Source organism: Trachurus trachurus, assembly GCF_905171665.1.
Source record: "Trachurus trachurus genome assembly, chromosome: 8".
Taxonomy (NCBI): domain Eukaryota; kingdom Metazoa; phylum Chordata; class Actinopteri; order Carangiformes; family Carangidae; genus Trachurus; species Trachurus trachurus.
The window spans coordinates 19,232,679-19,521,036 of NC_139905.1; the positions used below are offsets into that span (position 1 = coordinate 19,232,679).

At 40.8% G+C, this 288,358-nt stretch overlaps 1 protein-coding gene and 3 gene segments (V, D, J or C); all 4 read right to left on the reverse strand.

Moving 5' to 3' along the window:
• Positions 1–8,181: 8,181 nt before the first annotated feature.
• Positions 8,182–16,868, reverse strand: LOC310989741 (uncharacterized protein; the record flags this gene model as incomplete). Its single annotated transcript, XM_083976888.1, has 12 exons — positions 8,182–8,311; positions 12,322–12,397; positions 12,479–12,763; positions 12,909–13,226; positions 13,404–13,730; positions 14,223–14,507; positions 14,596–14,907; positions 15,003–15,290; positions 15,475–15,759; positions 15,848–16,159; positions 16,255–16,542; positions 16,727–16,868. The coding sequence occupies 12 exons, from the start codon at positions 16,866–16,868 to the stop codon at positions 8,182–8,184; spliced, it is 3,048 nt and encodes a 1,015-aa protein (XP_083833014.1).
• Positions 16,869–23,102: 6,234 nt separating this feature from the next.
• Positions 23,103–130,496, reverse strand: LOC310990210 (immunoglobulin mu heavy chain-like). The segment is given in 7 exons: positions 130,454–130,496; positions 130,091–130,372; positions 26,288–26,356; positions 25,514–25,813; positions 24,143–24,487; positions 23,737–24,042; positions 23,103–23,593 (listed from the first exon to the last, which is right to left on the reverse strand).
• LOC310989742 (Ig mu chain C region-like) lies at positions 49,421–57,948 on the reverse strand. The segment is given in 5 exons: positions 57,902–57,948; positions 55,610–55,906; positions 50,487–50,762; positions 49,887–50,204; positions 49,421–49,770 (listed from the first exon to the last, which is right to left on the reverse strand).
• On the reverse strand, positions 100,932–103,005 carry LOC310990212 (immunoglobulin heavy constant gamma 2A-like). The segment is given in 3 exons: positions 102,711–103,005; positions 102,071–102,210; positions 100,932–101,541 (listed from the first exon to the last, which is right to left on the reverse strand).
• Positions 130,497–288,358: the final 157,862 nt, after the last annotated feature.

Here is a 288,358-nt window from a genome sequence, read left to right on the forward strand (position 1 = left end):
ATTTCAAGTATTGGTATTTTTATATTTTTGTTGTTTTTTCCAGTTTCCTCATATCAGGTTATCAAGGTGACAAGTTTTTTTTTTCTTAGTTGTGCTTTTGTCACATTTCTAAATAAATAAAGTTATACTGCCATATCACTGTCAGAGGCGGGTCCAGAATATTTTCTGAGGGGTGGCACAGGGGGTACCAATAGTGAATCTGGGGGGGCCGCCCAAAAGTAACAAAAATTAAGGCTGCCACTGATCGCTGTCTTGAATGTTTATATTGTACAGTTACACATGTCTTCATCTTGCTTTTATTGGCCACATTAAATCTTTCAACTTGTAAGGAAGATGCCATGACCTTCTCATTTTCCACTTGTCAATATTAAATGATAGTCAATCAATAATCAACTCTGTCTTGTAAATAAGAAGTCTTAGCATGAACATTACTCAAATGGTGAAAATTGAGAGCAATAACAATCTTACACCATTTTCTATATTTGCTATACACAACACTATAGGATGTTTGCTGTACATAGTTGATTAAGAGCCTACACAGTAATAGCAGTGCCTTTATCTGCAGTCCACCTGGACTTATTTTGTTTTTTTTAGCTGTACAAGTGTCATACAGGCTGCTATGAGTATGTGCTTTTGTCCCTTTTTTCAGGACAACTTCTTCTTTCAACATCTGGCAGTTGTTTTTCTCTAGTGTGTGATATAAGTGTTATAACAGGGTGTAATAACAGAAAAACACAAAAAACAAAATTTAATTTTTGGTGGTTTTTACTCAATAAGCCACTGAGAATATACATGGATAAAATAATTTGAATGTACAAAATGAACATTGAACTATAATACACTAGAAACAACAATTATGTCAATTTTGAACCAGTAGTTGTTTGTTTTAGGTCTCATTTTTCCTAAGTGGGTCCAGGCATTTTTGGCCCTGGTAACTTGCTGCAAACAGCAATGCCTGTCCAGCTGTAAGCAGAGACCTACATTGCACTGCTGACATTTCCATTGAATTCTTTTGTAGACAGTGTACTGCTTTCTCCATCTCTCCAGTGCAAGTAGGGACAGGAAAACAGCTGGCAAAGACTTGTAGTGTTGTTGATGGCTGTTCTTCAGAAGACATCCTAAAAGTAAAAAAGATAAGATCAGATTAATCTCAAAGAAAACTTGATCAGCAGTAGAATAAGAAAAAAAGTAATAAACATGACAGCAGTGTCCACAATAAAGATAAAAGATACCTTCAGTAAAATAAACAAAATAGCACTTCAGCCTTTCTCACAGCCTGCTGCATCCTGCTGTCATTACAGTCCTGAAGCTGGGAATCTCCACATGAATTGGTGGAGGGGAACTTGAAGAAACTGTCAGTGAAAACAACCAAGTAAAACAATCATGAAGCAAGGTGAAATCCTGAGTACTCTGTACAGTTCTAAAATATGCTTTTGTACATAGTGAGGCTGTTGAAGTGAGATTTTAGTTCATTCAATACGGGCACACAGTTTGAAGAAAGAAAAAAAAACTGAGGCTGCAAAATGTAACAAATTTTTACCTGAACACAGGCTGATGTTGTTGCTGACTTCTTTCTTCAGAGAGAAGTCAGACACTTTACAAGTGAAGACCATCCCTGTTGTCCACTGGTCTTGAGCAATGTGAAGTTCACTGGTCACTGCCACATGTCCATCTGCACCCATGGTAACATCAGTTTTTAAAGCATTTAGTGGCTGAGGGCCCTAGTTTGCTGGCGCAGCGCAGGTGGCGCAAGGTAGCGCAGCCAGTCTAATGCAAGTTTCGACCAGCGCAGCCTAGCGCAAAGTCAGATTGGAAGATTGGCAGATCGCGCTGCGCTGAGATAGGCGTGGCCGCGCAGCAGGGGGAGGCGTCACAGATTCTGCTTGGTGCAGTGGAAGTTTCGTCCGAAAATGTCCCGCCGAGGTTGCGCTGAAAGCTCGCCACCTCCAACCAGGTCTAGTCTCAGCGCAAGGCGAAGCGCAGCAGGTGCAGTGGAAGTTTGGCTGACTGACCTGCAGTGCACACACGTCACCAAGACCTCACAGGCAGATCTCCACAGTTCCAGACACATTTCAATGCAATAAATATCCACAATAACCACTATTTAATGCAACTAACGGAATCAACACGTGAATTTATATCTATATAGATTGTCCCGTCACATCTGACGTCAGATCAAAGCAGAGATCAAAGGCTGTCGGTGCGTAAAGGAAACTCCACCTGAATTAACACAGCAGGGACGAACTGGCACTGAAAAGCAGCTGTGGATGTCCCAAAAGCAGGACTGAGGGTGGATGACTGCATGTCGCTGCCGTGTTGAGATACCACTCTGCCCTTGTGATGATCGCTGTATTTATTTATTTACTTATTAATTCATAAGCACGTGCGACCGCATCACGCAGCCGTAATGAAAAACAAAACACAAATCATCATCTCTCTTAGTCCACCACAACAGCCTCGGTATCAGATAGTCAGTATATAGCCTACTACAGTATATTCAGCATCTCTATCACAGAGAAAAAAAGAGAAAAAAAGAGACGGACAGAGAGAGAGAGAGAGGAGGACAGAGAGAGAGAGAGAGAGAGAGGGAGAGAGAGAGAGAGAGAGAGAGAGAGCGCGTCCTTGCTGATTTCATCCACATGGTGTGTGTTTATGTTGTGATTAGTGTAGCCTACACCTCTGATCTTATACACAGGGTTTGAATAAATGTGAGTTTCTTTATTAGTTTATTAGTTGTTGTTTCTTAGATTGCGTAGGGGTTCTCAGTGTATCAGATCAATCCTGGTTAAGTATATTAGTAAACTCATTATTGGTCACTCTGAGCTCGGACCTCCGGACCAAAACAGCTGTTTCCTCCTGGGAGAGGTTCGGCCTCTGGCGTCGCTGTTTCCTCCGTCCATGTCCAAGTATAAAATGACAAACTTGCAGCGCGCATCACCCGCCGCGCAGTTAAAGGTGAGGAGAGGAGCTCCTTTGATTGGTGAAGATCTGACTCGGCTGTGTCAAACCCACTCCACGCCTTTCTCTCCTCCTCCTGTCTCCCTCCCGCCCTGTCTCCTCCCTCTTCACCGTTTGCGCCGGTGGGAGGGACGAGGGGAGGGGCTGCGCCGGTCTAAGTCTGACTGCGCGGCCCACCAATCTTGCGAAATGGACCTGGGCCACGCCCCGTTGGCGTGGCGAAGCTGCGCTGATCACAGACTTCACCTGGTCAACGAAACTAGGGCCCTGAGAGTCAGAAAACCATTTGATTTGAGGATTGAAGCCCCATTGCACAAGAGTCTCTGTGGTCCTGACTCTTGACTGGGGACCAACACAAGTTCCACAGATGGGTCCACTAAAAGGGAGACAAATTAATGCATTAATGAAGATAATGTGAGACATAGGGCTCTAATTTCGTGAACTAGGTGCAGGCGGAGCGGATCAGGCCTGCGCCTCGCCTTCGCTTCGCCAACGGGGAGTGGTCAGGAGCAGATTGCAATTTTCCTTCGAAACGCAGCGGAGCGCATCCCGCCTACTTCCCTCCCACCGGCGCAAATGGCATAGAGGGAGGAGAGAAGGCGTGGAGTGGGTTTGACACAGCCGAGTCAGATCTTCACCAATCAAATGAGCTCCTCTCCTCGCCTTTAAATCCGCCGCGCGCGCAAGGTGGACGTTTGATTTCACCGTGGAAGAGAAGATTTGAATCAGCACCTACAGATTACAGCATAGACATTCAGCACATCTATATCGATTGTCCCGTCACACTGATGACAGATCAAAGGCTGCACAGATGAAAGATGAGGATGGATTACTGCTGTGTTGACACTACAGGAGTATCTGCTATATTTATGTATTTACTTATTGATTTATTGAGCCGCATCGTCACGCGACCATAACAAATAAAACTGAAAACAAATAAACTATCATTTCTCACAGCAAACCACAATCAGCCTCGGCAGGAGTGAAAGCACACAAGGAGCAACGGTGCATCACTCACACCAGGTGTGGGGTGTGGTTGTGCCAGTAAGAGAAACAAAAAACACATTTTAATATCTCAGAACATTTGCATTTTGTTCACAAAGTCTTCATGTGCTCTTAATTTTGAAAACTGGCCAACTGTAAAATCTTTACATTTACATATTTAGCTGAAAAGGGTCTGTTGAATCCAGGTGCTGGTAGTGCACATAGCATCACATTACATAAAAAATTAATACATATTTAAATATTAATAGATCTCTAACTGATTGTGTTTTACACATCAGTAAGTAAAAGTAGATAAAATGTGTTCAAAATAAAGAAAATAATGTCAGTCACGTGTTATCATCATATAAACATTTATTAAAAACAAAACAAAACAGTTGAACAATTTTTGAAAATGAAAATAGGATTATAGTGATTATTTACATGATGTTATGAGTATATCAGAAAAACAATCGAGAGAAATATATACATTTTTTTCTTATAAAGTTTGTTTTGTTTCATTTGACCTGAAATGATATGAAATAAAAAAAAGCATGGATTAGTAATATGCACTCAAATCCTTGAATTCTTATTTGCCACCACCCAAAGATGCGATTATCCAGAAAATGTACTATACAAACAACTAATGCATAACAGTTGCAACTTTGCAGCATGATAAAATATTACAATACAACCCTATGCTGAATGCTGGTCTAAAGGGTGTCTTACATTATTCAAATAAAACATTCACTGACTGGAAATGATAAATAGAGGTCTCAACTTGGAAGTGCTGCACTAAACTACTTAAATTGCAAATTAAATATACTATATGCTTCAACTGGCCTATTTTTTTTTTCGGTTGCTGGACATATTTTATAAATTAATTAAGCTTGAATTGAATAAAAATAATATTAATGGATGTTGAATATGCAAAAATAAGCAATGCACATCAAACAATGAATTAATATAACCCTATAACGTGATAGAAATGATCAAACTTTGATTAGATATGCAACATGTTAGCACAGATTTATTGCAACAATTCTAAAGTATTATCTGCAAATCTTTGCACATCTCACTCATATAAATTGACTGTTACCTTGAAGGCAGTGGTTCCGATGGTGAAGAGCAGAGTGATGAGGAAAAGAAGGATGAAGGTGATGGCTGTGCCTCCCATGTTATCTTCCTCGGACTCTATGGTACTGTCTGGATCAAATTCTATCACTGGATCGGCTATAAAGTAATTACTCAGTTAATGCACACACTAAACTTTGAATAAAGACTTGTGAGACAATGATCAGTGAGGTAAATTAGTTACCCACAGTAAATCCATACATTTATAACTGCATTGATATGAGTGCATTGTAAAGTCAATGATCCTCTAAAATATTGACCGAATACTGTTGATTTAAATGACCTTCAGTGATACTGATTTGCTTTTGAAAGACTACATTATTAGTGTGACATGCATGACTTGGCTTGTGAATGAGTATATTCATCATTTGAGTGAGAAACCACAGAGTAAGTCATCTAACTTGTGTTTGGGATGCAAGACCCAGTAGAAGAAACACACATGCACAAGGACAGGTTACACACCGTTCATGCAACATCTACAAACAGAAATGAACAAATATGATTTGCTCAATAGACTTTGCAGGTTAGTGAGGTGGTTTTGCAGCATTTTTCTAGTGATCCTACATTATGATGTTGATATTATGGTATATTATATTACTGTTACTGCTTGAGAAGTCAAACATCCTCCAAGTCCACCAATTCTTTTTTTGCATTGCAATTTTAGTGGCTACACACATATAATCAACATGTAGCTCAAAACACTGGTTGAATAAAGACATGAACTGCAAGCGACAAAACAACAACAGAGTTACAAAGTGCTTTTTTTTTATTTTGATTTTGAATCTGCATTAAAAAGACGACATTTAACAACAAACAGCAGAGGACACACCAACAGAACATAACATCTAGTGGGCCTTGCACGTCTCAGGGATGTTCATGTTGAGGTTGACCAGGTTGGTTTTTTCAAATGTTCTGTGCCCAATGGATCTGACAATGGCTTTAGTTGTGTTGACCACAGATTGGTGGTAAACAACACATATACACAGAAGGGCGCTGAATGTCTCCTCCTGAAAGCATCAGAGAACAATTAACCATTCTGCTGCTTATAAAAGTGTGTACAAGAAGTAGGCCTAATCTGTGTGCTGACAAAACAGCCACAAATAACAGTCATAACTAATAAGTATATGATAAGTATGATAACTGATGAATAGTCTTACCAATTTTACTCTCATACGCTTTCTCCAATGGCTCTGGTGTATTGTTATCTTCAACAACACAGAAGACTTTTATTCCCTTGCTCCATTCTTCATACATGATGTCAAGTGATTTGCTTAATGGTTTTCCGTTAGAGGGGGTTACTTGGCTGTCAGTGAGGTCTTTTCCACTTTCATCCTGCCAATAAATGTTAGCAACAGATATCCTGTTTCCCTTAACCAAACAATTTAGAGTTCCTTTTTCACGCATGAACATATCATCCCATTTGGGCCCTTCGATAACAATGTCTTCCACGGATCCAGGACAGTTTCCTGAAAGACATAGTTATAAACCATACCAATTAAATGACTGAGAACAACAGAAACTGAAATCATATCTAAAAAAAAATGGGAGAGGCAGAAATTTACTCACCAGGAATATTGGGAATTGGACTGTACACCACAGATGAATTAGTGAATACATCTCCTTCTGCCTTACATTTCCCCTTGAACTCACATGTGAACTGGGTCTGAGCAGGCACATCTTGGAGTGTGAGAAAACTTGCTACCTGGTACAACTTAGTTCCATTCTCCAACTGTCTTTCCCCAAGGGGTGTTGTGATCATGTTTACTGTGCCGGTAATTTCCTCTTCATTTTTCAGCCATTTTATCTCATAATCTTTTGGTGCAAAATCATAAGCAAAGCAGGAGAAGGAAGCCTCGTTTGTGTCGTCAGAGGAGGCCAACACTTTAAGAGTTGGCAGAAGACAAGGCACCTCTGAAAAACAAACACATACACAAATATATAGATACATGTATATGTGCAGAAGCTGGAGCACAGGGCGCATCTTTCTACGTAAGCAGAGATGAACAAAGTTAATGTAGTTTAAATTTACAGTAGATTTGGAATATAGCCAATTTCATGAGTTTTCCTTCTGTATGATATAAAACTTGGTCAGAACTAGCCAAAGGAAAATAAGACCTACAAATAAAACATTTACATAATTGAATACCAGTTCTTCAATGCTTGCCTCTGCATCTATATTGACTTTTCAGGCGGGCTAACACAGATTTCATGTTAATGAATGATTGTTACAATTAAGTGGAATGTCAACACACATTGAAAAAGGTAGCAGACAGATTAGGAAGAAGGTATTACGCAGACAGATGGAAAGAAGCGGAGTGCACTGTAACTGTTCTTACAGACAACATAGAGTATTAGTAAAAAAACATTCAGAAGCAGGAAGAATATACACCAGCAAGACTCAGCCTTCTAATTCCACCTCACTGTTTGGTTTGCCTGCTAGAAATACTTGTCGTTCCTTTTCCTGACAGTATCAGGAGTAGCGGCATAGTTTTTTCTGAAACACTTACATTCTGTGTTTATCGAATGATCCCTTGACATGTATTAATCAATTTGGTTTGTAGAAATATAATAAATGTGATGATTAACAACTTGAATTAAATCTTCTACAAAGCATAATTCTAAGTAAAGTACTGTATGCACGTATCCTCATTGTCATAAGTATCGTATTAATGCTCAATTAGAGTAATTTATTTATTAATTTACTGTCTCCAACTGCATTGTGCCGCTTTTTCTGTGTTATCAGTATTGCAGTTATCAATTATCAATTACTATTACAGTCCTACCCTTACATTGTCACATTTTCTATTTAATACGTTTCATCTTGAGATTTAAAAAATGTTGCAGAAATTTAAAAAATGCCAACAGCTCTACAATGTAAAACAACTGAAACCAACAATTAAAAAGGGAATCATATAAGCCTTAGCAAAGGTCTTACTTGGTGGTGGGTGCGGGATGGCTTTTTCTCCCGATCCTCCTGGATGAGTTGTAACACACTTGAAAGTATTGATATCATTCCAGTCCTCTCTCCTTACTCGGATTTGACTGGCTCCTGTGTAGACGTTGTTTTTCTGTACTGCAGGGTACTGAATGAAGTCCGTCAAGGCAGCATCATTTTTTTTCCATGAGAAAGTCAGTGATGACGGTGTGAAGCCGGTGGCAAGGCAGCCAAGACTGATCATGTCTCCAGTCCCTGAACCACATGCCATCACGGGATACACAGTTGGTGCAGTTGCCGTGGCTAAGAAAGAAACAAGAAAGATGGGATTAAAGAACCAAAAACATGAATGTGACATACATGGGGAATTTTTCATCGGTTAAAACAGACAGACGTGAACTGAGCCATGATTCTTGGAACAACGCTCGGCATGTAAGACATTACCTTCAAAATGTTGGAAGATGAAGTTTCAAGTAACCTCCATACAAGGTGCTTTATGTTTCTCTATCCCATTTATTTAGAAGTTTTTTGTTGTGCCAAGATTAACCTCCCTCAATAATATAAATTGTGGCAATATTGTGTTATTCTAGATACAAATTTGTGAAATACTTTCAGTGCATAACTTTGACAATATTCATTAATAAGTTTTTGAATTCAGATTCATCAAGTGAGTTGATGGCATTTTCTGGCAAAAATGTATAATTTTTGTTCAAATTCAGCAATTTTTTCATCACATCAGGTTCATAAAGCTCTCCCTTTAGCTCTGTGCTAAAACAAGGGATGGCTTCATCACTTGTGTCATAATCAGATATGTTTATGTGAACTATCCGAGCAGTAAACTCAGTGAAACAGCTGATGGAAACGCGCACAGCCGTCTACAGGCGGCAGCGCACAGTGATACGGAGGGAGAGAAAATAGCGCGATTGCGAGGTCAGACTTTTTCGTGGACAACGGTTTTGTGATGCAAATATATCACTCTTTTGAACGCATATTGTTTTGAGAAGAAAAACGCTTTATTTTCGTGACCCCAGCCAACTAGCCGGACTACATTCGTCAGCACCGAAACCAGGCCGGAACTCCGCTCACGGGACGCAGTCCGGGGAAAGCCAGTGTCACAGCACCTAACTGGTGATGGGGATGCTATATAGATTCATATCAAAAGACCCGAACTAACCCTTTAAAATATAGACTTATTTAATTTTTTTCGGGACAATTACGCAATTTGGGGCTTCAGCACAAGACGGACATTACATACGAGCATCATGGAGGTATTTGGATGTTTTTTTGTGTGTGTTTTTTTACGAAGAGCTCCGGTGTCCCTTTGCAACCGTTGCATTGAAATGCACTGCGACTCCAAGACCCCCTGTAACTCAGAGAAGGGACGGTGGACTCTGATAATTCTTCTAGCCCTTAGTCAACATGAGGGTGAGTAGATAATGAGCGAAATATCATTCTAGGGTGAACTATCCCTTTAAGTCACATTTTTGCCAGCTTTTGATGTACAGTACGCCACAAGTATGAAACTTAACATTCTGGTGTAGCCTAATACAAATAATACAAACCTTTACTTCACAATTCAATCGACAGTGTTTCTAAATATTATGTAGATTTATGGTTATGTTAAGATGCACTCATGGCAACTGCAGCTAATGTGCCAGACCACTCAAATCAACAATGATGAAGGCAAATGGTAATGTTGCTTTAACCATCAAGTAGTTTTTCTGAAATTAGTGGTGTGGCAGCAGAAACACAACAACTGAAATGTCAACTCAAGTGGTATACTTTATGCTACATTATCTAATAATTACAGAGGCATCAACACATAACAACACATCATGCATTGTGCTTGCAATGAAAGACAGAAAAGTGGCACAATTAAAATAACCTGAGTAGTATCCTGTACTCTCATCTCCCTATAGTAAGAAGGGACACCATAACTTCAGCATTTACCACGGGAACAGTCTCAGTGGCTCAGTGGTTATAGGGCTATATTTGAATGCTGTAAAATGAGATAGCTGTGACCTTAAACAAAGTAACTGTAGATGAAGCTGTGGGCCGTTCCAAAACTGTGGGATCCAGATCTGTGGAGCTGGTTTCCATTTTAGTCATTACACAGTGGTGTTCATACTGTCATTATCAAAATTGTCAATCAAATTTAATTTACATTGTTTTTGAACAAATAAAATTCCACCATTCAGAGCAGTTTCAGTCTGTTAATTGGCTGCATACTGTTGTGGTAAGTTTTGCAAACAGCAACCGCAAGGATGCACATGTGATCTTTTTATTTTGCCTCTGATTTCATTTTCACTTGTTCTTTTTTTTTGATTAACACATTTCAAGTATTGGTATTTTTATATTTTTGTTGATTTTTCCAGTTTCCTATCAGGTTATCAAGGTGACAAGTTTTTTTTCTTAGTTGTGCTTTTGTCACATTTCGAAATAAATAAAGTTTTATTGCCATATCCAGAGATGGACAGAGTACTCGACCCCAGTACTTGAGTAAGAGTACAAATACTACTAGTCAAAATTTACTCCGTTACAAGTAAAAGTAGCTCAGTTGACATGTTACTTGAGTAAGAGTAAAAAAGTACTTGCTTTTAAAGGTACTTAAGTATCCAAAAGTACATGCTTTTAAATTGACTTTAAATAAAAGTAAGAGTACATTTCTTATTTTTCACATCAATGAATTACTATAATTTTTTCTAAATTAATTGAAGGACCTTTTAACTCTTGTTTCTGAGAATTAAGTCTTTGAAACCACCTGCACTGATGTGCTGCTTTTAGGGGTTAGGGTTTCCTTCTTTGACAAACACAGCTTGTGTTCATAGTATTTTAGAATAAAAAGAGCACCTGAAAGTAACAAGTATTTTCAGCCTTCCTAGAAATTAACTCGAGTAAAAGTAAAAATATTTGTTTCATGGAGAAACAGAACAAGAGGTCCAAAATCTTTGATGTGTTTTGTAGTTCTTGGATCAGACATAGAAGCCAAAAGACATGGGTTTAAACTTGAGAGAGAGAGAGAGAGAGAGAGAGAGAGAGAGAGACTGCCAAGAGTTTTTGTACGCAATAATGACTGCTGTGCACATACTTGTAACTTGAGACACTTTCAGAAATGTAATCATGACAACATCAGTTATCTGACTGTACCCATCAACCCATCAGTGATTATCTTCTGTTATAGTAGAAATAGCCATAAATGTGTTAGAAAACCATAACAATATATTGCTTGCACTTATCTTGTGCTTTGTTTTGGCAATTCCAACCAAACATCCTTTTAATTTTCTGTCTCAAGATTAAAGGACTAAGTCTATAAAGCCTTTTTTCCACTAGATGGTAGTCTTTACTCACTTGTTGTTTCTCCCCTCATTTTAGTGTGTGTGAACCAAAATGTATTGTTATAAACTGGCAATCTAACAAGTAATGAATGAATACATTGATGTTATCTGAAGCCAATGTAATTCAAGCTGAGAGAGGCCATTTCACACTTATTTTGCATACAAAATAAAAAATCATAGTGGGGTGCACCCTGGACAGGACGCCAGTCAATCACAGGGCTGACGCCGAGACAAACACTGCTTATTCTAATTCAAACCTGTGGACAATTCAGAGTCATCAATGAATTTAATGTGCATGTATTGAACTGTCCAGGAAGCTTTATCAAACAAACCCACTCATGGGGAACATGCAAGTTCCTTACAGAGGAGGATCAAACCCTCAAACCTAGAACCTTGTTGCTGTGAAGCAACAGTGCAACACCATACTCCCCTGCTCTGAATATTCTGGTGGTATTTTGTCATGGTGGTTGATGGGTTAAGTCATGTTTATAACCCTTTAGCATTAAGTAAACTGACAACAGGGATGTGGAACTGTTCCCAATGCCAGTTATGTTTACTTATTTGTCAGTATTTTTATTCATTCAAATTTTTGCTGTGGTATCATATGGCTCATTTTTGTGACAAAGTCAGAACTCACTTTTTTTTCTTTACAGAATCTTTAATGTCATTAAAGTACATGAATACAGGCCCACTTCTCATTGATCTTCTCTTCACTATGTTAGAAAATTCTGAATTATGGTTACACTCAAATGAACATGAATGAAAAACATTATGAAAAAAAAAGAAACCACTTAGGGATATTCCATGATAACAAAAATATATGCAAAAGAAATAATTCTAAATCCAGTCACCAGATGTTATCAAACATTTGAACAATGAAATGGTATCTGTCCTTATGATTTAGTCCTAACTATGGTAACAGAAACACCATAGATGAAAGAAATGAGGAAAAAAAGGAGAAACGTGAAAGCTATATACCAGCTTTCCACACCCATATCCTCATTAACCGCAACATGCATGATGTCATCAAAGAAGTCGAAGTGCTCCAATGTGCCTGTAAAAAAAGGGGGGGTTCATTATTGAACTATTACATTGATTTTGTTACGAGGGAGGAGATAAAGGAATGAGCCATTACCTGGTCTGGATATGTTCAGAGATAGGGTGGTGTTGACATGTTTCACCCTGCAGGTGATGACTTTCCCTTGTAGCCAGTTGTCCTGGGACAGACGTAGGTGACTTTGGATACTGAATTTCCCATTTTCATCTCTGTTGGGTTCACTGGTGTTGTAGTCCAATAGTTCCTTTGGTCCATCATACCAGCTGACATTAATGGATGCAGGACTGAACCCAAAGACCAAGCATACAAGTTCATTTGTACCCTGGAGCAAGGTGGCTGAAGGTTTGCTGTGGATCACTGAGGCTGAACAAAGATAAAATAATGAAGAAATTAAAGGCAAAATGCTACTTTTCTTTTAATCTTTGAGCTTCCATGACTGCTATTTAGTAACAACAGGGCCAGACAAAAATGAGGACCATTACCAGTCAATGACAACTGTTAAACTCACCAAACACATGTTCTATCGACCTTTCAAACGGTTGTTTAGATGACTCGTGTCTCACAGCACATGAATATGTGGAGCTCCTGTCTTCAGCCTTGGATACATTTAGTCTGCTGAACATTGAATAAGTCTTGCTCTCTCTCTGTTTCCATGAAGCACCATTGGTGTAGCGAGCTTCTGGCAGTCTCTGACCATTCTCTTCCCAATACACGATGATGTTGGATGGAAAATACCCAGAAACCAGGCAAATGAGAGTGAGGCTATCAGATGTAGAGAGCTCCGATAGAGTTGGTTGTATTATCGTCACTCTTGGTTGATGCAAGACTTGGGAAAAACAAAAAGAAGAAAAAGAAAACAACTAAGAAGTTTTTATTTCACCTATATCAGCTTTACTATTTGGACAAAGCCAATTTTGAACTCTGAAGCTTTGTAGAACCTCTAGAAATTAAGCTGTTGACAGTCACAGACATTTAACTTAATGCATTGTATGTGTAACACTACCTCTGCTTTTGCTTATCTGGTCCTTTTGGCTGTGGCTGGAGTACTGGTGCGTTGCTTCACAAGACACTTGTTTATAGTCATGCCAATCCTCTGCTGAAATATTGAAGAAGCTCTGCAAAGTTTCTGTTCCATTACTGTGGCCTACTGATGGCTCAGTATAGTAATTCTTTAACTGTATTTGTCCATCAATTCTCCAAGTGATGGAGAAATCCTGCAGACGGACGCCGACCAGATGGCAGGTGACAGTCAACTGTTTAATGTCCTGAACCTCCTGGAGTGGTGGTCCCTGAACATACACGCCAAATAACTGAGATGAGGCTGGGGTTACTGAAAGAAATCAGATGAAATCAAAGACATTAAAGAAAGAAATTAAAGAAAGAAAGGAAAATGAAATACAAAGGTTTAAATCACTGAAATACCTAATTGTGTCCACAAGGGGACAGAGCAATACAAGAAGACATATTGAGATAAACTGATATACTATTTGTGAAGTGTCATCAGTATAGGGGACATTTCATTCTCCAAACAAGGTAAGCAGTGATAAACATATAACAACATTTCTCTTTTAATGACATGAAAAAACATCACATAGGCTAATCACTGAATAAACAGGCAAATGAAAATATAAATCAGAGAAATGCCAGCAAGGAAATAACAATATTCAAAATAAAGAAAACGTATAGAATGTATCCTTTTTGTTTTTTTAACCTTTGTCTTTTTTCAAATATAGACTTTTTTTTATAATATATATATTATATATATATTTTTTAGTAGGCCTTGTGTGTATAATAGTATAACTTATAACTTTTTTTCTTTTACCTGAACACATGCTGAGATTCTTGCTGACTTCTTTCTTCAGCGATAAGTCAGACACTTTACAAGTGAAGACCATCCCTGTTGTCCACTGCTTTTGAGCGACATGAAGTTCACTGGTCACTGCCACATGTCCACCTGCACCCATGGTGACATCAGTTTTTGAAGCAGTTAGTGACTGAGAGTCAGGAAACCATTCGATTTGAGGATTGAAGCCCCATCCAGTGCACAAGAGTCTCTGTGGTCCTGACTCTTGACTGGGGACCAACACAAGTTCCACAGATGGGTCCACTAAAAGGGAGACAAATTAGTGCATTAATGAAGATAATGTGAGACATAAACTCAATGGTCATTGAGAAAGAAGAGTAACTCCTCTCACCAAAGATATTGCCTGTTGTGTTTGACCTGAAGTTTGAGGAGAAGCCTTGATTGACTGTGCAGCTGAAGTTTGTGCCTTTCTTCTGCTTAGCGACTGGGATAGTGAAGTGTTTAATGACTGAATAAAGGTCTGGGGTTTCAGGTAGATCAACAAACTGTTTGTCAGACATGTCAACATTGTCGGCCTGAAAGGTGACGTAGAGGTCACTTGAGGACAGTTGTGTGATGTGACACTCCAGCACATAAGGGTTCCCCTTCAACAGATCTGTGAGAGATCTCTTGATCTCCACTGATGGGACTCCAACCGTAGCTCCTGTATAATAGAGAAAGAAAAGAAAGCAAAAGTATTTCTTAACAGTACCTTACAGTTATAATGTATGTGATGTTCATCTTGTCTAGTCGCCTCACCTGAAACAGGTACTCTTTCATTGGAAGAGAAACACTTATGATCAACTTTACAGGTTATCATCCCGGCCTTTTTCCACCGATTCACAGCAACTGTCACATGACTGATTTTATGAGTTGTGTTATCAGCCTTTCTCACAGAGCTTTCTGGTTTTCCATCCATCAGCCAAGTAATGCTGACATCAAAACCAGTGAGGACAGAGCATGTTGCAACCACTTGAGATCCTGCTGTCATTACAGTCCTGAAGCTGGGAATCTCCACATGAATTGGTGGAGGGGAACTTGAAGAAACTGTCATTGAAAACAACCAAGTAAAACAATCATGAAGCAAGGTGAAATACTGCGCACTCTGTACAGTTCTAAAAGATGCATCTGTACATAGTGAGGCTGTTGAAGTGACATTTTAGTTCATTCAATACGGGCACACAGTTTGAAGAAAGAAAAACTGAGGCTGCAAAATGTAACTAGTTTTTACCTGAACACAGGCTGATGTTGTTGCTGACTTCTTTCTTCAGAGAGAAGTCAGACACTTTACAAGTGAAGACCATCCCTGTTGTCCACTGGTCTTGAGGAATGTGAAGTTCACTGGTCACTGCCACATGTCCATCTGCCCCCATGGTGAGAACAGTTTTTGAAGCATTTAGTGGCTGAGAGTCAGAAAACCATTTGATTTGAGGATTGAAGCCCCATCCAGTGCACAAGAGTCTCTGTGGTCCTGACTCTTGACTGGGGACCAACACAAGTTCCACAGATGGGTCCACTAAAAGGGAGACAAATTAGTGCATTAATGAAGATAATGTGAGACATATACTCAATGGTCATTTAGAAAGAAGAGTAACTCCTCTCACCAAAGATATTGCCTGTTGTGTTTGACCTGAAGTTTGAGGAGAAGCCTTGATTGACTGTGCAGCTGAAGTTTGTGCCTTTCGTCTGATTAGGGTTTGGGATAGTGAAGTGTTTAATGACTGAATAAAGGTCTGGGGTTTCAGGTAGATCAATAAACTGTTTGTCAGACATGTCAACATTGTTGGCCTGAAAGGTGACGTAGAGGTCACTTGAGGACAGTCGTGTGATGTGACACTCCAGCACATAAGGGTTCCCCTTCAACAGATCTGTGAGAGATCTCTTGATCTCCACTGATGGGACTCCAACCGCAGCTCCTGTATCATAAAGAAAGAAAAGAAAGCAAAATTATTTCTTAACAGGACCTTACAGTTATAATGTATGTGATGTTCATCTTGTCTAGTCTCCTCACCTGAAACAGGTACTCTTTCATTGGAAGAGAAACACTTATGATCAACTTTACAGGTTATCATCCCGGCCTTTTTCCACCGATTCACAGCAACTGTCACATGACTGATTTTATGAGTTGTGTTATCAGCCCTTGTCACAGAGCTTTCTGGTTTTCCATCCATCAGCCAAGTAATGCTGACATCAAAACCAGTGAGGACAGAGCATGTTGCAACCACTTCAGATCCTGCTGTCATTACAGTCCTGAAGCTGGGAATCTCCACATGAATTGGTGGAGGGGAACTTGAAGAAACTGTCAGTGAAAACAACCAAGTAAAACAATCATGAAGCAAGGTGAAATCCTGAGTACTCTGTACAGTTCTAAAATATGCTTGTGTACATAGTGAGGCTGTTGAAGTGACATTTTAGTTCATTCAATACGGGCACACAGTTTGAAGAAAGAAAAACTGAGGCTGCAAAATGTAACAAATTTTTACCTGAACACAGGCTGATGTTGTTGCTGACTTCTTTCTTCAGAGAGCTGTCAGACACTTTACAAGTGAAGACCATCCCTGTTGCCCACTGGTCTTGAGCAATGTGAAGTTCACTGGTCACTGCCACATGTCCATCTGCACCCATGGTGACATCAGTTTTTGAAGCATTTAGTGGCTGAGAGTCAGGAAACCATTCGATTTGAGGATTGAAGCCCCATCCAGTGCACAAGAGTCTCTGTGGTCCTGACTCTTGACTGGGGACTAACACAAGTTTCACAGATGGGTCCACTAAAAGGGAGACAAATTAGTGCATTAATGAAGATAATGTGAGACATAAACTCAATGGTCATTGAGAAAGAAGAGTTACTCCTCTCACCAAAGATATTGCCTGTTGTGTTTGACCTGAAGTTTGAGGAGAAGCCTTGATTGACTGTGCAGCTGAAGTTTGTGCCTTTCGTCTGATTTGGGTTTGGGATAGTGAAGTGTTTAATGACTGAATAAAGGTCTGGGGTTTCAGGTAGATCAATAAACTGTTTGTCAGACATGTCAACATTGTTGGCCTGAAAGGTGACGTAGAGGTCACTTGAGGACAGTCGTGTGATGTGACACTCCAGCACATAAGGGTTCCCCTTCAACAGATCTGTGAGAGATCTCTTGATCTCCACTGATGGGACTCCAACCGCAGCTCCTGTATCATAAAGAAAGAAAAGAAAGCAAAATTATTTCTTAACAGGACTTTACAGTTATATTGTATGTGATGTTCATCTTGTCTAGTCTCCTCACCTGAAACAGGTACTCTTTCATTGGAAGAGAAACACTTATGATCAACTTTACAGGTTATCATCCCGGCCTTTTTCCACCGATTCACAGCAACTGTCACATGACTGATTTTATGAGTTGTGTTATCAGCCCTTGTCACAGAGCTTTCTGGTTTTCCATCCATCAGCCAAGTAATGCTGACATCAAAACCAGTGAGGACAGAGCATGTTGCAACCACTTCAGATCCTGCTGTCATTACAGTCCTGAAGCTGGGAATCTCCACATGAATTGGTGGAGGGGAACTTGAAGAAACTGTCATTGAAAACAACCAAGTAAAACAATCATGAAGCAAGGTGAAATCCTGCACACACTGTACAGTTCTAAAAGATGCATCTGTACATAGTGAGGCTGTTGAAGTGACATTTTAGTTCATTCAATACGGGCACACAGTTTGAAGAAAGAAAAACTGAGGCTGCAAAATGTAACAAATTTTTACCTGAACACAGGCTGATGTTGTTGCTGACTTCTTTCTTCAGAGAGCTGTCAGACACTTTACAAGTGAAGACCATCCCTGTTGCCCACTGGTCTTGAGCAATGTGAAGTTCACTGGTCACTGCCACATGTCCATCTGCACCCATGGTGACATCAGTTTTTGAAGCATTTAGTGGCTGAGAGTCAGGAAACCATTCGATTTGAGGATTAAAGCCCCATCCAGTGCACAAGAGTCTCTGTGGTCCTGACTCTTGACTGGGGACTAACACAAGTTTCACAGATGGGTCCACTAAAAGGGAGACAAATTAGTGCATTAATGAAGATAATGTGAGACATAAACTCAATGGTCATTTAGAAAGAAGAGTAACTCCTCTCACCAAAGATATTGCCTGTTGTGTTTGACCTGAAGTTTGAGGAGAAGCCTTGATTGACTGTGCAGCTGAAGTTTGTGCCTTTCTTCTGCTTAGCGACTGGGATAGTGAAGTGTTTAATGACTGAATAAAGGTCTGGGGTTTCAGGCAGATCAACAAACTGTTTGTCAGACATGTCAACATTGTCGGCCTGAAAGGTGACGTAGAGGTCACTTGGGGACAGTTGTGTGATGTGACAGTCCAGCACATAAGGGTTCCCCTTCAACAGATCTGTGAGAGATCTCTTGATCTCCACTGATGGGACTCTAACTGAGGCTCCTGTATAATAGAGAAAAAAAAGAAAGCAAAATAATTTCTTAACAGTACCTTAAAGTTATAATGTATGTGATGTTTATCTTGTCTAGTCGCCTCACCTGAAACAGGTACTCTTCCATTGGAAGAGAAACACTTATGATCAACTTTACAGGTTATCATCCCGGCCTTTGTCCACCGATTCACAGCAACTGTCACATGACTGATTTTATGAGTTGTGTTATCAGCCCTTGTCACAGAGCTTTCTGGTTTTCCATCCATCAGCCAAGTAATGCTGACATCAAAACCAATGAGGACAGAACATGTTGCAACCACTTGAGATCCTGCTGTCATTACAGTCCTGAAGCTGGGAATCTCCACATGAATTGGTGGAGGGGAACTTGAAGAAACTGTCAGTGAAAACAACCAAGTAAAACAATCATGTAGCAAGGTGAAGTCCTGAGTACTCTGTACAGTTCTAAAATATGCTTGTGTACATAGTGAGACTGTTGAAGTAACATTTTAGTTCATTCAATACGGGCACACAGTTTGAAGAAAGAAAAACTGAGGCTGCAAAATGTAACAAATTTTTACCTGAACACAGGCTGATGTTGTTGCTGACTTCTTTATTCAGAGAGCTGTCAGACACTTTACAAGTGAAGACCATCCCTGTTGCCCACTGGTCTTGAGCAATGTGAAGTTCACTGGTCACTGCCACATGTCCATCTGCACCCATGGTGACATCAGTTTTTGAAGCATTTAGTGGCTGAGAGTCAGGAAACCATTCGATTTGAGGATTGAAGCCCCATCCAGTGCACAAGAGTCTCTGTGGTCCTGACTCTTGACTGGGGACTAACGCAAGTTTCACAGATGGGTCCACTAAAAGGGAGACAAATTAGTGCATTAATGAAGATAATGTGAGACATAAACTCAATGGTCATTTAGAAAGAAGAGTAACTCCTCTCACCAAAGATATTGCCTGTTGTGTTTGACCTGAAGTTTGAGGAGAAGCCTTGATTGACTGTGCAGCTGAAGCTTGTGCCTTTCGTCTGATTAGGGTTTGGGATAGTGAAGTGTTTAATGACTGAATAAAGGTCTGGGGTTTCAGGTAGATCAATAAACTGTTTGTCAGACATGTCAACATTGTTGGCCTGAAAGGTGACGTAGAGGTCACTTGGGGACAGTTGTGTGATGTGACACTCCAGCACATAAGGGTTCCCCTTCAACAGATCTGTGAGAGATCTCTTGATCTCCACTGATGGGACTCCAACTGCAGCTCCTGTATAATAGAGAAAGAAAAGAAAGCAAAATTATTTCTTAACAGGACTTTACAGTTATATTGTATGTGATGTTCATCTTGTCTAGTCGCCTCACCTGAAACAGGTACTCTTTCATTGGAAGAGAAACACTTATGATCAACTTTACAGGTTATCATCCCGGCCTTTTTCCACCGATTCACAGCAACTGTCACATTACTGATTTTATGCGTTGTGTTATCAACCTTTCTCACAGAGCTTTCTGGTTTTCCATCCATCAGCCAAGTAATGCTGACATCAAAACCAGTGAGGACAGAGCATGTTGCAACCACTTCAGATCCTGCTGTCATTACAGTCCTGAAGCTGGGAATCTCCACATGAATTGGTGGAGGGGAACTTGAAGAAACTGTCAGTGAAAACAACCAAGTAAAACAATCATGAAGCAAGGTGAAATCCTGAGTACTCTGTACAGTTCTAAAATATGCTTGTGTACATAGAGAGACTGTTGAAGTGATATTTTAAACACAACCACATCATCCACCAATATACAACATATTTACCCGATGATCTCTTTCTGAATTAATTTTTTTCTCATTATTACGGCAATGTTTACATAGTTCTCTTTATCAGTAGATATACTCACTTTCACAAATATATGTTCCTCTTTCAAAGGTTATTTTGTTGTGAACAGCGCTGCATGTAAACCTTGAGCCCTTTTCCCACTCTTTCATTTGTGGTTGAAACTCGCTACTTAGACTGAAGGTTGTTTCCTCTTCCTCCACACTCTGAAGCTTACTTTCAACTGGCACAGTGTTTAAACGTTTGTTTTCCTGTTTCCATTCCACTGTCAGTTGGTCTGGAAAGAAGCCACTAAGGGTGCAGATGAGTCGGACTGGTGAAGCTCCAATTTTACCGTCCCAGACAGGGTACAGTGTGATGTTTGGAGAGACGACCCTTGGTTCTGAGATAGAACAGAGAGTTAGTCTTTAACCTTCTCATTCCAATTATTAGATATGAGAAAGTATGAGCTGATATGATCTGTTCAGTTATACATACCTTCTGATTTTGGTCGAGTTATCAACTATATAATCTCATCTACATGTAATAACTGGGTATTTAGGTTAGATGGCAGAGTTCTACTTTCACTCTCTGGTGTTTCAAAGTCAGGTGGAGATCAGGCTGGAAGTCGGTTGCACAGATGGCGTGGCACGACAAGCAAGAGCAATCAGAGCAAGCAGCAAGCGGAAGCATTGAGTAACACCCAGGTCCCAAAAATATGAAAATGCAGAAGTGAAAGCACACAAGGAGCAACGGTGCATCACTCACACCAGGTGTGGGGTGCGGTTGTGCCAGTAAGAGAAACAAAAAACACATTTTAATATCTCATAACATTTGCATTTTTTTCACAAAGTCTTCATGTGCTCTTAATTTTGAAAACTGGCCAACTGTAAAATCTTTACATTTACATATTTAGCTGAAAAGGGTCTGTTGAATCCAGGTGCTGGTAGTGCACATAGCATCACATTACATAAAAAATGAATACATATTCAAATATTAATAGATCTCTAACTGATTGTTGTGTTTTACACATCAGTAAGTAAAAGTAGATAAAATGTGTTCAAAATAAAGAAAATAATGTCAGTCACGTGTTATCTTCATATAAACATTTATTAAAAACAAAACAAAACAGTGGTTTAACACATTTTTTTAAAATTCTGTAATTTTTGAAAATGAAAAGACTTGTGAGACAAGGAATATAGTGATTATTTACATGATGTTATGAGTAGGCCTATATCAGAAAAACAATCGAGAGAAATATATACATTTTTTTCTTATTAAGTTTGTTTTGTTTCATTTGACCTGAAATGATATGAAAAAAAAAAAAAAAAGCATGGATTAGTAATATGCACTCAAATCCTTAAATTCTTATTTGCCACCACCCAAAGATGCGATTATCCAGAAAATGTACTATACAAACAACTAATGCATAACAGTTGCAACTTTGCAGCATGATAAAATATTACAATACAACCCTATGCTGAATGCTGGTCTAAAGAGTGTCCTACATTATTCAAATAAAACATTCACTGACTGGAAATGATAAATAGAGGTCTCAACTTGGAAGTGCTGCACTAAACTACTTAAATTGCAAATTAAATATACTATATGCTTCAACTGGCCTATTTTGTTCGGTTGCTGGACATATTTTATAAATTAATTAAGCTTGAATTGAATAAAAATAATATTAATGGATGTTGAATATGCAAAAATAAGCAATGCACATCAAACAATGAATGAACATAACCCTATAACGTGATAGAAATGATCAAACTTTGATCAGATATGCAACATGTTAGCACAGATTTATTGCAACAATTCTAAAGTATTATCTGCAAATCTTTGCACATCTCACTCATATAAATTGACTGTTACCTTGAAGGCAGTGGTTCCAATGGTGAAGAGCAGAGTGATGAGGAAAAGAAGGATGAAGGTGATGGCTGTGCCTCCCATGTTATCTTCCTCGGCCTCTATGGTACTGTCTGGATCAAATTCTATCACTGGATCGGATATAAAGTAATTACTCAGTTAATGCACACACTAAACTTTGAATAAAGACTTGTGAGACAATGATCAGTGAGGTAAATTAGTTACCCACAGTAAATCAATATATTTATAACTGCATTGATATGAGTGCATTGTAAAGTCAATGATCCTCTAAAATATTGATCGAATACTGTTGATTTAAATGACCTTCAGTGATACTGATTTGCTTTTGAAAGACTACATTATTAGTGTGACATGCATGACTTGGCTTGTGAATGAGTATATTCATCATTTGACTGAGAAACCACAGAGTAAGTCATCTAACTTGTGTTTGGGATGCAAGACCCAGTAGAAGAAACACACATACACAAGGACAGGTTACACACCGTTCATGCAACATCTACAAACAGAAATGAACAAATATGATTTGCTCAATAGACTTTGCTCTAGAGGTTAGTGAGGTGCATTTTTCTAGTGATCCTACATTATGATGTTGATATTTTGGTATATTATTACTGTTACTGCTTGAGAAGTCAAACATCCTCCAAGTCCACCAATTCTTTTTTTGCATTGCAATTTTAGTGGCTACACACATATAATCAACATGTAGCTCAAAACAATGGTTGAATAAAGACATGAACTGCAAGCGACAAAACAACAACAGAGTTACAAAGTGCTTTTTTTTATTTTGATTTTGAATCTGCATTAAAAAGACGACATTTAACAACAAACAGCAGAGGACACACCAACAGAACATAACATCTAGTGGGCCTTGCACGTCTCAGGGATGTTCATGTTGAGGTTGACCAGGTTGGTTTTTTCAAATGTTCTGTGCCCAATGGATCTGACAATGGCTTTAGTATTGTTGACCACAGATTGGTGGTAAACAACACAACTATACACGTTGTCATTGTTTTTCCACTCATCGAGGTCGAGTGATAACTGGCCATAAGCGTAGTAGGATGAGGAGCCACTGCTTTTGACAGGGTTTGTGGTACTGAACGAGTATGGTGTGCCTGCTGCCTCATCATTGACAAGCCAAGACACCAAAACCTCCTGAGGAAAGAAGTCTTTCACATAGCAAGTCAGGGTCACTGTGTTTGTTCTATGTTCTACTGGTGGGAGCATATACACAGAAGGGCGCTGAATCTCTCCTCCTGAAAGCATCAGAGAACAATTAGCCATTCTGCTGCTTATAAAAGTGTGTACAAGAAGTAATCTGTGTGCTGACAAACAGCCACAAATAACACTCATAACTAATAAGTATATAATAAATATGATAACTGATGAATAGTCTTACCAATTTTCCTCTCATAGGGTTTCTTCAATGGCTCTGGTGTATTGTTATCTTCAACAACACAGAAGACTTTTATTCCCTTGCTCCATTCATCATACGTGATGTCAAGTGATTTGCTTAATGGTTTTCCTTTAGAGGGGGTTACTTGGTTGTCAGTGAGGTCGTTTCCACTTTCATCCTGCCAATAAATGTTAGCAACAGATATCCTGTTTCCCTTAACCAAACAATTTAGAGTTCCTTTTTCACGCATGAACATATCATCCCATGTGGGCCCTTCGATAACAATGTCTTCCACGGATCCAGGACAGTCTGAAAGACATAGTTATAAACCATACCAATGAAATGACTGAGAACAACAGAAACTGAAATCATATCTAAAAAAAAATGGGAGAGGCAGAAATTTACTCACCTACAGGACCGGTAGTTGGACTGTACATTACAGATGAATTAGTGAATACATCTCCTTCTGCCTTACATTTCCCCTTGAACTCACATGTGAACTGGGTCTGAGCAGGCACATCTTGGAGTGTGAGAAAACTTGCTACCTGGTACAACTTAGTTCCATTCTCCAACTGTCTTTCCCCAAGGGGTGTTGTGATCTTGTTTACTGTGCCGGTAATTTCCTCTTCATTTTTCAGCCATTTGATCTCATAATCTTTTGGTGCAAAATCATAAGCAAAGCAGGAGAAGGAAGCCTCGTTTGTGTCGTCAGAGGAGGCCAACACTTTAAGAGTTGGCAGATGACAAAATTCCTCTGAAAAACAAACACATACCAAATATATAGATACATGTATATGTGCAGAAGCTGGAGCACAGGGCGCATCTTTCTACGTAAGCAGAGATGAACAAAGTTAATGTAGTTTAAATTTACAGTAGATTTGGAATATAGCCAATTTCATGAGTTTCCCTTCTGTATGATATACAACTTGGTCAGAACTAGCCAAAGGAAAACAAGACCTACAAATAAAAAATTTACATAATTGAATACCAGTTCTTCAATGCTTGCCTCTGCATCTATATTGACTTTTCAGGCGGGCTAACACAGATTTCATGTTAATGAATGATTGTTACAATTAAGTGGAATGTCAACACACATTGAAAAAGGTAGCAGACAGATTAGGAAGAAGGTATTACGCAGACAGATGGAAAGAAGCGGAGTGCACTGTAACTGTTCTTACAGACAACATAGAGTATTAGTAAAAAACATTCAGAAGCAGGAAGAATATACACCAGCAAGACTCAGCCTTCTAATTCCACCTCACTGTTTGGTTTGCCTGCTAGAAATACTTGTCATTCCTTTTCCTGACAGTATCAGGAGTAGCGGCATAGTTTTTTCTGAAACACTTACATTCTGTGTTTATTGAATGATCCCTTGACATGTATTAATCAATTTGGTTTGTAGAAATATAATAAATGTGATGATTAACAACTTGAATTAGTTCTTCTACAAAGCATAATTCTAAGTAAAGTATGCACGTATCATCATTGTCATAAGTATCGTATTAATGCTCAATTAGAGTAATTTATTTATTAATTTACTGTCTCCAACTGCATTGTACCACTTTTTCTGTGTGTATCAGTGTATCAGTATTACAGTTATCAATTATCAATTACTATTACAGTCCTACCATTACATTGTCACATTTTCTATTTAATACATTTCATCTTGAGATTTAAAAAATGTTGCCAAAATTTAAAAAATGCCAACAGCTCTACAATGTAAAACAACTGAAACCAACAATTAAAAAGGGAATCATAGAAGCCTTAGCAAAGGTCTTACTTGGTGGGTGCGGGATGGCTTTTTCTGTCGATCCTGCTGGATGAGTTGCAACACACTTGAAAGTATCGATATCATTCCAGTCCTCTCTCCTTACTCGGATTTGACTGACTCCTGTGTAGACGTCGTTTTTCTGTACTGCAGGGTACTGAATGAAGTCCGTCAAGGCAGCATCATTTTTTTTCCATGAGAAAGTCAGTGATGACGGTGTGAAGCCGGTGGCAAGGCAGCCAAGACTGATCATGTCTCCAGTCCCTGAACCACATGTCATCACGGGATACACAGTTGGTGCAGTTGCCGTGGCTAAGAAAGAAACAAGAAAGATGGGATTAAAGAACCAAAAACATGAATGTGACATACATGGGGAATTTTTCATCGGTTAAAACAGACAGACGTGAACTGAGCCATGATTCTTGGAACAACGCTCAGCATGTAAGACATTACCTTTAAAATGTTGAATGATGAAATTTCAAGTAACCTCCATACAAAGAGCTTTATGTTTCTCTATCCCATTTATTTAGAAGTTTTTTGTTGTGCCAAGATTAACCTCCCTCAATAATATAAATTGTGGCAATATTGTGTTATTCTAGATACAAATTGGTGAAATACTTTCAATGCATAACTTTGACAATATTCATTAATAAGTTTTTGAATTTGAAGGAAGGAAAGTGTAAAGTCAGTGAAGATTCATCAAGTGAGTTGATGGCATTTTCTGGCAAAAATGTATAATTTTTGTTCAAATTCAGCAATTTTGTATGAGATAAAAAGTGTTCTTACCTGATGAAACGGTTACCATTGTACCCTTTCCCCAGTAGTCAAAAGCACCGTAGTAGCACAGTGCTGAATCTACTTAGCTCTTAGTATAAAAAGGCTACAGCTGCTACTGCCGAGTGCAAAAAGTCTACCAGAAATGTATTTAATACAAATCTTATAAAATCCATTGAAATGACCTCAAACGCATCAGCCATGAATGTCATAAATCATTGTGTTCTACTGAGATTATCACTGTTTGACTTTTTACCATATATATTGTGTAAAACCTATTGCCTCTTGAACTGAGACTTAAGATAACGAGAAGTTTCAATATAACTTAAACAAGACACTTCACATTCTGAAACTGTGCATTTTAAATGGTATAAATCTTACCTGATGACACAGTTACCATTGTGCCTTTCCCCCAGTAGTCGAAAGCCCAGTTGTCACAGTTAAGAGAGTCAATTCACACTTGTCACAAAAACTCATTCCTCTAGTAACCCATTCCTTCATGCCAGAGTTTGGTTTGAACAATTGTTAAAACCAAAGAGAAATAAATATCTTAACTAACAACCAATTTCGTTTTAGACTTTTGTCAAATTCTTTGTCAGCTGTTGGCTGTCTGATTATTGGTCAATCTGACTATATAAAAGTGGTAATATAAATTTTTCTGAAATAATTACTAATTTGATGTTCACATCAGAAAGAACAAATTGACATACCTGAAGTGACTGTGACCATAGTTCCTTTTCCCCAGTAGTCAAAGGCGTAGTCACAGTCCAGCAAATCATTACCCACTACATACAAAAACCTGTTCCCAAATATCTGCCCTTACCGTGATAGTTTATTTTGCGACAACCTACCATTTTGTCATATTTTCTTTGGCCTTTGCAAAGAAGTTCCAGTTAAAATTGAATGCGTTGAACACATTTAGAATACATTATTCAATAAATCAATTACTTGCAAGGTATCACGGCTGCATTTCTTTAAAAAATACAGAATAATAAAAAAAATCAAATTAATAGAGAAAGGAAAACTTTGCTTACCTGATGTTACTGTGACCAATGTGCCTTTTCCCCAGTAGTCAAAAGCATCGTCACAGTGTAGTATGTTAACACATTCAACATGCAAAAACTAGCCGTAAAGGGCTTTTGATGCCACTTTGATGCCAATATGCCGCATTAAACAATGGAAATATTACATTTTTCATATGAAGATAAAGTAAAGATTATTTTACCTGATGTGACAGTCACCATTGTTCCTTTTCCCCAGTAGTCAAAGTAGTAGTCACAGTGATAGATTTCAATAGTGCATCAGTGCAAAAAATATTTTACAGTTTGTATTATCTAATTAACTAATAAACTACAGTAGTTAATCAGTAATTGTTGTGTATTCCTCAGGTTTGACCTGATCTACTCTTTTCTGCAGACTGCATCCTAGTTTAACTACAATTTAAACAAAATCAAATGTGACAGTAAACCTGTAAATAATTCAATTATAAGTAGATTGATTGTTACTCACCAGAAGTCACAGTGACTTGTGTCCCTTTCCCCCAGTAGTCAAAGTAGCCATCACGGTCATACATTACAATCTGATCCTAATACAAATACATAATATGTTTTTCCCCTTAATGTAGAAACATAAACATGTTTCACTGACATAGCAGTTTCCACTGTGGTATTTATAAACCATTTCCCTTGAGATATTCAGTTCCTGTGGTCTGGCTTATATAAAATTTTGTGTTTGCCAACGGTTAGTGAACTTCCTCTTTGTCAGACCCTCCTGTCAATTCCAGATCCTGCAGCAGAGACCTCACACAACCAGATTAAGTAGATTGAGTGTGCTGAAAAACTGACAGAGTATCTATTTATTTATTTATGGGTTGATTGATTGATGTGGGGTTGTTTGTGTTGATGTATGTATGTGTGTTTATTGGTGTGGGTTGTAAATAAATAGATGAGTCTGTAGTTGGGTAGAAGGAACAGCTGATAATTGTCCTGTGATTGGTAAATAAAGTGTGGTTGTAAAAATCAAAAAATCTTTGTCAGACCCTCCTGTCAATTCCAGATCCTGCAGCAGAGACCTCACTCAATCACTATTAATGCCACTACCATCAGCTCCTGGGAAGAAACCACTACTGTTGACTGATAAAATTCACAAAAACACATACTGTTTAAGAAACATTTTGTGAAAGTGGTCTCTTATTTTTTTCGGAAAAAAATAAGAGACCACTTTCACAAATGTTTCTTAAAAGCATCTCTACATGTATGACAGTCATTCTTTTCTTTTTTAAATACCAACACAAACACAAACTCATTCTACTTAATGAGACACTGATGAGGTCATCACCTGAACCACATCTGATTTTATAGGAAGATTATAAAAACCACAGCTGGGATTAAACATTGACATTATCCCACAAAAACTGATTTATAAACTCTACCTGAGTAAAAATATTATTGCTGTGTTCTTTGGGAATAAATATGAACATGTTTTCTTTGCATTATTATTATTATTATTCAAGGTCTGAAAAGACTTGATATTTTTGTTATTTAGACTAGTTTAGTCATTAGTCAATAAAAGCTCTAAATGACAATATTTTTTTTTTTCAATTTTGGGAGAAATGTTGTCGGTAGTTGATAGAATAAAAAAAAAAAGTCCAGTCCATCACCTTTGTTAGGGCTGGGGAGAAGCCACAACAGTGCCGGAGTCAAACAGGGACTGGCAGCTGGAAGTCGACCTAGGGAAACAGCTGAAATTCCCGGAGAACATCGCAGTGACCACACTCAGGCCAGCGAGAACTGTTTTGTCCAGATATCATGGTGCATAATCAATCAATCAATCAATTTGTTTATTTCGGGCATGTCAATTTAAATCATCATCATCACACTTCATCTTAGTTCAAATAATACAATACACATGGCCGAAAGGGAAAGCGGGAGTAGCAAAAGCTTATCTAGTCCCACCCCCATCAATCTCCATCCTAATCAGGGATTGTTATCACATTTTTCCAAGTGCAGAGTTCACCACATTCAGTAGTTTTTGTACCAGTCTATCGTGCAGGTGGCCATTATCTACGTTACCCATCCTAAATTCACTGCGTTTTCCCACGCTACCACACACACACACCCCTCCCTTCTCACTCCCTCTACTTTCTCAGAGCTCAGTGCTTTTCCTTTTTACCCTTTTCATCCTTTTTTCACCCAACCGGATCTACTACGTAAGATAAGGGGCACTAATTGCGTGCTCCTAGTAAAATTTTGCATGTTTGGTTAGTGCACGCAAAATGATATAAGAGTAACCCGCTAAATGACAACACGCGCAAACCGCAGTATTTCAATGAGGGTTTTGCGTGTGGTAATTGTTTCCGCCATGGAGAATGTGGACAGAGAGCTGCATGGCCACAAACGCAGAATGAAAATTTGATCAGATGGATTACGTAATATAGAGCGGCAAATAAACATATAGTCGAGCTGCCGTAGAAGAAACAAGGGAGATTATCTATGTGGTTGGTAAAACAAGAAAAACCTCGGCAAACAAGTGCTGGTGCTGGTGCTCATTGTTGGGCAACAGGTGTCTAAATGCCCAGGTGTCTAAATGCCCAGACCAGACGGATCACAGACGGAGTGAAGGCAGCGGTGACGTCTCAGTCCCGGTCCTGGTCCCAGAGCTGAGCAGCCAGGTACTGGAGAGGGAGGAGAGGAGCGCACCGGAGGAGAGAAGTGCGTCGTGCATAATGGAAATTAACACACATGAAAAACTGCTACAGTTCGCTGGCAAACAAACACTGCATGTCTCTAAAATCAGGCAGGTTTCCAGGATGCCAAGTCGCCTAATCAGAGGGGGGGGGGGAGGCAAACAAACACTGCATGTCTCTAAAATCAGGCAGGTTTCCAGGATGCCAAGTCGCCTAATCATTTCAATGTAACAATGGGCTTTATGCACAGTTCCACTACTTCCTGAAATAAGCCAGCTCCTTAATTTCCTGTTTTACATGATTGGACCAACTGATTAATCCAGGTGTGCCTCACCATTGTTGTGAGGTCAGACACACCTGGATTAATCACCTGCACTCGTTTCGTTCCAATGTCAAGTACTCACGCAACCTCTCAGTGTAGAAGCAACGTCCAGCCAGGCCATAGAGCAATGTCCAGACAACTCCGCACCAACTCCCGTAGCTCCGGCTACCTGCAACACGTCCTCCTTCTCTGCTGTCACCTCGTCTGGTCCGCCCGGTCCGTCCTCACGCCCGCAGTTCTCTGCCACCGAGCTAACTCACGACACAGCTAATGTCGTAGCTAGTGACGGAGACCACGCTGTCGCGGCTGGTAAAACTTCACCGTCATGTAAAATAAACACAGTCAACTGAGATACGTGAAAAGAGTACTCCGACTGGTTAAAGGTGTACAGAAAAGAAAACTGAATTTAAGCCCACTCTGGATCATAAAATTAATGTGATAACTCATCTTTCAGACGATGTAGGCCAAACTTTGTGCAAAATTCTATTTTTGAGTAAATCCGGGATGAAAGTGTGTATTTTTTTTTTCGCATTGGATAATGCAGGCGCACAGATTATACGTCAGCCTGTACACGATTCACCAGCCACTGATATTGGATCCGTCATCCGTCATTCAAACGTCTGAGACACGCACACACACACGGAGCTCGGTCTCGCCTCAAGCTTTGAATATCCCGCCCGCTCGATAACGACCAATCAAATTTGTTTTCCTTACTCGGGTAAACTCGTGTTGCAGCTCGTGACAACTCGGCGCGACAAACAGGACAAACGGCCATTTCTGTACACCTTTAAAGTCTCTCTGGGCAGTGCAATATCTCTGCCAACTTTTAGTTTGAGTTTCCAAACAACTTCTTTCTCTCTGCCGAGGAAAACGCAGCCAGCTCTTCACTGTCCCGGTGAACTCTGGGATACTTCTTCCCGGGGAAAGTTGTAGGCTAGTCTTTTTTTTTTTTATTGAACAGAAAAACTTAACCTTTATAATTCAGAAGTAAGCGGTCATTTTGGCTAACTTCTTATCAGCCGATGGAGTTAGCAGCCCCCACCCTCGTCATGGATCTATTCCTCGTCCCTACGTCACCACATCAGTGTTGCCAACTCCTCAAGCAAAGTCGCTATTGGCTGTCGTAAAAGTTGCTAGAAGTCGCTAAATGACGTCATTACCTCAGCGGGGGGGGAAGCGGCCAGCGGTAGCGGCGCTCTTTATGTCTGTGGCGCGGAGCAGTGCGTCTCTGAATGCCAAGTTGGCAACACTGCACCACATTCACGCGCATCCCTTGGCTGTACACACAGAAGCGCGCATGCATAGCAGCAGCGCATATGGTGAAAGCGAAACGTAATACGGCGCGGTTGTAACAAACAAGACTGCTTTTCTTAAAGGGATAGTTCAACATTTTGGCAAATTGGCCCATTGCCATAATCTCTATAGCTTTAGGAGTAGATGCATAACCTTTAATTAGGTGCAAGCTATTTTTAGAATGGTGGAGCAGAGCTATGAGCTGCTCAGAGCTGCGCAACAGAGGCTCATGGAATGTCTTGGTATCAGTGTTGTTTTCGTTAACGATGACGATGACGAAATATTTTCGTTGACGCCCCTTTTTTTCATGACGATAACGAGACGGTGACGAGACGAACATGGCTCTCTGATGACGAAAACATGACGAGACGTGTGTGAGTTTTCGTTGACGAGACGAGAACGGACGTAAATGTTAGTGGTCGGGCTGTGATCGCCTCTAAATTTGATATTGTGGATTGTCATTACTTTAAGCTTCACACGATTTAGCAACGGCTCCGTCAACAACAGAACAACGCTGCTGAGACGAGCCGCGGTGCGCCGCCGCCCGGTGCTTGTGATTAGAGCGGCAGAGAGCAGCAGGCAGTGATCCGCTGCTCTGGTGACCTCGGTCAGTGCGGTGCAGCCGCTCCGCGGCGCTGACGGGTGGTCAGACGTTCAAATGCATGATATTTCTGCTTATTGTGCGTGTAATCTGTCCATTAAAATCAACAAGTGTCTGCAACACTGCTGCATCCTTGTGTGGTCACACCCACCACCTGGCATGCAGCGCACATTCTGCTCAACACACCTGCCGTCACTCCATCAGAAAAAAAACTGAATGCACTACTGTTACCACTTTATCTGTGTGTAGGCTAATGGATAATCCTTAGACCATAAAGTATTTGGCATTGGGTGGAAACATTATGTGTAAAACCATTCCTTTATTGAATTAATTTGTTGAAAGACTTTTTTTTTTGACTAAAACTTGACGAAAACCTTGTTGAGTTTTCGTCGACTAAAACTAGACTAAAACTATCACATATAGGAATGACTAAAATTGACTAAAACTAATAAGTATTTTCGTCAAAAAGACTAAGACTAAGACTAAATCTAAAATGCCTGCCAAAAACAACACTGCTTGGTATCAAACTCATCAAATAGGCTACACAATTCAACAACTCCAAAATGATCTTGTGGACAAGTTGTGACGTGCACATTCACCACGCTATGAGATAATAGGAACGTTACGAGACGGAGTTGTTTTCAAGGTCAATTAAGGCTAAACTGCTGATGCACGTTCCTGTCGGTGGCAGTTTTCCGGCAAGCAGTCTCTGCATTTGCCTCAGAAACAACTCTGTCTGTTAACATTCCGTTATTATCTCATAGCATGGTGAATGTGAAGGAACTTGGACAATGAACTTGTCCATGAGAGCATTTTGGAGTTGTTAGATTGTGTATTTTAACTACGTCAGTGACCTCAAGCTGCTTCATCGCTTCAATCGCACGATGACGCAACCCACCTCCAACTATTTTCTTCACCTCCCGCTATTTGAGGGAGGTGGCTGAGTAAGCCGTAGCTACACTTTACCTGTTCATGATTGTTATTGTGATCGCGGTAAAAGTACGACATATTGTCGTCGAGCTTCAGGAAACTGCACACAGCCACAATAATCTTCTCCTCCATGTTTTGAAATGTGCGTCCTGCATAACTACAACAGTGATGCGGTTGGATATCAATGCTGATTGGATGTTGCAGCACAGTGTCATGTGATGTTACTAAAAAAATTAAAATTTAATTTGTCATGTCATTTACAGTGATTTTGAATAGAAACCTTTGAAGTTCATTGCCTGTATTGCGTTTGGTGTGAACACACAGTAAGACATACCATAGATTCTCTGGTCTACCTTTGTGTGATGTATTACAGTAATGTTGGTGTCTAAGCCTTTGTCTCAAAGTCTGAAGTTAGGGTTTGTTTACTGGCTGTGGAAGCACCTGTGGTGGTGAAGATTGTTTCCTCCTAGTTACATAAATAGTGACCAGTAAGGATGTTGATGTTGTTCAGAAGCCCAGAATACGTTTTCATTTCTTTTCTTTTTGCACTTCAAATTCACATGCATCAGATTTTAAGTTAACTCACTTCTAAAACATAGGCTAATTCTCTCTGTCAAATTAGCTATAAGTGGACAAAACTATTTTCTGCACATTTGTTTTTATGTATATGAAATCTATTAGTAGCTACATATGAAAGGAAATAAGCTTTTGTGGGTTCTTTTTTAAAATAAAGTAAAAGCAATTCCCCCCTTTTTTCCCACTGCTGATCACCTTTCTATTTGGAAAGTCTTGTGTTTTCCATGACTTCATGCCTCAGTTAAATTCAGGACCAGTTTTTGTATTGCCATATATCACTGTGGCCAGACCCCCATACACAGCAGTATGTACTCATACAAAAACCTCTGCATGATGTTGATATCTCACTACCTTTTTGCTGTAAAACTGTGAAATAAAAACAACTTTTACCATTTGAAACCTTATTATAAAGTATTACTCTTTTGCTTTGTAAACGCTAACCCACTTTTTTTTTTCATTTTATCTTCACCTCTATTATCACTTAAGCCAATGGTGTCCTAACACAACCTTAAGTGTGAGAACAATTTTTTGTTTTGTATAAGTATGCATTTTAGTGTTAATCAATTTCAGTTCCTATGTCAGCACCACAAACATTTCCTTCTTAGTGAACTGAGGTTTTTGTCATAGGATGTATCACTGTGGCCCCCGCTATATAACACTGTGATATAACCCAATACAAATACTCCGCCCTGCTCACTTGACATCATGAAGTATGATTTCTTTGACTTAAGTGTTTTTCTTTTCAATTATTTTTTATTATTATTTATTTATTTTTATTATTTAAATAAAAGTATGATCTTTTTATCTGGTCTTGCTGCTTATATGCAGTATAACTTTCATCAGATTGTATTATATGATATTATGTCAAAGATGACAGTGGTGACATTTATTTGAAACCCAGTCTTTCAGGTACATGCAAATGTTGGGTGAACTATCACAAAAGGGTTGTCATTTTAAAAAAAACAAAGGGAGTAGTATAACTACATAATATGTGTTTCATGGCGGATTGCTTTTTGTGAGAAGAGTTTAACACAGGCCTATCGGCACCATACACAGCATTTCCTCCTGAGGTTTTTGTCATAGGATGTTTCACTGTGGCCGTTATAGTACACTATGGTATATCCCTGTACAAATACTCCGCCCTACTCACTGACACTGACACACAGATGCTATTGATGAAATTCAAGTGGTTTTTTGTTTGTTTTTTCCAAATTACTTAAAAAGCTCTATAGTAGAAGTTCCTTTTACTTTTCTTTTACTATGAATTTTTATTGGGTGAACACAAAGGGGTTGTCATGTGTATAAACAATTTCAAAAATATGTTTTGGAAATGTTATTGACTGAGATAGTTATTTTGACAACTAATGTTTATTGTACGTGTAGCAGCTGATTAAAACATGCTTTGAATGACATGAACAAATCTCTATGTAGTCACAAATCTGTTTTCATTTTATTAATATTTAAAACATTGCTGATGTGGATCATTTCCAAAAATAATTCTGAGGTGTCACTTTTGTTTCTTTGTTTGTTTACTTGAGGAAAACTAAAAAATGAATCTTGAATCTTGAATTATTCCATCAGAGTGTAGTGATTTTGGCACAGTGACTCCATGCTTCAAATAAGTCCAGAGCAGGTTTTTGTATTACCATCTATCACTGTGGTTCCCATCATACACAGTAGTGCATACCCATACAAAAACCTTTGACATAGACCCAGCTATAGGCCCAGCTATAGGTTAGTTTTTTTTCTATTAACAGAAGATGCAGTAATGAAATTGCAGTGTATGTTCATCTTCTTAAGAATTTTTTAATTTTGAAAATCCAATTTGCTTAATTTTGTGGATTTTTGACCATGAGGCACAGCAAAGCTGGTTTCCTCTTTGGTCCATCACTTTGCTCCAGCAATATTTGATGGATCAGGCTGAAAAATATTTGTCCGCGGGTATGAATGTTCATGGTCTTTTGGCTCACTGAAATAAACAAACACGCTAAAGAATCACAAATTAGTATTTGTAATTTATCAGCACCAAAAATAGAATCTCCTTCTAAATGGAAGAGGGGTTTTTGTCAAAGGATGTATCACTGTGGTTGTTATTCTGCACTATGATATAAGCCAGTACAAAAACTCCCACCCTGCTCTCTGTCTCCATAGATATGCAATTTATTTTACCTTTCGGGTAACACTTTACAATAAGGGTCCCTTAATTAACGTTAGTTAGTACATTATTAAGCATAAACTAATGTGTTAATTAATGCTGAGTACATAATGATAATTACATTATTCAACTTTTATTATTACTTCATAATTTATTAACTAACTTTGAGTAGTAAACATTAATTAACTGCTTACTAATAGGCTACATTAATTAATGTGTTTCCTAATCCTAAGTATGCATAATAATGATATATCTGTAAACAGTTAATTAATGCTTAATAATGTACTAATTAACGTTAAAGGGACAACGAGGAGTTTCTATTTGGTTATAAAAAAGCCTCACGTTAATGTGGATGAATCTACGCTACCCACACTTATTAATGGGCCCATTTTTGATATCGTTTTGTCTCTATCGTTATTTTGTTCGTGGTGGCGGAAATGCCGGTTGAGCCGACCAGTGTTTCTTTACTTTTGGTTTCGTGGCGAGTCATGAGAATAACACCGCAGAATCGCCGTTTATGGTCGGAACTACAGCGGTATGTGATCATCTTCCAACTTCTGACTTTAATTCTTGATGAATGAAAACATGAGTCTGTCTTGCGCCGGTCAAAGAATTTTACGGTGCGCGCGGAGGCTCATAAATGTAGTGTGAAAACGCTTTGCTTTTCCAAAACTCCTCGATGTCCCTTTAATTAAAGGGACCCTTATTGTAAAGTGTTACCACCTTTAGTAATGGTTATGTTTAGTAATTAAAATCAATGGAATCCACACATTTAATTGATTTAGTAATTGCATAGGCTACTATATATATTTCTGTTTTTAGGGTTAATTTAATTTAGTTTTTTTTTTCTTACAGTAAGAGCAAGGACTGATTTCACATTAAAGGCAACCTTCTAAAATGAATTTGCAACATGTTCTGAGTAACACTCTGAGGTGGAGTACTAGTCTGGGATGGAATTTGTAAACGTTGCTTTTAGACGGGAGCTTCTTGCAGGATTTTGAATATTAATTCACAAAGACAAAATTGGAGAAAAATGTGAATTGCTTCTGTAATATTACTTAAACACTTAAATTATGAATAAGTGGAAAAACAAACAAACAAACAACAACGAAACAACCAACAACTGTTAATTATTTTAAGTAGTAGGCATTCATAATTTGTATTTGTATGTTATGACAAAGCAAATCATGTTAGATGTTTCGGGCTAACTGTCTACTAATAACAGGATAATAACTTTTAACAAGTATTTACATACATCTCCCTATGTAAACACATTTGTCTCTTGATAGGTTTTTGTAATTGTGTGTATCACTGTGCCCCACCCCGGGACACAGTGATATCCCCCAATACAAAAACCAATGCCACAATTAGACTAGTCTTACGCTATACTGCAGTGCCACAGCTGTCGCTACTTTTACTTGAGCTAAAATATGAATTGAGTAAATACATCATATTCATTTTATATTTTTAATGCATCAACTGATATTATATTACTTTATAGCCTACCTGAAAAAAAATACTGCTGTGCATTTAATTTAGCACAGATTAACAAAATGTTAACTGTTTCCAGAGTCTTTGTTAAAACAATCATGAACAGTTTAAAGAGAAAGAAAAATAACATTTTAAATACATATTACATACCTACATCAGGGGTCTTCAAAATATTGAAAACACGTGTCAGTGTATACAGCACCACCAGTAACATGGTCTCAGAAAATATGTCAAACAAAAATTCATAAAGTAACAATTCAGAGCTGATGTCATGTTTCATATATTAACTCACTGTTCTGTCAAAAACAAGATTTCTATTTCCTGACTTACTGTTTTCCTGTCTTATCACACTCATTGCTGCTATTTCACTAACTAAAAACTGTAATTTGGCAGATCCAAATTTTCCTCTGACACTTATCTCACCATGCAGGGAGCTTTGCTTGCTTTATGATTACAAGAGATATACAGACGAGTTTTTACAGTAAGGTTTTTCCGATGCTATATAACATAATGTTGCAACCCCGGCCACAAGCATAAACCACAGTGACACAAGCACTTGCCCAAACCTCACCACATTTCACCAACCCCACACTATTTTCTGACTTGTTCAGGAAAACAAATGAGATCTCTATTTGATACATTTTAAGAAAGCATAATTAAAAACGGTGCTAGTGTTAGTGTTTTCACATATTCCATGATGTAAACTGTTTAGTTTCTGTACACAACATCTATTGCACGTCTGCCTGTCCTGGTTGAAGGAACCCTCCTCTGTTCCTCACCCTGAGGCGTCTCCTGTTTTTTCCCTGTTAAAAGGGTTTTCTTGGAGTTTTTCCTCAGTCAATGTGACGGTCTAAGGGCAGAGGATGTTGTAAAGCCCTTTGAGAGAGACTGTTTGTGAAAATGGGCTGTACAAATAAACTTGCCTTGCCAATTATTTATATATGTTTTAAGCTTGATGATGCAGATCTTCTAAAAAAGGAGAGCCAGATCTGCCTCTATGTCACTTTACTTTAGCTCAAATGTAATTTTGATTCCTCCTCTGAACCTCCCTAGAATCTGCCACTAGTGCAACAAAGCTTCTTAATATATCTACTATGTAAATTAATCTTGTATGAGAGATAAACTTTGTTGCACTGACCTCTGTGGGCTGAAATACACCGGTTTATTGCACCTGTGGTCGCACAGCTGGGTTGCTGCAGAACACTGTAGTGTTGCACTTCATAGACTAGGGACAATACACATAGAAACCAGTAGATGGAAGTGCAAGCACATTTTTAGTGTGTGGGATTTTTGTCTAAATTCACCACCACTCCCAGAATGAACCTAGAGGGCAGTGTAGTACTTGGATCTGCCTTGAGCTGCATGTAAGCAGATTTTAAATGCAAAAAAAGTCAATCACTCACTCCACAGCTTGAACCTTGCCCTTTGGACCTCAAGAAGATGTAGGCCAGATGAGCACAGTGTCGTTCTGTGGGTACAGAAAGTTAAGATCTCAGAAACAATATTGGGGCGAGGTTGTTAATATTGAAAACAAACATTAAAATCACTTTGAAAATGAACTGGATCTGGAAGCCAAATAAGTGAAAAGAGTATAGGGGTTGTTCACATCAGGAAGTGTTTGTTAAAAGGTGAGAAGCATTATTTTTCACAAGGTGGAGGCGAGTGAGGAAAGACTGGGTAACAGCAACATAAAGTGCATTACAGTTATCGGCCTCAAAAGACATGAATTATCTTGAATCACCTGGTTACTGAAATTAAATCCAGAAAAATGTAAATATCAGCAACGTAGATGAGGGCGTAACAACTGTGTTAACTACTGTATGTGGTAGGCTATATTGTCCAACATGTAGAAGAGGAAAGGGATATTGGTGTGGTGGTTGATGGCTCTTTAGAATTTCAAAAACACATTTGTGATAAAATAAAAATAGCAAATTCAAGAGTGGCCATAATAAAACAGTCTTTTATAAACAAGGAAATTGTTTTACCATTTACCATATAAAGCTTTGTTGAGATCTCATCTAGAATTTGCAAGCTCTGTCTGGTGTCCTTATAAAGCAAAATATATTGGAAAAAATTGAAGCAGTTCAGAAAAGAGTAACCACATTAATCCCAGGTCTGAATGTGATGTTATACATAGAAATATTAAGGCACTTAAGACTGCCAACTCGAGGTATAGGGGTGACATGATTAAGGTGTATAAACGTATACTAGGTTGGTATGAACTAAGAGGGAAATCCTTAAAACTCCTACCAAAAATGTGTCATTGTGACAAAATAAAACATTTTTCTGCACTAAGGGCTGTAAAAGTATGGGATGAGCTTCCTGAGGATATAGCCTAGTGCAGGCTCTGTCAGTGAACTCTTTTAAAAAAAGACTTTTTTTTAAAGCGCGGTTATGAAATTGTAGCATTGTTTTTTGTTTGTTTGTTTTTCTGGTTTGTTTTGCTGTTGTTGTTAGTCTGTTGTGATATGTTGTGATATTATGTTGATATATTATTATGGGTTAAGTTTCTAATGGTATCTTTGTGTTTATTTCCTATATGTTGTCATTATTTTGAGTCTGGTGGACAGGATGTATATCCTGTATCAGATGTATTTTCATTATATTTTAAAAACTTAAATTTCATTAAAATTAATGGCCTTCTCTAGGTCATATCTGTTAAGGAAGAGTTTTAACTAGGATGAAGCTGAAATAAAAACTCCTTTTATTCGTTTTTCAAACCCTAAGCAGCTTAAAATATAAACCCCAAATTATTTACAGATGGTTTAGTAAATGTAAGTAGCCGGAGCACAAAGGTGTTTGGCTGCAAAAGTCGGCATAGGCCTACTCAGAGATAGCCAGGCTAGCGCCGCCTACTGGTTCCGGCAAATTTCATTTGCCTCAAACATGTAGTCAGGACACTAGCAATGCGTTTCGGTTTGCTCCATTCGCCAGAGCGGACGGACCAATCAGCGAACAGACGGGTAAGTGAAGGCGATGACGTTGAACTCAAGCGCTCAAGATTAACCTATGAGCTTAACCGGTGTATAGCACACGTGACCACCAAGCAGCAGCGATTAGTTGAAGCAAATGTAAGCAACCGCCTCCCGGAAGCAAACGAATCCCTATGGCTCGTGTTCAGACGCTATATGAAATGTAATGAAGTAAGCGGCTGATGCATCAGGCTAACTCAGAGAAGCTATTAAGGAAAAACAGTTAAAGGCCGGGTAAACCAAGAATAATGTGTTTTAAGTTTATAATACCACAGGAAAATATATTATTAACCACTCTGTCAAATTTGGAGGACTAAAAAAGTCGTTAATTAAGCAATATCACACGAGAGGGAGTGCTGTTGTACTGTATATCAGCACGGCTGTGATTCGGTCGTAGGCACGAGGCCGCAAATAATAAAATTCTGCATCAAAGTTGTCAATAAATGAGCAGTTTTCTCTGGTTCCGGACGGGGGGGGGGGGGGGGGGGGGGCGTGACGCCCCATGGCAAGAGAGCTGGACATCACTGACCGTCTCTGATACACACCCTAAACGTGACCTCAAACACACTCCACCACACACTCCAGTCCTCAGCACTGACACACAGCTGATAAACCTTCAGGAAATATTTCTTACCTTCACTCTTGGTGTCTAAAACAGTCCCAGTCCCAGCAGCAGCTTCATCCAGCTGCAACAGGTTATAATCCACCATGCTGCTCCCGTTTACTCTCGTTACCGGTCAGCGTGTTGCATCCATTTGCATTGTGTGAAAAAAAAAGAAAAAAGTTTTTAGCTAACGTTAGCTTAGCTTTAGCTTAGCTTTAGCTTCAAGTGTCCTGACAGGAGAAGCAGACAGTAGCAGAGACAGAATCATCTCTGGACCTGGTACCGAGTCCAGACCCGGTCCAGACCGCCCGGCGCCCGTGACACACGGCGTCCGAGCTGAGCAGCAGCCGTGTCCCGGTGGGAGGAGACCGGGGGAAACAACACGGTGGAGCCGGGATGGGAAACAACACAGTGAAGCCGGGAGGCTAGGCTGCTACCGTTCGCGGCTAAAAACTTTTTTTTTCTCTTTCACACAATGCAAACGGAGGAAACGGACAGACCGCGAGGGGAGCGTGCCTATGTTCCCTCAGCCCTATGTTCCCTCAGCCCTATGTTCCCTCTGGACTCTCTCTACCTATCTGGACTCTGTCTATCTGGCCTGTCTAGCCTCTACCTGGTCTTTTTGCTAAACTTAACCAACTCCTTTCTTCATTGCCTAAACCCAACCAATGATGGGACCAAAGGACTGTGGGAATAGGGCCTAATTTTCAGTGACAACAAAAGTTAGAAATGAGGGAACATAGGGCTGAGGGAACATAGGGATGACCCCACCGCTAGTAACGATCAAAACGGGAATAATATCGATCGGTGGATTAATAAACTGTTGGTGCTGGATAACTACTGATGCTGCTGCCTGTTTTAGACACCAGGGTGAAGGTAAGAAATAGTTTGATCAGCTGTGTGTCCACTCGGACGTGTGGTGGACGGCGGAGTTATTTATTTATTTTTAACGGTGTTTTCTGTCCGTGACCGTGATTGTACCGTATGGCTGCTCTGGTCTCCCGTGTGTCTGGTTGTTTGGGGGGAGAGGAGGCTGTTTGGTCGGACAGTGTGTTAATGAGGGAGACTCTGGTCAAAAGACGGTGTTGTAGCTGCTGCTGCTGCTGCTGGGACTGCTGTGTAACGTTGTGAGGGGTGTGTGACCGGGGGAGTCAGCCTCTCTCCCCGCGGTGACGGCTGTTTATCACGGTGTGAATACGTTAACATTAGCGCTGTAAACTCGTTATATGAAGGAACAGGACAGTAGTGGTCTCCCTTGTGTGTGAACATGAGCTACGTTTAGTTAGCTGGCTGTTGCACGTGTTTCAGCTAGACTGAAGAGCAAGTGGGACAGAAAACCTCTGAAGTCAGTTGGCTGAATGTATTTATATGTAGAGCAGAGCAGGGGGCGGGTTTATGTAAGTATGACCGCTTTACGTAAAGCGGCTTTAGGCCCGGCCATTCTAAACCTGCACACAGAACAGTCTCTGAGGCCTAGCTCCTCAAGGAAATGATGAATGGGAAAAATATTTTTTACATGTTTTGAGGGACACATTTAAGGCCTAATTAATATGATAAGAAGAAAAATACTGAATTTGGTCTTTAAAGTTTTAATGTATGGCCTGTATTAATCCGATGAACTAATTTTAATGTACTTTGGCAAAAATTGCCACTAAGGATACGTTCATAATCATTTCCATTCAGTTACTTGATTACATGATGCAATTTATTTTGTAGTTAATTTCAACAGTATTGTATTATTTCATCTAAAATCAGTGTTCAGTGTTCCCGTTTACAGTTCCTTTTCATTCACTGCATCAAGACCAATCAACTATTATTTAATCTCCTTAAAAGCTTCCCCACCAGATGGCAGTCTTCAGTCACTTTTCTCACCTACATTAACCAGCTGCATACATGTGCAACACAATAGACACAGATGGAAGGGTATGTATTTCACCAGTGCTATGACTGAGCTTTGGTTTTTACATCATGTGTTCACTGATTCAAGATGTAAAACCTTACATGAGTTACAGTCAAGGACACAAGGTTCAAGCTTTTAACTGCTTATTATGCTACAATATTAATCGGTCCAGAGTATAAGCCATGTGCTTCACTGCCACCACTGTACCACCACTGTTGTCATTGTCATTTGTCACAGTACCATAATAATCATGAAAAGTCTCACCTTTTTTTTTTTTTAATTTTCTTAATGAAAGTTTGGGCATGTAAATAATGGACATATGAAGGTTAGAAAGTTCTTGTTTTGTCTTATTTTTGATTGATTGAATTTATTTATTTAAAACAGGGACAATGCACAAAAAAACATTAATCTTGTAAAACAAGAATAGATGCTTTGAGCCAGGTTATAGCAACAATTGCTAATTTCCGCCTGTAGTCCCTGGGCAGGTAAAGTGCTAAACAGATAGGCTACAATATTAAGATTAATTGAAATAAGACATAATAACCATAATATTTAAAAAATTGACAGAATGCACTAATAAAAGCAGGGAAACAAGAGCGCCAAATCATAAAGTGCACAATAGAGACCAACAGCACATAGCCTACACTCTCTCTCACTCTCATCACACATTCAAACACATACACATACAATACACAGATAACAATCATCCTCCTCTAATAACCACACTCATAGCCAGACACATACACACACTCACATAATACTCAACAATGTGTGCAAACTTGCTTACTTAGTAACCAGCGCTTTGACAAGCATGAAAATGTGTGAGGATTTGTACATAGAATAAGTTCTGTGGGAAGGACATTCCACTGACTCATGGCCACACATGAAAAAGAAAGCTCTGCCAAACTGAGTTCTATGTTGAGGAATACTCATCCCTCGTAACAGATCTAGTTAGACGTACTGGGTCTCATTCATGAAACGTGAGCAGCACGGATTTGTGTGTAAACCCTGAGCAGCGCAAATTTATGTGGATTTCCGCATTCATCAATCTTTTAGTGCTGATTTTTTCGTAGCTACTCACAAAATCTACACCTGCTCCGGACTGTGTGTAGCGCTTGTGTAAATCTAGGAATGCACATAAATACTGCTTGTCACTGTTGAAAATTACAATTTTAATCCGTATTACTCTCTCTCATTTTCAAAATACGCTGACGCCTTTGAAACACGTAATTTAAACATGACAAACAATTAGACATATTTGGAGAGAGAGACGTTTTAGGGATCGGACACGCACAAACACGTCAAGGCTCCATCTAATGATGATAATAATCTGATATAAAACCGGAAAAAACTTTTTGTGTTGCTACAGTATACGCTCGGTGGGCGCACACTTCACCCTGCGCAGCAGCGCAGTCGGCACCGGTTTGGATGGAGCTGTGACAGACGGCTGGTGCTTCTGTAACAATATAACCTGCCTATATAACTTCATGTGTTGATCCAACCATGCTCCTCTACAGCTGAGGCTGTGAAGAGCCTCCTCGTCGCTGCTGTAGCTCTGTAGTTGTGTGTATTTTTTTTTTTTTTTTTCCAAGTTTCATATCGAACTATTCTGGTTTTACTTCTTAAACGGTTCTTTAATCAACCAAGGATAGGCCTACTTAATTCACTAAATCTGTTTCTTCCCTCCACGCCTTTGACCTGTCCAAGTCACACCACTACTAACAGAAGAGAATTAAATATTTTTTCTGGACTCCACTTCACCCAAAATGACTTTGATCCCCGATCTCTCTTTTTTTTTCTCTCTCCCTCTTTCCTTGTTTGCGTCATGGCTGCAGGTGAGCAGGTTGTACCTAACTCCTAATATGGTAGTCAGGATCTCCTTATATGGCTATTCATGTATGGAGATCTATGCTAATTGCTGATCACCGGGGGCGTGTTGTTAGTTTACGATGGGTTGGCATTCATGAAGTTACACACGTGTTTACGATCAAATCTGAGTTTCCCGCAACGTTCATGAATCCGGAGTAGAGTTTTAGTAGAGTGAGCTTTTATGTGCAAATCTACACACAGATTTACTCACGTTTCATGAATGAGACCCACTGTGTTTTCAGAGCAGAGTGTCAGAAACTTTTTCAGAGGGGGGGCATAAGCATTATGAATAATTTTGTGAAGTAGACAAACATTTGAGTGTATAATCAAGTTTTCAAAGCTCAAAATATCATATTTGGCCTCTATGTATTTGGCAAGTACATGGCAATGATGGTAATGCCGTGGTTTTTTGGCATGGATCTTAAGACTACTTTTGTACAATTACTCTAGTGGTTTTGTAACTGTTTTACATGCCTGAGACCAGGATGTGACACAGTACAAAAAATATTAATATATTAATATATTGTGAACATTTTTAAACGCATTATGTCTAATTTAAGCTAAAAATTGAGTTCATTCTGCGTTAAAACAATTAGACGGAAAGTGCACTGGAGAGGAAAGATACGCTCTCGGGTGTGTCATAAAAAACACTCAGTACATCTCCCCAGCAGCCCTCTCCCTCTCTACAGGATGTTTACACCAGCAGGGTCTTCAGAAGGGCCCGCAACATAATCAAGGACAATACACCCTCAGCACACCCTGTTCACTATGCTTTTCTCAGGGAGGCGCTTCAGGAGTTTGAAATCAAGGACCACAAGACTGACTGACAGTTTTTTCCCACAAGCCATGAGACTCATGAACTGGTCAACTCCGACCACAGCATCCATGCAGCCTCACACATTCACCGACATTCACTGACTTCCATGCACTTAGACACCCATGCATTTCTGCATTATGCACTTTACGCTCAATTCAGGTGTGTGATTTTCTGTGTGTTCTTTGTCTTTCTCTTCTATTCATTACGTATCCTTTTTTACTTATCTCTTTGTAAGCTGAAGGGAGGCAATGCAAGTAAGAATTTCTTTGTGTGGTTTTTAACCGTATGTGACAGTAAACTTCTTGAGTCTTATTGGAATGTTTGTGTGGTGAAAAATGTAAAGTAGTATAATCACACTTTGCAAAAACCACATTTTGCAAAGATGTGATAAGATTCTGTGATTTCAGTGTTATTTACTACTATGTTGCTACTTTTTAATACTGTATCTGATGTGTGCATGTGAACATCACACCTGGATGCTGATATGCAAATCTATACACAAAGAGACAAGCCTGTTGTTTCGAGGAAATTTATTTTTAGTTTTGACAGTTTCTACAAAGTTTCATGTCTGCAGCTGTGGTCCCAGAGGTGCAGACGGACAGGGAAGTGCCTCTCTAAAAATGATATCTTCAGAAACATCAGGGAACTGAAAAAGTCTCAGAGCTTAACTGATATCACACATTCACGACTCGTTGACCTGCATGGTTTTCTTTCAGATATTATTAGATCCCTCTGATGGGACTGAAATGAAAACAAAACCTTCAAAAGCTTTGTACATTTATCTGCACCACTCTTTCTTATATTCATACTCATTTATTTATTCATTCAATCAATCATAATCTGACTGTCGGAATTGTAACTATTTTAAGCATCATATTGGTTGTTTTACTGATGAAAATAAAAACTATGAACAAAATGACCAAACATGAAAAGTATGAAACCTTTATTAAGGCAAACTATTAAATGTAAACCCATATACAGGAGATGTCTTTTTTCTCCTACAGTATAACAATTTCTTATTTATAACAAAGAAGTTAATATAAAGTTAATACAGGAGTTAATATTTTACAAGAAACAAAGAAATGAAAGAAAAATACATTATAATGTACGAGCAATATGGAGAATTAAATAATTGTCATTTAGTTCTTTCTTTTCAAGGTTTTTCATTAGAATTTAACTTAGGAAATATACATAATTATACTGTATATGTGCATTGATGAATGAATGAATTATGAAGATAAAAAAGAAGAAGAGATCAACAGAATAACAAACAAACAAATTAAGTCTTAACTTTGTATCCATGTGATCCTTTATTCTCGTTTCATCTGAAAACAGAACAAAACAAATTGTTTTAAGAATATACCTTCATTTGTCTAAAACAGACATTGTTCACAGACTGTTTCACTTCAGTGACATTTTTCAGAAACGTGCACAAAAAATGTATCCTCATGCAGTGACACTTTGTAACTCTCTGTGAGTGGATTCCTTTATAGATTTTTTTTTTTTGCCAAGATGTCATTTTCAAAGACATGAAGAAACACATTTTCTGTCGTTGGTGATGCCCTTTCTTCTGCTGCTAATTTATGTCACAGTTGTGCTGGTTTGTGCAATTACACTCTGCTTAAAATACTTAATGCACAGGGCCCTCGATGGTGGCTAACAGTACATCCTGTGTAGGCAATGCTCAATTCAGTGATCGCCGGATCAATTCCCAATCTGTACTGCTTGTCATTCTCCCAGTCTATCTCCCCACTTTTCTGTCTCTCTCTGCTATCATGTCAATTAAAGGCAAGAATGCTCCAAAAAAAACAACAACACCTAATGCCCTGACAGTGATTAATTTCACCCCTCTTTACTATGTAACTGGGTTACTCGAAAATAAACACAATAAACCCTTAAAATGTTTTATGTCATTGTTGTAATTTTATTTTGTTGCCAACAAAATATAGAGCAATACACTAATCAGCAATAATGATTTTGTGCCAATTAATGTTTTTCTACTGGTGACAGTCAATTAGAAATTTGGGTTTTCATCCTAAGCCTTTGTGTATTCTGCCTAACTTGTAATTAAGATGTAATCATTTGTTTTACAAGACTAATGCAGGATCGTTTCTTCTCCTGCACAGTTTTGTTTGTGAAAGTTGAAAGACTCAGTGACATGTAGAAAAAAGCCTACATGTTTACCTTGACCAGGCTGAATATTACGTTAAAAAAGAGAGAGGATATGAAGAGAAATATGAAGGAGGAGGTTGTGGACCACAGACTGCTGAACTCGTCCTCTTCACCATCATCGTTTGTGTAGCTCAGAGAAAAACTCTGTTTTGAGAGGCAATCTAAGAAAAGGAACGTATAGGTGGTTAGTCTTTGTGCATTGATGTGTACTGTATGTGCTGCGTGTGTTAACAAATGTGATACTTTGTGTGTTATGTTTGTTCTTCTTTTTTAAAATTATTTATTTATTTATTATTATTATTATTTTTATTATTATTATTATTTTTTTTTTTTTTGGGGGGGGGGTATTGAAGTGATCCATGAACATGAACATGTAACAAACGAGTCTCCATGCAACATTTAGCAACATTTATTTAAAACACACAGCACACTTCTCAAGCCGTTAGACAAACACAGAGGACACACACAACTAAAGAGACAAGTTGACTCTAATTTCTGCAATCACAAAGATTGATGACAGGTTCCCGTGTCAGGGAGTACACACACAGAGACAGAGTGACACATAAGCACAAAACACCACATTTATAGCTGAATCCACTATTTTCAACATTCAATTGAGTTACCCATGGCCTTGGACACTCCATTTGATGTCATGGACTGATTTCTGCCGGCAGGCCAGACATTGCAGTAGAACTGGTTATTTCCATCCCACTTTGTCTTGTTGATGCTGTAAACACTTGTAACTAAGTAGTTTCCATTTTTGGTCTTTTGAGGTGGAAAGTTGACACCATCATCATAGTTGATTGTTGTATTTCCAAAATGTTCTGACCATGCAATGTAGTAATCCTGCACAGGACTCAATACCAAACACACCAGTGTGACCTCAGCTGAATTTTCTTGGCCAATGAATTCCTCTGGGAGGATGTGAACTGTTACTTTTGGCTCACTCCCATCTGAAAAAGACACTTTGTTAGTTGGAGTCTGTCATATAGAAAGTGTACAATTGTTTTATAATTGTAGCATGTTAGACTGTATGAGTTGGCTGTTGACACTCATTAACTTACCTCCTTTGAGGACAGTCAGATCTTGAGTAACTGGTGTACTATCTTTTCTTAAAGCAGAACAGCGTACTTTGTTGACTGTCAGCCACTCTTCAGCGCTAAGAGTCATCGTGCTGGTCTTGCTGAACTGACTGCCTTCAGGCTCTGTTGCACCAACAGCAACAGCCCTGTTCACATTTCCTTCATTAATTTGCCATGTGATTTCAGTGTTATCGACTACGGTATTGTCTTCTCCAGTTATGACACATTCAAGCTCTGCTTGGTTATTTTTAAATATAGTTTTGGCATTTGGTTGTTTCAGCATCACCTTAATAGAAGCTACAAAGGAGCAAAAAAAGAAGAAGGTCACAAACATTTTCTAACATCTGACAAATAAAGTGCAGGATAGTACTGTGAGCGTTCAGTGACAACTACTCGTCCAACGTGATCCTTTGTGCTTTGCCTTCTAATTTGTTGGAAAATATTTAAGACATTCGTGAACATGTAATAGAAAAGTTTCCATGTAAAATTTCTTTGAAACACACAGAAAACTTCTCAAGCTGTTAGACAAACACAGTTAGAGGACAAAGAAAACTAAATTGATACGTTAACATTAAATTCAATCACAAAAATTGATGACAGGTTACCGTGTCAGGGAGCACACACACAATGGTCACATTAACACAAAACACCACATTTACAGCTGAATCCACTATTTTCAAAATTCAATTGAGTTACCCATGGCCTTGGACACTCCCTTTGGTCTCATGGGCTCATCTCTGCCGGCAGGCCAGACATTGCAGTAGAATTGGTAATTTTCATCCCACTTTGTCTTGCTGATGGTGTAAACACTTGTAACTAAGTAGCCATCTTTGGTCTTTTGTGGCAGAAAGTTGACACCATCAACATAATTGGTTTTTTTTTGTCCAACATGTTCTGACCATGCAATGTAGTAATCTTGCTGCACAGGACTGGAGACCAGACACACCAATGAGACCTCAGCTGACATTCCTTGGCCAGTGAATTCCTCTGGGAGGATGTGCACTGTCACTTTTGGCTCGCTCCCATCTGAAAGAGACACTTTGTTAATTGGAATCTCTCATAAACAAACTACACTATACACTTGCTTTATAATTATAGCATGTTAGATTGTATAAGTTCGCTGTTGACACTCATTAACTTACTTCCTTTGAGGACATTCAGATCTTGAGTAACTGGTGTACTATCTTTTCTTACAGCAGAACAGCGTACTTTGTTGACTGTCAGCCACTCTACAATGCTACGAGTCATCTTGCTGGTCTTGCTAAACTGCCCGCCTTCAGGATCTGTTGCACCAACAGTAACAGCGCTGCTGGTAACATTTTCTCCATTAATTTGCCATGTGATTTCAGTGTTGTCGACTATGGCCTTGTCTTCTCCAGTGATGACACATTCAAGCTGTGCTTCGTTGTTGTTAAATATAGTTGTGGCACTTGGCTGTTTCAGTGTCACTGTGATAGAAGCTACAGAAGAGCAAAAAAGAAAAGTAGATCACAAATATTTTCTTACATTCATCAGATCAGAAAAAACATATTTCTATCACATCAGCTTTGTCAGCATCTTTTTCATTCATTCATTTTCTATACCGCTTATCCTGCACTAGGGTCACGGGTGAGCTGGAGCCTATCTCAGCTAACTTCGGGCGAGAGGTGGGGTACACCCTGGACAGGTCGCCAGTCTATCGCAGGGCTGACAACATCTTGAATAGACTATTTTATAATAGTAATAATTTGCACCAACCATACCTTTTGAGATCTTTCTTATAAACTGTTTCTTGATGTATGTAGCCTCACAGGTGTAAACTTGGTTTTTGTTCCAGTCATCCTGACTGATCTGCAGGACACTTATAGCTGACTGTGACTCTCCACACGTTTGGATGGGACTTTGAATACTGTTGGACAAATCGGCATCATTCATTTTCCATTTCAGTGGATCCAATGTCCCACTTTCAGCCTCAATTGTGCAGATCAGGGCCTGTTTGTCTTCACTTGGCACCAACAGCAAAGTCATTTTTGGAGGCTCTGATTGGGTGGAAGAAACAGCAGAGTAACAGGATTTGAATTTATATTATAATCAATTAAATATTATTGTTATGCATACTAATCCTTAACTAGCAAATGACACACACACACACACACACACACATATATATATACTATATATATATATATATCACTGATTCTTGAGAGTCGGGACAAAACATGTCCCACATAGAAAAGTCTTATTTATATCAAAAATAAAGGAATTAATAATGATTGACATACTCACAAAGTTAGATCTAAATGAATTGTGAATACTGATGTTATGTTTTAGCATAGATAAGTCCTTTTTTGGGGGATATTTGTTTAATTATATGACCAGTGGTCAGACGGCCCATGTTATTTCTCCTGTCCTCAGCAATAGGTCACAATATTCACCAGCCCCAAAAAACTTTAAAAACCTCTACAATTGTGAAAACATTTATATCAAATCAAAGATAAGGGTTATAAATGTATAAAACAATGCATGCCATGAACATCTAAAAATATTTTCTACAGAAATCTGCCCATCAAAGTTGTGTCCTCTGTTTCCGTCAACTCCGTCAGATTTTTCCATAAACCTCATTAAATCAGGCAATAGCATGGCCAGCTATCCCCTGATGAACCCTTTTCATTCTCCTGGCTGTGGTAAATGCTTCAATACCACACATGGTCTGGTAAAGTTGACATTTTTTGATATTTTAGATGAACAATGTCAATTTTCCTATGGTCACAGCCGGAGCATGTCAACACCATCTCTCCCTTATGATACTTTTTTTAAACCATAGTGGACTCAATGAAAGTATTTTATTGAGATTATGGAGACAGCTAGAAATAGCCAAAAAAATAGCTAGCTAGCTGCAGTGCTTTTTTCTTCAGAAGGAAAAAAACATGCCATTTCGTCAACTCCGTCAGAGTCAACTCCGTCAGGTTTTCTGTCTGACGGAGTTGACATGTAAGCTGACGGAGTTGACAAATCCACCAGTAACTGCTTAAATGTGCTAATATTATACTTTTTTCAAATATAGTAAAGGAATAGAATGTTATTTTAGGGGTTTATCTGCACATTAATGTAGGTATATAGCATACAATTACATATTTTACAATATACTTATGATTTGTAGAGCACGGCCAGACTGTGGTCTGCTTATTGAATAATTATCTTCTCTTTTCTATCTGCTTATTATTGAATGACTTTCCAGCACATGTGTTATATATAGCACTTGTCTACATGTTTGATTTATTGATTGATGTAAAATTTTAAAGGTACAGTGTGTAGTTTTCACTATTTAAAATATACACACTTCTTATAGAGCAGGGAAGAAGTTCAGTGTTGCTTTTTCAAATCAGTTTACTTGGACCATCAGACCAAAAGTGCACCTGTGGTAATTTTGTCTTGATATATTTTAAGACATGATCCATAGGATCTGTGTCCAGAATGCCACAGCATCCAGTCTCTTTGACTCGGACAGTGTGCAAAACCCTGCCTTTCCACCATCATTAGTGTCATATATGCAGTACAGTGTTATCTGTGGCAGATTTGTACAAAACAGACACATCTTCCAATCAAATGCTAGATAATGTGACATTATAGAAGGGCTTCGGAGTACAAAATGAAGAAGTGCAATTTGTTATAGTTTGAAATGGTGTATTTACAGTTTTGTTTATTATAGTCAAATTAAAAAATATGTTCAGTAAGACAAGGGATTGCTATTTCTTAATTTAGTGTCACTTCCATCTGTTTAAAAAAGCTTTTGCTCATTGATCAGAAATGCAAATACAATTTTGTCAACTCCGTCAGCTCCGTCAGCTCTTCATCAGCACCGTCAGATACATGTTTTTGTAATTTTTTGGGGAAACAAATAATTCTTTCTTCAGTTTTTGTTATTTAAGTAATAGAGGATCATCAGATCTACATCCTCTTGTGTCTTATTCACTTTAGTATTTTTTTCTATAGTGGCAAAATAAAAGATAAAGTTTGAAAATGCTAATTTTTAGAAATCTGTGTATTCATAACAGTGTGAAATTAAACCTTAAGTTTATATCTTACTTTTTATTGCATATCAGAGTAACTAAACACTATTAAAACATACATCAGAACTTAAGATTCTTGTTAGGCTATTATAATTATATAATTATATACCTTTAGTGTGTCTGACGGAGTTGACACAAATCAAGTCCTTATGGTAAACATGTGAATTTGTTAAAAATGTTTTTCAACCTTCAGCCTGCACCTTTACATGGTTAAATAGAACAGATCTTTATCTACATGAATATATAACTCTAATCAATATAGTGTACATTTTCAAAAAAAGTTTTTCAGAACGTGTTTTGTCCCGACTCTCAAGAATCAGTGATATATATATATATATATATTTAAGCAATATATCACGACAGGCCGTGGTATATGCTCATTATACCAAGGCTAAGGGGCGTTGTTCGGCCCGACGCGAAGCGGAGGGACAGTGCATATACCACGGACTGGAGTGATATTGCTTCTATAAAACGGTTACGAATAAAGGCAATATAAAAGAGGGATACGCAATCAATTTCATGTAGTTTTATTCAACCAGAAATACATATTATCCAAGGGGGCAGTTGTCGGTCTGAGAAGTGAAGCTCACTTCCGCGTTCAAAAAACTGCAATCCCCTCGGCTGTCGCTGGGGGCTGGCTCCAGAAGGGAGCAACTCCAATTGAGCCCCATGTTAAAATAGCCGATTTTACAGCTTAAAAAAACATATTTACAGCCTGGTACATTTTATTTTTTTGGTCTCAACCGATAGTTTCTACCCCCGCACACACTCTGAGGGGGGTGATTTTTTTTAAAAACTCTACCATTTTACTATTATTAGGTTTAAAGTTCTGGCCAATCAGTGCGCGGAAACGTTGAGTGACAGGTCCGGAGACCGCTGCTACGAGGCCAGTGGGCGGGCCCTCGGCCGGCCAACGGCCGCACCGCTCCAAATATGGCAAGTCAAATCCAACATGGCGCGGTTCAAACCCTCGTAGTAGCGGCACAAAACAGACTCCCCCAAACCAATGGGTGACGTCACGGGTGCTACGTCCATTCTTTTTACAGTCTATGATATTATCGAATAAAATAGCCTCACTGTGAAAAAATAGTCCCACCTCTCCAGACGTTAGCTCCAAGTTAGCTCTGCAGCTCGTCTTTTCCTCCGCATTTTTTCAGGTGAAAGTCACTGCTCAATCCCCTCTACCATTGTTAACCCTCCCCAGAGGTGAGAGTTAACCTTAAACATGTGAATTCAACTACTTTAGTCCGTTTTTTAACATCGTAAAAACATCAGCTGTATTTGCTACGGACTGCAACAGTCCGTTGTCATGGATACATGACAACAACTTCCATTCATACCAGTCATACGTGCCTGACGCGGAGTGATAGCCTATGCTGTGATGAGGTTTTAGAATAGTAGCCGTGGTATCCATAGATATAGAAACATAGATGCCGCGTTCCATACTGCCGAACAGCGCCACCATGCGTCTGCTGGCCGCCATGTTGTGCAGGGCATAAGTTCTAAAGGACTGACGTTCTAAACGTTGTAACCATGGTTGTAACCCCAGATTTTGATTAAATCTATTCACAGACGTCATTTACGCTGGGGACGTTAACTACATTATCCTAGAAGCAGCTGAAACAGTGAGCACGGCGCAGAGCTTCCTGTACGCCGGAGCCAACTCGCAACAATGTAGCTTCAATTAAGTAGTTCTCAGACTCTTTCTGTCATCTCCCGCTTTGGACAAAGAGGGATTTCAAGACGCACCACGGTGATATGCTTAATGTTTGGGTGCAACAAAGTCCCTATACAAAATCAACATCTAACCTGCATCTGCATCTGGTGCGCATCTGCTGTTTCTCTCGCGCTTGCTCACTCGCTCACTCTTGATCCGCATATAAATTAATATTATATAAAAAATAAAAAAGGAAAACACACAGACACGCAAATTGAAATGACCAAACTGTAGTGTAGTCTATCAATTCAGTGACCTAGAGCTGTAGTCCTGTAGATATTCCCAAATAAATTTAAATCAAACGCAACTGGACTTGGTTATTTTGTCTAGGAAGACGTTTCACCTCTCATCCAAGAGGCTTCATCAGTTCATGTACGCATCAGACTGATGAAGCCTCTTGGACCTGGACAAATGACCTGGACAAATGAGAATATTCACAGGCTTTAGACGTTCTGTGTCCTGCACAATATGGCGGCCCCGCTGACGTATCGCCAGATATAGAACGCGGCATCTACGTTTATATATCTATGGTGGTATCAATATACCACGGTTAACAACCAATCAGATAGGCGGATTTCACCTTTCCGTTTTATAAATATATAGACAGACTTCAGAGAGGAAATATCATGATGTGAGGGAATAAATAGGCTATTGCTAAACAGAAGATATACAGGGATCTTTTCTGAAACACATATATTCTGTGTTGATTGAATGATCCCATGACATTTTGTAGAAATATGATAAGTGTGATGATTAACAACTTGAATTACAGTAGATCTTCTACAAAGCATAATTCTAAGTAAAGTATCTACATATCCTCATTCTCATATCATATTAGTGCTCGATTAGATGTAATTTATTTATTAATTTACTGTCTCCAACTGCATTGTACCTCTTTTTCTGTGTTATCAGTATTACAGTTACCAATTATCAGTTACTATTACAAACCTACCCTTGCATTGTTGTCTCATTAATACATTTCATTTTGAGATTTAAACATTTTTGCAGAAATTTAAAATATGCCAACAGCTCTACAATGTAAAACAACTCCAACCAACAATTAAAAAGGGAATCATATAAGCCTTAGCAAAGGTCTTACTTGGGTGCGGGATGGCTTTTTCTCTCGATCCTGCTGGATGAGTTGCAATACACTTGAAAGTATTGATATCATTCCAGTCCTCTGTCCTTACTCGGATTTGACTGACTCCTGTGTAGACGTTGTTTTTCTGTACTGCTGGGTACTGAATGAAGTCCGTGAAGGCAGCATCATTTTTTTTCCATGAGAAAGTCAGTGATGACGGTGTGAAGCCGGTGGCAAGGCAGCCAAAAGTAATCATGTCTCCAGTCCCTGAACCACATGCCATCACGGGATACACAGTTGGTGCAGTTGCCGTGGCTAAGAAAGAAACAAGAAAGATGGGATTAAAGAACCAAAAACATGAATGTGACATACATGGGGAATTTTTCATCGGTTAAAACAGACAGACGTGAACTGAGCCATGATTCGTGGAACAACGCTCAGCATGTAAGACATTACCTTCAAAATGTTGGAAGATGAAGTTTTAAAGCAGAAGTAAGTGGTCCGGTCGTTTTCGCTAATGCTGCGTTCCAGGCAGGCTTTTGAAATCGTAAATTACAGCTTCAAGTCACAACTTACGACGTTGTAGCGTTTCAGGCAACCCACTCGTGTTTTTCCGACCTGTTTTACCGGTGAAAGTCACTATAACGGCCACTCGTAACTTCCGACCGGTGAACTCGTACCAGATCGAACTGGTACCACTTCACGGTCGGAAAAATACGAGTTTCCTTGAACGCAACATAACAGTCCTCGTCCCTACGTCGCCACATTCACGGCGTTCCTTGGCTGCACACACAGCCCTGCATGCCGTTCTCTCTCCTCATTGGATAAAAACTGTAGGATACGATAAATGTTTTCTCTTCGGCTCAGAGCAGAGCAGAGTGACTGACAGACCCGTGTTTCAGACCAAACACTCTATGTAAGTGATTGCTGTCGGAAGATATAACTATTTAAGACTTATATTAACACAAATATATCACTTACTTCTGCTTTAAGTAACCTCCATACAAAGAGCTTTATGTTTCTCTATCCCATTTATTTAGAAGTTTTTTGTTGTGCCAAGATTAACCTCCCTCAACAATATAAATTGTGGCAATATTGTGTTATTCTAGATACAAATTGGTGAAATACTTTCAATGCATAACTTTGACAATATTCATTAATACGTTTTTGAATTTGAAAGAAGGAAGGTGTAAAGTCAGTGAAGATTCATCAAGTGAGTTGATGGCATTTTCTGGCAAAAAATGTATCATTTTTGTTCGAATTCAGCAATTTTGTATGAGATAAAAAGTGTTCTTACCTGATGAAACGGTTACCATTGTACCCTTTCCCCAGTAGTCAAAAGCACCGTAGTAGCACAGTGCTGAATCTACTTAGCTCTTAGTATAAAAAGGCTACAGCTGCTACTGCCGAGTGCAAAAAGTCTACCATAAATTTATTTAATACAAATCTTATAAAATCCATTGAAATGACCTAAAACGCATCAGCCATGAATGTTATAAATCATTGTGTTCTACTGAGATTATCACTGTTTGACTTTTTACCATATATATTGTGTAAAACCTATTCCCTCTTGAACTGAGACTTAAGATAACGAGAAGTTTCAATATAACTTAAACAAGACACTTCACATTCTGAAACTGTGCATTTTAAATGGTATAAATCTTACCTGATGACACAGTTACCATTGTGCCTTTCCCCCAGTAGTTGAAAGCCCAGTTGTCACAGTTAAGAGAGTCAATTCACACTTGTCACAAAAACTCATTACTCTAGTAACCCATTACTTCATGCCAGAGTTTGGTTTGAACAATTGTTAAAACCAAAGAGAAATAAATATCTGAACTAACAACCTGTACATAACTAACAACCAATTTTGTTTTAGACTTTTGTCAAATTCTTTGTCAGCTGTTGGCTGTCTGATTATTGACCAATCTGACTACATGAAAGTGGTAATATCAATTTTTCTGAAATCATTTGTAATTTAATTTTCATATCAGAAAGAACAAATTGACATACCTGAAGTGACTGTGACCATAGTTCCTTTTCCCCAGTAGTTAAAAGCATAGTAACAGTCCAGCAAATCATTACTCACTACATACAAAAACCTGTTCCCAAATATCTGCCCTTACCATGATGACCAATGTGCCTTTTCCCCAGTAGTCAAAAGCATCGTCACAGTGTAGTATGTTAACACATTCAACATGCAAAAACTAGCCGTAAAGGGCTTTTGATGCCACTTTGATGCCAATATGCCGCATTAAACAATGGAAATATTACATTTTTCATATGAAGATAAAGTAAAGATTATTTTACCTGATGTGACAGTCACCATTGTTCCTTTTCCCCAGTAGTCAAAGTAGTAGTCACAGTGATAGATTTCAATAGTGCATCAGTGCAAAAAATATTTTACAGTTTGTATTATCTAATTAACTAATAAACTACAGAAATTGTTGTGTATTCCTCAGGTTTGACCTGATCTACTCTTTCTTTTCTGCAGACTGCATCCTAGTTTAAGTACAATTTAAGAAAAATCTAATGTGATAGTAAACCTGTAAATAATTCAATTATAAGTAGATTGATTGTTACTCACCAGAAGTCACAGTGACTTGTGTCCCTTTCCCCCAGTAGTCAAAGTAGCCATCACGGTCATACATTACAATCTGATCCTAATACAAATACATATGTTTTTCCCCTTAATGTAGAAACATAAACATGTTTCACTGACATAGCAGTTTCCACTGTGGTATTTATAAACCATTTCCCTTGAGATATTCAGTTCCTGTGGTCTGGCTTATATAAAATTTTGTGTTTGCCAACGGTTAGTGAACTTCCTCTTTGTCAGACCCTCCTGTCAATTCCAGATCCTGCAGCAGAGACCTCACACAACCAGATTAAGTAGATTGAGCCGAATTAGTATTAAGTGACATTATGACAAAGGTGTTTTTGTAGAACACAAGAATAAACACTCAGTTGTCACTATTTGATTTGAGAATATAAATTACTCTGCATGAACTGATAATGGGAATGTTTGACACTAAAAAGAATATAGGCTATACATTTTTACTCAACAGTTCCAGCTAGACAGGGAGTTAATGTCTATGATGTAATTGAAAAAATAGGCTATAGGTAAAGTTTATAAGTCCCAAGCAAAGTAACTATGTGCTTTTTCTAGGTGCCAGTTGGTGGATAAATCACAGTAAAAATTCAAAAAACTTCCAGCGCACACTAGACAAGATTTATTATCAAAAGTAAAAACTAAAACATTTTGGGAAATAGTTGTTAAACATTAACATCAGTCTTGCCATTGTTAGCATATTAGCATACTGATCTCAGTATTCACTGTAGCAGCAGTTCCATGCTCTATAAAATTTTCTGTGACAGATCTATAGAGTAACTTTGTATCTAATATTTTTCCACAGCAGCCTCAGGGGTAGTAACAGGGCCGGTTGTGATCGAGGATCTTTATTTCCAACATTCTATAATAGTATCCAAAAGTGTCCAAAAAGTCAGAACTCATCAAAGTGTCAATATAACTTCACAAAAATGATTAGAAAAGATGGAGACAATGTTTGGTGCATCAGAGTTTACCCCCCCAAAATAGACATAAACCCAAACCTGTTCTTGACCAGCGCACCGGAGGAGAGGCGTGCGTCGTGCATAACAGCGCTTAGAGGACTTTTAACACACCTGAAAAATGGCTACAGTTTGCTTATTGATGATAATCTAGTTCATCAACTTGAATAAAATGAAACAGGAATAATGATCTATTCATCAACATCTCTGTGTGTATTCATCTTCTGTTAGCTCCTCCTGTCTTGTGCTGAGCAGATACAAGAAAAGAGCACATTAGGGTTTGTTTTAAATCAGTCCCATGCTTGTCAATCTGTACATTTCCGTTACGGTCCAGCTCCGGCATCAGATCTACAGTGTTTTGAACGCAGCACGCACAGTTTGCATCAATCCACATAGATTAGATCTTAGATTAGCCCCAAACAGATGGCAGTCTTCAGTCACTTTTCTCACCTACATTAACCAGCTGCCATGTGCAACAAAATAGACACAGACAGTGTGTAGCTGTGTACACACGGAGGGGTACTGTTGTGTGTATGTATTTCACCAGTGCTATGACTGAGCTTTGGTTTTTACATCATGTGTTCACCGATTCAAGATGTAAAACCTTACATGAGTTACAGTCAAGGACACAAGGTTCAAGCTTTTTACTGCTCATTCTGCTACAATATTTAATCGATCCAGAGTATAAGCCATGTGCTTCACTGCTCCAGAGAAGTACCACCACTGTTGTCATTGTCATTTGTCACAGTACCATAATAATCATGAAAAGTCTCTCTCCTTTTTTTCATTTTCTTAATGAAAGTTTGGGCATGTAAATAATGGAGATATGAAGAATTGAAGGTTAAAAAGCTCTTGTTTTGTCTTATTGCGACAGTTGACAGGTCCTGTCACTATGCCTCCAATTGATCATGCGCCCTGGCTACGTGGCCAAAGGGATGTCCCTTTGGCCAAGTGGTTAGCGTGCATGACTCTTACCCGGCCGGGAGTCTGGGGTTCGAAGCCCGCCCAGGCCCTCTTCACCTTGCCAAATTATATTAATATATTGTGAATATTTTTAAAAGCATTATAAAAAATTGAGTTCATTCTGCGTTAAAACAATTAGACGGAAAGTGCACTGGAGAGGAAAGATACGCTCTCGGGTGTGTCATAAAAAACACTCAGTACATCTCCCCAGCAGCCCTCTCCCTCTCTACAGGATGTTTACACCAGCAGGGTCTTCAGAAGGGCCCGCAACATAATCAAGGACAATACACCCTCAGCACACCCTGTTCACTATGCTTTTCTCAGGGAGGCGCTTCAGGAGTTTGAAATCAAGGACCACAAGACTGACTGACAGTTTTTTCCCACAAGCCATGAGACTCATGAACTGGTCAACTCCGACCACAGCATCCATGCAGCCTCACACATTCACCGACATTCACTGACTTCCATGCACTTAGACACCCATGCATTCCTGCATTATGCACTTTACGCTCAATTCAGGTGTGTGATTTTCTGTGTGTTCTTTGTCTTTTTCTTCTATTCATTACTTATCCTTTTTTACTTATCTCTTTGTAAGCTGAAGGGAGGCAATGCAAGTAAGAATTTCTTTGTGTGGTTTTTAACCGTATGTGACAGTAAACTTCTTGAGTCTTATTGGAATGTTTGTGTGGTGAAAAATGTAAAGTAGTATAATCACACTTTGCAAAAACCACATTTTGCAAAGATGTGATAAGATTCTGTGATTTCAGTGTTATTTACTACTATGTTGCTACTTTTTAATACTGTATCTGATGTGTGCATGTGAACATCACACCTGGATGCTGATATGCAAATCTATACACAAAGAGACAAGCCTGTTGTTTCGAGGAAATTTATTTTTAGTTTTGACAGTTTCTACAAAGTTTCACGTCTGCAGCTGTGGTCCCAGAGGTGCAGACGGACAGGGAAGTGCCTCTCTAAAAATTATATCTTCAGAAACATCAGGGAACTGAAAAAGTCTCAGAGCTTAACTGATATCACACATTCACGACTCGTTGACCTGCATGGTTTTCTTTCAGATATTATTAGATCCCTCTGATGGGACTGAAATGAAAACAAAACCTTCAAAGGCTGCACCACTCTTTCTTATATTCATACTCATTTATTTATTCATTCAATCATAATCTGACCGTCGGAATTGTAACTATTTTAAGCATCATATTGGTTGTTTTACTGATGAAAATAAACACTATGAACAAAATGACCAAACATGAAAAGTATGAAACCTTTATTAAGGCAAACTATTAAATGTAAACCCATATACAGGAAATGTCTTTTTTCTCCTACAGTATAACAATTTCTTATTTATAACAAAGAAGTTAATATAAAGTTAATACAGGAGTTAATATTTTACAAGAAACAAAGAAATGAAAGAAAAATACATTATAATGTATGAGCAATATGGAGAATTAAATAATTGTCATTTAGTTATTTCTTTTCAAGGTTTTTCATTAGAATTTAACTTAGGAAATATACATCATTATACTGTATATCAATGTACATTGATGAATGAATGAATTATGAAGATAAAAAAGAAGAAGAGATCAACAGAATAACAAACAAACAAATTAAGTCTTAACTTTGTATCCATGTGATCCTTTATTCTCGTTTAATCTGAAAACAGAACAAAACAAATTGTTTTAAGAATATACCTTCATTTGTCTGATTCCTTTATAGATTATTATTATTATTATTATTTTGCCATTTTCAAAGACATGAAGAAACACATTTTCTGTCGTTGGTGATGCCCTTTCATCTGCTGCTAATTTATGTCACAGTTGTGCTGGTTTGTGCAATTACACTCTGCTTAAAACACTTAGGGCCGGATTTACTAAAGGTTTGCGTGTATTAAAACGTGTGCAAACGTGATTGCACGCGCAAACACACGTGGAACCTGATCTACTAACCGGACGCACCGAGGATTGCGTCTCTCACACGGGCAGAATAGCACGTGCGATCCATTTATGGCGCATTTCCACTAGCACGGTTCGGCTCGGTACGGCACGGCTCGGCGCGCTATTGCGTGTTTCCACTAGCACGCAGTACCTGCAACCGGGTACATTTTTGGTATCACCTCAGCCCTGGTTCCAAGCGAGCCGAAGCGTTACTAAAACGTGACGTCAGCCGACTGCCTTCCACTGATTGGCCGATGAGTGTCGTCACTGGAAGCGACGACCGACAACAGAAATGTTCCTGCTGAAGCCTGAAGCCTGTTATTACCAGATAATTTCTAATATTGAGACTGGCTCTGTTATTACGTGACTTTATTAAGTTTTAATATTTTTTCATGCGAGAAAGTAACTGTTTAGATCCCCATGTGCGGTTAGTTTATCCAAACGACGGCTGTTTAGAAGTTTGCCCCGATGTTTTTCGAGTGTGAAGCTCCAGGTCCGAGCAGCGACCCGGTTCATCACAGAGGCAGCAGCCCGGCTCCTGACGTGCTCCACCGGCCCGCCTACCACCGTCACCCCGAGGAGAACAGACCGCTAATTAACTTCCCCGATGGCTTTTAGAGGTTTACCACCGGCTGGTTAAACTCTTAAATGTTGGTCTCATTGATGAAATCTAACAATTGTGGCTGTAGCAGAAGTTTGTTTGTGGTTAGACAGAAGAGCAGCACTGCCTTGGGGTCTGTACACACAGAAAACACCACATTTACATCAATAAATAAATGTTTTACAATGAACCAGGCCGATCTCAGAGCTGGCAAGACTCTCCGGTAACGCATATTGAACGGTTAAATGCCGTTAACGGGACGAGAGAGCAGTCAAAACGGCGGTTTAAAGCTACAGCGAGGGTAGGTTCACTTCCTGTTTTCAAAGTAAAAGCACCAATTCTATCGTAATGGCTTTCCTTATGATAAAAGGCAACGGGTATTTTATTTTGTGAAAATAACCGGAAGTGCGTTGCTCACTACGGCTAGCTTTAGTAACGCCGACTTCGTTGAAACAAAATTGTAAACAGCTGGTATTTTGTCAGATTTTCAACACGGTGGGGATCTAAACGACTACTTTCTCGCCTGAAAATGATTCAAATGTTGCTAAAGTTATATATTTACAGAGTTTAGAGCGTTGCTCGGCGACGTGTAAATGACGTCACGGCGGTACTAGTGATACTCAGTTGTAATGGAAACACAACCAAACCGAGCCGAGCCGTGCCGTGCCGAGCCGTACCGAGCCGAGCCGTGCTAGTGGAAATGCGCCATTAGCGTGTTTGCCTTGATGAATATGTAAATATGGGCGTTTCTGCCAGAACACGCAAAATACTGGGAGGAGTAGATGCAAATCGATTTATTTAGCGAGGGCAATGTGATTTACCAAACCAGGAAGAGATTGCGGTGGCTGTTTTTGCTTCTTTATTTACCACGTCTGAAAACCATGTACTAACTGATACAACTTTGCCAAAACTTATGCGTTTATTGGTTTGATACCTGTCAGAGCCCCATGATCTTACATCTCTGCATTTCCTCACGTCTGGGTAATTCTCTAACAGTTTTTCAGCCGTGTTCAAAGTCTTTTACGCGCCGTTACGCACGGGGCACGTCTGCTCCTCTCTTTTCCTCTCCTCTCCTCCCTCTCCAGTACCTGTTTGCTCAGCTCCGTCTCTCAGTCCCGGTCCCGGACTGAGAGACGTCACCGCTGCCTTCACTCGCCTTTGATCCCTCTGGTCAGTGGTCAGAGCGTTTAGATCCGTGTGTCCCACCTGAGCTCTCTATTAATCCACTGGATCATGGGCGGCACACACACACACACGTTATAGGTGTGTGATTGTCGCTGCAGCTGCTGCCTGTTCGTCACTATATGACGAGTTGGGCCCTGTAGCGATTTGTGTTTATTTATCTAAACAGAGCGCGAGAGAGATGAACACACATGCTGTCATTGTCTGCATCGGATCAAATATCATTCTGTCCCTTCGACCGTCCAGCTCTCTGTCCACTCTCTCCATGGCGGAAACGATTATCACGCGCAAAACCCTCATTTACATATTGCGGTTTGCACGTGTTTTCATTTAGCGGGTTACTCTTAGTAGATCACCTGTTTTGCGTGCACTAACCAAACACGCAATATTTTAGAGGGCGCAAACAATATAGCGCCCGTTATCTGGGATCTTATGGCGCGTTTCCACTACATGGTACCGGCTCGACTCGACTCGACTCGACTCGGCCTTTTTGCGTTTCCACTACGTAAAAGTACCTGGAATCTGGTACCCGGTACTATTTTTTTAGTACCTGCTCAGCCGCGGTTCCAAAACAGCTGAAGCGGTACTAAAATGTGACGTGTAAACATTGCGGACCGCTGATTGGTCAGAGAGTGGTCAGAGAGTCGTCACCGGTGGCCGCGGGTCATCAGATATCACCACATTTCAATAAATAAATGTTTTAAAATGAACAAACTATGCAAGTCCGGTCGCTTTTCCGCTGTCGCTGTCCGCCCCGCCCCTCCCCGTCTGGCCATGTGGGTTTGTTGACAACGAAGCCGGCGAAAAATCAATACGGAGCGGTGGATAACTTTATATAACACATAGGATGTTACGATGTGTATATGAAGTCTTAGCTGTCAAAAACAAAGGCTTACAGTTACGGAGCTGGTTTGTGTGGCGGTGCAGCAGAGAGGAGAGGAGAGCTGGGACACCGGGGGGCTGCGGCCAGGTAACGGATGTTGCAAGCTTCGTTTTCAGCCGTGAGAGGCCAGGTGAAGGCAGAGAGCCTCCGCTCTCACTCGTAACAAGTCACAAGTCATGTAGTTAACTATCAAATTACTCCGGAGCTTTTTAATTAAGGTAAAAATGTGGCATAACCACGGGGAAAATTCTGTTTATAGTTTCGTTTTATTTTGTTAAGCGCCGCGGTCGCTATGACGACCGGCTACTCTAAAGCCGGTACTATCCTGTAATGGAAACGCTCTCTAGAATAGTACCTGGTACCAGAGCCGAGTCGAGTCGAGTCGAGTCGAGCCGGTACCATGTAGTGGAAACGCGGCTTTAGTAAATCCGGCCCCAAATGCACAGGGCCCTCGATGGTGGCTAACAGTACATCCTGTGTTGGCAATGCTCAATTCAGTGATCGCCGGATCAATTCCCAATCTGTACTGCTTGTCATTCTCCCAGTCTATATCCCCACTTTTCTGTCTCTCTCTGCTATCATGTCAATTAAAGGCAAGAATGCTCCAAAAAAACAAAAAAAAACAACACCTAATGCCCCGACAATGATTAATTTCACCCCTCTTTACAATGTAACTGGGTTACTCCAAAATAAACACAATAAACCCTTAAAATCATGTTTATATCATTGTTGTAATTTTATTTTGTTGCCAACAAAATTAGTTAGAGCAATACACTAATCAGCAATAATGATTTTGTGCCAGTTAATGTTTTTCTACTGGTGACAGTCAATTAGAAATTTGGGTTTTCATCACTAAGCCTTTGTGTATTCTGCCTAACTTGTAATTAAGATGTAATCATTTGTTTTACAAGACTAATGCAGGATCGTTTCTTCTCCTGCACAGTTTTGTTTGTGAAAGTTGAAAGACTCAGTGACATGTAGAAAAAAGCCTACATGTTTACCTTGACCAGGCTGAATATTACGTTAAAGAAGAGAGAGGATATGAAGAGAAATATGAAGGAGGAGGTTGTGGACCACAGACTGCTGAACTCGTCCTCTTCACCATCATCGTTTGTGTAGCTCAGAGAAAAACTCTGTTCTGAGAGACAATCTAAGAAAAGGAACGTATAGGTGGTTAGTCTTTGTGCATTGATGTGTTCTGTATGTGCTGCGTGTGTTAACAAATGTGATACTTTGTGTGTTATGTTCTTTTTTTATTAATTCATCATTATTATTATTATTATTATTATTATTTTTATTTTTTTGGGGGGGGGGGGGGGGGGGGTATTGAAGTGATCCATGAACATGAACATGTAACAAACGAGTCTCCATGCAACATTTAGCAACATTTATTTAAAACACACAGCACACTTCTCAAGCCGTTAGACAAACACAGAGGACACACACAACTAAAGAGACAAGTTGACTCTAATTTCTGCAATCACAAAGATTGATGACAGGTTCCCGTGTCAGGGAGTACACACACAGAGACAGAGTGACACATAAGCACAAAACACCACATTTATAGCTGAATCCACTATTTTCAACATTCAATTGAGTTACCCATGGCCTTGGACACTCCCTTTGGTCTCATGGGCTGATTTCTGCCGGCAGGCCAGACATTGCAGTAGAACTGGTTATTTCCATCCCACTTTGTCTTGTTGATGCTGTAAACACTTGTAACTAAGTAGTTCCCATTTTTGGTCTTTTGAGGTGGAAAGTTGACACCATCATCATAGTTGATTGTTGTATTTCCAAAATGTTCTGACCATGCAATGTAGTAATCCTGCACAGGACTCAATACCAAACACACCAGTGTGACCTCAGCTGAATTTTCTTGGCCAATGAATTCCTCTGGGAGGATGTGAACTGTTACTTTTGGCTCACTCCCATCTGAAAAAGACACTTTGTTAGTTGGAGTCTGTCATATAGAAAGTGTACACTTGTTTTATAATTGTAGCATGTTAGATTGTATGAGTTGGCTGTTGATACTCATTAACTTACTTCCTTTGAGGACATTCAGATCTTGAATAACTGGTGTACTATCTTTTCTTAAAGCAGAACAGCGTACTTTGTCGACTGTCAGCCACTCTTCAGCGCTAAGAGTCATCGTGCTGGTCTTGCTGAAGTGACTGCCTTCAGGCTCTGTTGCACCAACAGCAACAGCCCTGTTCACATTTCCTTCATTAATTTGCCATGTGATTTCAGTGTTATCGACTACGGTATTGTCTTCTCCAGTTATGACACATTCAAGCTCTGCTTGGTTATTTTTAAATATAGTTTTGGCATTTGGTTGTTTCAGCATCACCTTAATAGAAGCTACAAAGGAGCAAAAAAAGAAGAAGGTCATAAACATTTTCTAACATCTGACAAATAAAGTGCAGGATAGTACTGTGAGCGTCCAGTAAAAACTACTCGTCCAACATGATCCTTTGTGCATCGCCATCCATCTTGTTGGAAAATATTTAAGACATTCGTGAACATATAATAGAAAAGTTTCCATGTAAAATTTCTTTGAAACATACAGAACACTTCTCAAGCTGTTAGACAAACACAGTTAGAGGACAAAGAAAACTAAATTGATACGTTAACATTAAATTCAATCACAAAAATTGATGACAGGTTACCGTGTCAGGGAGCACGCACACAAACAGTCATATTAACACAAAACACCACTATTTTCAACATTCAATTGAGTTACCCATGGCCTTGGACACTCCCTTTGGTCTCATGGGCTCATTTCTGCCGGCAGGCCAGACATTGCAGTAGAATTGGTAATTTTCATCCCACTTTGTCTTGCTGATGGTGTAAACACTTGTAACTAAGTAGCCATCTTTGGTCTTTTGTGGCAGAAAGTTGACACCATCAACATAGTTGGGTTTTTTTTGTCCAACATGTTCTGACCATGCAATGTAGTAATCTTGCTGCACAGGACTGGAGACCAGACACACCAACGAGACCTCAGCTGACATTCCTTGGCCAGTGAATTCCTCTGGGAGGATGTGCACTGTCACTTTTGGCTCGCTCCCATCTGAAAGAGACACTTTGTTAATTGGAATCTCTCATAAACAAACTACACTATACACTTGCTTTATAATTATAGCATGTTAGATTGTATAAGTTCGCTGTTGACACTCATTAACTTACTTCCTTTGAGGACATTCAGATCTTGAGTAACTGGTGTACTATCTTTTCTTACAGCAGAACAGCGTACTTTGTTGACTGTCAGCCACTCTACAATGCTACGAGTCATCTTGCTGGTCTTGCTAAACTGCCCGCCTTCAGGATCTGTTGCACCAACAGTAACAGCGCTGCTGGTAACATTTTCTCCATTAATTTGCCATGTGATTTCAGTGTTGTCGACTATGGCCTTGTCTTCTCCAGTGATGACACATTCAAGCTGTGCTTCGTTGTTGTTAAATATAGTTGTGGCACTTGGCTGTTTCAGTGTCACTGTGATAGAAGCTACAGAAGAGCAAAAAAGAAAAGTAGATCACAAATATTTTCTTACATTCATCAGATCAGAAAAAACATATTTCTATCACATCAGCTTTGTCAGCATCTTTTTCATTCATTCATTTTCTATACCGCTTATCCTGCACTAGGGTCACGGGTGAGCTGGAGCCTATCTCAGCTAACTTCGGGCGAGAGGTGGGGTACACCCTGGACAGGTCGCCAGTCTATCGCAGGGCTGACAACATCTTGAATAGACTATTTTATAATAGTAATAATTTGCACCAACCATACCTTTTGAGATCTTTCTTATAAACTGTTTCTTGATGTATGTAGCCTCACAGGTGTAAACTTGGTTTTTGTTCCAGTCATCCTGACTGATCTGCAGGACACTTATAGCTAACTGTGACTCTCCACACGTTTGGATGGGACTTTGAATACTGTTGGACAAATCGCCATCATTCATTTTCCATTTCAGTGGATCCAATGTCCCACTTTCAGCCTCAATTGTGCAGATCAGGGCCTGTTTGTCTTCACTTGGCACCAACAGCAAAGTCATTTTTGGAGGCTCTGATTGGGTGGAAGAAACAGCAGAGTAACAGGATTTGAATTTATATTATAATCAATTAAATATTATTGTTATGCATACTAATCCTTAACTAGCAAATGACACACACACACACACACACACATATATATATACTATATATATATATATATATATATATATACTATATATATATATATATATATTTAAGCAATATATCACGACAGGCCGTGGTATATGCTCATTATACCAAGGCTAAGGGGCGTTGTTCGGCCCGACGCGAAGCGGAGGGACAGTGCATATACCACGGACTGGAGTGATATTGCTTTTATAAAACGGTTACGAATAAAGGCAATATAAAAGAGGGATACGCAATCAATTTCATGTAGTTTTATTCAACCAGAAATACATATTATCCAAGGGGGCAGTTGTCGGTCTGAGAAGTGAAGCTCACTTCCGCGTTCAAAAAACTGCAATCCCACAGCTTAAAAAAACATATTTACAGCCTGGTACATTTTATTTTTTTGGTCTCAACCGATAGTTTCTACCCCCGCACACACTCTGAGGGGGGTGATTTTTTTTAAAAACTCTACCATTTTACTATTATTAGGTTTAAAGTTCTGGCCAATCAGGGCGCGGAAACGTTGAGTGACAGGTCCGGAGACCGCTGCTACGAGGCCAGTGGGCGGGCCCTCGGCCGGCCAACGGCCGCACCGCTCCAAATATGGCAAGTCAAATCCAACATGGCGCGGTTCAAACCCTCGTAGTAGCGGCACAAAACAGACTCCCCCAAACCAATGGGTGACGTCACGGGTGCTACGTCCATTCTTTTTACAGTCTATGATATTATCGAATAAAATAGCCTCACTGTGAAAAAATAGTCCCACCTCTCCAGACGTTAGCTCCAAGTTAGCTCTGCAGCTCGTCTTTTCCTCCGCATTTTTTCAGGTGAAAGTCACTGCTCAATCCCCTCTACCATTGTTAACCCTCCCCAGAGGTGAAAGTTAACCTTAAACATGTGAATTCAACTACTTTAGTCCGTTTTTTAACATCGTAAAAACATCAGCTGTATTTGCTACGGACTGCAACAGTCCGTTGTCATGGATACATGACAACAACTTCCATTCATACCAGTCATACGTGCCTGACGCGGAGTGATAGCCTATGCTGTGATGAGGTTTTAGAATAGTAGCCGTGTTATCCATAGATATAGAAACATAGATGCCGCGTTCCATACTGCCGAACAGCGCCACCATGCGTCTGCTGGCCGCCATGTTGTGCAGGGCATAAGTTCTAAAGGACTGACGTTCTAAACGTTGTAACCATGGTTGTAACCCCAGATTTTGATTAAATCTATTCACAGGCGTCATTTACGCTGGGGACGTTAACTACATTATCCTAGAAGCAGCTGAAACAGTGAGCACGGCGCAGAGCTTCCTGTACGCCGGAGCCAACTCGCAACAATGTAGCTTCAATTAAGTAGTTCTCAGACTCTTTCTGTCATCTCCCGCTTTGGACAAAGAGGGATTTCAAGACGCACCACGGTGATATGCTTAATGTTTGGGTGCAACAAAGTCCCTATACAAAATCAACATCTAACCTGCATCTGCATCTGGTGCGCATCTGCTGTTTCTCTCGCGCTTGCTCACTCGCTCACTCTTGATCCGCATATAAATTAATATTATATAAAAAATAAAAAAGGAAAACACACAGACACGCAAATTGAAATGACCAAACTGTAGTGTAGTCTATCAATTCAGTGACCTAGAGCTGTAGACCTGTAGATATTCCCAAATAAATTTAAATCAAACGCAACTGGACTTGGTTATTTTGTCTAGGAAGACGTTTCACCTCTCATCCAAGAGGCTTCATCAGTTCATGTACGCATCAGACTGATGAAGCCTCTTGGACCTGGACAAATGACCTGGACAAATGAGAATATTCACAGGCTTTAGACGTTCTGTGTCCTGCACAATATGGCGGCCCCGCTGACGTATCGCCAGATATAGAACGCGGCATCTACGTTTAGGCCTATATATCTATGGTGGTATCAATATACCACGGTTAACAACCAATCAGATAGGCGGATTTCACCTTTCCGTTTTATAAATATATATATAGACAGACTTCAGAGAGGAAATATCATGATGTGAGGGAATAAATAGGCTATTGCTAAACAGAAGATATACAGGGATCTTTTCTGAAACACATATATTCTGTGTTGATTGAATGATCCCATGACATTTTGTAGAAATATGATAAGTGTGATGATTAACAACTTGAATTACAGTAGATCTTCTACAAAGCATAATTCTAAGTAAAGTATCTACATATCCTCATTCTCATAAGTATCATATTAGTGCTCGATTAGATGTAATTTATTTATTAATTTACTGTCTCCAACTGCATTGTACCTCTTTTTCTGTGTTATCAGTATTACAGTTATCAATTATCAATTATCAGTTACTATTACAAACCTACCCTTGCATTGTTGTCTAATTAATACATTTCATTTTGAGATTTAAACATTTTTGCAGAAATTTAAAATATGCCAACAGCTCTACAATGTAAAACAACTCCAACCAACAATTAAAAAGGGAATCATATAAGCCTTAGCAAAGGTCTTACTTGGGTGCGGGATGGCTTTTTCTCTCGATCCTGCCGGATGAGTTGCAATACACTTGAAAGTATTGATATCATTCCAGTCCTCTGTCCTTACTCGGATTTGACTGACTCCTGTGTAGACGTTGTTTTTCTGTACTGCTGGGTACTGAATGAAGTCCGTGAAGGCAGCATCATTTTTTTTCCATGAGAAAGTCAGTGATGACGGTGTGAAGCCGGTGGCAAGGCAGCCAAAAGTAATCATGTCTCCAGTCCCTGAACCACATGCCATCACGGGATACACAGTTGGTGCAGTTGCCGTGGCTAAGAAAGAAACAAGAAAGATGGGATTAAAGAACCAAAAACATGAATGTGACATACATGGGAAATTTCCATTGGTTAAAACAGACAGACGTGAACTGAGCCATGATTCTTGGAACAACGCTCAGCATGTAAGACATTACCTTTAAAATGTTGAATGATGAAATTTCAAGTAACCTCCATATAAAGAGCTTTATGTTTCTCTATCCCAATTATTTAGAAGTTTTTTGTTGTGCCAAGATTAACCTCCCTCAACAATATAAATTGTGGCAATATTGTGTTATTCTAGATACAAATTGCTGGTGAAATACTTTCAATGCATAACTTTGACAATATTCATTAATAAGTTTTTGAATTTGAAAGAAGGAAGGTGTAAAGTCAGTGAAGATTCATCAAGTGAGTTGATGGCATTTTCTGGCAAAAATGTATCATTTTTGTTTGAATTCAGCAATTTTATATGCGATAAAAAGTGTTCTTACCTGATGAAACGGTTACCATTGTACCCTTTCCCCAGTAGTCAAAAGCAGCGTAGTAGCACAGTGCTGAATCTACTTAGCTCTTAGTATAAAAAGGCTACAGCTGCTACTGCCGAGTGCAAAAAGACTACCAGAAATTGATTTAATACAAATCTTATAAAATCCATTGAAATGACCTAAAACGCATCAGCCATGAATGTCATAAATCATTGTGTTCTACTGAGATTATCACTGTTTGACTTTTTACCATATATATTGTGTAAAACCTATTCCCTCTTGAACTGAGACTTAAGATAAAGAGAAGTTTCAATATAACTTAAACAAAACACTTCACATTCTGAAACTGTGCATTTTAAATGGTATAAATCTTACCTGATGACACAGTTACCATTGTGCCTTTCCCCCAGTAGTCGAAAGCCCAGTTGTCACAGTTAAGAGAGTCAATTCACACTTGTCACAAAAACTCATTACTCTAGTAACCCATTCCTTCGTGCCAGAGTTTGGTTTGAACAATTGTTAAAACCAAAGAGAAATAAATATCTGAACTAACAACCTGTACATAACTAACAACCGATTTCATTTTAGACATTTGTCAAATTCTTTGTCAGCTGTTGGCTGTCTGATTATTGACCAATCTGACTACATGAAAGTGGTAATATCAATTTTTCTGAAATCATTAGTAATTTAATTTTCATATCAGAAAGAACAAATTGACATACCTGAAGTGACTGTGACCATAGTACCTTTTCCCCAGTAGTCAAAGGCGTAGTCACAGTCCAGCAAATCATTACTCCTACATACAAAAACCTGTTCCCAAATATCTGCCCTTACCATGATGACCAATGTGCCTTTTCCCCAGTGGTCAAAAGCATCGTCACAGTGTAGTATGTTAACACATTCAACATGCAAAAACTAGCCGTAAAGGGCTTTTGATGCCACTTTGACGCCAATATGCCGCATTAAACAATGAAAATATTACATTTTTCATATGAAGATAAAGTAAAGATTATTTTACCTGATGTGACAGTCACCATTGTTCCTTTTCCCCAGTAGTCAAAGTAGTAGTCACAGTGATAGATTTCAATAGTGCATCAGTGCAAACAATATTTTACAGTTTGTATTATCTAATTAACTAATAAACTACAGAAATTGATGTGTTTGTGTATTCCTCAGGTTTGACCTGATCTACTCTTTCTTTTCTGCAGACTGCATCCTAGTTTAAGTACAATTTAAGAAAAATCTAATGTGATAGTAAATAATAATTAATGATAATAATTAATAATAATAAGTAGATTGATTGTTACTCACCAGAAGTCACAGTGACTTGTGTCCCTTTCCCCCAGTAGTCAAAGTAGCCATCACGGTCATACATTACAATCTGATCCTAATACAAATACATATGTTTTTCCCCTTAATGTAGAAACATAAACATGTTTCACTGACATAGCAGTTTCCACTGTGGTATTTATAAACCATTTCCCTTGAGATATTCAGTTCCTGAGTCTGGCTCATATCAAATGTTGTGTTTGCCAACGGTTAGTGAACTTCCTCTTTGTCAGACCCTCCTGTCAATTCCAGATCCTGCAGCAGAGAACTCACACAACCAGATTAAGTAGATTGAGCCGAATTAGTATTAAGTGACATTATGACAAAGGTGTTTTTGTAGAACACAAGAATAAACACTCAGTTGTCACTATTTGATTTGAGAATATAAATGACTGTGCATGAACTGATAATGGGAATGTTTGACACTAAAAAGAATATAGGCTATACATTTTTACTCAACAGTTCCAGCTAGACAGGGAGTTAATGTCTATGATGTAATTGAAAAAATAGGCTATAGGTAAAGTTTATAAGTCCCAAGCAAAGTAACTATGTGCTTTTTCTAGGTGCCAGTTGGTGGATAAATCACAGTAAAAATTCAAAAAACTTCCAGCGCACACTAGACAAGATTTATTATCAAAAGTAAAAACTAAAACATTTTGGGAAATAGTTGTTAAACATTAACATCAGTCTTGCCATTGTTAGCATATTAGCATACTGATCTCAGTATTCACTGTAGCAGCAGTTCCATGCTCTATAAAATTTTCTGTGACAGATCTATAGAGTAACTTTGTATCTAATATTTTTCCACAGCAGTAGCCTCAGCAGCCAGAATGGCCAGGGAGAGGAGGGCAGATGCCAGAGTGGAGCAGGCAGAATCACAGAGTTGGTGGGGGCAGTGGCCAAGGGAAGGGCTGGGCTAGGAACTATATTGATGAAGAAAAAATAAAGATCCAAAACAGGGCCGGTTGCGATCGAGGATCTGTATTTCCAACATTCTATAATAGTATCCAAAAGTGTCCAAAAAGTCAGAACTCATCAAAGTGTCAATATAACTTCACAAAAATGATTAGAAAAGATGGAGACAATGTTTGGTGCATCAGAGTTTACCCCCAAAAAATAGACATAAACCCAAACCTGTTCTTGACCAGCGCACCGGAGGAGAGACGTGCGTCGTGCGTAACGGCGCTTAGAGGACTTTTAACACACCTGAAAAATGGCTACAGCTTGCTTATTGATGATAATCTAGTTCATCAACTTGAATAAAATGAAACAGGAACAATGATCTATTCATCAACATCTCTGTGTGTATTCATCTTCTGTTAGCTCCTCCTGTTTTGTGCTGAGCAGATACAAGAAAAGAGCACATTAGGGTTTGTTTTAAATCAGTCCCATGCTTGTCAATCTGTACATTTCCGTTACGGTCCAGCTCCAGCACTCTGCTCCGCTCCTGTCATAATATGCATCAGATCTACAGTATTTTGAACAGAGCACGCACAGTTTGCATCAATCCACATAGATTCAGTGGCCCAATTGTTGAAAAACGCGTGCTAAAGTGCCCCCTGGGAGCCAAAACGCGCGTTAAAGTGCCCTCTTGGAAGCCAAAACACGTGCTAAAGTGTCCTCATGGGGGGCAAAACGTGTGTTAAAGTGCCCTCTAGGAGCTAAAACGTGTGCCCAAGTGCCCTCATGGGGGCCAAAACGTGTGCTAAAGTGCCCTCTAGGAGCCAAAACGTGTGCTAAAGTGCCCTCTAGGAGCCAAAACGTGTGCTAAAGAGCCCTCTAGGAGCCACAATGCGTGCTAAAGTGCCCTCTAGGAGCTGAAACGCGTGCTTACTGTAAGTGCCCTCTTGGGAGCCAAAACGCGTGCTTATGTGCCCTCTAGGAGCCAAAACACATGTTAAAGTGCCCTTGGAAGCCAAAAAGTGTGCTAAAGTGCCCTCTTGGGAGCCAAAACACGTGTTAAAACAGGCCACATCGATGTTTTTTAGTCTTAAGGTATTGATATTATAAAACAGGCCAAATCAACGTTTAAAAAGGCCAAATTTTTTTCGCCGCCGACCTGTGGTCACCGGCCAAACGCACCATGTCGCTACAGTCTCACTCTTGTCATTTTCTGAAACTTGGCAGCCCTGAAAGTGCCCTCTAGGAGCCACATCTAGGAACCAAAACATGTGCTAAAGTGCCCTCTTGGGAGCCAAAACACGTGTTAACTTAAAGTGCCCCCTTGGAAGCCAAAATGCGTGCTAAAGTGCTCTCTAGGAGCCAAAACGTGTGCTAAAGTGCCCTCTTGGGGGCCAAAACACGTGTTAAAACAGGCCAAATCGACGTTTTTTTAGTCTTAAGGTATCGATATTAAAACAGGCCAAATCAATGTTAAAAAAGGCCAAAATTTTTTCGCCGCCGACCTGTGGTCGCCGGCCAAGCGCACCGTGTCACTACAGTCTCACTCTTGTCATTTTCTGAAACTTGGCAGCCCTGAAAGCCCTCTAGGAGCCACATCTAGGAGCCAAAACATGTGCTAAAGTGGCCTCTTGGGAGCTAAAACACGTGTTAAAGTGCCTTCAGGGAAGCCAAAACGCGTGCTAAAGTGCCCTCTTCAGTGGCGAGGACGCGCTATTAGGTGCCCCTTTTTTTCCTTTTCGCCCCTGCCCTTCAAAAAGTCTGTGCACGCCACTGCATAGATTAGATCTTAGATTAGCCCCAAACAGATGGCAGTCTTCAGTCACTTTTCTCACCTACATTAACCAGCTGCCATGTGCAACAAAATAGACACAGACGGTGTGTAGCTGTGTACACACGGAGGGGTACTGTTGTGTGTATGTATTTCACCAGTGCTATGACTGAGCTTTGGTTTTTACATCATGTGTTCACCGATTCAAGATGTAAAACCTTACATGAGTTACAGTCAAGGACACAAGGTTCAAGCTTTTTACTGCTCATTCTGCTACAATATTTGATCGATCCAGAGTATAAGCCATGTGCTTCACTGCTCCAGAGAAGTACCACCACTGTTGTCATTGTCATTTGTCACAGTACCATAATAATCATGAAAAGTCTCTCTCCTTTTTTTCATTTTCTTAATGAAAGTTTGGGCATGTAAATAATGGAGATATGAAGAATTGAAGGTTAAAAAGCTCTTGTTTTGTCTTATTGTGACAGTTGACAGGTCCTGTCACTATGCCTCCAATTGATCATGCGCCCTGGCTACTTGGCCAAGGGGATGTCCCTTTGGCCAAGTGGTTAGCGTGCATGACTCTTACCCGGCCGGGAGTCTGGGGTTCGAAGCCCGCCCAGGCCCTCTTCACCTTGCCAAATTATATTAATATATTGTGAATATCTTTAACCCTTTGATGCACAACATGGGTCTAAAGTGACCCGAGTGAGTTTTTTTGTGCTATATCTTTGCGAAAAATGTATTTCATCATATAGAATTCCAGGTATTCCTCAATTAACTTGTTTTTGATCATAATACATCCTTATTTTATTTTTTACTTTTTCACTTTTTTAATAAAAACACATTTTGTATCACTACCCCTCTAATGCGCAACATGGGTCTAAAATGACCCACATTCATTTCCAATGTGATTTCATGCTGAGTGATAGTTTCTTTGCTGTAACTTTTGAAATCTATCTATTTTATGATTGAATGTTCCAAGTATTATTTAATATATTGTTTTTTATTAGTGGGGTCATTATTTCCATTTTTCATTTCTTACATGTGAACAAAAATTAACAAAAATGTCTCAGTGAGTGGACCAGTTGAAAAAACAAGTATAGCAAGAATACTTTAATTTTAGCATTCCCTCACTATCTATACCAACAACAGACCATTGTTTCCTTGATTACAATAATGACTAGTCATTACTTGTCCTTTTTCCCCATTAATAGCTCTGTTGACATATTCTACTGTGGTCAACAGCTAGCCATAGTTTATTCTATCTGAGTAGGCTATTTCAATGTTATATCTTTGAAATCACTGCACAGTATTTATCATTTTCTTCAGTAAATATTCTTTTTTAAGCACATATAATCATATTTACTTGTTTTACAATTATTCCAATTTACCTAAAGAAACATTTGATGACTCATTAAAGATAACTGTGCATAATTGATAAGGTTTTAGTTACCTTGAATAAGTAGCTACATTACTTGTCATAAAGGGAAATACCTTAATATTAGCAAGTTAGCTAACTGTTAACATGATGACATGTTCTAGCTGGTGACAACAATAGAATAATATTCTATTGTAGACACCAGCTAGAACATGTCAACAGCTACCTAGCTAGCTAGCTGGTGACATGTTCTACTGTAGTTAACTAATACAGTAGAATGTAGAAATGTCAACTGCTAGCTAGCTAACTGGTCCACTCTCTGAGACTTTTTGTCTATTTGTTCATAAAATAAGAGAGTAAAAATGGAAATAACACCCTGTACTAATTAAAAACAAGATATTCAAATGATACTTGGAGGATTCAATCATAAAATATATTGATTTTAAAAGATACCACAAAGAAACACTCACCCAGCATGAATTCACATGGAAAATGAATGCGGGTCATTTTAGACCCATGTTGCGCATTAGAGGGGGTGTGCATATGTTGTGCATCAAAGGGTTAAAAGCATTATAAAAAATTGAGTTCATTCTGCGTTAAAACAATTAGACGGAAAGTGCACTGGAGAGGAAAGATAGACTCTCGACCGTGTCATAAAAAACACTCAGTACATCTCCGCAGCAGCCCTCTCCCTCTCTACAGGATGTTTACACCAGCAGGGTCTTCAGAAGGGCCCGCAACATAATCAAGGACAATACACCCTCAGCACACCCTGTTCACTATGCTTTTCTCAGGGAGGCGCTTCAGGAGTTTGAAATCAAGGACCACAAGACTGACTGACAGTTTTTTCCCACAAGCCATGAGACTCATGAACTGGTCAACTCCAACCACAGCATCCATGCAGCCTCACACATTCACCGACATTCACTGACTTCCATGCACTTAGACACCCATGCATTTCTGCATTATGCACTTTACGCTCAATTCAGGTGTGTGATTTTCTGTGTGTTCTTTGTCTTTCTCTTCTATTCATTACGTATCCTTTTTTACTTATCTCTTTGTAAGCTGAAGGGAGGCAATGCAAGTAAGAATTTCTTTGTGTGGTTTTTAACCGTATGTGACAGTAAACTTCTTGAGTCTTATTGGAATGTTTGTGTGGTGAAAAATGTAAAGTAGTATAATCACACTTTGCAAAAACCACATTTTGCAAAGATGTGATAAGATTATGGGCCCTAGTTTGCTGGCGCAGCGCAGGTGGCGCAAGGTAGCGCAGCCAGTCTAATGCAAGTTTCGACCAGCGCAGCCTAGCGCAAAGTCAGATTGGAAGATTTGTAGATCGCGCTGCGCTGAGATAGGCGTGGCCGCGCAGCAGGGGGAGGCGTCACAGATTCAGCTTGGTGCAGTGGAAGTTTCGTCCGAAAATGTCCCGCCGAAGTTGCGCTGAAAGCTCGCCACCTCCAACCAGGTCTAGTCTCAGCGCAAGGCGAAGCGCAGCAGGTGCAGTGGAAGTTTGGCTGACTGACCTGCAGTGCACACACGTCACCAAGACCTCACAGGCAGATCTCCACAGTTCCAGACACATTTCAATGCAATAAATATCCACAATAACCACTATTTAATGCAACTAACGGAATCAACACGTGAATTTATATCTATATAGATTGTCCCGTCACATCTGACGTCAGATCAAAGCAGAGATCAAAGGCTGTCGGCGCGTAAAGGAAACTCCACCTGAATTAACACAGCAGGGACGAACTGGCACTGAAAAGCAGCTGTGGATGTCCCAAAAGCAGGACTGAGGGTGGATGACTGCATGTCGCTGCCGTGTTGAGATACCACTCTGCCCTTGTGATGATCGCTGTATTTATTTATTTACTTATTAATTCATAAGCATGTGCGACCGCATCACGCAGCCGTAATGAAAAACAAAACACAAATCATCATCTCTCTTAGTCCACCACAGCCTTGGTATCAGATAGTCAGTATATAGCCTACTACAGTATATTCAGCATCTCTATCACAGAGAAAAAAAGAGAAAAAAAGAGACGGACAGAGAGAGAGAGAGAGGAGGACAGAGAGAGAGAGAGAAAGAGGGAGAGAGAGAGAGAGAGAGAGCGCGCGTCCTTGCTGATTTCATCCACATGGTGTGTGTTTATGTTGTGATTAGTGTAGCCTACACCTCTGATCTTATACACAGGGTTTGAATAAATGTGAGTTTCTTTATTAGTTTATTAGTTGTTGTTTCTTAGATTGCGTAGGGGTTCTCAGTGTATCAGATCAATCCTGGTTAAGTATATTAGTAAACTCATTATTGGTCACTCTGAGCTCGGACCTCCGGGGAAACAGCTGTTTCCTCCGGGGAGAGGTTCGGCCTCTGGCGTCGCTGTTTCCTCCGTCCATGTCCAAGTATAAAATGACAAACTTGCAGCGCGCATCACCCGCCGCGCAGTTAAAGGTGAGGAGAGGAGCTCCTTTGATTGGTGAAGATCTGACTCGGCTGTGTCAAACCCACTCCACGCCTTTCTCTCCTCCTCCCGCCCTGTCTCCTCCCTCTTCACCGTTTGCGCCGGTGGGAGGGACGAGGGGAGGGGCTGCGCCGGTCTAAGTCTGACTGCGCGGCCCACGAATCTTGCGAAATGGACCTGGACCACACCCCGTTGGCGTGGCGAAGCTGCGCTGATCACAGACTTCACCTGGTCGACGAAACTAGGGCCCTATGTGATTTCAGTGTTATTTACTACTATGTTGCTACTTTTTAATACTGTATCTGATGTGTGCATGTGAACATCACACCTGGATGCTGATATGCAAATCTATACACAAAGAGACAAGCCTGTTGTTTCGAGGAAATTTATTTTTAGTTTTGACAGTTTCTACAAAGTTTCACGTCTGCAGCTGTGGTCCCAGAGGTGCAGACGGACAGGGTAGTGCCTCTCTAAAAATTATATCTTCAGAAACATCAGGGAACTGAAAAAGTCTCAGAGCTTAACTGATATCACACATTCACGACTCGTTGACCTGCATGGTTTTCTTTCAGATATTATTAGATCCCTATGATGGGACTGAAATGAAAACAAAACCTTCAAAGGCTGCACCACTCTTTCTTATATTCATACTCATTTATTTATTCATTCAATCATAATCTGACCGTCGGAATTGTAACTATTTTAAGCATCATATATTGGTTGTTTTACTGATGAAAATAAACACTATGAACAAAATGACCAAACATGAAAAGTATGAAACCTTTATTAAGTCAAACTATTAAATGTAAACCCATATACAGGAAATGTCTTTTTTCTCCTACAGTATAACAATTTCTTATTTATAACAAAGAAGTTAATATAAAGTTAATACAGGAGTTAATATTTTACAAGAAACAAAGAAATGAAAGAAAAATACATTATAATGTACGAGCAATATGGAGAATTAAATAATTGTCATTTAGTTCTTTCTTTTCAAGGTTTTTCATTAGAATTTAATTTAGGAAATATACATCATTATACTGTATATCAATGTACATTGATGAATGAATGAATTATGAAGATAAAAAAGAAGAAGAGATCAACAGAATAACAAACAAACAAATTAAGTCTTAACTTTGTATCCATGTGATCCTTTATTCTTGTTTCATCTGAAAACAGAACAAAACAAATTGTTTTAAGAATATACCTTCATTTGTCTAAAACAGACATTGTTCACTGACTGTTTCACTTCAGTGACATTTTTCAGAAACGTGCACAAAAAATGTATCCTCATGCAGTGACACTTTGTAACTCTCTGTGAGTGGATTCCTTTATAGATTTTTTTTTTTTTTTTTTTTTTTTTGTTGCCAAGATGCCATTTTCAAAGACATGAAGAAACACATTTTCTGTCGTTGGTGATGCTCTTTCTTCTGCTTCATGCTAATTTATGTCACAGTTGTGCTGGTTTGTGCAATTACACTCTGCTTAAAATACTTAATGCACAGGGCCCTCGATGGTGGCTAACAGTACATCCTGTGTAGGCAATGCTCAATTCAGTGATCGCCGGATCAATTCCCAATCTGTACTGCTTGTCATTCTCCCAGTCTATCTCCCCACTTTTCTGTCTCTCTCTGCTATCATGTCAATTAAAGGCAAGAATGCTCCAAAAAAAACAAAAAAAACAACAACACCTAATGCCCTGACAATGATTAATTTCACCCCTCTTTACTATGTAACTGGGTTACTCGAAAATAAACACAATAAACCCTTAAAATGTTTTATGTCATTGTTGTAATTTTATTTTGTTGCCAACAAAATATAGAGCAATACACTAATCAGCAATAATGATTTTGTGCCAATTAATGTTTTTCTACTGGTGACAGTCAATTAGAAATTTGGGTTTTCATCACTAAGCCTTTGTGTATTCTGCCTAACTTGTAATTAAGATGTAATCATTTGTTTTACAAGACTAATGCAGGATCGTTTCTTCTCCTGCACAGTTTTGTTTGTGAAAGTTGAAAGAGTCTGAGTGAAATGCAGAAAAACAGTCCTACATGTTTACCTTGACCAGGCTGAATATTACGTTAAAGAAGAGAGAGGATATGAAGAGAAATATGAAGGAGGAGGTTGTGGACCACAGACTGCTGAACTCGTCCTCTTCACCATCATCGTTTGTGTAGCTCAGAGAAAAACTCTGTTCTGAGAGACAATCTAAGAAAAGGAACGTATAGGTGGTTAGTCTTTGTGCATTGATGTGTTCTGTATGTGCTGCGTGTGTTAACAAATGTGATACTTTGTGTGTTATGTTTGTTCTTCTTTTTTTTTTTTTTTATTTATTTATTATTATTATTATTTTTATTATTATTATTATTTTTTTTTTGGGGGGGGGGTATTGAAGTGATCCATGAACATGAACATGTAACAAACGAGTCTCCATGCAACATTTAGCAACATTTATTTAAAACACACAGCACACTTCTCAAGCCGTTAGACAAACACAGAGGACACACACAACTAAAGAGACAAGTTGACTCTAATTTCTGCAATCACAAAGATTGATGACAGGTTCCCGTGTCAGGGAGTACACACACAGAGACAGAGTGACACATAAGCACAAAACACCACATTTATAGCTGAATCCACTATTTTCAACATTCAATTGAGTTACCCATGGCCTTGGACACTCCCTTTGGTCTCATGGGCTGATTTCTGCCGGCAGGCCAGACATTGCAGTAGAACTGGTTATTTCCATCCCACTTTGTCTTGTTGATGCTGTAAACACTTGTAACTAAGTAGCCATTTTCGGTCTTTTGAGGTGTAAAGTTGACACCATCATCATAGTTGATTGTTGTATTTCCAAAATGTTCTGACCATGCAATGTAGTAATCCTGCACAGGACTCAATACCAAACACACCAGTGTGACCTCAGCTGAATTTTCTTGGCCAATGAATTCCTCTGGGAGGATGTGAACTGTTACTTTTGGCTCGCTCCCATCTGAAAAAGACACTTTGTTAGTTGGAGTCTGTCATATAGAAAGTGTACAATTGTTTTATAATTGTAGCATGTTAGATTGTATGAGTTGGCTGTTGACACTCATTAACTTACCTCCTTTAAGGACATTCAGATCTTGAATAACTGGTGTACTATCATTTGTCAAAGCAGAACAGCGTACTTTGTCGACTGTCAGCCACTCTTCAGCGCTACGAGTCATCGTGCTGGTCTTGCTGAAGTGACTGCCTTCAGGCTTTGTTGCACCAACAGTAACATTGCTGCTGGTAACATCTACTTCATTAATTTGCCATGTGATTTCAGTGTTATCGATTATGGTCTTGTCTTCTCCAGTTATGACACATTCAAGCTCTGCTTGGTTATTTTTAAATATAGTTTTGGCATTTGGCTCTTTCAGCATCACCTTAATAGAAGCTACAAAGGAGCAAAAAAAGAAGAAGGTCACAAACATTTTCTAACATCTGACAAATAAAGTGCAGGATAGTACTGTGAGTGTTCTGTAAAAACTACTCGTCCAACATGATCCTTTGTGCCTCGCCATCCATCTTGTTGGAAAATATTTAAGATATTCGTGAACATATAATAGAAAAGTTTCCATGTAAAATTTCTTTAAAACACACAGAACACTTCTCAAACTGTTAGACAAACACAGTTAGAGGACTAAGAAAACTAAACTGACATGTTAACATTACATCCAATCACAAAAATTGATGACAGGTTACCGTGTCAGGGAGCACGCACACAAACAGTCATATTAACACAAAACACCACTATTTTCAACATTCAATTGAGTTACCCATGGCCTTGGACACTCCCTTTGGTCTCATGGGCTCATTTCTGCCGGCAGGCCAGACATTGCAGTAGAATTGGTCATTTTCATCCCACTTTGTCTTGTCGATGCTGTAAACACTTGTAACTAAGTAGCCATCTTTGGTCTTTTGTGGCAGAAAGTTGACACCATCAACATAGTTGGTTTTTGTTTGTCCAACATGTTCTGACCATGCAATGTAGTAATCTTGCTGCACAGGATTGGAGACCAGACAAACCAACGAGACCAAAGCTGACATTCCTTGGCCAGTGAATTCCTCTGGGAGGATGTGAACTGTTACTTTTGGCTCGCTCCCATCTGAAAGAGACACTTTGTTATTTGGAGTCTGTCATATAGAAAGTGTACAATTGTTTTATAATTGTAGCATGTTAGATTGTATGAGTTGGCTGTTGATACTCATTAACTTACTTCCTTTGAGGACATTCAGATCTTGAGTAACTGGTGTACTATCTTTTCTTAAAGCAGAACAGCGTACTTTGTTGACTGTCAGCCACTCTTCAGTGCTAAGAGTCATCTTGCTGGTCTTGCTGAAGTGACTGCCTTCAGGCTCTGTTGCACCAACAGCAACAGCCCTGTTCACATTTACTTCATTAATTTGCCATGTGATTTCAGTGTTATCGACTATGATATTGTCTTCTCCAGTTATGACACATTCAAGCTCTGCTTGTTTCTTGTTAAATATAGTTTTGGCATTTGGCTCTTTCAGCATCACCTTAATAGAAGCTACAAAGGAGCAAAAAAACAAGAAGGTTATAAACATTTTCTAACATCTGACAAATAAAGTGCAGGATAGTACTGTGAGCGTCCAGTAAAAACTACTCGTCCAACATGATCCTTTGTGCCTCGCCATCCATCTTGTTGGAAAATATTTAAGATATTCGTGAACATATAATAGAAAAGTTTCCATGTAAAAATTCTTTAAAACACACAGAACAATTCTCAAACTGTTAGACAAACACAGTTAGAGGACAAAGAAAACTAAACTGACACGTTAAATCCAATCACGAAAATTGATGACAGGTTACCGTGTTAGGGAGCACACACACAAACGGTCACATTAACACAAAACACCACATTTATAGCCAAATCCACTATTTTCAACATTCAATTGAGTTACCCATGGCCTTGGACACTCCCTTTGGTTTCATGGGCTCATTTCTGCCGGCAGGCCAGACATTGCAGTAGAATTGGTAGTTTTCATCCCACTTTGTCTTGTCGATGCTGTAAACACTTGTAACTAAGTAGCCATCTTTGGTCTTTTGTGGCAGAAAGTTGACACCATCAACATAGTCTGTTTTTGTTTGTCCAACATGTTCTGACCATGCAATGTAGTAATCTTGCTGCACAGGATTGGAGACCAGACAAACCAACGAGACCTCAGCTGACATTCCTTGGCCAGTGAATTGCTCTGGGAGGATGTGAACTGTCAATTTTGGCTCGCTCCCATCTGAAAGAGACACTTTGTTAATTGGAGTCTGTCATATAGAAAGTGTACAATTGTTTTATAATTGTAGCATGTTAGATTGTATGAGTTGGCTGTTGACACTCATTAACTTACTTCCTTTGAGGACATTCAGATCTTGAGTAACTGGTGTACTATCATTTCTTAAAGCAGAACAGCGTACTTTGTCGACTGTCAGCCACTCTTCAGTGCTAAGAGTCATCTTGCTGGTCTTGCTGAAGTGACTGCCTTCAGGCTTTGTTGCACCAACAGCAACAGCCCTGTTCACATTTACTTCATTAATTTTCCATGTGATTTCAGTGTTATCGACTATGGTATTGTCTTCTCCAGTTATGACACATTCAAGCTCTGCTTGTTTCTTGTTAAATATAGTTTTGGCATTTGGCTCTTTCAGCATCACCTTAATAGAAGCTACAAAGGAGCAAAAAAAGAAGAAGGTCATAAACATTTTCTAACATTTGACAAATAAAGTGCAGGATAGTACTGTGAACGTCCAGTAAAAACTACTCGTCCAACATTATCCTTTGTGCATCGCCATCCATCTTGATATTCGTGAACATATAATAGAAAAGTTTCCATGTAAAATTTCTTTAAAACACACAGAACACTTCTCAAACTGTTAGACAAACACAGTTAGAGGACTAAGAAAACTAAACTGACATGTTAACATTACATCCAATCACAAAAATTGATGACAGGTTACCGTGTCAGGGAGCATGCACACAAACAGTCATATTAACACAAAACACCACTATTTTCAACATTCAATTGAGTTACCCATGGCCTTGGACACTCCCTTTGGTCTCATGGGCTCATTTCTGCCGGCAGGCCAGACATTGCAGTAGAATTGGTAATTTCCATCCCACTTTGTCTTGTCGATGCTGTAAACACTTGTAACTAAGTAGCCATCTTTGGTCTTTTGTGGCAGAAAGTTGACACCATCAACATAGTTGGTTCTTGTTTGTCCAACATGTTCTGACCATGCAATGTAGTAATCTTGCTGCACAGGACTGGAGACCAGACAAACCAACGAGACCTCAGCTGACATTCCTTGGCCAGTGAATTGCTCTGGGAGGATGTGAACTGTCAATTTTGGCTCGCTCCCATCTGAAAGAGACACGTTGTTAGTTGGAGTCTGTCATATAGAAAGTGTACAATTGTTTTATAATTGTAGCATGTTAGATTGTATGAGTTGGCTGTTGACACTCATTAACTTACTTCCTTTGAGGACATTCAGATCTTGTGTAACTGGTGTACTATCTTTTCTTAAAGCAGAACAGCGTACTTTGTCGACTGTCAGCCACTCTTCAGCGCTAAGAGTCATCTTGCTGGTCTTGCTGAACTGACTGCCTTCAGGCTCTGTTGCACCAACAGCAACAGCCCTGTTCACATTTACTTCATTAATTTGCCATGTGATTTCAGTGTTATCGACTATGGTCTTGTCTTCTCCAGTTATGACACATTCAAGCTCTGCTTGTATCTTGTTAAATATAGTTTTGGCATTTGGCTCTTTCAGCATCACCTTAATAGAAGCTACAAAGGAGCAAAAAAAGAAGGTCACTAACATTTTCTAACATCTGACAAATAAAGTGCAGGATAGTACTGTGAGCGTTCCGTAAAAACTACTCGTCCAACATGATCCTTTGTGCTTTGCCTTCCAATTAAAAAAATATATATTTTAGACATTCGTGAACATGTAATAGAAAAGTTCCCATGTAAAATGTCTTTGAAACACACAGAAAACTTCTCAAGCTGTTAGACAAACACAGTTAGAGGACAAAGAAAACTAAATTGATACGTTAACATGAAATCAATCACAAAAATTGATGACAGGTTACCGTGTCAGGGTAGCCTCGTAAACCAGCCTCTCGCGGAAGTGCATTTCATTTCATTCCGAGGGAGAGTCTGGCCTCATCCCCATTCTAAGCGTTTGGACTGAAACCCTCAGAAGGCCGGGCCAATCAGCGTCGCCCGCTGTGATTGACACAGCACGTTGGCCAATCAGGGACCGACTGGTGCAAAGCCCCGTCACTTCACCAACTTGCTGATTGGCTGAATGGGGTTGTCTGTCAACGCTACTACCAAAGATATTAAACCGTCTTTGCTACTACTCCCGCCCAGCTCCCGCCCAGCCCAAATGCTTGCAGGGGGGACGAGGCCAGACTCTCCCGAGAAATTAAATGCATTTCCGCGAGAGGCTGGTTTACGAGGCTAGTGTCAGGGAGCACACACACAAATGGTCACATTAACACAAAACACCACATTAGTAACATTGCTGCTGGTAACATTTCCTCCATTAATTTGCCATGTGATTTCAGTGTCATTGACTATGGCTGTGTCTTGTCCAGTGATGACACATTTGAGCTGTGCTTGGTTATTTTTAAATATAGTTTTGGCACTTGGCTGTTTCAGTGTCACTGTGATAGAAGCTACAGAAGAGCAAAAAAGAAAAGTAGATCACAAATATTTTCTTACATTCGTCAGATCAGGAAAAAACATATTTCTATCACATCAGCTTTGTCAACATCTTGAATAGACTATTTTATAATACTATGTTGTAATAATTTGCATCAACCATACCTTTTGAGATCTTTCTTATATACTTTTTCTTGATGTATGTAGCCTCACAGGTGTAAACATGGTTTTCGTTCCAGTGATCCTGACTGATCTGCACGACACTCATAGCTGACTGTGACCCTCCAGTCTTTTGGACAGGACTTTGAATACTGTTGGTCAACTCTGCATCATTCATTTTCCATTTCAGTGGATCCAATGTCCCACTTTCAGCCTCAACTGTGCAGATCAGGGCCTGTTTGTCTTTACTTGGCACCGACAGCAAAGTCATTTTTGGAGGCTCTGAATGGGTGGAAGAAACAGCAGAGTCACAGGATTTGAATTTATATTAAATAAATAAATATTAAATATTATTGTTATGCATACTAATCCTTAACTAGCAAATGACACACACGCACACACACACACACACACACACACACACACACACACATATATATATATATATATATATTTATATATACACAGACTTCAGAGAGGAAATATCATGATGTGAGGGACTAAATATTGCTAAACAGAAGATATACAGGGATGTTTTCTGAAACACTTACATTCTGTGTTGATTGAATGATCCCACCCGTATTAAGCAATTTCATTTGTAGAAATATGATAAGTGTGATGATTAACAACTTGAATTACAGTAGATCTTCTACAAAGCATAATTCTAAGTAAAGTAACTACATATCCTCATTCTCAAGTATCATATTAGTGCTCGATTAGATGTAATTTATTTATTATTTTACTGTCTCCAACTGCATCGTACCTCTTTTTCTGTGTTATCAATATTACAGTTATCAATTATCAATTATCAGTTACTATTACAAACCTACCCTTGCATTGTTGTTTAATTAATACATTTCATTTTGAGATTTAAACATTTTTGCAGAAATTTAAAATATGCCAACAGCTCTACAATGTAAAACAACTCCAACCAACAATTAAAAAGGGAATCATAAAAGCCTTAGCAAAGGTCTTACTTGGTGGGTGCGGGATGGCTTTTTCTCCCGATCCTGCTGGATGAGTTGCAATACACTTGAAAGTATTGATATCATTCCAGTCCTCTCTCCTTACTCGGATTTGACTGACTCCTGTGTAGACGTTGTTTTTCTGTACTGCAGGGTACTGAATGAAGTCCGTCAAGGCTGCATCATTTTTTTCCCATGAGAAAGTCAGTGATGACGGTGTGAAGCCGGTGGCAAGGCAGCCAAGACTGATCATGTCTCCGGTTCCTGAACCACATGCCATCACGGGATACACAGTTGGTGCAATTGGCGTGTCTAAGAAAGAAACAAGAAAGATGGGATTAAAGAACCAAAAACATGAATGTGACATACATGGGGAATCGGTTAAAACAGACAGACGTGAACTGGGTTCAGTCTTACATGCTGAGTTACGCTCAGCATGTAAGACATTACCTTTAAAATGTTGAATGATGAAATTTCAAGTAACCTCCAAACAAAGAGCTTTATGTTTCTCTATCCCATTTATTTATTAGTTTTTTGTTGTGCCAAGATTAACCTCCCTCAATAATATAAACTGTGGCAATATTGTGTTATTCTAGATACAAATTGGTGAAATACTTTCAATGCATAACTTTGACAATATTCATTAATAGGTTTTTGAATTTGAAGGAAGGAAGGTGTAAAGTCAGTGAAGATTCATCAAATGAGCTGATGGCATTTTCTGGCAAAAATGTATCATTTTTGTTCAAATTCAGCAATTTTGTATGTGATAAAAAGTGTTCTTACCTGATGAAACGGTTACCATTGTACCCTTTCCCCAGTAGTCAAAAGCACCGTAGTAGCACAGTGCTGAATCTACTTAGCTCTTAGTATAAAAAGGCTACAGCTGCTACTGCCGAGTGCAAAAAGTCTACCAGAAATTCATTTAATACAAATCTTATAAAATCCATTGAAACGACCTAAAACGCATCAGCCATGAATGTCATAAATCATTGTGTTCTACTGAGATTATCACTGTTTGACTTTTTACCATATTGTGTAAAACCTATTCCCTCTTGAACTGAGACTAAAGATAACGAGAAGTTTCAATATAACTTAAACAACAACACTTCACATTCTGAAACTGTGCATTTTAAATGGTATAAATCTTACCTGATGACACAGTTACCATTGTGCCTTTCCCCCAGTAGTCGAAAGCCCAGTTGTCACAGTTAAGAGAGTCAATTCACACTTGTCACAAAAACTCATTACAGTAGTAACCCATTCCTTCATGCCAGAGTTTGGTTTGAACAATTGTTAAAACCAAAGAGAAATAAATATCTGAACTAACAACCTGTACATAACTAACAACCGATTTCATTTTAGACATTTGTCAAATTCTTTGTCAGCTGTTGGCTGTCTGATTATTGACCAATCTGACTACATGAAAGTGGTAATATAAATTTTTCTGAAATCATTAGTAATTTAATTTTCATATCAGAAAGAACAAATTGACATACCTGAAGTGACTGTGACCATAGTACCTTTTCCCCAGTAGTCAAAAGCGTAGTCACAGTCCAGCAAATCATTACTCCTACATACAAAAACTTGTTCCCAAATATCTGCCCTTACCATGATGACCAATGTGCCTTTTCCCCAGTAGTCAAAAGCATCGTCACAGTGTAGTATGTTAACACATTCAACATGCAAAAACTAGCCGTAAAGGGCTTTTGATGCCACTTTGACGCCAATATGCCGCATTAAACAATGGAAATATTACATTTTTCATATGAAGATGAAGTAAAGATTATTTTACCTGATGTGACAGTCACCATTGTTCCTTTTCCCCAGTAGTCAAAGTAGTAGTCACAGTGATAGATTTCAATAGTGCATCAGTGCAAAAAATATTTGACAGTTTGTATTATCTAATTAACTAATAAACTACAGAAATTGTTGTGTATTCCTCAGCTTTGACCTGATCTACTCTTTCTTTTCTGCAGACTGCATCCTAGTTTAAGTACAATTTAAGAAAAATCTAATGTGATAGTAAACCTGTAAATAATTCAATTATAAGTAGATTGATTGTTACTCACCAGAAGTCACAGTGACTTGTGTCCCTTTCCCCCAGTAGTCAAAGTAGCCATCACGGTCATACATTACAATCTGATCCTAATACAAATACATATGTTTTTCCCCTTAATGTAGAAACATAAACATGTTTCACTGACATAGCAGTTTCCACTGTGGTATTTATAAACCATTTCCCTTGAGATATTCAGTTCCTGAGTCTGGCTCATATCAAATGTTGTGTTTGCCAACGGTTAGTGAACTTCCTCTTTGTCAGACCCTCCTGTCAATTCCAGATCCTGCAGCAGAGACCTCACACAACCAGATTAAGTAGATTGAGCCGAATTAGTATTAAGTGACATTATGACAAAGGTGTTTTTGTAGAACACAAGAATAAACACTCAGTTGTCACTATTTGATTTGAGAATATAAATTACTCTGCATGAACTGATAATGGGAATGTTTGACACTAAAAAGAATATAGGCTATACATTTTTACTCAACAGTTCCAGCTAGACAGGGAGTTAATGATGTAATGTAATGATGTAGGAGTCTATGATGTAATTGAAAAAATAGGCTATAGGTAAAGTTTATAAGTCCCAAGCAAAGTAACTATGTGCTTTTTCTAGGTGCCAGTTGGTGGATAAATCACAGTAAAAATTCAAAAAACTTCCAGCGCACACTAGACAAGATTTATTATCAAAAGTAAAAACTAAAACATTTTGGGAAATAGTTGTTAAACATTAACATCAGTCTTGCCATTGTTAGCATATTAGCATACTGATCTCAGTATTCACTGTAGCAGCAGTTCCATGCTCTATAAAATTTTCTGTGACAGATCTATAGAGTAACTTTGTATCTAATATTTTTCCACAGCAGTAGCCTCAGGGGTAGGGCCGGTTGTGATCGAGGATCTTTATTTCCAACATTCTATAATAGTATCCAAAAGTGTCCAAAAAGTCAGAACTCATCAAAGTGTCAATATAACTTCACAAAAATGATTAGAAAAGATGGAGACAATGTTTGGTGCATCAGAGTTTACCCCCCCAAAATAGACATAAACCCAAACCTGTTCTTGACCAGCGCACCGGAGGAGAGGCGTGCGTCGTGCATAACAGCGCTTAGAGGACTTTTAACAGACCTGAAAAATGGCTACAATTTGCTTATTGATGATAATCTAGTTCATCAACTTGAATAAAATGAAACAGGAACAATGATCTATTCATCAACATCTCTGTGTGTATTCATCTTCTGTTAGCTCCTCCTGTCTTGTGCTGAGCAGATACAAGAAAAGAGCACATTAGGGTTTGTTTTAAATCAGTCCCATGCTTGTCAATCTGTACATTTCCGTTACGGTCCAGCTCCGGCATCAGATCTACAGTGTTTTTTTTTTTTTTTTTTGCTTTAAATTTTTTTTATTGGCAACCAGGAAGTCAAAAATAATGAATCACAATCAAATTAATCATAATTTACCAATACATTTTTTTCAATTTATATAGATTAAAAAGTGTGAGAAAAATAATAACAAACAAACAAAAACAAACAGAAACAAAACACAACACAATGAAAAACGTCAGACTAAACAAGCATAAAACTAACACACAAAAAAATATAGATACTAAATCACATAAATTAGAAGAAAAAAAAGGAAAAAAACAAAACAAAATGGTGGTGTACAGATATCATAAATCTCAATAATCCAGAAGGCAGGAAGGGGGGAAACAGTTTGTAGGCAGTTGAGGACCAGGCATGTAGTCTGTATGAGCTCAAACTCACCCTTAAAACACTGAAGTTCTCTTGAAAGAGGGTATCCTGCGTATCATATTAATTATCTCTCTCCATAAGAGCTGTTCCTCATTACACTTTTCCAGAAGATTAGAAGCAGCTCCCTCCAAAGAAATTGTCTCGAGGAAAGTTTGCAACCATCTTCCCATTACCAGATGGTCAGCATTTTTCCAATTGGTAGCGATGAGTCTTTTGGCCGTCATACATCCAGTTATTATAATTTGTTTGTGATCTTTGGGCCAAGATCCAGAGGCCATATAATTCAATAGACAAAGTACTGGGTCACAAACAACATATTGACCAATAATTCCACCCAGGGATTGTGTTACACTTTCCCAAAAGGATTTTATTTTTGGGCAGGCCCATACCATATGAAAAAATGTACCTTTTTCTAGTTGACAGTGCCAACATCGGTCAGAAACAGAGGGGTTCATTCTATGAAGTCGAACAGGGGTAAAATATGTTCTGTGCATAAAATTAAAGTTTATCATTTTGTTCTTAACTGATTTTGATACTTTGTGTAATTCTTTCCAAATCTGTCCCCATTCTTCAATTCCTAATGAACTGCCCAAGTCAGTTTCCCAATTTCTTTGGACCATATTCCATTCCTTTCCTGTTGGGCTGTTCAACATTTTATAAAGTTTAGAAGCAATCTTATGTTTCTGTTTGACCATAGATTCAAGTAAAGTTTCAGACTCTGTCACTGTGGGTATTCTAACCACTTCACCTAGGTAAGAAGCCAAGTGAGATCGTATTTGCATATAAAATAAGTAATCCTTGTTGTCAATTCGATATGAATTTAAAAGTTCAGCAAACGATTTCAGTTTTCTGTCCCTGGGATTTATCAAGTCACCAATAGTTCTTATACCCTTACTTTCCCAAAGTTCATTTTTGAGAGGTTTGCCATTCAAGGTAAATTTGTAGTTGTTCCATAAGGGGATCTTTGGAGAGTTATTGACTTTAAAGTTAATCATCTCTTGGATTTTTTTCACCATAGAGCAAGAAAAATTAATCAGAGGGTTGTCGATTTTATTGCATATCGGAGCATACCACAACCCTTGTAATGTAAGCTTATCTTTTTGTATATCCAAAACTTCCTGTTCAATGCTTTCCCAGCTAGTATCTCTAAATTCTGCTCCGTAACCCCACTTCAAAGGATATCTAGCATTAAATGCTATATAGTATTTGTATACATTTGGGAGGCCAAGGCCCCCTGATCCCCTGTCCACGTACAGGTTTTTTATACTGACCCGAGGGGACTTGTTATTCCAGATAAAGTTTCTGAAAATAACTTCAACTTCTTTGAAAAAATTTTTATCTAAAGGAAGTGGGATGGCAGCCATAAGAAAATTTATCCTCGGTAGGACATTCATTTTTATAGTGTCTATTCGGCCCCAGATAGTTAATGGGAGGCCTTTCCACCTTTCAATATCTACCTTAATGTCATTAATAAGGTTTTTCAAATTAAATGAGGCAATATCTTGTGGGTTCGATTTCAAAATTAAACCCAGATAACGCATTCCCTCAGGAGACCATTTGAATGGCAAACCAGTAATATGTGACTTAAGACAGTAAGGATTTAAAGGTAAGGCTTCAGATTTCTCCCAGTTCACCTTATACCCCGAGATGGAGCCAAAGTCTTCCACTATCTCCAGAATATGTTTCAGGGAGGTGGATGGGTCAGATACTGTCAATAATATGTCATCCGCAAAAAGACTTAGTTTTATTTCTGTTACGGGGGCTGGGACACCTTTAATATTCTGATTATTTCTAATTAAAATGGCCAAGGGTTCCAATAATAAAATAAAAAGCAAAGGGCTTAAATTACACCCTTGCGGGGTCCCTCGATTAAGCGGAAATTGATTGGAAATTATACTGTTTGTAATAATTTTAGCTTTTGGTTGTGAATAAATCAAAGAGATATACTTAATAAAATTGGGACCAAATCCAAATTTAGACAATGTTTTGAAAAGGTAAGGCCATTCAATGCGGTCGAATGCCTTTTCGGCGTCCAACGATACCGCAATGGCTGGAGTAACAGATGAGTTTGCATAGTGCATTATATGAAGTAACTTACGCATATTGTCTGCAATTTGCCTTGATTTTACAAATCCAATTTGATCTATATGGATAAGTTTAGAAATAATTCCCTCAAGTCTTCTTGCCAGGATTTTGGCATAAATTTTTCTCTCAGAATTAAGAAGAGAAATAGGGCGGTATCCCGCGCATTGCAAAGGGTCCTTATTTGGCTTAAGCAGAACTGTAATAAGGGAAACTTGGGAAGAACCTGGTAGGTGACCTATTCCCTTAGCTTCGTTAAACACCCTTTCCAATTTATCCACTAATAATAGGGAAAAGGTTTTATAAAAATTTATACTATAGCCATCTTCCCCTGGAGCGCGACCGCTAGCCATATTGTTGATAGCAATTTTTATTTCAGACTGAGTTATTGGTCTTTCAAGGTCCTCTTTGTCTTCATTTGTTAAAGCAGGCAATTCTATACTGCCAAAAAATCTATCTAGATCTTCTAAAGAGGGTTTAACCTCTGAAGAATAGAGAGATTCATAATATTCCTTAAATCTTTTATTAATATCTACAGAAGTTTTTAATATTTCACCATTTTCTGATTTAATGGCAGGAATAAGACGAGAAGCCCTGGCCTTCTGAAGCCGATACGCCAGTAATTTCCCGGCTTTATCACCGTATTCAAAATATTTTGATTTCAAACGATACAAATCAAATTCGGTTTTTTTGTTCATTAAATTTTTAACTTCAAATTTAGCCTTTTGTAGTTCTGTATACAGCTTATTGTCTTTTGGGTTTGCCTTATGAGCAGCTTCCAAATCTGATAATTTTTTGGAAGAGTCAATTATATTTTTAGCTCTTATTTTCTTTTGATTTGAAGCAAAACTTATAAGCCAGCCCCTACAGGTGGCTTTGTATGCCTCCCATGTAGTAGCAAAGGATTCAACGGATTCACTATTTATGTCAAAAAAGAATTTTGTCTCTTTATTAATTAATTCCACCAAACTTTCGTTTTGAAGCAAAGAATTATTGAGTTTCCACATAGATGACCGAATACGGTGTAAGGAGATCTACAGTGTTTTGAACGGAGCACGCACAGTTTGCATCAATCCACATAGATTAGATCTTAGATTAGCCCCAAACAGATGGCAGTCTTCAGTCACTTTTCTCACCTACATTAACCAGCTGCCATGTGCAACAAAATAGACACAGACGGTGTGTAGCTGTGTACACACGGAGGGGTACTGTTGTGTGTATGTATTTCACCAGTGCTATGACTGAGCTTTGGTTTTTACATCATGTGTTCACCGATTCAAGATGTAAAACCTTACATGAGTTACAGTCAAGGACACAAGGTTCAAGCTTTTTACTGCTCATTCTGCTACAATATTTAATCGATCCAGAGTATAAGCCATGTGCTTCACTGCTCCAGAGAAGTACCACCACTGTTGTCATTGTCATTTGTCACAGTACCATAATAATCATGAAAAGTCTCTCTCCTTTTTTTCATTTTCTTAATGAAAGTTTGGGCATGTAAATAATGGAGATATGAAGAATTGAAGGTTAAAAAGCTCTTGTTTTGTCTTATTGCGACAGTTGACAGGTCCTGTCACTATGCCTCCAATTGATCATGCGCCCTGGCTACGTGGCCAAAGGGATGTCCCTTTGGCCAAGTGGTTAGCGTGCATGACTCTTACCCGGCCAGGAGTCTGGGGTTCGAAGCCCGCCCAGGCCCTCTTCACCTTGCCAAATTATATTAATATATTGTGAATATTTTTAAAAGCATTATAAAAAATTGAGTTCATTCTGCGTTAAAACAATTAGACGGAAAGTGCACTGGAGAGGAAAGATAGACTCTCGACCGTGTCATAAAAAACACTCAGTACATCTCCGCAGCAGCCCTCTCCCTCTCTACAGGATGTTTACACCAGCAGGGTCTTCAGAAGGGCCCGCAACATAATCAAGGACAATACACCCTCAGCACACCCTGTTCACTATGCTTTTCTCAGGGAGGCGCTTCAGGAGTTTGAAATCAAGGACCACAAGACTGACTGACAGTTTTTTCCCACAAGCCATGAGACTCATGAACTGGTCAACTCCGACCACAGCATCCATGCAGCCTCACACATTCACCGACATTCACTGACTTCCATGCACTTAGGCACCCATGCATTCCTGCATTATGCACTTTACGCTCAATTCAGGTGTGTGATTTTTTGTTCTTTGTCTTTTTCTTCTATTCATTACTTATCCTTTTTTACTTATCACTTTGTAAGCTGAAGGGAGGCAATGCAAGTAAGAATTTCTTTGTGTGGTTTTTAACCTCTGTGTATGTGACAGTAAACTTCTTGAGTCTTATTGGAATATTTGTGTGGTGAAAAAGTAATGAAAAATGTAAAGTATACTTAACATCTAGCCTGACAAGCCAGACTATATCATTAAAATGTATAGTCTGGAAATGACCGGTAGACCGGGGGCGGGATGAAGGCTCTTTCAAACTGCATCTGCACGCAACAGGGTAGCGCTACGACTAATCAGAGCAAAGAGCAGGATCACGTTAGCCTGACAAGCCAATTAAAATGTATGTCGTCATCGCATTAAGCCCGCCCAACGACTCTCTAAACAGATAGAGCGCTGTGATTGGTGAACACAATCGGTGTTCGAGACTCAAAAAGTTCCTATGACTTGTTTCTAGACCCACCTACAGAGCAAATATTTTGGCTGCCACTAGGGTGCGTCTAGATTTCCAAGCTACTTAACATCCACGTTTTGCAAAAATGTGATAAGATTCTGTGATTTCAGTGTTATTTACTACTATGTTGCTACTTTTTAATACTGTATCTGATGTGTGCATGTGAACATCACACCTGGATGCTGATATGCAAATCTATATGCAAAGAGACAAGCCTGTTGTTTCGAGGAAATGTATTTTTAGTTTTGACAGTTTCTACAAAGTTTCACGTCTGCAGCTGTGGTCCCAGAGGTGCAGACTGACAGGGAAGTGCCTCTCTTAAAATGATATCTTCAGAAACATCAGGGAACTGAAAAAGTCTCAGAGCTTAACTGATATCACACATTCACGACTCGTTGACCTGCATGGTTTTCTTTCAGATATTATTAGATCCCTCTGATGGGACTGAAATGAAAACAAAACCTTCAAAAGCTTTGTACATTTATCTGCACCACTCTTTCTTATATTCATACAACAAATTAAACAAAACAAATTAAGTCTGAACTTTGTATCCATGTGATCCTTTATTCTCTTTTCATCTGAAAACAGAACAAAACAAACTGTTTTAAGAATATACCTTCATTTGTCGAAAACAGACATTGTTCACAGACTGTTTCACTTCAGTGACATTTTTCAGAAACGTGCACAAAAAATGTATCCTCATGCAGTGACACTTTGTAAATCTCTGTGAGTTTTTTTATTTTTTATTTCTTTTTGCTAAGATGCCATTTTTAAAGACATGAAGAAACACATTTTCTGTCGTTGGTGATGCCCTTTCTTCTGCTGCTAATTTATGTCACAGTTGTGCTGGTTTGTGCAATTACACTCTGCTTAAAATACTTAATGCACAAGGCCCTCGATGGTGGCTAACAGTATCTGTGTTGGCAATGCTCAATTCAGTGATCGCCGGATCAATTCTCAATCTGTACTGCTTGTCATTCTCCCAGTCTATATCCCCACTTTTCTTTCTCTATCATCATGTCTCTATCATGTCAATTAAAGGCAAGAATGCTCCAAAAACCAAACAAAAAAAAACACCTAATGCACTGACAGTGATTCATTTCACACCTCTTTAACTGGGTTACTCGAAAATAAACACAATAAACCCTTAAAGCAGAAGTAAGTGATCCGGTTGTTCTTCCCGCCCTCGTCATGGATCTATTGGTCCTCGTCTCTACGTCACCACATTCACGCGCATCCCTTGGCCGCACGCACAGGGAGGACTGCCCCTTTATGCCGTTCTCTCTCCTCATTGGGTAAAGGTTGTAGGATACAAGAAAAGTTTTCTCCTCGGCTTACAGCAGAGCAGAGTGACTGACAGACCCGTGTTTCAGACCAAACACTCTATATAAGTGATTACTGTCGGAAGATATAACTATTTAAGACTTATATTAACACAAACATTCCGCTTACTTCTGCTCTAAATAAAATAAAATAAAATAATTAAAATATTTTAATGCAAAAAATATGCATATACTATAAATATGTATAATACTATATAAAAGAATAGAATAAAGATACAGTATACAAAAATACTGCTAAGTAAGTTTTTGTGCAAATTGCTGTAGTAGTGAAGAGTGACTGTCCACATGTTTAGGGTTATTTAGGGGGAACTGGGGCATTGTTCATTAGGCTGACTGCAGAGGGGAAGAAACTGTTCTTGTGGTGTGCGGTCCTGGTCCGGATGGAGCGGAGCCTTTTGCCAGAGGGGAGGGACTAGAAGAGTTTGTGTCCAGGGTGAGAGGGGTCAGCAACAATTCTGGCTGCACGTCTCCGGGTCCTGGAGATGTCACAGGGAGGTGAAACGTCTTCAGCTGCCGCAGGAAGTAAATCCTCTGCTGAGCCTTCTTGGTGAGGGAGCTGATGTTCTGCTCCCATTTGAGTTCCTGGGAGATGGTGGTGCCCAGGATGCGGAAGGTCTCAACCAGGGTCACTGTAGAGTCACAGAGGATGACAGTGGGGAGGGCAGGTGGGTCCTTTCTGAAGTCCACTGTCTTCAGAGCGTTCAGCTCCAGGTTGTTCATGCACCATGACACCATCTCGGTCCATCTCACTCCTTTAGGCCGACTCGTCCCCATCAGAGATGAGGCCGATGAGGGTGGTGTCGTCAGCAAATTTCAGGCGCTTGACAGACTGGTGTCCAGATGTGCAGCGGTTGGTGTACAGGGAGAACATCAGAGGAGAAAGGACGCAGACTTGGGGGGGATCCAGTGCTGATGGTCCGGGTGTCAGAGACATTCTCCCCAGCCTCACAAACTGCCGTCTGTTTTTTCCACAGACAATGTCACATGGCTACTCAAACATGCACCAAGAAGTTTGTTTACTTCAAGCAAGTCAACAGTTGATATTCCTGTGTTTATGACACAAACGGGAGCTTCCAACTGCACGTGAACACACCGAGCGTCAACTTGGGTCTCGCGCGACACTCCGGGAGACTTTGAATTAGATCTAGTTTTACAAACATGTTGGCTTGCTTGAGGTAAATAAACTTCTGGGTGCATGTTTGAGTCGCCATCTGACGCTGTCTGTGGGAAGAACAATGTGGCTTTGAGGGATGTAAACAGCCTAAGCAGCGGAACTCGCATCCGCTCCCATTCATCGCTGCCGTGGCGATGTGGGGACCGACACACAACTCCCGCAAAACAGGAGCAATTAAACTGAACATTTTCAGATTTCTTCTTTTAGACGTAAAATGTTATGAAAATACAGCCCCAAGTTGAATTTGCCCAGAATTGTCCTTTAAGCTGGGAGAGCTTGTCATGGAGCAGAGCTGGGATGATCGTGTTGAAGGCAGAGCTGAAGTCAGTATCCTGGCGTAGGATCCTGGGGAGTCCAGGTGCTGGAGGATGAAGTGGAGGGGTAATATGTGTGTTTGTGTGTGTGTGTGTGTGTGTGTCTATGACTGTGTGTGTCTATATGTCTGTGTATGAGTGTCTGGGTGTGTTTCTCTGTATGTGAGTCATATGTCTCAAAGATTGTATGACGGATGTAAATGTGTTTTTTTTTTATGTTCATCACAGAAAATTAGCTAAGTGGAAAAAATATACTTATACCATCTTTCTTCATGTACAACTTTGAAACTGATCAATTTGAACCAAATGAACAAGGGTTAATAACATTATTGGGTTTAGTTTAGTTTTTTTTTTTTTTACTTATTAATCATCATCACACTGACAAGTAAGTTAAAGTTTCGAGGAAGTTTATTTGTAGTTCTGACAGTTTCTACAAAGCTTCATGGCTGCAGCTGTGGTCCCAGAGGTGCAGGCAGGCTGGGAAGTGGCTCTTTGATGTTATGTTCAGAAACATCAGGGAACTGAAAAAGACTGAGTGTTCAACTGATACCACATTTTTATGGGGCGTTGACCTGCAGTGGCTTTCTTTCAGATATTATTAGATCCCTGTGATGGGACTGGAATGAAAACAAAACCTTTAAAAACATTGTACATCTATCAGCACCACTCTTTCTCATATTCATACTAATTTATTTATTTTATCATCTATTTACAATCAGACTGTCCAGATCTTAACTACTTTAAGCATCATATTGGTTGATCTACTGATTATTTTTTTTCTATATCAAAATGACCAAACATGAAAGGTATAAAACGCAAACCCATATACAGGAAATGCATTTTTCTGTTCCTGTATTACAGTTTGTACAGTACAGTTTGTCAAAAAAGATTCTAAAACATTTTAGAAACAAATGTTCAAGGAACAGCTCATAGAAAATCAGAGATCATAGTGTTACAGCAATGAAGGGAAATGAAAGAACAGGTTACACAGAACATTTTCAAGTTAATCATTTCATATGGTGAGAATTTAACAAAGCAAATCTTTAGCATTTATCAAAACACACTTTTGGTTATAATATTATAAGATAGCAAAAAGACACATTTCTTCTAAAGGCTGAGCCCGGGAACCTCAACCTTCCTCGACAACATCATTGTTTATCAATGTATATCTTTGCTGATACACATGTTTTCTTGAAGATAAACTGAAGTAAACGAGATAGAAGAAGGAATACAACAACAACAAAAACCAAAAACAAATGAAGTCTGTAGTTTGTAACCATATGATCCTTTAGTGTCTCTTCATCTGAAAAAGAACAAAACAAAATTATTTATTTTTTAACATACATTCAATTGTCAAAGACAGATTATTGAATAGTCTCAGTTGACTGGATAATTGACACCCACATGCTTTCTTTGGCTTCAGTTCAGTTTGTAGTTGCAGGTGGCTGGATTGTGCGTTTGACTGAATGATTGATTCACGCCAGTGACATTTTTCAGAAACTTGCATCCTCATTCACTGACACTGTGTGACTCCCTGTGAGTGGGTTACTTCATAGATAATTATGGGTTTATATATATATGTATAAATCATTTGTGTGTTTGTTTAGCCAAAAGGTTTATCAATTATTTTTTTTTCCAATTTTTTTTCTCATACCGGTGACAAGTAACAATTTGTAAGTAAGCGTTGTAAGCTGTAAGTCGTTGTCTCTTCTGTTTACCTCTACCAATATCAATGGATATAATAATTTGTTTCACAAGAGTAATTTAGAGTCTTTTGTTTATGAAAATTTAAATAGTTTGAGTGAAATGCAGAAAAAAGCCTACATGTTTACCTTGACCAGGCTGAAAAATATGTTATAGAAGAGAGAGGATATGAAGAGAAATATGAAGGTGGAAGTTGTGGACCACAGACTGCTGAACTCGTCCTCTTCACCGACATCATCTGTGCAGCTGGGGGAACTGAGAGAGAGAACTGAAAAGGAATGTAGGTGGTTAGTCACAGTGTGCATCTATGAGTATGTGCTGTATGTTAACAAATGTTTTCAGTAAGATGCCACAGACACACATCCTTAATCACACTAATAGACTGGAATAAGCGAGATGTACTCTTTACTGTCATGTGCGGACATTGATTCAGATAAAGTGCAGTACTGTGAGGGTTCAGTAAAAATGACTCAAATAACGTGATGCTTTGTGCTTTGCTTTTCATTTTGTTGGAAAGTATTGAAATCATTAATGAACATGTAACAAACGAGTCTCCATGCAACATTTATTTAAAACACACAGGACACTTCTCAAGCTGTCAGACAAACACATGGACAAACAAAACTAAATTGACATATTGACTCTTTCACAAAGATTGATGACAGGTTCCCGTGTCAGGGAGTACACACACAGAGACAAAGTGACACATGAGCACAAAACACCACATTTACAGCTGAATCCATTATTTTCAACATTCAATTGAGTTACCCATGGCCTTGGACACTCCATTTGATTTCATGGACTGATTTCTGTCTGTTTCCCCGGCAGGCCAGACATGGCAGTAGAACTGGTTATTTTCATCCCACTTTGTCTTGCTGATGGTGTAAACACTTGTAACTAAGTAGCCATCTTTGGTCTTTTGTGGCAGAAAGTTGACACCATCAACATAGTTGGTTTTTGTTTGTCCAACATGTTCTGACCATGCAATGTAGTAATCTTGCTGCACGCGACTGGAGACCAGACACACCAGTGTGACCTCATCTGACATTCCTTGGCCAGTGAATTCCTCTGGGAGGATGTGAACTGTCACTTTTGGCTTGCGCTCGCTCCCATCTGAAAGAGACACTTTGTTAGTTGGAGTCTGTCATATACAAACTATATAATTGTTTTATATTTGTAGCATGTTAGATTGTATGAGTTGGCTGTTGACACTCATTAACTTACCTCCTTTGAGAACAGTCAGATCTTGAGTAACTGGTGTATAATCATTTCTTACAGCAGAACAGCGTACTTTGTCGACTGTCAGCCACTCTTCAGCGCTACGAGTCATCGTGCTGGTCTTGCTAAACTGCCCGCCTTCAGGCTCTGTTGCACCAACAGCGCTGGTAACATTTCCTCCATTAATTTGCCACGTGATTTCAGTGTCATTGACTATGGCCTTGTCTTGTCCAGTGATGACACATTCGAGTCGGGCTTCGTTGTTGTTAAATATAGTTTTGGCACTTGGCTGTTTCAGCGTCACTGTGATAAAAGCTACAGAAGAGCAAAACAGAAAAGTAGATCACAAATATTTTCTAACTGACTGACTGATCATGAAAAAACATATTTCTACCACATCAGTTTTGTCAACATCTTAAACAGACTATTTTATAATACTATTTAGTAGTGGGCTAATTCAACCATACCTTTTGAGATCTTTCTTATATACTTCTTCTGGTTGTATGTAGCCTCACAGGTGTAAACACGGTTTTCGTTCCAGTGATCCTGACTGATCTGCAGGACACTTATAGCTGACTGTGACTCTCCAGTCTTTTGGACGGGACTTTGAATACTGTTGGACACATCGCTATCATTCATTTTCCATTTCAGTGGATCCAATGTCCCACTTTGAGCCTCAACTGTGCAGATCAGGGCCTGTTTGTCTTCACTTGGCACCGACAGCAAAGTCATTTTTGGAGGCTCTGAATGGGTGGAAGAAACAGCAGAGTAACAGGATTTGAATTTATATTAAATAAATAAATATTAAATATTATTGTTATGCATACTAATCCTTAACTAGCAAATGACACACACGCACACACACACACACACACACACACACACACACACATATATATATATATATATATATTTATATATACACAGACTTCAGAGAGGAAATATCATGATGTGAGGGAATACATATTGCTACACAGAAGATATACAGGGATGTTTTCTGAAACACTTACATTCTGTGTTGATTGAATGATCCCACATGTATTAAGCAATTTGGTTTGTAGAAATATGATAAGTGTGATGATTAACAACTTGAATTAGATCTTCTACAAAGCATAATTCTAAGTAAATACATATCCTCATTCTCATAAGTATCATATTAGTGCTCGATTAGATGTAATTTATTTATTATTTTACTGTCTCCAACTGCATTGTACCTCTTTTTCTGTGTTATAAGTATTACAGTTATCAATTATCAGTTACTATTACAAACCTACCCTTGCATTGTTGTCTAATTAATACATTTCATTTTGAGATTTAAACATTTTTGCAGAAATTGAAAATATGCCAACAGCTCTACAATGTAAAACAACTCCAACCAACAATTAAAAAGGGAATCATATAAGCCTTAGCAAAGGTCTTACTTGGTGGGTGCGGGATGGCTTTTTCTCTCGATCCTGCCGGATGAGTTGCAATACACTTGAAAGTATTGATATCATTCCAGTCCTCTCTCCTTACTCGGATTTGACTGACTCCTGTGTAGACGTTGTTTTTCTGTACTGCAGGGTACTGAATGAAGTCCGTGAAGGCAGCATCATTTTTTTCCCATGAGAAAGTCAGTGATGACGGTGTGAAGCCGGTGGCAAGGCAGCCAAGACTGATCATGTCTCCAGTCCCTGAACCACATGCCATCACGGGATACACAGTTGGTGCAGTTGTCGTGGCTAAGAAAGAAACAAGAAAGATGAGATTAAAGAACCAAAAACATGAATGTGACATCCATGGGGAATTTTTCATCGGTTAAAACAGACAGACGTGAACTGAGCCATGATTCTTGGAACAACGCTCAGCATGTAAGACATTACCTTCAAAATGTTGAATGATGAAATTTCAAGTAACCTCCATACAAAGAGCTTTATGTTTCCCTATCCCATTTATTTAGAAGTTTTTTGTTGTGCCAAGATTAACCTCCCTCAATAATATAAATTGTGGCAATATTGTGTTATTCTAGATACAAATTGGTGAAATACTTTCAATGCATAACTTTGACAAGATTGAATTTGAAGGAGGGAAGGTGTAAAGTCAGTGAAGATTCATCAAGTGAGCTGATGGCATTTTCTGGAAAAAATGTATCATTTTTGTTCGAATTCAGCAATTTTGTATGCGATAAAAAGTGTTCTTACCTGATGAAACGGTTACCATTGTACCCTTTCCCCAGTAGTCAAAAGCACCATAGTAGCACAGTGCTGAATCTCCTTAGCTCTTAGTATAAAAAGGCTACAGCTGCTACTGCCGAGTGCAAAAAGTCTACCATAAATTTATTTAATACAAATCTTATAAAATCCATTGAAACGACCTCAAACGCATCAGCCATGAATGTCATAAATCATTGTGTTCTACTGAGATTATCACTGTTTGACTTTTTACCATATATATTGTGTAAAACCTATTCCCTCTTGAACTGAGACTTAAGATAACGAGAAGTTTCAATATAACTTAAACAAGACACTTCACATTCTGAAACTGTGCATTTTAAATGGTATAAATCTTACCTGATGACACAGTTACCATTGTGCCTTTCCCCCAGTAGTCGAAAGCCCAGTTGTCACAGTTAAGAGAGTCAATTCACACTTGTCACAAAAACTCATTACTCTAGTAACCCATTCCTTCATGCCAGAGTTTGGTTTGAACAATTGTTAAAACCAAAGAGAAATAAATAATTGAACTAACAACCTGTACATAACTAACAACCAATTTTGTTTTAGACTTTTGTCAAATTCTTTGTCAGCTGTTGGCTGTCTGATTATTGGCCAATCTGACTACATGAAAGTGGTAATATCAATTTTTCTGAAATCATTAGTAATTTAATTTTCATATCAGAAAGAACAAATTGACATACCTGAAGTGACTGTGACCATAGTTCCTTTTCCCCAGTAGTCAAAGGCGTAGCCACAGTCCAGAAAATCATTACTCACTACATACAAAAACCTGTTCAACCCAACCCAAATATCTGCCCTTACCGTGATAGTTTATTTTGCGACAACCTACCATTTTGTCATATTTTCTTTGCCATTGCAAAGAAGTTCAAGTTAAAATTGAATGCGTTGAACACATTTAGAATACAATATTCAATAAATCAATTACTTGCAATGTATCACAGCAGCATTTCTTTAAAAAATACAGAATAAAAAAATCTAATTAATAGAGAAAGGAACACTTTGCTTACCTGATGTTACTGTGACCAATGTGCCTTTTCCCCAGTAGTCAAAAGCATCGTCACAGTGTAGTATGTTAACACATTCAACATGCAAAAACTAGCCGTAAAGGGCTTTTGATGCCACTTTGACGTCAATATGCCGCATTAAACAATATATTTCATTTTTCATATGAAGATAAAGTAAAGATTATTTTACCTGATGTGACAGTCACCATTGTTCCTTTTCCCCAGTAGTCAAAGTAGCCACAGTGATAGATTCCAATAGTGCATCAGTGCAAAAAATATTTTACAGTTTGTATTATCTAATTTACTAATAAACTACAGTAGTTAATCAGTAATTGTTGTGTATTCCTCAGGTTTGACCTGATCTACTCTTTCTTTTCTGCAGACTGCATCCTAGTTTAAGTACAATTTAAACACAATCAAATGTGATAGTAAACCTGTAAATAATTAAATTATAAGTAGATTGATTGTTACTCACCAGAAGTCACAGTGACTTGTGTCCCTTTCCCCCAGTAGTCAAAGTAGCCATCACGGTCATACATTACAATCTGATCCTAATACACATACATAATATGTTTTTCCCCTTAATGTAGAAACATAAACATGTCTCACTGACATAGCAGTTTCCACTGTGGTATTTATAAACCATTTCCCTTGAGATATTCAGTTCCTGTGTCTGGCTTATATCAAATGTTGTGTTTGCCAACGGTTAATGAACTTCCTCTTTGTCAGACCCTCCTGTCAATTCCAGATCCTGCAGCAGAGACCTCTCACAACCAGATTAAGTAGATTGAGTCGAATTAGTATTAAGTGACATTATGATAAAGGTGTTATATATATTGTAGAACACAAGAATAAACACTCAGTTGTCACTATTTGATTTGAGAATATAAATGACTGTGCATGAACTGATAATGGGAATGTTTGACACTATAAAGAATATACATTTTCACTCAACAGTTCCAGCTATGGGACTTAATGTATATGATGTAATTGAAAGAACTATAGGTAAAGTTTATAAGTCCCAAGCAAAGCAACTATGTGCTTCTTCTAGGTGCCAGCTGGTGGATAAATCACAGTAATAATTCAAAAAACTTCCAGCGCACACTAGACAAGATTTATTATGAAAAGTAAAAACTAAAAAGAAAAAAACAGAAGGGGCGAACGTTCAAGAATCGTGAATTTTAACTATATCTAGGTATTTGTAAAAGGATGTGGTGGTACAGTATTCCTATTTTTGGAAAGCAATAACTATTAATGCCACTACCATCAGCTCCTGGGAAGAAACCACTACTGTTGACAGATAAAACTCACAAAAAGCACATACTGCTTTGCAAAAGTAAAATATCAGCAACCATATACTGTGGAAAACATTTAGGAAAATAGTTGTTAAACATTAACATCAGTCTTGCCATTGTTAGCATATTAGCATACTGATCTCAGTATTCACTGTAGCAGCAGTTCCATGCTCTGTAAAATTTTCTGTGACAGATCTATAGAGTAACTTTGTATCTAATATTCTTCCACAGTAGCCTCAGCAGTCAGAATGGCCAGGGAGAGGAGGGCAGATGCCAGAGTGGAGCAGGCAGAATCACAGTTGCACCATAGAAAGTTGGTGGGGGCAGTGGCCAAGGGAAGGGCTGGGCTAGGAACTATATTGATGAAGAAAAAATTAAGATCCAAAACAGGGCCGGTTGCGATCGAGGATCTGTATTTCCAACATTCTATAATAGTATCCAAAAGTGTCCAAAAAGTCAGAACTCATCAAAGTGTCAATATAAGTTTACCCCCCAAAAATGGACATAAACCCAAACCTGTTCTTGACCAGCGCACTGGAGGAGAGGCGTGCGTTGTGCATAACGGTGCTTAGAGGACTTTTAACACACCTGAAAAATGGCTACAGTTCGCTCATTGATGATAATTCATCAACTTGAATAAAATGAAACAGGAACAGTAATCTAATTCATCAACATCTGTGAGTATGCGTGTGTGTATTTATCTTCTGTTAGCTCCTCCTGTTTTGTGCTGAGCAGATACAAGAAAAGAGCATATTAGGGTTTGTTTTAAATCAGTCCCATGCTTGTCAATCTGTACATTTCCGTTACGGTCCAGCTCCGGCATCAGATCTACAGTGTTTTGAACGGAGCACACACAGTTTGCACCAATCCACATAGATTAGATTTTAGATTAGCCCCAAACAGTATGCACAAAGCATAAAGTGCATTTCAAAATACAACATACAGTAATGAACAAACTCCAGATTGTAAAATCTTCACCTTTTCAATCCAAGGGAGTAGGTTTGATTTTGACATTGGTGGGGACACAAAAGTGCTCCGAGGCATCGCTCCTGAAAGTTGATGTTTTTTGCATTTGCAATCATAATTTCATGTTATGACCCATCATTATTTAACCTCACCTGTGAATTTCCAGCCTCTCCTCCATCTCCTTCTTCTCTACCTCATCCAGCTTCTCCTTCTCTACCTCTTCCTGCCTCTCCTCCTTCATCTGTTCTAGCCTCTCCTCCTCTACCTCCTCTGGTCTCTCCTTCTCCATCTCCTCCAGCCTCTCTACTGCATGACATATGAACAGATACATTAGGGATACAATAGATTTTGATGGTGCAGTTATTGCCTGAGGAAATTTTTACTTTCACACACTTATGTGTAATTTATTCCCCCAAAATATGGATGTATAAAAATTACATGAGCATCTGGAATCTGAGGGTTTTTTTGTTTTTTGTAGGCCTATTTTCCCGACCAATGCTCTTTATTTTTGCTCCCTTTCACACAAAGGATATATGGAAATAATAAGCTAGTAAAAAGTAAATAACTTAAAAAGAAGAAAAAAAAGCCTATCTGTCTGCCATTAAATACTGGCTTTTATTCATTATCTGTATTGTTGAGGCTCTACAGTTAGATACCCTTGAAGTAACTTACACTTTGACCTATAAAGAAGTGTCTTAAGTCTATAAAGAAGTGTCTTGAGTCCATTTTCCTTTTCTTTGACATCCTTATTACCAAGCACAGACCCACAGGCAGAGCACACACGCACGCACACACGCACGCATGCAAACAGACAGACAGACAGACAGACAGACAGACAGACAGACAGACAGACACAAACACAAATGTTCATGTAAATGACACCACTGATGTTAAAATCCGTCTAGCTAACGTGACCCAGGCAGAACAAATGTCGAACATGATGAACATGTTGACAACATTCGCGGTTGCAGATTGAAGCCCCGTGACCTCCTGTCCGTCCGACCAACGAGCAGGTAACTTTTACAAGCAGACGGAGTGACAGCGGGGACAGCCAATCACATGTACGTTAGCGAGAAATGGCAGAGCCAATCGGAGATCGATATTCAGGTTAGAGGCGGGACTTCTAGCAGAGACCGACTGTTAACACTAGAACCGCCAAGGGGTCATTTTTACCCCCTTGGTGTTTTTAAATATGTGTAACTCTGTTAAAACAAAACCTCCACTTCTCTCAGTTCATGACTTTTCCTAAAATGGGTTCATTAATCATCTAGTGAATTTTGAAGTCTGTGGGATAAAAATTTAAAAAAATATGACCATTTATACCTAGAACCGCCGAGGGGGTAATTTTTACCCCTAATAGAAACAGCTGTTTAGTGCCGTGATCAACATTCACGCCGCTGTCCGGTTGCTTAGCAACGGCTATTACACGCCGTTTGACAAGTAGCCTGCCTATCCTGCTGACCATGCATGAAGAGAAAAGGAGGAGATGTGGTGTTAAAACTAAAAACAAAATCTCAACAATGTGCATGAAGTGCCTGTGGACAGGCAGCGTGTGGACAGTGTTCTGTAGTGTTCCGTATCGGCCCGAATGTAGAGACGACGCGCGTGTGTGCAGCGTTTGTGTTGCTACTGAAACTGCAGAACCACGGAAAGCGCCTCAGTCAAACCATACACGTAAGTTTGTTTGTGTGTGTCTGTGTGTGTGTGTGTGTGTGTGTGTGTGTGTGTGTGAGACAGAGAGAGGAAGAGGGAGAGAAAAAACGACGAAATGTATTTTTGACGATGTATTTTTTCGATTCATAACGAAATAGTCTAGGCTAAAGCAACTGTAAAATTAACTAGAAAATTTCCTCTCGGGAAATTTTGAAAGGCCCACGGGGCTACTGCCGGTTGTGCCATCTCTGTCGACATGGGAATCAAACCCACGATCTTAAGGTCAAGACAGAGCTGATCAGACAGACACATGATCATCTTTCTATAAGCACTGATATGGAGGAGCTGTAATCACATTAGGTTAACTGTGTGTGTGTGTGTGTGTGTGTGTGTGTGTGTGTGTGTGTGTGTGTGTGTGTCTTGTGTAATAGGGCCAGGACTCAATTAAAACAATTAATCTAATTAATTAGAGGCTTTGTAATTAATTAATCGCAATTAAATGCATTTTAATCGCATATAAATATTTGACCTGAGAACAGTGAGAAGCATTTTTTTCACATGGATTTTAGTATACCACTGAATGACTGAATAGCTTAAGCAACAAAACATTGTTTTTTTTTTCAAGGTGGTACTTAACCAAGACCAACATGCAAATTATCGATTAATTCATTAATCGATATTTGATACAGATTTAAATGGTCTTTCCTGCCAATACACTATGATGATTACTGTAGTATTTAACTAGGCTACATAAATCACAGTAGCATAAACTGATTTGTTGAACGGACCAGGTGATGGGCTGACTGGTCCTGTCTAACTTCTGTGTACTGGGTGCCATTGTGCAGGGTGTTAAGGCAGCCTTCCTCCACTGCAGTCCCTATGGTCCTGGACCCTCTGGCTGGTGGGGTGGGCTGCTTTCAGCTGGGGGGGACTCTATCAGCTGCTCCCACCAGAGGCATTTGACGCATTTGACACCAACAAGGTTTAACTTTAAAACCAGATTAAATCATGGTTTAAGTTTAAATTCTGTTGCACGTTAACTGTGTTTTATTCACATGAAGGTGTGTGTGTGTGGGTGTGTGTGTGTGTGTGTGTGTGACTGTAATCACATGAAGCTGGCTCTAGAGTCTGTGTGTGTGTGTGTGTGACTGACTTGACACATAGTTAGTTAGTAGCTGCATCCTGTGTCAGTCTGATTTAGCTGTGTCTGTGTTTATAAACATTTAAACGAGCGCCAGGTGGATTGTTTATGAAGTTAACGAGCTCTGGCCTGAGGATCAAAGAGGTTACCACGGCGATAGGGGCCCCGCAGGCTGAGACAGACAGAAACGTGGAGAAAAAGAGCCATTTTCTGCCTCTGCACCGGTCTCACATTTTGGCTCAGTGTGAGAAAACGGTAACTCCTATCAGAACAAAACACAGATCAACGTTGCTCTAAGGACTTACTGAAACTTTTGGTACGATTTGGTGTTTCTACAGTAAATAATTTGGCGACGCTGGCAGTTTTAAAACATCAGGCCGTTCTGCTTCTCTCAGAAAATATTTGTATTGGAGTCAATGAGGAGCAGAGACAGACGTGGCCGCACTTAGAGGCTCAGAGTTTAAATTCTGTAAGTCTCTCTGATATTTTGAGCAGATGATAAGAGAGATAACAAGTTTGTCTTACAAATTCTGAAAAAATTATGTGTGTAGAGTGTAAATTGTGGCCGGGCCGAGTTTGGAAAGAGAAAAAATCTGGAGTTTTTCTGGCATCTCTCCCACTCTAACCGATGATGTCACGCACTCTGACACGAACATTCCGTGCAATACACACCCATTATAATCTCATAATTTCTCCAAAAATGATCATGGTCATTGATCAGGGATTGATCAAAAACTATATGACCTATCAAAACGTGGAGTAATACAACAATACACAAGACTTGTGTCTACTGTTTAAAGTTTAAATGGAGTCTCTAGGTGAAAGTATGCCTGAGCAGTAGACGTTTGTTAAACTCCAATGATTGGTCTTTTTCGCTCTTTTTTTTTCGCCCGTCCCATTGACTTACATGCAAAATTTTGCGTAGTTTTTCGCGACTTACGTCGCGAAAAATTCGTACACTGTTGAGAAAAGTAATAGCCCACCGATCCCGATCAAGCCGCACGTTTTGATATATAATTTTGGCCTGCAACTCTTCGAGTTGCAGGACTAGTAGCGAATCGAAAACCGTCCGGAAGATGAAGAAAGAAAACTAGAAAAAGCATTTCCAAGAATGGAAATGGTGTGACTGCTGACAGCAACTGAACGCTGTTGCAGAATTAGCAAATAGTGCAAGCAGTGATCACCATACAAATGTTTGACCAAGGTCGGAATCAAACCCACAACCTCATGGTCATTAGACTTCCACTCTGCCTCTAGGTCACAGTGCACACACAGTTGCAGAGACTGTTGTCTGTTAATGATCTGCACACTGTCAACATCAAGAAAGCTTGAGAGTCAAGCTTGAATGACTTAGAATGAAAATTTCTGTGAATTTCAGGCTGAGAGCAGCAGTTTCAACATGAAGCAAGTTATCAGAAGTCAACAGAGGACAACTGGGAAAATAATTCACTATAATTGTTGTTGAGGCAAGATTTGAACCAGCAACCTTCAGGTCCCCAGACCAGCAAGCTAACCACTAGGCTACAGACAGAGTTGTGGAGAACACTCAGCATTGGGCTGAATGAGAGCAGAGATAAATAGTTAAAAAGAGAAAAGTAATGTCGATAAAGTTCAAAAAAAGCTGCACGTTTTGATATATGAATTGTTGAAATAGCACAACACCTAACACACTAACCATATGGCCACAGAGAACCTGAGTTACAATGAGCTTTATACTATGAGGAATCAAAGACTGTCCAATGACAGCTGAATAATTGGAATCAAAAGTCAAGCAATGATGTGAAATGACCGAGGCAGGAATTGAACCCATGACCATATGATCACTAAACCTTTACTCTGCCACTCGGCTACAGAGAGCTCACTGCTTTCAAGACTGTTGTCATTCATTTTATGTGATGATGTGCTGCAAACTGGTATGAGTAATCAAGGAGATAACAAACACCTGTAACCAATTGAAGGCGGGGGAGGAGAGCAGAATTCAACATAACAAGAGTTCTTCCCTTGGATTCGAACCAGTGACCTTAGGGTTGGCAAGCAGCCACCCTAACCCCTACACTACAGTGGAGTTGTGAAGAAGAGAGATTGAGACTTTGATGAATGTGAGATTTTTCAATGATGCTTAAAATAAAAAGAAATGAGTATAGATTAGCCACACCAAGTAAGGAGAGGACTTTTTTGTGACCTGTGACTATTTTTTGGTGAATTAAAATGAATTAAAAAGCACTTAAAGCAATACTTACCGATCTGGCATTTCACTCAGCACAGCACAAACATTTGAAAATCAACAGCTCCACCTCCCTCACAAGTCCCACCCACCTCTCACTCCTGCCGCATCTCCACGAGCCCCCTCCCTCCCTGCTGCATGCGTTGGCATGGCAACGGTAAACAGAACAGGAACGCGAGTGAAACAGGAACAACACAAACAAACACAACACCGGAGTTTTAAACCGTATAAACGGACTCAGTGATGATGACTGATGAGTTTTATAATAAACTGTTGTTAGCCTACTGCTACTGGAGACGCAGGGGAAGTGATTGTTACAGATTACAGTTCTCAACGAGCCGGGCTGCCGGCCGGACCAGCGCCACCTGATGCGCTGGTTCAGGCCGAAAATAAATCCAGACCGAGCCGAGTCAAGCCGCGCCGGTCCGGAGTTCAACCGGGTCCGGACCGCTGAGAACTCACAGAGCTAAGGGAGCTAACAGTAGCCTAGCCGTTAGCACTGGATGCTTTATAGACACATGACTTCCTGTGTTTACGTATATCTATCGCTCTGACTCGGGGCTGCTGCTCACTATAACGTTACAATATCAGACATGAAACTCCACGACCAGCTGCGGCTGCAGTTATTGGTCTTTTAAAAAACGATTTATTTCCAAAAACCTTCTTTCTAGTGTGTGTTGTGACTCTAGTCTCCTCTGCTCTCTGTGTCCTGCTACTCTGCTCTGTCAATAAGCGTTCTTCCTGGTCGGGAGGGGGGAGAGGAGGAGAGCGGTGCACAAAGTGATTACATATTAAGTAGGTTCGGTCGCTCGTCAAATCTTATTTATCGGACCGAATAATATTATTGGTCAGACTTTTCTCAGAATTATATGAGAATGAAAAAATTATGAGTTTTTAACCCTGTTGGGTTTCTCTTACATTTTAATGTATCATCAGATTATTAATAGCATTTTAACTTAGACAAAGAAATGTGCAAAAGTTCCAGAAAGGTAAGTATTGCTTTAACAGCAAGTTACAAAGTTGAGCTCCTTCTCCTGCTGCTGTGAAAAAAATGCATTGAGCTTAATGAGAGCAGAGAGCTCCCTGGCTGCATTTAAAAAATATTTTAAATTATTATCTAAGTCTCTTTGCATTTTTGACCAGAATTTTAGCCAGAAGACAAGTGTGGCTACAAAACTGGAGAAAATAATTTGTCTAGAGTTTAATTTGTGGCCGTGCTGACAGTTTAGCCAGAAAAACTCTAGAATGTTTTTTTGCCACTCTCCACTCTGACACCACTCTGGCTCTGCTCGTTAGACGCAATACACACCCATTATAAAGCTGAAAAAAATCAGAAAAGGTTAAATATTTGAAAAAGTATAAATAGTTAAAAAGAGAAAAGTAATGCCAATAAAGTTCAAAAAAAGCTGCACGTTTTGATATATGAATTGTTGAAATAGCACAAAGTATGAAGGACTAGAAGAAGACCGTAAAAAGGCGGAAGAAAATGGCCAAACAGAAGAACAATAGTGTGACTGCTTCAGCAGTCACACTAATAACTAGGAAAAAATCCACACAATAAGGGCACTGGTCCCTGCAGCTATTTCATAGCTGTAGGGATCAGTGCCCGGTGCGATTGCCCGTGGCCCTAATAACTCTCCCCATAGATTCAAAATTTAAAGGTATTTTTATCAAGCACTACTTATTATTTAAAAGAAATGATGAAAATGAACAACTTTACTGCTTAAAAAAAAGGACATCCTTGTGATTGATGACGGAGTGGAGGCGGGGGGGTAAAAATGACCCCCTCGGCGGTTCTAGGGGGTGTTGGAATGTCGGCGGTTCTAGTGTTAACCCTTTGTGTGCCATAATGATTTGACTAAACACTACGGACAGCGGACACAGCGGCTGAATATTGGTAGGGACGTGTCCCTAGCGTCCCTACCCAATTCTACGCCCTTGTTTCAATCATTAGTTACACTCGCTGACACAGGCCACAAGTCATTTCAATCAGGACAGACCTTTTATAACAAGAGAGCCAGGTTTGAAGATGAAGATGAAATTACATTTATTGGCCCTCATTTATCAAACTTGCGCAGGATCTGGTGTAAATATCAGTGTACGCCAAGTGTCACGTGTGATTTACTAAAAGTGTGTACGCTGCTGATTTCGGCGTAGAACCGGCGTGGTGTTGATAAATCCGGCGGCTGAAACAAGCGTCATTTAAATGTCACGCCCCGATATATTCCTGCTTCAGAGGCGTCGCCCTGCCCCTTTTACCACATGGAGACACGGAAGACGGCCAAGAAGAGACTTTACTGACATTACCGCGTTGAACAGGGAGAGGGCGGCAACATTAAATAGGCTATCTGGACATTGATAGATTGATAGTTTTAGTGATTGATAAGCGTCATCCTGGTGGATGGAGGCTGCAGACGCACGTGTCACCGACCACGTCAGGAAAGCCAGCGATCTCATGAAATGCTCCTGCAGTTTACCAAACACAAGTGACTGAGGAGAAATCATAGGCATATTACTGCTGCGAACGCTACTTTATGACCATCAGCACCGCTGGCATGGTTCGGCTGATGGAGGGATGTGAAACACCGGCCCGATGTCCCGCTGACAGGTCCCGGTGACGGGGGAAAAAAAGAAAAAAAAACACTCCGCCGCGGAGATCAGCTGCACCTGGACAGGTAGCGGAGCCCCCCCCTCCACCGCGGCTCCGGTGTCCGGCAGAGAGAGAGACTGAGGAGCCGTCCGGTCATGCTCTGATGATCTAACAATAACAGGTCTGTCTGTCTGTCTGTCTGTCATTGACTGTTTCTGTTTACACAGCTGATTAACGAGCATCTGTCAGGTCGTGGTTTTTAATTCATCTCAGTTGCTCAAAATAAAAGTCGAGTTTAATTTTCAACACGGACTTGGTGGTATCGTTTTTTTTTTTGGCTACTTTTTATCAATATAAACAACAACATGTGGTCCACATCGCTGCTTTATTAGACTATGGTTTAATAATCATTCTGACACAGCAGCACTCTTTCCTGCATGTTCTACGCTGGTTCCAAATGTGCGTACACCTGGTCAGAGCTGGCGTGAGATTTGTGCGTACCGTACGCTCATGCTCAGATTAATAAATGCCGATCCTTGCGGTGAATTTGGTGTACACCCATTTTTTTGGTGTACGCAAGTTTGATAAATGAGGGCCATTGTGAACAAAATAAACTTTGGCGCTGAGACCACGGGGTGTAGACCAGCTGAGTAAACTGATCTGGTATGAGAAGCTTGCATCTGAAGAAGTTATATTCCCCCCGGGCCTAGACACTGGTGGTGGTAGGGAAGCTTAAAGTCGCCTTCTCGGTTGAAGATCCAGATTAAGACGGTCTGTATCTTGATGGAGGTGGTCCAGGGGTGGAGGTGGGCTGAGAGTTTGCTGAAATGACGGCTGGATGACAGGAGAGAGAGAGAGAACTTTTAAATTTGACGCTAATGACTGATTGGTGGAAGAGAAAGAGGATGGCAGGCTGTGATTGGTTGAATTATGAGAATAAGCGAGAAGGACAGCGGGAAAACAGGGAAAGGGCTTTGAGGTGTGCTTAAAGAGATTCCTGTCTGAACTTTCACTAAACTTCATTAGTCAGAGGGTTCTAAAGCTAACAGGATGTCATGGATAAAGATAAACACACTGTTGTCATCTTAGCTCCTGTCATCATCTCACATCTCCAGTTACTCTGAGCAGAGTATGTGGACATTGGGGGTAGGGTTGTAACAAACTGACTGCTTTTCTTAAAGGGATAGTTCAACATTTTGGCAAATTGGCCCATTGCCATAATCCCTATAGTTTTAGGAGTAGGTTTGTTACCTTTAATTGTAGGTGCAAGCTATTTTTAGAACGGTGGAGCAGAGCCGCAAGCTGCTCAGAGCTACGCTACGGAGGCTAATGGGATTTCTTGGTTTCCCTCATCAAACTCATCAAATACACAATCCAGCAACTACAAAACACTCTCGTGGACAAGTTGTGACCTGCACATTTACCACGCTATGAGTATTTTTCTAGGTCAATTAATGTTAAACCCGAGTTTTTCGGCAAGCAGTCTCTGCATTTGCCTCAAAAACAACTCTGTCTCGTAACGTTCCGTTATTATCTCATAGCGTGGTGAATGTGCAGGTCACAACTTGTCCACAAGAGCGTTTTGGAGTTGTTGGATTGTGTATTTTAACTACATCAGTGACCTGGTTGGATATCAATGCTGATTGGATGTCGCGGCACAGCAGCACACAATGTCGCTTGAAAAGTTCCAAATTTTCAACTTCAAATGATGAGGCGATGGACGCTTCATTGCGTCACGCTTATTGCCAGAAACCCGTCGCCCGATGCAACATTGCGTGTCATTGCGTCATTTAGTACATTGATTTTGAATGGAAACTTGTGGTGTTCATCGCCCGTAACACAAGTATTGCGTCGCTTGATCACATTTGTCACATTTTTGATCATCACTTAAATCGCGCAATGACGCAACCCACCTCCAACTATTTGAATCAGAAACCCAAATGTCGGCGTGTCTGCGTTCATGATTGTTATTGTGATCGCAGTAAAAGTATGACGTAGTGTCGTTGAGCTTCGGGAAACCGCACACACAGCCACAATGATCTTCTTCTCCATGTTTTGAAATGTGCATCCTGCGTAGCTACGTTGGTGACGTGGTTGGATATCAATGCTTATTGGATGTTGCAGCACAGTGTCACGCGATGTTGCTTGAAAAATTATAATTTCATTCATTGCATTTACAGTGATTTTGAATGGGAACTTTTGAAGTTCATCGCCTCTATCGCGTTTGGTGTGAACACACCAAGACAAGACAAGACATGCCATAGATTCTCTGGTCTACCTTTGTGTGATGTATTAATGTTGGTGTCTGAGCCTTTGTCTCAAAGTCTAAAGTTTGGGTTTGTTTACGGTGTGGCAACCCAGGGGAGAATGCAACAAGATTCACATAAAATAGGATCCAAGACAGATAAGGCAAAATCAAAAAGTCTTTAATAGACAAGTTAAAGGGAGGGGGAAGGGCACAGGGCTAAAGGTAAACTAAGGTTTCTTCCCGGCTGGGGCGTTTGTCCTCAGGTTTCAGTCCTGGGTCTCCAACAAAACAGGCTCCTGGATAGGGCATAGAGAGGGAGAGAGGTGAGGCATGAGTTACTTGCCACGGGGTCCAAGGGCTACTCAAACAGTCCCACGTCTCTGGCTCCTGGCTGTCTGACGTCTGTTGCCTGTCGTTCCTCCTGGTCGAAGAGCAGCCAGATTGAGTGGGAGAGCAGGGAGTAAGGGCGCTTTCACACCTAATAGTCCGGACCAAGGTCCGGACTTAATTTTTTTTTTGTTACATTGTTTCCATATACAGTAGTCCAGTAAAGTTTGCTTTCACACTGCTATTATGACAGCGGACTAAAGGATCTACCGACGTCATGACGGATGAGCGTGCGTCTGACGTTAGCGCATAGAAAGTGCTCTGAAAAAAAATAAAATAAAAATATGTTTAAAAAAAGAAAAATATAGCCTACTGCTGCAAAGCACGCTGTGGTTTGTAATCGCGGTGCAGAAGAGTGAGTTTAGAGCTGATGAAAGGAGAGAAAAAAAGAGGGTTGTGCAGCGGCGAAAATGCTCTCATTGATGAGAGCGGCAGCGATCAGCTGTTTTGTGTAGTGGAGGACACACACGCTATGCGCACACACGCGTGATCCTCCTGTCAAATGCGGCTGCATCTCTCCAGGTCACTTGTGTGTGTGAGTGTGAGAGAAATAAAAGCTCTGACTTGCTGGGGCAGACGTTGTTTGGTGTCACCCGCTGATAAATATCCGTCTTTTTCAGACTTTTTTCGGCGGAAAAAATTCGGGTCAATGTATAAAAAAAATAGGCTATATAAAAAAATGCATGTATCGTTTGGGGATTTATATTAAACACTCTACTGTTTAATTCCGTGTAAACGTTTACAAGTGTAGCCTATACCCATCCCTCTGACCAAATCTGGATATAATATGATCTCCTCCTCTCCCCAAGTGTTGCCGGCCTTTTTTCCCCTGTTTATTTACTTTTTTCGGCACGAGCGAATCTGACGTGACTTCCTGTATTTGGTCTGATAGTTCGAACCTTCCAAAAAAATGCTTTCACACTACGCAGCAGCGGACCTTGGTCCAGGATAGTCCGGACCGAGACCACCTCCTGAGGCTGGACCAAAGACTCGGTCTATAGTCCGGACCGTGGTCCGGGGGAGCTTTCACACCTGTCAATTTGATCCGAACTATCTGGAAAGTCCGAAAGTCCGGACCAAACGAGGTAGGTGTGAAAGCCCCCTAAATCTTCTCCCCTGATTACCTGATGGGCTGCAGGTGTGTCCAGTGCCAGATTCCCAGTGGCTGCACCACCTCCACTGGGTAGAACACACCCCCTGCTACCTCACCTAACCGGAGCCTGGGGTTTCACCCCGGTCGGGTTGGGCCTGTGGCTTCTCCTGGCTTGCCACATACCCCCCCCCCCCACCACCTCCAAGCCGGGGGTAGGAGCGTCAACAAACAAGCAGTCCTCTCTTCTGGATAGGGCATCCGCATTTCCGTGGGCCCTGCCCGACCTGTGTTCAACAGAGAAATTAAAGTTCTGCAATTCCAAGAACCACCTTGTGACCCGTGCGTTGGTGTCCTTGGCCGTTGATAACCATTTGAGTGGTGCGTGGTCTATTACCAGGGTGAAGTGTCGGCCGAGGAGGTAATACCGCAGCTTGGTCAAAGCCCATTTGATAGCTAGACATTCCTTTTCTATGGTGGAGTAGTTCTGTTCATGTTTTTGCAACTTACGACTGATGTAGGTCACCGGGTGTTCCTCCCCTCCTCTGATCTGTGAGAGGACCGCTCCGACCCCTGTTCCTGAAGCATCAGCGTGCACAATGAAAGGTTTGTTGAAGTTTGGGGCACCCAGCACGGGCTCCGTGCACAGGGCCTTCTGAAGGGTGGCGAAGGCTTCCTCTGCTTCAGCACTCCAGGAGGCCCGGTGAGGGTGGTTCTTATTCGTCATCTCATGCAGAGGGGCTGCAATCGTAGCAAAGTGTGGGATAAAACATTGATAATAGCCAACCAGACCCAGGAACATCTTTACCTGTCGCTTGGTCATCGGCCGGGGCCAGGTGGTAATCGCCTCCACCTTCCGGAGTTGGGGTCTCACATTACCCCTGCCGATGGTGTATCCCAGGTACTCGGCCTCCTCTAGCCCCAATCGGCATTTCTTTGGGTTGGCTGTCAGGCCGGCTTGTCGCAGAGCTTTCAGGACTGCCCGCAGGTGGCCATGGGCGGTCCAGTCTGTGCTGTGGATTATGATGTCGTCTATATAAGCGGCTGCATACTCACGATGGGGTCGGAGTACCTGGTCCATCATCCGTTGGAAGGTGGCGGGGGTTCCGTGTACTCCAAAGGGCAACACGGTGTAGTGGTACAGGCCATCGGGGGTGACGGTCCCACGTCTCTGGCTCCTGGCTGTCTGACGTCTGTTGCCTGTCGTTCCTCCTGGTCGAAGAGCAGCCAGATTGAGTGGGAGAGCAGGGAGTAAATCTTCTCCCCTGATTACCTGATGGGCTGCAGGTGTGTCCAGTGCCAGATTCCCAGTGGCTGCACCACCTCCACTGGGTAGAACACACCCCCTGCTACCTCACCTAACCGGAGCCTGGGGTTTTCCCCCCCGGTCGGGTTGGGCCTGTGGCTTCTCCTGGCTTACCACAACGGGCTGTGGAAGCACCTGTGGTGGTGAAGATTGTTTCCTCCTAATTACATAAATAGTGACCAGTAAGGATGTTGATGTTGTTCAGAAGCCCAGAATGTACACGTTTTCATTTCTTTTCTTTTTGCCCTCAGTTCAAATTCACATTGTGGGTGCATCACATTTTAAAGGTACATTGTGTAAGAATTACTCTCATCTAGCGTTGCTGGGAGTCCATTCCTCCTCACTGCAATGCAGTAACTATTCACAGACGCCACCTCGACCTGAGCCGACAGCTCCGGTGTCTCCGGTGAGTTTCCGTGGTTTCCTACCATCATGCTGCCACTGAACGTAAAAACATGCCGACACGACATGGCAGCCAGCACCGAGCTTACCCGCTCGATGTATATATGAGTGATATGAATGGCAAATTCAGAGCTTACCGGAACACTTCAGTTTGTTGATGGGGGTGATTACTGATTAATGAAAAACATACTTTTGAAGGAAATAATCGCTTTTCGTGAATATGGAGAAGTTACACAAAGTCCCTTTAAGTTAACTCACTTTTAAAACATAATCCATCTATTATTACATAGTATGAGAGGAAATAAGCTTTTGTGAGTGGTTGTGATGACCATGTTTTCCAAGTTTATGTTTTTTTTTTTTTTTTAAATAAAGTAAAAGCAATTCCCCCCTTTTTTCCACTGCTGATCACCTTTCTATTTTTACATGGCGGCTTGCTTTTTGTGAGAAGAGTTTAACATAGGCCTGACTTTTTTTTCTCTATCAGCACCATACACAGCATTTGCTCCTCAGCAGACTGAGGTTTTTGTCATAGGATGTTTCACTGTGGCCGTAATAGTACACTATGGTATATCCCTGTACAAATACTCCGCCCTACTCACTGACACTGACACACAGATGCTATTAATGAAATTTAAGTGTTTTTTTTTGTTTTTTCCAAATTACTTCAAAAGCTCTACAGTAGAAGTTCCTTTTACTTTTCTTTTACTATGAATTTTTATTGGGTGAACTAACACAAAGGGGTTGTCATGTGTATAAACGATTTCAAAAATATGTTTTGGAAATGTTATTGACTGAGATAGTTATAACAAATAATATTTGTTCTATGTGTAGCATATACAGTCTATATATATATATATATATATATATATATATATATATATATATATATATATATATATATATATATATATATATATATTTTTTTCTTACAGTAAGAGCAAGGACTGATTTCACATTAAAGTCAACCTTCTAAAATGAATTAGCAATTCGTTGATGTAGAATTTAAAAGTAAAAGGCCTCTAATTTTTCTTATTTTAACTGTGCTTCCTGTAAATTCTTATTGATTATTAAAGTTATTACAAAACTATTTCACCTCAGACTAATAGTGTACCACCTGCGGGTTTCGAAAAATATAAACCCTAAAATCTTATACATTTAAATGATGTTCCATGCAATTTCAGATTGATATCAAAAGGAAATAGTGTGTTATTACAGAGCAATGTTGACCCTAAGAAACTGGTTGTCTGGTCCATCATGTTCTAGAAATATACTGCCAATGCTGACCAAGACATCAACATAATTTTAATATTAGCCTGCAGAAAAGGAAAACCTACCACTAAGGTGGAGTTAGAGGGAGAGGGTACAAAATTCAAAATTTACAGGGCATTTATTCTCAAATTTTACCTCAGATTGCCCTAACATGTTCTGAATAACACTCTGAGGTGGAGTAGCTACTATTAGTCTGGGATGGAATTTGTAAACGTTGCTTTTAGGCGGGAGCTTCTTGCAGGATTTTGAAATATGTATTAATTCACTAAGACAAAATTGGAGAAAAATGTGAATTGCTTCTGTAATATTACTTAAACACTTAAATTATGTATAAGGGGGAAATCAAACAAACAAACAAACAAACAAAACAACAACAACTATTAATTATTTTAAGTAGTAGGCATTCATAATTTGTATGTTATGATAAAGGAAATCATGTTGGATGTTTCGGGCTAACTGTCTAATAATAACAGGATAATAACTTTTTAGCATTGTAACGAGTATTTACATACATCTCCCTAGTATAAACACATTTGCCCCTTGATAGGTTTTTGTAGTTGTGTGTATCACTGTGGCCCCACCCCAGGACACAGTGATATCCCCCAATACAAAAACCAATGTCACAATTAGACTAGTCTTACGCTATACTGCAGTGCCACAGCTGTCGCTACTTTTACTTGAGCTAAAATATGAATTGAATAATGACTGAGTAAATATCATCATTTTATATTTTTAATGCATCAACTGATATTATATTACTTTACAGCCTACCTGAAAAAAAAATACTGCTGTGCATTTAATTTGGCACAGATTAACAAAATACTTTTCTCTCTTCAAACTGTTTCGAGAGTCTTTGTTAAAACAATCATGAACAGTAGAATGAAAAATAAAATTTTAAATACATATTACATACCTACATTCAGGGGGCTTCAGAATATTGAAAAAACTTGTCGGTGTATAAAGCGCCACCAGTAGGGTCTCAGAAAATATGTCAAACAAAAATTCATAAAGTAACAATTCAGAGCTGCTGTCATGTTTCATACATCACTGTTCTGTCAAAAACAAGATTTCTATTTCCTGACTTACTGTTTTCCTGTCTTATCACACTCATTGCTGCTATTTCACTAACTAAAAACTGTAATTTGGCAGATCCAAATTTTTCCTCTGACACTTATCTCACCATGCACAGGGAGCTTTGCTTGTTTTATGATTACAGGAGATAAACAGACAAGTTTTTACAGTAAGGTTTTTTCGATGCTGTATAACACAATGTTGCAACCTCGGCAATAAACCACAGTGACACAGGCACTTCCCCAAACCTCACCACATTTCACCAACCCCACACTTGTTCAGGAAAACAAATGAGATCTCTATTTGATACATTTTAAGAAAGCAGTTCTACTGTTAGTGTTTTCCCATATTCCATGATGTAAACTGTTTAGTTTCTGTACACAACATCTATTGCACGTCTGCCTGTCCTGGTTGAAGGAACCCTCCTCTGTTCCTCACTCTGAGGCATCTCCTGTTTTTCCCTGTTAAAATGGTTTTCTTGGAGTTTTTCCTCAGTCAATGTGATGGTCTAAGGGCAGAGAATGTTGTTATGATGTCATGTAAATCCCTTTGAGACAGACTGTTTGTAAAAATGGGCTGTACAAATAAACTTGCCTTGACAATTATTTACATTTTTTTAAGCTTGATGATGCAGATCTTCTAAAAAAGGAGAGCCAGATCTGCCTCCATGCCACTAGTGCAACAAAGCTTATTAATATACTGATGTAAATGAATCTTGCATGAGAGAAAAACTTTGTTGCACTGACCTCTGTGGGCTGAAATGCACCGGTTTATTGCACCCGTGGCTGCACAGCTGGGTTGCTGCAGAACACTGTAGTGTTGCACTTCATAGACTGGGGACAATACACATAGAAACCAGTAGATGGAAGTGCAAGCACATTTTTAGTGTGTGGGATTTTTGTCTAAATTCACCACCACTCCCAGAATGAACCTAGAGGACAGTTGGATCTGCTTTGACCTGCATGTAAGCAGATTTTAAACTAGCAGATTCAAGATGCACAGTAAAACCTTGCATGAGTTACAATCAAGAACACAAGGTTCAAGCTTTTTACTTTTCATTATGTTACAATATTAAAGCAGATATCAGTGGAATGTTTTTGTTAATATAAGTCCTAAATAGTCCTATTTTCCGTCAGCAATCACTTACATGAAGTATTTCAGCCTAAACACGAGTCTCTCCGTCACTCTGCTCTGCTGTAACCCGAGGAGAAAATTTTCCTTGTGGGATACAAGTGTTATCCAATGAGGAGAGAGAACGGCATGAAGGGCTGTGTGTGCAGCCAAGGGATGCGCGTGAATGTGGTGACGTAGCACGAGGACCAATTGATGCCTGACAAGGGCGGGGGCTGCTAACTCATGGTGCGTTCAAAGAAACTCGTACTTTGTGTTTTTCCTTCCTGTGAAGTCATACCAGTTCGATCTGGTACGAGTTCACGGGTCGGAAGTTACGAGTGGCCGTTATAGGGAACTTTCACAGACAACAGGATGGTAAAAACACGAGCTACGGGTTACCTGGAACGCTACCAAGTCGTAGTTGTGACTTGAAGCTGTAACTTACGGTTTCAAAAGCCTGCCTTGAACGCAGCATTAGCCGAAACGGCCGTGAAGCTGATATCTGCTTTAAATCGATCCAGAGTATAAGCCACTCACTGCTCCAGAGAAGTACCACCACTGTTGTCATTGTCATTTGTCACAGTACCATAATAATGACGAAAAGTCTGTCTCCTCTTTTTCCTTTTCTTAATGAAAGTTTGGGCATGTAAATAATGGAGATTTGAAGAACTGAAGGTTAGAAAGCTCTTGTTTTGTCTTACATTAATATATTGTGAATATTTTAAAAAGCATTATGTCTAATTTAAAGGGATAGTTCAACATTTTGGCAAATTGGCCCATTGCCATAATCGCTATAGTCATAGCAGTAGGTTCATTACCTTTAATTGTAGGTGTAAGCTATTTTCAGTACGGCGGAGCGCAGCAGCTGGCTGCTCAGAGCTACGCTATGGAGGCTAATGGAATTTCTTGGTTTCCCTCATTAAACTCATCAAATTCAACATCCCAAAACTCCACAGCGCTTTTGTAGACAAGTTGTGACCTGCACAACCACCACGCTATGAGATAATGACGGGACGATACGAAATGGAGCTGTTTTCGAGGTAAATACAGGGTAAATACGGAGACTGCTTGCTGAAAAACTGTCCCTGAACGCAACGCGCATCAGCGGTTTTGTATGAATTTACCTCGAAAACGGCTCCGTTTCGTATCGTCCCGTCATTATCTCATAGCGTGGTGGTTGTGCAGGTCACAACTTGTCTACAAAAGCGCTGTGGAGTTTTGGGATGTTGAATTTGATGAGTTTAATGAGGGAAACCAAGAAATTCCATTAACCTCCATAGTGTAGCTCTGAGCAGCCTGCTGCTGCGCTCCGCCGTACTGAAAATAGGTTACACCTACAATTAAAGGTAATGAACCTACAGCTATGACTATAGCGATTATGGCAATGGGCCAATTTGCCAAAATGTTGAACTATCCCTTTAAGCAAAAAATTTAGTTCACTATGCGTAAAAGACCGGGTAAACCAAGAATAAATATGTGTTTTAAGTTTATAATACCACAGGAAAACATATTATTAACCACTCCATCAAATTTGAAGGACTAAAAAAGTCGTTAAGTATATAAAATTTGGTAACACTTTACAATAAGGGTCCCTTAATTAACGTTAGTTAGTACATTGTTAAGCATTATTATATAAACTAATGTGTTAATTAATGCTGAGTAATGCATACATAATGATAACTAATTACACTATTCAACTTTAACTTACTTTGAGTCATAAACATTAATTATCTGCTTACTAATGGGCTACATTGATTAATGTGTTTCCTAATCCTATAATACATAATAATGATTACTAATATATTTGTAAACAGTTAATTAATTCTTAAAGGGATAGTTCACCCAAAATTGAAATTTCACTCATTATCTACTCACCCTCATGTCGACTAAGGGCTGGGAGAAGTTTCAGAGTTATCCGTGGCTTCTCTGAGTTACAGGGGGGTCTCGGCATAGCAGTGCATGTCCATATAACGGTTGCAAATGGATACCGACTGTCTCACTGTCTCACATAGAGTAGATAATGAGTGAAATTTCAATTTTGGGTGAACTATCCCTTTAACAATGTACTAACTAATGTTAGTTAAGGGACCCTTATTGTAAAGTGTTACCTAAAATTCTGCATCAAAGTTGTCAATAACTGAGCAGCATTCTCTGCCTCAGGACAGTGGGGGTGTGTTTGCTGCAGGCAAAGAAACCACGCCCCATTGCTGGAGAACTAGGCTTTACTGAACGTCTCTGATACACAACCTAAACATGTATACGTCGTCATGAAATAAAGACGGGAAAGTGACCTCAAACACACTCCACCACACACCCGAGTCCTCAACACTGGCACAGCTGATAAACCGGTGTCTAAACAGTCAGCAGCATCAGTCATCCAGCTGCAACAGGTTAAAGGGACAACGAGGAGTTTGTATTTGGTTATAAAAAAGTCTCATATTAAAGGTTGACTATGTAGAATTACAAGAACAACAACAGAAAAAGAATTCCAGCAGTCGATTGCCAGACCGTTGCTAGGTAAAACGGGCCATTGCTAGGGACTCCGCTCTGATCAGAGGACAGCAGAGGAGGAGGACTAAGCAGGATATTTACCTTATGTTTCATTTTTACCGTCATTAACAGCATAGTAAATGACTTGTAGCTTGTTACAGGGAGAGTGGAGGCTCTCTGCCTTCCACACCGCTGCTGCTCAGAGCCTCCGCTGTCACTGCTCTCGTCAAGTTGGAAAAAAAAAAAAAAAAGGAGCTCCGTGGCACCGAAAGTCCGCGACGATAAACGTGTTTATGACAGATAAGACTACACAAATACACCCATCCTAACATGTATATGATAATCCATTGATCCACCGATTGATTATTGAAAAGGCTTGGTTGGAAACAAACGCATACGACCGGGAGGAGGCAGGAAAACAGCGGAGAACGAAAAGTTGTCGAGCCCGTCAGAAAAATTAAAAATAATAATTCAGACTAAAAAAAAATTTTTTGTGGAAAAGCAATACTTTCATTCTGTACCCCTCTAAAGGCCCCGTGGATGTATTATTTTTGAAAAAATATAGCTTTTAATAAATATTCTACATATTCAACCTTTAATGTGGATGAATCTACGTTACCCACACTTGTTAATGGGTCCATTTTCGATAAATATATCATTTTGTCTCTATCGTTATTTTGTTATTATTATTAGAAATGCTGGGCGAGCCGACCAACGTTTCCTTACTTTCGCTTTCCCGGACGCTGCTCGGTGGGTCAGGGGAATAACACTGCCGAATCGCCGTTTATGGTCCGAACTATGACGGTATTGTCTTCGAACCTCTGACTTTCATTCTTGATGAATGAAAACATTCTTGACAAGACGTCCGTCTTGCACCCGTCCAAGAATTTCACAGAGCGCACGGAGGCTCATGGTAAATGTAGTGTGAAAACTGCTGTTCCCGTTTACATCTCGTTCCTGGTCAGCGTGTTTCATCCATTTGCATTGCGTGAAAAAAGGGCGGTGTTACGTGATTTAGACCCGCCCCTTAAATCTTGAACAGAGAGATGGTGAAACACGGTCTCTGAACTAGCTCAAGGAAATTATGAACGGCAAAAATACTTTTTACATGTTTTGAGGGACATAGGCCTATTTAAGACCTAATTAATATGTTAAGAAGAAAATACTGAATGGTTACCCAGTCTTTAATGCTGCTGTGCTGGTGGTTGATAATGGTATAGTGATCCTTCTCCCTGCCCAGTTTAAAAGTTTCAGTAAAAAGAAACAACTAAATATGAAATGGACAAAACATTATTATTCAGCATCCACCAGTACAATAAAGATCTGTAGGATTTTGTACAGCTGCTCAACAGATTTCAGTCACTGTGAGTCTCGAGCACAATAATAAACAGCAGAGTCTTTAGGACTGACTGAGAATGTGCAATGTTTTGACTGTTAAAAACACTCGCAATCCACTCCAGTCCTTTTCCAGGAGCCTGTCTGACCCAGACCATCCAGTAGTCACTGAATGTGAATCCAGATGTTGTACAGGTCAGTCTGTGAGATTCTCCAGGTCTTTTAACAGCTGGTTCAGATTCTGTCAGAGTCTGACCATCAACACCTGTATGAGAATATAAAAAATATAAACCGAAGGAGACTGACAGATAATAAAAATAAGTATGTTGAATTGTGTGAGTCTCTTGACCTGTCCAGCAGAGAGTTAACAGCAGCAGTCCTGTCCTATAGTCCATCATGTTAAACTGTGTGTCCACTGTTCTCTGTCATCCTCTCTGCAGTCACATAAGTAGAGGTGGAAGACATCTGAGTTTTGCATTGACTCCTCCTCACAGGGAGGAGAGAGAATGAAACAGTAAACAATGTAAATTAAGAATGACTGTTGACAGTGCATGAGTGATTGCATGAGTAGAGTCCCTTTTGCACATTTATTTAATTAAGTTTGTTGCCCTTCATCATTAAGTTCCCCAGACATACAGTACACCATCAGTGACAAGCACATACAGTATCAGCACACCTTTCATGTTAGCATTGTTAACTTTCTATGTTGTTGGTAAGCTTCTCACTGACAGTGGCTTAAGTAGCTAAGTGCTGTAATGCAAACAGTTGTTGTCTCTGCAAGAATGCGTGTTCATTTGACTCCCTGATTGGTTGATTGGTTCACTGCAGTGAACTTAGGTCAAATTGGTGGAGATTTTCATGGGTGGTGCTGCCAGATGCATTTATCATTTCAAAATGTTATTGTACTGTAGTTAGATCTAAATCAACTAAGATCACGTGTATTTACTTAAAATGTTCATTCATCACTAAATATGCTCAAGGGCTGTTTTTCTCTTCAGCAATGAGCTGGTATGAAATCATTAGTGGTGTGAGGGCTCCTCCTCTGGTGGCTTCATGTTACAACTGTTCAGTCACTGAGGGGTTTTTGTTCAACTCTACTGATGGTTTGTGTTACTGTGGGTCTCTGGCACAGTAATACACAGCAGTGTCTTCAGGCTGTAGATTCTGTCCATTTAGAGTCACTGTGTTGCTGGAAGAGTCTAAGTCAATACTGAATTTGTTCTTCAGTGAATCTTTGTAGTTAGAGCCTCCAGTGTTTTTCCATCCAATCCACTCCAGTCCTTTCCCTGCAGGTTGTCTGATCCAAGCTGTGTAGTAGCCAAGAGAATAAGAGACCTGACAGGTGATGGTCAGACGTTGACCTGGCTGCACAGTCACAGAGGCTGGCTGTGTCAACTGTTCACACTTCACACCTGTTAATAAAAGAAAATGTTATGTTATAAATTAAGTTGTACAACAAAAGAGGAAATATTGCCAAATCAAGAGAGACTCACAGGATCCAGCTGCCAACAGCAGCAACAGAGCTACAGAAAACATGGTTGATGGTGAAACTGAAGAGACGTGAGCTTCTGTTCCTCTTTAACCTCCACTGACAGTCACATGTCTTTATAACTGTGTCATGAGGAAGATTCATGAGTTTGCATAAAGACCTGACAGAGGGTGGTCATGTGGATAAATGTGGAGCTCAATGAGGAGCCTCTTAAAGGGACAACAAGGAGTTTCTATTCGGTTATAAAAAAGTCTCACGTTAATGTGGATGAATCTCCGCTACCCACACTTGTTAATGGGCCCATTTTCGATAAATATATCGTTCTGTCTCTATCGTTATTTGTTGTTATTAGTGGTGGCGGGAATGCTGGTCGAGCCGACCAGCGTTTCCTTAATGAGAATAACGCAGCTGAATGGCCGTTTATGGTCGGAACTACGACGGTAACTGAACGTCTTTGAACCTCTGACTTCAATTATTGATGAATGAAAACATGAGTCTGTCTTGCGCCGGTCAAAGAATTTTACGGTGCGCGCGGAGGCTCATAAATGTAGTGTGAAAACGCTCCGCTTTTCCAAAACTCCTCGTTGTCCCAGGATCATTTGTTTATAAGGCCTACTAACTGAAAATCAAGCAAGTGTAATAGTTCAGGTTTAGGGGAAAGACAGAATATTCCTGTATTTCAACTTGCAGCAGCTGACACAACATAACACACTTGCAGCTTTAATATTAATTCATTACATGTTAAGCAGTTCAGTGTTTGTTGGACTTAGTTGGATAGGCATAAACATACATCCACAATGAACAATTCAAATTCAAGTACAACTACCAACGCTAAAAAAATCTGAATAAGAATTATAAAAACTTCTACACAACCATTGTGGAATGTAAATAATAAATAAATAAATACATAAATGAAATGAATACAAATAAAATAAATAACATAATGAACATCAACATTAGTCAGTGTCACATTAAACAAACTTTTATGGCAGCTCCTCCTTTCATAATCTGTGTTTGTCATTTGACTGACAGTTTGCACCAGGACGTCACTGGGGGGGAAGCAGCTCATGTGTAGGTCTGTTCTAGTTTCTTTCATTCCAGTTTTCTCATTATTTTTACAGTGGGTGTTGATCCATCAATATGGGATAAGATTTCACACAAAAAAACAGTAACAGTAAGTTTAGTCATTAACATAACTGAGGGACTTAGAGACAGAGACAGAAGAGACAGAAATTTGATTTTAAAAAATCAATAAACAGTGTAGGAGCTGTTTGTAAGTCTGTGTGTGTTTGGCTTGTGGATGTGGACACTGCATTCAATTCAATTCAATTCAATTCAATTTATTTAAAGTGGGACAATGCAAGTTCATGAACGAAACAAAATCGTAAACAAGCCGGATTGTAGCCACAGGCTAATTTCCATCCGCTGTCCCATATATAGATGTTCCCTGGTACAAAAAATACAAAAAATAAAAACAAAAGCATGTTATAAAATAGCAGCAGTCAGTTTACAGTACAATAGATAATAATACAGATTCAGACAGTACAAAAGTGCAACCGTGTCATGATAAAGTGCTTACAATCATCAAAGTGCTTGGAAGGTCCTGGGAGTAATATCTAATTGAGCTGTGTTACAATGATAGGTCTAAGGATATAATTTAATCACTTGCACTGCTATGAATAACTAAAAGTTAGTATAAGTTAATAATGTAAGTGATAATACTATTGAATATATATGTATACACATACACGTATATACACACACACACACACACCCACACTATGGCATGCCGTTCAGGAAATTAATATTTGAATATATTAAATGAAAATCTGAATATATTGAGTGAACCTTTGAATATATTGAATGAAACTCTGAATATATGGAATGAAATTCTGAATATATTGAGTGAAACTCTGAATATATTGAATGAACCTTGAATATATGGAATGAACTCTGAATATATTGAATGAAACTCTGAATATATTGGGTGAAACTCCGAATATATTGAGTGAAACTCTGAATATATTGAATGAAACTCTGAATATATGGAATGAAACTCTGAATATATTGAGTGAAACTCTGAATATATGGAATAAACTCTGAATATATTGAATGAAACTCCAAATATATTGAGTGAAACTCCGAATATATTGAATGAAACTCTGAATATATTGAGTGAAACTCTGAATATATTGAATGAAACTCTGAATATATTGAATGAAACTCTGAATATATTGAATGAAACTTGACTGACGTCATCAAGGCATTAGCCTATTAGGCTACATAAACTGACACCCACTATTGAATTGAAAGTTTTATTTTATTTGTGAAATTGCTAAAGCAAAGATTTCACCATAGGCTATTTGTGTGTCTAGGTAGCAGTGAGAGAAAGGACACACAGTCTGGTTGATGCACCGGGGAAAACTGCAGCCTCTGGTAGGCCTACTGCAGCTTCACCCCACTCGGCTCCAGCTCTGCTCGGCGGAGAAAAGTAAATAGTCGGGATGAGGCGCTGGAACGTCGGGACTGCCAAAGGCTGCAGGTGTTGTGCCGAAAAGAGACTGCCTGTGGGGCAGTTGTTTTTCGGCAGGCAGCCTCTTTTCGGCACAACACCTGCAGCCTTTGGCAGTCCCGACGTTCCAGCGCCTCATCCCGACTATTTACTTTTCTCCGCTGCTCAGTGTGTATTCAAAATATTCAGAATCAGAGCTGGACTTGTATCTGCTACTCGTATAGGCTAATGTGACAACGTGGTTTGGTGACGGCCCCTCCTCTCGTAAATAATGTCCCTCTCGGGCTCAACTGTGCAGCCCCTGACAGCAGCAGCGGCAGCAGCAACAGTTGTCAGGACTGCAAAAAAAGGAATTACAGTCCGAGTAAAAACGCCGAGACCCGACCATCGCCCGCAACGGGAGCCTCAAGGCGCTGCTACGAGATTCCGAGCTGGCTACTGTCACTCACTTATTGCAACAGCATACCGTAGCCTACACATCTTACACTTTAACAAACAAGATCACGGAAGTGCCTTGATGACGTCAGTCAAGTTTCATTCCATATATTCAAGATTCAATCAATATATTCAGAGTTTCATTCAATATATTCAGACTTCATTCCATATATTCAAGGTTCAATCAATATATTCAGAGTTTCACTCAATATATATTCAGAGTTCCATTCCATATATTCAAAGGTTCACTCAATATATTCAGAGTTTCACTCAATATATTCAGAGTTTCATTCAATATATTCAGATTTCATTGCATATATCCAGAGTTTCATTCCATATATTCAATGGTTCACTCAATATATTCAGAGTTTCACTCAATATATATTCAGAGTTGCACTCAATATATTCAGAGTTTCATTCCATATATTCACAGTTTCACTCCATATATTCAGAGTTTCACTCAATATATTCAGAGTTCATTCCATATATATTCAGAGAGTTTCATTCAATATATTCAAATATTAATTTCCTGAACGGCATGCCATACCACACATACATATATATATATATATATATATATACATACATACACACATATACATAATCGACCTATGACTGATGGCATTATTCATATTGCTATTTTGTCTATGTTAGTTATTATAATAATAGTAATAATAATAGTAATGGTAGTAGTAGTAATGGTAACAACACAGCAAAATTACAGTAATAACAACATCAACACAATCATATAACAGTAATACAACAGTCAGAAATAAGTATACATTTCTAATAGTGGGTGCAGGTCTGGGTCGATAGCAACCAGTTTTTTAAATGCTTTTTGAAGGTAATATGTGTGGTGCATTCTCTGACTGTGAGCGGCAGGCTATTCCATGTCCTGCAACCCATGACGGATAGAGCAGCCTGACCGAAGGTGGTACGTCTGTATGGGATAGCACAGTCCCCTCTAACTACTGATCTTGTGACCTTAGCAGATGGTTGGCTATCAGTGCGTTTTATAAAATCTTTCAAGGGTGGGGGAGCCAGGTTGTGTAAGGTTTTGTGTACCAGGCAGGCTCGTTTAAAATCAACTAGGTTGTTGAAGCTCAGTAGTTCGTGTCTGTCAAGGACGTTGCAGATGTGGTGTCTTGTTTGTTTTTTATCGAATACCTTTAGAGCTTTATTGTAAAGTGACTCGGCTGACTTGAGGGTGGTTACACCTGTAAGGGACCAACTTGTAAGACAGTATTCGATACGGGAGAGAATTACAGAAAATAAAAACATTCGGGCTGCTGTATCCGTCAGGTTGTGTCTGATCTGCTTGAAGTTCTGCAGGTGAAATTTGGTGGTTTTGGATAGAATACTGACATGTTTTTTGAATGTTAGGGTTGAATCTAGGGTAACGCCCAGGTATTTAAAATGCTCGACCTTGTCAAGTTCCACACCATTTACAAACACGTTAGAGTTGGTTATTTTCGTTTGTCGTTTGCTGAACATCATACAATTGGTGCATTGGTGCGTGGGTAGGGGTGTGTCACTGTGGCCGTGTGATCCGTGGTTACTTGTGATTGCACTCACCTGGTCTCATCAGTTGCCGTTTGAGCATGGCGTGGGGTGAGCCACGGGGGTGAAATTTTCTGTTGACCACTGCGCTATCACATCACATTGTGCTTCCCTTATTAACCTTGCGCAGACGTTTGTAAGCAGTTGGAGCTTCTGTGTTGCCGTGATATGGAAATAAAGGTGCTCCGAGAGCAAGAATAAAACGAAGTGTGCGCGTCAACAATTTCTCCTGTGTTCAGCCCACCGCGGCTGATTGTTTTTTATTGGTCTCAGTTAGCCGTAATAAACAGTAAATAAAGAAATTATGACTATAACTAAGACGCTACACGCTATAAGGTAGGAACAGCTTTGTCCCTGCTGCTGTTTCCCTTTTAAATAAGTCCTAATGCACTTTGAGGTCTATCCTGTGACTTGTTGTTATTTATCTATTTATTTCTATTTATTGAAAATTGATTTTAAACCGGTTTATTGTCCCTTGTATCATCACTTTGTCGTATTTTATCTGCTTTTAATCCTGCTCAGTGAACATTGGAAGTACCCATGTCTGTTTCGTGCTGTGTGTTAACTCGTCTTCTGTACAGTATGTCCTGTAATCAATGTTTGTGAGACGCCCTCTCCTGCTATACTGCACAACAAAGAAATGCTTTGTGTGATTGAATGAATTTGGTAAATTTGGCAGAGATCAAAAGTTGATAAAATGTACGCAATTTCAATTTTATAAAAAACAGTTTCTCAGTGAACTGAGGTGAAATCATTAGTGGTGTGAGGGCTCCTCCTCTGGTGGCTTGACAACTGTTAAGTCACTGAGGAGTTTTTGTTCAGCTCTACTGATGGTTTGTGTCACTGTGACTGTCTGGCACAGTAATACACAGCAGTGTCTTCAGGCTGTAGATTCTGTCTATTTAGAGTCGCTATTTTGCTGGAAGAGTCTAAGTTGATACTGAACTTGTTCTTTAGTGAATCTTTGTAGTTTGAAGTGTATCCAATACGTGCAGCTCCAATCCACTCCATAGCTTTCCCTGCAGGTTGTCTGATCCAATGTGTAGGGTAGCTGCTAACAGAATAAGAGACCTGACAGGTGATGGTCAGACGTTGACCTGGCTGCACAGTCACAGAGGCTGGCTGTGTCAACTGTTCACACCTGATAAAAAAAAAAGAAAATGTTCTGTTAATGATCACATTATATTCAAAGAATATGTTGAGTCTGACAAATCCAGAGAGACTCACAGGATCCAGCTGCCAATAGCAGCAGCAGAGCTACAGAAAACATGGTTGATGCCGAAACTGAAGAGACGTGAGCTTCTGTTCCTCTTTAACCTCCACTGACATGCTGTGTCTCAAATCGCACACTTCTCTTAGTGCACTGCTTTACAGTACACTGTAAAGCAGTGCACTGCACTCAAATTTCGACAGGCTAGTACCGTCTCAAATCAAACACTGCTGCTGCGCACTTACCGGAAATGACTCGACACAGCTGCTTCTTCTATTTTTTAAATTCTGATTGCAACCATAGCAACCGGCCGTTGTAACCCTATCGCCGACACTTGACAGCGCTTTTTGCCGATCAAAACGAGCTATTAAGTTGTGTTTTATTGTGTTAGTGTTGTTGTTGTGCTGTTATGAGTGTTTTTTAAAGACATTTACGCCGGTGTCAGCTCCGTCGCTGCTCAAAGCAACCGCTGCCGTTTGAAAAGTAGTGACGTGTTTCCGCTACGTCACCAAGATGGCGGCCGTTAAGTGTGGAAAGTATGCATCGATCCACACTCAATTTTCTGGCCGTTTGAGTGCGCATAGCGCACTACATTTTCGCACACTGCTCAGTGTGAACGCACTTATGCACTCAAAATATTAAGTGTAAGTGCAGAAGTGCGCGATTTGGGACACACCAGTCTCATGTCTTTATAACTGTGTCATGAGGAAGATTCAATAGTTTGCATAGAGACCTGACAGAGGGTGGTCAAATTATGTGGGTGAATGTGGAGCTACAAACAGGAACATCTGATAATTCAGAAATAAAATGATGAAATTCTTTCAGGTTTTCATTTCACATTCTGGCAGATTTGTTGTTATTTATTTATTTATGAATTTAATATATTTTTCAAAATATCCACAAGTTTCCGAACGTCATCTATGGTCAAACCCGGAAGCCGGTTTTGCCGGTTTGTTGGAATTGTACTGTGGCGAGGTGGAGTGGTGAGTAGTTGCCAACAACGCCACCTGGGGAGTTTCGCCCCAGGAAATAGTCACTGTTTCTTTTATAAAAATGAAAAAGGTCACGCAGGCTCGAATCACCACAGGGGAGAGTTCATGTATCAAAAGGATAATAATTTATTGTCACAATATTGTTTTTATAAAACTTCAATAGTTGCCAAAATATTTCACATTCACAACAGACTGGGCCAAAGAAAGGGGAATGGACAGGGCTGGGCCAGCCACGGCGACCCTAAATCAAACCAAGGGGAAGGAGAAACAAACCAAGAAAATAATATCACCCGTGACACTGCACACACACGCAATGGAGGAGTGAAGAAGCCACCACCAGGGATTGGGCCGCCGCGCTGGACTACAGCACCTGTCCACAGGGAGAAAGGGAAAAATTAAGATGGCCGCAGTCTAGCTGACCTCGCACACACACCACAAACAATTAAATACTATTTATAATACAAAACCAAATTAAACATAATATCTTCTTAAAATATTCAAATGCAAATTAGAGGAAAACAAACAATTATCAAACCCGCCCCCCCCACAAAAGAAAAAGGAAAACAAGAAAAAAAAGAAATAAATTGTTAAATATCTCCGAGGTCACTGTCGTCGGCAACAACAATCATTTAATCAAAACCATGTAATCGAGCCAAACAAAACAGCAGCAAACATCATGGTGGCCGATGACCGGAACACACCAGGACGCAGGATAGTGTGCAGAACTAGGAGAGTGGGGGCCGCTGGTTACAGCGCCCCGCTCTGAGCTCTACTGCACCCAACACGCGCCCACCAGAACCGCTCGCTCCCTCCGGCTCACCGCCGCTCCGAGCACTTAGTGATATGACGGGGAGACTCGGGCATGCACGCCAGCCCGCTCACCGAACGCGCCGCACAGCAGAGGCAGAGAGGGAGAACAGCGACCAAACACACCTGTCCCAATCACACACACAGCGTCGCTCCACCAGCTCGCCGTTGCTCCAACACTTAATGGTACGACGGGAGGACACAAACAAGCAAGCCGGCCAGCTCACCGGACGCACCGCACAGCAGAAGCAGAGGGGGAAAATGTCGACCAACACAGCTGTTTTAATCACCTAACAGTGCCGTCCCCCCATTAACCTGCGCCAGGCTGACAACAGCGCCATGCAGTGACCAGGAGGGAGATGACTCACCCGGTCACAGTACGTTTACGTTTCCATGGTTTTCAGTCGTTGTCAGTTGCGGTAAACGCATGGATCTATTAACGCTGGCTTTTAACACGGATGTCAATTTGTGTGATATCCACTGTTAAAAGCTGCTGTGATGATCCATGCGCTTTACAGAATTTCATTGAAAAAAAAAAAAAAAATCCATGCATTTACCGCGACTACCGAAACCATGGAAACATAAACATAAAATTCCACCGGAAGAGCAAAACCGGCAAAAAAAGCTTACGTTTTTGACAGTCGGAAAAAGGTGGATAGCTCAATTTTTCAAGAGTAGGGGAGCGCCGGGTCGATTGATACACGGGACGATTGATACACAGCGATTTCCTCGAAAACCACACAAGCTTGAGCCGTCAGATTTCGTCACTACCTTCAGCACTCAACACCGACCAATCCTGGGAAAGCTTGTGAAATTACGTCACGCCATTCAAAAGTTATTAGCGCAAACCGGTTTTTGACTACGGAAAGTAAAATGTTACGTGCGGTAGTTTTTTTGTGATCAAAAGTTGTATTGTGTGTTTCATGCAATAATAATATGACCTAACAACAGATGAATTCGTACATAAACAGGTCCTAAACTCTGCAATGTCATAGTTTTGAAGTTTAGAGGCAAAACAGGTTGAAGTGTCAGTAGTCGCTGCAGGGACGATTGATACAGCTGTTTCAAATGTCCCTCACGCCACCGTGCGTAGTGATTGTGGTCACATTGCGCGATCAATATCTGTATATAAATCGCCGAATGAATACCTAACTGTTTTGCAATGAACAACAACCGATTTGGTAGCCTGGTTGGCACGACTTTCCAATGTTGATACTCAGCATTGGGTCTGGCCAAGACGTTAAGAGAATCCATTTCTCAAAGCGCATCCTTCAAACCTGGTTTACCCGCCCCCCTCAAATGCCTCAGTCTGCTATTGGTCGAAGCCAGAATAGGCGGTGTCGAAGCTTAAACCAATCACACCGCTCTTTCCTCTGACGGGTCCGGTCGCTGCTCTACTGCGTCACTTAGCCTAATATAATACATCCATGACTTGAACACGCCTCTACCCAGAGCCGTTGGAGAGGCTCGACGTTGATTGGCTCTCGAAAAAGAGGGCGGAGTTCCCGAAAATTCGGGAGACAGAAATCCAGTTAATAGCACGGTTGGCCAGACTAGAAGTCAGCAGCGCTTTTGCGAGGCGTGACGTCACTAGTGTGGGCGCGACCAGGCTACCGATTTGGATGAACAACATGCATTTTTAATAAACACCACATATTTTTAAAGTTCGTGTTTATGACATGAATCAACAGATATTCAGCAAAGTGAGGGAAAAATGCCGAGGGTAAAATGACAATATGTTCAACTGTGTATCCATAAACAAGACTTAGGACAGGGAAATAAGTAAATGAAATGAAAATGCAGTCGTCCAACAACTCGTACAAAAGAAGAAAGGCGAGTTTAATCGAAATGCGGATCTTGACAATTACGTACGGGACAAAAATATGTATTTGACCTATTTATATTGTGAGAAATTATGTGACATTTTGGCAATGACGAGTACACTAGTATGTTGTCCGATATGCTGCATAAAAACCAGAGTAATGTCAGTAGTTTCTGTTTAAAACATGCTGTTTCAACCGTCCCTCCTCTGTGTTTCAAACGACCCGCATAGGTGGGGCGTTTGAGACAAATGTCAAATTACTGTTATAAAACAGCGCGATCATCCAACATATGTGTTAAATTACACTTGTAACTAAGAGAATACACATGTGAGTTGTTGATCACATGATAAAAATGTTTGTGTACATAACGTCATCTTTGAAAAAGACGTTTAAATGAAAAGTGTATCAATCGACCCGGCGCTCCCCTACCCGTATGCAGGGACAAGAGCGCCGCCATTAGCTCAGCTGATCCATACCGGAAGTCACGACCGGAAGTTGCTCTTCTTCGTGTGTATCATTTCTCAGATAAAAAAAATAACTCAGTAACTCAAATGGTCCATGATAAAAAAAAAAAATGTCCAGCCTATATCTTAGTTACAACATGATTGAGCTAACTAAATATTTTTTTGCATGGATCGTTCATTAAGTTATTGAGTTATTAAAAAACGCTGCTAACGGCTAACGGCTAGCGCCGCGGCGGCTCCTGCTGACAGCAGACCAGGAGAGAGAGAGAGAAAAAGAAATGTCGTTGGTGGGTGCTTTGGTTGGGTTTAGGCAATGGAGAAAGGAGTTGGTTAAGTTTAGTAAAAAGAGCAGGTAGAGCAGGGGTGTCAAAGTCATTTTAGTTCAGGGGCCGCATACGGCCTAATTTGATCTCAAGAGGGCCGGAACAGTAAAATGATCGCATTTGCATATTAACCTGTAAATAACAAGAACTCCACATTTTTCCCTTTGTACTTTGTGCAAAGTACATTATTAAGATGTGTACAGTTTATGAGCTATCCTTTTTACAAAAAATTTTGAACATTCTGAAATTTAGGGCTGGGCAATATGAACCAAAAGTAATATTGTGATTTTTTTTTTAACTGAATGGCAATATAGGATATACTGTATAGGCCTACAGCCTATTTATACTATTTCCATGATGTAATTATGAGTTTCCACCAATTAGCAGCCAGTAGTGGCTTAATATTTTTGTCAGAGGCAAACCCTTAAAAAGGCTGTCAGTTCTAGGTCAAAACCACATGTGGCAAATAACAGACAATTGTAGGTATAGGCTCTTTGCACATAGCGACTTGACGTCATATCCGGAATCCAGTAATACGGCTCTCACACATCCGGCTTACTTCCTGTTTACCCTAGTGGCAGTGATAATGAGTCTCAGTAAAGAGAGAGTCTTCTTCCAGAGACAAGAAAAACATTACAACGAACATTGTTGTGTTCCGCAATGTACGGCCTCTGCTAAGTACAACGGCACGATAAGTTTTCATGGCTTCCCGAGCGACGTGGAGCTGCGAAAACGATGGCTAGTGCTAATTAGTCACACAAAGGTCTGCAGTCGTAACTTTACTGACGACCACCGTATCCCTCCTAAGACTTTAGGGGGAAGGAGACGACTACAGAAAGGAGCTGTGCCTGTTCTGTTTAACTGGAATGATTACTGATCATTAATTAATGATTACTTCCTCCCCCCACGAAGATCAAGTGTATAGGATCGAGTAGATCGCCCTGTGCCGGCGGACAACACTAGGTGTGTTTCCATTACCCATTGAAATGCGCAAAACCTAAATATCGAAATTAAAAACTGGTAATGGAAACACCTAGCCTACATTTCGAAAAAACTGTCAAATATCGCAACAAAGTTTTTACGCTCTCATGAGGTGGTTTTTGAGACGTATCGATGTATCGCAAAAGTGGGTTACATGCTGCCATTCCGACATGCTGCCACTCCGACATATCGCCACTCCGACATTCTACCATTCAGACATGTCACCATTCAGACATGTCACCATTCCGACATGCAAACGTCCTGCCATTCCGACAGTTTTGTCCCACCATTCCGACAAGGCTTTAATTTCCATAAGGAAATGTGCATTACTCTGAGCGGCGGTTAGGTGTATGTTTTTTTTTTTTTCATGTTTTAAGACATGTGTACAGATGTGATACAGTCAGTGGAAGCTTAATAAATAAACAAACACAAAGTCTCGCCATGTACAATCACACACTCCGATGTTAGTTTGTAACAATTTCCCTTACAATAAGGATATAAGGGGAACTGGCACAACGCACACTGCTGCAGGCGGAGATAGGCTCGCTACTGGTGCGTCCATGGAAGCAATGATCAAAGTCGCTACTTAGTCTGAGTCTCTGTATTTCACTGAACTCAAAACGCGCCCATCACAGGCGGCATATAATAAACTATTACACACAGATCAACAGAACCCGAAAGCCCTCCCCCTCTGTCCATGAAGTCCGAGTCCCAGCTGTGGGAATGAGTGTGTATGTGTGTGGGTGCGCGAGCGCACTGTCACTGTCCGTGCCGGTGTGTATGTGTGTGTGCGGGGGTGCGCGAGCTCACAGTCAACGTGTGTGTGTGCGCGTGCGTGCGTGGCGTGCGTATGTGTGTGTGTGTTGGTGCGTGGTGAGGGTGAGTGAGAGATAGTTTGTTTGTCCTACTGTCCACACGGGAGAGACGCCGCGGCTCTGCCGAGGTGACCACCAGTCCTCTCCCTCGTCCAGCTTGGCTGAAAACGGGCTGTGAGGTGTCCAAACGGGCCTTTATGATCCACAGGGTAATCCACCAGGAAAAATAATCCACTATGCCGCCTCTCCTCCCCTCTCACCACGTCACTTCTCCATTTAAACCCTCGGTCCCACTAATGCACTTTTACGCATTACGCACACAACTTACAGCAAAAAAGAAACATTCATTCATTCATTCATTAAAGGTCCGCACGTCCCAGTGCGCAAACCATAAGGATAATTGATCATTTCCCTGGCCTAATACACAATGAAAAAAACCTGGGGAGCAAACCTGCAAATAAACTACCCCAGCTGGCCAGGCAAAACCCAGTGGATCACTACAAGTTGTTGCAACTTTTGGGAATTTACTCCTGGTAAAAAGGCTTACAAATATGGACCAGGACGGCTCCATAATAGCACAAAAATCAAAAGGAAACGAAAGGTAACTTTAAAAAAAATAGCAACAGCACAAAGTAGTCAAAATATGTGTTTTACGCATGCCTCTGTGCGTCTGCAGATCAAATTGTCTATAATTAAACTTGGAGCCAGACCCGGCCAGGCTACAGGAGAGATCAAAAATATGCAGGGGTCCAGGACCCCCGTGAGAACCACTGATCCTGTTGAACGTACTGTAACCACTGTGATACAATAAAAAACAACATCACTGATCTGATTCACCGGCGTAGCGGTCTCTCTCTCCATTAACTCTCTAGCTCTCTCGACCACAGCTGCAAACTAAGTAGCACAGCGCCAATAATAATAATAATAATAATAATAATAATAATGCATTTTATAATCGAGATGGATGTGACAAGGGCGTTGACCAGAGTCAAAGTGCTGTTAGAGGAGAGAGATGGGCGGAGGCGGTGATCATTATTAACCTACACTTTTAATGACTATATGTCGGAATGGCGGAACGTTTCCAAAAAAGGAAAGTACCGCCATTCCGACAATGGAAACAAAAATTGTCGGAGTGGTGGGACGTTTTCAATCAATGGAAGTGCCGCCATTACGACAATTAGACGTCAATGTCGGAGTGGCGGTATGTCGGAATGACCCGCGGATACCGCAAAAGTGTAATGGAAACACTTTTTCGCTTTTCTACACGTCACCGGCGTCACCGGAGTTGTGTGTGTCCCATAGACTGTAAAAAACTGTGTCCACGCTGTGTTGGTTTATGTAACTTGAGGGGACAAATGAACCACATGTTTATTGTCATGCATTGCTGACCTGGGCATTGTTTCTCATTAAATTAGAAAAACCTTTCCTATCATTCCCCTTTTCCGTGCATGGTTGAAGGAGATTTGGCTCGCATCCACACTCCACTCCCTCCTGCGCCGAAATGTCACCTTTAGTCACATAAACCAGTACGGGTGTGTGGACACAACCACCTATATTGTCAGCGCCTCATCGCCGCTGGTGTCTGTTCTTTCTGCAGTCAGGTTAAAGCGCACATCCACCGTGTTGGTAAACAAATAATCCCTCTATATCAACGGAGGCAACCGTGCTTGAGCAGCTTGGGTTGGAGGGTTTCAGTAGGTCAAGCGCTGTTTTTGTCTTTGTTAAAAACAATAAGCAACAGCAAGGTAGGCTTAAATTTATGTTTATCAGGTCTCAAGTCTCTGCAAACACGCTGAAATGTAATAAATAGGCTACGTAATAAATACGTTGTATGTGGTTGAACCGTCAGTGCCATCATCCTTTATTCTGCAAGTCTGAGCAATTATTACAACACAAATAATATTATTATGTAAACACTATTATTAATATTACTAATTATTATAATTTAGCAGATGATTTGGCTATACGATGTACATCATTTACAGTCAACTTCGGTAGCTCCGTCAGACACCGAGAGAAGAGCGCCATCACTAGAGTGGCGCCGGAAGTGGGGGAGCCGTATTACGTGAATGCGGAAGTAGATGTGCAAAGAGCCCATTGGGCTGATATTAAATTATCTCTCTCTCTCTCTCTCTCTCTCTCTCTTCCTCCCTCCCTCACATACACGCGCGCGCGCGCACACACACACCTGTAGCTGCGCTGTCCCTCTCCTCTCTCTCTGTTCCCCTCCTCTGTTGCTTTGAACTCCCAGCTGTGCGTGGATACGTAACTGGTTATATCTGGCTTATCACCGGGCCAGTTCTGCCCCACCAACCCGACCGGACACGCCGGTTCGGATCGAGAATTAGCGCTAATGAGTCCGGCCACGTCGCGTCGGGGCTTCATCAGCAGGTCGGACCGTGTTGGGTTTTAACTTTCAGGCCCAGTGAGAACTCGAGCCGAGCTGGGCCAAGAGCAGGACTTTAGCGGTGAATGTCGGTGCTGTCCTTACACTAGCCTACGCAACGAGCCGCTGTTGTTGTGTTGTAGTAGTTAATAGAAAGTCGGCGGCTCTGTGTCTCTGTTGTCCGCTGCAACTTGAGGGAGGGAGGGGCGGGGGGGAGAGGAGAAGTGGCGCTCACTCAATCTGTGAGGGAGGGGCGGGGGAGTGAGCTCAGCAGACTGCTGAGAGAGGGCCAAAAGAAACGAAACTCCAACATTTGTCCCGCGGGCCGGATTGGACCGCCTGGCCAACACGTTCTCACTCCCAGTGCGTCAACAGCCTGACGAACGGTCACTGTCCCTCATCGTCACATGCCTGACTCATTAGGTGCCCGTTTTTCGTCAGGTTTTGACCAAGGGGGCAGTTGTCGGTCTGTGAAGTGAAGCTCACTTCCGCATTCAAAAAGCTGCAATCCCCTCGGCTGTCGCTGGGGGCTGGCTCCAGAAGGGAGCAACTCCAATCGAGCCCCATGTTAAAATAGCCGATTTTACAGCTTATAAAAACATGTACAGCCTGGTACATTTTATTTTTTTGGTCTCAATCGATAGTTTCTACCCCCGCACACACTCTACCGTTTTACTATTATTAGGGTTAAAGTTCTGGCCAATCAGGGCGCAGAACCGTTGAGTGACAGGTCCGGCGACCGCTGCTACGAGGCCAGTGGGCGGGCTCTCGGCCGGCCAACGGCCGCACCGCTCCAAATATGGCAAGTAGAATCCAACATGGCGCAGCTCAAACCCCCGTAGTAGCGGCACAAAACAGACTCCCCAAAACCAATGGGTGACGTCACGGACGCTACGTCCATTCTTTTTACAGTCTATGGTTTTGACGCGCTCGGCTTTCAGTTGATTCCAATGCAGTCCCCTTCGCGGCGATATGTGACGCTCAGAGCAAGTGATCCAGCCGACCCGGCTGCGGCACTGACGGACGCTGTGAGCAGAGGAAAACTTTTTTTTTTTTTTTTTTTTTTTTAAACTTTTCCTTAAAGCTTTATTGAACCTGATGCTGCTGTGTCTGACGTAGCTTTCGGCAAGGACGTCCTTTCGGTTATCTATTTATTTATTTATTTAGTGATCATGGTGTTTGGTGCAGAATAATAAATAAATAAATAAATAAATTAGGTCGGAAGCTACGTCAGTTGTGGATTCTACAGGTGAAGACCACTTCCGCATTCAAAAAGCTGCTCTGTTTAATCAATATTCTGAAGAAAGATCTGATTATTAGCCATAATGCTGTAACCATCCAAGGAAGACTGTGTAACAATATTATGTGCTTCTGCTGAGTCCAGAAGCCCTGTGTAATATCAACTTTATTTTAAGAAAACACGCTTTGTTTCCAATGTCATATCACGGAGAAGCACTACATTACCCATAATCCTGACTAAGAGGGTCTCTCAAGCTTTAAGTCTGACAGACTCTGAGTCAGAAAAGCCGAAATAGACTAAACACATTTCCAAAAGTCGTGCAGTTCTGATTTCGTAATATATGGTTCGGGGGCCCAAGACAAACGCGTAGATGTGTCTTCGGTCCTGATTGAGCCATTACTTTTCGAGAGGCGGGGCTTCAAACAGCCGCATTCCTCTGTATCCTTGAGGCCGCCGTTTCCATAGAAACCCACCAAATCACTTGAAACTTGGCCTGTGGACTCATGGTGAGGCCCTTATCCATTACCCGACACCCAACTCTGTGGGAGCATGGGAAAGCCAAGTGGCCCCCCGGGGCCCCTAGAGCAACGGGACCAAAATATTCTGATAGAGGACTCTCTGATATACAACATATTAATATTTCATGATGATAACATAAAGCGTGTATGTTTTGTTGAGAAAAAGCAGGAATGGCTGGATTCACTTTGATGTTTGACCCCTGTGACCTTTGACACTTACCAATTGGCTTTATGCACAGCTCCCCTACTTCCTGATCGTACACCGGCTCCTTTAGCTAAAAATTCAGCCTGATAGGCCAAAGCATCTGGAAGCTATTAAAGAATTGCTGTTTAAAGATTTCTCCTTTAATAAGATGTCAGAGAAAGGAGCATTGCTTTTTGGCTATTTGTGATCCTTCTGAATGTCACAGAGCTCTGAATCTTTGCACACACAATCTACTAGACATTCTGGACCACATTTTAAAATCTCAGCTTCCCGCATCAAAGTCTTGGTGTTTTATTCAAGGAAACGGGGTCAAAAAGGTCACAAATCAGTGACCTTTGACACTTGTGAAGGTCGCACGGGTTTGAAATTGCACATGGTGGATGGCCTTAGGCCCCCGGACAAATACATGAAACTTTCAGCCTTATAACCCCAAGGATGTAGACGTTATTAGACAAAAGGCTTCTAAATCTAGGCTTTGAAGGCCGAGAAACGAGCCTGGACGGTCAGCTGTGACCCTTCTGGACGTCCGACAGGTCTGAAATTCTACAGAAACTTTGTCCCTAGTGCTCTGAACAAAATCAAATCAAAATCTCAGCTCCCCGCATCAAAGTCTTAGTGATTTATTCAAGGAAACAGGGTCAAAAAGGCCTCTGACCCTTGAATTCATAATAATGTTTTTCAGATAAAAAATAAAATTTCACTCATTTCACTCATTGAATTAAAAATTACAATTAATGTGATGTGATGTGGACCAGAAAGATGCTGGTGAAAATTATGAAAAAAAAGAAAGAAGTCAAGCCAACTTTTATGCACTGTATTGTTGAATTTTAACAATATAGCACCGTTTTTTTTATTCAATGTAGAAAACAAAAAAGATGTTAAGACCTTTTAGTTACTAAGAAAATAATATAAGCTCAATTTGTTTTATTTTTTCATTTGCTGGTAACAGCAAGCTCAACCAATCAGACACGTCGCTGATAAATATGAGGATTATGGGTAATGTAGTGCTTCTCCGTGATATGACATTGGAAACAAAGTGTGTTTTCTTAAAATAAAGTTGATATTACAAAGGGCTTTTGGACTCAGCAGAAGCACATAATATTGTTACACAGTCTTCCTTGGATGGTTACAGCATTATGGCTAATAATCAGATCTTTCTTCAGAATATTGATTAAACAGAGCAGCTTTTTGAATGCGGAAGTGGTCTTCACCTGTAGAATCCACCCCCCCCCCCCGTCTGACGTAGCTTCCGACCTAATTTATTTATTTATTATTCTGCACCAAACACCATGATCACTAAATAAATAAATAAATAAATAACCGAAAGGACGTCCTTGCCGAAAGCTACGTCAGACACAGCAGCATCAGGTTCAATAAAGCTTTAAGGAAAAGTTAAAAAAAAAAAAAAAAAAAAAAGTGATCCTCTGCTCACAGCGTCTGTCATAGTCCATGGGCCAGACCAGATTTTGGTACCACTCAGAGTGGCAAAGTCTAGTAACATTTTTTGAAAAGGTACATGTCCATAGATGATATTTTGGTATGATAACCCATCCTAAGTGGTAGCTTTTTGACAGTTATCAGCTCATAAAGTTATCAACCCCCTGCAAAAAATAGGCCTCTAAACGCAGGGGGCATATCTTGTTTTGTGCTCATTTTCAGACCTTTACTCATATGTTATGAGGGCATGTTTGGTAGCATTTTAAAGTGTACAATCCCAGCTTTCATTTAGACCTAGTTTTGGGCCTATCTACAAAATATAAAGGTCACATGGTCAAAGGTCAATCTGTCTCAACAACTATTTTTCCACTATTTTCGCCTAAACTGTAGTCTTTCTTTTAACACTGTGAAATGTAGGAACAGCACTGACACAAATAACAAAAACTGAAATACTCACAGGACTGTAACAATTCAGGAAATGCATAATCTTCCCATAATTTCCTACTATGAGGGATGATTATGGGTCTTAAAGTGGAACATGGGCCCAGGCGAGAATTGTCAATAACTGCTAATTCCTCTGTATTTCTCAAAGAGTTTTTATGTTTTCTATACATCTTTGTCCTAGTTATAATCATCATCATCATCATAGTCCAGAGTGAAGGCAACTTCTTCATCCTCCTCCACCCTCTGATTTGTGCATGTTTGCAGTTTTCACATTTCCGTGCACTTTTTACTCTCTACATCTTTACCCTAATCATCATCATCACCAGTCCAAAGTATGTAGCTTTGTAGGTTTGAGCGTCCTAGCTCTTTAAATAATAATTGATAGATTAGTTATAAATAGCCTTTTCTAGACATATCTGTTTTTAATACATATTGGGATTGCCTCCATCAGATACAGTATGATGTAATTTATTTGCTTAGCTAACTTTGTTCATACTTTCTAGGTGGCTCAATTAACCTTATAGTGGGACGGCATAGCTAGACAATTGTTCATTTTGTGATAAAAGCATCAAATTTGGTACACTGATTGCTGAATGAATCTGGATATTGGGCCACTGCAAATTTTAATTCTGATGACTTTGTCAGCCATTTAAAAAAATGGCCGCCAGTGGTTACTGGCATGGAATGCTCTGTGTCCACCCTACAGCTGCTGCTTCATCTTTTCAGCACCACAAAATAATTTTGAGACATTATAACTTGAGAAAAGCCTTATTACAATGTAACAGAATATAACATAAACTCTCTATAACTCTTTCTTGGCTCTCACATTCCCCTTCATAGTCTTTTTATCAGGGTTTTCAATTAATAACATATAGCTACGCAGTACGCACAGTACAAAAACAAGACCAAAGTTTCTGACACAAGCATGTCTAAATATAAACAACTCCCAAAAAAATTTGAAAAAGTTATTTCAGTCAATCATTTCACATACAGTTAGTGTTGTATTTTATATTGGGATGACAGTGGCTAAGGAGGTGGAGTGGGTCGTCCAATAACCATCCCAACATCCCAGTCGCTGTCGTAACGTAGATATCTTATCCACCTTGCCTCGTGTGATGTGTATGCATGTTTGGTGGTGGTCAGGGGGGCTGTTGGTGCACATTGGCAGCCACACATCTCTCAGTCTGCCCCAGGACAGCTGTGGCTACAATTGTAGCTTACCACCACCATTACTGTGTAAAAGTGCTTTGAGTGCCAAAAAGCGATAGGCCTATATAAATTCAAGCAATTATTGTTGGAAAGCCTGATTAGTCACCTTTATGACAAGGTTGGACTGGGATTGAGTATCACAGCTAAATAGCTAATAATAATAATACATTTTATTTTGAAGACTTTGATAAGGGTCTCAAAGGTGGACAGGTCGGTGCAGTTGCAGATGGATTTGGGGAGAGAGTTCCAGAGGGAGGGGGCAGCAATGCTGAAGGCTCTGTCGTCCCAGGTCCAATGCTTGGTCATGGGGGGTAGTACAGGAGGTTGGTATCAAAACTGTATTCGGTAAGAAACAGGATGCCAGTGAAGGTTTTGGAGGACGGGGGTGATGTGGTCATGGGGACAAGTATGAGTGAGCAGGTAGGCAGCAGAATTCTGGATATACTGGAGTTTATTGAGGGTTCTGGATGAGAGACCATAAAAGATGATGTTGCAGTAATCAAGTCTGGTGGTGACGAAGGCGTATAAAGGTTTCAGCAGCAGAGAGGGTTAGGACGAAGGGAGGGACGAAATCAGGCAATAAGTGAAAGAAGGCAGTCCGGGCTATCTGAGCGATGTAACGATCATAGGAGAGGGTGCTGTCAAAGGAAATTCCAAGGTTATGGATGTGGGAGGAAGGGAGTTAGGGAGATATTGTCAATGGAAAGGGTGAATGAAGTTGTCTGTAGATTTAGTGAGAGATTTGGGATCAATGAAGAATATCTGATTTGTCATAGTTAAGTTTCAGAAAGTTGTGTTGCATTCATGAGATGAGAGTGGTGTGGCTGGTAGTAGTGATGGATTTTGTAGAAATGTAAAGCTGGATGTCATTGGCGCAACAGTGAAACTGGAGACCTTGACGATGGATGATGTTAGTACAGGATGAAGAGGAGGGGACCAAGCCCCGAACTTTGGGCGACACCTTGGGACAGGGGGACAGTGGAGGAGCAGATATGACTGAATTCAAGAGAGTGCAGTTCCAGTGATGTTTAGGGTGGAGGAAAGACAGGAGAGGAGGATGGAGTGACTGATGGTGTCCAAGGCTGCGGTGAGGTCGAGAAGGATGAGGATGGTGAGGTGGTCGGAGTCTGAGGCGAGGAGGATGTCATTGGTGCTTTTAAAGAGCTGTCTGTATTGTCTATGGAATCCAAATTGAGACTCCAAATAGGTTCTTAGCTGAGATGGGCTTTCAGTTGGGCATAAATGACACGTTCACGTATTTTAGAGAAAAATGGAAGGTTTGAAATTGACCAGAAATTGTTCATGATGTTGGGACTGAGACCAGGTTTCTTCAGGATGGGGGTGACAACAGCTTCATTAAAGAAGGGAGAAAACCCGAGGTGAGGGAGGTGTTGATAATTGAAGTGATGAGAGGAGTGATGATGGAGAGACAGTTATTGATGAAGCTAGATGGAATGGGATCAAGCACACAGGTTGAAGTTAATTCTTTAAGAAGAGCTGGGATGCCAGGATGAGTGGGTAGTGCCTCCCAAAAACGCCCAAATCCCCTGCAATATCCTCCCGTGGGTAGCCTATTCAGTCTTGTACTGAGCTCCAAGTGCTGCCATGTGTGTGTCAGTCACAGGTGTATGACTGGTACCTGATTGGCGTCCAGACCTCAACCCAATTGAACTCTTGTGGGATCAGCTTTGGAGTTGCTGTACATGCTACAGTGACCAACACAACCACACCCACAACAACTCCCGGTTGATAGATAGATAGTTAGATACTGTAGATATATACTTTACTGTCCCCTGGGGGTAAATTTGGCCTGGACTCAGCACCGTCAGACCCTTCAACCACATGCAAAGACCTGTAGGCTTCCAGACTTCTCCTGCCTCACCCAGGGGCGGGTCTGCCATGGTGCCATGAGGGGCACCTGCCCCCCTTGTGGGGGTCAGGTGCCCATAAATGGTCAATGACTCGTGGTCAATCACTGTGAAACGCTCTTAACCACTCCTATGTTCAGTGTACAGACCCACTCATTTCTGACCATAGGGCCAGATCTACTAAAGGTTTGTGTGTATAAAACCGCAAACTTGATTGCACACGCAAACACATGCTGGAGCTGATCTACTAAGCGGGCGCACCGAGGATTGCATCTCTCAAATGGTCAAAATTGCACGTGCAATCCATTTAGCGTGTTTGCCTCAATGAATATGCAAATATGGGCGTTTCTGCCAGAATGTGCAAAATATTGGGAGGAGTAGATGCAAATAGATTTATCTAGCACACGCATCCCTCTGGTCAGGGCGTTTAGACCCGAGTTGACACCTGCTGCCCAACACTGATCACAGCAGTTCTTCCTCGTTTGCAGAGGTTTTATGATGAACCACATTTTTCTTTTGTTCTTTGCCTTATAGGCCTTTCTCTTCATCTTCTCTGTACTTCATCTGTTCTCTTCTTGTTTTACCAATCACATATAATCTCCCTTGTTTCTTCTGCTGCAGCTCAACAATATGTTTATTTGTCCCTCTATTAATCCATCAGATCAAATTTTCATTCTGCGTTTGTGGCCATCCAGATCTCTGTCCACACTCTCCATGGAAACCCCCATTTAAATACTGCGGTTTGTGCGTGTCGTCATTTAGCGGGTTACTCTTAGTAGATCGCCTATTTTGCTTGCGCTAACCAAACACGCAAAATTGTACTACGAGCATGCAATTTAGCGCCCCTTATCTGGGATCTTAGTAGATTCGGCCCTAAGGCCGCTAATAAACGTTGTAGGCTATACAGCAAACTTCCCAGTGTTCTGTCTACTAAATAAAGAAAATGGTGTAAGATTGTTATTGTTGTCAATTTCAATATTTGAGAAATACTTGTTCTGGTTATTCTGTATGTTGACTGTTACACAAAACACTGAGATGTTTATTGTTGTGTTCACTGTTGTATATGTTGTTCACTGAGTTCAATTTATGTTGCTTATTCAGCTTTTTGTTAAAGGTGTACAGAAAAGAAAATTTAATTTGAGTCCACTCTGGGTCATAAAATTAGTGTAAGAACTCATCTTTTAGACGATGTAGGCCAAACTTTGTGCAAAATTCTATTTTTGAGTAAATCCGGGATGAAAGTGTGATATTTTTTTTCCGCATTGGATAATTCAGGCGCACGGATTATACGTCAGCGTGTACACGATTCACCAGCCACTGATATTGGATCCATCATCAGTCAAACGTCTGACACATACACACACACACACGGAGCTCAGTCTCGCCCTAAGCTTTGAATATCCCGTCCGCTCCATAACGACCAATCAAATTCGTTTTCCTTACTCGGGTAAACTCGTGTTGCAGCTTGTGACAACTCGGCGCGACAAACAGGACAAACGCCCATTTCTGTACAGCTTTAATAACATAGAGTTGATTAGTAATTGATTGATTATAATCTTAATGTTGACACTGCCAACGGAAAATGAAAAGGTCATAGGCATTAATGCTACAAGACATACTATAAATAGTGTGTAACTGTACAATATAAATATTGAAGAGAGCGATCAGTGGTAGCCTTCATTTTTGTTACTTGGGTGTTACTTGGGTGCCCACCCCCCCACGCCCCCGGATTCACTGTTGCTACCCCATGTGCCCCCCACCAGAAAATACTCTGGACATGCCCCTGTCCTCACCAACAATCTCGATTTTACAGAAATGAACAAATGAACAAATCAGAGGGTGGAGGAGGATGAAGAAGTTGCCTTCACTCTGGACTATGATGATGATTATAACTAGGACAAAGATGTATAGAAAACATAAAAACTCTTTGAGAAATACAGAGGAATTAGCAGTTATTGACAATTCTCGCCTGGGCCCATGTTCCACTTTAAGACCCATAATCATCCCTCATAGTAGGAAATTATGGGAAGATTATGCATTTCCTGAATTGTTACAGTCCTGTGAGTATTTCAGTTTTTGTTATTTGTGTCAGTGCTGTTCCTACATTTCACAGTGTTAAAAGAAAGACTACAGTTTAGGCGAAAATAGTGGAAAAATAGTTGTTGAGACAGATTGACCTTTGACCATGTGACCTTTATATTTTGTAGATAGGCCCAAAACTAGGTCTAAATGAAAGCTGGGATTGTACACTTTAAAATGCTACCAAACATGCCCTCATAACATATGAGTAAAGGTCTGAAAATGAGCACAAAACAAGATATGCCCCCTGCGTTTAGAGGCCTATTTTTTGCAGGGGGTTGATAACTTTATGAGCTGATAACTGTCAAAAAGCTACCACTTAGGATGGGTTATCATACCAAAATATCATCTATGGACATGTACCTTTTCAAAAAATGTTACTAGACTTTGCCACTCTGAGTGGTACCAAAAAGTCAAATTTTGGCCTCTGGCCCATGGACTATCAGTGCCGCAGCCGGGTCGGCTGGATCACTTGCTCTGAGCGTCACATATCACCGCGAAGGGGACTGCATTGGAATCAACTGAAAGCCAAGCGCGTCAAAACCTGACGAAAAACGGGCACCTAATGAGTCAGGCATGTGACGATGAGGGCAGTGACAGTTCGTCAGGCTGTTGACGCACTGGGAGTGAGAACGTGTTGGCCTGGCGGGCCGGTTTCGGCCCGTGGGCCGTGACTTTGACACCCCTGAGGTAGAGGCTAGGCAGGCCAGAGAGAAAGACGGGGTTCTTAGAATAACAGAGAAATAATATAGCCTACACGAAGAAAAGCAACTTCCGGTCGTGACTTCCGGTATGGATGAGCTGAGCTAATGGCGGCGCCCTTGTCCCTGCACACGGGTCCCTCTCCAATTTTTTGTCTCATAAATAAAATGAATAATCAATAATCCAAACTTAATGTTCTTCTTCAAGACTGCTCATTCTGTGACTGAATTGAACTAATAAAGAAAAGGGCATTTCAAATTTAATTTTCAAAAGGTACCAAAATTCAATTTGAAATGTCAAATGAAAAATGATGAAATTAAAATGCATTAGCAGAAAGGCTTTTTCATTTCAAGGTCATGGCTGAATTATTTGACTCATAAATAAAACTAATAAGAAATCAGAATCATTTAGGTTGCACATTTCATGACATAATTAAAAAGAAAAAAACAAACAGAGAATTGCTTTTTTGTTTTCATGCTTGCACCGCAAAAAGTGTTCCATAATTCAAAATGAATTGGCAATCCCAAGCGGCGCAGGACAGTGACGTCATTGGCCACTGACGTCACTGTCCACTGACTGCGGTAAAGCAGCTAAAGGCTGATGTATCGTTATTTATGTGTCACTCTACTGTATAAAGTTTTAATAGCCTATATTTTAATGCAAGAAATGAAACTGTTTTGGTTTAAATTAAGTGAATGACATTGTTCACAAGTGCATTGTGCCCATTGATTCCACATTTATATGACTGCAAATCCCAACACTAATCATGATAAAAATTTGTAGAAAAAAAAAAACTCTATTCATTTATTTCATGATTAACCCTCCTGTATGATCCTAAAATCAAGCTACATGTGGATGGTGTAAAAAGTAGTTTTCTTTTAGCTTACTTTTTGCAGTACACTAATAATGGTTCATTAATATCAATCACACTGAAATACACCATGAAAACTCAAAATCTAAATGAGGAGCCAGTGACTAACCTTTATGGGTTTTAACATCATCATTCAATAATGCAATTCACAGACTTTATTTTTTCATGATTAACAAAAAGGTATCGTTCCTGTGTTATTTTTAGAGACAAAAAAAGAGGAAATACATAAATGTATTATTTTAAAAATATAACAGCAACAACAGATTCATAAAAAAACAAAACAAAATCAAACTGAAATACGACCACTGTAGGATTTTGTACAGCTGGCCAAACAGCTTCAGCCACTGTGAGTCTCGAGCACAATAATAAACAGCAGAGTCTTCATTCTTCAGACTGTTCATCTGCAGATACAGCTGCTGTCTGCTGTTGTCTCTGGAGATGGTGAACCGGCCTTGGACTGACTGAGAGTAGTATTGTGTGCTGCCACCACCACTGCTAATGAAAGCGATCCACTCCAGTCCTTTTCCAGGAGCCTGTCTGACCCAGGCCATCCAGTGGCTACTGAATGTGAATCCAGATGTTGTACAGGTCAGTGTGTGAGATTCTCCAGGTCTTTTAATGACTGGTTCAGATTCAGTCAGAGTCTGACCATCAACACCTGTCAAGAGGATAAAAATGATCATCATTGTTACACACAAATGAAATATTTGTAAATTAGGCTAATCTCTTGACCTGCCCAGCAGAGAGTTAAAGCAGAAGTGAGTGATATATTTGTGTTAATATAAGTCTTAAATAGTTATATCTTCCGACAGCAATCACTTACATAGAGTGTTTGGACTGAAACACGGGTCTCTCAGTCCCTCTGCTCTGCTCTGAGCCGAAGAGAAAACATTTATCGTATCCTACAGTTTTTATCCAATGAGGAGAGAGAACGGCATGCAGGGCTGTGTGTGCAGCCAAGGAACGCCGTGAATGTGGTGACGTAGCGACGAGGACTGTTATGGTGCGTTCAAGAAAACTCGTATTTTTCCGACCGTGAAGTGGTACCAGTTCGATCTGGTACGAGTTCACCGGTCGGAAGTTACGAGTGGCCGTTATAGTGACTTTCACCGGTAAAACAGGTCGGAAAAACACGAGTGGGTTGCCTGGAACGCTACAAAGTCGTAAGTTGTGACTTGAAGCTGTAATTTACGATTTCAAAAGCCTGCCTGGAACGCAGCATTAGCGAAAACGACCGGATCACTCACTTCTGCTTTAACAGCAGCAGTCCTGTCCTATAGTCCATCATGTTAAACTGTGTGTCCACTGTTCTCTGTCATCCTCTGCAGTCACATAAGTAGAGGTGGAAGCCATCTTTTTTTTTTTTTTTTTTTGCATTGACTCCTCCTCACAAGGAGGACAAAGGTGAGGAGGATTTAACTTCCATCCATTCTTCAGTGACAATAACACATTACACATTTAATATCTCTTAATAAAACTTATGCTTATTAAATTTGGAATCTTGTCTAATGGCTGACTGCTGTTCTACAAATTAAATCAAATAAAACACTCGCTGACACAAGACATAAGTTTGTGATATCACCAGAGATAATGACTCTATGGGCCCTAGTTTGCTGGCGCAGCGCAGGTGGCGCAAGGTAGCGCAGCCGGTCTAATGCAAGTTTCGACCAGCGCAGCCGAGCGCAAAGTCAGATTGGGAGATTTGTAGATCGCGCTGCGCTGAGATAGGCGTGGCGGCGCAGCAGGGGGAGGCGTCACAGATTCTGCTTGGTGCAGTGGAAGTTTCGTCCGAAAATGTCCCGCCGAAGTTGCGCTGAAAGCTCGCCACCTCCAACCAGGTCTATTCTCAGCGCAGAGCGGAGCGCAGCAGGTGCAGTGGAAGTTTGGCTGACTGACCTGCAGTGCACACACGTCACCAAGACCTCACAGGCAGATCTCCACAGTTCCAGACACATTTCAATGCAATAAATATCCACAATAACCACTATTTAATGCAACTAACGGAATCAACACGTGAATTTATATCTATATAGATTGTCCCGTCACATCTGACGTCAGATCAAAGCAGAGATCAAAGGCTGTCGGTGCGTAATGGAAACTCCACCTGAATTAACACAGCAGGGACGAACTGGCACTGAAAAGCAGCTGTGGATGTCCCAAGCAGGACTGAGGGTGGATGACTGCATGTCACTGCCGTGTTGAGATACCACTCTGCCCTTGTGATGATCGCTTTATTTATTTATTTACTTATTAATTCATAAGCACGTGCGACCGCATCACGCAGCCGTAATGAAAAACAAAACACAAATCATTATCTCTCTTAGTCCACCACAACAGCCTCGCTATCAGATAGTCAGTATATAGCCTACTACAGTAGGCCTACTCAGCATCTCTATCACAGAAAAAAAAGAGAAAAAAAGAGACGGACAGAGAGAGAGAGAGAGAGAGAGAGAGAGAGAGAGAGAGAGAGAGAGAGAGAGAGAGAGAGAGGGAGAGGGAGAGAGAGAGAGCGCGTCCTTGCTGATTTCATCCACATGGTGTGTGTTTATGTTGTGATTAGTGTAGCCTACACCTCTGATCTTATACACAGGGTTTGAATAAATGTGAGTTTCTTTATTAGTTTATAGTTGTTGTTTCTTAGATTGCGTAGGGGTTCTCAGTGTATCAGATCAATCCTGGTTAAGTATATTAGTAAACTCATTATTGGTCACTCTGAGCTCGGACCTCCGGGGAAACAGCTGTTTCCTCCGGGGAGAGGTTCGGCCTCTGGCGTCGCTGTCTCCTCCGTCCAGTCCAAGTATAAAATGACAAACTTGCAGCGCGCATCGCCCGCCGCGCAGTTAAAGGTGAGGAGAGGAGCTCATTTGATTGGTGAAGATCTGACTCAGCTGTGTCAAACCCACTCCACGCCTTTCTCTCCTCCTCCTGTCTTCCTCCCGCCCTCTCTCCTCCCTCTTCGCCGTTTGCGCCGGTGGGAGGGACGAGGGGAGGGTTTACGCTGGTCTAAGTCTGACTGCGCGGCCCACGAATCTTGCGAAATGGACCTGGTCCAGCCCCGTTGGCGTGGCGAAGCTGCGCTGATCACAGACTTCACCTGGTCGACGAAACTAGAGCCCTAAATGTACTTCTGCCGTCAGACTCTTGATCTAAGGACATTACTCAGTCCTGCTGGACACATCTTCATTCATGAAGTCAACAGCCTTGACAGGAGCTGCCATTGGCAGCAGAGATTGAAATAACTAATGTGAAATACTGTTCTTTATTTTGATGACATATTTAAAATCATATGTAGCTGGTTAAATTTGTCATTCTGCAAAAGCAGAAGTCGCTCTACGCAAGACAGGAGGAAAGAATAAGTGTGACGTGGTGTGAAATCGTTAGTGGTGTGAGGGCTCCTCCTCTGGTGGCTTCATGTTACAACTGTTCAGTCACTGAGGAGTTTTTGTTCAGCTTTACTTACAACAACACAGCAACATGTAAAAATCAAAATGGCAGCTGAACTCTGGACTGAAGGAGTGGGGAAACACAACTTCACTGTTTACACTGACCATCTTTTATTGGGAGCAACAGCGCAGTGATATGATCTTACATCTTACTTAAAAAAAGAGAGGACAATTTATGTCAGATGTGTGTTATGTGTGATATGGAAACAGGACAATGTCTTTCCTTCATTCTTTAAGCAGCATATGTGAACAAATAAATGGATCTAAATTGATAGAATATGAAAGTGTCTCTCAGCAAAGTACTTTATCTAACATTAAGTGAATTATTTTGTTTTTCCACCAGAGCACTGTCTTTATTGATATTCACATGGGTTTCAGTCACATGTTGTTGGGTATTTGTACAGGTCTGTTGGTAGTTTGTTTCACTGTGGGGCGACGTACACAGTAATACACAGCTGTGTCTTCAGGCTGAAGATTCTGTCCTGTTATAGATAGATAGATAGATAGATAGATAGATAGATAGATAGATAGATAGATAGATAGATAGATAGATAGATAGATAGATAGATAGATAGATAGATAGATAGATACGTTTATTGTCAGTTCCACAACAACGAAATTAAAAGTGCATCTCCTGCAGTGCAAAATTTCATAAAAACATTTTTTTTAAAAAGCATAAAACACACATTGACCACTCATAATTACTCAGTGTTAAGTGCAGTCACTGCTTTGGGGTAAAAACTGTTCTTAAATCTGTTTGTGGTGGCTGTAATTGTCCTGTATCTCCTGCCAGAGGGGAGTAGCTCAAACCGACAGTGGCCAGGATGTGTTGTGTCTTTGAGGATTTTCTTTGCCTTTGTGAGGCATCGGGAGCTATACAGTTCATTCAGAGTGGGGAGAGTGCAGCCGACGATCTTCTGGGCAGTGGTTATGACCCGCTGAAGCGCCACCTTCTCTTCCACTGTGCAGCCGGCATACCACACACACAGACAGTATGTTAGCAAGCTTTCGATGCAGCAGTGGTAGAAGGCCAACAATAGCTTCTGGGAGAGGCAGTTCTTCCTGAGGAGTCTGAGGAAGTAGAGTCTCTGCTGTGACCTCCTCACCAGTTCTGTGGTGTTGTCGCTCCAGGTCAAGTTATCTGTGATCTGAACTCCCAGGAACTTGAATGTTGTTGCCCTCTCCACACAGACCCCATTTATGTAGAGTGGATGAATGTCCGTTTTGTTCTTCCTGAAGTCAACGATCAGCTCCTTGGTCTTGGTGGTGTTGAGGACCAGATTGTTATCCCTGCACCACACCCACAGCCGCTCTACCTCATCCCTGTAGGCCGACTCATCTCCCCCAGAGATGAGTCCAACCACGGTTCTGTCGTCTGCAAACTTTATGATGGTATTGCTGGGGTGGGCAGGGACACAATCATAAGTGTAGAGGGTGTAGAGTAGGGGGCTCAGCACACAGCCCTGTGGGGAGCCAGTGCTGAGACTGAGAGCTGTTGAAGTGTGGGGGCCTACTCTCACCCTCTGGGAGCGACCTGACGGGAAGTCCAGGATCCAGGAGCAGATGGATGTTGAAAGACCCAGATCTGTAAGCTTGGACACCAGTCGACGGGGGAGGATGGTGTTAAAGGCTGAGGAGTAGTCCACGAAGAGCAACCTTGCATAGCTCCCCCGCTGCTCCAGATGGGACAATGCAGCATGGAGAGCTGCAGCAATAGCATCCTCCGTGGATCTATTTGCTCTGTAGGCAAATTGATGTGTGTCCAGGGCCGGTGGCAGGCTGGCAATAATGTGCCTCCGCACCAGTTTCTCAAAGCACTTTGTAACAATTGGTGTGAGTGCTACTGGCCGGTAGTCGTTCAGGCTCTTTATGGTGGGCTTTTTTGGCAGTGGAACTATGACAGAGGACTTCAGACAGAGGGGGACAATGGACCGAGCCAGTGACTGGTTGAAGATTTTGGTGAAAACCCCCGCCAGCTGATCAGCACAGTCCTTCAGTACCCTTCCCGTCACGCCATCAGGTCCTGCAGCCTTCTTTGGGTTCACTGTCCTCAGTGCTTGCCTCACCTCACACTCCTCCATGGTGAGAGTGTGTGTGTCACTGATGGGCAGGTGTGGTGTCGCTGTCACTGAGTCCACCTCAAAGCGGGCAAAGAAGAAGTTTAACTCCTCTGCCAGTGAGACGTCACCCTCGGCAGCTGAGAGGTTGCTGGGCTTGTAGCTGGTGATGCTCTGGACCCCCTGCCATACCTGCCTGGTGTTGTTGCTGCTCAGATGATCCTCAATCCTCCTCCTGTGAGCTGCCTTCGCCTCCCGGATGCCTCTCTTCAGGTTGGCTCGGGCAACACTGTATTGTGTCCCGTCACCAGACCTGAAGGCGATGTTCCTCTCCTTCAGCAGGTTCTGTACCTCCCTTGTCATCCAGGGCTTGTGGTTGGGATAGATCCGTACACACTTATCAACAGTATCCATACAGAACTTGATGTAGCTCAGGACTGCTGATGTGTAGTCGTCCAGGTCGTATTGTTCAAAAATGTCCCAATTTGTTCTCTGGAAGCAGTCCTGAAGCTGGTGGGAAGCACCTTCAGTCCATGTTTTAACAGTCTTTGTAACAGTAGGGGCACTTTTCCTGAGGGGGGTATATGCTGGGATTACAAGCAGGGATGTGTGGTCAGACTGGCCAAGGTGAGCTAGTGACTTAGCCCTATAGGCGTGTGTGATGTTAGTGTACACTTTGTCCAGTGTCTTTGCTCCCCGTGTTGCACACTTTATGTGCTGATGGAATTTGGGGAGCACTGCTTTCAAATCAGCATGGTTGAAATCTCCAGCTATGATGTTTACAGCTTCAGGATAAGTGCTCTGTTGACTGCTGATAGCATCATACAAGTGGCCTGTGGCTGCCCTGGCGTTAGCATCAGGTGGTATGTACACAGCAGTTAACAGAATGACCAACCAGATCAGGTTGGAATGACAGTAATCTCCCGTGGGAGATAAATGGGCCTGCATTTGACCGTCACAAACTCCAAGTCTGGGGAGCAGTGACTGGCTATCACCTTAGCATTGGTGCACCAACTGTTGTTCATAAAAATACACAGTCCCCCTCCTCTGCTCTTACCGGAGGCTTTAGTCCTGTCATGCCGGTAAACTGTGTAGCCTGTTAGCTCGATCGCTGCGTCCGGGATGAGTGGATGAAGCCAGGTCTCCGTGATTAGCAGTATGCAGCTGTTCCCGACGGTCTTGTTTGATGCGATCTGTAACTTTAGCTCGTCCAGTTTGTTGGCCAGGGACCTTGCGTTGGCGAGGAAGATGCTGGGAAGCGGTGGTTTGTGCGGTTGCCTCCGTAGCCGTGCTAGCGAGCCGGCTCGGCAGCCCCGCTTCTGCTTCCTCTCCCGGCGTCGGCGTAGCCTCCTACCCGTCGGGATGATGAACCACGGAGAACCCGGTGTCCTGGCTATGTCCTCCGGAATGTTGTGTGAACGGAGAAACTCGGCTGTGATGCATTTTTCACTCCGAGATCCAATCTGTAGAAGATTGTGCCGGCTGTAGTTGTTATCCGCCAGGCAAAGAGTCGTCAGGAACCAATACAACACACACGCAAACATCCATACGAGACACTGAAAAGAAGAGCACCAAGCCGCTGCGTCTAGGCGCGCCGCCATCTTGCCACTCTCTAGTCACTGTTCTGGCAGAAGTGTCTCTGCTGTCGCTGAACTTGTTCTTTAGAGCATCGTTTTGATAAAAGCTGCCTCCTCCATTACGATGGAAAATCCAGTTCATTGGTTTTCCTTCACGCTGTCTGATCCAACCTGTTGCGTAGCTGCTACTAGTCAGAGAATAACCAGAGACCTGACAGGTGATGGTCAGAGACTGTCCTGGCTGCACAACCATTGAGTCTGGCTGGATGAGATCAATACTGTACACACCTGTAGAAACACAAATCAACATTATCTCCATCATTCATCTGAATATTCAGTGTTTCTAATGTGTTTATAGTGTGAATCAACTGAAAGCTCCTCACAGGATCCAGCTGCCAGCAGCTGTATCAGAAGCACAGAGAACATGGTTGATGCTGAAGCTGAACTGATGGGAGCTCTTCTGTCCTCTCACTGACAAACGCTGTGTGTTTGTCCTTTTGAGGAACATTGATTTGCATATTGTTGAATATTTAAATTCCCTTTTCGTCATTAAAGTGAAAAACAAAAACTATGCTAAGACTTGTGTCTGCTTCCACTTTTCCTCATATACAGTAAAGTGTCAACCAGTTGTGGCCAGTCCTTATATGATGGTAAATGTCTGAGTTAAAGAACACCAAGTGCTATTAAAAGTTATAAGAAATGGAACGAAGCCTGTGAGCTAGTTCAGGCAGCCAACTCGAGCTGCGCTGCGTCACTCTCATGACATCATACACACACCCTCTCAATCTGGCGGAAACAATAACAACATAAAATACATTAGCTGTAAGGGGGGGTTTATTGCACATAATATGTAATTTCTACATCCTGTGGATAATGAACCAAACCTTGTCCATTCAATCAATCTGGGTAATTGTTTCGGACAGTGGAAACTGCAAAATTAAATGTTCAAAATAGTTTTTCACCATTAATTAATTTAGTTAATTAAGTTAATTTAAATAAATTGAAAGAGAAGCTGCCTGATGCACGGATCATTTGAAATGTTAGTTATCTACTAAAATCAATGCATTTACTTAAAATCAAAACAATGTGAGAGGATACTTTGTAATATATGTTTATCTTTAATCACTAAATATGCTCAAGGGCTGTTGTTCTCTTCAGCAATAAACTGTGTAAAATCATTAGTGGTGTGAGGGCTCCTCCTCTGGTGGCTTCATGTTACAACTGTTCAGTCACTGAGGGGTTTTTGTTCAGCTCTACTGATGGTTTGTGTCACTGTGTGTATCTGGCACAGTAATACACAGCAGTGTCTTCAGGCTGTAGATTCTGTCCATTTAGAGTCAGTGTTTTACTGGAGGTGTCTAAATCAATACTGAACTTGTTCTTCAGTGAATCTTTGTAGTTAGAGCCTCCAGTATGTTTATATCCAATCCACTCCAGTCCTTTCCCTGCAGGTTGTCTGATCCAAGCTGTAGCATAGGTGCTAACAGAATAAGAGACCTGACAGGTGATGGTCAGACGTTGACCTGGCTGCACAGTCACAGAGGCTGACTGTGTCAACTGTTCACACTTCACACCTGGTAAAAGAAAAGAAAAGAAAAGAAAAGAAAAGAAAAGAAAAGAAAAGAAAAGAAAAAAAAGAAAAAAAAAGTTCTGTTAATGATCACATTATATTCAAAGAATAAATGTTGAGTCTGACAAATCAAGAGAGACTCACAGGATCCAGCTGCCAACAGCAGCAGCAGAGCTAGAAACATGGTTGATGGTGAAACTGAAGAGACGTGAGCTTCTGTTTCTCTTTAACCTCCACTGACAGTCTCATGTCTTTATAACTGTGTCATGAGGAAGATTCATGTTTGCATAGAGACCATGGTCACATGACGTGGACTAATGTGGAGCTCACTGAGGAACCTGTTAAGGATCATTTGTATATGAAGCCTACCAACTGAAAGTCAAGCAAGTCAAATATATATATATTTATCCTTTTTGAAATATCTTTCAATGCTAAAATTTAAAATATAAATAACTTTGCAAAGTCAATTCTAGCCCTTCTAACCAGTGGGTGCTTGAGCACTGACTTTGCTTATTGTTTAAACATTAAAGTGTACCAGATATATAGCATTTATGTCTGGTGACACCCATGAGAAACTGACTGACATAAGATTATTATACATTTAACTTCACTTAACCCTTTAAAACGAACCTGACTGTGGTTTTGATTGCTTTCAATGCCCCACTGGGTTTTAATTAATAATAATCTAATAATCAATAAGTTAATTATTGATTATTGTGTCTCAATTCACAGAAATGGTCTGGTTATGATTTTATTCAATAAGAGAGGATAGAGGAAAGCAATATTGTTCTAAAATTAGAGAAAAGAAAAACCTCATGCTGGGCTTTTCCACCAATGAGATGAGTACTGTAGGTTTTTGTACAGCTGCTCTAACAACTCCAGGCACTGTGAGTCACGAGCACAATAATAAACAGCAGAGTCTTCAGTCTTCAGACTGTTCATCTGCAGAAACAGCTGCTCTTTGCTGTTGTCTCTGGAGGCAGGGAACCGGCCTTGGACAGACTGAGAGTAGTAGTTGGTGCCACTAGTTTCAGCAGCGATCCACTCCAGTCCTTTTCCAGGAGCCTGTCTGACCCAGTGCATCCAGTGGCTGCTGAATGACAATCCAGATGTTGTACAGGTCAGTCTGTGAGATTCTCCAGGTCTTTTAACAGCTGGTTCAGATTCTGTCAGAGTCTGACCATCAACACCTGTCAAGAGGATAAAAATTATTGTCATTGTCACAGACACACAAGTAAAATATTTGTGGATTAGGATAATCCCTTGACCTGTCCAGCAGAGAGTTAACAGCAGCAGTCCTGTCCTATAGTCCATCATGTTAAACTGTGTGTCCACTGTTCTCTGTCATCCTCTCTGCAGTCACATAAGTAGAGGTGGAAGACATCTGAGTTTTGCATTGACTCCTCCTCACAGGGAAGCCAGCACCTGTCCGCACCACTTACTTTGGTTTTAGATTTACAAAATATTAATCTTCAGTTAGAAAAAAATCTTTAGAGGATGAAAGAGACTTTCCATTTATTATCATGTAATGAAACTTTAATGAAAATCTGGAGATATAATTTCTCCATGTCAGTGGCTTTAAATCTGTCTGGCAGTTTTCCTGTTTACTTTGCAAATTCCGATGCTCATTAATGTATTGAAATAAAATTGAAAAGAATAAAACTAAAACAATAAAAAAGAATGGAACAAATTGTTTAATGTTCTTCACCAAAGCACCATGTCCAAATATTCCTCTAAGTGTGAAATTGCATTTACTACCTGTATTGATAAAGTTGAATTCAAATGAAACACTTTATGACACAAGACATCAGTTTTTCTTGTAATGTTCTTTATTCATCAGAGTTTTGCAACATTTACATTTCTCTGCACATACATGGGTTCAATTTGATCCATATCACTGATATGATACTGACTCTTCTTCTGCTGTCAGACTCTTGACCTGGAGGTACTGAGTTCTGCTGGACACATCTCAAGAGCAACAAGCACTCCTTTATCCTCACAACCATTTTCTCAGTGAGCTGGTGTGAAATCATTAGTGGTGTGAGGTCTCCTTCTCTGGTGGCTTCATGTTACAACAGTTCACTAACTGATAGCTGAGGAACAAGAAACCATCAAAAATATGAAGCATGTGTTGATCTGACTGGAGCCAACAGAATCTGTTTAGTGTTATTGTATCTGTAGTGTAGAAACATGCTAGTAAATCATCTTGCTTGACATTTACCTTGAATTATTTACTCAATTTAAGACTTTGTCCTACATTTGCATAAAATATAGCAATAAACAACTTAGTCTTAGAGTGAAATGATTACCCTTATTCGCTGTGTGTCATTAAACATATCAAAGATATGATCAGTTCTATTCATCACTTAAAGGAGCATTATCGCAAATACAGCAGTAATAGCATAAAATAAGCTGACATATGCAAAAGATGGGTCGGGGGGAGCCATAAGTAAATTTACAAAAAAAAATCGCCAACAGTATAGTGTCCGTGGGGCAAATGCAGCATTTGTCTTTGTTATGATCCAAGCCGGCCCGGCGCTTGCTGCGTTAAAATGCACTCGGAACTCGCAAATCCGACCTCCGAACCGGACAAATATGCAACAGTAAGTAATGTAGCAGTGTTAGGGTGCTCACAGTCACTGAATCGCTGGTAGAACACTTTGTCTCCACGTCCCTGTGTCTTTCTTCAGCTGTCCTCTCAGCGTTATTAAGGAGGAGGACGTTTCAGTTGTTGTTGTCGTTGTGCGCGACATAGAGCTGCCGCTTCCACTACTAGCGAGTTTTCTTTTTCCCGCGATTGCACGTTCATTCGGCCTGGTGAGGGAGAAGGAGGGGGGGCGGGGGGGGGACTAAACGAGGCTGCTCTCTCTCTCTGACAGCTGCCCACTTGTTTATATCTGATAAGCTCCGCCTGGCTCCATCTAGTGGCCGAATTTTGCGATAATACTCCTTTAACAAATTGATAATGTAAATGATGCAAATGATGATAAAAAATAATTAAAACTACAGAAACATGCGACAGAGACAAACCTCATCAATGAAAAACAAGAGTACAGAAGAGTGAAATTAACCAGGAATTGTCGATAACAGCAGGAACATTACACCTGCAGTCAAAGTCATGATGGACAGTTATTGGATATCTGCTATGTGCTTATGTTTGCTGTGAATTAAATACAGATGGAGGAGAGCAAGATTTGCATTGACCTCTCCTGTTTATCAACGTATGCATATCATTGCATAATTATATGCATATTATTATTGTTATAATATTGAAAGATTTATAGTTTTCTGCTGAATAATACTATTTTGTTGTTTTTTAATTGATTTCTTAGAGCTGATAAGTTTATTAAGAATAGTAACAACAAATAACAAACTCCAGGCAACTGTATTTTCCATTGTGTAGGTTAGGTGTTTCAAAAACATATAATCCTGGCCCTGTGATCTGCAAGATATTTGTGTGATTAAAAGGAAGGAAGAGTTTGCATAGACCTCCCACTGCAGGGTTAAAGAGGAAACATGTAACACAATCATTTACATAAGTCAAATACATCCACAAGAGCAGTGAAACATGGGAAATATTTAAGCCCAGGGGCCTCATTTATCATTGTGGATACACCTTTTTTTACGCCATTTTCCCCTCGTTTTGTGCGTACGCACTTTTCTCCGCCAAATTTGGGATCTATCAAGCCAAAACCTGACGGGGAAAAGTGCGGACATTTACACCCATTTTGACCCTGGCGTACGCCTTTTTTGAGGAACAGGAGGAATTGGCGACACCGTTGCTGAGTCAGAGAACTGCAGTGTGAGAGGGAGAGAGGAGCGGAGTACATTTAGAAGAGCACAGAGGATTTTTTAAAGTAATTGTGGTAGTGGTGGACCGTTGATGCTGGCAATCCAACCCGCTCTATAATAACACTAGGCTTTATGTTAATTGATAAACAGAGCGCATTGTGGATTTTGCTTTTTTGATTAGGCTGTGTGACGTCCGACAAGGATCAAACCATCCAAGTTTAAAAACACACCGGCAGCAGCGCACACTGATCTGCAGCTACTGAGACTGTTATTATTCTGTCACCTGAGTTAACGAGGTGCACGTGTGTTTGGAGCTGACGAGAGGAGAGAAAGAGTGAGACAACCCGGCCTGAGGAGGAACTGTGAAGGACTCGGCTGTAATGGAAAATGACCTAAACCGAGTCCAGTAGAGCTGTAACTGTGTAGTGGGAAGGCGTGCAAATTAATGGTAACTATCGTCCTGCTTCCTACATTGTTTTAACATGTTTTAGATTTTCTGGGATAAACGGGCAGATTACATAAGATTCTTCTTCTTTCTGCTCCCTTTTGTTGAGATTTGGGAGGTTTTTGTTTTTATTGTAGCTTATTAAAATGCAAGATCATTTTCTGACTGATTTATTGCCCGTGTATCTGCTTTCAGAGAAGCGGAGAAGTTCCGCTTCTTTCCCCCGTCCTCCGCCCGTTGTCTCCGTTGTCACTTTGTTGTCACAAAAGTTGCTGCACCACAGAGAGCACATGGCTAATTAAATATGCACGTGCTGACCATATATAGTTTATATAGGCGTTCCGGGGGCGGAGTAAGAGGTGTGTTCACGTGTGCACCATTCTTGAGTCCTGTGTGATCTATTGCGGAGAGTTGTGCGTACGCACAGTTTGATTGATCTGAAAAAGGTGTAAATATTTAGGGTGTACGCCATTTTCGTCTTTTCGCCGTACGCAAATATTTAGTAGCAGTTTTACACCCTCTTTGATAAATGAGGCCCCAGGTCTCTAATTTCCGGACTCATAAAAATGCTGAACAGAATTGTGATGTACTTCTCAGACTCAGAGTAAGTTTATAAAGCATGCAAACTGAACTGAAGATATTTATTAACTCGTACTTTTGAGGCCATCAAACTATTAATTATTCTGTTTTTTTTCGATTATATCTGCATTTTAAAGGCTTTTTCACAAACAAAACTAATTGGACTTCAGTTCATTGTTCAATGAAACATTACCGGACATGTTTAAATGTCAAATCTAACAAGGTTTACACTAATCAGTTTTTGCTGATCAGCAGGTTAAAGCTATATTGCAGCTGGTGAGACACAATGAGTTCATATTGCTTCTTGTTGTCTGTGCTGGTTCTTGGGAAGCTGCTCAACTGTCTTCAAATTAAAAGAAACTGTAGTTGAATATTGATGATTGTGCTGAAGAATTGCAAACACACAGTGATGATGGATGTATTAAAACACTAAACTTCTATTTTGTTTAGAAAAAAAAAGATCATCAGTAATTCTCAAACATTTATCCTGTTGTTACTGAACATAATGTGTGTGGTTCAGCCACAGGAGTCTTTGGGTATTTGCGCAGGTCTGTCAGCTGTTTGTATCACTGTGGAACCCACCATACCACTGTTCACGTACACAGTAATACACAGCTGTGTCGTCAGGCTGCAGATTCTGTCCTGTTAATGTCACAGAACTATTAGAAGTGTATGTGTGATAAAGGAACTTGTTCTTCAGAGCATCGTTTTGATAAAAGCTGCCTCCTCCGTAACGATGGAAAATCCACTCCATTGGTTTTCCTTCACACTGTCTGATCCAACCTGTTGCGTAGCTGCTACTGGCCAGAGAATAACCAGAGACCTGACAGGTGATGGTCAGAGACTGTCCAGGCTGCACAACCATTGAGTCTGGCTGGATGAGATCAATACTGTACACACCTGTGGAAACACAAATCAACATTATCTCCATCATTCATGTGGATATCCAGTGTTTCTATTGTGTTTATAGTGTAAATCCACTGAAAGCTCCTCACAGGATCCAGCTGCCAGCAGCTGTATCAGAAGCACAGAGAACATGGTTGATGTTGAAGCTGAATTGATTGGAGCTCTTCTGTCCTCTCACTGACACACACTGAACTGACTGTGGGTGTTTCTCCTTATGAGGAACATTCATTTGCATAATGTTTAATATTTAAATTCCAAGTCTGTCAAAGTCAGGGGATAAAAAAAGAGAGAAAACGTATGTCTCCTTCCTCATTTCTTGTTTGAAGTGTCAACCAGCTGTATTCATTGATCAGTCCTTAGAGGAAGGTAAATATTTAAGTTAAAGCAACACAATGTAATTTCTGAACATGGATAGTCAAATATTGGACCGGTGCTGTAGAAATGTACCTACCAGAATTCACTCCCCTAGTCAGAGTTACAGAAGGGGCCCTAGTTTGCTGGCGCAGCGCAGGTGGCGCAAGGTAGCGCAGCCAGTCTAATGCAAGTTTCGACCAGCGCAGCCTAGCGCAAAGTCAGATTGGAAGATTGGCAGATCGCGCTGCTCTGAGATAGGCGTGGCCGCGAAGCAGGGGGAGGCGTCACAGATTCAGCTTGGTGCAGTGGAAGTTTTGTGCGAAAATGTCCCGCCGAGGTTGCGCTGAAAGCTCGCCACCTCCAACCAGGTCTAATCTCAGCGCAGGGCGAAGCGCAGCAGGTGCAGTGGAAGTTTGGCTGACTGACCTGCAGTGCACACACGTCACCAAGACCTCACAGGCAGATCTCCACAGTTCCAGACACATTTCAATGCAATAAATATCCACAATAACCACTATTTAATGCAACAAACGGAATCAACACGTGAATTTATATCTATATAGATTGTCCCGTCACATCTAACGTCAGATCAAAGCAGAGATCAAAGGCTGTCGGTGCGTAAAGGAAACTCCACCTGAATTAACAAAGCAGGGACGAACTGGCACTGAAAAGCAGCTGTGGATGTCCCAAAAGCAGGACTGTGAGGGTGGATGACTGCATGTCGCTGCCATACCACTCTGCCCTTGTGATGATCCCCTTTATTTATTTATTTATTTACTTATTAATTCATAAGCGCGTGCGACCGCATCACGCAGCCGTAATGAAAAACAAAACACAAATCATCATCTCTCTTAGTCCACCACAACAGCCTCGGTATCAGATAGTCAGTATATAGCCTACTACAGTATACTCAGCATCTCTATCACAGAAAAAAAAGAGAAAAAAAGAGACGGACAGAGAGAGAGAGAGAGAGGAGGACAGAGAGAGAGAGAGAGAGGGAGAGAGAGAGCGTCCTTTACGCTGATTTCATGGTGTTTGTTTATGTTGTGATTAGTGTAGCCTACACCTCTCATCTTGCTTACACAGGGTTTGAATAAATGTGAGTTTCTTTATTAGTTTATTAGTTGTTGTTTCTTAGATTGGGCAGCCGTTCTCAGTGTATCAGAGCAATCCTGGTTAAGTATATTAGTAAACTCATTATTGGTCACTCTGAGCTCGGACCTCCGGACCAAAACAGCTGTTTCCTCCTGGGAGAGGTTCAGCATCTGGCGTCGCTGTTTCCTCCTTCCATGTCCAAGTATAAAATGACAAACTTGCAGCGCGCATCACCCGCCGCGCAGTTAAAGGTGAGGAGAGGAGCTCCTTTGATTGGTGAAGATCTGACTCGGCTGTGTCAAACCCACTCCACGCCTTTCTCTCCTCCTCCTGTCTCCCTCCCGCCCTCTCTCCTCCCTCTTCACCGTTTGCGCCGGTGGGAGGGACGAGGGGAGGGGCTGCGCTGGTCTAAGTCTGACTGCGCGGCCCACCAATCTTGCGAAATGGACCTGGGCCACACCCCGTTGGCGTGGCGAAGCTGCGCTGCACTTAGACTTCGCTCGGTCTAGGAAACTAGGGCCCGAGGAGTTGGATTTGTTCAACATCAAGCAGCCCAGCCTCCCTGCTCCTCTCACCCACACATGAGCACCCTGTGCTGGGTTGCACGGCTGGCCAGCTTCCACTCCAGAGCTCCGGCGACACACAATACTGGTTGGTGTTTGATCATTTTCACGCTTTTTTTTCTTCACCCCCTCTGACAAAACCCTCTTTGCTTTCCTCCAAGAGAGGCTCCATCAACATTATTATTTTTTACCTTTTTGGTCTGACGGTTCAAAGGGGACATATGGAAATATCTCATATCATATCACAAAAACATATAGGGCCCTAGTTTGCTGGCGCAGCGCAGGTGGCGCAAGGTAGTGCAGCCGGTCTAATGCAAGTTTCGACCAGCGCAGCCTAGCGCAAAGTCAGATTGGAAGATTGGCAGATCGCGCTGCGCTGAGATAGGCGTGGCCGCGCAGCAGGGGGAGGCGTCACAGATTCAGCTTGGTGCAGTGGAAGTTTTGTGCGAAAATGTCCCGCCGAGGTTGCGCTGAAAGCTCGCCACCTCCAACCAGGTCTAATCTCAGCGCAGGGCGAAGCGCAGCAGGTGCAGTGCAAGTTTGGCTGACTGACCTGCAGTGCACACACGTCACCAAGACCTCACAGGCAGATCTCCACAGTTCCAGACACATTTCAATGCAATAAATATCCACAATAACCACTATTTAATGCAACTAACGGAATCAACACGTGAATTTATATCTATATAGATTGTCCCGTCACATCTGACTTCAGATCAAAGCAGAGATCAAAGGCTGTCGGCGCGTAAAGGAAACTCCACCTGAATTAACACAGCAGGGACGAACTGGCACTGAAAAGCAGCTGTGGATGTCCCAAGCAGGACTGAGGGTGGATGACTGCATGTCGCTGCCGTGTTGAGATACCACTCTGCCCTTGTGATGATCGCTTTATTTATTTATTTACTTATTAATTCATTAGCGGAGAGCGACCGCGTCACGCAAAACAAAACACAAATCATCATCTCTCTTAGTCCACCACAACAGCCTCGGTATCAGATAGTCAGTATATAGCCTACTACAGTATACTCAGCATCTCTATCACAGAAAAAAAAGAGAAAAAAAGAGACGGACAGAGAGAGAGAGAGAGGAGGACAGAGAGAGAGAGAGAGAGAGAGAGAGAGAGAGAGAGAGAGAGAGAGAGGACAGAGAGAGAGAGAGAGAGAGAGAGGAGGACAGAGAGAGAGAGGGAGAGAGAGAGAGCACGTCCTTTTTCATCCACATGGTCTTTGTTTATGTTATGATTAGTGTAGCCTACACCTCTCATCTGTCTTACACAGGGTTTGAATAAATGTGAGTTTCTTTATTAGTTTATTAGTTGTTGTTTCTTAGATTGGGCAGCCGTTCTCAGTGTATCAGATCAATCCTGGTTAAGTATATTAGTAAACTCATTATTGGTCACTCTGAGCTCGGACCTCCGGACCAAAACAGCTGTTTCCTCCTGGGAGAGGTTCGGCATCTGGCGTCGCTGTTTCCTCCTTCCATGTCCAAGTATAAAATGACAAACTTGCAGCGCGCATCACCCGCCGCGCAGTTAAAGGTGAGGAGAGGAGCTCCTTTGATTGGTGAAGATCTGACTCGGCTGTGTCAAACCCACTCCACGCCTTTCTCTCCTCCTCCTGTCTCCCTCCCGCCCTCTCTCCTCCCTCTTCACCGTTTGCGCCGGTGGGAGGGACGAGGGGAGGGGCTGCGCTGGTCTAAGTCTGACTGCGCGGCCCACCAATCTTGCGAAATGGACCTGGGCCACACCCCGTTGGCGTGGCGAAGCTGCGCTGCACTTAGACTTCGCTCGGTCTAGGAAACTAGGGCCCGAGGAGTTGGATTTGTTCAACATCAAGCAGCCCAGCCTCCCTGCTCCTCTCACCCACACATGAGCACCCTGTGCTGGGTTGCACGGCTGGCCAGCTTCCACTCCAGAGCTCCGGCGACACACAATACTGGTTGGTGTTTGATCATTTTCACGCTTTTTTTTCTTCACCCCCTCTGACAAAACCCTCTTTGCTTTCCTCCAAGAGAGGCTCCATCAACATTATTATTTTTTACCTTTTTGGTCTGACGGTTCAAAGGGGACATATGGAAATATCTCATATCACATCACAAAAACATATAGGGCCCTAGTTTGCTGGCGCAGCGCAGGTGGCGCAAGGTAGTGCAGCCGGTCTAATGCAAGTTTCGACCAGCGCAGCCTAGCGCAAAGTCAGATTGGAAGATTGGCAGATCGCGCTGCGCTGAGATAGGCGTGGCCGCGCAGCAGGGGGAGGCGTCACAGATTCAGCTTGGTGCAGTGGAAGTTTTGTGCGAAAATGTCCCGCCGAGGTTGCGCTGAAAGCTCGCCACCTCCAACCAGGTCTAATCTCAGCGCAGGGCGAAGCGCAGCAGGTGCAGTGCAAGTTTGGCTGACTGACCTGCAGTGCACACACGTCACCAAGACCTCACAGGCAGATCTCCACAGTTCCAGACACATTTCAATGCAATAAATATCCACAATAACCACTATTTAATGCAACTAACGGAATCAACACGTGAATTTATATCTATATAGATTGTCCCGTCACATCTGACTTCAGATCAAAGCAGAGATCAAAGGCTGTCGGCGCGTAAAGGAAACTCCACCTGAATTAACACAGCAGGGACGAACTGGCACTGAAAAGCAGCTGTGGATGTCCCAAGCAGGACTGAGGGTGGATGACTGCATGTCGCTGCCGTGTTGAGATACCACTCTGCCCTTGTGATGATCGCTTTATTTATTTATTTACTTATTAATTCATTAGCGGAGAGCGACCGCGTCACGCAAAACAAAACACAAATCATCATCTCTCTTAGTCCACCACAACAGCCTCGGTATCAGATAGTCAGTATATAGCCTACTACAGTATACTCAGCATCTCTATCACAGAAAAAAAAGAGAAAAAAAGAGACGGACAGAGAGAGAGAGAGAGGAGGACAGAGAGAGAGAGAGAGAGAGAGAGAGAGAGAGAGAGAGAGAGAGAGAGAGAGAGAGAGAGGAGGACAGAGAGAGAGAGAGAGAGAGAGAGAGGAGGACAGAGAGAGAGAGGGAGAGAGAGAGAGAGCGCGTCCTTTACGCTGATTTCATCCACATGGTCTTTGTTTATGTTATGATTAGTGTAGCCTACACCTCTCATCTGTCTTACACAGGGTTTGAATAAATGTGAGTTTCTTTATTAGTTTATTAGTTGTTGTTTCTTAGATTGGGCAGCCGTTCTCAGTGTATCAGATCAATCCTGGTTAAGTATATTAGTAAACTCATTATTGGTCACTCTGAGCTCGGACCTCCGGACCAAAACAGCTGTTTCCTCCTGGGAGAGGTTCGGCATCTGGCGTCGCTGTTTCCTCCTTCCATGTCCAAGTATAAAATGACAAACTTGCAGCGCGCATCACCCGCCGCGCAGTTAAAGGTGAGGCGAGGAGCTCCTTTGATTGGTGAAGATCTGACTCGGCTGTGTCAAACCCACTCCACGCCTTTCTCTCCTCCTCCTGTCTCCCTCCCGCCCTCTCTCCGCCCTCTTCACCGTTTGCGCCGGTGGGAGGGACGAGGGGCGGGTTTACGCTGGTCTAAGTCTGACTGCGCGGCCCACCAAACTTGCGAAATGGACCTGGGCCACACCCCGTTGCCGTGGCGAAGCTGCGCTGCACTTAGACTTCGCTCGGTCTAGGAAACTAGGGCCAATAGTTTGCATGCTCCCTAGGTTGCAAACCACGTGTGCAAGTCACACAAGAAGTTGCTCCAAGCCTTTACTGGAGGGAAGATACTGAGATGGACAAATCGTCAGTGAGTTGGTGTGAAATCATTAGTGGTGTGAGGGCTCCTCCTCTGGTGGCTTCATGTTACAACTGTTCAGTCACTGAGGCTTTTTTATTCAGCTGTAGGCTACTTACATCTATGGAAGTGCATTGCATTCACTGGATAAAAAATATTGGACACCTTATCTCGTAATAACGAGAAGATCTTGTAATTATGAGATGAGGAAAGGTGCCACACTTCGGTAAAGTTGGAAAGATATTCACAGATTTGAAGTTCCGCGATCAATACGTCTGAGGCGAAACATTGCTCAAACACAAATCATGCCTCTGTCCCATCGTAATCGCATAGACTATGAGCTAAGGACCAAAAACAGATTTTTTTTACAAAAATAAACCGTCATCCGAGCTAGACAGATTGATCTCTATGCACAGCCAGGGGCCGGGCGAGTGCGCATAGGGACAGTCTGCAAAAGACTCCAAAATCACTACACACATCAACAGTCTCCTCATGGTCCTACTACAACAGCTGTTTTGGACAAAACAGTCTACACAGTAATACACAGCCGTGTCTTCAGGCTGCGGATTCTGTCCTGTTATAGTCACTGTCCCAGCTGAAGTGTCTCTGCTGTTATTGAACTTGGTCTTCAGAGCATCGTTTTGTCACCTCCAGTCCATTGGTTCAGAAGCACAGAGATCATGGTTGATGGTGCTGAACTGATGGGAGCTCCTCTGTCCTCTCACTGACACACACACTTCACTTATATTGTTGAATATCAAATTAGGATCATGCAAACATATTCAAATAACCATTATTTTTGGTAATAATGAAATAATGAAATATTACAACAAAAATGAAAACAAAATCAATAATGAATAATTCATTTGGGGGAAAGTGTGAAGACTTTGTGTTGTGGATATTCAGGGGTTGTCTTTATGCCACTGTGACATCTGCAGGGTTTTTTGTACAGCTCTGTGGCTTCCTGTGTCACTGTGGCCTTCGGGCACAATAATAAACAGCTGAATCTTCAGTCTTCAGACTGTTCATCTGCAGATACACCTGGTCCATGTTGTTGTCTCTGGAAATGATGAAGCGATTCTGGACAGACGTGGAATAATATTTATCACTTCCACTTGGAGCAGAAATGTATGCAACCCACTCCAATCCTTTTCCTTCAGCTTGTCTGATCCAGCTGATATGAGCATTGCCATCAGATATTCCTGCATATGTACAGGTCAGTTTGTGGGACTCTCCAGGCTGCTTTACCACTGGTGCAGACTCAGTCAAAGTCTGACTGCAAACACCTGAGGAGGAAAACAGAAAAACAGTTTGATCAGAACAGAGGCAGACATTAATGTTATCAATGAAAAACAAGAGGACAGAAGAGTGGAATTCACCAGGAATTGCTGATAACAGCAGGAACATTACACCTGCAGTCAAAGTCATGATGGACACGTGTTGGATATTTTCTGTTTGCTGTGAATTAAATACAGATGGATGAGAGCAAGATTTGCATTGACTCCTCCTATTTATTAACTAAGAAAACATCAACTTATGCATATTATATTTGTTGATCATACTGGAATATGAATGCACTTTCTGCTGAATATATCATAATATTATTAGAATGTTTTTTTTCTAAATTGATCATACATATAAGCAAGCTACTCCTTTTCCAGGAGCTTGTCTGATCCAGTGCATCCCATAGTCAATGTGAATCCAGAGGTTGTACAGGTCAGTTCATGTGATTCTCTGGTTGTTTAACAGCAATATACTGCTTGCTCAGATTCTGTCAGAGTCTGACCATCAACACCTTTCACGAATGACAAAAATATTATTTGAAAGAGGATGACAAATAATAGTGGAACACAAAAAAAAACTCATGTTGAAATGTGGCAGGCTTGCAGACTCTGCCAAGCCAGCCAGCTGATAAATGACACGTCAGCAGCTCGTCGGATAATGCATCTAAAGGTAGACTGGAGTCACAGTTGTGACCTCTTCAGCAGGTAACATCTCCTTACTTGTTTGTCTGAACACAAGAAAATATAACTAAGAAGACAAAATGAACATAATTAATCTAAACGCCAATCATGATAAAAAATCTGTAGAAACAAACCAAAAAAATCTATTCATTTATTTCATGATTAACCCTCCTGTTCAAGTATCAAAAGTAGCAAGTCATGTGGATGGTGTAAAAAAGTAGTTTTCTTGTATTGTTTTGCAGTATCATACTAATAATGGTTCCAGAGCCAATGACTAACCTTTATGGGTTTTAACATTATAGATATATTATTTTTAAAATGTAACAGCAACAACAGATTCATTAAAAACAATAATCAAATCGAAATAGGAGCACTGTAGGATTTTGTACAGCTGGCCAAACAGCTTCAGTCACTGTGGATGTCGAGCACAATAATAAACAGCAGAGTCTTCAGCCTTCAGACTGTTCATCTGCAGATACACCTGCTGTTTGCTGTCGTCTCTGGAGATGGTGAACCGGCCTTGGACTGACTGAGAGTAGTGGATATTAGCACTATTATACATATTAGCGAGCCACTCCAGTCCTTTTCCAGGAGCCTGTCTGACCCAGGCCATCCAGTGGCTACTGAATGTGAATCCAGAGGCTGTACAGGTCAGTCTGTGAGATTCTCCAGGTCTTTTAACCGCTGGTATTATTATGTATTTAAACTTTAATGAAAATCTATCTTGAGATATAATGTATCCATGTCAGTGGCTTTACATTTGTCTGGCAGTTTCCCTGTTTATTAATGTATTGAAATAAAAATTGAAAAGAATACAACTTGAAACAATAATGGAACAAAATGTTTCTTCTCCGTCATCAAAGCACCATGTCCAAATATTCCTCCTATGTGAGTGTAAGTAAGTGTGAAATTACCTTTGCTAGCTGTATTTATACAGTTGAATTCAAATTAAACACTTGATGACACAAGACATCAGCTGGTATACGTTTTTCTTGTAATGTGCTTTATTCATCAGAGTTTTGCAACATTTACTGTGCATACAATTACAACTGGGTTCAATTTGATCCATATCACTGATATGAAACTGACTCTACTTCTGCTGTCAGACTCTTGACCTGGAGGTACTGATTGCTGCTGGACACATCTCAAGAGCAACAGGTACAAGCACTCCTTTATCCTCACAACCATTTTCTCTGTGGTGTGAAATCATTAGTGGTGTGAGGGCTCCTCCTCTGGTGGCTTCATGTCACAACTGTTCACTAACTGTTTCTGTTCAACTCTACTGATGGCTTGTGTCACTGTGGCTGTCTGGCACACACAACACTTCCTTATATGAAGACACTTCCTCATATGAAGAAAGTTCATTTGCATGCTGTTAAATACGTATTTGTTTTCTTTTGTCAAGAGAATAAGATAAACATCCGCCCATCCTTTCAGGTCAGAAACAAAACAAAAAATTAGTTAAAATGATTTCACAAGTCAGATTCACTTCAATCTATAAACCAACAACAGCAACAACTAATAAAACTATGTATCAGCATCCATCAGCACAATGAAGATGAGGAGGATTTTGTACAGTTGCTAAACCAACTTTAGCAGCTGTTGATAGTAAACCTTTATTTGTATTTCCTCTCATTCTGGAGGTGGATCTAGGTTTTGTCACAGAAGAACTTCTGTTGATTGACCACAAAAGCATACATTAAGTAGTTATGCTATTGTTGTGTTTTTAAATGTATTTGCTTGTGTTCATGGGGTAAATAAAATAAAATGATCAGAAATTAAACATGATGTTCAGAAGTCATAAAAATAAATGGCTGTTATCATCCCATCATAAGGACTGTAAGTTTTTGTACAGCTGCTCAATCAGCTTCAGTCACTGTGGCTCTCGAGCACAATAATAAACAGCAGAGTCTTCAGTCTTCAGACCGTTCATCTGCAGATACACCTGCTCTTTGCTGTTGTCTCTGGAGATGGTGAACCGGCCTTGGACTGACTGAGAGTAGAAGATGTTGTCACTGTCATATTCAATAATTGCGATCCACTCCAGTCCTTTTCCAGGAGCCTGTCTGATCCAGGCCATCCAGTAGCTACTAAAGTCAACACCAGATCCTGTACAGGTCAGTGTGTGAGATTCTCCAGGTCTTTTAACCGCTGGTCCAGATTCTGTCAGAGTCTGACCATCAACACCTGTCAATAATGAAAGAAGAATTATTTGAAGGAGGCTGATAAATAATGACCAAAAAATAATCATGTTGAAATGTGTGAATCTCTTCACCTGCCCAGCAGAGAGTTAACAGCAGCAGTCCTGTCCTATAGTCCATCATGTTAAACTGTGTGTCCACTGTTCTCTGTCATCCTCTCTGCAGTCACATAAGTAGAGGTGGAAGACATCTGAGTTTTGCATTGACTCCTCCTCACAGGGAGGAGAAATGGTGTTGAATATTTTGTGTTTCTAGCCAACAACTCTAAATAATTAACACTAACACACTAACACAAACACTATAGTTTTCTTTCTAATGTGTATCTCACACATTAGAAAGAAAACAAGTAGACCCAGCACAGAACTTCAAAATCAGTCAGTGCCTCAGAGGCTCATGTGTCAAACTCCAGGTCACACAACTTCCATTTGAAATATTTCACATGAAAACATTTTGTCAACAGATCAACGTTACTTTTATTGGCAGATAACACTGGCTTTGTCTCACAGGTGAACTTCCAGAAAAAAGACAACACATGCAACAAGAGAGTTAGAAGATTAAATAAAGTGGATCAGTTATGAGCATCTGGCTAATTATCACAACAATGTGTATAAGTGTTTGTGTGCGTGCGTGTGTGCCTGCATGCATGAACATGTAGTGTAATCTACAGCACATTACATTACCCGTTTGAGATCAGTATGAGAATTAGAAGTGTTTTAACTTCATGTCATATTTAAATATTTTTAAAGACGTGCTGCCAATAAATATTTAAATGTTTCAAAATGACCTGGTCAAACACCTAAAAGCTAATTTTTAGTGCTGTAATGTGTTTTGTTGTTCAGTGTGGATTGTGTTTTCAGAGCCTGACGCGGTTCATTGCTCCTCATCCAGGCAACAGTTGTGTTCAGTTTTTGTACAGCTTTGTAGCCTCTGGTGTCACTGTGTCTCTCGTGCACAGTAATAAACTGCAGAGTCGTCGTGTTTCAGACTCTTCACCTCTAAATTCACAACATTTGTGGAAGTGTCTTTGGTGATGATAAACTGGCCTTGGAGGCTTTGAGCAAATATTGTGCCAGTTCCAGCATCAATGCGTCCGATCCATTCCAGTCCTTTGCCAGGTTTCTGACGAATCCAGTGCAGCCAAGCCAGAGAGAGTCCGTCCACTTTACAGGACAGACTGACTGATTGTCCTGCTCTGCTGACCACCGGCTCTGAGGAGGTGAGGGACTGAGCCTGAGCAGCTGGAAGACACACAGAGTTTAGATCACAGTGAAACATCAGAAGTCCTTTTCTCGTCCTCTGGGCACTGACTTCACTCACCGGAGATGAGAGCCAGGAGGAAGACACTTCGGACAACTGCCATGGTGGGAACTTGACTGAGTTTGAAGCTACAAAAGCTGAGAAGAGGGATTTATACTGTACATGCTGAGCAGGTTGAAGAGGTGGAGCTTGTGCATCAGTGTGTGAATTTGCATTTTCATCAATCTGAGATTTTGGAGATTCAGAGCTGAGAGGTGAAGAGACGTGAAGAATAAAAACTGAATCAGGAGAAGAGCAGTGCTGGACTCTGAGGAAGAGTCAAATACAGACTGAGACACCAACAACATGCAAGTTGATCTGTAGCAGACGTGCAGTTGAAGACAACATCTGTAAACATTTTACATTTTCTCTTGACAATGTTAGATGGTTACTTTGGATATCTTTTGACAGGAACATTTTGAGAAAAGCAGACATTGTTTTTTCACCTCAAGTCCAGAAAGTGAATGTTTGTGTTGCTGAATCACTGGTTCACTCAGCTTTAATCACAAAATATCACAAATGAGAATAAATAGCAGCTTTTTCAGTGTTTTAGCTGAGATCTGAGACAGAGAGGTGGTGAAGTACAGGTAGCTACAACTGATGTACTGCTCATCCAACATTTACAGATTTATATAGTTAAGAGTATGTGAGCATCTTTTCAGATCAATGAGAAAAGCTTGATGGGCCCTAGTTTGCTGGCGCAGCGCAGGTGGCGCAGCGCAGGTGGCGCAAGGTAGCGCAGCCGGTCTAATGCAAGTTTCGACCAGCGCAGCCTAGCGCAAAGTCAGATTGGAAGATTGGCAGATCGCGCTGCGCTGAGATAGGCGTGGCCGCGCAGCAGGGGGAGGCGTCACAGATTCAGCTTGGTGCAGTGGAAGTTTCGTCCGAAAATGTCCCGCCGAAGTTGCGCTGAAAGCTCGCCACCTCCAACCAGGTCTAGTCTCAGCGCAGCGCGGAGCGCAGCAGGTGCAGTGCAAGTTTGGCTGACTGACCTGCAGTGCACACACGTCACCAAGACCTCACAGGCAGATCTCCACAGTTCCAGACACATTTCAATGCAATAAATATCCACAATAACCACTATTTAATGCAACTAATGGAATCAACACGTGAATTTATATCTATATAGATTGTCCCGTCACATCTGACGTCAGATCAAAGCAGAGATCAAAGGCTGTCGGCGCGTAATGGAAACTCCACCTGAATTAACACAGCAGGGACGAACTGGCACTGAAAAGCAGCTGTGGATGTCCCAAAAGCAGGACTGAGGGTGAATGACTGCATGTCGCTGCCGTGTTGAGATACCACTCTGCCCTTGTGATGATCGCTTTATTTATTTATTTATTTACTTATTAATTTATTAACGCCAGCGACCGCATCAGGCAGCCGTAATGAAAAACAAAACACAAATCTTCATCTCTCTTAGTCCACCACAGCCTCGGTATCAGATAGTCAGTATATAGCCTACTACAGTATACTCTCTATCACAGAAAAAAAGAGAAAAAAAGAGACGGACAGAGAGAGAGAGAGAGAGAGAGAGAGAGAGGGAGAGAGAGAGCGTCCTTTACGCGGATTTCATCCGTTACGCATGGTGTTTGTTTATCTTTGTCTCATCATCTTGCACAGGGTTTGAATAAATGTGAGTTTCTTTATTAGTTTATTAGTTGTTGTTTCTTATACTATTGGGCAGGGGTTCTCAGTGTATCAGATCAAACCTGATTAAGGATATTTGTATTATTATTAGTAAACTCATTGTTGGTCACTCTGAGCTCGGACCTCCGGGGAAACAGCTGTTTCCTCCGGGGAGAGGTTCGGCCTCTGGCGTCGCTGTTTCCTCCGTCCATGTCAAAGTATAAAATGACAAACTTGCAGCGCGCATCACCCGCCGCGCAGTTAAAGGTGAGGAGAGGAGCTCCTTTGATTGGTGAAGATCTGACTCGGCTGTGTCAAACCCACTCCACGCCTTTCTCTCCTCCTCCTGTCTCCCTTCCGCCCTCTCTCCTCCCTCTTTGCCGTTTGCGCCGGTGGGAGGGACGAGGGGAGGGATTGCGCTGGCGTAAGTCTGACTGCGCGGCCCACCAAACTTGCGAAATGGACCTGGGCCACACCCCGTTGACGTGGCGAAGCTGCGCTGACGTTAGACTTCACCTGGTCGACGAAACTAGGGCCCGATGTCTCCATAGCGACAGTGGAGACAGAAACTTAACAATGACTGACCACTAGTGTTTTAATTAAGTAAATGACTGGACACCAGTCCAGGCTGCACAACAGGTGACATGCCCGAAATAAACAAATTGATTGATTGATTGATTGATTGGTTGATTGATTGATTGATTGATTGATTGATTGATTGATTGATTGATTGATTGATTGATTGATTGATTGATTGATGAGACCAATACTGTACACACATGTGGAAACAACAAATAACAACCAAATTAACATTATCATGATTATTCATCTGAATATTTAGTGTTTCTAATGTGTTTATTAGTGTGAATTCACTCACAGGATCCGATCAGCAGCACAGAGAACATGGTTGATGTTAAAATCTGAACTGATGGGAGCTATTCTGTCCTCTCACTGACACACACACTTCACTTCCTTATGAAGAAACACTCAATGCATATTGCTGAAAAACAAATTAGGATAATGCCAACATATTCAAATAGAGAAAAATCATTATTTTTGGTAATAATAAAATAATGAAATATTGCAACAAAAATGAAAACCAAATCAATGATGAATGATTTCATTTGGGAGAAGGTGTGAAAACTTTGTGCAGTGGATATTCAGAGGGTTGTGTTTATGCCACTGTGACTCTGTGTTTTTGTACAGCTCTGAGGCTTCCTGTGTCACTGTGGCCTTCGGGCACAATAATAAACAGCAGAGTCTTCAGTCTTCAGACTGTTCATCTGTAGATACACCTGGTCCATGTTGTTGTCTCTGGAAATGATGAAGCGATTCTGGACAGATGTGGAGTAAGTTTTAGTGGCTCCACTCGGAGCAGAAATGAATGCAACCCACTCCAGTCCTTTTCCTTCAGCTTGTCTGATCCAGCTGATATCAGCATCGTCATCAGATATTCCTGCATATGTACAGGTCAGTCTGTGGGACTCTCCAGGCTGCTTTACCACTGGTGCAGACTCAGTCAAAGTCTGACTGCAAACACCTGAGGAGGAAAACAGAAAAACAGTTTTATCAGAACGGAGGCAGACATTAATGTTATCAATGAAAAACAAGAGGACAGAAGAGTGGAATTCACCAGGAATTGCTGATAACAGCAGGAACATTACACCTGCAGTCAAAGTCATGATGGCCACTTGTTGATATCTGCTCTGTGCTTATTTTCTGTTTGCTGTTAAATAAATACAGATGGAAGAGAGCAAGATTTGCATTGACTCCTCCTATTTTTCAACTAAGGAAACATCAACGTATGCATATTATTTTTGTTGATAATATTGAAATATTAATACCATGAGTTTTCTGTTGAATATATAATACCATTTTGTTGTTTTTTAATTGATGTCTCAGAGCTGATAAGACACAAAATAAAGGGATCCAGCATTTTGTTCATGGTTCAAACAAACCAAAATATTCATTCTTCATTGTGTGAATTAATGCCACACTGCACAATAATTGTAGTTGAACATTTGGTGTAGCCTTCATGGTACAAAGTGGGGAACAAATGTGGTAATAGGGTGTTGTGAGTACTGGCATGTGAAAAGTTTCAATAATTATGTTGAAAAAAGTTACATGTATGTTGTTTAGGATATTGGTGTGTCATCAGAGACACTCTCAGAATGGATGAAAGTATAAGGAGGCCCTGCATACTGTATGCTTTTTATACAAATGCTGTGATACATAAAGTGATGTACTGTGACTCGTTTCACATTCACAAAGGTGTTTTGCATTTCTTGGGCTTTTCTTTCAGAGTGAGGTCACATTGCTACTTGTTGTCTGGAGGTTTTTGTGCAGCTGCTGCCCTGTCTTCAGTCACTGTGCTTTGTCGAGCACAGAAGAAAACAGCAGAGTCTTCTGCTGTCAGACTGTTGATCTGGAGGTACTGAGTGCTGCTGGGAACATTTTCAGTCATGGAGAAACGACTTTGAAAGGAGCTGCCGTAGCTAGGAGAGTTTGAACCAGCATTCATCCTCCCAATCCACTCCAGAGCTCTCCCTGGCCTCTGTCGGATCCAGTGTATGTAGTAGCTTGTCATGCTATAACCAGATATGACACAGGACATCTTCACTGTGTCTCCAGGTCTTTTCACCTCAGACTGAGACTGGTCATGTTTGATCTCACTCCAAACTCCTGTAAGAAAAAGAAACGTTGAACATTATCTGACATAACTCTCATGTTGCACATTTGTGATGGAAGTAAAGCAGTACTGATTTTCTTACCATGAATTGAAACTAGAAATAATAGACAAAAGCCAAATGTATTTTCCATCCTGATTTAAACACTGTCAGACTATCAGACACTATCAGAAATACATAAAACTGTCCCAGTGTTGTGCCACATGATGTCAAGCTGCTGTGTTTATAAGGAACAGAGACTTTGCATAGACCTCCCTCTGCAGGTTCAGAAGAGGAATGTGTGAAAGTGATACATTTCCATAAGATGAGGATCTTTACAAGAGTGGAAAAAAACAAACAAACAAAACATTAATTCTACTTATTTTAAAATAAAATAATGGGTAACACTACAAAATGAAAAAAATAAATAATAATAATAATTAGATAGATAGATAGATTTAGAAAACAGAATATTGAAAGAACAAAAATAATTCAAACAAAACATCTGTTAAGAAGTATGGCCCAGTATGAGCAATTTAATACCATTTACTATAGGGAACCGGGGATGGTTTTTAACACATTTTGTCTCAGCTCCTATAACTAGCAGAGGGTTCATGGTCCAGTAGGGCTCTATGACACAAAGTCCCCTCATTTGTCCTCTACAAATAGCAATGCCTTAAACTTTGCAAAGTATAACACATTATTTTATGTCAAATGCAAGTAGTGCCACTGTTACAACCTACCCCTCTATCGGTGTAGGTTGTAGCACAACCTGGGGTAAATTGTAACAGTGAGATTAAAAACTAAACCACACCAAAACATAATGTTCCTTTGTAAGTTTAATGTGTACTGTATGTGTTCCAACACTAAAGCATCGTCCTGTGCAAAAAGAAGATCAAAAAGAGAAGATAACTGATGGCTAAATGAAGAACAGTGACAGTGGTGTACAGTATATCCTAACATCAGAAAGGCTTATTCTAAACATATTCTGATACTCATGAATGGTACATGTATGACTGGAAACCTTCAGCTGTAGGAGAAGCTCATAATCCATGCATAATTCCAGGAAAGTTGGTTGACACTTATAAAACAACAAAGGTTAAAGGTGTTACAACCATCCCCACTCCTGTCAGCAATTGTTTGACCAGCTGTACCAGGTGGTTTGAAATGAACATCAATGAAATGACTGAAAAATGTACCTAAGAACAAGCTCTTTCATCGTATACAAGTTACCTAATTCAGACTTCAGTGCTATGAGTAGCCTACTAATCAACATTTAGACTTGGTCAAAAATATTAGCTTCTGACCTAAAAAAAATGTTTTTTGGCTGTAAAACCTGCACACTTATTCACACAGCCACGCAAATTCACACGCACGATCAGGGAGGGAGTGGGTACACATGATATTGATCTCAAAGCTCAGCCGGTGACTCCATTATCCTGTCATAGACCGATGGGCAGCTCCCTTGTGACCTTGGCCAAACTCTTGCCTGCACTGAGCAACCAGCCTCTTAAGTTCAAACTTTAACTCATAGAGGTCTTGAGCAAAGAGCAGGTCTGCTGGGTCTATTGTTGGTTTTAGAGAACTGGACCCAGATGCAGATAGACAAATACAGTAACTGGTGCAGTGAAAGTAAAGGAGTTTATTAAACTTCCGAAGGACACACAGGACATGAGCACAAGAGGAGCACAATATAGACATGGGGTATAAATTATGCAGGAACACGGCATGTAACATGAACCACACATGATTTGACAAAGATAAGAGTTTAAATATAGAAAGAAGGTACAGGTGGGGAAACCAATACAAGTGAGACACATTAGGTAATCACAGCCTGCACACAGGAAGACAGGACACTGACCTGCAGATACTGTACAGCAGCTGCAGATGGTAAACCTTATCCTCCTTTTTATTTATTTACTCTCATTCTGGAGGTGGATCTAGGTTTTGCATAATAACTTTGTTCATTGACCATAAAAACAGACATTTAAGTGGTTATGTTATTGTTGTATTGTGTATAAAAATGTATTTGAGTGTGTTCATAAAATGAAATATCTGGAGTGAAAGAAATGGCTGTAAGGACTGGAGGTTTTTGTACAGCTGCTCAACCAACTTCAGTCACTGTGGCTCTTCGGGCACAATAATAAACAGCAGAGTCTTCAGTCTTCAGACTGTTCATCTGCAGATACAGCTGCTCTTTGCTGTTGTCTCTGGAGATGGTGAACCGGCCTTGCACTGACTGAGAGTAGTAGATTCTGTCACTATCAGATTCAATAATTGCGATCCACTCCAGTCCTTTTCCAGGAGCCTGTCTGATCCAGTTCATCCAGTTGCTACCAAAGTTAACACCAGATCCTGTACAGGTCAGTCTGTGAGATTCTCCAGGTCTTTTAACAGCTGGTCCAGATTCTGTCAGAGTCTGACCATCAACACCTGTTAAGATAAGAATGAATAGTCAGTTGTTTTAAATTCCTAACATTTTAAAATAAACTTCAACACGAGTGAATCTCTTAACCTGTCCAGCAGAGAGTTAACAGCAGCAGTCCTGTCCTAAAGTCCATCATGTTAAACTGTGTGTCCACTGTTCTCTGTCATCCTCTCTGCAGTCACATAAGTAGAGGTGGAAGACATCTGAGTTTTGAATTGACTCCTCCTCACAGGGAGGAGAGAGGTGGAGTGATTTTGACTCAGTGGATCCAGTGGATTCAGCCCCTTTGCAACCTTTACATTTCTCTAAACAAATAAATGAACAGATTTTCTCACTATGAATAGAAACTTAAAATATAGAAAAGACGAATGTATTTTCTATCTTGTAATAAGCACTGTACTTCAGTGCTGTCTGATCAGAAATATATAAAACTGTCTCAGTGTTGTGCCACATGATGACAAGCTGCTGTGTTTATACTGTAAGGAACAGAGAGTTTGCTCCTTCCTCTGCAGGTTCAGTAGAGGAATGCGTGACACTCATCACTTTACAAGATGAGGATCTTTACAACAAGAGAGGAAAATCTATAAACAAATTTCTTCATTCTTCTTAATTTTGAAGAAGACTGGGAAATAAATGCAATAAATATAAAGGAAGAACACAATTAATTTAGAAATCATAACAATGTAAATATTAACAAAAATAATTCAACAAAACACCTGTTCAGAGGTATGGCTCACTTTACTAATTCAGCTGATAATTTGCTGAAAGCTGTCCAAAAAGGAATTGCATGAAGCAGAAGTTTGAGTTGAAGAAGAAAAAGAACTTCACTACTGACATTGATCATCTTTGATCATCTTTTTCCCAAATAACCCATGTGGAAAATGTCTTCAAGAAATGAAAATTTGTCATATTGTCTTACAGTGAGAGAGCTACATTGACAAAATAATAAAATGAGTTTTTCTCAGTAACAAACTTTACTTTTATTTGACGTGAAGTAAATTCCCTAAACTTTCCACTCTAATCTAATCTGTGTGTTGGAGTTACATGTTGTTGGGTATTTGTACAGGTCTGATGGTGGCTTTTGTCACTGTGGGGCGACGTACACAGTAATACACAGCTGTGTCTTCAGGCTGCAGATTCTGTCCTGTTATAGTCACTGTCATGGCTGAAGTGTCTCTGCTGAAGCTGAACTTGTTCTTCAGAGCATCATTTTGAGTAAGACCGCTTGTTCCCCACTGATGGAAAATCCAGTCCATTGGTTTTCCTTCACGCTGTCTGATCCAACCTGTTGCGTAGCTGTTATTGTGGCATACAGAGCCATCAGTGGGTTAATATACCTACATTATTATTATTATTTACATGTTTAATATGATTTACATTCAGTACAGCTCATGTTTAGAGTGTGGTAATAATTGTGTGTGTTTATGGTGAGAAAAGAGTGGTTTATTGTCTGAAAAATGAAATGTTACCTAGCAGTATGCAGTACCTAACTCCGACCAGCAGAGGGCGCGTTCGCTACACGGTGTGTTCAGGAATAAGGAAGTCACGCGTGAATCTGTTCAGTGAATGAGAACACACACTTGAGTCTGAAGCTAGTATGTGTGTGTGGCGAACTGTGATGATAAAATACATATTTTTGCTCTTTGCAGGTAAGAAGGGAGAGTTAGAACTGTGTAACGAGTGGGTGAATGTGTTATGTGTTGGTTTATTATCCCGTTCGGACGTTATGTATTGTTGTTTATAGACGTTACTCAGCCAATGTACCGTACGGAAAATGGCTAGCCTGTTGTTAGCACTGGTTGCGTAGTTACCGCGAGCAACAGGAAAACTATGAGCCGGTCAGCCCGGACTGCTCGTGTAGTTCATAAATAAATACATAAATAGGTTAAAATAGATACATGATTAATTGGACAATGTTTAGACGTGATTGATACTGTGTGTTTGCTAAATAAGTTGATATCTTGAATGTACATGATGAAACTGGTTAAGAATAGTGATACAGCAGTCACATGATTTATTGTTTTGATGTTGGTATAGATGTTCATGATTTTTCTGTGTTAAAACAGTGAATCTGTTCAGTGAATGAGAACACACACTTGAGTCTGAAGCTAGTATGTGTGTGTGGCGAACTGTGATGATAAAATACATATTTTTGCTCTTTGCAGAACAAAAATAAAGACATTCAAATTAAATGTGTAGTGGAGGGTCGCTTCACTCTGCACCACGCTACATATTTTGGTAGCAGAGGATGGTTGATTCAGCCCACGGCCCAGTCGCATAGGAGCATAGACGGACAGAGCGGAGGAGGACCATGGAGAAAGAAAGGGACGGAGTAAGCAGGATGCTGCTGACGCTGGAGGAGAAGGAGCTCATTACCCTGTGTGAGCATCTAAAGTGTAACGCACCTGTTGGGGGGTTTGCCAGCAAAACAAGACGCGCCCTCATCAGGTTGGTGGAGACGACTTTAGATGAAATCGAGGAGGGTGAAGAGTCCGAGTCGTATCAGCAGTGTCTGCAGAATATACTGTCCTACCTGGCCCCTCTGAAGCCGGCACCGGAGGAAACTGAGGCTGAGATTGTAGTTCCAGAGACAAGTGAGTTAGAGAAGTTAAAAGTACAGTACCAGAAGTTACAGCAGCAGATGGCAGAGGAAATCGGGGCGTTGGAGGAAAAGATCCAGCGGAAGACACAAGCAGCAGGAGGAGACACTGCGCCTGCCATCGGGACGGCAAAGGAAGAGGACACAAGGACTGCCACCACAGCACCAACCAGACTGCCCGAGGTGACGCTGAGGCGGGAGTTCCGGATCATTGGACAGATTGGTGAAGTTGGGCAAAAAGAAAAATTGTCCTACACAAGCCTCATCAACCAGATCGAGTCTGGACAGCGGAAAGGACATGGAGAAGCGGAGATCATTGAAGCAGTCACACGTGCGGTGAGTCCAGGTCTTCATCTGCGGGAGATGTTGGAAATAAAGCGAGAGCTGACACTGCACACCCTCAAGACCATACTCAAGGGTCACTACAAAGTGGACTCCTCCTCCGACTTACTGCATCGTCTGATGAACATGACACAAGATCCAAAAGAGTCAGCACAGAATTTCTTATTCAGAGCAATAGAACTGAAAGAGAAGTTAATGAGAAAATCTAGTGATGAGGATGCAGGTGAGGAAGGTGAGCAGTTTAGTCCAGAGCTAATTCAGAGAAAATTCCTCCGCTCCATAGAGACTGGTCTTTACAGTGATGCGGTTAAGTTCCAGCTAAAGCCGTATCTCAGTGACCGTACTGTCACTGATGAGGTGTTAATTGAGCGAATCAGTGAGGCTGCAAACTTAGAACAGGAGAGACAGCAAAAACTGAGAAAGACAGTCATAAACAAGCCCCCAAAAGTCAGTGAAGTGCAGGCAGAGGTGTATCCACCTGACGCCTCAGCGACAGCAGTTGACACTGTTACTTACCGTGAAGCAGGGGGAAAGAGTAAGAAAAGTCAGGGACCCAAAACAGAGACAGACCCTATAGAAGCGCTCAAAGCTGAGGTTCTAGAAATTAAAAAGTTGATGTTACAGACAGTGGAGGCCACACAAGCTAGACCGACAGAGAAAACGTTCACACCCAGCCGTAGTCGGCCCAGGGGTTGTAGAGCGTGTCAGGAAGCTCAGATAGGTGACTCCTGTAGACATTGCTTTAAGTGTGGGCAAGAGGGGCATCTCTCCAGAGGATGTCGGCGGACCAGAGAGCCGCAGGGAAACGGGACCGGGCTGCCGAGCCGGGACCCTCGGTAGCCCGTGAATCATCCAGTCTCAACATGCAGCAACCTGTCCCGCCTCCAGCACCGCCTCACATCTCATCAGTCAACTACCTCCCACCACGACGCAAGGAAAGACTCATCAAGTTGATTACGAAGAGACACACTGTCCATTGCACACTGGACACGGTTCCAGTAGTAGCATTATGGGACTCAGGCGCTCAGGCGACCATCATTAATGAAGAGTGGAGAAAGCTGCACTTACCACACAGCACGGTGCGACCTCTCAGTGAACTGTTAGGCTCAGACATTTTATTGGGAGTGGCAGCCAACCAGACTGAGATCCCCTTCATGGGCTGGGTGGAGGTAGAGTTTAGACTAGGGAAAGAAGCTGCCTTGACAAAGCCACTTCTAGTCCCTATTTTAGTGTCAAGTGACCCACACGTAGCAGCAGAGCCCATAATTGGCTACAATGTGATAGAAGAAATAACAGGAGAGGGTAGTCAGACAACAAAGACAGAGACCATCCATACTGTGTGTCAAGCCTTCCAGATAACAGTCAAGACAGCACAAGCAGTGCTGCAGCTTATCCATGCCCCTGTTAGCGAGGAAGATGTAGGAATTATACACACAGGAAAAAGAACACTTACCCTAGGCGCTGAACAGGTCACCACAGTGTATGTTAACGTCAACACTGGGGCTCAGTATCATGGCCAAGACCTGCTTCTAGTCCCAAGTGAAGAGCCGACATTGCCAGAGGGGGTAGTGATAGAGGAGGGTCTAGTCAGTGTCCCCAGTAACAGGTCAGGTTACGTGCCAGTCCCCATCGCCAACACAAACAAACACAGTGTAACCCTGGCCCAGCGCACTGTTTTTGGTCACCTGCAAACAGTCAAAACTGCCTATGCAGCCAGTGTTGAGCAGATGAACAGAGGAGAGGGATTAAAGCCACAAACTAACACAGCATCATCCCCAGGCGGTGACAACTCAAAAGAACATAAACCTACCTGGTGGGACCCTCCGGTCGACCTCAGTCACCTGAACGAGGAGCAAAGGAGGATCACAAAGCAGCTGCTGAGAGAGGAGTGTCACGCGTTCGCGTACGATGATGATGACATCGGCTCAATCCCCTCACTGAAACTCCACATCACCCTGCACGACACTACTCCAGTAAGAAAAACATACATGGCAGTCCCAAAGCCATTACACCAGGAGGTGAAAGAGTATATCCAGGACCTGTTGAATCGGGGCTGGATTACTCCTTCACGCTCGCCGTACGCCTCACCGGTCGTGTGCGTACGAAAGAAGGATGGGACTTTAAGACTGTGTTGTGACTACAGAGAGCTGAACAAAAAGTCAGTCCCTGATCGTCACCCCATACCCAGAATCCAGGACATGCTGGACTCCCTCACTGGCAGCTCCTGGTTCTCCGTACTGGACCAGGGGAAGGCTTATCACCAGGGGTTCCTGGACAAGGAAAGCCAGCCCCTGACCGCTTTCATAACCCCCTGGGGCCTGTACCAGTGGGTCCGAATCCCGTTCGGGTTGAGTGCGGCGCCCGCGGAATTCCAGAGGAACATGGAAGACTGTTTGCGTGGTTTGAGAGATATCATGTGTCAACCGTATCTGGACGACAATCTGGTCCACAGCCCAAGCTTTGAGGACCACATTGAGCACCTGAGAAGTGTGTTACAGAGATATCAGGAGCACGGGGTTAAGCTCAGCCCCCGCAAGTGTGAGGTGTTGAAGAGGAAGGTGAGATTTCTGGGACGGTTGGTGTCTGGACAAGGCTACACTATGGACCCATCTGAGGTGGCCCCAGTCCAAGCCTTAAAGGAGAAAGCGCCGACAACAGTGGGAGAGCTGAGAAGAGTAATGGGATTCCTCTCATACTACCGAACATACATCCCAAACTTCTCCAGAATAGCCCAGCCTCTCTACCAGCTGCTCTCAACACCACCTGATCAAATGAAAAGAGAGAAGGTCAGGGCCACAACCAGGAAGAAAGGTAACCTCCCACCTAACACTCCTATACAGTGGACAGAGAACCACCAAAAGACATTGAACACTCTCATAGACAAGCTGATAGAGCCTCCCATTCTGGGGTACCCAGATGTGACTCAACCATTCGTCCTCCACACAGACGCATCCCAGGAGGGATTGGGAGCAGTGCTCTATCAGAGACAGAATGGCAAGATGGTAGTTATAGGCTATGGGTCCAGGACTCTAACACCACCTGAGAAGAACTATCACATGCACTCGGGAAAATTAGAGTTTTTGTCACTAAAATGGGCAATATGTGAACGTTTTCGGGATTATCTTTATCATGCCCCACACTTTGTGGTATATACAGATAACAATCCCTTAACCTATATCCTCTCAACAGCTAAGCTTAACGCTACAGGTCATAGGTGGGTGGGTGAGTTATCTGAGTTTGACTTTTCCATAAAGTATAGGCCGGGAAAAAGCAACGCAGATGCGGATGGCCTATCCCGCATGCCATTAGACATAAATGTGTTCATGACACAGTGTACAGAGGAGGTGGGTCAGGAAGTGTTCAGTGCAGCAGTGCAGGGAGTCAGTGTGCAGGGAGACACTCCCCCAGTCTGGGTAGCAACAGTCCCGATAGAAACACTAGACTTAGTGAGAGATGCGAGTGCACACCCGCGAACCAAGTCCCTGACACCAGAACAGATACGAGACAGTCAGGAAAGAGATCCTGTCATCGGCCAAGTTCTGCATTATAAGAGGAACAATCAGCACCCGTCCAGGAGAGCTCTTAAAGCAGAACCGGCGGATGTCAGAGTATTAATGAGACAGTGGGCAAAGTTGTATGTCAATGAGGAGGGAATTCTCTTTAGGAAAGCAGGAGATAAACAACAGCTTATCCTCCCGAAAGAGCATCATCGAACAGTCTTCCACGAGCTTCACAGAGAAATGGGACATCTCGGGGTCGAGAGAACTTTGAACCTGATCCAAGATCGATTCTACTGGGCCCGTATGTACTCTGACATAGAACACTTTGTCACACAAGAGTGTGAGTGTATCAAGGCAAAGCGACCTAACAAAGCAACCAGGGCTCCCATGACAACCATTGTCACAACACGCCCAGGTGAGCTCGTATGCATTGACTTTTTACACTTAGAGACATGCAAACAGGGGTTTGAGTACATTCTTATTGTGATCGATCATTTCACTGGTTTCGCCCAAGCCTACGCCACGAAAAATAAGTCTGCTAAAACGGTGGTTGACAAACTATTCAATGACTTTGCACTCCGCGTCGGATTCCCAGAGAGAATTCACCACGACATGGGGCGGGAGTTTGACAACCAGCTGATGGACCAACTACAGAGGAGCTGTGACGTACGGGGATCCCACACAACATGTTACCACCCCCAAGGCAACGGGAAGTGTGAGCGATTCAATAGAACTATTTTATCAATGCTCCGCACCCTCACAAGTGAACAGAAGACTGACTGGAAGAGCTCATTGACAAAACTGGTGCACGCGTACAACTGCACCCGCAGTGGGGTCACAGGGTTCTCACCCTACTATTTGCTCTACGGAAGATCACCTCGCTTGCCTGTAGATCTGCTCTTCAACCTACAGCCCAGAGAGGCAAAAGAGACTTACACTGAGTATGTACAGAACTGGCAACACCGAATGCGACAAGCCTATGAGATCGCCTCCAAAACAGCGGCCCGAGAAGCTCTACGAGGAAAGAAAGGCTACGACAAAAGAGCACATGGAGCCGACCTACAGCCTGGTGGACGGGTGCTTGTGCGTAACCTATCAGAGAGGGGCGGCCCTGGTAAACTGCGGTCCTATTGGGAAACTAAAGTGCATGTGGTGGTGAAGAGAAGGAGCAGTGACAGCCCGGTGTATGAAGTAGCACCAGAGGGAGGAGGTAAGAGCCGCGTGTTGCACAGAAACCTCCTACTCCCATGTGACAGTCTGCCCTTGGGGAAACCGGAACCTGCCCCTGCAACACAAGAGAGGAAAATACGGACACGGACAAGAACAAGACAACGACAAATCAACGAATCAGAGGAGAACTCAGACAGTGAAAGCAGTGATGAAGTGGAGCTGGTGTGCCGTTTCCCAGACGACCAAGAACTAAGTCAGAGAGCTGCAGACTTGAATCCAGAGGCAGAGCCATTTGCACCAGCTCTGATGATGGAAGACGGAGCACCAGATCTGGAAGATGCAACGGTTGCTCAAGAGGAGACAGAGACTGACGACAGAGGCATCGCAGCTGATGGAGACGGTGAGAACGACGCAGAGCTTGGGGAAGGTCTACAAGAGTCATCAGAGGAAGATGATCCTGATCCTCCTCCAGCGACCAGCTACCCGCAGCGACACAGGCACCGTCCCCGAATGCTGACCTACAACGCCTTGGGTGAGCCGACGTGGGTGGAAGCAGGTGCCGAGAGCCTGCATGTCGTGAGTATGTCCCCAGCCTGCAACCCACCGGTCATGTGGCGACCGTGGGCATCACTAGACATTGAGGTAACGGGTTGAACTCACATTACACAAACATGACTCAAACTCAGAGAAAATGGACTCTGAAAAGTAGAATGGTGAAATTCTATGGATTGTGAAGAAGAGACAATTCCAGGAGAACATAATTGAACTGATACTGTACAAACGAAGAGACTGGTAACAGACTAAAAGAACTGAGGCCGATATGAGTCCTGTTACATATGAGAGTTGATCTGATTTTGGGGTCCAGAGTACAGTAACTGATGTATAATGGTATAGGTCTAAATGGGTCAGATACTTTTGATAAATGAGTACTAATTGAATTGAATGTCAAGTGCCACTTTAAAATAGGTAATACCATGTTTTCAGTGAGAAAATTCAATGTGTTGTGAAAAGGTACACTTTGGGTATCTGAAATGTCTGGAGACATTTATTATTGGGGGGGAGAGTGTGGCATACAGAGCCATCAGTGGGTTAATATACCTACATTATTATTATTATTTACATGTTTAATATGATTTACATTCAGTACAGCTCATGTTTAGAGTGTGGTAATAATTGTGTGTGTTTATGGTGAGAAAAGAGTGGTTTATTGTCTGAAAAATGAAATGTTACCTAGCAGTATGCAGTACCTAACTCCGACCAGCAGAGGGCGCGTTCGCTACACGGTGTGTTCAGGAATAAGGAAGTCACGCGTGAATCTGTTCAGTGAATGAGAACACACACTTGAGTCTGAAGCTAGTATGTGTGTGTGGCGAACTGTGATGATAAAATACATATTTTTGCTCTTTGCAGGTAAGAAGGGAGAGTTAGAACTGTGTAACGAGTGGGTGAATGTGTTATGTGTTGGTTTATTATCCCGTTCGGACGTTATGTATTGTTGTTTATAGACGTTACTCAGCCAATGTACCGTACGGAAAATGGCTAGCCTGTTGTTAGCACTGGTTGCGTAGTTACCGCGAGCAACAGGAAAACTATGAGCCGGTCAGCCCGGACTGCTCGTGTAGTTCATAAATAAATACATAAATAGGTTAAAATAGATACATGATTAATTGGACAATGTTTAGACGTGATTGATACTGTGTGTTTGCTAAATAAGTTGATATCTTGAATGTACATGATGAAACTGGTTAAGAATAGTGATACAGCAGTCACATGATTTATTGTTTTGATGTTGGTATAGATGTTCATGATTTTTCTGTGTTAAAACAGTGAATCTGTTCAGTGAATGAGAACACACACTTGAGTCTGAAGCTAGTATGTGTGTGTGGCGAACTGTGATGATAAAATACATATTTTTGCTCTTTGCAGAACAAAAATAAAGACATTCAAATTAAATGTGTAGTGGAGGGTCGCTTCACTCTGCACCACGCTACATTATCAGTCAGAGAATAACCAGAGACCTGACAGGTGATGGTCAGAGACTGTCCAGGCTGCACAACCATTGAGTCTGGCTGGATGAGATCAATACTGTACACACCTGTAGAAACACAAATCAACATTATCTCCATCATTCATCTGAATATTCAGTGTTTCTAATGTGTTTATAGTGTGAATCCACTGAAAGCTCCTCACAGGATCCAGCTGCCAGCAGCTGTATCAGCAGCACAGAGATCATGGTTGATGCTGAAGCTGAACTGATGGGAGCTCTTCTGTCCTCTCACTGACAGACACTGTGTGTGTTTGTCCTTTTGATGAACATTGATTTGCATATGATTGAATATTTAAATTCCTTTTTCATCATTAAAGGGAAAAATAAAAACTATGCTACTGTAAGACTTGTGTCTCCTCCCTCTGTTCCTACAGTAAGGTGTAGTCCTTATATGATGGTAAATGTCTGAGTTAAAGAATACCAAGTGCTATTAAAAGTTATAAGAAAAAATATTTCAGATGTAATTCAGTTCAGTTCAGTTCAGAGTTTATTTGTCACATACATGTAATGCAGTGAAATGTTGACAGTCAGCTCAGTGCAAGAATAAACATACAACAAGACTGACACACATCACCAATTAAATTAGAAACATTAACAACATAAAATACATTAGATGTAATTTACATAATATGTAATTTCTACATCATGTGCATAATGAACCAAACATTGTCCATTCAATCAATCTGGGTAATTGTTTCGGACAGTGGAAACTGCAAAATTAAATATTCAAAATAGTTTTTCACCGTTAATTAATTTAGTTAATTAAGTTAATTTAAATAAATTGAAAGAGAAGCTGCCTGATGCACGAATCTTTTGAAATGTTAGTTATCTACTAAAATCATGTGCATTTACCTAAAATCAAAACAATGTGAGAGGATACATTGTAATATATGTTTCTCTTTAATCACTAAATATGCTCAAGGGCTGTTGTTCTCTTCAGCAATAAACTGTGTAAAATCATTAGTGGTGTGAGGGCTCCTCCTCTGGTGGTTTCATGTTACAACTGTTCAGTCACTGAGGGGTTTTTGTTCAGCTCTACTGATGGTTTGTGTCACTGTGGCTCTCTGGCACAGTAATACACAGCAGTGTCTTCAGGCTGTAGATTCTGTCCATTTAGAGTCAGTGTTTTACTGGAGGTGTCTAAATCAATACTGAATTTGTTCTTCAGTGAATCTTTGTAGTTAGAGCCTCCAGTATATTTCCATCCAATCCACTCCAGTCCTTTCCCTGCAGGTTGCCTGATCCAAGCTGTGTAGTAGCTGCTAACAGAATAAGAGACCTGACAGGTGATGGTCAGACGTTGACCTGGCTGCACAGTCACAGAGGCTGACTGTGTCAACTGTTCAGACTTCACACCTGGTAAAAGAAAAGAAAAGAAAAAATGTTCTGTTAATGATCACATTATATTCAAAGAATAAATGTTGAGTCTGACAAATCCAGAGAGACTCACAGGATCCAGCTGCCAACAGCAGCAGCAGAGCTACAGAAAACATGGTTGATGGTGAAACTAAGGAGACGTGAGCTTCTTTTTCTCTTTAACCTCCAGTGACAGTCTCATGTCTTTATAACTGTGTCATGAGGAAGATTCATGTTTGCATATAGACCATGGTCACATGACGTGGACCAATGTGGAGCTCACTGAGGAACCTGTTAAAGGATCATTTGTATATGAAGCCTACTAACTGAAAGTCAAGCAAGTTTTTTTTTTTTTTATCCTTTTTGAAATATCTTTCAATGCTAAAATTTAAACTATAAATATCTTTGCAAAGTCAATTCTTGCCCTTCTAACCAGTGGGTGCTTGAGCACTGACTTTGCTTATTCTTTAAACATTCAAGTGTACCAGATATATGAAATTTTTGTCTGGTGACACCAATGAGAAACTGACTGACATAAGATTATTATACATTGAACTTCACTTAAAGCAGAAGTGAGTGATCCGGTAAATTACAGCTTCAAGTCACAACTTACGACTTTGTAGCGTTCCAGGCAACCCACTCGTGTTTTTCCGACCTGTTTTACCGGTGAAAGTCACTATAACGGCCACTCGTAACTTCCGACCGGTGAACTCGTACCAGATCGAACTGGTACCACTTCACGGTCGGAAAAATACGAGTTTCCTTGAACGCACCATAACAGTCCTCGTCCCTACGTCACCACATTCACGGCGTTCCTTGGCTGCACACACAGCCCTGCATGCCGTTCTCTCTCCTCATTGGATAAAAACTGTAGGATACGATAAATGTTTTCTCTTCAGCTCAGAGCAGAGCAGAGGGACTGACAGACCCGTGTTTCAGTCCAAACACTCTATGTAAGTGATTGCTGTCGGAATATATAACTATTTAAGACTTATATTAACACAAATATATCACTTACTTCTGCTTTAACCTTTTAAAACGAACCTGACTGTGGTTTTGATTGCTTTCAATGCCCCAGTGGGTTTTAATTAATAATAATCGAATAATCAATAAGTGAATTATTGATTATTGTGTCTCAATTCACAGAAATGTATGGTTATGATTTTATTCAATATAGACCTACTGTATAAGAGAGAATAGAGGAAAGCAATATTGTTTTAAAATTAGAGAAAAGAAAAACCTCATGCTGTACTGTAGGTTTTTGTACAGCTGCTCTAACAACTCCAGGCACTGTGAGAATCTTGCACAATAATAAACAGCAGAGTCTTCAGTCTTCAGACTGTTCATCTGCAGAAACAGCTGCTCTTTGCTGTTGTCTCTGGAGGCAGTGAACCGGCCTTGGACTGACTGAGAGTAGTAGTTGGTGCTGCCACCAGTTTCAGCAGCGATCCACTCCAGTCCTTTTCCAGGAGCCTGTCTGACCCAGCCCATCCAATAGCTGCTGAATGACAATCCAGATGTTGTACATGTCAGTCTGTGGGATTCTCCAGGTCTTTTAACTGCTGGTTCAGATTGTGTCAGAGTCTGACCATCAACACCTGTGAAGAGGATAAAAATTTATGTCATTGTCACAGACACACAAGTAAAATATTTGTGGATAGGGATAATCCCTTGACCTGTCCAGCAGAGAGTTAACAGTAGCAGTCCTGTCCTATAGTCCATCATGTTAAACTGTGTGTCCACTGTTCTCTGTCATCCTCTCTGCAGTCACATAAGTAGAGGTGGAAGACATCGGACTTTTGCATTGACTCCTCCTCACAGGGAGGAGAGAGATGGAGAGGATTTAACTTTCAATTTATTATCATGTAATGAAACTTTAATGAAAATCTTAAGATATCATTTCTCCATGTCAGTGGCTTTAAATTTGTCTGGCAGTTTTCCTGTTTACTTTGCAAATCCCCATGATCATTAATGTATTGAAATAAAATTGAAAAGAATAAAACTAAAAGAATAAAAAAGAATGGAACAAAATGTTTAATGTTCTTCACCAAAGCACCTTAAATTTCATTTACTACCTGTATTGATACAGTTTAATTCAAATTAAACACTTTATGACACAAGACATCAGTTTTTCTTGTAATGTTCTTTACTCATCAGAGTTTTGCAACATTTACATTTCTCTGCACATACATGGGTTCAATATGATCCATGTCACTGATATGAAACTGACTCTTCTTCTGCTGTCAGATTTTTGACCTGGAGATACTGAGTGCTGCTGGACACATCTCAAGAGCAACAAGCACTCCTTTATCCTCACAACCATTTTCTCAGTGAGCTGGTGTGAAACCATTAGTGGTGTGAGGTCTCCTTCTCAGGTGGCTTCATGTTACAACAGTTCACTAACTGATAGCTGAGGAACAAGAAACCATCAAAAATATGAAGCATGTGTTGATCTGACTGGAGCCAACAGAATCTGTTCAGTGTTAGGCTATTGTATCTGTAGTGTAGAAACATGCTAGTAAATCATCTTGCTTGACATTTACCTTGAATTATTTAATCAATTTAACACGTTGTCCTACATTTGCAAAAAATATAGCAATAAACAACTTAGTCTTAAAGGTTCATGAGGCAAGAAATGCACATGCGTTTTAAGTTTTTTACTGCTAATGGGCGATGAAGCGTTAAAAACCAAAAAGAATGAGCCCGCTCGCGTATCTCTCCGTTGCCTTGAGCAGGCTGTGTGCTGCATAATGCGCTGCAATTCTGGGTCCGAATTTCCCGCGCTGTCCGCGGATGTGACGTCAAATGACGCTGCATGCGCGTCCTCGACAGCTTCGGCTGTCCACCGCTTGCCACCAGCGGTCGGCGGATGTCTTGCAGCCTGAACAGTTACGTGAGCAGCGAGTAGAGAAATAACGTCACTTTCTTACATTTTAATATTTTTTCATGCGAGAAAGTCACGGTTTAGAGTCCCAATCTGTTGTCAGTTTATCCAAATAACGTCTGTAAGTACTAGATTTTCTCCGACATTTTTCGGAGGAGTGCAGAGCCACACACGCAGCAGCAGCAGCAGCAGCAGCGGCTCGTCACAGAGGCTGCAGCCGGGGAGCAGAGCTCATCGGCTGGGCAGCCTCTGTCCTCTGTCCTCCTCCTCCCAGGGAAGAAAACCAGCCGAGTAACTTCCCCACAGGTTTTTAGAGGTTTTCTGCCGGCTGGTTGAATTGTTTTGAGGAGATAAATGCTGGATGAAATCTAACAGTGGCACTGTGGCAGTCGGATTAGTTCATGAATGAAAAGTGAAGCTTCAGGAGTGTGTGAGCAGCGCAGCCTTGGGGCTCTGTACGTACAAAAATCACCATATTTAGGCTACTTCAATAAATAAATAGTTTTATAATGAGCCGATTGATTCATCCGTGGTCAGTTTATCCAAACAACGCCTGTAAGGAAATTCTCCGACGTGTTGGGAGGAGTGCAGAGCCACTAGAGCAGCCGAGCGGCAGCCGAGCAGCACCAGCGGCTCACAGAGGCGGTGGCGGCGGCCGGTGCTGACCTGATGCCCGGGCGGTCAACCTCCCGGTGTCGCGGTAAATTGAGCACTGTACAATGAGCGCGGCATGGCGCATTACTGTTTATTAACAGCCAGGCGGTGTGTGTGTGTGTGTGTGTGTGTGTGTGTGTGTGTGCGTGTGCGTGTGCGCGTGTGTGTGTGTGTGTGTGTCGTGAGACAGCAGGTAGAGGGGCTGACTGGCAGAGATGAGAGTGAAAGCTGTTCTTTTTTTCTGTGAGAGACTGCTGCGGCGGACCCAAACCAAACTGTGGCGGCTGATTAATGTAAAACACTGGTATAGTAACGTTATGCCGTTTCCAATTCAGCCACAGTGTCACTGTCACAGCATCAGCTGCACTGCTGTGGAGAGTTGATGCGCGCTCCCGCACCAGCTTGGCTGATGGCTGCAGTAACCCTGACGGCCGCTACGGCTAGTGAGTTTTATTCCTTGATCTTGCCTCAAGCACCTTTAATGATTACCCTGACAATCCTTTATTCGCTGTGTCATTAAACATATCAAAGATATGATCAGTTCTATTCATCACTTAACAAATTGATAATGTAAATGATGCGAATGATGATAAAAAATAATAAAAACTACAGAAACATGAGATTAACAGTTTGATCAGAACAGAGACAAACCTCATCAATGAAAAACAAGAATACAGAAGAGTGAAATTAACCAGGAATTGTTGATAACAGCAGGAACATTACACCTGCAGTCAAAGTCATGATGGACACTTATTGGATATCTGCTATGTGCTTATGTTTGCTGTGAATTAAATACAGATTGAGGAGAGCAAGATTTGCATTGACCCCTCCTGTTTATCAACTTATGCATATCATTGCATAATTATATGCATATTATTATTGTTATAATATTGAACGATTTATAGTTTTCTGCTGACTATATCACATAATACTATTTTGATTTTAATTGATTTCTTAGAGCTGATAAGTTTATTAGTGTGAATCCACTGACAGCTTCTCACAGGATCCAGCTGCCAGCAGCTGTATCAGAAGCACAGAGATAATCAGAGTGAGGTCACATTGCTACTTGTTGTCTGTGGAGGTTTTTGTGCAGCTGCTGCCCTGTCTTCAGTCACTGTGGGTCTTCGAGCACAGAAGTAAACAGCAGAGTCTTCTGCTGTCAGACTGTTGATCTGGAGGTACTGAGTGCTGCTGGGAACATTTTCAGTCATGGGGAAACGACTTTGAAAGGAGCTGCCATAGATTGCAGAGTTTGAACCTGTGCTCATCCTCCCAATCCACTCCAGAGCTCTCCCTGGCCTCTGTCGGATCCAGTGTATATTGTAGCTTGTCATGCTATAACCAGATATGACACAGGACATCTTCACTGTGTCTCCAGGTCTTTTCACCTCCGACTGAGACTGGTCCAGTTTGATCTCACTCCAAACTCCTGTAAGAAAATCAATAATGAAATATGAGTCACTTTAAAAGAAATCAAACTTATTTGAGCAGAACTGTTTTTCTCACCATGAATAGTAACAACAAATAACAAACTCCAGGCAACTGTATTTTCCATTGTGTAGGTTAGGTGTTTCAAAAACATATAATCCTGGCCCTGTGATCTGCAAGATATTTGTGTGATTAAAAGGAAGGAAGAGTTTGCATAGACCTCCCACTGCAGGGTTAAAGAGGAAACATGTAACACAATCATTTACATAAGTCAAATACATCCACAAGAGCAGTGAAACATGGAAAATATTTAAGCCCAGGTCTCTAATTTCCGGACTCATAAAAATGCTAAACAGAATTGTGATGTACTTCTCAGACTCAAGAGTAAGTTTGTAAACTGAACTGAAGATATTTATTAACTCGTACTTTTGAGGCCATCAAACTATTAATTATTCTGTTTTTTTTCGATTATATCTGCATTTTAAAGGCTTTTTCACAAACAAAACTAATTGGACTTCAGTTCATTGTTCAATGAAACATTACCAGACATGTTTAAATGTCAAATCTAACAAGGTTTATACTAATCAGTTTTTGCTGATCAGCAGGTTAAAGCTATATTGCAGCTGGTGAGACACAAGTTCATATTGCTTCTTATTGTCTGTGCTGGTTCTTGGGAAGCTGCTCAAATGTCTTCAAATTAAAATAAACTGTAGTTGGATATTGAGGATTGTGCTGAAGAATTGCAGACACACAGTGATGGTGGATGTATTAAAACACTAAACTTCTATTTTGTTTAGAAAAAAAAAGATCATCAGTAATTCTCAAACATTTATCCTGTTGTTACTGAACATGTGTGTGGTTCAGCCACAGGAGTCTTTGGGTATTTGCGCAGGTCTGTCAGCTGTTTGTATCACTGTGGTACCGTAGTCCCACCATACACGTACACAGTAATACACAGCTGTGTCGTCAGGCTGCAGATTCTGTCCTGTTAATGTCACAGAACTATTAGAAGTGTATGTGTGATAAAGGAACTTGTTCTTCAGAGCATCGTTTTGATAAAAGCTGCCTCCTCCATAACGATGGAAAATCCACTCCATTGGTTTTCCTTCACATTGTCTGATCCAACCTGTTGCGTAGCTGCTACTGGTCAGAGAATAACCAGAGACCTGACAGGTGATGGTCAGAGACTGTCCAGGCTGCACAACCATTGAGTCTGGCTGGATTAGATCAATACTGTACACACCTGTGGAAACACAAATCAACATTATCTCCATCATTCATGTGGATATCCAGTGTTTCTATTGTGTTTATAGTGTAAATCCACTGAAAGCTCCTCACAGGATCCAGCTGCCAGCAGCTGTATCAGAAGCACAGAGAACATGGTTGATGTTAAAGCTGAATTGATTGGAGCTCTTCTGTCCTCTCACTGACACACACTGAACTGACTGTGGGTGTTTCTCCTTATGAGGAACATTCATTTGCATAATGTTTAATATTCAAATTCCAATTCTGTCAAAGTCAGAGGATAAAAAAAGAGAGAAAACGTATGTCTCCTTCCTCATTTCTTGTTTGAAGTGTCAACCAGCTGTATTCATTGAGCAGTCCTTAGAGGAAGGTAAATGTTTAAGTTAAAGCAACACAATGTAATTTCTGAACATGGATAGTCAAATATTGGACCAGTGCTGTAGAAATGTACCTACCAGAATTCACTCCCCTAGTCAGAGTTACAGGAGGAGTTGGATTTGTTCAACATCAAGCAGCCCAGCTTCCCTGCTCCTCTCACCCGCACATGAGCACCATGTGCTGGGTTGCACGGCTGGCCAGCTTCCACTCCAGAGCTCCGGCGACACACAATACTGGTTGGTGTTTGATCATTTTCACGCTTTTTTTTCTTCACCTCCTCTGACAAAACCCTCTTTGCTTTCCTCCAAGAGAGGCTCCATCAACATTATTATTTTTTACCTTTTTGGTCTGACGGTTCAAAGGGGACATATGGAAATATCACATTTTGAAGGCTCTTTAACATACAGTATATTTAGGTGTTTGGCGTGCCTTCCACCACCCCCTTGCTCCCTAGGTTGAAAACCACGTGTGCAAGTCACACAAGAAGTTGCTCCAAGCCTTCACTGGAGGGAAGATACTGAGATGGACAAATCGTCAGTGAGTTGGTGTGAAATCATTAGTGGTGTGAGGGCTCCTCCTCTGGTGGCTTCATGTTACAACTGTTCGGTCACTGAGGCTTTTTTATTCAGCTGTAGGCTACTTACATCTATGGAAGTGCATTGCATTCACTGGATAAAAAATATTGGACACCTTATCTCGTAATTACGAGAAGATCTTGTAATTATGAGATGAGGAAAGGTGCCACACTTCTGTAAAGTTGGAAAGATATTCACAGATTTGAACTTCCGGGATCAATATGTCTGAGGTGAAACATTGCTCAAACACAAATCATGCCTCTGTCCAATCGTAATCGCATAGACTATGAGCTAAGGACAATTTTTTTTTTTTTTTCCAAAAGTAAGCCTCCTCAAAACGGTCTCCTCATGGTCCTACTACAACAGCTGTTTTGGACAAAACAGTCTACACAGTAATACACAGCTGTGTCTTCAGGCTGCGGATTCTGTCCTATTGTCACTGTCCCAGCTGAAGTGTCTCTGCTGTTATTGAACTTGGTCTGAGCATCGTTTTGTCACCTCCTCCCCAACGATGGAAAATCCAATCCATTGGTTCAGAAGCACAGAGATCATGGTTGATGGTGCTGAACTGATGGGAGCTCCTCTGTCCTCTGACTGACACACACACTTCACTTATATTGTTGAATATCAGGATTATGCAAACATATTCAAATAACCATTATTTTTGGTAATAAGGAAATAATGAAATATTACAACAAAAATGAAAACAAAATCAATAATGAATCATTCATTTGGGGAAAGTGTGAAGACTTTGTGTTGTGGATATTCAGGGGGTTGTCTTCAAGCCACTGTGACATCTGCAGGGTTTTTTGTACAGCTCTGTGGCTTCCTGTGTCACTGTGGCCTTCGGGCACAATAATAAACAGCAGAGTCTTCAGTCTTCAGACTGTTCATCTGCAGATACACCTGGTCCATGTTGTTGTCTCTGGAAATGATGAAGCGATTCTGGACAGACGTGGAATAATATTTATCACTTCCACTTGGAGCAGAAATGTGTGCAACCCACTCCAATCCTTTTCCTTCAGCTTGTCTGATCCAGCTGATAGCAGCAGAGTCATCAGATATTCCTGCATATGTACAGGTCAGTTTGTGGGACGCTCCAGGCTGCTTTACCACTGGTGCAGAGTCAAAGTCTGACTGCAAACACCTGAGGAGGAAAACAGAACAACCGTTTGATCAGAACAGAGGCAGACATTAATGTTATCAATGAAAAACAAGAGGACAGAAGAGTGGAATTCACCAGGAATTGCTGATAACAGCAGGAACATTACACCTGCAGTCAAAGTCATGATGGAGACCTGTCGGATATTTTCTGTTTACTGTGAATTAAATACAGATGGAGGAGCAAGATTTGCATTGACTCCTATTTATCAACAAAGAAAACATCAACTTATGCATATTATATTTGTTGATCATACTGGAATATGAATGCACTTTCTGCTGAATATATCATAATATTACTGTATTACAATGTTTTTTTTTTCTAAATTGATCATACATATAAGCAAGCTACTCCTTTTCCAGGAGCTTGTCTGATCCAGTGCATCCCATAGTCACCAAATGTGAATCCAGAGGTTGTACAGGTCAGTTCATGTGATTATCTGGTTGTTTAACAGCAATATACTGCTTGCTGGTTCAGATTCTGTCAGAGTCTGACCATCAACACCTCTCACGAATGACAAAAATATTATTTGAAAGAGGATGACAAATAATAGTGGAACAAAAAAAAACTCATGTTGAAATGTGGCAGGCTTGCAGACTCTGCCAAGCCAGTCAGCTGATAAATGACACGTCAGCAGCTCGTCGGATAATGCATCTAAAGGTAGACTGGAGTCACAGACTGTGACTCACAGTTGTGACCTCTTCAGCAGGTAACATCTCCTTACTTGTTTGTCTGAACACAAGAAAATATAACTAAGAAGACAAAATGAACATAATTAATTTGATCCAAACACTAATCATGATAAAAATCTGTAGAAACAAACCAAAAAAATCTATTAATTTATTTCATGATTAACCCTCCTGTTCAAGTATCAAAAGTAGCAAGTCATGTGGATGGTGTAAAAAAGTAGTTTTCTTGTATTGTTTTGCAGCCCCTCCTTGAACCGCCACCTTACCGTGGTGGAGGGGTTTGAGCACCCGAATGATCCTGGGAGCTATGTTGTCCGGGGCTTAATGCCCCTGGTAGGGTCTCCCAAGGCAGACAGGTCCTAGGTGACGGGTCAGACTAAGAGCGGTTCCAAAACCCCTCATGAGTGGAACAATATCGAGGACGTTCACGTCGCCCGGATCGGCGTCACCGGGGCCCCACCCTGGAGCCAGGCCTGGGGTTGGGGCTCGCAGGCGAGCGCCTGGTGGCCGGGTCTCCGCCCACGGGACCCGGCCGGGCCCAGCCCGAAGGAGCGACGTGGGCCCGCCTTCCAGTAGGCCCACCACCCGCAGGAAGGACCATGAGGGGCCGGTGCCGTGTGTTTTGGGTGGCAGCCGTGAGCGGGGGCCCCGGCGACCCAATCCCCGGACAACGACTCTGGCTTTAGGGACATGGAATGTCACCTCGCTGGGGGGGAAAGAGCCTGAGCTCGTGCGGGAGGCTGAGAGGTATCGACTAGAGATAGTCGGGCTCACCTCCACGCACAGCCTGGGCTCTGGAACCCAACTCCTTGAGAGAGGCTGGACTCTCTTCCACTCTGGAGTTGCCCATGGTGAGAGGCGGCGAGCTGGTGTGGGCTTGCTCATAGCCCCCCAGCTCAGCCGCCATGTGTTGGAGTTCTCCCCACTGAACGAGAGGGTCGTTTCCCTGCGCCTTCGGGTCGGGGATAGGTCTCTCACTGTTGTCTCGGCCTACGGGCTGAATGGCAGTGCAGAGTACCCGGCCTTCCTGGAGGCCCTGGGAGGGGTGCTGGAAAGCGCTCCAACTGGGGACTCCATCGTTCTGCTGGGGGACTTCAATGCCCACGTGGGCAGCGACAGTGTTACCTGGAGAGGTGTGATTGGGAGGAACGGCCTCCCCGATCTGAACCCGAGCGGTGTTTTGTTATTGGACTTCTGTGCTAGCCACAGTTTGTCCATAACGAACACCATGTTCAGGCATAAGGGTGTCCATCAGTGCACGTGGCACCAGGACACCCTAGGCCGGAGGTCAATGATCGACTTTGTAGTCGTGTCATCTGATCTCCGGCCGTATGTCTTGGACACTCGGGTGAAGAGAGGGGCTGAGCTGTCAACTGATCACCACCTGGTGGTGAGTTGGATCCGCTGGCAGGGGAGGAAGCTGGTCAGACTTGGCAGACCCAAGCGTATCGTGAGGGTCTGCTGGGAACATCTGGCAGAATCCCCTGTCAGGGAGGTCTTCAACTCCCACCTCCGGGAGAGCTTTGACCGGATTCCGAGGGAAGCCGGAGACATTGAGTCTGAATGGACCATGTTCTCCACTTCCATTGTTGACGCGGCCATCCGGAGCTGTGGCCGTAAGGTCTCCGGTGCTTGTCGCGGCGGTAATCCCCGAACCCGGTGGTGGACACCAGAAGTAAGGGATGCCGTCAAGCTGAAGAAGGAGTCCTACCGAGCCTGGCTAGCTCGGGGGACTCCAGAGGCAGCTGACGGGTACCGGCAGGCCAAGCGGACGGCAGCACGGGCGGTCACGGAAGCAAAAACTCGGGTCTGGGAAAAGTTCGGGGAGGCCATGGAGGAGGACTACCGGTCGGCCTCGAGGAAATTCTGGCAAACCATCCGACGCCTCAGGAGGGGGAAGCAGTGCTCCGCCAACACTGTTTACAGTGGAGGAGGGGAGCTGTTGACCTCGACTGGGGATATCGTCGGACGGTGGAAGGAATACTTCGAGGATCTCCTCAATCCCACTGACACGCCTTCCGTCGAGGAAGCAGAGGCTGAGGATTCAGAGGTTGATGCATTCATCACCCAAGCTGAAGTCACTGAGGTAGTCCGGAAGCTCCTCAGTGGCAAGGCACCGGGGGTGGATGAGATCCGCCCTGAGTACCTCAAGTCTCTGGATGTTGCGGGGCTGTCGTGGCTGACACGCCTCTGCAGCATCGTGTGGAAGTCGGGGACAGTGCCTCTGGACTGGCAGACCGGGGTGGTGGTCCCTCTCTTCAAAAAGGGGGACCGGAGGGTGCGTCCCAACTACCGGGGGATCACACTCCTCAGCCTCACGGGGAAAGTCTATTCCAGGGTGCTGGAGAGGAGAATTCGGCCGATAGTCGAACCTCGGATTCAGGAGGAACAATGCGGTTTTCGTCCTGGCCGTGGAACGCTGGACCAGCTCTACACCCTCCGCAGGGTGCTCGAGTTGGGAGTTTGCCCAACCAGTCCACATGTGTTTTGTGGACTTGGAGAAGGCTTTCGACCGTGTCCCACGTGGCATCCTGTGGGAGGTGCTCCGAGAGTATGGGGTCGGAGGCCCTCTGCTGAGGGCTGTACGGTCCCTGTATGACCGGAGCAGGAGCTTGGTTCGCATTGCCGGCAGTAAGTCAGACCTGTTCCCGGTGCGTGTTGGACTCCGGCAGGGCTGCCCTTTGTCACCGGTTCTGTTCATTATTTATATGGACAGAATTTCTAGGCGCAGCCAAGTGCCGGAGGGGGTACGGTTCGGGAGCCACTTGATTTCATCTCTGCTTTTTGCAGATGATGTGGTCTTGTTGGCTCCCTCGAGCCAGGACCTTCAGCATGCACTGGGGCGGTTTTCAGTCGAGTGTGAAGCAGCTGGGATGAGAATCAGCACCTCTAAGTCCGAGGCCATGGTTCTCGACCGGAAAAAGGTGGCTTGCACCCTCCAGGTCGGGGGAGAGTTCCTGCCTCAGGTGGAGGAGTTTAAGTATCTTGGGGTCCTGTTCACGAGTGAGGGGAGAACTCAGAGCGCGAGATCGACAGGCGGATCGGTGCGGCGGCCGCAGTAATGCGGTCATTGTATCGGTCCGTCGTGGTGAAGAAGGAGCTGAGCCGAAAGGCAAAGCTCTCGATTTACCGGTCGATCTACGTTCCCACCCTCACCTATGGTCATGAACTCTGGGTCATGACCGAAAGAACGGGATCCCGGATACAAGCGGCCGAAATGAGTTTCCTCCGCAGGGTGGCGGGGCGCTCCCTTAGAGATAGGGTGAGGAGCTCTGTCACCCGGGAGGAGCTCGGAGTAGAGCCGCTGCTCCTCCACATCGAGAGGAGCCAGCTGAGGTGGCTCGGGCACCTGTATAGGATGCCCCCTGGACGCCTCCCTCGTGAGGTGTTCCGGGCATGTCCCACCGGGAGGAGGCCCCGCGGAAGACCCAGGACACGCTGGAGTGACTACGTCACTCGGCTGGCCTGGGAACGCCTTGGGGTCCCCCCGGAAGAGCTGGAGGAAGTGTCCGGGGAGAGGGAAGTCTGGGGATCCCTGCTCCGACTGCTGCCCCCGCGACCCGACTCCGGATCAAGCGGATGAAAATGGATGGATGGATGGATGGATGTTTTGCAGTATCATACTAATAATGGTTCCAGAGCCAATGACTAACCTTTATGGGTTTTAACATTATCATTCAATAATGCAATTCACAGACTTTCACAGACAAGAAAGAGGCAATAGATAGATTTATTATTTTTAAAATGTAACAGCAACAACAGATTCATTAAAAAAAAAAATCAAATCGAAATAGGAGCACTGTAGGATTTTGTACAGCTGGCCAAACAGCTTCAGTCACTGTGGATGTCGAGCACAATAATAAACAGCAGAGTCTTCAGCCTTCAGACTGTTCATCTGCAGATACACCTGCTGTTTGCTGTCGTCTCTGGAGATGGTGAACCGGCCTTGGACTGACTGAGAGTAGTGGATATTAGCACTATTATACATATTAGCGAGCCACTCCAGTCCTTTTCCAGGAGCCTGTCTGACCCAGGCCATCCAGTGGTCACTGAATGTGAATCCAGAGGCTGTACAGGTCAGTGTGTGAGATTCTCCAGGTCTTTTAATGACTGGTTCAGATTCAGTCAGAGTCTGACCATCAACACCTGTGAAGAGAATAAAAATGATCATCATTGTTACACACAAATGAAATATTTGTAAATTAGGATAATCTCTTGACCTGTCCAGCAGAGAGTTAACAGCAGCAGTCCTGTCCTATAGTCCATCATGTTAAACTGTGTGTCCACTGTTCTCTGTCATCCTCTCTGCAGTCACATAAGTAGAGGTGGAAGACATCTGAGTTTTGCATCGACTCCTCCTCACAGGGAGGAGAGAGATGGAGAGGATTTAACGTTCTCTCTATTGTTTAGAGAAATCCTCTTCAGTGACAGTAACCCATTGCATGTCTAATTTCTCTTAATAAAACTTGTGTTTGTTACATTTTGAATCTTGTCTAATTGCTGGCTGCTGTTCTACAAATTAAATCAAATTAAACACTCGCTGACACAAGACATCAGTTTGTGATATCACTACAGATACTGACTCTACTTCTGCCGTTAGACTCTTGATCTAAGGACATTACTTGGTTCTGCTGGACACATCTTCATTCATGAAGTCAACAGCCTTGACAGGAGCTGCCATTGGTAGCAGAGATTGAAAAAACTAATGTGAAATTACTGTTCTTTCTTCTGATTACATATTTAAATTCACAGGTTGCTGGTTAAATTTGTCAAAAGCAGAAGTAGCTCTAAGCAAGACAGGAGGAAAGAATAAGTTGTCAGTGACCGTCTGAACTCCTTAGTGGTGTGAGGGCTCCTCCTCTGGTGGCTTCATGTGTGTATTCATACTTGATGTGACTGTTGAGGTTTGCCTTCTTTGTGTGAAACAGGACAATGTCTATCCTTCATTCTTTAAGCAGCATATGTGAACAAATAAATGAACAGTGAGAGATCTAAATTGATAGAATATGAAAGTGTCTCTCAGCAAAGTACACATTAAGTAAATTATTTTGTCCTTCCACCAGAGCACTGTCTTTACTGATATTCACATGTGATTGTGTGTTTCAGTCACATGTTGTCGGGTATTTGTACAGGTCTGTTGGTGGTTTGTGTCACTGTGGGGCGACGCACACAGTAATACACAGCTGTGTCTTCAGGCTGCAGATTCTGTCCTGTTATAGCCACTGTCATGGCTGAAGTGTCTCTGCTGAAGCTGAACTTGTTCTTCAGAGCATCATTTTGACTAAGACCGCTTGTTCCCCACTGATAGAAAATCCAGTCCATTGGTTTTCCTTCACGCTGTCTGATCCGACCTGTTGCGTAGCTGTTATCAGTCAGAGAATAACCAGAGACCTGACAGGTGATGGTCAGAGACTGTCCAGGCTGCACAACCATTGAGTCTGGCTGGATGAGATCAATACTGTACACACCTGTAGAAACACAAATCAACATTATCTCCATCATTCATCTGAATATTCAGTGTTTCTAATGTGTCTGTTAGTGTGAATCCACTGAAAGCTCCTCACAGGATCCAACTGCCAGCAGCTGTATCAGAAGCACAAAGAAGCACAAACGAACCAAACCTTGTCCATTCAATAAATTTGGATAATTGTTTCTGACAGTGGAAACTGCTAAATTAAATATTGGAAATAGTCACTGTTAATTTATTCAAGTTTATTTAAATAATAATAAATGAAATACATAATGTTAAATGTTAGTTATCTCCTAAACTCATGTGTATTTACTTGATGGAATGAAAACAATGTGAGGGGATACTTTCTAATATATGTTTCTCTTTAATCACTAAATATGCTCAAGGGCTGTTGTTCTCTTCAGTAATAAACTGTGTGAAATCATTAGTGGTGTGAGGGCTCCTCCTCTGGTGGCTTCATGTTACAACTGTTCAGTCACTGAGGGGTTTTTGTTCAGCTCTACTGATGGTTTGTGTCACTGTGACTGTCTGGCACAGTAATACACAGCAGTGTCTTCAGGCTGTAGATTCTGTCCATTTAGAGTCACTGTTTTGCTGGACGTTTCTAAATCAATACTGAATTTGTTCTTCAGTGAATCTTTGTAGTTAGAGCCTCCCGTATATTTATATCCAATCCATTCCAGTCCTTTCCCTGCAGGTTGTCTGATCCCAGAATGGGGGCGGGACTAGATAAGCTTTTGCTTCTCCCGCTTTCCCTTTCGGCCATGTGTATTGTATTACTCGAATTAAGATGAAGTGTGATGATGATGATTTTGACATGCCCGAAATAAACAAATTGATTGATCCAAGCTGTCCAGTAGCCAAGAGAATAAGAGACCTGACAGGTGATGGTCAGACGTTGACCTGGCTGCACAGTCACAGAGGCTGACTGTGTCAACTGTTCACACTTCACACCTGTTATGAAAGTAAAATGTTTTGTTATAAATGATCAAGTTTTACAACAAAAGAGAAAATGTTGCCAAATCCAGAGAGACTCACAGGATCCAGCTGCCAACAGCAGCAGCAGAGCTACAGAAAACATGGTTGATGGTGAAACTGAGGAGACGTGAGCTTCTGTTTCTCTCTAACCTCCACTGACAGTCTCATGTCTTTATAACTGTGTCATGAGGAAGATTCATGTTTGCATAGAGACCATGGTCATATGACGTGGACCAATGTGGAGCTCACTGAGGAACCTGTTAAGGATCATTTGTATATGAGGCCTACTAACTGAAAGTCAAGCAAGTCAAATATTTTTTATTTTTTTATCTATATTTCTGAAATGTTTTTCAATGCTAAAATTTAAAATATAAATATCTTTGGTCAATTCTAGCCCTGCACCCAGTGGGTGCTTGAACACTGACTTTGCTTATTCTTTAAACATTAAAGTGTACCAGATATATGACATTTATACTGGGGCACAGCTAATGAAAGGGTCTGATGACACCCATGAGAAACTGACTGACATAGGATTATTATACATTTAACTTCACTTAACCCTTTAAAATCAACCTGACTGCATTGCTTTCAATGCCCTAGTGGGTTTTAATTAATAATAATCCAATAATCAATAAGTTAATTATTGATTGATTGATTGATTATGTCAGAAATGTATGGCTGTTTAATTTATTAAATATGATTTTATACTGTATAAGAGAGGATAGAGGAAAGCTATAACTGTATTGTTGAGATGAGTACTCTGGGTTTTTGTACAGCTGCTTTAACAACTCCAGGCACTGTGGATCTCGAGCACAATAATAAATAGCAGAGTCTTCAGTCTTCAGACTGTTCATCTGCAGAAACAGCTGCTCTTTGCTGTTGTCTCTGGAGATGGTGAACCGGCCTTGGACTGACTGAGAGTAGTATTTGGTGCCACCATGGGTTTCAGTAGCGATCCACTCCAGTCCTTTCCCAGGAGCCTGTCTGACCCAGCCCATCCAGTAGCTGCTGAATGACAATCCAGATGTTGTACAGGTCAGTCTGTGGGATTCTCCAGGTCTTTTAACCACTGGTTCAGATTGTGTCAGAGTCTGACCATCAACACCTGTTAAGATGATACAAATTATTGTCAATATCACAGACACACAAATGAAATATTTGTGGATAGGGATATTCTCTTGACCTGTCCAGCAGAGAATTAACAGCAGCAGTCCTTTCCTATAGTCCATCATGTTAAACTGTGTGTCTACTGTTCTCTGTCATCCTCTCTGCAGTCACATAAGTAGAGGTGGAAGACATCTGAGTTTTGCATTGACTCCTCCTCACACGGAGGAGAGAGGTGGTATTATTATGTATCGAAACTTTAATGAAAATCTATCTTGAGATATAATTTATCCATGTCAGTGGCTTTACATTTGTCTGGCAGTTTTCCTGTTTATTAATGTATTGAAATAAAAATTGAAAAGAATAATACTTGAAACAATAATGGAACAAAATGTTTAATGTTCGTCATCAAAGCACCATGTCCAAATGTTCCTCCAATGTGAGTGTAAGTGTGAAATTACCTTTGCTACCTGTATTTATACAGTTGAATTCAAATCAAACACTTGATGACACAAGACATCAGCTGGTATAGGTTTTTAAAGGGGACCTATTATGCTTTTCCAGCTTTTCAGACTTTTATATATGTTTAAAATGTTGGATAATGGTTCTAGAGGCCGTGGAAGTGTCATATCCTGAGGTTAATGCATTTGGAGGTAAACCCTGCTAGATAATTGGGATTTCTCTTGGAATTCTCTGCACACCTGTTACACTCGGTTGCACTGACTTTTTTTTTACATGAGCTCGCATCGGCGTCACGGCGTGCCGGACTCCCCTACATGGTCATGCCGAGGTCTCTGCTCCAGCCGGCCCCGCCTCCTCCCATGCTGCTCTGTTGTGGCTGGTGTCACAGCAGAGCGGACCACTTCCTGCTTTTTCCCTGCATGTTTTAGCGCTGTAGCGTCACTTTACTAAGTTTTATTTAGAAGTTTACGCCGACGTTTCATGTAAGTGAAGCTGTACCTGTGTGAGCAGCGACGTACCGCCGGGGCGACGTTGTTCGTCGGACCGACGTAACGCTGGACCGACGGAGCACCGGAGCTCCGGAGCTGCAGCGGCTCCTCACACAGGCAGAGCCCGTCTGCAGGCCTCCTTGGCCGGGCAGACGTCCGTGCTCATCGCGGTAGAGAAAACCCTCGCTAATAAACATACCCGCAAGTTTTTTAGACGTTTACCGCCGTGTGGTTATTGTTTTGAGGAGATAAATGTTGGTCTCATTGATGAAATCTTGTGGCAGTTGAATTAGTTTGAATGAAAAATGAAGCTGTGAGAAGGAGGAGAGGAGGTGCAGTGCTGCGGAGCTCTGTAGTCTATGTGCACAAATCACCACATTTACATCAATAAATAACTGTTTTACAATGAACTGACCAGTCTGCATATATTTTAAATTTATTTTATGAAGTTATATTACATGTTACATGGTTACAGTAGCCTAGGCCTACATGGCAAAGACTACTCTATACCATCTTTGGTTAGGGTGAGACTAGGTCATGGGCACATTTCATTACACAATGTAGACTGGTCAGATGCATACTGGAGATACTGGCAATTTGCCTACTGCAGATTTAGCTTTTGTTTGCATACTACATTTTGGCCAAATCAGTATAGGTACTAGTAGTAGACATCGTCATGGTAACGCAATGCTGAGGGAGTGGTTCATTTGCATTTAAAGGGAGGGGCCACTGAAACAGACCGTTTTGCAGAGCCCTATTTTTGAGAATGCTGTGATGTTTGATCTTTGGGGTATTTTGACCGAAGCACGTCACAGACATGTCTTTAAGACACCCAGGAACTATTTTAGTTGGTGCAAAAAGGAGCATAATAGGTCCCCTTTAATGTTCTTTATTCATCAGAGTTTTGTAACATGTATTTCTCTGTGCATACAATTACAACTGGGTTTAATTTGATCCATATCACTGATATGATACTGACCCTACTTCTGCTGTCAGACTTTTGACCTGGAGGTACTGATTGCTGCTGGACACATCTCAAGAGCAACAGGTACAAGCACTCCTTCATCCTCACAACCATTTTCTCAGTGAGCTCGTGTGAAATCATTAGTGGTGTGAGGGCTCCTCCTCTGGTGGCTTCATGTTACAGTACAACTGTTCACTAACTGATAGCTGAGGAACAAGAAACCTCACTGAGTTTGCATAGAATCAAAAATATGAAGCATCTGTGTTGATCTGACCGGAGCCAACAGAATCTGTTCAGTGTTATTGTATCTGTAGTTTAGAAACATGTTAGTAAATCCTCTATATGCTTGACAGTTACCTTGAATAATTTACTCAATTTAACACTTTGACATACACATAAAAGATAGCAAAAAACAATGATGATGTGAGTGATGATTAAAAAAAACTACAGAAACAGGAGGAAACAATTTGATCAGAACAGAGACAATAAACCTCAACAATGAAAAACAGGATACAGAAGAGTGGAATTCACCAGGAATTGTTGATAACAGCAGGAACATTACACCTGCAGACAACATCATGATGGACACTTGTGGGGTATCTGCTATGTGCTCTGTTGAACTAAATACAGATACAATACAATACAATACAATACAAATTTATTAATTTACTTTATTAATCCCTAAAGGGAAATTCATTTGTCTGTCAGCTCATCGATGGAGATGGAGGAGAGCAAGATTTGCATCGACTCCTCCTATGCACCAACTAAGGAAAATTCAACTTATGCATATTATTTTTGTTGATAATATTGAAAAATTATAATAATAATGTATAATACTGTTTTGTTGTTTTTTAATTGATGTCTCAGAGTTGATACAATGGAAAATAAAGGGATCCAGCTTTTGACTCATGGTTCAAACAAGCTTCAAATTCATCGTTGTGAATTAATGCCACACTGTACAATTATTGTACACAGTAATACACAGCTGTGTAACTAGAAGTGTGTGTGTGATAAAGGAACTTGTTCTTCAGAGCATCATTTTGATAAAAGCTGCCTCCTCCATAACAATGGAAAATCCAGTCCATTGGTTTTCCTCCATGCTGTCTGATCCAACCTGTTGCGTAGCTGCTACTAGTCAGAGAATAACCAGAGACCTGACAGGTGATGGTCAGAGACTGGCCAGGCTGCACAACCATTGAGTCTGGCTGGATGAGATCAATACTGTACACACCTGTGGAAACAGAAATCAACATTATCTCCATCATTCATGTGAATATTCAGTGTTTCTAATGTGTTTATAGTGTGAATCCACTGAAAGCTCCTCACAGGATCCAGCTGCCAGCAGCTGTATCAGAAGCACAGAGAACATGGTTGATGCTGAAGCTGAACTGATGGGAGCTCTTCTGTCCTCTCACTGACACATACACGCACTTCCTTATATGAAGAAAGTTAATTTGCATGCTGTTGAATATTTAGTTGTTTTCTTTTGTCAAGAGAATAAGGGAAACATCTGTCTATCCTTTCAAGTCGGAAACAAAACAAAAGAAAATTGAAATTATTTCAGGAGTCAGATTCACTTCAATCTATAAACCAACAACAACCATATAACATAGAAATAAAACTATGTACATATCAGCATCCATCAGCCCAATGAAGATGAGGAGGATTTTGTACAGTTGCTAAACCAACTTTAGCAGCTGCTGATAGTAAACCTTTATTTGTTTGTTCATTTATGTATGTATTTGCTCTCATCAACTTCTGTTGATTGACCACAAAAGCAGACATTTAAGTGGTTATGCTATTGTTGTGTTCTTAAATGTATTTGCTTGTGTTCATGGGGTAAATAAAATAAAATGATCAGAAATTAAACATGATGTTCAGAAGTCATGAAAAGAAATGACTGTTATCATCCCATCATAAGGACTGTAAGTTTTTGTACAGCTGCTCAATCAGCTTCAGTCACTGTGGCTCTCGAGCACAATAATAAACAGCAGAGTCTTCAGTCTTCAGACTGTTCATCTGCAGATACAGCTGCTCTTTGCTGTTGTCTCTGGAGATGGTGAACCGGCCTTGGACTGACTGAGAGTAGAAGATGTTGTCACTGTCATATTCAATAATTGTGATCCACTCCAGTCCTTTTCCAGGAGCCTGTCTGATCCAGGCCATCCAAGAGCTACCAAAGTTAACACCAGATCCTGTACAGGTCAGTCTGTGGGATTCTCCAGGTCTTTTAACCACTGGTTCAGATTCTGTCAGAGTCTGACCATCAACACCTGTCAAGAAGGAAAGAAGAATTATTTGAAGGAGGCTGATAAATAATGACCAAAAAATAATCATGTTGAAATGTGTGAATCTCTTGACCTGTCCAGCAGAGAGTTAACAGCAGCAGTCCTGTCCTATAGTCCATCATGTTAAACTGTGTGTCCACTGTTCTCTGTCATCCTCTCTGCAGTCACATAAGTAGAGGTGGAAGACATCTGAGTTTTGCATTGACTCCTCCTCACATGGAGGAGAAATGGTGTTGAGTATTTTGTGTTTCTAGCCAACAACTCTAAATAATTAAATGACAGTTTTACAAACAGTATAGTTTTCTTTCTAATGTGTATCTCACACATTAGAGAGGAAACAAGTAGACCCAGCACAGAACTTCAAAATCAGTCAGTGCCTCAGAGGCTCATGTATCGAACTCCAGGTCACAGTAACAACTTCCATTTGAAATATTTCACATGAAAACATTTGTGTTGTGTCAACAGATCAACGTTACTTTTATTGGCAGATAACACTGGCTTTGTCTCACAGGTGAACTTCCAGAAAAAAGACAACAAATGCAACAAGAGAGTTAGAAGATTAAATAATGTGGATCAGTTATGAGCATCTGGCTAATTATCACAACAATGTGTATAAGTGTTTGTGTGCGTGCGTGTGTGCCTGCATGCATGAACATCTACAGCACATTACATTACCCGTTTGAGATCAGTATGAGAATTAGAAGTGTTTTAACTTCATGTCATATTTAAATATTTTTAAAGACGTGCTGCCAATAAATATTTAAATGTTTCAGAACGACCTGCACAAACACTGAAAAGCTAATTTTTAGTGATGAAATGTGTGTTGTTGTTCAGTGTGGACTGTGTTTTCAGAGCCTGACATGCTTAATTGCTCCTCATCCAGGCAACAGTTGTGTTCAGTTTTTGTACAGCTTTGTAGCCTCTGGTGTCACTGTGTCTCTAGTGCACAGTAATAAACTGCAGAGTCGTCGTGTTTCAGACTCTTCACCTCTAAATTCACAACATTTGTGGAAGTGTCTTTGGTGATGATAAACTGGCCTTGGAGGCTTTGAGCAAATATTGTGCCAGTTCCAGCATCAATGCGTCCGATCCATTCCAGTCCTTTGCCAGGTTTCTGACGAATCCAGTGCAGCCAAGCCAGAGAGAGTCCGTCCACTTTACAGGACAGACTGACTGATTGTCCTGCTCTGCTGACCACCGGCTCTGAGGAGGTGAGGGACTGAGCCTGAGCAGCTGGAAGACACACAGGGCCCTAGTTTCTTAGACCAGGTGAAGTCTAAGTTCAGCGCAGCTTCGCCACGCCAACTAGGCGTGTCCAGGTCCATTTCGCAAGTTTGCTGGACAGCGCAGTCCGACTTAGACCAGCGCAAGCCCGCCCCTCGTCCCTCCCACCGGCGCAAACGGCAAAGGGGGAGGAGAGAGGGCGGGAGGGAGACAGGAGGAGGAGAAGTGGGATTAACACAGCCGAGTCGGATCTTCACCAATCAAATGAGCTCCTCTCCTCACCTTTAACTGCGCGGCGGGCGATGCGCGCTGCAAGTTTGTCATTTTATACTTGGACATGGACGGAGGAGACAGCGACGCCAGAGGCCGAACCTCTCCCCGGAGGAAACAGCTGTTTCCCCGGAGGTCCGAGCTCAGAGTGACCAATAATGAGTTTACTAATATACTTAACCAGGTTTGATCTGATACACTGAGAACGGCTGCCCAGTGTAGCCTAAGAAACAACAACTAATAAACTAATGAAGAAACTCACATTTATTCATTTCAATTTATTATTCCCTGTGTAAGACAGATGAGAGGTTTAGCCTACACTAATCACAACATAAACAAACATGCGGGATGAAATCAGCGTAAAGGACGCTCTCTCTCTCTCTCTCTCTCTCTCTCTCTCTCTCTCTCTCTCTGTCCTCCCCTCTCTCTCTCTCTCTCTCTCTCTCTCTCTCTCTCTCTCTATGTCCGTCTCTTTTTTTCTCTTTTTTTTTCTGTGATAGAGATGCTGAGTATAGGCTATATACTGACTATCTGATAGGAGGCTGTTGTGGTGGACTAAGAGAGATGATGATTTGTGTTTTGTTTTTCAATACGGCTGCGTGATGCGGTAAATAAATAAATAAATAAAGCGATCATCACAACGGCAGTGCGTAGTCTCAACACGGCAGCGACATGCAGTCATCCTCCCTCAGTCCTGCTTGGGACATCCACAGCTGCTTTTCAGTGCCAGTTCGTCCCTGCTGTGTTAATTCAGGTGGAGTTTCCATTACGCGCCGACAGCCTTTGATCTCTGCTTTGATCTGACGTCAGATGTGACGGGACAATCTATATAGATATAAATTCACGTGTTGATTCCATTAGTTGCATTAAATAGTGGTTATTGTGGATATTTATTGCATTGAAATGTGTCTGGAACTGTGGAGATCTGTCTGTGAGGTCTTGGTGACGTGTGTGCACTGCAGGTCAGTCAGCCAAACTTCCACTGCACCTGCTGCGCTCCGCCCTGCGCTGAGACTAGACCTGGTTGGAGGTGGCGAGCTTTCAGCGCAACCTCGGCGAGACATTTTCGCACAAAACTTCCACTGCACCAAGCTGAATCTGTGACGCCTCCCCCTGCTGCGCGGCCACGCCTATCTCAGCGCAGCGCGATCTGCCAATCTTCCAATCTGACTTTGCGCTAGGCTGCGCTGGTCGAAACTTGCATTAGACCGGCTGCGCTACCTTGCGCCACCTGCGCTGCGCCAAGAAACTAGGGCCCACAGAGTTTAGATCACAGTGAAACATCAGAAGTCCTTTTCTTGTCCTCTGGGCACTGACTTCACTCACCGGAGATGAGAGCCAGGAGGAAGACACTTCGGACAACTGCCATGGCGGGAACTTGACTGAGGTTGAAGCTACAAAAGCTGAAAAGAGGGATTTATACTGTACATGCTGAGCAGGTTGAAGAGGTGGGGCTTGTGCATCAGTGTGTGAATTTGCATTTTCATCAATCTGAGATTTTGGAGATTCAGAGCTGAGAGGTGAAGAGACATGAAGAATAAAAACTGAGTCAGGAGAAGAGCAGTGCTGGACTCTGAGGAAGAGTCAAATACAGACTGAGACACCAACAACATTCAAGTTGATCTGTAGCAGACGTGCAGTTGAAGACAACATCTGTAAACATTTTACATTTCCTCTTGACAATGTTAGATGGTCAGTTTGGATATCTTGTGACAGGAACATTTTGAGAAAAGCAGACATTGTTTTTTCACCTCAAGTCCAGAAAGTGAATGTTTGTGTTGCTGAATCACTGGTTCACTCAGCTTTAATCACAAAATATCACAAATGAGAATAAATAGCAGCTTTTTCAGTGTTTTAGCTGAGATCTGAGACAGAGAGGTGGTGAAGTACAGGTAGCTACAACTGATGTACTGCTCATCCAACATTTACAGATTTATAGTTAAGAGTATGTGAGCATCTTTTCAGATCAATGAGAAAAGCTTATTGATGTCTCCATAGCGACAGTGGAGACAGAAACTTGACAATGACTGCCCTCTAGTGTTTTAGTTCTAGTCATCCAGCTGCCAGCAGCTGTATCAGCAGCACAGAGAACATGGTTGATGTTGAAATCTGAACTGATGAGAGCTCTTCTGTCCTCTCACTGATACACACACTTCACTTTCTTATGAAGAAACACTTAAAGCAGAAGTAAGCGATCCGGTCGTTTTGGCTAACTTCTTGCCAGCTACGGAGTTAGCAGTCCCCACCCTCGTCATGTATCTATTGGTCCTTGTCCCTACGTCACCACATGCACGAGCAATCGCGCATGCATCCTTTGGCTGCACACACAGAGAGGACCGCCCCTTTATGCCGTTCTCTCTCCTCATTGGATAAGGTTGTAGGATACAAGGAAAGTTTTCTCCTCGGCTTACAGCAGAGCAGAGTGACTGACAGAACCGTGTTTCGGACCAAACACTCTATATAAGTGATGGCTGTCGGAAGATATAACTATTTAAGACTTATATTAACGCAAACATTCCGCTTACTTCTGCTTTAATGCATATTGCTGAAAAACAAATTAGGATCATGCAAACATATTCAAATAGAGAATAATCATTATTTTTGGTAATAATAAAATAATGAAATATTGCAACAAAAATGAAAACCAAATCAAGGATGAATGATTTCATTTGGGAGAAGGTGTGAAAACTTTGTGTAGTATTCAGGGGGTTGTGTTTATGCCACTGTGACTCTGTGTTTTTGTACAGCTCTGTGGCTTCCTGTGTCACTGTGGCCTTCGGGCACAATAATAAACAGCAGAATCTTCAGTCTTCAGACTGTTCATCTGCAGATACACCTGGTCCATGTTGTTGTCTCTGGAAATGATGAAGCGATTCTGGACAGATGTGGAGTAAGTTTTAGTGGCTCCACTCGGAGCAGAAATGTGCGCAACCCACTCCAGTCCTTTTCCTTCAGCTTGTCTGATCCAGCTGATATCAGCATGGTCATCAGATATTCCTGCATATGTACAGGTCAGTTTGTGGGACTCTCCAGGCTGCTTTACCACTGGTGCAGACTCAGTCAAAGTCTGACTGCAAACACCTGAGGAGAAAAACAGAAAAACAGTTTTATCAGAACGGAGGCAGACATTAATGTTATCAATGAAAAACAAGAGGACAGAAGAGTGGAATTCACCAGGAATTGCTGATAACAGCAGGAACATTACACCTGCAGTCAAAGTCATGATGGACACTTGTTGATATCTGCTACGTGCTTATTTTCTGTTTGCTGTTTAATAAATACAGATGGAAGAGAGCAAGATTTGCATTGACTCCTCCTACTTTTCAACTAAGGAAACATCAACTTATGCATATTATATTTCTTGATAATATTGAAATATTAATACCATGAGATTTCTGTTGAATATATAATACCATTTTGTTGTTTTTTAATTGATGTCTCAGAGCTGATAAGACACAAAATAAAGGGATCCAGCATTTTGTTCATGGTTCAAACAAACCAAAAGATTCATTGTTCATTGTGTGAATTAATGCCACACTGCACAATAATTGTAGTTGAACATTTGGTGTAGCCTTCATGGTACAAAGTGAGGAACAAATGTGGTAATAGGGTGTTGTGAGTACTGGCATGTGAAAAGTTTCAATAATTATGTTGAAAAAAGTTACATGTATGTTGTTTAGGATATTGGTGTGGCATCAGAGACACTCTCAGAATGGATGCAAGTATAAGGAGGCCCTGCATACTGTATGTTTTTTATACAAATGCTGTGATACATAAAGTGATGTACTGTGACTCGTTTCACATTCACAAAGGTGTTTTGCATTTCTTGGGCTTTTCTTTCAGAGTGAGGTCACATTGCTACTTGTTGTCTGGAGGTTTTTGTGCAGCTGCTGCCCTGTCTTCAGTCACTGTGGGTCTTCGAGCACAGAAGTAAACAGCAGAGTCTTCTGCTGTCAGACTGTTGATCTGGAGGTACTGAGTGCTGCTGGGAACATTTTCAGTCATGGAGAAACGACTTTGAAAGGAGCTGCCATAGATTGCAGAGTTTGAACCTGTGTTCATCCACCCAATCCACTCCAGAGCTCTCCCTGGCCTCTGGCGGATCCAGTGTATGTAGGCACTTGTCATGCTGTAACCAGATATGACACAGGACATCTTCACTGTGTCTCCAGGTCTTTTCACCTCAGACTGAGACTGGTCATGTTTGATCTCACTCCAAACTCCTGTAAGAGAATCAGTAACAAACATTAGCCAACATAAATCACATATTGCACATTTGCGATGGAAGTAAAGCAGTACTGATTTTCTTACCATGAACTGAAACTAAAAATAATAGACAAAAGCCAAATATATTTTCCATCCTGATTTAAACACTGTATACTTTACTGTATACTGCACACTGTCTGATCAGAAATACATAAAACTGTCCCAGTGTTGTGCCACATGATGTCAAGCTGCTGTGTTTATAAGGAACAGAGACTTTGCATAGACCTCCCTCTGCAGGTTCAGAAGAGGAATGTGTGAAAGTGATACATTTCCATGAGATGAGGATCTTTACAAGAGTGGAAAAAACAAACAAACAAAACATTAATTCTACTTATTTTAAAAGAAAATAATGGGTAACACTACAAAATGAAAAAAAATAAAATAATAATAATTAGATAGATTTAGAAAACAGAATATTGAAAGAACAAAAAATAATTCAAACAAAACATCCGTTGAGAAGTATGGCCCAGTATGAGCAATTTAATACCATTTAATACAGGAACCGGGGATGGTTTTAACACATTTTGTCTCAGCTCCTATAACTTGCAGAGGGTTCATGGTCCAGTAGGGCTCTATGACACAAAGTCCCCTCATTCTGATACTACTCATGAATTGTACATGTATGACTGGAAACCTTCAGCAGGAGGTCAGGAGAAGCTCATAATCCATGCATAATTCCAGGAAAGTTGGTTGACACTTATAAAACAACAAAGGTTAAAGGTGTTACAACCATCCCCACTCCTGTCAGCAATTTTTTGACCAGCTGTACCAGGTGGTTTGAAATGAACATCAATGAAATGACTGAAAAATGTACCTAATAACAAGCTATTTCATCGTATACTACAAGTTACCTAATTCAGATTTCAGTGCGACTTGGTCAAAAATATTAGCTTCTGACCTAAAAAAAAAAGGTTTTTTGGCTGTAAAACCTGCACACTTATTCACACAGCCACGCAAATTCACACGCACGATCAGGGAGGGAGTGGGTACACATGATATTGATCTCAAAGCTCAGCCTGTGACTCCATTATCCTGTCATAGACCGATGGGCAGCTCCCTTGTGACCTTGGCCAAACTCTTGCCTGCACTGAGCAACCAGCCTCTTAAGTTCAAACTTTAACTCATAGAGGTCTTGAGCAAAGAGCAGGTCTGCTGGGTCTATTGTTGCTTTTAGAGAACTGGACCCAGATGCAGATAGACAAATATAGACATGGGGTATAAATTATGCATGAACACGGCATGTAACATGAAACACACATGATTTGACAAAGAAAAGAGTTTAAATATAGAAAGAAGGTAGAGGTGGGGAAACCAACACAGGTGAGACACATTAGGTAATCACAGCCTGCACACAGGAAGACAGGACACTGACCTGCAGATACTGTACAGCAGCTGCAGATGGTAAACCTTATCCTCCTTTTTATTTATTTACTCTCATGATAGGAGGTGGATCAAGGTTTTTCATAATAACTTTGTTCATGACCATAAAAACAGACATTTAAGTGGTTATGGTATTGTTGTGTTGTGAAATGTATTTGAGTGTAGTAGTAAACCTTTATTTAACCAGGCAAGAATTGCTAAGAATACATTCTTAATAAAAATAGAAGTAAGCGACCTGGTCGTTTTGGCTAATGCTGCGTTCCAGGCAGGCTTTTGAAACTGTAAATTACAGCTTCATGTCACAACTTACGATTTTGTAGCGTTCCAGGCAACCCACTCGTGTTTTTCCGACCTGTTTTACCTGTGAAAGTCACTATTACTGCCACTCGTAACTTCCGACCCGTGAACTCGTACCAGATCGAACTGGTTCGACTTCACAGGTCGGAAAAACACGAGTTACGGGCTGCCTTGAACGCACCATAACAGTCCTCGTCCCTACGTCACCACATTCACGCGCATCCCTTGGCTGCACACACAGCCCTGCATGACGTTCTCTCTCCTCATTGGATAAAAACTGTAGGATAGCCTACGAGAAAGGTTTTCTCCTCGGCTCAGAGCAGAGCAGAGTGACTGAGAGACCCGTGTTTCAGACCAAACACTCTATGTAAGTGATTGCTGTAGGAAGATATAACTATTTAAGACTTATATTAACACAAATATATCGCTTACTTCTGCTTTAAGGCAATGGCCTGTTCATAAAATGAAATATCTGAAGCGAAAGAATTAGCTGTTCATCATCTAAGGACTGGAGGTTTTTGTACAGCTGCTCAACCAGCCACAGTCACTGTGGCTCTCGAGCACAATAATAAACAGCAGAGTCTTCAGTCTTCAGACTGTTCATCTGCAGATACAGCTGCTGTTTGCTGTTGTCTCTGGAGATGGTGAACCGGCCTTGGACTGACTGAGAGTAGTAGATTCTGCCACTATCAGATTCAATAATTGCGATCCACTCCAGTCCTTTTCCAGGAGCCTGTCTGATCCAGTTCATCCAGTTGCTACCAAAGTTAACTCCAGATCCTGTACAGGTCAGTCTGTGAGATTCTCCAGGTCTTTTAACCACTGGTTCAGATTCGGTCAGAGTCTGACCATCAACACCTGTCAAGAATGAAAGAAGAATTATTTGAAGGAGGCTGATAAATAATGACCAAAAATAATCATGTTGAAATGTGTGAATCTCTTCACCTGTCCAGCAGAGAGTTAACAGCAGCAGTCCTGTCCTATAGTCCATCATGTTAAACTGTGTGTCCACTGTTCTCTGTCATCCTCTCTGCAGTCACATAAGTAGAGGTGGAAGATGTTTGAGCTTTGCATTGACTCCTCCTCACAACTGTCTCAGTGTTGTGCCACATGATGACAAGCTGCTGTGTTTATACTGTAAGGAACAGAGAGTTTGCTCCTTCCTCTGCAGGTTCAGTAGAGGAATGTGTGACACTCATCACTTTACAAGATGAGGATCTTTACAACAAGAGAGGAAAATCTATAAACAAATTTCTTCATTCTCCTTAATTTTGAAGAAGACTGGGAAATAAATGCAAGAAATGTAAAGGAAGAACAAAATTAATTGAGAAATCATAACAATGTAAATATTAACAAAAATAATTCAACAAAACACCTGTTCGGAGGTATGGCTCACTTTACTAATTCAGCTGATAATTTGCTGAAAGCTGTCCAAAAAGGAATTGCATGAAGCAGAAGTTTGAGTTGAAGAAGAAAAAGAACTTCACTACTGACATTGATCATCTTTGATCAGGAGAAACAGCTCAGTGATATTTTCTTTAATTTCCCAAATAACCCATGTGTAAACAAGAAAATGTCTTCAAGAAATGAACATTTGTCTATATTGTCTTACAGTGAGAGAGCTAAATAGACAAAATAATAAAATTAGTTTTTCTCAGTAACAAACTTTACTTTTTTGACGTGAAGTAAATTCCCTAAACTTTCCACTCTAATCTGTGTGTCGGAGTTACATGTTGCTGGGTATTTGTACAGGTCTGTTGGTGGCTTTTGTCACTGTGGGGCGACGTACACAGTAATACACAGCTGTGTCTTCAGGCTGCAGATTCTGTCCTATAGTCACTGTTCTGGCTGAAGTGTCTCTGCTGAAACTGAACTTGTTCTTCAGAGCATCATTTTGACGAAGGCCGCTTGTTTCCCACTGATGGAAAATCCAGTCCATTGGTCTTCCTTCACGCTGTCTGATCCAACCTGTTGCGTAGCTGTCATCAGTCAGAGAATAACCAGAGACCTGACAGGTGATGGTCAGAGACTGTCCAGGCTGCACAACCATTGAGTCTGGCTGGATGAGATCAATACTGTACACACCTGTAGAAACACAAATCAACATTATCTCCATCATTCATCTGAATATTCACTGTTTCTATTGTGTTTATAGTGTGAATCCACTGAAAGCTCCTCACAGGATCCAGCTGCCAGCAGCTGTATCAGAAGCACAGAGAACATGGTTGATGCTGAAGCTGAACTGATGGGAGCTCTTCTGTCCTCACACTGACAGACACTGTGTGTGTTTGTCCTTTTGATGAACATTGATTTGCAGGCCAATATGCTTAAAAGGAAATTTAATAAGTGTACAGAGGATATAAAGATAGCCTTGTTTAGATCATATTGTACTACACTGTACACGGCACACTTGTGGTGCAAGTACAGTGCTGCAAAAATGAGAAAACTGTTGGTAGCTTACAATGATGCATTTCGAATATTACTCAGGCGACCAAGATGGACAAGCGCGAGTCATATGTTTGTATCTTGCAATGTATCTACCTTTCATGCTCTTTTAAGAAATTACATGTACAGGTTCAGGTGTCGACTTAAAGGGACAACGAGGAGTTTTGGAAAAGCGAAGCGTTTTCACACTACATTTATGAGCCTCCGCGCGCACCGTAAAATTCTTTTGACCAGCGCAAGACGGACTCATGTTTTCATTCATCAAGAATTAAAGTCAGAGGTTCAAAGAGGTTCACATACCGTCGTAGTTACGACCATAAACGGCGATTCAGCGGCGTTATTCTCATGACTCGTTGCGAAACCGAAAGTAAAAAACGCTGGTCGGCTCGACCAGCATCTCCGCCACCACTAATAATAACAAAATAACGATAGAGACAGAACGATATATTTATCGAAAATGGGCTAATTAACAAGTGTGGGTAGCGGAGATTCATCCACATTAACGTGAGACTTTTTTTATAACCGAATAGAAACTCCTCGTTGTCCCTTTAACCAGTCAAGCAATAGCATCATAGTTGCACTAGTTACACACAGTGATACAAAATACTTGTCAGGTCTCTGGAGACACTGGAACAGGTGTCTGTATGTGTTTTAAATTCATGATGGTGTTTTTTTTATCTTGTATTGTATGTGTTTTTTGTATTGTCTCCCCATAATGGACCTGAGTCCGTAATAAAAAGATTATCTATCATATGGTTGAATATTTAAATTCCTTTTTCATCATTAAAGGGAAAAATAAAAACTATGCTACTGTAAGACTTGTGTCTCCTCCCTCTGTTCCTCATATACAGTACAGTAAGGTGTAGTCCTTATATGATGGTAAATGTCTGAGTTAAAGAACACCAAGTGCTATTAAAAGTTATAAGAACAAATATTTCAGCTGTTCAGTTCAGAGTTTATTTGTCACATACATGTCATGCAGTGAAATGTTGACAGTCAGCTCCATGCAAAAATAAACATACAACAAGACTGACACACATCACCGATTAAATAAGAAACATTAACAACATAAAATACATTAGATGTAATTACATAATATGTAATTCCTACATCATGTGCATAATGAACCAAACCTTGTCCATTCAATCAATCTGGGTAATTGTTTCGGACAGTGGGAACTGCAAAATTAAATATTCAAAATAGTTTTTCACCGGTAATTAATTTAGTTAATTACGTTAATTTAAATAAATTGAAAGAGAAGCTGCCTGATACACGAATCATTTGAAATGTTAGTTATCTACTAAAATCATGTGCATTTACCTAAAATCAAAACAATGTGAGAGGATACATTGTAATATATGTTTCTCTTTAATCACTAAATATGCTCAAGGGCTGTTGTTCTCTTCAGCAATAAACTGTGTAAAATCATTAGTGGTGTGAGGGCTCCTCCTCTGGTGGCTTCATGTTACAACTGTTCAGTCACTGAGGGGTTTTTGTTCAGCTCTACTGATGGTTTGTGTCACTGTGACTCTCTGGCACAGTAATACACAGCAGTGTCTTCAGGCTGCACGTTCTGTCCATTTAGAGTCAGTGTTTTGCTGGACGTTTCTAAATCAATACTGAATTTGTTCTTCAGTGAATCTTTGTAGTTAGAGCCTCCAGTATATTTATATCCAATCCACTCCAGTCCTTTCCCTGCAGGTTGTCTGATCCAATGTGTTGCATAGCTGCTTACAGAATAAGAGACCTGACAGGTGATGGTCAGACGTTGACCTGGCTGCACAGTCACAGAGGCTGACTGTGTCAACTGTTCACACTTCACACCTGTTACAAAAGTAAAATGTTTTGTTATAAATGATCAAGTTGTACAACAAAAAAGAAAATGTTGCCAAATCAAGAGAGACTCACAGGATCCAGCTGCCAACAGCAGCAGCAGAGCTACAGAAAACATGGTTGATGGTGAAACTGAGGAGACGTGACGGGAGTCTGTTTCTCTCTAACCTCCACTGACAGTCTCATGTCTTTATAACTGTGTCATGAGGAAGATTCATGTTTGCATATAGACCATTGTCACATGATGTGGATGTGGAGCTCAATGAGGAACCTGTTAAGGAGCATTTGTATATGAGGCCTAGTACTAACTGAAAGTCAAGCAAGTCAAATAATTTTAGTTTTTTAAAATCCTTTTTGAAATATTTTCAATGCTAAAATTTAAACTATAAATATCTTTGCAAAGTCAATTCTAGCCCTTCTAACCAGTGGGTGCTTGAGCACTGACTTTGCTTATTCTTTAAACATTAAAGTGTACCAGATCTATAACATTTATGTCTGGTGACACCCATGAGAAACTGACTGACATAAGATTATTATACATTTAACTTCACTTAACCCTAACCTGACTGGTTTTGATTGCTTTCAATGCCCCAGTGGGTTTTATTTAATACTAATCTAATAATCAATAAGTTAATTATTGATTATGTTGTGTCAATTCACAGAAATGTATGGTTGATTTTATTCAATATACTGTATAAGAGAGAATAGAGGAAAGCAATATTGTTCTAAAATTAGAGAAAAGAAAAACCTCATGCTGGGCTTTTCCACCAATGAGATGAGTACTACTGTAGGTTTTTGTACAGCTGGCCAAACAGCTTCAGCCACTGTGGCTCTCGAGCACAATAATAAACAGCAGAGTCTTCAGTCTTCAGACTGTTCATCTGCAGAAACAGCTGCTCTTTGCTGTTGTCTCTGGAGGCAGTGAACCGGCCTTGGACTGACTGAGAGTAGTAGTTTGTGCTGCCACCGGTTTCAGCAGCGATCCACTCCAGTCCTTTACCAGGAGCCTGTCTGACCCAGTGCATCCAGTAGCTGCTGAATGACAATCCAGATGTTGTACAGGTCAGTCTGTGGGATTCTCCAGGTCTTTTAACAGCTGGTTCAGATTCTGTCAGAGTCTGACCATCAACACCTGTCAAGATGATAAAAAAGTATTGTCACTGTCACAGACACACAAATGAAATATTTGTGGATTAGGATAATCTCTTGACCTGTCCAGCAGAGAGTTAACAGCAGCAGTCCTGTCCTATAGTCCATCATGTTAAACTGTGTGTCCACTGTTCTCTGTCATCCTCTCTGCAGTCACATAAGTAGAGGTGGAAGACATCTGAGTTTTGCATTGACTCCTCCTCACAGGGAAGCCAGCACCTGTCCGCACCACTTACTTTGGTTTTAGATTTACAAAATATTAATCTACAGTTAGAAAAAAATCTTTAGAGGATGAAAGAGACTTTCCATTTATTATCATGTAATGAAACTTTATTGAAAATCTTGAGATATCATTTCTCCATGTCAGTGGCTTTAAATTTGTCTGGCAGTTTTCCTGTTTACTTTGCAAATCCCCATGCTCATTAATGTATTGAAATAAAATTGAAAAGAATAAAAAAATAAAAATAAAAAAGAATGGAACAAAAGGTTTAATGTTCTTCACCAAAGCACCATGTCCAAATATTCCTCTAAGTGTGAAATTGCATTTACTACCTGTATTGATACAGTTGAATTCAAATTAAACACTTTATGACACAAGACATCAGTTTTTCTTGTAATGTTCTTTATTCATCAGAGTTTTGCAACATTTACATTTCTCTGCACATACATGGGTTCAATTTGATCCATGTCACTGATATGAAACTGACTCTTCTTCTGCTGTCAGACTCTTGACCTGGAGATACTGAGTGCTGCTGGACACATCTCAAGAGCAACAAGCACTCCTTCATCCTCACAACCATTTTCTCAGTGAGCTGGTGTGAAGTCATTAGTGGTGTGAGGTCTCCTTCTCTGGTGGCTTCATGTTACAACTGTTCACTAACTGATAGCTGAGGAACAAGAAACCATCAAAAATATGAAGCATGTGTTGATCTGACTGGAGCCAACAGAATCTGTTCAGTGTTATTGTATTTGTAGTGTAGAAACATGCTAGTAAATCATCTTGCTTGACATTTACCTTGAATTATTTAATCAATTTAACACTTTGTCCTACATTTGCATAAAAGATAGCAATAAACAACTTAGTCTTAGAGTGAAATGATTACCCTGACAATTCTTTATTCGCTGTGTGTCATTAAACATATCAAAGATATGATCAGTTATTGGATATCTGCTACGTGCTTATGTTTGCTGTGAATTAAATACAGATGGAGGAGAGCAAGATTTGCATTGACCCCTCCTGTTTATCAACTTATGCATATCATTGCATAATGATATGCATATTATTATTGTTATAATATTGAAAGATTTATAGTTTTCTGCTGAATATATCATATAATACTATTTTGTTGTTTTTTAATTGATTTCTTAGAGCTGATAAGTTTATTAGTGTGAATCCACTCCCAGCTTCTCACAGGATCCAGCTGCCAGCAGCTGTATCAGAAGCACAGAGATCATCAGAGTGAAGTCACATTGCTACTTGTTGTCTGTGGAGGTTTTTGTGCAGCTGCTGCACTGTTTTCAGTCACTGTGCTTTGTCGAGCACAGAAGTAAAGAGCAGAGTCTTCTGCTGTCAGACTGTTGATCTGGAGGTACTGAGTGCTGCTGGGAACATCTTCAGTCATGGGGAAACGACTTTGAAAGGAGCTGCCGTAGCAGAGTTTGAACCTGTGTTCATCCTCCCAATCCACTCCAGAGCTCTCCCTGGCCTCTGGCGTAGTGTAGCTTGTCATGCTATAACCAGATATGACACAGGACATCTTCACTGTGTCTCCTGGGCCCAGTATTTCAAAACTTGTAATCTGGATCAGAATAATCCGGATAATGAAATCCTCCTTTTCTCAGTCTTGGATCACGGTGATCCTGCTGGCTTTATCTGAGTATTTCAAAACACTGGCAGGGTGGATCACCGTGATCCCTACCTGGCCGGATATGGATTTCCAAATCTCAAGTCTCCGCCTCCGGATCTGAAACATGGCGGACTACTTCACCAAAGGAGCAGCTGGGAGCGCGACTTTCACGTCAAAAGTGTAAGTTTACTGCCGTCTAATGTGTAGCGGTTTTAAGACCATACGAACGCCAACCAACACATCATGCAAGCCAACTATTTGATTTGTCACCTACTTGAAACGAGAGCGTAACGATCCCTAATTGATCCACAGCCGTGCTAACGGGAGCTAACTCGGCTCCATTGACTTGTGTGTTAAGCAGCTAGCGGGCTAGCGACGTAGCTGCTGTGTTGATCAATTTTGCGGACTTTGGTTTAATTTACAAGGGAATTAATCTGACGTACATCATACCTTAACTGTTTTACACTTACACCAATCTGTTCAGAGTTTATTAACGTTATGCAGGGGACTTTTTTTCTTTTTAAAGCAGGCTACCTGTGCTGTGTGCACTGCAGACCAGACTGCTGCAGTAATTAGGAGTAACATTAACTTACACAGCACGTGAACAATACAGTTCATTCAGAAGTGTCAGTAATGCTGGTGATATCATGTTTTTGACCATTTCTGTGACTATTGTTTATTTCTGACTATGACAAAGATATACTCATACACCATCTCTTTTTACTTTCAGAGCCCACTCACAGCCATAGACCACTCAGCAATGCCACTGAGGACAACAGTGCAACAAGAGTCTTGGAAATCCTTGGAAACCTTGGTGTTTGGATTTTGAATAAAGTGCTTGAAACTGTACTTGAAATAAAGCCATTGAAACTGCTTGAAATTGTGATTGCATTATTTTTCATAGCATAAGCCTATAGCTTGGTCAGTGACCCGATTAGAAACACTTTCCTCTTAATTTGTCTTCCTTATGTAGCCTAGAAGCCTCTCACTAAACATGATTACCGTATGTTCATTTATCGCACAATAACATTTGATTTGATGAAGTAAAATAATCAGTTTGTATACAAACACGTTTTGAAATACATTACTGCATGTTTAAAAATATCATTCACTTTACAAGCATTGTAAAAATGCATTTTCAAGTTTATTTTGAAGTCAAATTTGTCTTCATTAAATCAGAAGCATGAAAATATGCCTTGTAAGTGCTTGAATGTGATTTAAATTAATAAATACAGCAGTTTCAAGATGTATGGCCAAACAATATTTTTTTGCCATGTTTTAAATTTCTTCAATTACTTCAATTATTTGTTAAAACCTAAAAACTAACAATTTAGATTAAGTGTAATGAACATATTGAGTAACAAAATCAAGGAAAGTGGAGCTGAGACATTGTCAATCCAAGTCAAATCCACCTCTGAGGTGGGATCAGAATGATCCTGAAATTTTGGTATCAAGTTGATCCTGATATCTGACTTAACTTTTGAAATACCCAAATCAGCCTTTTATCTGGATTCAAGGGAGGATTGGATTACCAGAGCTGAAACCCTGATCTTCAGGATCAGGATTCTCCTGATCTGTGTTGAAATACCCAGTTTTCAGATCAGATCTAGATTTAATCCAATCCGACCAGGATAATCCTGTCAGATCACGTTTGAAATACTGGGCCCAGGTCTTTTCACCTCCGACTGAGACGGGTCCAGTTTGATCTCACTCCAAACTCCTGTAAGAAAATCAATAATGAAATATGAGTCACTTTAAAACAAATCAAACTTATTTGAGCTGAACTGTTTTTCTCACCATGAATAGTAACAACAAATAACAAACTCCAGGCAACTGTATTTTCCATTGTGTAGGTTAGGTGTTTCAAAAACATATAATCCTGGCCCTGTGATCTGCAAGATATTTGTGTGATTAAAAGGAAGGAAGAGTTTGCATATAGACCTCCCTCTGCAGGGTTAAAGAGGAAACATGTAACACATTCATTTACATAAGTCAAATACATCCACAAGAGCAGTGAAACATGCATAATATTTAAGCCCAGGTCTCTAATTTCCGGACTCATAAAAAGGCTAAACAGAATTGTGATGTACTTCTCAGACTCAGAGTAAGTTTATAAAGCATGTAAACTGAACTGAAGATATTTATTAACTCGTACTTTTGAGGCCATTAAACCATTAATTATTCCCTTTTTTTATATCTGCATTTTAAAGGCTTTTTCACAAACAAAACTAATTGGACTTCAGTTCATTGTTCAATGAAACATTACTTTAACATTAATATGTTTAAATGTCATATCTAACAAGGTTTATACTAATCAGTTTTTGCTGATCAGCAGGTTAAAGCTATATTGCAGCTGGTGAGACACAAGTTCACATTGCTTCTTATTGTCTGTGCTGGTTCTTGGGAAGCTGCTCAAATGTCTTCAAATTAAAAAAAACTGTAGTTGAATATTGAGGATTGTGCTGCAGAATTGCAGATACACAGTGATGATGGATGTATTAAAACACTAAACTTCTATTTTGTTTAGAAAAAAAAGATCATCAGTAATTCTCAAACATTTATCCTGTTGTTACTGAACATGTGTGTGGTTCAGCCACAGGAGTCTTTGGGTATTTGCGCAGGTCTGTCAGCTGTTTGTATCACTGTGGAACCCACCATACTGTACCACCATACACGTAATACACAGCTGTGTCGTCAGGCTGCAGATTCTGTCCTGTTAATGTCACAGAACTATTAGAAGTGTATGTGTGATAAAGGAACTTGTTCTTCAGAGCATCGTTTTGATAAAAGCTGCCTCCTCCATAACGATGGAAAATCCACTCCATTGGTTTTCCTTCACACTGTCTGATCCAACCTGTTGCGTAGCTGCTACTGGTCAGAGAATAACCAGAGACCTGACAGGTGATGGTCAGAGACTGTCCAGGCTGCACAACCATTGAGTCTGGCTGGATGAGATCAATACTGTACACACCTGTGGAAACACAAATCAACATTATCTCCATCATTCCTGTGGATATCCAGTGTTTCTATTGTGTTTATAGTGTAAATCCACTGAAAGCTCCTCACAGGATCCAGCTGCCAGCAGCTGTATCAGAAGCACAGAGAACATGGTTGATGTTAAAGCTGAATTGATTGGAGCTCTTCTGTCCTCTCACTGACACACACTGAACTGACTGTGGGTGTTTCTCCTTATGAGGAACATTCATTTGCATAATGTTTAATATTCAAATTCCAATTCTGTCAAAGTCAGGGGATAAAAAAAGAGAGAAAACGTATGTCTCCTTCCTCATTTCTTGTTTGAAGTGTCAACCAGCTGTATTCATTGAGCAGTCCTTAGAGGAAGGTAAATGTTTAAGTTAAAGGGACAACGAGGAGTTTCTATTCGGTTATAAAAAAGTCTCACGTTAATGTGGATGAATCTCCGCTACCCACACTTGTTAATGGGCCCATTTTCGATAAATATATCGTTCTGTCTCTATCGTTATTTTGTTATTATTAGTGGTGGCGGAGATGCTGGTCGAGCCGACCAGCGTTTTTTACTTTCGGTTTCGCAACGAGTCATGAGAATAACGCAGCTGAATCGCCGTTTATGGTCGGAACTACGACGGTATGTGAACCTCTTTGAACCTCTGACTTTAATTCTTGATGAATGAAAACATGAGTCCGTCTTGCGCCGGTCAAAAGAATTTTACGGTGCGCGCGGAGGCTCATAAATGTAGTGTGAAAACGCTTCGCTTTTCCAAAACTCCTCGTTGTCCCTTTAAAGCAACACAATGTAATTTCTGAACATGGATAGTCAAATATTGGACCGGTGCTATAGAAATGTACCTACCAGAAACAAGGCCGTAGCTACCATTGAGGACACCGAGGTCATGACCTCGGTATTTTTTTCAGCCTAATGAATGAAAAAAAAAAAAAAAAAAAGTGCAAAGTATTAGGGAGGACAGATGGAAGGTGACTGAGTGACTCCTCTCTTGTCCAAACAATTCCGGTAGGCCTATAATGCTCTTGTTTATTGACGCCCTCACGTACGCTGGTGTTTGTTTACTGGTCGCGGGGAAAAAGGCGATTCATTCAGAAAAAGCGAGTGATACAGCGCGTCGCGGAGCCTGCGTGCATGGAGGAGAAGGCTACTGAGTGAGTTGGCTCTAGATAAACTGCTCTTTCCAACCAGTTGTTACACTGTAAAAGTTTCGTACATACGTGCACTTGAAGCGCTGTATTATTTCGGGACGGGACCTCATGTATGCGGAGAAAACAGCTGTTTAATAGGGTCAATTCAGCGCCGTTTACTGTCTGTGTCCTGCACTATGCACTAGTTGAGCTAAGTGGGGGAGAGCAGAGACCTCTTTCCTGCAGATACTATACTGAGGAAGCATCTGCACTGTCCATTCTTCCATCAACTTTATGTGAAAAGCACAGTGACATGATAAATTTTATGTTTACAGACAGGGGCGTCACTAAGTTTTAAGGACAGGGGGGCTTAGCCCCCAGGAGATGCACAAGATGTGAGCATATGTGGTGCACAAGCACAAATATTTCACAAACAAAGACTGTGAAATTGTTTCTAAAAAATTTTGGACAGATTTAACAAAGAGCATACGGTGTAAAGTTTAGGCAACCATTAGTTTTATTTCAGTCTTATTTATTTATTTATTTATTTATTTATTTATTTATTTATTTATTTATTTAAAGAAAGCTAAGACCGGTGAGATTACTACAGACATGTCAGTAGAAAATGTAAATTTTTCATCTCTGCCTAGTAAGAATACTAACAAAAATCACATTAGAGTAAAATCTACCTTTGAATCATGGGATATCAGGCAAATGAATAAGTAATGTGTAGCAGGCACGTGCACACATAGGGCCCAAAGGGTGCTTGAGCCCCTGCCCTTTTTGCCTTGTATTAAAAAGTGCCCTTTTTTATGTTTTCTTTTTAAATAAATGCATTCCTGTTGTGCATGAGGATGTAAACATCCGCGCTGTAAAAATGCCACGGTTATCTACCGTACGCATTTCCTTGTAATATAGCCTACACGGTATTGTGTACTACGTTGGTGTGTGTGTGTTGGCCGCTGCTGCTCCGCTCTGTCCCTCACTGAGGGGCGGGGCTGCCCCGCGGTGCGCGCTCCCTCACATGCACGTCCAGCACGTCCAGGGAGAGAGAGAGAGAGAAGCTGCTGCCTCATCGATAACTCTGTGTGTGCCGCACATAGATGAGACGTGACAGTGGAGCAACTTGTGTCGAATCTTGTGAGTTATAAATCCACCAACATAACTTCCTTGTCGGTTCTGACAAGTCGCCGTCCACTTATTCAACGAGCTTAATATGAGTCATATTTCAGAAAAGCCCCATTTGTGTTTGTTTAGCTGACTGCTTGTTAAGAGTTAAGCCCCACCCCGTCCTCTGTCTAACATCACCTGAATGTAGTGAACAACAACAGCAACAGGAGGAATCACTCACTCAGCTTGATTTCACTGACTATTTGAATTTGTTTCCAGATATTGAGTTACTGGTAATTGTGACTTTGCTGTTGTAAATATTGCTGCTGTTCTGAAATATGAACAGTAGCAGTCACAGTAGTCACTTCTTGGTTTTGTGTGTGTAGCCTGTAGACTTAGCCTACTTCTATTTTGCACTTGCACTCACATGATTTTTTTTTCTGCAATGTTAATGTGCACCCAATACCATATTAAGCCTACCAGTTCAGAAGTCATGACTCTGTTTTGGGAAGTTGGGAAATTGGTCCAGCGTGTTGACTGCAGTCCTGAAGGCGTGCAGGCTTTCTCTACCGACTAAATAGTGACTGTAATTTATTTTAATTTATTTATTTTGATATTAAGGCCTGAAAAAAATGTACATACTGCCCTTTTCTGATGTTGAGCCCCTGCCCCTCTATAGTCATGTGCACGTCCCTGATGTGTAGGCTAACTGTGTAAAGTAGATGCTAAAAAAATGAACCTGAGCAATTTTGCAGCTGTTTTATTATCAGAGATACGTATGTCCAGGTGGAATTTGACCTTTGGAAAACTAATTTGGCTATATTTCACTAATAGCCTATGTCATAATATTCACTCCATCCAAATACAACTGTTTTTGGCTCATTTTGATTTCACCTAGACCTCTTCATATTTTCCCATTCAAAGAAGACCATACAACCGAAATGAAGTTTGACACCAATATTTTACTAATAAAAAATATGCATAGAAATGTGAAATACTACATAGCTAAACAACGTGAATAACCAATTATAACACAAACCAAAATTTGCTGCAACAAGGAGCAGTCAGATGTATGTTTGTGGTAACTATAGGAAAAGCAAACAAACTTCCTGGGCCTGTTTCAAAGTGAGGAACACAGCTGACGCTCCAGAAGGAAGTCACCCAAAAATAGTAGGCTATAGCTATGGTAAAAAAAGAGTGCACACTTCACCCTAGAAACCTGTTAATCTTTATGTTAACAACCAGGACCTTCACATTGCATTTCAGACTTTTTTTTTTCGAGCTGGAATTAAACTTTATAATATAATATTTTTGCTACTCTGTCGCTGCTACGAATGTGAGGAGCTAGTCTACTGTTTGTAATAGGTGGTGTGTTCTCATCAGAATTCAGTGAAGTTGGGTCTTCTCTGGATGATCACTAGTGATGATAATATCATAAAAAATGTCATTAATCTAATATGATGTGTGTAGTTTTTATCTGTCAAAGTGCACCAGATTGAAGCCTTTTAATATAAAATTGCCCCAAATTTCTGACGCCCCCCCCTGCGCACCACAACTATGACCTCAGTATTTCAAAAATCCTGGCTACGGCCCTGACTGTGGGTGTTTCTCCTTATGAGGAACATTCATTTGCATAATGTTTAATATTCAAATTCCAATTCTGTCAAAGTCAGGGGATAAAAAAAGAGAAAAAACGTATGTCTCCTTCCTCATTTCTTGTTTGAAGTGTCAACCAGCTGTATTCATTGAGCAGTCCTTAGAGGAAGGCAAATGTTTAAGTTAAAGCAACAAAATGTAATTTATGAACATGGATAGTCAAATATTGGACCAGTGCTGTAGAAATGTACCTACCAGAAATCACTCCCCTAGTCAGAGTTACAGGAGGAGTTGGATTTGTTCAACATCAAGCAGCCCAGCCTCCCTGCTCCTCTCACCCGCACATGAGCACCCTGTGCTGGGTTGCACGGCTGGCCAGCTTCCACTCCAGAGCTCCGGCGACACACAATACTGGTTTGTGTTTGATCATTTTCACGCTTTTTTTTCTTCACCTCCTCTGACAAAACCCTCTTTGCTTTCCTCCAAGAGAGGCTCCATCAACATTATTATTTTTTACCTTTTTGGTCTGACCGTTCAAAGGGGACATATGGAAATATCACATTTTGAAGGCTCTTTAACATATATTTAGGTGTTTGGCGTGCCTTCCACCACCCCCAAATGCAAGAATTGAAAAAAAAAAATTAGTTTGCATGCTCCCTAGGTTGAAAACCACGTGTGCAAGTCACACAAGAAGTTGCTCCAAGCCTTTACTGGAGGGAAGATACTGAGATGGACAAATCGTCAGTGAGTTGGTGTGAAATCATTAGTGGTGTGAGGGCTCCTCCTCTGGTGGCTTCATGTTACAACTGTTCAGTCACTGAGGCTTTTTTATTCAGCTGTAGGCTACTTACATCTATGGAAGTGCATTGCATTCACTGGATAAAAAATATTGGACACCTTATCTCGTAATTACGAGAAGATCTTGTAATTATGAGATGAGGAAAGGTGCCACACTTCGGTAAAGTTGGAAAGATATTCACAGATTTGAACTTCCGGGATCAATATGTCTGAGGCGAAACATTGCTCAAACACAAATCATGCCTCTGTCCCATCATAATCGCATAGACTATGAGCTGAGGACAATTTTTTTTTTTTACAAAAATAAGCTGTCATCCGAGCTAGACAGATTGATCTCTATGCACAGCCAGGGTCCGGGCGAGTGCGCATAGGGACAGTCTGCAAAAGACTCCAAAATCACTACACACAACAACGGTCTCCTCATGGTCCTACTACAACAGCTGTTTTGGACAAAACAGTCTACACAGTAATACACAGCTGTGTCTTCAGGCTGCGGATTCTGTCCTGTTATAGTCACTGTCCCAGCTGAAGTGTCTCCGCTGTCGCTGAACTTGTTCTTCAGAGCATCGTTTTGTCACCTCCTCCCCAAAGATGGAAAATCCAGTCCATTGGTTCAGAAGCACAGAGATCATGGTTGATGGTGCTGAACTGTCCTCTCACTGACACACACACTTCACTTATATTGTTGAATATCAAATTAGGATTATGCAAATATATTCAAATAACCATTATTTTTGGTAATAATGAAATAATGAAATATTACAACAAAAATGAAAACAAAATCAATAATGAATAATTCATTTGGGGGAAAGTGTGAAGACTTTGTATTGTGGATATTCAGGGGGTTGTCTTCAAGCCACTGTGACATCTGCAGGGTTTTTTGTACAGCTCTGAGGCTTCCTGTGTCACTGTGGCCTTCGGGCACAATAATAAACAGCTGAATCTCCAGTCTTCAGACTGTTCATCTGCAGATACACCTGGTCCATGTTGTTGTCTCTGGAAATGATGAAGCGATTCTGGACAGACGTGGAATAATATTTATCACTTCCACTTGGAGCAGAAATGTATGCAACCCACTCCAATCCTTTTCCTTCAGCTTGTCTGATCCAGCTGATATCAGCAGAGCCATCAGATATTCCTGCATATGTACAGGTCAGTTTGTGGGACTCTCCAGGCTGCTTTACCACTGGTGCAGACTGAGTCAAAGTCTGACTGCAAACACCTGAGGAGGAAAACAGAAAAACAGTTTGATCAGAACAGAGGCAGACATTAATGTTATCAATGAAAAACAAGAGGACAGAAGAGTGGAATTCACCAGGAATTGCTGATAACAGCAGGAACATTACACCTGCAGTCAAAGTCATGATGGAGACCTGTTGGATATTTTCTGTTTACTGTGAATTAAATACAGATGGAGGAGAGCAAGATTTGCATTGACTCCTCCTATTTATCAACTAAGAAAACATCAACTTATGCATATTATATTTGTTGATCATACTGGAATATGAATGCACTTTCTGCTGAATATATCATAATATTATTAGGATGTTTTTTTTCTAAATTGATCATACATATAAGCAAGCTACTCCTTTTCCAGGAGCTTGTCTGATCCAGTGCATCCCATAGTCACCAAATGTGAATCCAGAGGTTGTACAGGTCAGTTCATGTGATTATCTGGTTGTTTAACAGCAATATACTGCTTGCTGGTTCAGATTCTGTCAGAGTCTGACCATCACCTTTCACGAATGACAAAAATATTATTTGAAAGAGGCTGACAAATAATAGTGGAACAAAAAAAAAATCATGTTGAAATGTGGCAGGCTTGCAGACTCTGCCAAGCCAGCCAGCTGATAAATGACACGTCAGCAGCTCGTCAGATAATGCATCTAAAGGTAGACTGGAGTCACAGTTGTGACCTCTTCAGCAGGTAACATCTCCTTACTCGTTTGTCTGAACACAAGAAAATATAACTAAGAAGACAAAATGAACATAATTAATTTGATCTAAACGCCAATCATGATAAAAAAAATCTGTAGAAACAAACAAAAAAAATCTATTAATTTATTTCATGATTAACCCTCCTGTTTAAGTATCAAAAGTAGCAAGTCATGTGGATGGTGTAAAAAAGTAGTTTTCTTAAATTGTTTTGCAGTATCATACTAATAATGGTTCCAGAACCAATGACTAACCTTTATGGGTTTTAACATTATCATTCAATAATGCAATTCACAGACTTTCACAGACAAGAAAGAGGCAATAGATAGATTTATTATTTTTAAAATGTAACAGCAACAACAGATTCATTAAAAAAAAAAATCAAATCGAAATAGGAGCACTGTAGGATTTTGTACAGCTGGCCAAACAGCTTCAGTCACTGTGGATGTCGAGCACAATAATAAACAGCAGAGTCTTCAGCCTTCAGACTGTTCATCTGCAGATACACCTGCTGTTTGCTGTCGTCTCTGGAGATGGTGAACCGGCCTTGGACTGACTGAGAGTAGTGGATATTAGCACTATTATACATATTAGCGAGCCACTCCAGTCCTTTTCCAGGAGCCTGTCTGACCCAGGCCATCCAGTAGCTGCTGAATGTGAATCCAGATGCTGTACAGGTCAGTGTGTGAGATTCTCCAGGTCTTTTAACCACTGGTTCAGATTCAGTCAGAGTCTGACCATCAACACCTGTGAAGAGAATAAAAATGATCATCATTGTTACACACAAATGAAATATTTGTAAATTAGGATTATCTCTTGACCTGTCCAGCAGAGAGTTAACAGCAGCAGTCCTGTCCTATAGTCCATCATGTTAAACTGTGTGTCCACTGTTCTCTGTCATCCTCTCTGCAGTCACATAAGTAGAGGTGGAAGACATCTGAGTTTTGCATCGACTCCTCCTCACAGGGAGGAGAGAGGTGGAGAGGATTTAACGTTCTCTCTATTGTTTAGAGAAATCCTCTTCAGTGACAGTAACCCATTACATGTCTAATTTCTCTTAATAGAACTTGTGTTTGTTAAATTTTGAATCTTGTCTAATTGCTGGCTGCTGTTCTACAAATTAAATCAAATTAAACACTCGCTGACACAAGACGTTTGTGATATCACCACAGATACTGACTCTACTTCTGCAATCACACTCTTGATCTAAGGACATTACTCAGTCCTGCTGGACACATCTTCATTCATGAAGTCAACAGCCTTGACAGGAGCTGCCATTGGTAGCAGAGATTGAAAAAACTAATGTGAAATTACTGTTCCTTCTTCTGATTACATATTTAAATCCACAGGTTGCTGGTTACATTTTTCAAAAGCAGAAGTAGCTAAGACAGGAGGAAAGAATAAGTGGTCAGTGACCGTCTGAACTCCTTAGTGGTGTGAGGGCTCCTCCTCTGGAGGCTTCATGTGTGTATTCACACTTGATGTGACTGTTGAGGTTTGCCTTCTTTGTGTGAAACAGGACAATGTCTATCCTTCAATCTTTAAGCAGCATATGTGAACAAATAAATGAACAGTGAGAGATCTAAATTGATAGAATATGAAAGCGTCTCTCAGCAAAGTACACATTAAGTAAATTATTTTGTCCTTCCACCAGAGCACTGTCTTTATTGATATTCACATGTGATTGTGTGTTTCAGTCACATGTTGTTGGGTATTTGTACAGGTCTGGTGGTTTGTGTCACTGTGGCGCGACGTACACAGTAATACACAGCTGTGTCTTCAGGCTGAAGGTTCTGTCCTGTTATAGTCACTGTTCTGGCTGAAGTGTCTCTGCTGTCGCTGAACTTGTTCTTCAGAGCATCATTTTGACTAAGACCGCTTGTTCCCCACTGATGGAAAATCCAGTCCATGGGTTTTCCTTCACGCTGTCTGATCCAACCTGTTGCGTAGCTGTTATCAGTCAGAGAATAACCAGAGACCTGACAGGTGATGGTCAGAGACTGTCCAGGCTGCACAACCATTGAGTCTGGCTGGATGAGATCAATACTGTACACACCTGTAGAAACACAAATCAACATTATCTCCATCATTCATCTGAATATTCAGTGTTTCTAATGTGTTTATAGTGTGAATCCACTGAAAGCTCCTCACAGGATCCAGCTGCCAGCAGCTGTATCAGCAGCACAGAGAACATGGTTGATGCTGAAGCTGAACTGATGGAAGGTCTTCTTTCCTCACACTGACAAACACTGTGTGTGTTTGTCCTTTTGAGGAACATTGATTTGCATATCATTGAATATTTAAATTCCCCTTCATTAAAGTGAAAAGAAAAAAACAACTACAGCATGCTAAGACTTGTGTCTCCTTCCTCTTTTCCTACAGTAAAGTGTCAACCAGTTGTGACCAGTCCTTATGATGGTAAATGTCTGAGTTAAAGAACATCAAGTGCTATTAAAAGTTCAAAGAAAAATTATTTCAGCTGTAATTTCCTGTGCATAATGAACCAAACCTTGTCCATTCAATAAATTTGGATAATTGTTTCTGACAGTGGAAACTGCTAAATTAAATATTGAAAATAGTCACTGTTAATTTATTTAAGTTTATTTAAATAATAATAAATGAAATACATAATCTTAAATGTTAGTTATCTCCTAAACTCATGTGTATTTACTTGATGAAATGAAAACAATGTGAGGGGATACTTTCTAATATATGTTTCTCTTTAATCACTAAATATGCTCAAGGGCTGTTGTTCTCTTCAGTAATAAACTGTGTGAAATCATTAGTGGTGTGAGGGCTCCTCCTCTGGTGGCTTCATGTTACAACTGTTCAGTCACTGAGGGGTTTTTGTTCAGCTCTACTGATGGTTTGTGTCACTGTGGGTCTCTGGCACAGTAATACACAGCAGTGTCTTCAGGCTGTAGATTCTGTCCATTTAGAGTCACTGTTTTGCTGGATGTTTCTAAATCAATACTGAATTTGTTCTTCAGTGAATCTTTGTAGTAAGAGCCTCCAGTATATTTCCATCCAATCAGGGACGTGCACATGACTATTGAGGGGCAGGGGCTCAACATCAGAAAAGGGCAGTGTACAATTTTTTCAGGCCTTAATATCAAAATAAATTAAAATAAATTACAGTTACTATTTAGTCGGTAGAGAAAGCCTGCACGCCTTCAGGACTGCAGTCAACATGCTGGACCAATTTCCCAACTTCCCGAAACAGAGTCATGACTTCTGAACTGGTGGCTAAGGCTAATATGGTATTGGGTGCACATTAACATGGCTTGCAGGAAAAAAAAAGTAGGCTAAGCCTACAGGCTACACACACAAAACCAAGAAATGACTACTGTGACTGCTACTGTGCATTTACCAACAGCAGCAATATTTACCACAGCAAAGTCACAATTACCAGTAACTCAATATCTGGAAACAAATTCAAATAGTCAGTGAAATCAAGCTGAGTGAGTGATTCCTCCTGTTGCTGTTGTTGTTCACTACATTCAGGTGATGTTAGACAGAGGACGGGGTGGGGCTTAACTCTTAACAAGCAGTGAGCTAAACAAACACAAATGGGCGCTTTTCTTAAATATGACTCTTATTAAGCTAATTGAATAAGTGGAAGGTGACTTGTCAGAACCGACAAGGAAGTGATGTTGGTGGATTTATAACTCACAAGATTCGACACAAGTCGCTCCACTGTCACGTCTCATATATGTGCGGGTTATCGATGAGGCAGCAGCTTCTCTCTCTCTCTCTCTCTCTCTGGACGTGCATGTGAGGGAGCGCGCACCGCGGGGCAGCCCCGCCCCCCCGCCCCTCAGTGAGGGACAGAGCGGAGCAGCAGCGGACAACACACACACCAACGTACATACACAATACCGTGTATATTACAAGGAAATGCGTATGGTAGATAACCGTGGCATTTTTACAGCGCGGTTGTTTACATCCTCATGCACAACAGGAATGCATTTATTGAAAAAAAAAAAAAAAAACATAAAAAAAGGGCACTTTTTAATACGAGGCAAAAAGGGCAGGGGCTCAAGCACCCTTTGGGCCCTATGTGTGCACGTGCCTGCATCCAATCCACTCCAGTCCTTTCCCTGCAGGTTGTCTGATCCAAGCTGTAGCAGAGCCAAGAGAATAAGAGACCTGACAGGTGATGGTCAGACGTTGACCTGGCTGCACAGTCACAGAGGCTGGCTGTGTCAACTGTTCACACTTCACACCTGTTACAAAAGTAAAATGTTTTGTTATAAATGATCAAGTTGTACAACAAAAGAGAAAATGTTGCCAAATCCAGAGAGACTCACAGGATCCAGCTGCCAACAGCAGCAGCAGAGCTACAGAAAACATGGTTGATGGTGAAACTGAGGAGACTTCTGTGAGAGCTTCTTTTTCTCTTTAACCTCCACTGACAGTCTCATGTCTTTATAACTGTGTCATGAGGAAGATTCATGTTTGCATAGAGACCATGGTCACATGATGTGGACTAATGTGGAGCTCACTGAGGAACCTCCTACGCAAGTATGGAAAGTATGGGAAGTATGGAATTTGATTTTATACATTTCCAGGTCTGGAAAAGTATGGAAAATGGAAATTATTGTATGGAAAATGGAAATTATTGTATGGAAATATATTTATCTTAATATCTTATCTGGGTTTGGTCTTATCTGAAGTTATCTGGTTAATTATTTTTGTATGTGCTACCTATAGCTAAAATCTCCTGGAAACTATTTGGTTACATAATGGCATACACATTCAGAATACAAATGAAAACAAATGATTAATTGCATGATTTTTTTTTATATAATGCACAACTATTTACTCAGATATCACAAATTATTTGAATTTTTTTACCGAGAAATCTGGAAATTAGGGTCTGGAAAAAGTATGGAATTTGGAAATTTCAAATGTGTAGGAACCCTGTGTTAAGGATCATTTGTATATGAGGCCTACTAACTCAAGCAAGTCAAATATTTTTAGTTTTTTATCTATATTTTTGAAATTTTTTTCAATACTAAAAATTTAAAATATAAATATCTTTGGTCAATTCTAGTCCTGCACCCAGTGGGTGCTCGAGCACTGACTTTGCTTATTCTTTAAACATTAAAGCAGAAGTGAGTGGTCCGGTCGTTTTGGCTAATGCTGCGTTCCAGGCAGGCTTTTGAAATCATAAATTACAGCTTCAAGTCACAACTTACGACTTTGTAGCGTTCCAGGCAACCCACTCGTGTTTTTCCGACCTGTTTACCGGTGAAAGTCACTATAACGGCCACTCGTAACTTCCGACCCGTGAAATCGTACCAGTACGTCTCTTTGTACAGTCTATGTACCAGATCGAACTGGTACGACTTCACAGGTCGGAAAAAAACGAGTTTCCTTGAACGCACCATAACAGTCCTCGTCCCTACGTCACCACATTCACGGCGTCCCTTGGCTGCACACACAGCCCTGCATGCCGTTCTCTCTCCTCATTGGATAAAAACTGTAGGATACGATAAATGTTTTCTCCTCGGCTCAGAGCAGAGCAGAGTGACTGACAGACCCGTGTTTCGGTCCAAACACTCTATGTAAGTGATTGCTGTCGGAAGATATAACTATTTAAGACTTATATTAACACAAATATATCACTTACTTCTGCTTTAAAGTGTACCAGATATATGACATTTATACTGGGGCACAGCTAATGAAAGGGGTCTGGTGACACCCATGAGAAACTGACTGACATAAGATTATTATACATTTAACTTCACTTAACCCTTTAAAACCAACCTGATTGTGGGTTGCATTGCTTTCAATGCCCTAGTGGGTTTTAATTAATAATAATCCAATAATCAGTAAGTAAATTATTGATTGATTGATTGATTGATTGATTGATTGATTGATTGATTGGTTGATTGATTGATTGATTGATTGATTGATTGATTGATTGATTGATTGATTGATTGATTGATTGATTGTGTCAGAAATGTATGGCTGTTTGATTTATTAAATATGATTTTATACTGTATAAGAGAGGATAGAGGAAAGCAATAACTGTATTGTTGAGATGAGTAGGCTACTGTGGGTTTTTGTACAGCTGCTCTAACAACTCCAGGCACTGTGAGTCTCGAGCACAGTAATAAACAGCAGAGTCTTCAGTCTTCAGACTGTTCATCTGCAGAAACAGCTGCTGTTTGCTGTCGTCTCTGGAGGCAGTGAACCGGCCTTGGACTGACTGAGAGTAGTAGTTGGTGCCACCAGTTTCAGTAGCGATCCACTCCAGTCCTTTCCCAGGAGCCTGTCTGACCCAGCCCATGTAGTAGCTGCTGAATGACAATCCAGATGTTGTACAGGTCAGTCTGTGAGATTCTCCAGGTCTTTTAACTGCTGGTTCAGATTGTGTCAGAGTCTGACCATCAACACCTGTCAAGATGATACAAATTATTGTCATTGTCACAGACACACAAGTAAAATATTTGTGGATAGGGATACTCTCTTGACCTGTCCAGCAGAGAGTTAACAGCAGCAGTCCTGTCCTATAGTCCATCATGTTAAACTGTGTGTCCACTGTTCTCTGTCATCCTCTCTGCAGTCACATAAGTAGAGGTGGAAGACGTCTGAGTTTTGCATCGACTCCTCCTCACAGGGAGGAGAGAGGTGGAGAGGATTTAACATTCTCTCTATTGTTTTTTTTAGAGAAATCCTCTTCAGTGACAGTAACCCATTACATGTCTAATTTCTCTTAATAGAACTTGTGTTTGTTAAATTTTGAATCTTGTCAAATTGCTGGCTGCTGTTCTACAAATTAAATCAAATTAAACACTCGCTAACACAAGACGTTTGTGATATCACCACAGATACTGACTCTACTTCTGCAATCACACTCTTGATCTAAGGACATTACTCGGTTCTGCTGGACACATCTTCATTCATGAAGTCAACAGCCTTGACAGGAGCTGCCATTGGTAGCTGAGATTGAAAAAACTAATGTGAAATTACTGTTCCTTCTTCTGATTACATATTTAAATCCACAGGTTGCTGGTTACATTTGTCAAAAGCAGAAGTAGCTAAGACAGGAGGAAAGAATAAGTGGTCAGTGACCGTCTGAACTCCTTATAGTGGTGTGAGGGCTCCTCCTCTGGTGGCTTCATGTGTGTATTCACACTTGATGTGACTGTTGAGGTTTGCCTTCTTTGTGTGAAACAGGACAATGTCTATCCTTCAATCTTTAAGCAGCAACAAATAAATGAACAGTGAGAGATCTAAATTGATAGAATATGAAAGTGTCTCTCAGCAAAGTATCTAACATTAAGTTAATTCTTCAATCTTTCCACCAGAGCACAGTCTTTATTGATATGCACATGTGATTGTGTGTTTCAGTCACATGTTGTTGGGTATTTGTAAAGGTCTGTTGGTGGCTTTTGTCACTGTGGGATAACGTACACAGTAATACACAGCTGTGTCTTCAGGCTGCAGATTCTGTCCTGTTATAGTCACTGTCATGGCTGAAGTGTCTCTGCTGTCGCTGAACTTGTTCTTTAGAGCATCGTTTTGATAAAATTCACCTCCTCCCCAACGATGGAAAATCCAGTCCATTGGTTTTCCTTCACGCTGTCTGATCCAACCTGTTGCGTAGCTGCTACTAGTCAGAGAATAACCAGAGACCTGACAGGTGATGGTCAGAGACTGTCCAGGCTGCACAACCATTGAGTCTGGCTGGATGAGATCAATACTGTACACACCTGTGGAAAAACAAATCAACATTATCTCCATCATTCATCTGAATATTCAGTGTTTCTAATGTGTTTATAGTGTGAATCCACTGAAAGCTCCTCACATGATCCAGCTGCCAGCAGCTGTATTAGAAGCACAGAGAACATGGTTGATGCTGAAGCTGAACTGATGGGAGCTCTTCTGTCCTCACGCTGACAAACACTGTGTGTGTTTGTCCTTTTGATGAACATTGATTTGCATATGGTTGAATATTTAAATTCCCTTTTCGTCATTAAAGTGAAGAAGAAAAACTATGCTAAGACTTGTGTCTCCTTTCTCTTTTCCTCATACAGTAAAGTGTCAACCAGTGTTCAGTGGGCAGTCCTTAATAAATGTCTGAGTTAAAGAACATCAAATGCTATTAAAAGACAACATATTTCAGTGTAATTTCTACATCCTGTGCATAATGAACCAAACCTTGTCCATTTTATCAATTTTGGTAATTGTTTCTGACAGTGGAAACTGCAAAATTAAATATTCAAAATTGTTTTTCATCGTTAATTTATCTAAGTTTATTTATAAATTGAAAGAGAAGCTGCCTGATGCACAAATCTTTTGAAATGTTAGTTATCTACTAAAATCATGTGTATTTACTTAAAATCAAAAGAATGTGAGAGGATACATTGTATATGTTTCTCTTTTATCACTAATATGCTCAAGGGCTGTTGTTCTCTTCAGCAACTAACTGTGTGAAATCATTAGTGGTGTGAGGGCTCCTCCTCTGGTGGCTTCATGTTACAACTGTTCAGTCACTGAGGGGTTTTTGTTCAGCTCTACTGATGGTTTGTGTCACTGTGACTCTCTGGCACAGTAATACACAGCAGTGTCTTCAGGCTGTAGATTCTGTCCATTTAGAGTCACTGTGTTGCTGGAAGAGTCTAAATCAATACTGAATTTGTTTTTCAGTGAATCTTTGTAGTTAGAGCCTCCAGTATGTTTACATCCAATCCACTCCAGTCCTTTCCCTGCAGGTTGTCTGATCCAAGCTGTAGCATAGCCAAGAGAATAAGAGACCTGACAGGTGATGGTCAGACGTTGACCTGGCTGCACAGTCACAGAGGCTGGCTGTGTCAACTGTTCACACTTCACACCTGTTACGAAAGTAAAATGTTTTGTTATAAATGATCAAGTTGTACAACAAAAGAGAAAATGTTGCCAAATCCAGAGAGACTCACAGGATCCAGCTGCCAACAGCAGCAGCAGAGCTACAGAAAACATGGTTGATCAGGGGAAACTGAGGAGACGTGAGCTTCTTTTTCTCTTTAACCTCCACTGACAGTCTCATGTCTTTATAACTGTGTCATTGAGGAAGATTCATGTTTGCATAGAGACCATTGTCACATGACGTGGACCAATGTGGAACTCACTGAGGAACCTGCTATGGATCATTTGTATATGAGGCCTACTAACTGAAAGTCAAGCAAGTCAAATTCTAGCCCTGCACCCAGTGGGTGCTCGAGCACTGACTTTGCTTATTCTTTAAACATTAAAGTGTACCAGATATATGACATTTATACTGGGGCACAGCTAATGAAAGGAGTCTGATGACACCCATGAGAAACTGACTGACATAAGATTATTATACATTTAACTTCACTTAACCTTTTAAAACCAACCTGGCTGTGGGTTGCATTGCTTTCAATGCCCCAGTGGGTTTTAATTAATAATAATCCAATAATCAATAAGTTAATTATTGATTATATTGTGTCTCAATTCACATAAATGTATGGCTGTTTAATTTGTTAAATATGATTGTATTCCATATACTATAAGAGAGGATAGAGGAAAGCAATAACTGTATTGTTCTAAAATTAGAGAAAAGAAAAACTTCATTTTTGAGCTTTTCCACCAATACTGTAGGTTTTTGTACAGCTGCTCTAACAACTCCAGGCACTGTGAGGATCTTGCACAATAATAAACAGCAGAGTCTTCAGTCTTCAGACTGTTCATCTGCAGAAACAGCTGCTCTTTGCTGTTGTCTCTGGAGGTGGTGAACCGGCCTTGGACTGACTGAGAGTAGTAGTTTGTGCTGCCACCATTGGTTTCAGTAGCGATCCACTCCAGTCCTTTTCCAGGAGCCTGTCTGATCCAGTTCATCCAGTTGCTTCCAAAGTTAACACCAGATGCTGTACAGGTCAGTCTGTGAGATTCTCCAGGTCTTTTAACCGCTGGTTCAGATTCTGTAAGAGTCTGACCATCAACACCTGTTAAGATAAGAATGAATAGTCAGTTGTTTTAAATTTCTAACATTTTAAAATCAACTTCAACACGAGTGAATCTCTTGACCTGTCCAGCAGAGAGTTAACAGCAGCAGTCCTGTCCTATAGTCCATCATGTTAAACTGTGTGTCCACTGTTCTCTGTCATCCTCTCTGCAGTCACATAAGTAGAGGTGGAAGACATCTGAGTTTTGCATTGACTCCTCCCCACAGAGAGGACAGAGATGGAGTGATTTTGACTCAGTGGATCCCGTGGATTCAGCCCCTTTGCAACCTTTACATTTCTCTAAACAAATAAATGGGTTAAATTAAAGGAAGTTAAGCAGAACTGATTTTCTCACCATGAATAGAAACTTAAAATATAGAAAAGACAAATGTATTTTCTATCTTGTAATATGCACTCCTACTTCAGTGTTCTCTGATCAGAAATACATAAAACTCTCAGTGTTGTGCCACATGATGACAAGCTGCTATACTATGTTTATAAGGAACAGAAAGTTTGCTCCTTCCTCTGCAGGTTCAGTAGAGGAATGCGTGACACTCATCACTTTACAAGATGAGGATCTTTACAAATTTTTAAACATGTCTTCATTCTCCTTAATTTTGAAGAAGACTGGGAAATGAATGCAAGAAATAGAATGAAAGAAATGTAAAGGAAGAACAATATTAATTTAGAAACCATAACAATGTAAATATTATCAAAAATAATTCAACAAAACCTGTTCAGAGGTATGGCTCACTTTACTAATTCAGCTGATACAGTAATTTGCTGAAAGCTGTCCAAAAAGGAATTGCATGAAGCAGAAGCTAAACTTGTCCTATCCCTTCAAAATCAAAATAGCAACTGAAGTTTGAGTTAAAGAAGAAAAAGAACTTCACTACTGACATTGATCATCTTTGATCAGGAGAAACAGTTCAGGGATATTTTCTTTAATTTCCCAAATAACCCATGTGGAAACAAGAAAATGTCTTCAAGACATGAACATTTGTCATATTGTCTTACAGTGAGAGAGCTAAATAGACAAAATAATAAAATTAGTTTTTCTCAGTAACAAACTTTACTTTTATTTGACATGAAGTAAATTCCCTAAACGTTCCACTCTAATCTAATCTGTGTGTTGGAGTCACATGTTGGGTATTTGTACAGGTCTGTTGGTGGTTTGTGTCACTGTGGGGCGACGTACACAGTAATACACAGCTGTGTCTTCAGGCTGCAGATTCTGTCCTGTTATAGTCACTGTCATGGCTGAAGTGTCTCTGCTGAAGCTGAACTTGTTCTTCAGAGCATCATTTTGAGTAAGACCGCTTGTTCCCCACTGATGGAAAATCCAGTCCATTGGTTTTCCTTCACGCTGTCTGATCCAACCTGTTGCGTAGCTGTCATCAGTCAGAGAATAACCAGAGACCTGACAGGTGATGGTCAGAGACTGTCCAGGCTGCACAACCATTGAGTCTGGCTGGATGAGATCAATACTGTACACACCTGTAGAAACACAAATCAACATTATCTCCATCATTCATCTGAATATTCACTGTTTCTAATGTGTTTATAGTGTGAATCCACTGAAAGCTCCTCACAGGATCCAGCTGCCAGCAGCTGTATCAGAAGCACAGAGATCATGGTTGATGCTGAAGCTGAACTGATGGGAGCTCTTCTGTCCTCACGCTGACAAACACTGTGTGTGTTTATCCTTTTGATGAACATTGATTTGCATGTTATTGAATATTAAAATTCCCCTTTTTGTCATTAAATGGAAAAAGAAAAACTATGCTAAGACTTGTGTCTCCTTCCACTTTTCCTCATATACAGTAAAGTGTCAACCAGTTGTGGCCAGTCCTTATATGATGGTAAATGTCTGAGTTAAAGAACATCAAGTGCTATTAACTGTTATAAGAAAAATATTTCAGCTAGTCCATTCAATCAATTTGGGTAATTGTTTCTGACATTAGAAACTGCTAAATCAAATATTCAAAATACATTTTCACCGTTAATTAATTTAAGGGCCCCACACTCTGTGTGGAGTTTGCATGTTCTCCCCGTGTATGCGTGGGTTCTCTCCGGGTACTCCGGCTTCCTCCCACGGACCAAAGACATGCAGGTTAGGTTAATTGGCGACTCTAAATTGCCCATAAGTGTGAATGAGAGTGTGAATGGTTGTCTGTCTATATATATGTTATATCCAGGGTCCAGGGTGTACCCTGCCTCTCGCCCAAAGTCAGCTGAGATAGGCTCCAGCTCACCCGTGACCCTAGTGCAGGATAAACGGTATAGAAAATGAATGAATGAATGAATGAATAATTCATTTAAGTTAATTTAAATAAATTGAAAGAGAAGCTGCCTGATGCACAAATCATTTGAAATTTTAGTTATCTACTAAAATCATGTGTATTTACTTAAAATCAAAACAATGTGACATTGTAATTATGTTTCTCTTTAATCACTAAATATGATCAATGGCTGTTTTTCTCTTCAGCAATAAACTGTGTGAAATCATTAGTGGTGTGAGGGCTCCTCCTCTGGTGGCTTCATGTTACAACTGTTCAGTCACTGAGGGGTTTTTGTTCAGCTCTACTGATGGTTTGTGTCACTGTGACTCTCTGGCACAGTAATACACAGCAGTGTCTTCAGGCTGTAGATTCTGTCCATTTAGAGTTACTGTTTTACTGGAAGAGTCCAAATCAATACTGAACTTGCTCTTCAGTGAATCTTTGTAGGAAGAGTCTCCAGTATATTTCCATCCAATCCACTCCAGTCCTTTCCCTGCAGGTTGTCTGATCCAAGCTGTGGCAGAGCTGCTAAGAGAATAAGAGACCTGACAGGTGATGGTCAGACGTTGACCTGGCTGCACAGTCACAGAGGCTGGCTGTGTCAACTGTTCACACTTCACACCTGTTATGAAAGTAAAATGTTTTGTTATAAATGATCAAGTTGTACAACAAAAGAGAAAATGTTGCCAAATCCAGAGAGACTCACAGGATCCAGCTGCCAACAGCAGCAGCAGCGCTACAGAAAACATGGTTTATGGTGAAGCTGAGGAAGTGGTACATTAAAGTGTACCAGATATATGACATTTATATTGGGGCACAGGCAGCTAATGAAAGGGTCTGATGACACCCATGAGAAACTGACTGACATAGGATTATTATACATTTAACTTCACTTAACCCTTTAAAATCAACCTGACTGCATTGCTTTCAATGCCCTAGTGGGTTTTAATTAATAATAATCCAATAATCAATAAGTAAATTATTGATTGATTGATTGTGTTAGAAATGTATGGCTGTTTAATTTATTAAATATGATTTTATACTGTATAAGAGAGGATAGAGGAAAGCAATAACTGTATTGTTGAGATGAGTACTCTGGGTTTTTGTACAGCTGCTTTAACAACTCCAGGCACTGTGAGTCTCGAGCACAGTAATAAACAGCAGAGTCTTCAGACTTCAGACTGTTCATCTGCAGAAACAGCTGCTCTTTGCTGTTGTCTCTGGAGGCAGTGAACCGGCCTTGGACTGACTGAGAGTAGTAGTTGGTGCCACTGTAGGGGAGGAAATATTCGTCAATATTAAATCATATCTCCCCAATACATGTCTTGTCTTTCCGGTGTTAAGATGAGGTTTTCAAAATAAAGTAAAGTAAATACTCGTTTAATCTGACTCCATTTAAAAATAACTTTACTCTTTAAAAGTTAAAAGTTAATCAATCATTTAAAATATAAACATTTTAAGAATCAATTCTATTGTTAAGAAATCTGGAATCAATCTTAGTTCAGTGATGGTATAGATTATTAAAACCACTCAGTGACCTTCTTAACATAGAAGAATAGCCCTGATGACTGGGTTGAAGTATTCAGAGGTATAATAACATGATACTCAATCTTATCTGTCCAACTCAGAGGTTAAGGGTGTGAATAGCGCCCAGTGAAACTTACCATTTAACTAAGATCTTTTTAGACTAACTTAGTTCAGGGATGGCAGATATAGACTTAAACTATTCAGTGACCTTCTTAACATAGAAGAACAGCCCAGACACCTAGGTTGAGATATTCAGAGGTCATAAAATATAACTCAATGGTTAAAGGACATGATACTCAATCTTTTCTATTCAACTCAGAGGTTAAGGGTATGAATGTTACCAAATGAAACTTACCATATAACTAAAGACCAAATAAATATCCAATAACAGATTCTTAATTATTTAGAACAAAGTCTCAATAAGGCAATATTAGAAATGAAGGGTTAACATTCCAGTTTATTGTGATGTACAAAATGAACAAACTATAGCAAATAGTAACAATACTTAAGAAACAGATAATGCAACACACTCGATGTGTGGGAGCTCTGGTAAGCAGATCAACTCAAAGTGAGGTTCTTGCTCTTTCCCTTAAATATCCAACCAGAACAGAAACACCTCTAATTCACATAACAATTGGGACTTTGCATGGAGATACCATTCGCATCTGGAGACTTTTGATCATCAGGGGGTCTTTTCATACTATGACAATGAATCACCTACACCTTTGTACTTCTCGCACTGAGACACTTGAGTGATTAGAGACAGTCATCAAATGGTGAAACTCTAACAAAGATAATTGATTAAATCACTAATAACCAAAGAGGTTACATCCAGGCTGAGGTAAAACTTCCATTGTTTCAGAGACAACATTTCAGGGTGGGGGTCTGACTGTCTTACAGTTTCCCCCCTTTGGCCCCTGAGAGCCATCTGGAAAACTAAAACAAACACAGAACAAAACGATAGGGGTCAAATTGAAAATTGACAGTTCATACCCACACCCATAGTCCTATAATTTCAGTCTTTGCAGATCTGGTAGTTGCAGGGGGCTGAGTTCCAGGGCAGTGTGTGTGACTCTGTGTAGAGAATGGAGGTCACGTCGGATGTAGCAACACTGGATTAGGGTGGCAATGAATATGACTGTGTTGGCAATCACACATCCCTTGAACACCCAGTCCCACCAAGTGTATGCATACTGTGCTGAGCGTGTAGATGATCTGGACAGGTCAAACCCTGTAGGGAAGAGTTCATTTTACTGATAACACACCACTGTGTGTATGACTGGATGGCGTCTGAGTATCCATGTAGAGACGGGACGTTGATGAGCTTGGAATCATTTGAAAGGTTTGAGGGTGTTACAAGTACAGATTATATAACTGTATTTCATGACAACATGTGCGAGAAGTAAACAAGGTCTCAATGTTTCTTAATGTCATATACCCCATGATGCGGTCCCATTGTATCATCTGATTCTTCACCACACTGCCTATTGCGCATATGGTGGTGGAATTTGGAAAAAACCTGTTCTGGGTGAATAAGTGGAAAAGTGACAAAGAACCCAAAACATACAGTACATTCATTGTTATTATACATCATTAAAGTAGAGAACAGTTCTGAATAATTGACATCTTTATCAATTAAATCGTTTAGGACATGCCTAGGGGTCTTTACAGACAGGTTAGTCTTTTGGAAAGAAATTGAAATTAAATGAAAAACAAACTGTGTGTGAGATTATGGAGATTTGGAAGATAACTCATATAACTGGCTCTGTTATGAGTGGGGAGATGGGTAGATCTCTCTCTACAGTGAATGTTGAAATTTATCATTTGGTTCCGGTGCTAATCCGGGGGGTCATGTTTGTGATTGTTTTGGAAGAAGCGTGATGTTGGGTGTACATGGCCCCTTAGAACATTTCCATATCCATCTCCTGTGCAGTTGTGAATAAGTGGGACTCGATGGCCTAGTTGTGTGCAGGTTGTTCTGAATAGTTTCCTGACATCAGGAGTCCCTGGGATGGCAATGGAAAATGTGTGAGATGGTTGTTTCGGTCTGATCGTATTTAGAAGGGTGCTCCAAACAGAGGGATAATTTGGTTCCCTGAGACCAGTGCCACAATTCTTGCAAGCTGGATTGGCATCAACCCATTTTGTACCCCCCTTTTGGCACTGGTGAGTGGACCAATGAAATCCATCTGTGACATTTCTTTGGTTTTTGGGTGGTTTAGGCATCTGTAAGACTGGTGTGGTACAAACACGTCCTTTAGGTTCAGTGGACGCTTTTTTATTCTCATTAGTCCAGTCTTTGATGTCAGAGGACTTTAACGTGCCTTTTGACAATGCACCCAGGGGTGTTACAGTACTGGCAAAGTGTGGGATCCACTCGTGGAGATAGTTTGAAGTTCCTTTCACTTTTCGAAGCGAGTTTAGCATGTGAGATTTGGACATGCCTGTAATACATTTGCACGAATCTTCAGTCAAAACTTGGGGTGGTGGATTTCCCTCAATTCTCACTTCAAAGTCAGGAAGGTCACAATCATGTTCTTGATTGACCCACATGTCACTGTGTTTATCAATCAGCTGTTGTACTGGGTCAGGGGTGGTGATGGACATAATGCTTGCACAGTTTCTGACAGAATTTTTCTTAGCTGTTTTCTCTGTGATAATCTCAATCTGTTTTTCCAAACAGTTGATGACAAAGCCATGCTTTTCCATTATGTCCATGCCCAAAACTGTACCCTCGCTGTTTCCAGGTAAATACCAGAACGGCTCGGTTAACACTACTGCGCCTAAATCAAGTCGGACTGGTTTTGTAAGTGTCGCTGTCATTAAAGTGTCACCTATTCCTTTGATTTGAATGGTCTCATTTGTGAGAGGTAGTGGGATGTTTGTGCAGGAGCAAGCAGCACCGGTGTCAATTAAAATGTCAACTAATCGGCCTCCAAGATTAGATTTTACTTTTACACGGTTACCGCTCGAAACAATGCTCCCAATGGAGGCCACGCATCCCTATGTTTGTTCCTTCATTTTTTCTAGAGCAGCTAGGATGTCTGCGTAAGGGCCACTCACATCTGTGTCTTTCATGTTAGTAGTTTCTGTGTGATCTCGCAGAGATGTACCAGTTACTTTTCTGAATTTGGATCTTGACTGTGGGGCACCATGTAGTTTGAAACAACATTCTATTTTATGGCCTGGACGACGACAATAGTCACAAATGATGACATTATTTTCTCCTTCAGCTACCCATTGAGTTGTGGCTATGGGGCACAGTTTTAGAGTTTCTGACCTCTGTTCTATTTTTGTGGCCCATTCAACGAGTGCGTTGAATGTGTTGTGAGGTGGGTCCCCGCCCAGAGCTAACGCATTCTGAACGTGTGGTCCAGCATTGTTGCGCAGCATTTGTAAGAGGATTTCATGGTTACGGTTGCAATCTTCCACCCCACTGTATTCTCTGAAGGCTACCCACATACGCTCTGCAAATGCCTCAAATGTTTCTTTATTTGATTGTTTAAGTTCAAGGATTCTGTGCCACTCGGCCTGTGGTGGTCCTCTCATCTGAAGTAAAACCTCTTTTAGACGGCAATAGATGTCGTTATTGGTTTCTCCGAGCTGTCTCTCAAGAATTGTTCCAGATCTGAGTTCTTGGGGGATTTTAGAATGCAACTCGTCTGGAATGGTGAGCAAGACTATTTGCCACACATCTCGGGGTTCTAGGTTGTAAACAGATGCCTGAAGCATTAGTTTGTCCCAATAACTTTGAAAGGGCCCACGGCGAGGCATGATGCCGACTACTTCTTTGTGTCTTGAACATTCTTCGCATGATAATGCTCGAGTAATGGTAGTGATGTCATTGTTTGCATTTCTTACTGTTTTCATTACAGATATTTTGACAGATTTCTTGGGAATTTTGTCTGTTTTGAGACAAGTCTTCATTTGGCTTTGAGTGGAGCTAAAGTGTTTAAACTTAGCATTACAAAGAGGGCCGTCGTCTTGATCATAGTACTCTATGCCTTTGGAGCTAATGACAGCCTCTTTAATAGCTGCCACTGGAAAACCAACATCGCCAGAATAGTCTTCCAGTGTGGAAGTGTAGCATTTGTCTAAGTTTAATTTTTGTTTTAGCCGTTTAATTTCTGCCTCCATTGTTTCGCTCTGTCTTGCCCAGCTGATTTTTTCATAATGGAATGCGTCAATTTGTGCTCTTAGGTTTTTTATTTCTTCTGATTGAAGTCTTTTTGAACTTTGGATGTTCTCCAAAGTACGTTCTCCCTCTGCTATCATCTTTAAATCATTGCGTCGGAGCAAATATAAAATCGCTGCAGGGAGATCGCGAAATTTACTTTTAGATTTTAATGCGACGCCTTTTGTTGAATACCAGTGAAGAATTTCACTGTTTTCCCATTTTAAACTTACGCCAAGATCGCGCAGACGGACTAAAGTCTCATAGACTTGCAAACCAACTGTGTCCATTACCTGTTCATCTATTTCTACACTCGAACATCCCTGTCCTAGTGAGTTGTGAGTTGAAACCTTTCCCCCCATCGGATTTCTACGGTCTCCGATCTATCAGTGGATATGTCGATCCGTTCTATACCATGTGTCTATATGTGATGTGAATTCAAACTTTCCCTGAATCTTTTGTCACAGCTGTAAATTTACTTACCACAGAAGCTGTCTGTAGACACAAAGGAATTCAAACCTCATTGTTTGATCCGCCGGAATTGACTTTTTCTCGCCTTTCTGCTTGCTGCAATCACGAGATCACGTCAGGGTCACCAAACTGTAGGGGAGGAAATATTCGTCAATATTAAATCATATCTCCCCAATACATGTCTTGTCTTTCCGGTGTTAAGATGAGGTTTTCAAAATAAAGTAAAGTAAATACTCGTTTAATCTGACTCCATTTAAAAATAACTTTACTCTTTAAAAGTTAAAAGTTAATCAATCATTTAAAATATAAACATTTTAAGAATCAATTCTATTGTTAAGAAATCTGGAATCAATCTTAGTTCAGTGATGGTATAGATTATTAAAACCACTCAGTGACCTTCTTAACATAGAAGAATAGCCCTGATGACTGGGTTGAAGTATTCAGAGGTATAATAACATGATACTCAATCTTATCTGTCCAACTCAGAGGTTAAGGGTGTGAATAGCGCCCAGTGAAACTTACCATTTAACTAAGATCTTTTTAGACTAACTTAGTTCAGGGATGGCAGATATAGACTTAAACTATTCAGTGACCTTCTTAACATAGAAGAACAGCCCAGACACCTAGGTTGAGATATTCAGAGGTCATAAAATATAACTCAATGGTTAAAGGACATGATACTCAATCTTTTCTATTCAACTCAGAGGTTAAGGGTATGAATGTTACCAAATGAAACTTACCATATAACTAAAGACCAAATAAATATCCAATAACAGATTCTTAATTATTTAGAACAAAGTCTCAATAAGGCAATATTAGAAATGAAGGGTTAACATTCCAGTTTATTGTGATGTACAAAATGAACAAACTATAGCAAATAGTAACAATACTTAAGAAACAGATAATGCAACACACTCGATGTGTGGGAGCTCTGGTAAGCAGATCAACTCAAAGTGAGGTTCTTGCTCTTTCCCTTAAATATCCAACCAGAACAGAAACACCTCTAATTCACATAACAATTGGGACTTTGCATGGAGATACCATTCGCATCTGGAGACTTTTGATCATCAGGGGGTCTTTTCATACTATGACAATGAATCACCTACACCTTTGTACTTCTCGCACTGAGACACTTGAGTGATTAGAGACAGTCATCAAATGGTGAAACTCTAACAAAGATAATTGATTAAATCACTAATAACCAAAGAGGTTACATCCAGGCTGAGGTAAAACTTCCATTGTTTCAGAGACAACATTTCAGGGTGGGGGTCTGACTGTCTTACACCACCATTGGTTTCAGCAGCAATCCACTCCAGTCCTTTCCCAGGAGCCTGTCTGACCCAGACCATCCAGTAGCTGCTGAATGACAATCCAGATGTTGTACAGGTCAGTCAGTGGGATTCTCCAGGTCTTTTAACAGCTGTTTCAGATTGTGTCAGAGTCTGACCATCAACACCTGTTAAGATGATAAAAATTATTGTCAATATCACAGACACACAAATGAAATATTTGTGGATAGGGATATTCTCTTGACCTGTCCAGCAGAGAGTTAACAGCAGCAGTCCTGTCCTATAGTCCATCATGTTAAACTGTGTGTCCACTGTTCTCTGTCATCCTCTCTGCAGTCACATAAGTAGAGGTGGAAGACATCTGAGTTTTGCATTGACTCCTCCTCACGGAGAGGAGAGAGGTGGTATTATTATGTATCGAAACTTTAATGAAAATCTATCTTGAAATATAATTTATCCATGTCAGTGGCTTTACATTTGTCAAAATTGAAAAGAATAATACTTGAAACAATAATGGAACAAAATGTTTAATGTTCGTCATCAAAGCACCATGTCCAAATATTCCTCCAATGTGAGTGTAAGTGTGAAATTACCTTTGCTACCTGTATTTATACAGTTGAATTCAAATCAAACACTTGATGACACAAGACATCAGCTGGTATAGGTTTTTAATGTTCTTTATTCTTCAGAGTTTTGTAACATGTATTTCTCTGTGCATACAATTACAACTGGGTTTAATTTGATCCATATCACTGATATGATACTGACCCTACTTTTGCTGCTGGACACATCTCAAGAGCAACAGGTACAAGCACTCCTTCATCCTCACAACCATTTTCTCAGTGAGCTCGTGTGAAATCATTAGTGGTGTGAGGGCTCCTCCTCTTGTGGCTTCATGTTACAGTACAACTGTTCACTAACTGATAGCTGAGGAACAAGAAACCTCACTGAGTTTGCATAGAATCAAAAATATGAAGCATCTGTGTTGATCTGACCGGAGCCAACAGAATCTGTTCAGTGTTATTGTATCTGTAGTTTAGAAACACGTTAGTAAATCCTCTATATGCTTGACAGTTACCTTGAATAATTTACTCAATTTAACACTTTGACATACACATAAAAGATAGCAAAAAACAATGATGATGTGAGTGATGATTAAAAAAAACTACAAAAACAGGAGGAAACAATTTGATCAGAACAGAGACAATAAACCCCAACAATGAAAAACAGGATACAGAAGAGTGGAATTCACCAGGAATTGTTGATAACAGCAGGAACATTACACCTGCAGTCAACATCATGATGGACACTTGTGGGGTATCTGCTATGTGCTCTGTTGAACTAAATACAGATACAATACAATACAATACAATACAAATTTATTAATTTACTTTAATCCCTAAAGGGAAATTCATTTGTCTGTCAGCTCATCGATGGAGGTGGAGGAGAGCAAGATTTGCATCGACTCCTCCTATTCACCAACTAAGGAAAATTCAACGTATGCATATTATTTTTGTTGATAATATTGAAAAATTATAATAATAACGTATAATACTGTTTTGTTGTTTTTTAATTGATGTCTCAGAGTTGATACAACGGAAAATAAAGGGATCCAGCTTTTGACTCATGGTTCAAACAAGCTTCAAATTCATCGTTGTGAATTAATGCCACACTGTACAATTATTGAACACAGTAATACACAGCTGTGTAACTAGAAGTGTGTGTGTGATAAAGGAACTTGTTCTTCAGAGCATCGTTTTGATTAAAGTCACCCCCTCCCCAACGATGGAAAATCCAGTCCATTGGTTTTCCTTCACGCTGTCTGATCCAACCTGTTGCGTAGCTGGTATCAGTCAGAGAATAACCAGAGACCTGACAGGTGATGGTCAGAGACTGTCCAGGCTGCACAACCATTGAGTCTGGCTGGATGAGATCAATACTGTACACACCTGTAGAAACACAAATCAACATTATATCTATCATTCATCTGAATATTCAGTTTTTCTGATGTGTTGATTAGTGTGAATCCACTGACCACCCCTGTACACACCACTGTTGTACTGGGATATTTGGGAGTCTTCATGTGTTAATAGAGTGTTGTGAGGACTGGTTGAAATACTAAAGTTGAAATAAGTTGCATGCAGGTCGTTGCTGTATCATCAGAGACACTCAGAATGGATGAAAGCACAAGGAGAATCTGCACATATATGTTGTTTCTTATACAAATACTGTGATGTTTTAAGTGACGTACTGTGACTCACTTTTGATTCACAAAGGTGTTTTGCGTTTCTTGGGCTTTTCTTTCAGAGTGAGGTCACATTGCTACTTGTTGTCTGGAGGTTTTTGTGCAGCTGCTGCCCTGTCTTCAGTCACTGTGCTTTGACGAGCACAGAAGTAAACAGCAGAGTCTTCTGCTGTCAGACTGTTGATCTGGAGGTACCGAGTGCTGCTGGGAACATTTTCAGTCATGGAGAAACGACTTTGAAAGGAGCTGCCGTAGCTAGCAGAGTTTGAACCTGTGTTCATCCTCCCAATCCACTCCAGAGCTCTCCCTGGCCTCTGTTTTATCCAGTGTATATTGTAGCTTGTCATGCTGTAACCAGATATGACACAGGACATCTTCACTGTGTCTCCAGGTATTTTCACCTCAGACTGAGACTGGTCCAGTTTGATCTCACTCCAAACTCCTGTAAGAAAATCAATAATGAACATTATCTGAGTCACTTTAAAACAAATCAAATGTATTGGAGCAGAACTGATTTTCTCACCATGAATAGTAACAACAAATAACAAACTCCAGGCAACTGCATTTTCCATTGTGTCAAACACGGTCTAGGTAAGGTGTTTCAAAAACATATAATCCTGCCCCTGCGATGTGCAAGATATAGCCATGTGTGATTAAAATAAGAAAGAGTTTGCATATAGACCTCCCTCTGCAGGGTTAAAGAGGAAACATGTAACACAATCATTTACATACTGTACTGTAAATCAAATAGCCTACATCCACAAGAGCAGAGCAACATGGAGACATATTTAGCAGGCTTTGGATTTCTGGACTCATGAAAATACTTAACAGAATTGTGATGTAATAAAATGAAAATCACAGACAGTTTATAAAGCCTGTAAACTGAAGAAATTAACTCGTACTTTTGAGGCCATTGAACTATTAATTTTCTATAATTTATCCCACTTACTTTTTCATTAATATCTGCATTTTAAAGGGAGGGGTTAAAAATCTATATTTGAAAACAGGGTTCATCACAGACAAAACTACTTTGGGCTTGAAATTCAGTTTATTGTTCAATGAAACACTGACATGTTTAAATGTCAAATATAACAAGGTTTATACTAATCAATGTTTGCTGATCAGCAGATTAAAGTTATTTTGCAGCTGGTAGGACACAAGTTCATATTGCTTCTTGTTGTCTGCTGGTTCTTGGGCAGCTGCTCAACTGTCTTCAAATTAAAAGAAACTGTTGAAATTGAGGATTGTGCTGAAGAATTGCAGACACAGAGTAATGATGGATGTATTAAAACACTAAACTTCTAATTTGTTTAGAAAAAACCCTGCTCATCAGTAATTCTCAAACATGTATCCATCATTGCACGTTGTTACTGAACATGTTTGTGTGTGGTTCAGCCACAGCAGCCTCTGGGTATTTGCGCATGTCTGTCAGCTGTTTGTATCACTGTGGTACTGTAGTCCCACCATACACGTACACAGTAATACACAGCTGTGTCGTCAGGCTGCAGATTCTGTCCTGTTAATGTCACAGAACTAGTAGAAGTGTATGTGTGATAAAGGAACTTGTTCTTCAGAGCATTGTTTTGATAAAAGCTGCCTCCTCCATAACGATGGAAAATCCACTCCATTGGTTTTCCTTCACACTGTCTGATCCAACCTGTTGCGTAGCTGCTACTGGTCAGAGAATAACCAGAGACCTGACAGGTGATGGTCAGAGACTGTCCAGGCTGCACAACCATTGAGTCTGGCTGGATGAGATCAATACTGTACACAGCTGTGGAAACAGAAATCAACATTATCTCCATCATTCATCTGAATATTCAGTGTTTCTATTGTGTTTATAGTGTGAATCCACTGAAATCTCCTCACAGGATCCAGTTGCCAGCAGCTGTATCAGAAGCACAGAGAACATGGTTGATGTTGAAGCTGAACTGATGGGAGCTCTTCTGTCCTCACACTGACACATACACACACTTCCTTATATGAAGAAAGTTCATTTGCATGCTGTTGAATATTTAGTTGTTTTCTTTTGTCAAGAGAATAAGGGAAACATCTGTCCATCCTTTCAAGTCGGAAACAAAACAAAAGAATAGTTGAAATGATTTCATGAGTCAGATTCACTTCAATCTATAAACCAACAACAACCATATAACATAGAAATAAAACTATGTATCAGCATCCATCAGCCCAATGAAGATGAGGAGGATTTTGTACAGTTGCTAAACCAACTTTAGCAGCTGCTGATAGTAAACCTTTATTTGTTTGTTCATTTATGTATGTATTTGCTCTCATCAACTTCTGTTGATTGACCACAAAAGCAGACATTTAAGTGGTTATGCTATTGTTGTGTTCTTAAATGTATTTGCTTGTGTTCATGGTGTAAATAAAATAAAATGATCAGAAATTAAACATGATGTTCAGAAGTCATGAAAAGAAATGACTGTTATCATCCCATCATAAGGACTGTAAGTTTTTGTACAGCTGCTCAATCAGCTTCAGTCACTGTGGCTCTTCGGGCACAATAATAAACAGCAGAGTCTTCAGTCTTCAGACTGTTCATCTGCAGATACAGCTGCTCTTTGCTGTTGTCTCTGGAGATGGTGAACCGGCCTTGGACTGACTGGGAGTAGTAGATTCTGTCACTGTCATATTCAATAATTGTGATCCACTCCAGTCCTTTTCCAGGAGCCTGTCTGATCCAGGCCATCCAAGAGCTACTAAAGTCAACACCAGATGCTGTACAGGTCAGTGTGTGAGATTCTCCAGGTCTTTTAACCACTGGTTCAGATTCTGTCAGAGTCTGACAGTCAACACCTGTCAAGAATGAAAAAATATATATTATTTGAGGGAAGCTGATAAATAATGACCAAAAAATGATCATGTTACAGTAACATGTGTGAATCTCCTGACCTGCCCAGCAGAGAGTTAACAGCAGCAGTCCTGTCCTATAGTCCATCATGTTAAACTGTGTGTCCACTGTTCTCTGTCATCCTCTGCAGTCACATAAGTAGAGGTGGAAGACATCTGAGTTTTGCATTGACTCCTCCTCACAGGGAGGAGAAATGGTGTTGAGTGTTTTGTGTTTCTAGCCAACAACTCTAAATAATTAAATGTCAGTTTTACAAACACTATGGCTCATGTGTCGAACTCCAGGTCACAGGAACAATTTCCATTTGAAATATTTAACATGAAAACATTTGTGTCAACAGATCAATGTTTACTTTGGCAGATAACACTGGCTTTGTCTCACAGGTCAACTTCCAGAAAAAAGACAACGAATGCAACAAGAGAGTTAGAAGATTAAATAAAGTGGATCAGTTATGAGCATCTGGCTAATTATCACAACAATGTGTATAAGTGTGTGTGTGTGTGTGTGTGTGTGTGTGTGTGTGTGTGTGTGTGTGTGTGTGTACATGCATAAACATGTAGTGTAATCTACAGCACATTACATTACATTGTTTGAGATCAGTATGAGTATTAGAAGTGTTTTAACTTCACGTCATATTTAAATATTTTTAAAGACGTGCTGCCAATAAATATTTAAATGTTTCAGAACGACCTGCACAAACACTGAAAAGCTAATTTTTAGTGATGAAATGTGTTTTGTTGTTCAGTGTGGATTGTGTTTTCAGAGCCTGACGCGGTTCATTGCTCCTCATCCAGGCAACAGTTGTGTTCAGTTTTTGTACAGCTTTGTAGCCTCTGGTGTCACTGTGTCTCTCGTGCACAGTAATAAACTGCAGAGTCGTCGTGTTTCAGACTCTTCACCTCCAAATTCACAACATTTGTGGAAGTGTCTTTGGTGATGATAAACTGGCCTTGGAGGCTTTGAGCAAATATTGTGCCAGTTCCAGCATCAATGCGTCCGATCCATTCCAGTCCTTTGCCAGGTTTCTGACGAATCCAGTGCAGCCAAGCCAGAGAGAGTCCGTCCACTTTACAGGACAGACTGACTGATTGTCCTGCTCTGCTGACCACCGGCTCTGAGGAGGTGAGGGACTGAGCCTGAGCAGCTGGAAGACACACAGAGTTTAGATCACAGTGAAACACCAGAAGTCCTTTTCTCGTCCTCTGGGCACTGACTTCACTCACCGGAGATGAGAGCCAGGAGGAAGACACTTCGGACAACTGCCATGGCGGGAACTTGACTGAGTCTGATGCTATGACTGATGAGAGGGATTTATACTGTACATGCTGAGCAGGTTGAAGAGGTGGGGCTTGTGCATCAGTGTGTGAATTTGCATTTTCATCAATCTGAGATTTTGGAGATTCAGAGACATGAAGAATAAAAACTGAGACAGGAGAAGAGCAGTGCTGGACTCTGAGGAAGAAAAACAGACTGAGACACCAACAACATTCAAGTTGTGTTGCAGAATCACTGGTTCATTCAGCTTTAATCACAAAATATCACAAACAGGATTAAACAGCAGCTTTTTTATCTTTTATCGTGAGATCTCTCTGAGACAGAGAGGTGATAAAGTACAACTGATGTTACTGCATCCGCTGCTGATCCAACAGCTGAAGATTTATACAGTAGTTTAGTGTAGTGTGAGTGTCACTTCAGATCAATGAGAAAAGTAGGTGGTGTCTCCTTGAAGTGACAATGGAGACGAGACAGACATTTAACAATGACTGACCTTGTTCCAATTAAATAAATGACATTGTTCACCAGTACATTGAGTCCTACTCAGATTCCACATTGATGACTGCAAATAACCAAATGTTTTTTGCCACTAGTCTCATAATAAATCTTTGTTCGCTTGTCTTGTTTACTCTTCTTCAACTGAACAAAAATAATAAAAAATAGAAATAAGGAGATATTTTCCAATTAAAACAAAATCAGAAATCAAATGTTTACATCATCACGCAGTTCAAGTAAATATCTTGTCAGTATTCTTTGAGTCTGTGGCTTCAAACACAATTTGAATATTTAAAGAAATCCAGGTCTTCAAGCAGCTGCAGCAAATCAAATGTGCATACGTGCATATGTGTGTGTGTGTGTGTGTGTGTGTGTGTGTGTGTGTGTGTGTGTGTGTGTGTGTGTCTTAGTCTGCCTGCTGAAGAGGAAGGAGAAAGGTGTGTGTCTTTTTCTTGATTTCTGGCAGTAGACATGAGACTATTTATTACTGTGAAGTTTCAGAGCAACTGAAGTCTTTGTGTGTGTGTGTGTGTGTGTGTGTGTGTGTGTGTGTGTGTGTGTGTGTGTGTGTGTGTGTGTGTGTGTGTGTGTGTGTGTGTGTGTGTGTGCGTGTGCGCGCGTGCGTGCGTGCGACTGTGTGTAATAAAGAAATACAGTTTATGGTGAGGAATAAGTAAGGACACCCCCACATTTATTCCCACTAAACTCACATCAGGTGTACATGATCTGATGAGCATTTTTGCGGAGCTTGCCCTATTGTTGTGGTATTTTTCATCATAAATGACATGAAAGTTTGTAATAAGTTAATGCTGAAAGACAGTATTATGCTACTATTAAAAAAGACATATACTCATTACAGTAGGAGCCACATAGAAATTCCCCTGCCATGCTGCTGCCATGCTGTTCCCATGCTGTTCCCATGAGAGTTCTAGCAGAGCTCCAGCAAAGTCCCAGCAGCTGGAGTGACCCCCTCCTTTTCCTGGGTGTGACTAGTTTTTACTGGAACTCCACCCATTCAATGAAATACATGACATGACCAGGAGATGGCGCTTCTCTCACAGAACAGTACATATCGCCAGAGGCGGCATTTAAAGTGCCGCCGCTGGTGGTGAGTGGAAATTCACATAATTCATAGAACCATTAAGAAGTGAAATTATAACAGACCTAGCTACTGGAGATGCGCTGGCCACTGTTTTATCTGGAAATAAATTGTTGTAGCTAATAATACCTACTGTCAATTTTTTTTATCACAATTTATTTACTGTGAATCTACATTTAAATAGGAAAAAACTAAGGGAGTGATGAAAGCCTTTTTAAGATGTTTGCAGTTGCAGGTATTAAGTGCATGCCTTTGACCAGGGAATTAGCATCATCATTGCTCAATCTTTTGTTTGCCCTAATGGGCCACCTATTGGTCACCCATTGTCACACAAATCGCACAGAGCCTGCAATGGAGCTGGCTGTTCAACTTTGAAGGAGGACCGGGGGAGGGGAGGTTATGTTGGAAGGCTAGCTGGACCAGACTCTCTCCTGAGCAACAAGACACCCCAAACCCCTGAACATTCACACCTGCTCCAGAGCATTACCATCTCCAAGCATCCCCCACCGATTTGACTATGAATTGATTAGAAAATGAGCAGGTATTTCCTTAGAAGGTCCTGCTTTAAACATTTTTATTTTCATGATTATCTTACATTATTATCTATCTTACAAAAAATGTTTAAATTTTGCAACAGTGCTTCATGGCAGAGGTTAGGAAAGGCACATGTGGCAAGGTGAAGAGGGTCCAGGGCGGGCTTCGAACCCCAGACTCTCGGGTAACAGTCATGTGCGCTAACCATTCGGCCAAAGGGACATCCCCTTGGCCAAGTAGCCAAGTCAAACAGGATTGCAGATGGTCTGAACATATGGAGTCAGTGCTGGAATTTAATTTAACTCTGTACTTCCTCTGGATTAAATTTATTAATTAAATGTATTGATTTTTCACTATAATTTACTAGTTATAGCACGAGCCTATACTGTCAATCCCCCTATAAACCCCATTCCGATTTGATATCACAACTTCACAAAGTTGAAGACACCTGCTGCACCTAATCTAATCTTTGTATGACTGAATTATTCTGCATAAGACCCTGACTAATACTCATAGTAATGCTGCATTAGCATCAAAACAAAGTAGGCTAAATAAAAAATGATCATACACTTAGTCTAAGAAAAAAAGTGGAAAAGTCAGGGCCCCACTTTAGTATTCTTTCAGGGGCCCCAGAATTCCTAGCAACGGCCCTGATTATCTGACTAACTTGCTTATTTCAAGTGGACCGGCGGATAAGCTGGTGTGCAGTGCGAGCTGTATAGCCTATGATCTCTCTCTCTCTCTCTCTCTCTCTCTCTCTCTCTCTCTCTCTCTCTCTCGCGCTGTACGTCTTCACAAGACACAGGTCAACGTGTGTGGGGTGAGATGGAAATAAGAGCAGAGCGCACCTTCGCTCTCATGTTGAGTTCCATATTAAGACAGGTGCGTCAGTGCCAGTAGATCGCGCGTCAGGCATTTGGCTCTCCTAATGGGAATGGCTGGTTTGACGTGACTTTATCATTAAAAGTGAAAAAAAAGAGAAAGAGAGAGAGAGCTGTCAACCATTCTAGACGCGTCAGGTCATCATAGCGCAGGGGGAGGGATATTAGTATTCTGTGGTGAAAAATACACTCATTCATGAAATTTTATTGAGAATTTTACAGAGGTGCACAGCGCATGTTTACGGTTGTCCGACTGTCCGGCGACTCTGACCCTAACACCGCAGCAGCCAGCAACAGACTTTTACAAAATAAAAGCATGTGAGCAACATGCATTAATGCGCAATAAAATAAATGTCGGCGTTGATAGTTTAATGAGTTGCCATAACGCAACTTGCACAGCCCTAATAAATACACAAATGTAGCCCGTGGTTCTGAGACGTGACTCAGTGTGGTCACTAGAAATTTATTTATTTATTAGGACCACACTTTCATTTTACACAGTCTCATGCGTGTATATTCACGGACACGTTGGCATGTTGTTTATTTATTGGTTAGGGTTTATTTGCGCACCGTATGCTTCAGTGTTAACATTAAAACCACCACAAGGCAAACATTTACTAGAATGCAAAATCTGTAGACAGGTAAACTGTGAGTGATATACATTTTTTATTTGTGCTCTGTAGGTGTTTATTTATCTTTGAAGCTACTTATAGATCGCCTGTTTTGGAGGCAATTATAGCAATTCATCTGAGGGGAAAAAGAAAGGAGGAGGAAAAGTGATTGACAGATTAACTAGGGTCAAAATCACTGCTCCTCCCCGTGGACAAAGGCGACACCGCAACTGATTTTCACACGGGCTGCAGAGGGGCGTTAACAGTCGTGGCTGCGTTCGCTACGTCATCGCGGGGGATTAAATTATAGCCACGGGCCAAGCGGGAGCCCGTCACGGACCCGCCACGGACCCATCACGGTCCCACAGAGGTCCCGACAGGGACCAGGGGGAACTTCTAGGTGGCTACATCTGTATGTATCTATTAGTTTAAGATTTAATGTTGATCATCTTAAATGATCACAAATGATTATATAATGTTTTGTTCTGTATATCTAATTGAAAGGAGTATGTTTTGTGACTTAAAGATCAGCCAACTGCTTATGTGCAGCCAGAGAGAGAGAGGGGTAGGTAAGAGGTCAACTAGCAGGCAGGTTCACATTAGTATGCAGGGTCTGTGAGGGAAGTTGCCATCCCCTCGTCTCCCAACGGATAGTGTTAGGTCTGTGAGGGTGAAGTTGAGAGGTATTGGAGTTCTCAGAGAACAGTCGTGGTGAATCGACTTGGGAATAGACCTAGGCCTATATAAGCCTTCAACTTTTGGTAAGGAGTCAGTCACTTAGCTACTCCTTGATGCATGTCTTGGGGTTGTGCTTTGTATGAAGCCTGATACTTTGTTACTTTTCTTTTCGAACTTTGTATCTGTAAGTGGCTCGGGTTGAACTTTGTTTGCTTTCTTGTTAAAGAAAATAAAAGACAACTCTACGTCGGATCCATCCTTTCCAGCGAGTTATTTTGAGTCCAGAATTTATTTTTGGTGTGAGATGTAAGATTAGTTAATTAGCGCATTTTTCTGATCTTCATCATTTTGGCGAGCTATATCCAGGAGTTTGCTGAGAGGAGAAGACAACTGAGAGTTTGATCACGCGTTCTTCAAAGTCATTGAAAAGGTAAGCATGCGAAGCTAATTTGATTATAATTGGTAAATAATTAATGCGTGATCTGCTCTCAGGTGGTTTCAACTCTCACTCTCAAAAGAACCTTAGAATCATTAAGTGAAGCTGTTAAGGCTGGATCCGAATTCTGACTCTTCTAACCTTCACCTTTACCTTTTCTTTCTTTCTCTTTATAAATCTGACATTCTTTCAGATTGTGTAAATAAGTGACGCGTGCAGTTGCAGGAACTGATTATTGTCGAGGGGACAAGCTTTGCAGCACGCAATCGCAGGAAGCGATGAGTAATTTGTCAGGTGGCAAATTTAAACTATAAGTGAGTGTAAGCGCACAGTCGCAGGTAGCGACCGGTTTAGGAAAAATATAGTCAAATTTAATAAGTGTAGTGCGCGTCGCGTGTGGCGACTTCTTTTGTCGTGTGGACAAATAAATCCATTAGAGGTATAATGGTCCGGTGATGCGTGTGATGATACACCTGCTCGAGTGAAGAGCTATTGGCAATATTCCGTCGAGGTAGACGTGAGAAAAGTGAATGCCTGCTCGAGTGAAGAGCTATTGGCAATATTCCGTCGAGGGAGACGTGAGCAAAGTGAATGCATGATCATTGTATATACGCAGAGGCCTACGATTAATCGTGTAAATATTCCATATTAATCTATCATATAATCTGAATGTGTGCGGTGGCCTACCGATTAAGTGTTTGTGAACTGTTGTAAATGAAATGTGAATAAAGGAGAGAGACAGAGAGTGTGTGGAGCTGCAGCGGAGAGTGTGTGTGTGTGGGGCTTTGTGTGTGAGAAGAAAGAGCCTGTGTGGGTAAAGCCTGTGTGTGGAAGAGATGAAAAGGGAGAGTGAGTGAGTTTGACAGAATCTGTTTGAAAAGTAGAAATATTGGGTTGTAATGTGTTACATGTGAATTTGTATGTCAGTTAGGAATTTAGCCGAGTGTGAGGAGTTGTGTTTTAATAAGTAGATAGGAGAGAGGAGGATTTAGTTGAAATTTCTCAAGGATTAAGAGGATCGCTGAGTGTTGAAAGTTGTTAACTTGGCAATAAATCAGTAAAGATAAAAACTTTGGATGATGTTGGTTTGAGAGGGGTGCCTATAAACTAAGTGTGATTTAGGTGCTGGAGTGAATGTGGCTCATGGGTGAATGAGTAGAAAATAAATCATTGGGTAATAAAGCTGACGAATTTGTGAAGAAAGTGATAAAAATAAAAGTTAAAAAGCAATATATAAACTAATTGAATAGTAAGTGACCAATATTAACTTCTAACAAAATGAATGCGAGTAAGGAATACATAAGGTTAACAATAATTTAAACTTGAGAAAATTTGTTGTAAAATTCGAAATGCAGATATGCATAACAATAAAATTACATTTGAATGAAGATTTGATTTGAATTACTTAATAGCAACTAATAAAAATAGCATCCTCAACGGATGGATGAAACTAATCAAACTGATGAAACCTTGATCACCCTTAACGAAGGTGAAATTGAAACTCAAGGAATCAGGACTCACTTTTGGTTAGAGAACGTGTATAGAAATAAAAAGAGGGCTATATGTTGGCAAAGTGAGCATTTAATAAGCCAGAGGTTGTGGCATTTGACAACGTTTAAAAGCTTGGATCGGGCACAAGAGGATTATCCGTTTATACCGTGGGAAGACACATTAAAAAGTATTTGGAATTCTAAAAACTTGTCCTATATATTAGATCAACTTTGTAGGAGTCCCAGATCTAGAGCTAGTGTGTCTTTAACCCCGTTTCTGGCTATTCCAGAGGGGCTGACAGTTGCAGGGAAGAACAGTGGAACAGCAGATCCACGGCTGACTATATCAATTATCCCTCGACAGGTCAAGTGGGAGACAGGACAGTTTGGGATCCTTAATAAAGAAAACGCTCCTGACGAACATAATTCAATAAATGAATTAAACTTTGAACTTACTGACAAACAAAGAATAAAATACGGTATCACAGTTGGGCGAATTAATGCTTTAATAAGTATTATAAAAACAGACGAATCAACAACTAAACAACAGATAGAGACTACAACTAACTTGGACTTAACATCTGGGGCACCAGAAAGCATGGGTAATAAACCGGTGAAGGAAAACAGGGTGTAATCACCAGTAGAGATGGTGATAAATCAGCATCCAGATCATGCATCTCAAATACGAAGCTGTATGAAAACGTGGCATAAAATAATTACTGGGACTTTACAATGGCCTCTTGGGGGAACTTTCAATATTGCTTGTTGCAACGAAGTGGAAGCTAACATTAAACATTATAAATCTTTGGATAAAAGTAAAAAGCGTGAAGGGGAACAGGCTGATAAAGAAAAGGAGAAGTGCAGAAAAGAGCCTGCTGCTCCTTCAGCCCCTCCGCTGCATCTAGAACCCCCTCCATACACAGTCCATAAGGGAGGAGTCTCAGTGGGGCAGTTCCCAGCCAGAGGAACTAAAGTGGACAGGAAAGGCGGACTTAAGGGAAAATTTTCGGTGTCATGGGAGGAGCCGTCCTCTGATGAGGAAGAAGACGACAGTGATACGTCACGTGATGAGCGCATACTGAAGAGAATGCGCTCCACCCATGAAGCTGCACTGAAAAAAAGAAAAACAATCAAGGCAGTCTGCATTCAGTGTGGACTCTATGGAAGAAGTGCAGAATGATATTAAAATGTATAACATACCAAAAACATCTAAACAACAGGAAGAGGAAGACAGAAGAGAGTATGAACGAATTATAACACAATCACTGGACCGAAAGAAAAAAGAAAGAGGTGAAGCCAGTGTGAGAAGGAAATCCCTGTATGGAACAGCTGATGCATTCCAACAGGAGATGTCAGGCAAGCAGGCTCAATGGTCACCTGTAACATACCAACAACATTATTGACAAAAAACGAAAGCATGTGACACAACTTCTGAACAAATAAAACGACTGGAAGAAGAAATGAAAACTGTTGATGAGAAATTGAAAAGAAAAATCGATTTCGATGTTAAAGACTCTCCCCCACATATGAAGATGGAGCTGACTGGTACAATGATTATGGAAGACAAAACCATAATAGAGACTCAACAAGCATACTTAAAAGAAATGCAACGTTTAAGAAGAATTCAACTGGATGGGCTACAAGAAGCTTTCGTATCTTCCAGAGATGTTAAACCAAAATCCCAAAGAACCACAAACATTATGGTCAAAACACAAGACTGATGTGGGAGTAGTAAAGTCAGCTGAACCAGTACGAGTACCACTTAGGAAAAATGTTATGTTGCCATATAAAAGACAATATCCACTCAAGCAACAGGCAATTGAAGGCATCAGGCCCATTATAGCAGGTCTGGTGGAAGCAGGAGTGTTGATTAAAACTAAGAGTCCCTGCAACACGCCGATCTTCCCCATAAAGAAACCATATTCAAACGATTATCGATTAGTACATGATCTTAGAGCTATTAATGCCATAGTGGAGGCTGAGACGCCTGTCGTTCCTGATCCACACACCCTGCTCTCCAACGTGCCTGCGGACTCCAAGTACTACACAGTCATTGATTTATGTTCTGCTTTTTTCAGTGTGCCTGTGCATCCAGACTCTCAGTATCTTTTTGCCTTTACATTTGAGAATAATCAGTACAAATATCAAAGGTTACCACAGGGCTATAAACATAGCCCAACAAAATTTAATTTAGTCTTAAGGGATGATTTGAATCATCTTGATATCAACAGTACTTTGATACAATATGTGGATGACATTCTGATATGCAGCCCAACGAAGGAGCAGTGTGAGAGGGATTCCCTGGCTGTTCTGACTGCACTTGCAAAACAGGGTCATAAGGTCAGCAAAGAGAAACTCCAGTTCTGCTGTCAGGAGGTGGAGTATCTTAGCAGGAGATTGTGTGGAGATAAGAGGCTCATAGCCCCCTCACAACTCCAAGTGATAATTAAATCACCAAAACCACGGACAGTTTCACAGATGTTAACGTTTTTGGGAATGTGTGGTTACAGCAGACCATGGATCTGTGAATATGCTCTTAAAACAGCTCCACTGCGTGCAATTATTCATGCTGCAGGACAAAAAGACAGTGGTCCTCAGTTACAATGGACTGATGAGGCCGAAGCGGCATTTGAAGCTTTAAAGAGAGATTTACAGACTGCTCCAGCACTGGGACATCCAGATTATTCTAAACCTTTTCATTTGTATGTTGCTGAGAGAAATGGATACGCTTGTGCAGTATTGATGCAGGATGCGGGTTCGGTGAAACAACCCTTGGCTTATTATAGTACAAAGATGGATACTGTTGAAGCAGGACTGCCCCCATGTTATCAGGGATTGGCAGCAGCTGCATTTGCTTTTCAAAAAGCTTCAACTTTGACTATGGGACACCCGGTGTTATTATATACAACGCATCAGTTGTATGCCCTGCTCACGAGTCCCAGATTTGTCTTAACGCAGGCCAGGAAGACTGGTTATGAAGTTATCTTGTCAGCACCAGAATTAACGATCCAACGCTGCAAGACAGCCAACCCTGCAACCCGCATAACTTTACCTGAGGAGGGCTCTCCTCATGATTGTGTAGAGATAACTGACACATTTTTGAAACCTAGGAATGATCTGTATAATGAACCAATTGAGGCTGAACTAACTTTATTTGTGGATGGATCATGTTTCAGAGATGTCAGGGGTAACCACGCAGGTTATGCTGTTGTGGAACTCAAACATGATGGTACGTTCGAAAAACAACAAGCAATTAAAGTACCACAACCTTGTTCAGCACAGTTGGCAGAACTTAAAGCGCTGACTGCTGCGTGTAAGTTCAGTGAAAACAAACGTGTCAACATATATACAGACTCACAATATGCTTATGGAGTGTGTCATGTGCATGGTAGTATTTGGAAGCAAAGAGGTTTTGTCCGAGCAGATGGATCACCTGTTATGCATGCTGAGGCTATTGCTGATCTTCTAATGGCGATGCAGCTCCCTTTAGCGGTTGCTATTATAAAATGCGCTGCCCACCAGAAGGCAAACTCATTGATTGCTAAGGGTAACAACTTAGCAGATGAAATGGCTAAACAAGCAGCAGCTAGTGAAACTATAGGTCCCATGCTGATGGTTGAAGATGATCCACCTCTAGCTGATGTGGCGTCTTTGATACTTGCTCAAGACAGGGCTGGTCCATATGAGCAGTCTGTCTGGAAGAATCGAGGTGCAGTTAAAACCGCCTCTGGTCCTGAAGAGGGACTATGGAGAAGTATTCATGGACATTTTGTAATACCAAGTGCATTGTTAAAGGTAGCTATTCGTGATGCGCATGGCCCTGACCATTGCGCAAGGGGGGAGGTGATAAAAAGAATACAAAATGTCTGGTGGTCACCTTTCTTAGCGAGTACTGTGGAAAGAGTGTTGCATGAATGTGATGTGTGTGCGCGTCATAATATTAGAAAAAGTTTTTCAGCGCCAATTTCACACATGCCACCGCCGGATGGTCCTTTTCGGCATTTAGTAATGGACCATATTGACATGACAGAACGGATAAAAGGATATAGATACATCCTAGTGGTGATAGACAGATTTAGCCGATGGGTAGAAGCTGTCCCCACTAAAGGACCAGATCAAAAACCGACAAATTTTTATGTCGCGACATCTTCCCGCGGTTCGGCGTGCCAGATTTTCTTTCGTCAGATAACGGTCCAGCGTTTGTGGCTAATACCATTAGAACAGCGTGTAAAATGTTGGGAATAAATCAAAAGTTTGGCTGTGTCTATCATCCCCAATCACAGGGAATTGTGGAAAAAGCTAACGGAGTGTTAAAATCTAAGTTAGCAAAGATCATTGCTAACAGCCAGTATAGGTTGAACTGGGTAGATGCGTTACCTTTGGCACTAATGGGAATGCGAATGCAAACTAACCGAATGACACATCTAACACCGCATGAAATGCTTACTGGAAGACCAATGCTGGTCCCCTTCTTCAGGGGCCCGTATAAAGGTCCGCCACTTGAACAATGTGAAAGAGAATTGACATGTTATTTACAGCAGCTGACACAAATATACAAGGTTATATCTCAACAGGTCAAAGGAGCAGTGGAGAACAGAGAAGCTGTCATTCCAGAACCGCTCAAGAGTATTGAACCAGGAGACTGGGTCTACCTGAGGGTGTTTAAACGCAAGTGGAATCAACCAAGAAGGGAAGGCCCTTACAAAGTCATTATAGTAACACCTACTGCTTTGAAAGTAGAAGGTAAGACTCTCTGGTATCATTTGAACCACTGCTGCAAAGCAGAGAGACCACCTGGAGCCACAAGTGATCCACAGGAACCAGAAGGGGACGGCCACGCCTCCCCGCAGGGACAGATCCAATCGCAGGGGAATCTAAGGGACGGCCACGCCTCCCTGCAGGACCAGACGCAGCCCGAAGAAATAGTGAAAGAAAGACGTTCTAAGAGACTGGCACTGAAGCAAAATGCAGGAGGAACAAAGACCCTCTGACAATAGTGTTAAACTAGAACAAATTAAAGCAGAAAGCCGAGAAAGACCAAAACAGGCTACTATAACTACATTAAAACAGACACAGAGCGTGATTATATGGAGGAAAAGAACAGCTGGAAGAAAGCCCAAACATAAATACATTTTATGTAGAGGAGGTGCAGTAGTAGCACTTCTCATATTGATTTATTATATAATAATCTCTAATCATGTTGAAATTAAAACTGGACAACTAACAGCTGATTGTGCACTGGCAGCAGGATTGTTGGCTATTAAACATGAACAAATACCAGCAAATGAAGTAGTTAACCTTACTTATGTGAGAAGCTGTATGTATAATCTAACAGTGGTAAGAATATTTGGACGCTCGATTGTTGAAACCCTGCCAGTTGCAAAAAGATGCCAAATTGACGCAGTAATAAACATGAGGATGAGCTGTGACAATGATCAATGCACTGATCAATTAAAGGTAGAATAGAAATGGTGTCAGTGCATTATCAGAACTCGCTGTTATTCAGTACTCATGAAATCGTGTCAAGATATGGAACAGAAGCTTTTGAGATGTTAATAAAGCCATATAAGATTAGATCTACACTTTATGAGGGATCTTTTATAGTAGCAATAGGAATGAAGGCATTAGAAGAACGGAAGAACTATCAGAATGATTCTGAAAGCTGGAAAGATGAACTAATCAATCTTTATTTGTTGTCCATATAGATTAACATGGCTGACCAAAGTGGAAGTGCCAGGCAGGGAAGTAACGAGGGTGGACAGAACCAGCCCTCCCTGCCTAGCCACTGGCCAAATACTTCACCTTATTTCAATCCAAACCAGAGAATTCAGAGCCAACCAACTAACCAACCAGGTGGCCAAGATCGACACCTCCCACCAAATGCGATGACCACAAGACCATTCCCGGTGCCAGGATATGCAGAGAATTGGAGTCAACTAGGATACCCGTTTTACAACATCAATGGAGAAGGGATGACTGACGTACTGGCCCCTCATTCGCCCAACACGACATCACTACTGGGTGACATTGCATCATTGTTGGAGTCATCTGATTGGGATAATGGGGGTGAAGGTACATCACATGGCATCGACGTCCAAGGAAGGGTTCAGGATCCTCAGTCTCCTAGTAATCAAGGATGTGTAAAGGAGGCTTATCTGAAGAAGACACCTTGGGCTAGAGCTCGCCTTGAAGAAGAAACAGATGAGCAAAGATTCGTGAGAATGGAGTGTACTGATTTTAGGGAAGCAGTCAAGACCCTTTCACCTGTGTGCAGAGCGTACATACGTGCAGAGAGGGAGAGGATTATGAAGTTAAAATACAGAGAGAGAGTGAAATGGGGTTTAGAGAAAGAAGAGGATAAGGGTAGACATCGTGTCGCCAGATTCTTGAATGCTACCACTGTGGCATACTTCATTTTGTCTGAATCATGTAGACAGTTCAAGGTTTGAAGGATGAATAAGTGAAGGAAACATTGCATGCTTTTATATATCTATCTTTTTCACGAGAGCACAATTTCATTTTCTTGTCACTTGAGCACCTTTTTATTATATTTTGTGTTAAAGGGATTATAATCTTGTAACTAAGTTTTAAGAACCTTGAGGAGAAACATGTAATTGTCATCATTTATCATGTTTTGAAGATTCTCGTATTGTGTGTATTTTATTTTTGGTTTGGGTTTGATGTCTGATGTATTACTTTTATGGACTCTGTCATTATTTTGATTTATGTTGGACTTCCTTCTGTCCCGATTTAGTTAAGGGTGGAATCCATGACTACACGTAGGTTGACATGTTGAATGCATCCATTGGGATTGTTTGTGACTTGACCAGTCACACAGGGGGGAATGTTGTGGTATTTTTCATCATAAATGACATGAAAGTTTGTAATAAGTTAATGCTGAAAGACAGTATTATGCTACTATTAAAAAAGACATATACTCATTATGTATCTATTAGTTTAAGATTTAATGTTGATCATCTTAAATGATCACAAATGATTATATAATGTTTTGTTCTGTATATCTAATTGAAAGGAGTATGTTTTGTGACTTAAAGATCAGCCAACTGCTTATGTGCAGCCAGAGAGAGAGAGGGGTAGGTAAGAGGTCAACTAGCAGGCAGGTTCACATTAGTATGCAGGGTCTGTGAGGGAAGTTGCCATCCCCTCGTCTCCCAACGGATAGTGTTAGGTCTGTGAGGGTGAAGTTGAGAGGTATTGGAGTTCTCAGAGAACAGTCGTGGTGAATCGACTTGGGAATAGACCTAGGCCTATATAAGCCTTCAACTTTTGGTAAGGAGTCAGTCACTTAGCTACTCCTTGATGCATGTCTTGGGGTTGTGCTTTGTATGAAGCCTGATACTTTGTTACTTTTCTTTTCGAACTTTGTATCTGTAAGTGGCTCGGGTTGAACTTTGTTTGCTTTCTTGTTAAAGAAAATAAAAGACAACTCTACGTCGGATCCATCCTTTCCAGCGAGTTATTTTGAGTCCAGAATTTATTTTTGGTGTGAGATGTAAGATTAGTTAATTAGCGCATTTTTCTGATCTTCATCACTATCTAAACCTCAGATTTTAGTTTGGTGTGCTCCTGATTGTTGAATTGACAGGGAACACCACCATGGTGGGATCAAAAGACCTGTCTGAGGCCATCAGAAAGAGGATTGTAGCAGCTTACTTTCTTTGTGTTTTCTATCATGAACATTTACAATATGTAGCATGTCTTAATATTTCAGTCACATTAGAGTTTCTGCTCACAGCTGAAAGATGATGATGCAACATTATCAAATCATTAGTGGTGTGAGGGCTCCTCCTCTGGTGGCTTCATGTAACTGTTCAGTCACTGAGGGGTTTTTGTTCAGCTCTACTGATGGTTTGTGTCACTGTGTCTTCCTCTAGCACAGTAATACACAGCAGTGTCTTCAGGCTGCACATTCTGTCCTGTTAGAGTCGCTGTTTTACTGGAAGAGTCTAAATTAACACTAAACTTGTTCTTGAGTGAATCTTTGATGGTTGTGTCGCTACTGATCGACTCCAGTCCTTTCCCTGCAGGTTGTCTGATCCAAGCTGTGTAGTAGCTGCTAAATGAATACGAGACCTGACAGGTGATGGTCAGACGTTGACCTGGCTGCACAGTCACAGAGGCTGACTGTGTCAACTGTTCACACTTCACACCTGGTAAAATAAGAACATGTTTTGTTATAAATGATCAAGTTATATTCAAAGAATAAATGTTGAGTCTGACAAATCCAGAGAGACTCACAGGATCCAGCTGCCAACAGCAGCAGCAGAGCTACAGAAAACATGGTTTATGGTGAAACTGAAGAGACGTGGGCTTCTGATCCTCTTTAACCTCCACTGACAGTCTCATGTCTTTATAACTGTGTCATGAGGAAGATTCATGAATTTGCATAGAGACATAACGGAGGGTGGTCACATGATGTGGGTCAATGTAGAGCTACAAGGAACCTCTGATAATTCAAAATTAAAATGATCAAATCAAATTCAGACAGATTTATATCCAATTATTTATGCAAATTCTGTATAAATAATTTCAAACTATGTGAATTAGAAATTCCCAAATTATAGAATAAAGCATATTTGATATAATTTGTTTATATATTGTCTTATATATACTGTATATTCTCGTATATATGTCATTTGGTAACTGAAAACCCAGTGAACTGAGACATGATCTTTGACTTTACTGCAGCTGGTTTCAGGTTTGGAGATTGTGTTTCTATATTCAAATTGTTGATGTTTGAAGCCACAGGACAAACAAAGGCCTGAGAGAAAATGATCTACTGAGGAACTCACTTGTCGTATTGACACTTTGGAAGAAACTACATTTACCTGTGATGAGAGAGATGATTTGTACAATCCTATGTTAATATTTAAAATGTGTATGTTTTTAATCAATAGATAAATTCATAAATAAATAATATAAGTAAACATTTAAAAACCATCACCATAACTTTGTGGTCCTTGAACAGTATTCAGTGAAAATATTTTATATCCTAAGTTGAATAAGATTTAAGGTCATATGATGTTAGTACTGTTTTTGTACAGCTGCTCAACACATTTCAGTCACTGTGGCTCTCGGGCACAATAATAAACAGCAGAGTCTTCAGTCTTCAGACTGTTCATCTGCAGAAACAGCTGCTCTTTGCTGTTGTCTCTGGAGATGGTGAACCGGCCTTGGACTGACTGAGAGTAGTAGATATTAGCACTATCATATTGAATATAACCGAGCCACTCCAGTCCTTTTCCAGGAGCCTGTCTGATCCAGTTCATGCCATACAGTAGCTGCTGAATGACAACCCAGATGTTGTACAGGTCAGTCTGTGAGATTCTCCAGGTCTTTTAACTGCTGGTTCAGATTCTGTCAGAGTCTGACCATCAACACCTGTCAAGATGAGGATAAAAAAATATCTTCATCATCATAGACACATGAATTAAATATTTGTGGATCAGATAATCTCTTCACCTGCCCAGCAGAGAGTTAACAGCAGCAGTCCTGTCCTATAGTCCATCATGTTAAACTGTGTGTCCACTGTTCTCTGTCATCCTCTCTGCAGTCACATAAGTAGAGGTGGAAGACGTCTGAGTTTTGCATTGACTCCTCCTCACAGGGAGGAGAGGGGTGGAGTGGATTTAACTTTCCATTTATTACGCTAATGAAAATGTGTCTTGAGATATAATTTCTCCATACATTTGTTCGGCAGTGTATGTAATAAATATACCGTAATAAAATAATTTGTAAAGAATTGCATTTAATGGAACAAAATAATAATAAAATAAAACTTCAATTCATTGATGTTTGATCAATCTGAGTATTGTGTCTTATACAAATTAATTTTTATATTCTTCACCAAAACGTCATGTCCAAATATCCTTCCTATATGTTTAGGTGTGAAAATACATGTGCTATCTGTATTGCTGGTACTGTATACGTTTTTCTTGTAATGTTCGGTAACGCTTTATATTAAGGTCCTTGTAATAAGCATTAGTTAATAGGTAATAAGGCCCTTATAAGTGATTACAAGATGCTTATTAACATTATTATGCATTTATAAGACTATATATGTATTAATAGACTCATTATAATATAGTTAATAGCAGACTATAAGAGATTTATAATAACTTATAATAAACTTAGTTAACTGTTTGTTGATGCTTATGAACATTAATAAAATCCTTATGAGTATCTTATAATTGTTCATAATAACATTACAAACACATATATTGACTCAACTAGCCCAATCATTATGTCTTTGTTATGCCTTTATTAATCTTAAGGTCTGTGTAATAAGCGTTAGTTAATAGGTAATAAGGCTCTTATAAGTGCTAACAAGTATTAATAGTCTCATTATAATATAGTTAATAGTAGACTATAAGAGATTTATAATAACTTATAAGAAACTTGTTAACTGTTTGTTGATGCTTAAGTATCAATTTAGCCCAACCATGATGTCTTTGTCATGCCTTTTTTAATCTTTTTTTTGTTTGATTTATTAACATTATACTTTATTGCTCATCTATTATAAGTTTACTTGTTTACAGTAAACTGTGCTTTCTGCAGGTACTGGATCTAAAGCTAGAACAATGTCTTTTTAAGGCTGATAAATATTTTATTATGCATTGGATTTTGGTTTTCAGAAAGGTTTTCTGATTTTGTTTTGTGTGCTTGGCAAAGTCACTTTTTTTTTTCTTCCTCCTCCCAGTGTTTTTGAGGGACCGCTTCTTTTCTGCTTTTTCTCAGTCTGTACAGTCTATGCTGTTGAGTGATTCTTTACCCCTTTCGCTTTTATTTTGAAGGCAAACAGCAAAACCGGAAGTTCCGGTTTAAGCTAGCAGCTGATAGCTTAACACATGACCATTATATTAACAATGCCCATGTGTAAAATGGAGGTAGTTGCCCAACATTTCTGCCCCCGAGTAGAATTCAAACCCATTCTGGGCCTCGAAAAGAAGCAGCTGACAAGAGGAAGCGTTGTGAGACGGAGGATGACTCTTCTGGTAAGTTTAACTGCTGGTAACTAGTTAGTACAAACTCAAACATGCATAGCTAACGTTAGCCGAAGCTAGTGTAGACCTAGCCGCCTCATGACTGTTGCTGCCCTACGGAAGCGCTCCTCTGTGTATCAGTGAGAAAGTTTTTATATTAAAATAATGTAGTTTATTTTGTCTCCAGCTAGGCTTATATACATAGGCTACAGTGTACATTGTCGAAATATATAACTTCTCTCTTTCGTTGTGCACTGTCTGATATGTTCTTGACACTTTTCTGTAGGTAGCCTACATGATAGCCTACTTACTGCTGTGAACATTCAGCACAGTCATTTGAGTTTGAGTTTAATGAAATGTGCTACATTAAGACTCTATTTAAAATGCTTGAAAATTCAACTGTAAAGTGTTATTGCAGGATATATCGAGACTTTTATTTTTATGTTTTTACATTTAAAAAAAACGTCATTATGAAAACTCAGATGTAAATTTCCTCTATCCTCATTCTCTACCGACCCCTCCTCAGACTCTCCCCAAGCTCCTCAACCTCAGATGATGGCAAGAAGAGGAAGAGGGAATTGCTTTTGATGCAAACAAGAGTGCAAAAGAGCAGCTGCGTTAAATGTTCAATGGAATTAAAAAAAAATAAAAAATAAAAGTGTACTTTTTTTTCAAAGACCTGTTTTAGGTTATTTTTTTTATACATTTTAAGTATAAAAATCATGTTGCACTTTGCAAAATTGCACTTTTTTGAGTTAAATTATGTTTTGTATAATATGCTAAATGTTTTAAAGGTGCTTTCTACCTGTTTTAGGTGATTTTGATTTTTATACATTTTCAGTCTGATGTCTCTTTACTTGACAGCAATGAATAAAACAATGTTGGGCTTCACTGTTGAAACATTTGTATTACTATGCAATCTTTTCTTTACATTTTATCAACCTTGACCACATGTATTGTTCATTACAGATGTGGAAGTTGTGAAAATCATTGTTAACCATTAATGAATGCATTACAAAAGATTTATTAGACTTAATAAGGCATTGTTCTCGCTTTAGATCCAGTACCTGCAAAAAGCATAGTTAACTGTTAACAAGTGCATAGTTAACTGATAATAAGGGCATAATAATGCACAATAAAAATATTTATCAGCCTTAATAAGACATTGTTCTCGCTTTAGATCCAGTACCTGCAAAAAGCATAGTTAACTGTTAACAAGTGCATAGTTAACTGATAATAAGGGCATAATAATGCACAAAAAAAGATTTATCAGCCTTAATAAGACATTGTTCTCGCTTTAGATCCAGTACCTGCAAAAAGC